We start from the raw sequence: 288,358 nt of genomic DNA on the forward strand, positions 1-288,358 counted from the left end.
TTAAGATCACAAGTGTAACACAGTCTCCAAAAACACAGATTTTTTACGGGCTAAAAGCTGGAAAGACATAAATGCTGTTGAATTTGTCCTGGCTGAGTGGAAATTTTGATGATCGTGGTAGTATGATTTATGGGTATAACATTTTCCAGTCATTACATGGTTGCATTTCAGCGTTGTGACACGATTTGCATATGTGAATATCCCTGCAAATTAACTTCTGATGAGAGCTACATCTGCCTGGATTAAGAAGCTCCTATCTGAAAACCAATCCAGCTGCTACCCTGAAGGACCTATTTGAAAAAAAAAGGCAATCTGCAATGTCATCATATATAGTTTTTCCTTATGTATGTTCTGATTTAGATTTAAATGTAAATATTGCATGACAGTATGGGCTATTTTGTTAGGGTTTATTCTGCAAACTAAGAGGCACCTACTGATGTCAGTATTAGGGTTATCTCTGCTTTGTAGCACCCTTACTTTCCTCCATTTCAATAACCTATATACAGATAGCTAAGAATCAAGAGTTAGAATAGTATTCATCACTGTTGTTCAAAGCCATTCTTAGCTACACAAATAAATGACATCAATTTAAAAGAAAATAATGGAAAGGAAAGAAACAAACCCCTAAAACTCTCCAGAAATAACAGGAAAAAAGAACAGCAAATATCTTTAGCCAAACATCATCGTCTGCTGCTGGCTCAGAACTTCCCAGGGCCAGGCTTTTCTGCTGGAGGACATGTATTCACAGAAAAATGGTACAGACCCTGACACAGAAAACTTGTAGGCGAGCTCTGAATGACCAGCACCTGGAAAATGAAGAGACTGTGAGCCTTATGGTTTTCAGAGTAGATCTGAGACACTTCAAAGATGGAAGAGAGGGAGAGGAGCTGGCATTTTAGGGTAGGAGGAAGCAAGTCTAAAGAGGCAAGGAAGAAATGGGACTCAGCAGCAGAGCAAAAGGAGGTGAATTTGTATGTATACTGATGGCACTCAGAAATAAACACAGAGAGAATCAAGGACCAGAACCTGCATAATGGTAGACAGATACTGAGAGAGTGAAAAGAAAATTAAGAGAAGAACCAGAGAAAGGAAGCAACAGTGACCTGAGAGAAAAAATATTTAACATGGGATTTGTGTGCTTTTTTTTCAAGCAAAAGAAATGAGATCTTTTTATTTTATTGGAAGTGTTTTGATTTTTACCAATACTCAATTTTTAAGACCTATGGCAGCAATTGCACTGAATGTATGAGCTTAGCCTTTCTTCTGTCCCAGAAATTCACATTGCTGCTGCTTGAACACATTGTTTTTGCTAAAAGCAATTCCAATAAAATTTTAAAATTGGGACAATATAGATAAATTCGTAATGAATTTCACTTTTCACATGTGTTGAAAGCTTGACATACAGAAGCCAACAGCCAAACTCCAAGGAGTAACTGGAAACTTTTTCAGCAGCTGATATGTATAGTCTTAACTGAGCCTCAGCTATGTAGAAACCAAAGCCACACAGTAATATCCACATCACAGTTTTAAGTGCTTTTGACCTCAGTGATGTAAACTAAAATGTCGATAGAAATACAGTTCAAAAATGGTTAAAAACAGTAAAAGTGTTCTCCTGCCAATTCAATAAGAGGCAGTAAAAATTACCATGCAAAGCAACACAGTCTAAAAGTTAGAATAAATTCACACATACAAGAAAAAAAAGTTAACAAAATATCTGTAGGCAAAGGCATAAATAAGCCATGCCCCTGGAGCTAAACATGTGCAAATATATGATCCCACCCATTCTTAGACTGAGCAGTGACTTACTTTAAGATAAGTCTCCATGTGCCTGTAGCTCTGAACAAGGGGAGGATGGCAGAGTTAATGTCACAATTTATTTATATATACCAAGCAGGACACCTCAGCACGGCAATAGCACTGTACTCTGCTGCTTCCAGAGTGGAGGGTCAGCATGGAGGCAGAACAAGTGCTCTGCCTGCAGCCCCCTGCATAAATCTAAGTCTATTGCTTGAAGCCTCAGAATCTGCAGCTGGTCACTGCCCAATATAACAAGTTAGTGACTTGATGGGTTACATCCAAAGATGTTCAGCACTGCTCAGTGGAAACACATGTGAAAAGTTTAACAAGTGAAAGATGTATATTTAATCTTATCAGCATTCATTAACAGCAGCAAGATTCATTGCAGTGCTAGTAATTCTTAAATCAAGACCTCTGTCAGCAGATATGAATGCAGACTTAGGGAAGGCAGGAAGGATTTTCTCTCTAAAGCACAGCTGATTTCACAATTTAAGGATGGGTAGAGAGCAGCTTGGGGAAGACCTTGCAATCTTTATCCAGTGCAGGCTTTGCTTCTTCACAGAGCAGCTGCTTTCAGCTCCTGTGAGTTAGAAACTCAGAGTCAGCAGCATTAAGTGAACACAATGCCTAACTGTAAGTTCCTCCTTATCTTAAAGTGTTGGTTTTATTGTATTTTGAGATCATTAGAGGTAAAATTCCTGATATTGTATGTGCATGTGTGTGTGTGTGTTCCCAAGGAAGTTTCATTTACTGACTGTGTGCAATAAGAAATATAAGAAATTTCTTCCAGTAAAAATAGAGTTCACAGTGGACATATTCACATATCCATCCCAATGTAATTCCCAAATGGCTTTGTGAAGGTCTGAAGAAGCAAAGGAGTAAATAAACTCATTCTCTGTCAGATTTGCAGTTGTTCCTTCAAGAAGGACTGCCTTGATTGCTGTCTATCTCTGTCATTCCCAAATGGGTTTACAAACAAGTCGTTAAATGATGTCAAGATTGAAGGGAGCTAGAGCAGTGACATATATTGTCTCTCAAATTATTGAGAGATATCTTGATTTTATTTTTTCTGGCACCAGTAGTTATTCTATTCAGCATGGAGAAACACAACACAATGTGCCCTTGCAAGGGAAAGGTGAAAAGAAATCGTATTATCCTAGGGCATCAGGTGCTTATTACAGCCAGCAATTAGCAAATCTCAGGTGTTAGGATGCTTATTCAAGCCTTCTGATACTACAATATTACCTGAGAAATACAGTGAAAATCAACTGTGAGACTGCCAAGATTTTTTTTCTCAACTGAATTAAAAAAAAAAAAGCAACTCTTCCCCTATACTTTGTCACATCCAAGTTTGGAAAGAACAAAGTACTGACTCAAGCATACATATTTACTTTTATAGAAGTTAATTCAGTGAATCTAATGGCACATATTCTTAAGGTGTTTCTTGAAATTCTTATCTAACAAGTTGGCAAGAAATTTTTCACCATTTTAAGTACACTTTGAGCCTCAGAAGACACTTGCCATGTTTGTAAATATGGACTAATGTTCTGTATATAGTATATTCTAGATTGGCTTTGAAAACAATAAATCCCTTGAACACAGTTCAGTTACAGTTTTACCACTCAAATGTCTGTGGAACAGTTAATTTTAGGTAGTTACTTCAGAGAGGATACAAATATTGAAATGCAAATATATCTTTTGTGGTTTTCAGTTGATAAAATCTAACCCAAGAGCACAAAGGACCCAGCTGAAGCTAGTGAAAATATTCCCTTTGTCTTCTGTGGACATTGTGTCAAGCTCTAGGTGCTTTTACTGTTGGATGACTACCTACTGATCAATGCTTCTGGTCAAAAATTCTGTATTTTAGTCTCATTCCTCAGAATTAGGACACACAGTCCTTCACCAATTCAGTACCATGGTCCAGAGTGCTCTTGGAAAAAAGAATAAATTATGATCCCACCTTTAGGGGTGCCTAGTTAGTAGGACAAGACAGAAAAGTCTGCATTGGCAACACTTCAGCTGTACTTGCATGGTGGATAAAGAGAGTCCTTTCATTTCTGGGTGGGTTCATGAGAGGCCAGAAAAAACAATGAAATCATTGGCATTATAATATAAATCCTTCAGCAAGTGTTCTAGATATGCCCTAGATAGATGTGTATGTGGGTTTACTTTAAAACTAGGTACACCGATCTTTTCATGATTCTGTTTAAGGTCAGAATAAATTTATTTTTCATTGTTCTTAAGCAATTGAAGAACTATTTCATTTATCTCTTCACTGTACTGACTTCCTTTGAGACCATGACTGAATGCTCAGTAAGCTCAAGAACTTTAGACAACACAGACAAAATCCCATTTTTCATCTAGTAATTCACACAGCCAGAGAACTGTTATCTCTCTTTCCTTTTTTTTTTTTTCTTTTCCATAGGAGCTATTAGCACAAGCAGCTTTTCTCAGAATATTACACTAGTAGCCTTATCTTGTTTGTCTTAATGGCCTAAGAAGTTTAGCTCTGCCTCAGTTGCTTGAGTAATTACTGATTATTTTCCTGAGTGAGGTGAAGGGGATCACATCCTACAATATGGCCATACCCCTTTTCTTTGGTCCCTGTGTAGCATTTGTGCCAGCTCCCTGGGGTAGGTGGGCAAAGTTCCAGCTGATTTCACAAGGAACAGGGTTTCATCCAAGGGACTACAGTGAAACTCGCATCCAGCTGTCAGGCACTGTGGGCATTCATTACTCTGTAGTTTGAAAAAACTCTTTCTATCCTTTGCACTCCTTAAAGTTCAACCTAGTCAAAGGCAATGTTGACCTTACGGCCCTATATTCTCTTACTCATCTCTTTAGGTCTCACCTCTCTTGGCCTTATTCCTCTTCTACTTATATCCTTGGTGCTGTAGTCTGGATTGCATAGCATCTTTTCTGTCAGGACCAGTGTCTGGGCAGGAAGCTGATGTTGTACTGGTGAAGGAAGGATTTGAATCATCTTTCTGTAAAGCACTAGGCTATTAGGAGGCTTTTTAGGTGGAAAATGGAATTCTGCTCAATGGCATTCTGGGGTAGCAGATAAAACATAATTTTTTTCCTGGGATACCTACATTATGGAAGAAAAAAGGATAATATTTTGACAGAAATTGGTTTTCAATTGTGTCATAAACAGCCTCATCAGTTTTTCTTTGATAATTAGCTTTAACTGTTTAAAAATTATTGGCTGTATTGAAAAAAAGAGACTTTTGAAAGAGAACCAACATGAATACTTATTGTTAGTGAATTAATTTGGAAAAGCCTTGATTAAGCAATATACACCTAAATTCACATTACAAAGCTGATTTTTTTCCCCGAAGCATACCTGTGAATTCCATTAATATGAAGAAAGTTCTGTCTGAATATCAATTAGATCTTTGAGAAAGTATACTCATACGCTGTGTTAGAGAAAGTCTGAGTCACATATGCAGAGGACCCAAAAAGCGTGGAGTTAATGGCTTCAGCTTGTCTTTGTTTGTCTAGGTGTGACCTATGTAAAGGCTCAGGAGTGTCTGAGATCCCCGCTTAGGTCTGGATGTTCCTCTGGTCTTGGCAGGTCACTGCATGCTTGACTGCTGAAGCACAGAAGGAGCAACAACTGAAAATCTCCTGCTGAAAGCAGCTGCACCAATAGCTTGATTTTTCTCAGGTCTTGCCCATTTTATGGTTACTTGTACCCCAGATGCTACAGAATTACTGTACTCCCTTTGTGTGACCAGTATATGTTCCTTCAAAGCCTCAGGGAGTCAGTGAGCATGGCAGCATGGGAGAATCAGGTTTGGTTGGCTCCAAAACCAGGAAGGCACATGCCTAGCTGCATGCTGAGCTTCTCCTGGACAGAAGAGGCATTACAGCATTGGAGCTTCCATCACTGCCATTAACAACTCAACCTCTGCCATCACCCCCCATGACAGCAGATGGGCAGTCTGTGGTGCAACACCGTTCCCCAGGTTCCCCGGACGCATCCCATATGGCACGACCCTTGATGATTGTCCCCTGCTCTCCTAGCACCCTGGCATCAATTTGGCTGTGTCTCTGAATGCCCTTTGTGAGGCTTTCTCACAACTGACACATGCACGAGAAGTGCAATGAAATGAGGCTGCTCATGGGTTAATTGCTCAGCTGCACAGCGAGGGCTGGTGTTATTGTCTCTGGGTTTTTTACCTAGGTTAAATAACACACAAACATTGCTTCCAAAGCAATCCTTGGCTGCCTAATGAATGAGGATATTCAAAAGACATACATAGGTTCATTTTTATTATAAAAAATAATATAACATTGTGGAAAGGATCTGATACAAAAGTGTGTAGGACAGATTTGCAATTAATTCTCCTTTTTCTTCCCTGGAATTCAAACATACCTCTTAAAACAAATGGGCTGAGGCTTGGAACAGTAATAAGTCTTTGATTTTAATATAATTTTGAAAGAATCACACATCTCTAAAAGATTAGGGAAATATAACTTTTATTGTAATGCGAGTAGTATTTTACTGGACCCTGGCAGGGTATTAGAGAAATTATCATTTCTCATTAGTCTAACTGCCAACTAGCTACTCTTACTTTCCTTTTCTTCACAATGGAGGGTGTCTCAGACAAAACGCTACTTAATCAAATTAATTAAGAGGGAGTAGATTTCTGAAGAATGAGTTCCAGAAGGAACCAGGCCAGAAACTTAGCGTGCTCAACACTTCAATTGCTTTCTCAAGTTCCAGCTTCAGTGGTATTTAATTGTTTTCTTGAGTCAGGTCCTAATAGTGTGGCTTTGGGATTAAAGCAGGGAAAAATTTTACTGGACAAAAAGGTACCATCAAATGGATTTATGACAATATGGACCTGTTGCTGAACTTTTTGTCAAAATAATTTCCTTCAAGAAATTCAGCTCTGTCAGTGTATTCATTTTGTAATTAAATGTTTTGACAATTCAGGTTGAAACAAGCATTTGTTTCAAAATTCCTTTTTGCTACACAGTTGTGAAGTCCTAAATCAAAACCACATCTGACTTGATCTTTTTCTGATCAGTTGTTCAAAATAACTGAGTTTTCTGCCAAACTGAAATAATTATTTTTCAGTGGTCAGAACTGCTGATGAATGCAAAAATGAAGAAACTAGAGTAAAAGTGGTTTGTGTACAGAACTCAAAATTTGTGAGCTACAAAAAGAAAGTCCTTCAAGAATATTCTTATTTAGTTTATTCGGTTGCCATATGCAGTTATGCTAACTGCTGTGAATGCAGAGTAGCTATACAGTTTATTTTAGCATGTATATCAAAAACAATACTTTTTCTTCAACTAAGACATATTCTTCTGCATCCTGTTCTAGAAAGAAATATCTAGTTGTTCGTCACCTGTGAGTAATCCTTCATTATTGTATATTGCTCACTGTAAAACCTCATACAGGACCACCTGTTGCATCAGGCTCTGTACCGATCAGGATTGTGAAATATCACAGCCTGGTCCAGATCTGCTGGCTGCTGGATCTCAGTTTGTTGAGATGGGATCTCACTGTAGAACCCAGCATGACACAAAAGACTGGAGTAGAAAACAGGTCCAAGCCATTCAGGAACTCTCTTCAGAAACAGTTCCTTCTTTCCCTCCTTTTCATCAACAAAAACCTCTCTTAGCAGTAAACTCCTGGTAGTCATATACCCCAAAGCTTTCAGCCCAAAGTTGTAGAAGGCACAACAGCATTTAGGCCTCAGGACAGAGAGTAACTGAACACAAGTTGAACTGCAGTGTGGAGTAGATGCACTCTTGCAGGGCACCTCAAACGTGAGACTCTCAGCATCAATCTCCAAAGGTTGGTAATAATCCTGGTTTGATGGCAGCACACTATGGGAGAGCACAGTATTTATACATATTCATTTTTTTCATGGCTAGGCTTCACGAATGAAGATTTGGGAAGGGCTCTACCCACACTTGCTACAAGTGCGTTGGTGGCTAAAAAGGCCAATACGAGATAGACAAGTCCAGTTGCAAAAGGCACAGCAGAAAGACTCCTTGGATGGTATCGGCAAGACACAATTCTTTCTGCGTTGTCTTTTCTCCTCAAGAGTGATCCTGCATGCGTTGTCAAAAGAAGCAGCATCATTATAGATAGTGTGTCTCCAGACCTCCTGATTGGAGGCCAGAGTAGACCAACGATGAAGATCAATATGGCCAAGGCTGAGATGTTGTTTCAGGGAGTCCTTGTATCTCCTTTTCAGGGCTCCTCTCTTGCCGTAGCCAGTGGCAAGTTCACCATAAAGCAAGATCTTAGGGAGGCGGTGGTCCTTCATCCTTGAGACGTGTCCTGCCCAGCACAGCTGTGTTCTCAGCAACATGGCCTCAATACTTGTGACTGCTGCTTGTTCTAGAACAGATGTGTTGGTCACATAATCTGACCGGTGGATATTTAGGATTGTATGGAGACAGCATTGATGGAAGCGTTCTAGGAGTCACAGGTGGTGGCAGTAAATGACCCATGATTCGGAACCATATAAAAGAGTAGAGAGCACAATGGCTCTATAAACACTGATCTTGGTACTTTTCTTCAGGTGTTTATTTTGCCAGGCTCTTTTATGGAGTTTTCTGAAAGCTCTATATGCCTTTGCTAACCTGTTGTCTATCTCTCTGTCAATCTTACCATCTGATGAGATGATGCTACCTAGGTAGTTAAACTACTGGACTGATTTGAGCTCTGATTCACCAATGGTGATATGGGGATGATGGAAGACTTCCTGAGGTGCAGGTTGATAGAAAACTTCTGTCTTCTTTAAGCTGACTTCCAGCCCAAAAAGCTCAGCAGCCTCTGCAAAGCAGGATGTTAAATGCTGCAGAGCTGCTTCTGTGTGGGCGATGAGAGTGGTATATTTTTATATATATGTGTATATATATATATATGTACATATATAAACAGCACTGCACAGGTCTCAGATTGTCTATGTCAGATATGACAGATCTGCATACTAGAATCCTGCCCATCTCCCTGTTTGTTTGAACAACCATCTCTATTTGTCCCCTAGATATGATTTTAGTGAACAGCATGATAGTAAAGCACAGAGACAAAGGTATAGCACACATTCGCCTGTCCTCTCAAGGGTAGAAGAACTGTGTAGACCTCTGGTAAACATCATGAGGCTTAATGCAGTTCCCCTGAGACTGATCTGTCCCCCCATGTTCTTCATTGAGACTCAAGTCCTCACTTCTAACTTCCAAATCCTTTAAGGAGATCTGGTTTCATTTGTACTTACTCAGAGTGATCTGATGCTGGCAGCAAAGACAACTTTGTCACATGAAGAAGGCATTTTGAAATGGTTTCTACCCTTTTTTGACAAAGAGGTCAGCTGGGGAAAACCAAAGTTCTTTGCCACATCTGCTCTCTGGTGGGACATTGATGTGGAATGAGGCATGAAGGGGAGGAGGTATAACCACAGCTAACCAGTCTTTTTCTCAAGCAGAGTTTCTGAAGAGGAAGACACCAAAACTAGTGAGAATAGATCTTTATTTTCTACACTCTTTCACAGATCTGTGATTCAGAGGGTGTAATGTGAAAATGTATGATTCTCTTTTGAAAGGACAGCTATGGTGCATGTGATATGATGAACAACCACTGGAATCTTGCAACGACCTCTGAAAGCTCATCTCTCTATTTCCATTTAACAATCCCCTCCTTCTTCTCCCCCCTGTAGCATCATCATATAGCAAAGCCTCTAAGGGGAGGTACCAAATAGGTTGAAAATAAATATTTTCATAGAGAAAAAAAGAAGACATGTTTTTAAAGTGTACAAGAGATTGCTGTATTCTTTTTTTCCTTACGTAAAAAGAAATCTATAAGGAACATTAAGTGGAATTAGCTGAGATAAAGAGAAAAAACAACTGGACAGAAGTGTTTCTGAAACTAGCTATACAGAAATGAAGAAAATCATGTAACCAAGAACGATATATAAGAGATTTTTGTTCTAATTGTTAAAAAATGTTCTCTCCCATTCTTGGAACTTCTAGTCTAAGTTTGAGCCTGAAGCAAATTTTTACAGTAAAGTTATAAACCCATGAAAACAGAGGTTTATAATGGAAACACTGGCATAATTCTAACTAATGTGTTGTGCCATGGGTTGTCTGTAATAAAAAAAGTCTCTGAGCTTGTATGCCAGCCAGAATAGTTAGCAACACCCAAAAAAAGAGGATAGAAGTAGATGAAACATCATTGGCACCAGCTCTCTGAGATAAAACAAGCACACAAAGTCCTACACTGTAAAGGATTGCAAACAAATAATTTGTCACAGTTTTGAACAGATACAGAATAGGAACCATGCTTTGAGAAAATGATGGGTTATTAAGGTATGGAATTTAATACCATTGTCAATCTATAAAACTTTTACAACCTAGTCTTATTTGCACAGAGATTACATCCCCAAAGCTCAGTGCCAAAGACACATGTTAATAAGCTCACAACTTTTAATTAAGCAATATGTATAAGTAGATTCCCATTAAGCTGTGATTTGTGGGCTAGTTCATTACAGTGGGTTCCAGCCACCAGACACATATTCAATACAAATCAAGCAGCCTGCATATTATCCAGCTTAATGTGAGCCTACTTGGGATATTTTATCACCAGTTCAGATTGGCGGTTCAGAGAACTATATTTTTTTTCTAAGACTGGGGCAGCGACCAGAACCTTATAATGACCCCATGTTGTTTTCTTAATGAAAATATCCATCTGAATTGTTTAGTTGCAACTGATAATTATTCATATAGTTAATCATAGCTCTGTTATATACAACATATATATGACATTCAGCCAGAACACATTTGCTCTCATTTAAATTAAATGTGTAAAATAAGGCATAAAAGAAGGAAATATGGATATTAAAAAATGGAACAATAAAAATAATTCACACATTTTACTCCAAAGAGATTGATGACAACATTTTCCAGATCTTGGAATAACTCTCTTTTGGGTTCCTGAATTATTCTAAAAGTTCTGCCCCCCATTTGTGACACAGTGTGTCAAGTGGAATTTTTTCAATCAGTTTTACTCGTGACAGTGTGGTATACCATTTCTTGCTTAGACAGATTTCCCATTGATTACATCAGTATTGAGGATTGTACAGCAACATGATGCAACAGTCTTAAGATAGATATTCCACAATATTTAACACTCTTTTTTTGCAGGAGTTAGAAGTTCATGTATCATTGGATCATAATCTGGGAGAAATTACTACAGTCAGATTTCTGAGAACAATATTTCATCATAGCATTTTCTTCTGGTACTCCTTCCATAACAATATGTTCATAAATTAACTTTGCTACACATTTACAGTTATCAAGAGTGACAATTGTTTTTAACAGCCTTTTCAGTAAGGATTCTACTGTATTTAACTACAGGGAAATATGCATTTTATTTACCGACTGACCTTTTCTCTGTAACCTCTATTTAGCCTCCATAAAACTAAACAAAACACTTAGAGTTGACTTTTTTTTTATTTATATTTTCTATTTTGCTACTGAAATATTCTCTAAACAATCAGTCTTAGATAAGGTAATGATACTATCAAGAGCCTCCCAGTACTTATTTGGAAAGCAGAATTTGCCACTGAGCCCCAGGTCCATCTTATTCAGTATCTTGCTAACAGCAGTGGCTTAGACATGAGGTTTTATGAAAACAGGGCAGAAACAAGATCCAGTAGAGGAAACTCTAGGCTAAAAATAAAGGAGTGAGCTCCTGAGAAGGAGATGTGAACTACAAATCAAGAAGACAAGGAGAGGAGGAAGATCATAATTAGCTATAGCTCTAAATGTAAGAAGAATTTTTCAATCAATATGGTAAGATGCTTGTAGCCAATTAAAAGACTGTAAAGTAGGGACAATGCCATATGTAGATTAGGCTAGTCTCATAAAAAAAGCCTTAAAGCTGTGTTGCATAGTTCATGAATTGATTTTGCTTGAAGGCCAAAGAAAAAGGAGCTGCAATAAGTCCTACAGTAACAAAAGTGGTACCTTGGAAAACTCCATTCAGTGGGAAATGATACAGTCAGAGGAGTTTTATACATCCATTTTTACCAAAGTTTCACCTCACCTAACCAACTTTCAGGATCGTGCTGGTGCAAAATTGTAATGAAGATTTTTTTTTATGATTATGCTATTTCTGAATTAACTAGAGCAGTGCAGACCTGGGAAAACCTGTACCTCTGCTTTTAGCTTTAATTCACTGCTGAATGCTAGCGCTTTGCCTTTGACAGCTCCATGGGATAAGCAGCATTTGGAGGAGTGAGGAAACTACTACATATGCCAGAAGCTAAAGTGTTAAAAATAGTCTCCTACAGCCTGCAGAGGAAGCGCGGAGTCAAGGAAAACACCCAGACGTATAGCTGTTGAGACAGGAGCAACATTACAGCCATTAAAATCAAATGTCAGAGAAGGAACAATGCCTATTAGCTTTTAGAAACCAAAAATGAACAGTTCAGCTTTATCATACAAATGGGTTGCACTATCCAATTACTAACTTCTGATGAGCACCACGTCAATTTTGAAATTGTACTGCTGAGTCCGTGAAGAAAAAATAAATCTGAGTTATCCACATAACAAGGATAAAAGGAAGCCAAACTACTACAATCCTGACCTAATTACCCAGACAAATCACTCCCCTTTCTGGAACCTTGTAGAGCCAGTAAAAACACTGTAGCCTTTGCTGACAAAGCTCTGACCTTGTATGAGGCCCCTTTCCTCTCCTGTTCAGGTCCCATCTGATCAGAAGCCTGGAGAAGTCCTCTGATTGGGTCCTTCACTTGAAGGACTATCTTTCTCAGCACCTTTTTGTTTCATCTTCCTCAGGAATATAACAGCTGGGACTGTGTTTGGCCCAGCTGAGTCGTCTTCAGAGGTCTGCAGCCTGCACAGTGCATGGGACTCCTCGTCCATGACACATAATTAGACATAGCACACAGAGCAGTTGACAAGTGTACTAGAGAAAGCCAAGGATATAACCAATATCCTATTTACTTCTTCAGAGTAATGTCCGTTGTGTTTAGGGAAGATACAAAGTCTTCCACTACTTCTTCAGTGTTCCTAAGTCTGAATCTGGTTGACAACTCCCATTTTAATGCTATTCTTTACCCCAAGGTACATGAGTGGTAGATAAAGTACGGATTGAGTTTCTCCCTCAGAACAGACAAAGGGAATTATGAAAGCAGCAGCAGCAGAGTATATAATTAAAATAATAATAATAAATCTCATAAATTACATTTTTTTTTGAAAACATGCTTATGTGGTTAAAAGTGAACCATATTTTTCGTGTTAGTAGGAATATTTATGTATTTTAAAACACACAGCTATTTAATTACTTGGCTGACAACCTTACTCTGTGGGGAGTATAAGCCACCAGAGAGCTGAGCAGGTTCCCCTAGAGGGCAGCCATCAAGTTTGATCCATTAGATGGGCATTTTATGTCTTTCCTGATCCCAAACACGGTGCCATGGGTAACTTCAGAGGTAAATATCTTAGATGAACTTTCAGGCCAAATCTTCCCAATGTCCCCACTTAGTGTGCTTTCTGCTTCACACTATAATTTTAGGGCACATCCAGTGGTTTCCTTAGTTGAAACTAGACTGGAAGATTATTTCAATCTATTCCACAAGGTTTATTCCAGGAATAAACCTATCTTAGTGCCTAATGGGTCTTAAATCCACAGGACCAGATTACAAGTGTGAAGTAAACCCCTACAACCTGTGGGGCATGGACGCCAAACCTTCAGCAACAGATAAAGGCCTACAGATCTGTTTGTACTGTCCTGTCCTATTGCTAATGTAGTCTAGTCTCTCTGTGTTGCTTCTTTGCACATTCTCAGGGAACTGCACTTCTTGCATTTTTTTTAATCTTAATCTCAAAGACCTGTTTTATCAGTCACAACATTCATAGTCAAATTAAGAAACACACGACTTCCAAACAAACCATTAAACCGGACAGACACACACACACACACACAGAGTAGAAATCCACTTCAGCTGCAGTTGTGCTGGATGAAGGAATAACAACCTCGCTCCCACCTGTCCTCACCACCCTTCTCTCAGAGGTGACTGCACTCGGAGTCAGTAGAGTTGCTCATGCAAATACTCTTGCACCTGTTTCGGATAAACATGGCCCTGTAAGGTTTGAACAGCTGGAACAGAAGTTATTTGCTACTCATCCTGAACTGGGTGAGGGAGAGCTCCCAAGGGAACTTCTCCTGCATGAAAAAGCAGCTGTAGTGGATCTCTTCAGGTGGCACAGCTGTGCTCAAAGGAGAGTGTGCGTCGGCAACAATAGCAAGGGTAGAAAAGGAAAGCTAAAAATTAGCACCCTTAATGAAACAGCTCATAGTCTGTACTCCCTATTTTCTTTTTGGTCCAAGTTGTGCCTGTATCGGCTCTTTTGACGTTCCTTCTATAATCCCTCAGGCTGTCAGAGGGGCAGAGAGAAGCCCTCAGCTCATACATACACCCTCAGACACAAGTTAAATGTTGAGTTCCTGATAAGCTAGGTACATGTGCATAAGGCCACTGATTCATAAGGAAAAGACAGCATTTAAGAGTTGTTAGTAGACCAATGTAAAGTGGTAAACTTGCCGATGATTAAAAATGAGGGGGAATGTGACAGGGGGGAGCCAGGAATAGGAGGCTATAACCAATTCCTGTCCACCAATTGTTAAACAGAAAAAGTCATGTGATGAGACCATCAACAAATTTAGACTTTTCCATCTTTAATTTGAAAGATATTATGAAAAAGTAATGCATGTTCTCTGATAGTTCAGAGCCTCTCTAATACATTTATATCTAATACACATATCTGTGGAAAAAGACAAAAGCCTTCAAATAGTGATTTTGAATTCCAAGACAGGAAATAAGGACTTAAACAGCATCAACAGAAGATAAGACTCTGGAAAGGTTTGAAATACAGAGGCTTTCCACTGAAATCTGTCCTGCTATCATTCTATACACATGAGCATGCACATACACATTCCTGCACTGGTTCAGGATGCAATGATAGTTGTCTGTTGCTCCAAATTCACTGCACATGGTGAAGTTCTAAAATTTATCCAAGACAATGTTGTTCAGAGTCCTTTGTTTTTATTATTTTTATTATTTTATTATGTAAGGACTCAGTGCCTTTGGAATAGGAAGCTATTATAAATATATGCTGTAGTGCAGATGAAGAACTTTCCCAATTTCATTAGCGAGTAGCAAGATCTGTGCATATACCTCCCATACAGAATGTTTTAGAAATATGCCCTATTATGTCTAGTTAAGTCAACCTTGTGTCATTATTTCATATTAGTGTATATGACAGAATTGACATACACAGAAATGATGCATCAGAACCATTACGTGTCATCCAGGAAAAAGAAAAAAGGAATTCTATGTTTTGAAAACTAGGTTAAGTATCACATCCTCAAGTATTTTGAGAAAAAAAGGTTATATTGGTACCAAAAAAATATTTGTTGTTTTAAGGTTTAAGAAAGTACTTTGAATAAAGATATAGTAAAACAAGAAGAAAAAAAAAAAAAGCCAACTTCAGAGTACATATTTAAGTAGAAGAAGACAGGGAAATGAGAATGAAAATCTGCTACACAAAGAGAAGGAAGCATTGCTTAAATGTCTCGGTTCTGAATATATATTGTTAAAAAGGCAATCTTTTTTCACAAGGAAACTTTGTGAAATAAGTCAAGATTTTGCAAAATATTTCTTTCAGGTCCAACATCATTATCCTAGACTATTAGTAGAAAGACTTCTGCTGGGTTAGGACTACACTGATTTCACTAAAGTGTTAAGCACAAGTGGAAACAGTAGTTGTTTCGGACAATAATTTTCACAGAATCCAAGAAATGTAGGGCCAGAATAAAACTGAAAACACCTCCAGCCAACATTTGTACTAAAAATAGATCAACTATATCTAGCTTATCCCTTAGGTATGGTAGGTTACAAAAAGGAGAAAAAAAAATTTGCAAGATATTTAGGCTGATTGCCCCTTATTCTTCCTCCCCTCACAACAGAAAAATATTGATTGTCATTTTTACAAAGAAGACATGGTATTTTATTCTGTGTATGAGCTCCTGCAATTATGTGCCTACAGGAGATTCTCGGTTTTCATCTTTTCAGTTTGTCCCTCACTTCTTACACGTTTCTCTTTATGTGGTGAGTTGACCTTGCTTGGACATCGGTTGCCCACCAAGCCTGTCTATCACTCCCCTCCTCAGCAGGATGGCAGAGGAGAAAATAAGGTGGAAAGAAATCCCTCATGAGTGAAGATAAAGACAGTTTAGTGGAAGCAAAGGAAAACAAAAGATTTTATTCTCTACTTCCCATCAGCAGGTGATGTCTGGCCACTTCTCGGGAAGCAGAGTTTCAGTAGATGTAGTGGTTGCTCCAGAAGACAAATGTCATAAATAATGAATGCCATCCTCTTCTCATCCTTTCTCTTAGCTTTTATTGCTGAGTAGACATCATACAGTCTGGAATATCCCTTTGATCTGTTTGGCTCAGCGGTCTTGGCTGTGTCCCCTCCCAACTTCTTGCCTGTCCCCAGCCTACTAGTGAACAGGAGAATGTTGGAGAGACTGTCTTGATGGTGTGTGAGCATGGCTCAGCAATATCCATAATAACCATGGTGTGAAATAACAATAGCCATGGTGTGTTATCAACACCCTTCTAGCTACCAATACAAAGGACAGCACTGTGAGGGCCGCTATGGGAAAATTAACTCTATCTCAGACAAACACAGTAGACTTTACAAAGAAAATAGCTTTCAAATCTAGTCATAAAAGAAAACTCAAAATAGGATTCCACATAGAATGGCACTGGGGTGAAATGAAGGACTCAAGATAACTTCATGCATAGGCTCCCCAATCTTGTAAGTTTTATACCTGAACTTTAATTTTCCCTTCTTCTAATATTTGATCATGCTGGTGAAGATGCAGCTGTGGCTCAGACTTTGGACCATCTTCCACATGTGTCATTCCCAGGACTTTTGTTGTGTAGCTCCTAATAGATGACTCTTGTTTAGGAGGAGTCAGTGGCTTAGGAATGGTCTGAAATTCAGGAAGGTTTACAACTACTCACATCTTCCATGTGTTCAGACAGCAGATTTGACTGTCTCCCAATGACCTCCTGTGGAGGAAATAATGTTGCTATGGGATATAAAGGTAGGCTGCAATGTCAAACCCTCTTGTGCTGTAAATTCTCACATCTCCGTTGTCTTTAACTGAGCAGTCAAAAAGTACCTGTGCCAAGGATTAGGCTCCCTATCTTTAGATTACTGGATAATAATATCCTATCAAGGAGATATAGGAGGGAATCAGAAAAGCTCATCAAAATGTTCAGTGACATGTCAGCGGATTTATGAGAAAAAAAGATGTCATTATAAAGAAGAAAAAAAAAGAAAGGTCATATTCATTAGGAAGAAAGGAAGACCTAAAAAAAGTACAGGAAATTACAGATTTGCCAGCACCTTGGAGTTTTGTTGTTAAGAGAGAGGGAGGTTTTCTTAGCACATTTAATTAAAATGAGGTACTGTGTCTCTTTATTTTTACATTTTCAATCTTTGTATGACCATAACAATATGTCTTCTACTGCTTCCTTAAGCATTAACAGCTGATTTATTTAATAAAGGAGGAGGACTGAGCATCACTGGAAATACTGTTTCCAATGGAATGCTCTCATGCTGTGATTGGTGAAGTGCTAAGTAATTTGCTTTTAATGCTAGCACATACCACTTAGCACTATATTTAACTGAATGATGAAAATCACTCATTTTTCATCCCCTTGCTTAACTGGTGCTTAGTGTAATCTATCTACTGTACTGTGAGCCTAGCACCAGATATATTCTATTAGACCTTGCTCTCCAATCTGCAACAAGCATTTTAATTTTTAATTCATAGTTATGTCTTTATCCTTTAATAGAACAGAACTACAGATGGGGAGTATGTTTTAGATAATAAGAGCACAGTAGGTACCCAGGGAAACTACACCACTAAAAGGATTCTTTATTTACACTTTTCAGTAATGACTACATATATATAGCTACACAGGAGAAAACTGTTGTAAAGGAACACTGCATAGACAGGCAATTACTATCCAACTATAACTGAACATTATGGATGGTGTTGCTGATAAGAGCACTTCAACAAACAATTTCAAAGCCAATGTCACCCACTGTATACTGGCCAACAACCATGGGAACTCGTGGGATGCAAGTAATCAAAATTAATAGGAAGGATGTTACATTTTCTGGGAAAAAAAAGTAAGGTAGATGTACTTAATATTTAAGCATACTTTAAATTCATCTTTCACAAATACATAATTACAGAATTTTACATCCCAGATCAGATGAAAGTCAGTGTAGGTATTCCAATATCACTGAGGGAATAAAAGTGGTCAATCAAGTCCCTCATGTGGATCTCAGGACCAGATCCACATTTGCTAAAAAGTCAGCACAATCCTATTAGAACTGAAGGTGTGATGGTTCCACACATAAAGTCAGTCCTGCCATCAGACTAACTACCAACACTGTATTACCAACACTGAAGACAAAATCTCACAGAACCAGATTGGGACATCATAACTCAGTAGTGGGAAACCTGGGGTATTAATATTGCCCAAAGGGATTTTTACCATTATAGTCAAATAATAGACAAAACTGAGGCCAAGAAGATGCACATAGTATGATGCTGCCCACAGCACGCTGTCTTCTTGGTACAGTCGCCCAGAAACTGGAATAGGTTACAGATCACCATCTTGACTCACAGCACAGGACAGTCATGAACACAGGCAATCCCAGCAGCCTCCACCATATTGTGTGTGTCATTAATTATTGTGGGGTAATTGGTATTACCCCAAAATCTGGCGTGAAAAGAGCAACGCTGCTCAGGTAGAAAAAATCCACAGAAAAATTCTGAGACTGAATGATTTCTTTTCAGTTAGTTTCTTTTTCAAAGTTATGTACAGCGGTTTAAAGGGTCAACAGGCAAAGCAAACATTAAAAAGGCAATTTTATTCCTGTTATGACAGAGAGAAGTCATCCAAGTAATATCTGATGCAATAGAAGCCACACAAATAGCATCAGTTCTTGTAAATATTCAGAAGATTTAAACACCATTTCTGTCTGGCTGTAACTCATGAAATAACTACACACATATGCACATGCAAACAAATAAATCGGGAGAAAAAAAAAAAAAAAACAGAAAAAAGAATGGAAACCAGATTGTTATCTTGCAAACCCAAAGAAAAACTGTTCTCAGGAGTGACATTTAAACATTCAGGTTACTACCTAACGTAATTCCCTGATTGTTCAGGTTACTACCTAATGTAATTTCCTGATTATTCAGGTGGATGAGAATCACAGATTTAAGTAACAAAATTAATCAACAATGCTCAATATATTGGGTAAGATCGTGCAAAGGTAAGTGGATCTGAAAAATTTTTCCCATACCAGAGTGAACAAAGGGACACCAGAAAATCATACATGCTAGAAAAATGTCACTGATTACTAAGTTAATAGATTACAGCATTCTACAGAAATGATTCAAAATAGCAGTAAGGTGAGACTCTTCCCTTTTCCAACTGCATTTTCAGGACAAAAAGGATCCTACCACAGGGAAGACCAAGAGTCAGGGCACTGGCAGTCAGCCCTATATTTCTACACATGCCTCTGATTTAGGTGGCCTTGCACAAACGATTTCACCTTTCTTGCCTGTGTTCCCCTTCCCATCTTCTCCTTCTGTTGTCTCTCATAGTTCTTGCCTTTGTGGCATGGACTTAATTTCTGATGCATTTGTATGGAGCTAAATAGAATAGGCACTAACTGGTTCAAACCAATGAGCAAAACTTTAATACTACTAAGAAAGCATGAGGATAACCTCCAGGTTGCTTTAAGCTTCTGTAGCTCCCGGGGAAGCAGGTATGGCCATCATGAAGACCTCAGAAAAATGGTCTCTGGGATCTTGTAAATTTTGCAGCCTGTTGGGACTTGGTTACAGAACTGGAACATGAAGCCATCATTGCTCCTCTTCTGGGCATTTTTGCAGTCTTGTAATTACAATCATGTTGTGCTTTGAATAATTACTGAAATTGTTGTCAATGTTTTAGTCATGAAACTTGAAAGACAAATAAGCAACATTTTCCCCACCACAGCTAGCAGGAACAAGCAAACCTGAGAAATTTAGGAGTGCCCCACAGTTTGGGAGGAAAAAAATCATATGAAATAATAATGTTTGCATGATCTGTGATCTGATCCCATGAGCTCACCACACTGCAAAGCTTGTTGAAGCCACAGAAGAGCTACAAATGGATCATTTGTGGGACAACACTTTACACACAGAGACGTGGTTGTCAGAAACATAAATCCTATCAGATAGTAACCATACCATGTATGTGGATCAGGATGGAAACAACTTCATGGAATATGCATGACTGCAGGAACTAGCTCTTGTCAGAGACAACTGGATTTCCTGAAGATTAGAAAAAAGGATGCAGAGATAGACATTATGTAAATATACCAATGACAGAGTATGACCTCCCTCCCCCAACAAGAGAGATATTGGAGCAAGAACCCATAAAATAAATTGATCAGTTTTCCCTAAAAAGAATTTGTCTTGTGTGCTCAAGTGAACTTTCCAAGGTTTCTCTGTTAGCAGACAACATTACTGTGGATTTAAAAGTAACACAAGGTGCTTTTAACTGAACTTCACTCCTTAGAGGGCATTGGAAAACTAACAGGACACAGTCAATGAAACTATCCAAGGATGAAGACACACCGGAAAACACAGCTGTGAAATTTCAGCTCTAACTGATTGCACCTTAGTCTTCCCAAGAGAAACCGTATTTTCAAATGATTTGTTTTCTTCTATCTCTCCCATCATTTTATGCTTAGGTATCAGTAGTGTTCTTCAGCTAGGTACAGAAACTGATCATAATACCTTCCCACCTTGCTGTACTCTTTTTCTTCTCCCTCAGCTTGATGCGTGTAGAGGTACACAGCACATTATCCATTTTACTTATGGGCTCCTGGGCTGTGTTCATTTCATTACACAAAAGACTTTCTTTACTAATATCACCAAACGCCTGAAAAACAGAACAGACAAAACCAACATATTATTATGTCAGTATTCAGTGGAATATCAGAGGGAACATAGATGACTTTGATTACCCTTCCCCACCCCTGTCTTCTTGCTTTCGAAATATCACAGTTTAGAAGCTTCTGTGTGTGTGAAATTTTATTCTGTCATACTAATAACCCAGCTTAGCAGCAGCTTACAGTTTAGCTTTCATGGTTCAGTTCCACTCCTAGGCTTATAACAATTTTTCTAACAGTTCTGCCAAAATATTATAAAGTTAAACTTACTGTAAATGTATTCACTAATACAGATAGAGCAGTGAGATTAACAATTTAAACACATGTGAAATGTGAATTTGCCTAATTTTTCTCACTCTAAATGCTTAAATAAAACAGTGGAATGGGGATTTTTACGCCCATTGCTTTAATAGTTTCTTCCTATGATGTTCTTGACACATGGAGAAGATTTGAGTGAACAAAGAATAGGCCCTCAAAGAAGAAAATCATGGCCATGAGGACATGATGTTATAGGACTGGAAACTGGTTATAAAGCCATGACTCCACTTCAGATTCAGCTCAGTTCATTAGTAGTTACCCCATCACGTCAGATCCTCAGCTTGTGTAATGTGGGTGGCATTTTGCACAAGAGTGCCCTGGCTCTGATTGTTTTCATGTTTTAGAATGCCCATATAAGAAAAATTTTGCTCAGATGAGTGCGAGGAGAAATCAAATTTCAGATACTGAAAAGTAACTGAGCCTCAGCTCTCTCTAGCTGCCGTTACTCAAATATTAGCACAAAAAACAGGTTACTCCAATAATGTTTTAAAGAATTTTGCTATTCTCAAACTGGTTTAGCACAGCTGTAATAAATTAAACAAACACAGGTATATGTACCAGAATAACCTCTAATTTCTATTGTATTTTTTTGCGTATTCCTAAAATCTATCTGTTGACATAGCTTACAATCATTATTGTACTTCTAGGTTTGATACACTGTGAAGCAAGGAAGTGGTGTTACCTCTGGAATAGAGGGATACAGACAATGCAGGGGATATTCCCCACCTCACATGAAAACGTGACTAAATGCTGGAGTGGTCTTCTACATCCTACATCCTAGGTAAGTTTCTTTGTACCATGCTATTGTACCATGCTATTCTTTCTTCTCAGCTAGATACCAATTACACAGAACAGCTACTACTTTATTTTTTGTTTTAGTCTTTCAAAGTAAGAGATAGTCCAGTTTTAGGTTGTCCAAAGTTGTTTCTCTCATGGCATAAAGATACAACAGAGTCATGGCAGAGCTTCATAGCAATGCTTTTGTATTACATGAAGTTCAAGAAGATAGAAGACAAAACGGGGGCCAGTAGCATCAGTGAGCTAACAGAAAGAGAAATATTTTTCCAGTTGCAATAATCTGAGAAGAAAAATGTGGAAGTATCATCAGGGTATACTTAATTAGGAGATCTAATCCTAATTCCCCAGAAGTTGGAACACTAAATTAATTTAATTTCATAGAATTGTTTAGCTTGGAAAAGATCTTTAAGATCATTGAGTACAGCCGTAGACCTAACTCCATCAAGTCCACTACTAAACCATGTCCCTGAATGCCACATCTACATGTCTTTTAAATGCCTTCAGGAATGGTGACTCAACCACTTCCCTGGGCAGCCTGTTCCAGTGCCTGATAACCCTTTCAGGTTGTCAAGAAATTTGTCCTAATATCTAAACTAAACCACCCTTGGTGCAACTTGAGGCCATTTCCTCATCCTGTCGCTTGTTGCCTGGGAGAAGAGACTGACCCTCATCCATCTACAATCCCCTTTCAGGTAGCTGTAGAGAGTGATAAGGTCTCCCCTGAGTGTCCTTTTCTCCAGGCTAAACAATCCCAGCTCCTTCAGCTGCGCCTCATAAGACTTGTTTCTATGCAAAAAAGAGGACTGGGATATTTAGAGTTCACTGGAAAAGCTTTTCCTTTGGTGTTGGTTAAGACATACCAAGAGCTCTTTAAAATCTGATCATTTACATAACCAGCATGCCTGACTGAAGCAATAGGAATCCTTTGCTACAATTAAGGTGCTACCATTTGCTTGTGTACTTTAAACTGAAGCTTGTACAGATATGTCAGATTTTGAGACTTGATCAGAAGTTGTACAGAGTTATGTTCTTAAATTAAAGTCCAGGTTGTTGTTTCTGAGAGTGACTTAGTAGCAGTAACCTTATGGTTAATCAACCATGTAGTAAAGTTCACTGTGCACTTACTGTAGTGTAATTATAAAGTGAGCAAAAATATAATTGATGCATTTTGTCAATCTGTGTAGCTGCAAGGTACTTTTTAAAAGGTTATTTTTTTATTCGGATAAAATAAATTAATGCTGTTTTGGCAATTATCCTTTGACTTCAGAGATTTTACTGCTGATTCAGGTAAAACTATGTGATAGATGAATAAAGATTATAACAATTTAAAACTACAAAAAACTTTCCACAACAAACAGTGGCTCTGCCCTTGCAGCATAAAATCATTCTGAAAATCACTGAAAATACAGTAAATCTTAGTGTTTAAAGTAGTTTGAAACTGAAAGGGATTTTTTTAATACAAAATAGCACTTTTAAAGTGCCTCAATTACTAGCACTGTTGTTTGTTATACAGCACAACTACAGTGCTATGACAGGATTTTTTCTGTGAGCATTGGCTCAGACAGTGGATGAGCTTGAACTTGCTTCCATCCCATCTGTGAACAGCTGAAGGAGACAGCTCTAACTCTTCAGCCCCCATGGAAAAAGAAATTAAAATATCCATGAAAATAATATATTTGTTGGTTAGGTATGTCATCTTTGCTCCTTATCCCATGTTCTCTGCAAGTAATAAAGAATCAGTATGATTTAAAATTGTGTATTCATATACAGAACAAAGCTATAAGGCTGTAGTTCTGGTATTTCAGTAATTTTTTGGCTACCTGAAAGCCTGTGAATGTAGCCAAAAGCCAGTGGTGGACCTGTCTCATTCCTTTTATAGTCCTTCTATCACAGCACAGTCCCCACAGCAGATAAGTGGGACATGGCAACTTGAAGGAAATAAATCTTTTTGCACATGACCCTGTGAGTTTCTGGGGTGTAGAATATATAGAACCTGGGATTTGTAGAAAACGAGGGAGATGAGAAATGGCCACATGCTGCAAGGCTGCCTCCTACATTTCCACCCTGTTGCATGTAGTAACATAATCTTGACTGCAGTTGATAATAGATTCATAGACACTGTTCCCATTTAAAACTATACCACTATGTACTGGGAAAAAAGTAAGGACCTAATCTTATACTTCACAGGGAAAACAACCTGAAACAGAAGGTATGAAGACATAACTACTTCCTGGTTGAGGCACATTGTGCAGATCCACTTCATCTGCAGCAGATGGATTGGCTTAGCCCCTACAAGTGCACAGAGCAACAGACTGGGTCCATTTCAGGACAGGGTTCACATGTCACGTGTGAGATGAGCTGAATCAATTTAAGAAAAAAGCATACAAGCACAAGATTTCTCCATGAAAACTGTTTTTCTTGTTCTCATCTTTTCAGCAGGATGGAAAGCACTGCCTGGACAACTAATTTCTTTCTTAAACTGATTATCTTTAATTGAATTATAGCATTAAAGGAGAAATATATACTGGTAAAAATATCTTAAAACAGTCTGATTTACTTTTTATTTGCAATGGAACTAGCTATACTGCCATGATCCTCAACAAAAGGGCTGTAAGTTTTCAGCCTGTACTTCTTCAAATGCCTATGTCCATGGGAGTATCTCTCAGCTTTTACCATGTATAATTCCCAACTGAACCTCAGTGCATGTCAAGAGGGATCATTCTCCCATTGAATGAAGTTGCAAGGTATTATTCATTTTCTATGGGACAAGATTAAATCTCGGAATTAGGCAGACAGCATGTGGTGAAGCCTACTCAGCCCAGGAGTATGTACACACCTGCATGCATTACTGTGGGTGGAATCACTTTTGTGAGGGATAAATCATTTGCTGTTAATTCCTACTTTTACAGGGATCTCCAGGAAACAAACTCATAAACTGGCTATGTTTGTGGATAGCCTGACATGATGCTGCTGAAGCCAGCTAAAGTGGGTCAGTTTACACCAAATAATTGCCTTTGCCCGGCCTCTCCTCAACCAAGGAGTCCTCACCCACTCACCATGGCTGACCCAGCTTATGGAAAGGCCAGAGCTGTGCTGTTCCCTCTGTGGTGTCTGGTGAGATGATGAAGCTGTGTGATGGTGAAGTCATTAGGTAGTGTACCAACCTCAGTTACTGGGCTGAAGTGATCCTCCCTCTTTCTCTTCTCCATAAACCTTTAGTGACTACTAAGTCATGAAGAGTTACAAAGAGTGGGACTCTTTATGAAAACAGCATGCGGGGCTTTTGCAGTAAACTTGGCCAATTTATTCCCTTAATGAAATTAGAGCCAGAAAAAGCTGCACTCACATGCATAAACTGCATTGAAGTCAACTTCATGGCTTAGGCACATACGGGAAAAAAATAGGGACCAATATTCATATCAACACTGTGTACAAAAAAACAAATTTGTGGAATTAAGAATAAAACATGAGGCAATTTGTTGACTTGCCCAGGGAATATATGGGAGTGACAAATGTGTAGATTATTCTAAGGTTGTTTTTTTACTGTCATTATCAGATCCAAGAACTGTATATAAAAGCATGCAGTTCTTCACATGCTAAAAGTATAGTTTGCTCAAACAATTCTAAAATATTCAGTATTCTTAAGATTAAATATCTGAATATTGCTTCTGAAGGAACAGCTGTCAGCTTAAATCTAAAGTCTAGTTTGTTTACTGGCTGTATTTTATATCTGTTAGAAAATGACACCAAATGGCAATAAAATTGTTGTAAGTATTCTACTGGGGAATATAAATGCCCTTTGGTTACAGTGTACATATCTTTATACATAATTCCAGTATATTTTCCCTAGAATTATGTTAAATATGTAAAAAGCCTTTTCTCATAAAGGTAAAAATGCTAGATGTTTCCAAGCTGTAATTTAGCATTAGTGTCAAGATTGCTTCTGAAAATAAGCTACGGTTACTGTTTCATTCTTTTTAAGTGTCACTCAGCATATCATATCTGATCTTGTATTCAAAATAAACTTATATGATTTTATTCACTTTTCCAGAAGTGCAAGAGGGGTTAGACATAATTTATAGCATATGGATTGATGTAAATAGCTTAAACTAAGTAATTGGCTAGTCACCTACGCTGTCTTATCCTATTACTACGAGGTGCTTTTCAAGTAATTAGGGAAAACAGATCTCTTTTATGCAGTAAGTTTAAATTGGATGAATCCTTGACATTTGTGAAGGCTTATTTGATAGATAAAATCATACTATACAAAAACTTTCTCTACAATGCTGAGGTTTACTAGGCCTATAATAAGAAACTGATTTTTTATTGAGTTAAAGAGACTTATCTTTGTCCTTTTAATAAGAAATCAACTCCAGTCAGCAAAAGTTGAGATAAAAATCACCAAGTTGGTGTTATCACCATGTAGACAGCAAATACATACCACTATCGTTAACTTTTCTGTGTATGGATTTAAAATACATTTAAAATGCTAAAATTCAATAATTTCCTGTATATTAAAATAACATCAGATTAATGAATATAGAAAAGCATGAAAAAATGATTTATTTTGAGAAGGTCATTCCTTGGTTAGCCAAGACTTAAATTGAATTACTATAAAGGAGAAATATATCATAGGTAAAAAGGAAAATGGTTTTTACTGCATGTGAATTCTTTAAGTTTTACAATGCTTATGATAAAAGGACTGCACCTACAAGTTTAACCTCCATAATTTTTATGCTGCACATTTTAAAAAAAAATCTTTTTATTTAACATTTTTAGGACAATTTATACATGCCACCTGGTACTTAATGCTCCTTTTAAAACAGTTAGTTTTGCCTCATATTTATGAAACCTATAAAACTACTTTTCATACCAAGCATGAAATTTCTAGTTATACCAGGAAAGCTGGAGCTCTAATGACTATATCACACTTAAAGTTTTAAACATTTTAAAGAGGTTATTGCATATAGAGACATTTTTTCCAGCTAGTACTTCTACACACAGCACTAAAAAACTGGCCTTACTTATTGGAAAAAAAAAAAAAAAAGGAAATTATTAGTAAATTTAGTGGTTTGGTTCCTTGGATAAAATTAAGTTCACATTGAATTGCTTTGCTGAATTAGGGCTATAAGAAAATCTTGCTTTGATTGAAATATAGAATAGTAGGATGAGGTTGTAAATATAAAGTGAATTCCTTATGAGCATCCAAGGACTTTACAGCAAGATTATGCAAAATTTCTCTTATGCCTGCCAAACAACGTCTGCAGATACAGAAACATATCTGAGGTTGAAGTCACCAAGAGCTGAACACACAAATTTGAGAAAGAATTTGGCCTGGTGATTTCAATACTGTTCTCATGCTAGTGAGTTTGGCAAGCAATACACTGCCTCAGATCTCGTGAGCCTACACACGCACCTCAGTCAGCTGAATGCTAAGAAGCTACTGCTTATGCTGGTGGTGCCCTCTGAACAATGTCTACATTTGCAGAGGCTTTTTCAAAATTATCATAATATCTGTGCTGTTTTCTGCCAAATTGCTCATGTCTTCCTATTATACGTATTTCTGAAGAACATCTACCAACATCAGCAACCGTCATGCTGTAACGGCACAAAGCATTACACACCTGATGAGGAGATCTTAGTCACAAGATGCTTGAATTATGAGATTTCACTGCAATAATTAGGAATAAGTGTTATGGCTCTTTCAGGTATGATTCCTGAAAGTCACACAAACTAAAAGTCAGTCTTTTCATTTTGTTATCTTCAGAGTTTTCCTTCAGAGTTTCTTAATAAAAGTGAACAAACAAATAAAAGGTTACACTGAAATAATTAAATTTTCACCCTTGGTATGTTACTGTAACAAAAAGCATGATTGTTTTGCAGGAAGAAGGTACATGTAACCCCCAGTTCCTAGATGCTGTTGAATTACTCCTTGTGTTCTACAGGCACTAGTCCAGCTAGAAGAGAGGGAGAATAAGTGAAAGTCGGTTGTTTTCTTGCTCTGTGGACTCTGCAGACAAGGTAGATGTATATACAATGGTAGGACATGTCACTATTTCTGTAGACCTCTCCTGTTCTTACAGACCATGTTCCTATGGTCCCAAGACAGCACTTTGTACAAATATCTTGTCTCTGGTGAGGAGAAAGAGGCTTGCTGATCTTGAAGAAAGAGGAAAGGCAACTGTCTGTGACAGAGATAGAGAATCAGTGACAATTTCTGCCCTCACAAATGTGGAAGAAGAGCCCTTCCTCCTTCACCACTGCTGGAATGGTGAGGAGAGGATCAAAAAAACCCTCATTTCTTCTGGCGAGGTGTTGCAATCATTCTGGCAGAAAACAGACAAGATTATGAAATTATATTATGTAGGCAAACTTCTAGAAAAGAGAAGTCTTATTTACACCAAAGAGTGATCCAAATAATTACATGGAAGCTGACAATGATTAAATTTAGAATAAGAGGAAAGTTCTGACCAAATAGACTGTAAGTATCCAGAAAAATCTTTCCATTGAATCACTGGGAACAAAATACCTAAACTAGACTAGAGTTAGGTAAACTAAACTACTTGAATCTTTAGAACTAGCTCTAAATATTCAAACTCAATATTTATACACAACAAGTTGTGAACAGAGGCAGGAGACTGAAAAAAATATCCCAAGAAGCCCAGGTAGCCTTTCATCTCCTACACCTTAAAAGCTATACATAAGGGTGCAATGCAACCCTTCAGCTCTAAAAAATTTTCTAACCCCACTCAAATACCACTGCTTGTCTGGCTTCAGCAGAGGCCAAAAAACTTGTTCCTGAGTGGTGACAACAGCAGCAAGTGGTAAAGCTCAGGTATATTTTACCCCATGGCAGCAAACTTCTCACTAGTCAGTGGATAGTTTTAAAGTTTGTTAAATAGTCTTAATTTGGAACTGAAGTAGAAAGCTCTGACCTATAAAAGACACAAATGTATAATTACATCTGTTATTAGCTAAATGTAAGATCTGTATATAGGTTTTACTGCAATTATTACTTAAGCACATTTCTTACATGTAATTGTATTTAGTTCTACAAGTAAAAATGCTGTAAAGTGTGCACTGATCCTCTAAATTAGACATGCAGCTTTCAGGACGATGACATAAGACTCAGTCATGTGGATTTTAGGGATAGATTATGTTGTGATCTGGTGCAGGAAACTGTAAAGAAGTGGCTTGAGCATCCTTATTGTGCAGTGCTCACTTTGTCGATGCTGGAAGCTTGTCGAAAACTCACCTGGGAAAACAAAACTACATTTTATGGGAGTACATTTCTCCTCTCTCAGAAATACAGAAGGGATTAATGAACTGAACCAGTGCACTGGGATAAGATTGCCTTGGGTGTTCAAAGAGCCTCCTTCCACAGCCTTGTGAAGTCGAATGAAACCTCTCAGCTAAAAAGCTGGAAGAACTTAATTGGGAAAAAACATTCCACAAAGAGCTACATTTGTAACAGGCACAAAGTAGGAATTGGGCTGCATTGTTGACTTCAACCAGGGAAAAGTGTTTAAGCAAAAGTCTGGGCAATTATTTATATGCGGAGCTTCTGCAACAGACTTAGGCATGGACTTGGATTTGCTGGTTTCTTTGTTCCAATAATTAAGTTCTACTTCAGGTAGGCCACGTGCCTTCTCTTGTTTTCTTTGGCCAGTTCGAAGACTCTGGTGTCTTCACTCTGGTGAATCACAAGTTCCCTGGGCAGAAAATTATGTTTGGATTCCTTGAGGACAGTTTCCTTTAAATTAAATTTTCTTTAAAAAGCCAAGTAGGGCAAAGACATTAAGAATAAAATCTTTAATAAAGAAAAGAGCCTTGAAAAATTGAACCAAAGGAGCAGAAGCAATGTTTGTCTTATGCTGGAAAAAGGTACTTGAACCTCAACCTTAGAAGTGAGCCATTGAAAACATCGTACTTTATAATTTCTGCCAGTGTTGGTAAAGAGATCTCCATTATGATGCTCCCAGTTCTTATCTGGGTAGGTAAAGTGATATTCTTTGACTTTACTTTCTCTTAAATGCCAATCTTTTTTTAATAGTCTCTCAACAGAAGACCAAAGGCAAAAAGGAAATGCAAATCTTCAAAGCACTTAGAATAAAAATGAAAAAACAAGGAACAAAATGCAGCCTATGAAACAAGTAATGGGTGATACTTCTCTTTAGTACCATCCTATATTGTCTTTTAGTGCACAAGCTGCTAAAAATCTGACAATATCCAGGATTGAATCTAAAACATGCAAGATGCCAGTAAGTAATCTATCTGTGCCTTAGCTCTGTGTATCTGAGGACGAACTAAGTGAATGACCATACTAGCTGTATAATAAATGTGCATAATACTTACTTTGTATATTTATATATATAACAATTCCTGTACAGAATGACTTTATGTTGTTCTAAGCGAAACATATTTATAAATAATCTCTATGTGTGTAGTTTCAATGTATATCTTACATAATTGCCTTTAAATGGCTCTATAAACAATCCTAAATTGCTGCTTTGCACCACAAAAGCATTAACTCATTGACTTTACTGTTTCAGAGCAAGGTCTTCCTATGGAAGATTTCAGTGTGTATTTTGGGCAGGGTCAGGCAGGCCTGTTCTCCTGTTTTGATGCTGACCTAATTCTGAAGTGCTCCTCTTTGCCTTCCAAAATCTCAGTGAGGAGCCTGCTTGGACCTACCTCAATGATAGCCCCATCAGGTAGCCGGAGGAAGTGCCTGTAGAGCTCCCGGAGGCCGCTGAGGTGAACGGTATACACAGAGACGTGAACAGTGGTGCTACCATTCAAGCTGGCTGCAGAGTCAGGGATTTCATCCTGGTGCTGGAGGTCACAGCTGGAGACACCAGGCTGGCTGGCGTGGTCCTTCCAGATGTAATCAGACACTGCCACCTAGTGAGACAGAGGGTGTCCCCCGCCCCCAGACACACACACACACACATACACACACACACACACACACACACACAGAGAGAGTCCCCCACCCCCCACCAAAGGAACATATTTAATTAACTTCTGGCAAGAGCTTAACCGATTTAAAATGATTTTACAATAAATCTGCAAAGCCTGTACCATATGCAGTGCTTGCACACAGTTCTCTACTACATATTTTTTTATGACATAGATCTAAATAGAGGAGATAGACAAATCCCTAGTGTATATTCTATAAAGTTAATTCTGCACAGATGAAGCTGTAATTGACTCCCGTATTAACCAAAAGTAGTGAGATCAAGCAGGGTAGGTTAAACAATAAAATGGCAATGCTGATTAAAAAAAAAGAAAGCTTCCCAAGAATTTCATGAACGAGTATTTGTATTTCTCTCTCTTTGAGAAGCCTTTGTACCTGTACCCACAAGCACTTTTTAGTCTCTGATCTCTGTATAGTATTAAAATAACCTTGTGCTGCTAACAGAATTGTAGATGAGGCAGAGTAAATAAGGTGTATTTTAATGCGTTGTGTAAAGCTAGTTTATTGACACAGTTACCTAGTTTCCTAGTTTGCTCTAAATATATTTGCTTTGGTAGGTTTTGTACCTCCCTGCATTAGTCAGAATTTCCATTTAGCCTTTTTTGTGTTAATTCTTTACACGAGCTGAACAGAATTCAATACTACAGACGGAACACAGCACACAGCTTAAGCACCCTTTATCCTTAAATGAAACTGAGGATGAGAAGCATTATTTTTATACTCCCCCTGAAGTGCAAGCTTTTTAACCCTCCACTTTTGCAAGACCTTTTTGTCACTCATTTTCTCCCATGAGATGCTGATCCTGTTAATAGAAGGAAGGGATTGGTGATATTAGTACTTGCTTACAATCCACTGGCATGCTCTTCCCAAGCACTAGTTAATGTAGAGGAAGTAACTCTTTTGCTGGCTTAGTATATGCCTTTTCTTTCAAGAAAAGGTATTACACTGCCTGAAATCATTGGAATTCCACTCTGAAGTTGGCTAAAGAAAAGCTCTAATTTAAGATAGGTATATCAAAACCTTCTTTTGCATAGTTTTGCTTTTACTTTTGGCTGAAATGAAGAGCTCAGATTCTTATAAGGGATCTCAAAAATCACCAGACACAAATTTTTCCCTCACTTGGGAAAAGTTAGATTTAGCTCAGTTTGCTTGTGTTCCAGTTCATGTTTCCTTAGCTGTTCTTACGCATTACGAGGAATCCTGTAACTAGCACAGTGTGTCAATGCCACAATCCTGACGTGCATGCTGCTATTCTGAGCAACTGCCTTAGGAGAGGATTTGTTTTAGGTGAATTAAGAAACCAAGATCACGTACAGGAAATTATCTCCAATTCTTTTCCAGGAATGACAGAACAATAGGATACTTCATTTTAGCACCAGCTTCTATTTGCACCAGTCCTAATCAAATTTTTAGGTTTTAAAATGAGGAAAAGCCATCTGAAATTTAAGGTAAAATAAGCACAGTCTGAATTTCCCACACCAATATCTCTGAGGATAAAAGGCTTCCATTCAGGACAACTTGTTAGGAACACACAGCAGCTGTATGGACAGGACAAGCCTTGCATTTTCTTCTGTCTAGCAGACAAGCATGTTTCACATGCCTGCCATACTCAGTGCTCCATAAGTACTAAGGTGGCCAATGCTCTCATGAAAGTAGGAAAGCAGATTCCATTGGGACAGCGTTGGCTACAGCATGGACAAGCAGCTGCAGGAACTGTCATACCAGAGCTTGTGAAATGGGAACAAAGACCCTGCCATGGTTACCCCCCTTTCTCATCCCCATGTATCACAACCAAGAGCTCTGACCTGTCCAAGTCAAGAACACCAAGCCTTGTGTCTCTTCCCTGATCTACGACTTCAGGAAGGAGAAGTGGCTGGGACACTCAGCTCAGAAACTCAGTCTTCAGCAAACACAGCAAACAGAATGATCTCTGTCGTGATCCTCCTTTTATGCCAGGTGCATTTTCACTTGTACTGCTAGCTTCCTTTCTGCAAAGTATTTTCTTACCTTCTGTCCCACACCTTCCCCTGCTTCTTCTCTGACCTTTATCTTATCCCACTTTCATTGAATCTGCTTGATCTTCTCTTGTGTTTGTCCCTACCAACCAGTAAGGGGCTTTTTTACCATGTTTTTTGCAAGTTGTGGATCCTTCCCTGTGAACACTGCATCTTAGCATCTTTTTGCTCATTTGAGCTGTGGGCTCTGGGGGCAAAGATATGCATGCTATGTTTGTCCAGCACAGAGGAGAGCATGGACCTTAGACCACCTTCCCGCAAATAAATTACTACCTATATTTTCAATCAGTGTCAGAGTTGAGTGTAATTTACGGCATAAAATTACTGTGCAGGGAGCTAAAGCCACGTCTCTCAAATCTTTGTGCTTGAGCAAACCTTCACCTTGCCAGGGCAAAGACCTCCTTTGGAAGTTCCTGGCTCCAGGTGCCATTCCTAGGGCACTATATCCATATGGGACCAGGTATGGCATGAGAAGTCTCTGCCTTGCTACCTCCCCGAGAGCAGACAATTCTGCAGGGTAGTGGGAGTACACAGACCCCCCTGATCTGTTGTCACTTTTCAAGATCTAGTGAACTCCCTCTGAGGACTTTTATGTGACGAGCCAAGAGAACATGATGATATTGTTCAGCATGTCCTCCCCTTCCCAAAAGCACAGATTGATCATCAGACAACTGAGAGGGAAAAAACACCACCAAAACTGATCATGCGGTGCCGAGTTGCATAGCTTTGGTCCAGGGTAGGCACAACTAGAAAGGAAGGAAACAGGATGCTTAGCTGGAACATCACCCATTGACCCTTCCTCAAAATCACCTAGTAGTGTGTTTGCCTGAAGGCAGCCTCTGAAATATGTGGTTGGATATAACAGTTGAAAACCAACCTCAGGAAAGGAAAAAGCAGCACTGGGTGTGGCTGTGGATTTAGAGACCCCAGCTCAGAAGGACCCTTCAATTCCCTCCTTGCTAAAACCATCTGAAAGTATTTGGCAGACAGATGTCCACTGCCTTGAAACTTTCAAAACAAATTTCTGTGAAGTGATAGGTCACTAGAGAGCTGCTGTGGCCTACATAACCTGAAGTAAGCTCTAGAAGTAAACTCTACTGTCATCTGAAATTTCTATCATTAAGTTAATCAAAAATGTCCATTCATTTCTACAGGAATACAATATGAGTTAATAAATCCACAGAGACAGGCTAGTCAAGAGACTGTGCATATAGGACATGTCAGAGAAACTGAAGTTAGCAATGATCTAGATTCACAAGGGCTGACAAGAAACCACAAAATGCCACAGCAGTGTACAGTAATCCTTAAATGAAATTCATCTTTCAGCAGAAAAACACATTAAGGATGGTAATTCAATGATAAAAGAGGCAGGCCAGAACAGGTTCAAATGCTGAATATTTCACAACATAACTTAATTAAAGCGGGAGTGTGAGGCTGTTAATCACTTTATAATAGTTCAGCTTGAAATGAGGTCTGATGTGAATGCCCTTATAGTTTATTTGTTTATATTATTATAATCACAAAATGTTACATTGACCTAATGCAAATGTCCAGTTTTCACTGGCCTTTATTATGTTGGCTTTTTTTCCTCCTTTTGATCGTCCTATCTTTGTGCAAGTGTGTGAAGGGAAGAACTGCGAGGAAGGGTCATAAATTTAGGTCAGATCAGATGATTCAGTAAGTCTCATGTGGTTTTAAGTCTTATTAATAATTTTAATACATTCTTCCTTGACAACAATTATTTCAATCACTGCTCCTTTAACGTATACTGTGATGTAAAAATACACAGGTTTTTAAAAGAATGGAACACGCTTCTCATACAAAGAAGGTAAATTATGTCAACCCTTTGAAAATTACAGTACATAACCTAGAACAAAAGACAAAAATACATGTGTAAGTAAAAATACAAATGTACTTTGTTGTATAACTATATCATGCCATACCAAGTGTATAGAAATATGGTATTGAAGTAGAACACGATAACATTTTAAACCCAAATATATTAATAAATGCATATTTATAAATATATTACACACTTGAGGCACAGCCAATTAATATCAATATTTCCAACATCAGGTTACAGAAAATGCCATGCTAGTGCATAAAACGTACTATGACGTTTTCTATTGTTTGACAGTTTTTGTGCAAGAAGAAAGGAAAAAATATTTCCTCAGATTTTCTGAGCTAGAGTGGGAATAAGAAGTCTGACTTTTAGTGTCTTATAAAGAGGCATCCACATAAAAAAGTTCTTTTTAAAAAGTTGAGAAATATATGTCTGTCCAAACACTTGATTATGATTAGTACTGATTCTTTACTGCTTGCAGCGTTATTATTAGCAATGTCATGTGAATCAATTCTAGCTTCATGCATTTCAAAATGTGTAAAAAAATTGTTTGAAAAGATCATTCAAAGAAAATTCATAAAATGAGCAATATGGACCAAACTGACCGGTTGAGAATGGGTGGAACTGAAAGCTGGTCATGACAAATAATAAGCAAAAGTTACAGACTGTTACCTTTAGGCAAAAGGGCAGAAGTGTTGAAATTATAGGGGGAAAAAGAAGACATCAAATATCGAGGGTGCTGTATTTACTTCAGATAACTTTCATAAACATGGTAAGTGCATTTTCTGTGGTAAGAGTTGTAAATATGGGAATTAATGTCCCGGAGGCAATCTTTGTTAAACCAGTGTAGCTCTACAATTAAAAAAACCCCAAAAGCTGGCTAGTGCTAACCTCCAGGCGAAGCACTGCATCCCTTAAGCATTTCAAACCCCATCTCTGACGTGCTGTTGCTAAAAACCTTACCAGCAACTCTGGGAAAAAAAGAATTTACATGGAAATGTCTAAAAACACGCTTCCCGCCTGTGTCAAAGGCACCTTGGTGGCATCTAGGTCTGGGTGAGGCTTTCACTGAACTTCGTGCAGAATTAGCTGTGACAGTGGGGAAGGTTTCCAAGCCACTGTAGGAAAGATGGGGTACTTTATAAGATGTGAAAACAAACTCGGCTTGAATAAATCATGAAATCAGAGAAACGGCAAGCAAAGGCATGAAGAAGCAAAGCTATTAGGACTACCAAAAGTCATACCATCACGAGAAAGTCATGACTAGTTACACCAATGCTCCCCATATTTAATCCTTACGTATATGAAGTATTTACACATACTCATACATATACAGTGTACTTTGGTGGAGTGATAGTATGTGCTTTCATGCCTGGGGCAATAACGAAGCATGTAAATATCTCAGTTTAGTGAAGGCCTTTGGTGAGCTGTTGGCAAAGGACCCATTACAGGCATGCATGATGTAACAGCCATACTCTGACCTCCAGAGCCAGATCGGCAGCAAATGCCTTTGAACCAGTGTGATATCCCCACCTATGACTGCCCTTAGTAATTCTGCAGATAGATAACTTGTTTCTAAATTGTCCTATTTATGAACATAATGGAACAGCATAATGGACCAGTAGTAGCTGGGAATTGTTTATTTCAGTCAAATTATGAATGCCTGAAGCATTGTTGTTACAGTCTTACCTGATTTAGTTAAATAAACTGACATGAACAGACTAAATGATGAAAATAACCATATACAGGGGATAACTTTGTAAATGACTAAAGAGAAATCTCAGAAAAGATTTATGGAAAGCTGCTTAGCATCAGAACACTAGGAAACAGCAGAGGATCTTCTTGTTTCTGATTTGTGATAGCATCATATTTATGAATATGTCCAATGAACAGCAATGCAGATCTTTTCTAGAGGAGGATTTTCATCTCCTGCTTTTAGATGTTACAAAGTGTAGCCACATATTTCTTAGTCACAGTGTACTCATTTCTAGTGTAGTCTGCTGCTTACCATCCCATCTTTTTAGATCTAAAGCTTCTGTGGTTATAAGTCTCCACATTTAAGTTGTTCTTAAAAAATATACAAATGTAGAAATAGACTCTTCCAAACAATAATAAATTTGGGGAAAAAAATGTCATCTGAAGAATTAAGTCAAGGAAAACTGACTCAATGCAGCAAAAACCTTAGTGAGTGAAAATTAAAGACCGCAGCTTTCTCGCATTTCCTTGTGCATAGCAGTGCCTTTGTCCATTGATTTGCCCTAAGGAAAGGAGATAAAATACATTCCCTTCCTATTCCAAAGAATCCTGCTGTATTCCAAGCCCAGAATGGGTTTGGTTCAGATGGGCAGAAGAAATCTCTCTCCATGCCTCATTTCCCAAATGTTATAAGGGATGCTGGAATCAGTTACTTAAGAAAGCATCTTCAGTAACTTCAGATAGACAGGATTTTATATACAAAAGTGTTTAGGAAAAGGTTTTTTTCCTGTGGAAGTCAGGATTTTAATGCATACAAGGGCATATCTGTGTAAATAAGAGCGTCTGCTATTCATTATCTGCTCATCAACATTTGTTATTCATTACTCATCTGTTTACAAATGTAATGCAGTCAGAAAGCAGAAATAATACTATATGACTTTGGTGACCAAACATACACCAAAAACAACAAATAGTAAATAGAGCCATGGAGCAGTTCAACTTATGGGATAAAATTTGCCCACAGACCACATTCTGCAAAAGTTTGTGAAAATAACCCTGACAGATCTGTAAACAACAATATATTTCATAAATAATATGTAAATGGAAAACAAAGGAGCTAAGTTTGTCAATTAGTTTATTTGCAATGAACATTTTATTTTATTTTTACTGTTTGGACTGATTAAATACAGAGAAAAGACTGTTAGAAGAGATAAGTCTGTGTTCACAGATTTTCATTCGACATGTCCAAGACCCTGTGCATTCAAGATGTATGTCTGGGTATGAAATATGCATTTATTCACCTGTGACTTGCATCAGATAGACAGATCTGTTCCTGGCAGCTAAATAACATTTTTAAACCTGGATTACTATACAGACAGCAAATCAGCTGAGAACTTAAATACATTGGACTAGTGGCTTCTACTTGCATTGTCTTCAGCTTCAGAAAATTTCCTCCTGTGAAGGCAGCAGAATAGTGCCAGTAGGGTAGAGCACAGTGTGAACAGTGGAGGGTATCTTTTGTCGAGTCTATGATCAAGTCTGAATTTTAATTTCTTTTTTTTTTTTTTACTTCAAACAATTGCATAATTACTCTAGGTTTTAATAAGAATCAAAGTTTTCCTATTTTGCCTGTTTAGACCCAGCTTTCTTTTCAAGCAGATGGAAGGCGGCTAGGAAAAAGAAGGTGAAAGTGAAAAGCAAACTTCAACACTTTGGTAAAACATAAGTGAACATCTGTGAAGCATTGTTGCCCCCTTTTAGAAATACTGTAATTTTTCTCTGATCTTTCAATAGTCCTAATGAGTATACTGAATACTCCAGGACAGATATTAATTATTAGCAAACATTTACCACAGAAGCATGTAGAATCTCTCACTCACACCACAGCCCCACTGTTCCAACATCTGTAGAGACAGGTAGAAATGGACTGCCTGGAGAACAAAGAGTTAGCAGTCTATGTTGAGATCAGAGTAAGAGCTGTATTAGCACATACATGTGGCTGTTTGCTTTAGCTGTTTCTAAATTCTTATCTAATTTCCTAAATAATCACCAGAAATCAGATGCTTTCTTGCAGACATCACAGCAGAGGTAGGCCACGGAGGAAGAACTGAAGGAAGAAAGTTTCACAGAGATCTTCCTGGCAGGGTAGAGGGTAGTGGAAGGGCCTGACATATTTGTGTAAGCTTTCAAGTTCCATGGCATTAAAACAAATGCTGGTTTCATTATGGAAAAGAAGGGAAGAAAATGAAGATGGCAGAGGTTTGGGTCTTCTATTGTGATCAAGACTGGCATTCTCCATTCTCATCTCATCCCCTCTGCCATCTTCACCCCAAGGATGTTTTTTCTGCCTCCCAATTGCAAGCTCATCAGAACCTATTCCAAAAGTGCCTCAATTGCTAAGGCATTCCCTTGTTGTCAGTTTACTCCTTTTTCCTCCTGCACCAGAGTTTTATTTTTGGCTCTTGCAAATCTTTTAACTATGCCTAACACTGATGTTTCTCTAGAAATCTAGAAGTGGAAATCCACTGTTGCAAGCAGATAAAAAGTCAAAGGTTAAGGGCAGTTTGCATAAGCCTTCAACAGGGTATGCAAACCAGTTGGGTCTGCAAAACTTGTGAAAGTAACTTGCAAGATCAGGCTGTCTCCTGGGGCTCTCTGAGTGTACCAAGAGCCTCTCAGCAATGCCTTCTTCCCTGCTTCAGTTAAAAAACCAGATAGCAGGAATTCTTCTCACAATAATATTTTCCACTTGCAGCATACTATTGCAAAAACAGCCTCCATTGTGGTATTTCAGCAGTTCTGTCTTCAGTTCAAGCAGAAACCATTAAATGCACAAAAAAAAAATATTTACAAACAAAGTAAAAATGACTGCTAGGAAACCTAGTAAATTGTTTATGGGACAGCTTCAAGTTTTGGGCAAAGTTGTGGCGTGATTTTATGCATGCTAGAAAGATTCTGTTTGCATTTGATTTCACCTTAACTAGTTTGCTTTTCCTGAATGAAAAGTTACTGTCTGAGATATCCAGAAACAATTGTATTGTATTACTGAATTTGATGTGCTTGGTTTGTTAAAAAATGGTTTAGTGTACTGTGACCAATTGTCTATTATAATGAAACTTATTATTAATGGAGTATATTTTTATATCCTAATTTTTTCAGTCTCAGAAGATAGCAGAGTTCAGCATCCGATAAACATGTAATTGCATTTTTCTTTTCACACAGGACAGATTTCAACTTCTGAACCAGCAGTCAACAAAGATTCCCCCAGCTGCTGGAAAAAAAAAAAAGTAAGTATTTGTGAAGAAAGGCATAATAAGATCAGAGGGAAGCCTGTCATAAAAATGCACATTGCATAATACATGATGGATCAGTTCTATTATTTAACTTTTGCATAGATATAACAATACAGAGATATGCTAACCACCATAGTCAGCATTAATTTACAGTGGGAAAAATAATTAGAATCTCACTTTTTCTGAAGAATGGAGTGAAAATGTAAACAATGCTTCCCTCCAGGCAAGTGCTTTATCAAGTTGACAGGTGCATTTGAATTTCCATGGGTGGGGGACATAATAGGTTATTTATGTGTCATTTTAATAGAAAGGCCCAACCATCAAGATGGACAGGAGACTTTATCAGTACTGCTGTTTGCAACTAATCCACCAATTTAATACCCCATGAAAATACCTGCAACAAAACCTGGACATTTTTCTTTTCCACTCCATTATAGGCAAATCAATATGGGTGCTATTCATCTCAAATCTTTGGCTCAGCAGGTACCCACTACACAGAGCTCTTCACAACACCGGTGCATTGGCACAGCCATATAAACATAGAGACTTTGACTTGTGGTTCAGTCAATGACTCCACAATAGGATCGCAAAAGTGTGCTTGGATCATTGGTTCACCCCCAAATAGAGGTTAGCAAGAAGAAAATCTCGTTGCTTTTTCCTTTTTCTTTATTTTGAGAGGAAGAAGATGACAACCCACAAAGCTGTGGCATGGGCCCTTGCAGGAGGGTATCTCTACTAGTCTCTACCAGACTTCTCTGATGTCTTCTTTACTTTCCTCTTGGAGCAGGAGGCTCCCTATAGTAATGGTAGCTGTTGTATGGGCCAAAGAAGCAAACCACCTGCACTGCATACTGAAGGCAGTGTTTCCCTGTCATGTCTGTGGGCTGAGACCTGTACTGAATGAGCAGCTGTAAGAACGCACACACAGAACAGAAAGACAGCTCTCCCACACAATTTGGGTACAAACAAAACCCAGTCCTGTCAGACACTTCATTATCCCATGAATGTAGTGACAGATTTGTCTTGGAAACCTTGACTTTTGACCGAGGTTACCAATTTCACTGGTCTCTTGAGAACTGACTTTTTTCTGTGTGGTGGTAGTATTCACATCTACAAAAACATGCATATAACTTATTGTTCACATAAAAAAACTCCCAAACCTTGCTTAATCACTACACCAATAATTAAATATTGGTGTAAAATTAAATACTAGTACAGATAGCAGCATGTTTTATTTTTAACACTGAAAAATCCAGCACAAATTTTAAGACTTTTTGATTCCTATAACTGCATTTAAAATAGCCACTCCCTAATTTTCACAGACAAGGGGTATATCCCTTGTTGGAGAATAGCCACAAGCCAGAAAAACATCATCTATCTCCTAGATGTAACATGTTTCTTTACACAGATTTGCCACAAAAAAAAAGATGTTAAAATGTGTTCTCCAATCACATCTCCATGTGCTTTAGCTCTGCTAAATGTTGCCCTTTTTTGTCCTGTATAGGGCTGTGACATTGATTGACATATAGCCCTGATGTGATCCAGAGTAAATCTGGTAGCCACGCTCCAATTTCTTCTTCCCTCCTTGATACTGTCATCTGTACCAGCACACACGTTCCCCCTGTACTTGTCTACAAGCTATTGTTGCCACACTTGTAACACAGAGCATATGCTGACAGCCCCCCAGTCCTTCACTGTGTGTCTGCACAGTCAAAATCTAGCCCGATCCACACCAGAAAAAAAAAAAAAGTATTTTCCGTTGGGGAATATTAAAAAATAAATAAAAAAAAAAAAATAAAAAAAAAATTTCAAGAGCTTAAGGTTTCCATTATTGCAAGTCCATCCTCATCTGTGTGTTAGAGTTTAGTTTCCAGATTCATGACCCACCAGGGTCTACACGGACTGGAAAGACAGTCCCTGATGAGTTTGAAAAGCCTTAGAATAGATCTAAGAAGGACAGAGGTAATGAGATCATCCACCATTCCCATGTCCACTAAGAAGCATGCTCTAATTCTGTAGAAATAATTCTTTTCTAACTAACTCAGGTACGGCTCCAGAGACATTACAAGTATGTAACTGGAAGTATCTTCATACCCCCTGGGTAATTCCTAAGACTAGCTACTCCTGAAACTTTTTCCAAAAGCAAGCAATTCATAACGACATAAATTTGATTAAAAACAGACCTGGGACATTTCGTATGCTCAGTCTTTCAGTCTGCAAAGCTCATGAATCCCTGTGGTTAATTAGGAAATATTACTCATAGTAAGATCCAGTTATAGTCAAATGTATGTTGCCTGAACACAGCATCTTAATAAGTTTCAGGAACAGTCACTGCCGCGTTTTCCTCCCTCTACTTCTAACTTGGTGACCATTTTTCTGGTAGGAGGATGTGGCACCACTTCTCCCACTTGCAGAGAAGGACTACATACTGTCTTTCCTCCCAGGGCGTGCAGTTGGACGTCTGACCCAACATGGAAGAGAAAGTCCAACTCCAGGCAAGAGAGGGTTTGCTGCCATATCTGCTCTGCCAGCCTGAGAACAAGCAACACGAGATCTGCAATGTGATGTATGGCATAGACACTTCCTGTAGCACCAGCCTGTGGGAACAACTTTGAGCAGCCCAGAGCCGTCATTGAAAAGAGGGAAGCTGAGAGAATGTTGGTGCTGCCCGGGAAATTTATCAGTCACTGCCCTCTCTCCTCGGAGTCATTCAGGAGCTTACCTGAGTGAGGCTGTAGGCCACATGAAATCCCCTGTGAGCTTGGCAGCACTCCCACACGGGACAACAGAACAGAGCCCTCAGGAAGGTAAAGACTAAGAGAGCACAACTCGAGCCCTCAGTCCATGGCAGCAGGAGGTAGCATCTCTTCCTTATGTGAAAGCACCTTGTATTTCACTCATGTATTACCATAAGAGTAAATGACAAGCTATGAATGGTAAAGTGTGGAAAAGAAATCCGAAGGAATTAATTTTACTTAGTCTCAATTGATATATTAAAAGGCAGCTCTGTCTTGGTAGAAAACTACAATAGTAAAAAGATAAAACTGCTGGATACCGGGTTGGCAAAACAAACAGAACTAGAAGTCTAAATTTTGACAAAGTGGATATTGAAAACAAAGATGACTGTTTACTCCCTAATGATTTTGCTTCAATTTGGATAGCTTAATATATGACAGGTTTCTTATTCATTCACAGAACTAATGAGAGATGTTCCTGTTTCATACTAGATTTTTGTTACATAGTGAAGATATAAAAAAAGATGAACATTGAAAATTACTTTGCTCTGAGTGAATGCAAGTGATTCAGCTTATGCTACATGGGAGAATACAAAAATTAGCACCTGTAACTGAAACACTTACTTTCAAAAGGGCAAATTTTGAGAAAATTATTAGAAAAAATAACAGCAAAGCTTTAAAAATATAGATCTATTTTCTTTTCACCCTTTTTTCTAACTAAATTTTGTGCCTCTTACAGGTGGATTTTTATCACATTATATAAATCGTTAATTTCAGTAGAAAACATAAACTGTATCATAGTTTAGATAATACACTGAAGTAATTTCATATCTCAATAAAAACTTATTTTTTCTGCTTTTCATGTGTGCTTGTTTCACTGCATCTTTGCCTCTTTTATTCTAGTGTATCTACTTTGATCAAGTGAAATTGGAGTAAGTGACAGCAGGACAGGAATGTATCATGTCCATACATTTTATGTTATTTAACTGTAACCAGAACATTTCCCCATTGTCATAGAAAAACATATCAATCAACAGAATGCTAAGCATAGGAAAACGTCAATCAAATTAGTGTATTATTCAAAAAGAAAAGGGGCAAGTGTAACCAAGAGTAGTGTAATGCCTTCTGAATTCAACAGAGTTAATAAACACTTATCTGATTCTTCTCAAGGATCGAAATCACCAAGAAAAGAGCTAGTTTCTGTATATTGAATTGCCTAAGATTGATACAACTGACTGGTCCAGTTTTTTGGTACCTCTACAAGTCTTAGTTTCCAGTCATTACTCTCTGTACTATTTCTCAGCTCTTTGCTGGTTCCTGTTCTCATTATGTGTCTTATGGGGATGGGTGAACCCCATTCAAAGAAAATCAGAAAACACTCAGCACACCTCCTACTTCAAGCACATTTTGATTGCTTGGTTTTAGAGAAATCCTGCCTAAAGACTGTAGGCTTCTCGAGGTCTTAGCATTCAGCAAATGGGGTTGCTCCATTTTTTTCTTAAGTTAAAATATATTTTGAGAAAAAATACTGAGAAAAATATTTTGGGATCTTTTCTGGGTGTTATTCTGGGGAGGATTACTTATGAATTACTTTTCTTTAATATTAAGGAATTATTTCTCATCATTGTAAAAGAATCAGCAATCTTGCTCGGCTGTCCTCTTATTTAAGCAGTTCCCAGCCAACTGGATCTTGCATTTCTAGTTAACATTACAAATTAAAGATCAGGCTACGTTAGAACGCAATCAACAATCAAAAGCACTACTCTGTCTGCCCAGACACTTTGCTTTCTTGAAGCAGGACCAGCTCCAGGCATAACCAAAGCAGCCAGATGCCTGGGATATGAGTTTTGTCTCTTCACCTACTTACCTGCAGCAGTGCCCCAACAAGCCAGGCTGGTGGCTGCTACTGCATCCAGGGAAGGTCCCTGCACTGGGACTGCTCCTCTAGAGACAGCAAGAGCTGAGGTAGCTTGGGAGTATCCAACATAATTGTGATGCAGCAGCAGAAACCACCCTGTCCCTGTGGTAGCAGCATCCCATTTTACCTGTGCTGCAAAGAAATCTTGAATTTGACATGCTGTGGACACGGACTGATGACAACAAGGTTTGTTCTTCTGGATGTAGTTTAAAGCAGCCAAGTGCTGAAGTATTCTGTCTGGCAAAGAATGCTAATTTGACTCCCAGAATTAGATCATGTTTTTGGTCCCTTGGAACCTGAGCTATCTTAAACCCTAAAGTGCAATGTTTAATAATCAATTTCACAATCTCATTTCTATTTTCTAGGAAAACACTAGTATTTGTGAAAAAATGGCCTTCCAACTTCTAGTGCAAATGGACTTATATATACAATAATTCATCAAAATAGAATGGCTGGAAGAACAATTTTATTCTTCTGTGCCTTGAGATGTTGCAGTTCTGTTTTCTAGACTTTTCCTTTCCTCGCAGCTTGTTTGTGCCTCATATATATTCTGCATCTGATACACGTTTCTTTATTGATCCATTTATCTATCTATCTATCTATCTATCTATCTATCTATCTATCTATCTATCTATCTATCTATCTATCTATCCATCCATCCAAAACTCTCAGAGATAATTGCATCTATTTGCATTCAAAGCTTTCATCTGCGCATCAGTATCTTCTGCTTCTAGTACTCAGGAGACAGAAGAAAAATCATAGATTCACAGAATGGTTTGGGTTGGAAGTGGCATTAAAGATTACCTAGTTCCAATCACCCTGTTGTGGACAGGGCACCTTTCACTTGACCAGGTTGCTCAGAGCTCCATCTGAATTGGTTTTGAACACTTACAGAGATGAGGCATCCACAACTTCTCTAGCCGACCTGTTCCAGTGCCTCACCACCCTCACAGTAAACAATTTCTTCCTAAAATGTTCTCAAAAGTTCCTGGACAGATAACATCCAAGGGAGAAGCAACCCAATTAGGTTCTGGTGCACCATAGTACCTCACATCCTCACATTCCTATTGGTTATTTGTGAATTCCAAGACTGACTGCTTATAGAGTTGGTCACTATGTGGGAATTAAAAAGGAACTGAACTGTGTTGCAGTGCAACGCAGTCAGTCTCAAGCAGACTTGCAGTAGGTTTAAAGCTCAAAGATGTTGTACAAGGGACTACAATCAAACTAAGAGCTATATTCTACAGCAGGAAGGTATCAGCTGAACTACAAAACCACAACTGTACACCATAAGAAAGATGCCTAAACTCAAAGATCATTATTATCTTAAATGTTTTAAGTCTATTATTGCCAACACCTGCTGGAAAAAAAGACCATGCTCCTTTTACGGCTAATTTCTAAGTTGTATTAAGTTCCATGTCTACACTGGTTATATATGAAAATAAAAGAAAAGGTACATATCATAAACTTACTACAGATTTTATGGAGAATTTAGACAGCATTAGATGCTCAACTACCTAACAATTACTTGATCCTTGTATCTTGTTCAGATAAAGGATTTAGAAGTGGCAAAAAATAAGGAAAAAACAACTGAAGTGGTATGAACAAACTATGTTGATTTAGAAATCAAGCCAAATATAAAACATTACAATAGCATTTCAAAAAGTTTGCAATTTATGTTTGCAATTTAAAATACCCATAGGGCAAACCTGACTTACACGACCAACACTTAATGTATAGTACGTGATAAGATGACACATGCAGTTTTGAAACTTGGCAGTAATTCAGAAAAAGAAGACTTTACTGGCCATTAACAAATTCTGAGCAATGTATGCATCTATTATATAGGTCTGTAGTTGAGTTCCTGAGTGATTATAGTTATAACAGTGTCTTCTCATGTAATCTTAGGACACCAAAAGCTGCACTGCAAAATGAAACTAAGGATTAATAAATGAGCTCTCTCTTTGCTCGTACTAACAGTACACCAAATTCACATCTTGAGCTTGGTTTCAGCTAGTAAATGCAAATGAAGAGAAGCTGCCACAGATCTACAGGGGTGCAAATGATACAAGAACTGCCCTTGCACTTTTGTAAAGGCCCTTGAGGGATGGAGCCAGGGGTGGAAGCGGTGAGGATAAGCAGCATGAGCATTATACTGAAATATTTTAGCTTGCTTTAACATACCTGAGTAGTCTGATACAGAGAACTCAAACTAAAATAGTAGGCAACAATGAGCAATCACGGTTTCAGTTTTATGCTGGAGAAGTTTAAAGATTCAGGGCTGTTGGGTTTTCCGTTTTTGTTTGGGGAGGGTTTTTTTTAGAAATGCGTGCGTATTTTTCAGTGGAGCTGGTACTGACTTGCAGCTGTTTGATATTAGATGCAAGACCTACCAGCCTTCAAACCTCACATTGGAAACAGACCTTTGGCCAAGTTGTGTCTTCATTTAGACCTTGGCAATCCTGCTTACATCAGTGGGGGTAATTTGACCTCTCATTTGAATAATGCAGTGCAGTGATATGGTTCTGGTTTGTATTTTCTGTGATTGTTTCAGTCTAAATGCAACAACTCCCTGGATTGTGTGCAAAATGAAAATGCCTTCCAGAGGTAAGAGCAGTGCAGATACGGGAATCATGTCTGGTCTGACAAGCCATGTGGCAAGGACAGGTTACAGCACTGTGCCAGTCTGACAACAAACATATCTACTAGGGCCTCTTCTGATAATTTTACTCTGAAGGGATCAGACAAGGTGCTGTGGGTGATGGCAAGACAGCAAGAACTCTTGGAGCAGAGGGATCAGCTTCCTGGCACAAGCAAATTATGTGCATGTACATGAGCTTTAAAAAGAAGAAATGTCTCTTCTCTCTCCTCCCCAGACACAGTGTAGGGAGTTGACCCTGACCAGATACCAGGTAGCCACTAAAGCCGGTCTCTCACTCTCCCTTTGCAACTGGACAGAGGAGAGAGAAAAAAAAACAGCTAAGGATTCATGAGTAGAGGTAAGAGCTGGGAGAGGTCAGTTACTGATCACCTTCACAGGTAAAACAGACTCAAAGTGGGTATAGTACTTATATTTATTACTAACAGGATAAGAGCCAAAGAGTGAGAAATAAAACAATCATAAAAACACCTTCCCCCCCCCTCCTTCCTTCCATGTTCTCCCTCCTCCCCCCCAGCGGTGCAGGGGGATGGGGAATGAAGGTTACAGTCAGTTGTTTCTGCTGCTGCTCAGGGAGAGGAGTCCTTCCTTCCCCTTCTCCTGTGAGGTCCCTCCCACAGGAGACAGTCCTTGCTGGACCTCTCCAATGTGAGTCCATCCCTCGGGCAGCAGTTCTTCCCAAACTGCTGTCCCGTGGGTCACTCCTGCATGGGGTGCAGTCCTTCATGAATGAAATGTACCAGTGTGGGTCCCCCACAGGGGCCACAAGTCCTACCCAGGAAAAAACTGCTCCAGCATGGGCTTCCCTCTCCACAGGCTGCAGGTCTCCAGCAGGACCCTGCTCCATCCTGGGCCTCCCACGGGGTCACAGCCTCCTTCATGCATCCACCTGCTCCATGGGCTGCAGGTGGGTGTCTGTACCCTGATGGTGCTCCATGGGCTGCAGGGGCACAGCTGCTCCACCATGGTCTGCACCACAGACCGCAAGGGCCTCAGCTCCAGCGCCTGGAGCACCTCCTGCCCCTCCTTCTGACTGACCTTGGTGTCTACATTGTTATTCCCATGTTCTCACTCCACTCTTCCCTGGCTGGAATTTCTTCTGCTCAACAATCTTCTTTTCTTAAACATGTTATCACGGAGGCGTTACTATTACTCCTAATTGTCTTGGCCTTGGCTGGCAGCAGGAAGTCCATCCTGGAGCTGGCTGGCATTGGCCCCATGGGACAGGGGAAGCTTCTAGCAGCTTCTAACAGAAGCCGCCCCTGTAGCCCACCCTGCTACCAAAACCCAGCCAGAGAAACCCACTACACATGGTGAAGTTTTAGAGGAAGCAAAATTAAGTCCAGACTAGAGAAGAAAATTTTAGTTGAAAGAATTGCATTAGAACAGAATTAACATGATGGTAAACGTGCTTTAGTAATCCATTGAAGACATATCCTCATTGACTGTATCATTATTTCTCTGATTTTAGGGAAGTTATGAAAGTGGTTGTTTGTGCTCTGTCTGATACAGCTTTTACTCCCTCAAGAAAAAAAAAAATGCAGTATTAGAGTCCTTCAGGAAATAAACAAAAGTCTATGACCTATGATATCTTTCAACCTCACATGCTTAATATAGATATGAAAAATAAAATGTCATGGGGTTGAAAACATGAAAAAATACTGTGAGCTCTCTGTTTATTTTTGTTGGTTTGTTTGTTCCATAAAGCGTCTCCTTGCTCAATTGTAGTGATAATGATTCTCAAAAAAGCCTGGGCTGAGAGTCTAAATCCTAAGCTTTTAAGTCAGAATCTTTGCCTGGCTACACATCAGCCATAAAAAGAAACAACAAACTCTAGTCATGATGGTGCCACATCACCAAGAAAACAGAATGAATGCATTTGAACTGCAGCATCTTTGCTGGAAACTCAAGAATTTCCATTAGCTTTTGTTTAAACTGTAGAACCTTTCTTGTGCAGGCAGAAAAGAAGCTTGTTCCATGAAACTAAAAAAAGCAAAGCAAAACAAACTTTTAAAGCCAAAACATTTAGCTTAATCCATCTCTAAATCCTATTACACATTTAACAAATACAATAATAACCCTTACTGGCCAGAGATGGCAGAACAAGAAGAGTTCCTCCATGGTTAGCTTAAAGTGCACTGCCAGGTTCACATAATCACAGAATATGCTGAGTTGGAAGGGACCAATAAGGATCATCAAGTCTTAAGTGAATGGCCCATAGAGGGATCAAACTCACAACCTTGGTGTTATTAGCACCATGCTCTAACCAACTGAGGTAATCTCAGGGTAGTGAGCTAATCTCAGGGTTCAAAAATCATAAATCGTTTCCTCTTTGTGTACTACTCAGGCCTTTTCACACAGCTCTGGCAAATCATTATATCCATGCTACAGCTTTGTCAAGGTGCCAGAACAGCATAAATGAGAGTCAGACCCCAGACAATTAAAACAGCCACAATTACTTGCACCATCAACCAGTGCAAAAGCAAAGGGATTTTTTTTTTCCTGGTAAATTTGACTTACTTATTTTCATGGTGTTTTGCATTCAGCTTGGACAATAAGTAAAAATTTAACAGGTATTTATAGTAAATAATAATGACAGAAGTTTTGCCTCACCCTTGATTGCTTACCCTCTCCAGTACCCCAGCGTTTGGAGCGCAAACACTGCAGGAGAATGTTATATTTACACAAAGATGCCAGTATTGTGATTTGGCTTTGAGGCTTTTTGTTTGTTATTTGCCATTGTTGTTTTTTCTCCTCCCTCTCTCTTCCCCCAAAAGCCCATTCCATTTGCCTTAAGTTTTAGTCACAAAATGCTCATTTGGAAGCTACCCAAAGGGTTGGTTTCAAGTATTTAACATCACATACAAATAAATTAAGAGCAATGAGACACTGGAATCAATGTAGAAACTGCTCCTGTAATGTTTGAAGGCTGTTAGAGCTTCTCAGGCTGGATGTACATGAGTGATAAGAATCCTGGCCCACACGCATGTTTTTCGGAGTGTAAATATGGCAAGAGGAAATTGAGGGTAAAGAGTCCAAAACAATCATAATCCACTGTCATATTGTTCTCTCTCAAGCACGTGTTTATACTTTTACTTGCAAAAACTGAATAAGAAAATATTGTGGATACGTTGCTATTGCTGGGCCACCTTTTCTTTTAGTCACTCTCTACAACATCCAGCTGCATGGCTGAAGCTTCTTTGCAAGAGTCTCCACGGTCCAGGGCTCCATGGCCATGAAGCATGCCATACAGGGAGCCATGGCACCTTGGTCCTTGACCCAGCACAGCTAAGGACCTCTGCAATGAAAAGTGGCCATTTCAACCTGCTAGGAAGCTTTCCAATAGGGTTCTGCTGTCCCCATGCAAGTTAAAGCACCCTCTCAGCTACTGGCTGAGACCAGGTCATCTGGTCAGTTTAAAGACATCACGAAAACTCACAGTGCTTTTCTGATGAGCAATATGCCTGTGCCTCAGAGGGTGCTCATCATCCTTCACCTACTTGATTGCAGATCTATTTTCTTTGAAGAATGCTTCTCAAATCTTAAAATCACCCTCCTCTGTACACCCATGTTGAGCTGGCATCACCACAGGGATAAGGACTCACTTGTTCAGGCACAGGACAAAAAGACTATTCTGGTTCCTAACTACTTGTAACATAGATGGGGAGCAAGAGACAGTAGAAGTGGTTGGGCAAGCACATGGAAGCCAAGGTACCAAGAAAGGAGACCCAAACCCAGAGGATGAACAGGTTCTGCAGAAATCTGCATCAAGTTTGGAGTGGAAGAAAACAAGAATGGAAGGGGATATAGCAGAAAGAGCAGAGCTTTTGAGAAGACACTTTTAAAGTCAGGCACCCTAGATCTTTTCCCATTCCAAAGATCTTTTTCTCTGTCACTGGAACAAGCAATTGGGTGTTGTGGACACCACCTCAGACTCAGGTATTCTGAAATGGGGGATGTTGACAATACCAAACAACAGAAGATCACCCCATAGAGGAAGACATTGAGGCTGAACCAGGTTGTATGTGAATACATTGCTCCAATCTTGGCACTGCTCTTTGAAGGGAAGAGTCATCCACAGAGGTCTACCGCATGCTCTGGGCTGCAGCTGATGGAGGTTCTGGCTCTCTCATCCTGTGGAAAGACCTGATGAACTTTTCAGGGCTTATATCTATGTCACGCCTACCTACAGAGCCAAAGGCACCCAGTGCACATCTGTAGCCCTCAAGGTCTGAATATATGCAATGGCCACTGACCAAACTTAAGCATGAGGTGAGATAACTTTTGCTGACAAAAGATTTCCCATCTGTCTCAAATCCTAACAATTATTTGAACCCCACAAAAACCACATGAAAAGACACTAGTTCTCAAACAGCAAATTAATTAACATCTTCCAAGTTGTTATTAAAGCTGCAGTACACACTGCCTCAAACAATGCCATTTATTAAGCAATAATGAAAGGAACTAGCCTATAAAACCTTCCCTACCAGCAGGAGGGCTTAGGCTCCCAGTTTCACTAGCCTTCAGTTTATTTGAAGACCATCAGACTTCAGCAAAGAGGAAATAATCACTAAAAAGAGCAGAGTAATCCTAAAAATCTTAAGAAGACACTATCATGTATATATTTTGCTCCACATGTATTGACTTTGAAAGAGACAGAAACCAGCTTTCTAACTTTCCTATGTTATTTCCCATTTGTTAAATGGTAACATAAAGACCAAGTGTGTTCAGTAAGGCTAAAATAAGCATGTTTTTTGTGAACTAGTGAAGTAAGGATCCAGTTGGCAGGCTTGCTCTCTCAGGCAAGACCTGTTAATGCAAAAGGGGGTTATCTGAGAAAAGTCTAAATTACAAATTCTAAATGGGTAATCTCAGCTGCAAAAGAAAACAAGGATGGAGAGGTTTTTATGCCGTGACTGAGCTTAAGCTTCAAGCCTGCAGGCTAGCGCTACTCAGAGTGTTTCTGATGGGATAATTTTCTATGCAAAAAGACTGATTCATTGAAGAATTACTCATGTCATGGCCAACGTGCCAATTTCAATGGTCATTCAGCTGACAGGCGCAACAACCCCTTCTGAAATGTTTTAAATGACCAGGTGCAGTTTCCCTATTTTTAAACAACCCTTCATGGTTATTCTTGCCAGACAAATGCCCTGCAAAACCAGATGGGTTACTCCCACAGCTGCAGCCTAGGAAGGGCTTGGGAAGAGCCCAACTCCCTAAGGTGTTGCCTAGCTTTGCCCTTTACCTTTTCCTTTCTCATTTTGAGTATATAGGAATTCGGTCCTAGTGCCTGATGGTAGCACTAAAATTTTACATCAACATGATGATGCTAATGTCACTGGGTAAATTATGCATCTTAGGGCCATAATCAGGAAGCCTGTGTAAATAAGTCCTTGCACTCAGTCAGAGGAGGAGATAAAAACCTCAGAAGAACCACTGAGGTGGTCCCAAAGCTTTAGGTTAGGTACAGTGAGAGGCGCTCAAAGACTACAAGAGAGGAGGCCCTAGGGTTCGTGTGGAAATTAGATCAGTGCCCGTTAGGATCGAGGTGTTGTGAGGCTCAAAGTTTGGCTTCGTCTTCATCAGAGCATGACAAAGGTAGAAGCTGCCAACCTTTTCTCTTGATCATTTCTCAACACCCTCTCAAAAACTGTAGGATTTTATTCCAAAAATATTGATTTTTAAAAGTACATTCTGTTTTGGACAAAACTAAGTAAGTTTCAAAACAATAAATGCAAAAAACCTGCTGTACTTACATGTCACCTGAATGGCGTGATTATTCCTCTCTGGCCACCCGACCTGTCAGATTTTCCATTAATATTAATACACAAATCCTTGCAAATGCAACTCCCATTTAACTGTTTAGGCTAATATTTCTCAGGATGAAAAGAACGGCTTTCAAAATACAGGAAAAATCCAGAGCACGCGACCACATTTCACAGGTCAGTGGCTGGGATAGCAGGAGCTCCTGAAGGAGAGCTGAAGGAACATACTTGCTCAGGGGCATTTTAGCACTCTTGTGATATGATACCCATATTCATCAGCATGCAACAATCCCCTCTCCAGATGAAAAACACTACAGATCATGTTCCTAATAAAACAGTCAATTTGCCTCCTTCTCTTTTTTGTTGTTGGAAGGAATTCCTTACAACCTTGCATCCCTGGGGCATGTCTTCCTCTCCCCCTTTGTCGATCAGGAGAAAACAAGGCTCTGTGCAACAACAAAGTCTTGCTGGCCAGCCTCAGAGACACTTGTGCCAGGTTTCAGACAGACCCAGGAAATTACTGTTGGTTTAGATGCCCAGACTATCACTAAGATAGGAGAAAATGATGTAGGTAAGAAGCATGGTTAGAGCACATTTCTGCCCTGACAAGCACATCGGGGTGAAAATCGTGACCCTTTCAGAAAACTCCACTATATAAGCTCTGGACAGTGCTGTCAGGCCTCAGCAGAGGAAGTTTAATTTAGTCCCTATTTCTAAACATCTTCAAAGGGTAGCTATTTCAAATTCTGTGCCAGGGATGGGCTTTCTAGCCTGCTGAGACCACAGGTTTTAGCATATCTACACCAGAAAGGACAAGTATCCTCACTGAGTCCCGTGACCTATATTCAGTCTGCTTGCACTTGTTTTTAGTTTAGTCAAAGCTTACCTGTAGGCTCAGGCACAGTCTGCTTTGCCTTCTGAGCGCAGGTTAAGATAGAAAAGAGGATGGACCTGTTTGGGCTTGAGAGCAATTGTGTATCTTTGCTAAACTCACTGCATAGGCAAACACAGATGGGCAAAACCTCAGCCTTCCACTGTCTCCTAGAGCTGTTCTTATTCACAGATAGACCTTGTTCAGTACTTTTTATATCCCATCAGCCCCAACGGTGGGCAAAGGGATTTTGCTCTGCTCTGTGCAGATATCTTCAATAGTCTATGCTGTCAGCACGTGGATTTTTGTATGCCAATATCATTAGTTCCCAGAATATTTAAAGGTCATTATTAGAAAGCAAGCTAGCTATTCAAGGCTTCAGTTTTGTAACATTGCTTAAGTGTTCTCTAGCATCTAAAGTAATTCACTCTGTCAGCGGTCTTCTGTGTGACAATCAGGCACAATCCTTTAATTTCCTTTAAAGGAAGAAATAAAGAACCTGATATATACATAATTAACACATGAATTTCATGTATTTGCATATACAAGACCACAACTACATAGTAATTGAGATGTTAAGTATTGGTTAAGTATTTCCCCTTTACCTAATTAGATCAATGGGCATCAACAGTACCCTGGCCGAGCTCAGAGTATGTCTGCAAGAACTGTAAGATGAAATAAACCTAGTAATTAGAGAATACTGAGATTTTTAAAATCATATCCTTAGAAAAAAAGAAATTTGTTCAGTACCAAGGAGGATAAATCACAAGTTATTAAATAAATACTAGTTTTTAAACAGTTACACCCACCCGTAATGGACAACACCACAATAATTTTTCCATAATGTGAGTTTTTTCTTAAGCCCCATCTGTTAGCAATTACATTATGTCTTTAAATCATCGGGGTTGATATTTCATATAACATTTTTACTCACTATTGTAACTTTGAATGTTCTCGTTGTTCAGATATATTGCTAATTGTTTTCAGAATCTGGCTAAGTTAATGGTCTTAGAGATGTTGTATGTGCCAAATGAGTTACCTGTATTATACACTCCAAGAGAACAAGCGAGTGCAGGGAGTCAAAGGTGTTAATGTAACCTTGTTTACAGCACTACCCAACAACCATATGAGAGACCTATTGGCTAAATCTGCTTTGTGCAAAAAATGAAGAGTCAGCTGATTTTTGTCACAAAGAGTAGGAATCACCGTTTTTAAATAAGTGACTGTCCTGGGGGTTTTCAGAACTGCTCACATCATACTTCAACCTACCAAGGGGAGGAGGGAGCCATTGTATGAATTACCTCTGCAATATTTCATGAGCTAGTAAATTTTCTATGGAAATTATCCAGCTTGATGAAAATGTCTGTATTTCAAACCTCACAAGAGTCTGATTTAGAAGAGAAATAGTGCTCGTTTACTGCAGCTTCATTGAAGACAAAGATGGAGAGAACCTGAAGTGTTGAAATGTTAACGTTCCAAGAAAACTAATTATCATATTTTCACTTGCAAACTTCAAGCCTGCTGCTAATTAATCTCTGTGGAAAGGCTGTGTATGAATCAAATTATAATGTAAGTCAGATTATACAGGATGAGATGTATAACATACCCTGCCACTGAGGAGAAAAGAAATGGATTGCTTGCACAGAAATGACAAAAAACCCAAAGAGCTTGCTCTTCATTAGTGCACCAATCTGTACCAGCCAGTTGATGACAGATTCGCCCCAACGGAGTGTTGCAAACCACCTTGGATTTTCAAAAGTTTGCCTGTGGTCACAAATTATCTAGATGCAAGGAGAAAAAACTATTTGACTGAGCAAACCTTGATGTGGCACTCGCAGAGTTCTGTTGTGAAAACATCTTGAGGGCAATCAAGTGCCATTAGCACATGTCAATGGAGCTTCCCATGAATTACTACAAAAATTACAGTTAAGTGTGCTCCTCCTCCATCACTGTCCAACCTTTCTGACAAAACGGTTTCAATGTCTGTTGAAGTATTACAGAAATTATCACCTTTCTGACAGTATAGTAATCAGAAGTATGTCAGCAGACTATTAATTTTGTTCATCTGCAATAACACCTTTATATATTTCATTTATTGATTATAGGATTAAAATTATTTGTTACCACTCACTCTGGAAATACTATATCGTGCATATAATAGGGAGAGCAAAAGAGACTTGAATAAATCAGTTCTCATTGACAAGAGAAACCAAATATATATTGAAAAGAGAAACAAGATACGTGTTTTCTAAACACAAGCTCATGTTTACAAACTCTCTAAGTAAATTCCATGGAGTTTGACTAAGTCATTTTGTTTTCAATTTATAGTCTTATCATGAACTATCACATGCCAACCAAAAAAAGAAGTGTTGTAAGTAGGTCATAATACTTGGATCTGAATAGTTTGCCTTTCTTTTTATCTCTTTTTTTATTTGCTTAACTTATTATCATGCAACTTTCAGATTTGTAGAAGCTTGCACAGCTGTGGGGTTTTTTAATCCTTTTTTTCTTCTATTTTTTTTATTGGGTTTTTTTTTAGCTCTTTAAGATGGGATACAACATGGAATCAAGCAATTCCTGTGCAGTGTTATGCTACCAACTCAATTTCCAATGCTGTTTTCATTAGTCTACTTGTTGATTATATCCGTTCTACCATTGCTATAATTTATTACAAAGCCTCTTTTTGTGTGCACATCTGTTTTAGCAGTTGCACTCGTTAGATCTATTCACACAGGCAAAAGAAGTTTTCCTTTACCTAGGCTGCATTACCTTGTTTTCCACAGCTTGCACATACACAGTTTCTGATGAATTACTAATCAACAGTTGTGAAGTTTAACTGCATGCCTGGATATGGTCAGCATAGCTGGCTATTCCAGATGCTTCCAGCCATCCACATTTCCCCCCTTTCTTCTTTTCACCCACCAGTCTCTGTGGACTAAATACTCTGAAAGAACAGCAAGCAAAGTGTTTCAGGACCATCTGACCAATTTGATTCTACACAGTTCAAGGCCTTGTCGTTTCATACAGAAATCATTTTGTTTTAAATCTAAAAGGCGACAGAGTGCTATGCTCTTTTCTGACCTTATATTTTGCTCTCTTTTCTGTAACATCCCCTTAAGGGGCTGAGCCTTCCCTCTGCTCATCTCATGACTTTCAATCTCTATTTAATCTTAAAAAAACCCAACAGACTCTGCGTTTAATAATTTATTCCAGATGAGAATCTGACCTTATATACACAGATCACGTAGAAGTTCAGTGAGACACGGCCCTATTTCCTCCCTTCTCCTTTGCTTACACAGATAGGTGGAAATTCTGGCCTTAATAAAGTCAGTGCAAGTTTTGCTGTTGACTGTGAGGGGTCAAGGTTTCCATCCTACAATTTCTGTAGCAGACGGGTGATTACTTGTCACCTCAATATGCTGAGCTGAATTGTCCTGGCCCAATGGGGTGATTTACTTGTGGTGTTTACTTGGTTAAAACACTTGTGCATTACCTCAGATGAACAAAGTGATTTATTCATGCTGGTGCTTAAGGAATTAAATTCTATATTACTGTGAATTTTTCTGGATATGCTTACAGTCAGCTTTGATGCTGCTTTCTAGTCTCCTATGCAACTCTTACAGCAAACTTTGTTTTGATTCTTCATAGAGTGTAAACTACTGGAGACACTCTACAGAGAGCTCCAGTGAGCAAGTTCAAAAATTTTTACAATATGGGTTAAGGTTAGGAAAAAGAAATCTAATTGTGAACTTACAAAATGCTAGGCTTCCAAAAGATCACTGAAACTTGTTTAGGGAAAAGAAACCACAGATCAAAGTTATAAGACCTTTTCTACAGCAACTTGAGTGGTCTCAGCAATTTCTTGTTTCTTAAAGATATAAAAGAGTGTACATGAGGTAGAGCTTACATTTATAAGGTATAACTCACAGTTCGAAAGAGTTTGCAAACAGAAGAGTGAATGAATAAAAAGGAAATTGTTCTTTTGGTTTCTCAACATGTTTTCATGTCTACATTTGCAGATCAGTGGTATCTAAATCAGCAATTTGAGAAGAAGAGAATTCTTTTATAGAACCATTATTGTATAGTTATCTTTTCCTATCAGGTTCTCTTATGTGGCATTTCTTTCATCTTCTTTCTATTTTCCTTGGCACGGTTGTGTCTTCTGCACAAATTCCTGAACCACTTTCCCTTCTTTTCTCTTATTACCACCTTGTTCTCTGATGACTTTTCCTTCAGGACCACACAATCTGTGACATGCTATTATCTCTTCCAGCTCATTTCCTCATTTATTTTACGTCAATATACTCCTGCAACTTTTCACCTATCTTTTGGAAATCAGGCTTCCTGAAAGGCAACACCAAAATTTGTGTTTGTGTTCATTGGAAAAATTCACCCTACTCTTCAAAGAGATCAAATTTAAGATGATCAGATCTATGAGATCCACAGAGACAAGCTAAAATTCTTGTTCAAAATTTGGCCTGGTCTCACCATCCATTTTTTTAAAGAAAAAGAGGAAAGAAATCACAGAATAGTGCTAAAGCTTCAAACAGAAAATACACCAATTATGCTGTCAGTATATTCTTTAGCCTTTTTGGATCTACACTACAGTCTACTTATACAAGGGAATACAAAGAGCTTGAATCTGGGATTTTGAATTAGGGCACGGTAGGGGATCCTCTTTTTCTATTTCCAGTATCCAACAGCAAGAAAGCAATGTACCTATTTCCATTTCTCACTATACACTATGTGCTGCACAGTCCTCAGTCCAGTGCCAGACCTCAAACAACTTCGATTTTTGCCCTTCGTTTTTCTCTATCCATCATCCACCTGCCTGTGAAAGCAGATTCCAAACTCCAGTATGGTAGCAAGACTAGAATCTTAAGAATAGACAAATTACAGCAATCTCAGGTGTAGTACTGCCTGCCTTCATCAGCCCCCACGCATGGTCCAGCAGCTTTGCTGTAGAGACCAACTGGAGGATCATGAAGCTTCCTCTAAGACAAGATCAGAAATTAACCTCCTGGTGCTAAATGGCTTAAATGACTTGCTCTCTGACAGCTCTTGCAACACTGGCATGTCTGACATTGGTTTCCTGTATTGCCAGTGCTGATTCCACTAGCAAGGGCACGATTTTGCCCTCAACTATTCACAAGTAATTAATGCATTATTGAACAGGAATAAATAGATAGCAATTAAATAACAAGTATTAATGACTTATTTATTAACATATTAATAGTTGGCCTGAGAGTAATAAATGCAAATTAGTGTAAAGTGGTACCAAAAATTGTGTCGATAATAGGCCCTGAAGTAATCTTGTGTGTTCAAGATAATTACAAATATATTTTCCTTTCAAAAGTCTACTGCCGGGTAATTTTTTATGGTTTGCTATAATATCATTTTAAAATTAGAAAATTAGCCCTAGTCTCATTAAAATAATTTTGCAGTGCATCAGGCTTTATTTCAAGTGCAAGTTTCACATTATCTTCCTGGCTACAGACCTTGCATTTTTTTTCAGAAACCCTCCTTATGTGCCACCATTTTGGGCCCATGCTTGGTGTACTAACTGTGTTGGTTTAGCTTACTACTTGCACAACTTTTACTCATCGATAGCATTATTATGTAAAAAGTACCTCTGCAAGTAGGGGTGGTACCTGGAGGGCTAAATCCAGTAAAAATCTCTAAAGGCTAGATTTTTTCCTTTTTATTCCTGCTAATAGCAATTCACCACACAAAGAGTTCAGAGGTTTTAAACATGAGCAAGGTGATGCACCGATCTCTGCACACTTAAAAACCAATCCAGCCAGAATAGATCCCCCTCAGAAGACCATTCCTGCTCAGTTGTTTTACTAGAAATATTTTTTTTTAAAACACTCTTATTTGTTTAGACAAAAAGAAAATCCCACTTCATGCCTTGTCTCTGAACTGTTACTTAACTTTGGAAAACCGATTACTTAGTGAGGACAGCAAGACATTGTCATTTTATCACTCCTACAAAAAAGAAAAAGGCTTGCTAAAATGCAGATTCCTAACCACGTCACTGATCTGCTATCAATGGCAAGTTAATGTATTCCTGTCTGCCACTGGTCCTGATTTTATCAGTTCTACAATTTGGCACACATTTAACATGTGACCATCTCTAATAAAAGATCAGTAAATATTCAGCTCTGCCTCCATAGGCTGAGGAATGGAGGTCCAGGCTCCCTCCTAGCAGAGGTGCACAGAACACTGTTTCTACAAATGTTTGTTTCCATAAACATTTCTGTCTGCCTTTGTAGGTGGCATTTTTACTTCTTTGCAGCTTTCCTCATTAAAGGCATTGTAAATGACTTCTTCGAAAAAAATCACGTCCATTTCTGTACGGTACAGGGCTTTGGTGGCCCTCTCCCCACAGTGCCTTCCAAACCACTACGTAAATGTGATTGTGGCCATGTAATCTGTGTACCTGGAAATATAATTCGTTTTGTTGCTAATGAAGGTCCTACGGCACAAATTTATTAACAGTATACTTTTCCATGGGATAATAATTGGGTCGATAATATTAAACTCATAGGCTCATTATTTAATTGCAAGGGCAGATTATGAATACAGCTTCTAAAATGTATTTTAATGAAAAACACTACATCCTGACCTAATCATATCAACCTTATGCTATCTAATTAAGGATGCAAAAAATCATTAGAGTTGCAAAATATTAGTTCCAGCTCCATCAGGCTGTTAGCTGCCCCTTCATGAATATATATTTTTTTTTACTCTATGATAAATAGTTAATGAGGTAAAAATGACAAAATTTGCATGTAGGCAAATTAGTTTAATAGACTGATGTCTTCCTGGTCTACAGAAAGTGACCTTTTTCCTATCAAAAGAATGACTAAAAACACCTTGAAATGATGGCATGGATGTCATTCCACAAATGACAAATCACTTCTCTGAACAATATAAAAATTATAAAATGCAATAACCTTAAATTCTCATCATATTGTAAATGTGTCCTCTGCTGCTGCATTTATCAATTTAATAAAAGGAAATTAAGCATATTATAAAATACCCATTTATGGGGCAATTTTTAATCCAGGGAATAAAAATGGGAAGCATGTGGTTAATAGCAAGAAAATATTGCAGAAACGTAGACCTATTTTTTTCCAGAAGGTTTGACTGACTATTTACTTGAATGACCTCCATTTAAAATATATTCTTTATATGGAGTGATGTAAGATATGGCAGTCTCATGCTTCCCTTTATAAAAATTTTTCACAGTTAATTTCGTATCTTATTTAAAAATTAGCACATTAATAATGCACGCAATAAGGGCTAGTGATGTGTCTTCCATACTGATTACCTTGTACAATTAGACATACAAAAAGAGAGGGACAAGACAAATACCTTATGCAAATCTATGGCTGAAAAAAAAGGGTCTTTCAGTATCTGCAATGCCTAGGAGCATAAAAGACCTGTACATATACTTCCCAGTCTTGCAGAGAGATGTTCCATATGGAGAACACGTTTCTACAATGGAGAAAGTCTTTATTACAAAACTAGATTTACTAAAGAGCTATCAAACTTCGTTTGATGATTCTCTTTTCCATCAAAATAATATAAACAACAACAACCAAAAAAAACAGCAGAAGGGGAAGATTTCAGGTTTCTGAAGAACATTGATTCTTTTTTCACAGTATTTGTGTTTCGTACAGATAACTCTGGAGTTTTGGACCACAGTCTCCTCTCGCAAATTTCCCCTATTTGTGAGGCAGATCCTGTGCCACTGAAGTAGATGGTAGAGATCCTGCTGATATAAGTGATGCAAATTTCTGCACTCTTTCCACATTGTTCATACTTTCTTTTATTATATAGACTGCACCAATATGTCCCATAGAGAACAGGAATGTTTAACGTTGCCCCAGCCTGGCATTTGATTAGGATTGATATAAAAGAAAGGACAAGAAATCCATGCAGATGTAGACAGAATAGAATGAGAAACTTAGGGATTCAGTAAAGACAAAATTGTGCTTGACTTTGCTTTGTTGAATGAAATGTGCACTGCTGCCTACACAGCACTGGGATTCTTCCCTCAGCTCTGACTGCACCCTCCGTGCTGCTGGATTCAGCTGAGACTTGGTCCATTTTAAAGGATCTCAGACTAAGGTCAGGTAGACACATTTCAGTGTGGCATTTCATGCATGCCAGGCTGCATACTGGGAGCAAAACTAGGCACTTACATGCATCTATAGCTGTGGGTCATGTTTTTCAGTGTTCTGGCCCTTGAAATACGTGTTACTGTAGCAGTGGACAGTCCGTATTTCCTTCATTCAGAGACAAACTATTTGTATACAGAACAGAAATTTTTCTTTCCATTCTTTTATGTACGTCTTTATCCTCAACCTCTCCTTCCCACCTGCCCTTCATTTTTTCTTTTTCCTTTTTTTTTTCTCTTATTCAGCCCTTTCAGCACTGCCGCAAGAAATGATGCACTGGTAATAACATTAGAAATTTATTCAGTACTCAAAACAGAAATACAGTTGTTTGCAGTTGCCTTATCTGCCCCTTTTTCCATATGGCATCAGTAGTTCAAATGCTTCTTGAACTCTGTCAGGCATGGTGCTGTTACCACTTCTCTGGGAAGCCTGTTCCAGTGCCCAACCACCCTCTGGGTGATGAACCTTTTTCTAATATCTTACCTAAACCTCCTCCTGACATGTAAAATGAGGTCCAATATATATATTCTTTGTTTAACCTTGTAACAAAGGTAATCGAAACCAATCATCAGTGGTCATGCTTTGACTTACTGTAGAAAGATTTCAATTGCAAAAAAATAAAAAGTGTTATTTTACTTACTGGGATAAATAAAATAAGTTCTATCTGCATAAAAAGTGGGAATGGCGGAGGCAGGTGGCTGTGGAAACACATTCATTCCTTCCAACTTTTTCCCTCCCCTCTGTTGAAATACCATGTTCTGCTCTGCATTTTTCCACAAAAATTAAGTTTACTGACTATCTGCTTTTTCATTCAGTTTTTCCTTTCAGGGTACAAACTGTCATCATGAAAAAAAAAGTGGAAAATAATTACAGCTGTGGCAGATGTTTATAATAGTGACAACTGAGGCTATATATTTATAAAATGCTGATCTTTCAGAGCTAGCTATAGAGACTTGAAAAACCTGCAGACCCTTATCTGAAGTCCTTGTCCCAGTGGGTTAGAAAAGAAAAACAAAACAACTCATACGTACTTAAGAGGACTAATTTCCTTCCTATATGGAATCTGTTCATTTTTACATTGAAGCAGGAGAGTTACCAAACAAAGCATTATATTCAGAGGTATTCATAAATGTATAAATCAAATTGATGAGCACTTTAACAATTGACCAAAAGCTGGTTTATAAAATAGTCTCATGGGAATTAATAACACTGACGCAAAGCTAGAAAGCAAGGAAGAAGAAGACCCTCACAGAAGGAAGACAGTGTGCCTCACAGACTGCTGACCACGTTATTTCTTCTATTTTCAATCCTCTGAAAGCAATTATGCTCAGAAGCCTCATCTGTGGATGGCACCACCACCACTGGACACTTTGTAAACACAAATTAATCTCCTATACATCACAGCCTTAGGTCTGTATTTGAGACTAGACACTAGTGGCCTAATGGAAAAGAAAAAGTTATTTTTGATAACCAAAGTAGTGCACCTTCCCCTGCACATTTCCAGCTTACCCTACTCCTCTGGGCAATCCTGAAAGGAAAGGGCCAGAAAGCAGAGCATAGCTATCATTTCTGACTGACCAAACTCACACCCCCTTCTCAGGGCAGCCCCACCTATGCCCTTTTAAAGAGTGAATTCTACTTGTTCATGGAATTCCTCAGTTTGCTGAGCTGGCAGAGAAATTATCTGGGATGATACTGACATTTAAACAAGTAGTAGGTCTCTATGACCCCGTCAAGAACTAGTAGATGGCACAGATCATTTTTAACACCAGTGATGCCTCTAAGCCTTTGGTTACTAAGCAGATTGTAACCCCTTATGATGTTCAGGCAATGCACATGCAACATCACAAAATTCTCCTGAACATGCTTCTTAACTTCTCCCTTCGATGAAGCATCCTAAGAATCATTTCTAATATCTGTGTACTCTTCGGTAACACCCAGAAATACAAAGCATTAATTTGGATCACAGATTCCTTTTGCAGACTCTGTTCACCACTCACCATCCGTCTTTCACCGTTGATTCCTCTCCACTGCTCAGCCCTCTTCATAATGTAGCTCAGCTCCTGACTGGAAATCTCTAAGTCCAGTGGAATAAAGAATGTGCCTTCCTCACCATGAATACGTCGAAATACATCCAACAGCCAACCTTCACTATGTAGCCTAAGGATAGAAAAGACACAGTGGGTTCATTTTTGAAAGGACTCTTCACACACACAAAAAAGAAGGTATCCTTGAAGGTATCCTTCTAAATCTTGATTTCACCTTCATGACTATGCTCATGACTCACGAGTAAGAAGCTTCTTTCCAACAAGTTCTCCGACATACAGCCCTCCCCAGCCCTCTGTAGGATTTACGGTACCCAAATCAAATCACATCAACGTAGCAGCAATTTATTTTAATTATTTAAAAATATTGACTTCCTAAAAAGATCCTGATCTAACTTTCCTTCAGAATGTCTAATGTCTGCCCTTAGCATTGGGCTGGGTAACTATTCCAGTACCATAGTTAGGCATAAATGGAAGTCCTGGTGTGCCAGGGTTCAATAATGGGCAAACCATGTCATATGGAAAGGAACAACTCACCATTATTTTCAAACCCAAGCCTGGAGTCTACACAATCTAAACTTTGCTTGAAGTTAGAAAAGTTCATTTCATTTGCTGGGTTTGTTTTTCTTTGACATTTCTGTGCTGTGGTAAGGAATTGACTAAGCACTACACAGTAAAACTTTCTACCACAAGAAAGGCTTGCTGTGTGGTATTTCCTAATGTAGGTGAAACCAAGAAATATTGTGAGGCTTTTGGAAAAGTCTGGTGTCACATTTTTAGCCTAAGATAAACTTAAAAACTTCAAAAAATTGCTGTTGGATTCAAATCAAACCTCTTCAATTCATTGTTTTTTCATTCTACTTTTATTCCAAAACAGGGGTTCGGAAAATAAAGATCAGGAAATATGGAATCTCAGTTTTGGATATTAGATGGAATCTTTCCTTTCGTACCCTCTTCCAAACTAATATTTTACTACAATTCAGTCGTTGCTTGGTGCTAATTTCAACCTCTTTGTCCTCAGAGACTGGCTGGGTAATCATGTGAAGTGCATGGGTTGCTGTTTGGCTCTACAACCAACAAAATGCCTGGACTTCAGTGGGGCTGTACAGGTCCTTCATTTCTTGGCAAGTTGGAGACATAGCACAGGCATAATTCCTTTGACCTTCTGTACTCTCATCCTTCTCGCGTATAGCAGCACTTGTGCCACTTCTTGTGACTGGTCCTTATCCTTGGGTCTTGTATTGGCCTGTATGTGCTGAACAATGTGTCCAGATAGGAGAGGCAGAGGGTTGTTCAAATAAATCAGAATGAACTTCACATTTACACCAGTTCTACATCATGCTTTACAGTGCTCACAGTAAGTGTAGAGAAACACACTCAGTAAGCTGCTCAGTATACTTTTGCCCACAACTGAGATTTGGTGTGGAACAGAAATAAGGAGATGCACCAAGAGACATTTTTTCATCTTGATCTCATGAGGAGCTTTAGCACTCTCTTCAAAGGGGAATGTGTACCTTACGGTCGAACTCTATATCCAAGAGTTTCTGTGAGAGAGTAGCTATTCTGATACCAAAATCTGGCAGCCTGGCTCAACATCAGATTAGGAATTTATATCTCATGCTTTGATGGAAAGGTGTTCTCTGTACTTTTTTCCCCACCTTTCTTTTATTTGAAACATTCTTTTTTGCAGCCCTAAATTTGCTTCCAAGATGTCATTTTGGGATTCTCTTATAAAGGGAAGAGCAGCTGGAAGAAAACCTAATCAAGAGGTAGATAGTCTTGGGAATATAAAAAACTGGCTACAAGAAATAACAGAAAATGCTTTAAAGTGTGAAATGCAAATCAGTGCTAAGGCAAAGCAGGATACTAGAGTAACTTAAACCACGCTAAAGTAGAAATTATGTTTTATAAATAACTAATATCCTTCACAGAGTACTTTAGCATATTCCACAGTGTCTTCAAAGAAAAGTTTTTCTCTTAATCTCTGGATCTACATCAGATGATCTTTTCGTACAATAGATACATTTTTGCAAGAATTGACTAGTGATTTAGAATTATCTGGTACTTAGTTAAAAAACTAGCAGTCAAGCTGGTGGGCTTTCTGACCTTCTGCTCATGTTGAAGCAATATTATTCCATGGTGTTCGTATTTGAAATTCCAGGTCAGCAAGTTAAATGACTTGTCGCTTATCTTGCTAAACAAGAGAAAGACCTTGCCATTTATTTAAGCTCACTTAATGTAACATTCTTATTTCAAATTCAGTAAAATTTAATGCAGTTAAATTACTGTCTATTTGCTGCCATAAACATTTTCTATATGAAGATTTTAAGCACATGGTTATAAACAATATAATTAACTTTGAATTAATTAAGAATCATGAAGGCTGTCTTCTAAATTATTTCCTTTTGTTCAAAGGACTCAGCCTGCTCCTGTTACCTGCTTTAATTTCTTTTCTTCAACATGAAAATAATAAAACACCTATTGTACCTTAACATGGGTTGTTATAAATATAAAATAGTTATTTCTATTGCTAATACAATAAAAAACCAAAACAAATTACCTTTTATAGACATATGAGAATCAGTATAATACTCTACAAGTTCATTTATTTATCTCTCAGAAAGAACAGAAAACCTTGAAATGATTTGCTATCCAGAGTCAGTCAAAAAAACGGGCTTCTCAAAGAATTACACAAGCCAAAAATTGAAGGGTAATTTTAGTGGTTTAAAATAATTTATTACATCTTCACTTGAGCCTTTCTCATCCTTTTTTGGAAAACCACTGTTAAAAAATACAAAAACAATTTTGCTGTTAACACTGAAAAATGTAGATTTTTGAAGCTTTTCCCTGAATAATGTTTCAGTACCAGGAAATTCAGACACTTTCAGCAGACACTTTTAGTTGAGAGGGGTCTGCATTTTCTCACAGTGCAGAAAACATTTCACCAACAAATTCCTGTCTGTTTCTAATGTCTAGAGAAATTAAATTGAAGGAATTGCAACCAATGCCACTTCATTTTTCCAAAAAGTAATTAGAATATCTCTCCATGCTAGATGTACTACAGACTCCCAAGACACCCAAGGGGAGCCAGACTTTTTGAGGTATTTTGGTTTATAAAGATGCAAATAGATGTCTACTGCTGCTTATCCCCTGCCCATGATTTCATTAGCTTCCTGCTTGTTCATCAGTGCTGCCATGAGGCTTTTTAGCTGTGGTAGAAACAGACACATCCCCTGCTTTCTTTGGTGGTCTTGTGGGTTCAGTGTTCTTATCCCTTTTTTACACACAGTCAAACACTTCAGTTTAATGGCAAACTGCTGAGTAATTCTAAAAAATGGCACCAACTCCTCCATTCAACAGCCAAAGTTGGATCCAATCTCTGTGGATTGGGGTCTTAAGGCAGAAGATATCCCTCAATATTTATATTGGTTTACTTTACAAGCAAAAAATAAGGTGGATGTCTGTTTAAAAACATGTTTTCTGAGCTGAGCAACATTACATTTGAATATATTTTAGATATAACATCTGAGAAACACTCACACAAAGGGATGCTACTGCCTTAGTTATAGCACTACTTTCTCTTGAAAACAAGTGCTATTATATCAATATTCAGGAAACAGTATTATGAATTATAGAGATATTTTCCTTAAAAACTTTTTAAAAAGTTTTACTGCTATCATTGTTGGACTGACAGCGTGCTGCTCAAGACTCCTGGCTATGTCCAAGGTTCCCACTGTGTTGGGCTGTAGACACACAAGGAAGAGAAAGTTGATCCAATTGCAGAAGATCATAGTATAATTTTACTCTGTACAGACTCCAGTATTCAAAATGTCTCCTTTTGTTATCAAGCAAAGAACTTCAAAGACTTTATGCACTGTAACACATTTTGTTATTTTCCCTTTGCTTTTGTATTTTCCAATGAATCATTTTTGAAATGTGTTGTGCTAAGACAACTATTTTTTCCCTTAGTAACATTATTCCCCCACCCCTTTATTGGAAAACATTATGGGAAAATTGATCCAGAAGGAAAGGTACTTTTGATGATCTTGCACCTGTTCCCCAGACAATGAAGATGTTGGTAATATTCTCATAAAAACCTGTCTTACAAATGTTTTAATTTAAATTAATTTTCCTGAGTAATAAGCGACAGCAGCTAAAACTTATGAAGCTATTCAAAACTATTAAGTCAATGATTAAGAAGGCATTAACATCCCAAAAACTAATTAACTAGACTACCAGTACATTGGAGTTGTGTACGGCTTCCAGGAATGCAGAAGCTTTGAAATACTTTGCAGAAATTTAGATGGCCATTTATCTTTTCCTGACTGCTGCAGAATCTGCAGAATCTGTGAGAGGGTGACTGAGGGATGATTCTGTCATATGGAGGGCGTATGCTGGGCTTTTCTATTCTTACATCCGCCTGCAGCTTGCCTTTTCATATGGCTTTTTATTGGTGCTTGCCAACATTCATCACTGGATGAATAGAGGGCCAGTACAAAATTCATACTAGGTTATAGATGAGCCACTCAAAAAAAAAAACCCCAACATTTTTTCATTTAATATATTAGACATCCTATCTAATTAATTTTCAGCATCCCACACCTTTCCCTATTGACTGCACAGTTAATTTGTGTCTACTAGGAAGGTGGCAAGAAAGGTAGTTGGTCAAATTTCATGATGAACTGAATATTGAAAATGGGCTGAATTCATGGAAAAATTATTTGGATTAAGTCATGTCATGATGACTCAGTCACACCAAGTGAAAAATACTGTATCATCAAAAGGCTGTAAGGCTCTGAGAGCCACTACAAACTCAGAGGTTTTTGCACTTCATATCATACATAGCTTTCTGAAATTTTTCCTATTTCTCACAAAACCCCTGCTTATAAGACACAACATCTTCTAAAATACCTATATAAAAGGTACACACACTTTGCAGCTTAAGCCCTTGACACAGAAACCATTGCCTGAAGCCAGACAAGTAGAGGCTCCTAGACTCTATGAAAAACCATGATACCAGCTGTGCTCCTGGTGAGGAAGTAAATGGCTCCATCTCTGACTTGCAGTGCCCAGCAAATCCCAGTGCATTAAAAGTTAAGCAGAAGCTAACCCCTCCTTGATTATCTGCAATTCTGGGCTCTGGATGTGTGACACTGATAAGTCTTTTCCGATGTCACCTTATTTTATCCAACAGGAGAAGGGGCATGAGCCTAAGCTCCTAAGGGAATAATAAGATAAAGAGGCATACCTTAAAAAATACAGGTACAATACTGTCGACGAGATCATGAACAGGACTGTATAAAGCATCACAGTGATTAAAGCACCAGGAACCCCTGACTCCTCAGCTCTTAGAAAGACCCAGGAGAGTTTTGCAGCATCAGCAATTGGTTTGTCTACACTGTTCCCAAATCGCTGTCATGGAGAAAAAAATCAATGTAAGAAAATATCGAACCTGATTAGACCATAGAGGCAAAAGAACCTGAATTTATTTACAAGAAGAATTTAAGTGTAATTTGCAAGGAACACAGTCTGAAACTTAGGATTCTGCTATACAGAATTTGAAATTAACCATAAGATGTGAAATAAACTATTTTCTGGTGGATTTTAGTACAATTAAAATCTACCCTATAGAGGTGACTTATTGAACAAAACCCGTGTAACAGTGAAAATACTCAAAGTGAACTCTACTAATGTATGTCAGGAAAAGTGGAAAGGGAAGAAGGTTGAAATTTGCCTTATTTCTATGACCAAGTAGGCATAATATTGAATGATTTGTATTCTTCTCCAGAAATCTATTATTTTCCTTTTTTTCTCCCCCCCCCCATCTAGTTCTTAAGAACTAGCTTCTGTATTGACATATTGTTGCCCTCTGCTGGATCAATTTAGAAGAATTTAAATACATATCATGGATCTTCTACTACTCAGAGTTAAAATAAATTTCTCTCTTCACTTTTTCTTTTTTAAAGTGACACAGTGACAGCTATACCCATATTAGATCATGTTGACACATTTTGCAAGGATGTGAAACTGAACCACCAAAACATCCAGTGTTCATCATTCAGAGAGAGAGTCTGTGACCTTTAGGCTTCAAGAAACCTGTACCTTTCTGAGCAACTTGGCCAAATTAATCCTTAGGAAATGTCAAAACTTTCTTCTCATTTTTGGCTACCTCCTATGCATGCAGTGACATGCACGGTGAAGGAACAACAACTACAAGTCCAATGACGAGCTATAAAAGGACTGAGATTCTTGAGGACATTTCTGTTCTCTCTTCATCTTTTGCAACACTACTAGGTTTCTGTAATGGAAATTAAAGGTCCCAGGACACCAGTCATGACATATAAAGACTAGTCACTAATTCAGAACTGTCCATATTGGTAACAAAAATATTAAAATACTCTGGTTCTGTTCTATCTCTCAGTTATATCTTCAATTCTGGGAGAAAAAAAAAAAAAAAAAAAAAAAAAAAAAAAACAAACAAAGCCCAAACCCAAAAATCACAAGAAACTGTCTACCAAGAAAAATCCTCTGCACAGCAGTCACATCCTGACATTCCTTCAGAGAGGCAAAAGTCTGAATGGCAAATAAGAATAAATTTCTTTCTTATCTAAGCAGTTCTATCTGGCAAGGCAAAGATGGCATGGGAAAACTGCGCTTTTCTATCCTTTTTTTCTAACAAAGATATTCTGTCAATCTGTATACCTTCTGTGATCCTCAAAGACATGATCCAAGAAAGGTGTCTTTAATTCAAATTACTTAAATAATATCTGTCAACGTCTCTCTCAAGTACTTATCATATCACTGAGGGATGGTCACGTGAGCTTTTTGCAATGTCTACTGGTTTTTACGATGACACGTGTCCATGTGGCCAAAGAGGTGTTACTGTCTGCTTTTTAGAAGCTATAGACAAATGAAGTGAGTGGGGTCCCAGGAAAGCTCTGGCAGAACTGGAACTTGAACTGCATAAGAGTTTCTTATCCCTGGAACATCCTTTTACAAGCTGACAATAAATCAAACCTGAAATCACACATTTGACACAGTATTTTGGACTATTACTTGACACCCATCCCCCCCACCAATGCAACTGCCCTCTAGCCTTTCCTTGGCAATAAAAAAACATTACTTAGTAAACACAAAAACTTTTGTCTCCAGGGCTATCTGTCATCTTTCATAAGTATTAAGGTCATTTAGGATACTAAAATACATTCTATCACTAAAATAACTCATATTACCATAACATAATATTTTAAAAAGGTTTGATCTAAAATAGATTGGCAAGTAAATCTGAAATAGCTGCTGAAAGAATGCCAGGAGAAAAAAAATTACAAATGCAATAATGAAAACACATGTAAGAGATATAGTTTCATTTTGGAAAGGATACACACAGTATATTGTGTAATATTTGGACAAATGAGTTCCTACCAAAGATAATCTTGGTGGTAAGACTGCCAAGTTTTCAGTGTGAAGTACAGAGAGGTGTGTATTTTTTTAACATTGTAATGAAAAAACAAGTTACTTTACTTGTATCTCATGTTTCCTTCTGACCAAGTGCTATTTGAAATTGGTAATGATCCTGTTTGTGTAGAACTAAGCACAATTCCACCGAAGTCAATGGCAACAATTTTCTCAATGCAAGTGTGGGAAAGATAAGGCAGACCTCAGCCTTTCTTCCAGTTTTTATGAATACATCAGCATTAGAATGGAGAAAAAAGCCTTTTAAGCATTTCAATATTTCTAGCCCGGTTATTGCAGGAATACCTCTTTTTCTCTTAGGAAAAACGTATCTCAATCAGAATAATTACAATTAAAATTCAATTCTGTGCATGTTTTATATCACAAAATTTAAAAATAAATAAATAAATACAGGCTGTCCAAATGAAAACTAGAGTGTGTTGCCACATGTTCAAACTATTGCAATTACCTCTCAAGTGAGCTCCAATTAAATTTATTGAAGAGCTGAATTTTAGTTTTCCAAACCATTGCAATGTAAAGAGTAAAAAGCACCTGCAGAGCACAGGTTAGCAGATGAGGAACCAAGAGATTTGAGAAAACCTGATCACCAGCAAGGCCTGTGGATTACTGCTTAATCTAGAGTGAGCAACAGAAACATAGATGACTTTGAAAGACCAACAAGGGCAGAAGACGAGCAATACCACACCCCCAGAAAAGCTCTCAGAATCCCACACCCATCAAAAGGACCCTGTATCACATACACAGTGAGACCCAAATTTGAACTGCATCTTCTGGGAGTCTAGGCATTTACCTTGGACGTGATAAAAGTTGGCAGTCACCAAAGTACTGTTGGGCTACACAGCACATACATAGAGTTGAGAGCTTTGCTCTACTGATTTTATGTATGACGAAGCTCTCTTCTTAAAGATGTTTATCTTTCAATCTCACAAGTCTTTTTAGGAGTGCCAGCAAATTATATTAACTATATTGCATGTCAGAGAAGTGCACGATAACCTCCATTTTTTTCATTTTGTCTGTTTCAGTGCTTAGAAAAATCTGAAGTGTTAATAATCAGGATTGCTCATTAACCCATCTCCATTAACATCTAAAATTGCAGCAATCCTTTTCAAAGCAGATGCAATCACTTCAGCAGTGGATTTACTTTCTTATCTCCGTATATGGCTTATACAGTGCTCTTAGTTTTACGTAGAAACACAGTGACTCCATTAGATGGGAATTTTGTTAATAAAAAGGTAATGTATAACATTATTATTTAATTTCTTTTTAACTTTCATGTTCCATTGCCAGGGGTGGAATTTCGTATCTTTCAGTGATTCATTGAATAAAACAAACTTCTACATCAAATTCTCATGTTCAAGTTATTTTAAGTGACTCACCCCCAGGAATGAATCCACTACTAACACTGCCAAGGGGTCTAGCACTGTCCATAGTCCCATAGCTATGATAAACTTTGACAAGAAGGAAGGGAATGAGTCAAACAGCTGCTGACAGCCCCATCTGATCAGGACCATAAGAAGCAGCCCTGCATTCAAGGTTAGGGGTCCCACCACAACCATGACCAACTCTTCACTGGTGTGCAGCAATGAGTTCTGGTAACACAGTTCAACAGTGTGAGGAAAAAGCTGGAATCTGTAAAAAAGCAAAAGGAGAGTGTTTGTCTGTGCTGCTAAGCAGACCATTAAAAAAAAAGTAGAATCATGCATGTTGCTTTGTAAAGTTGCATCCCTATCTGCGTCACAACCCTCTGACCAAAAACTGTATGAAGCTACTCAAAAAAAAAAAGGAAACTTTCTCCTCCTGCCTCTGTATCTTTTGACCCCCTCTGACTCTCAGTTCACTAGGTGCACCTCCAGGCCCTTGGGACTGTGCAGGAAAGGCTATACAAAGATGCTACCTCCCAGAAGCACCATCATGAGCACAGGCCCCAGAAGCTTACCTGTGTCTGCATACTGCAGCACCTTTGGGCATTGCACGAAGCAGAAAATCTGATATGGAAGACATAGTTTTTAGCATGCCTAAAGTGATTGGAAATGTTCCTCTTGCCACCATGAGATCACGAGATTTGCAAAGCTCATACAATGAGAAATTTGCTGGCACTGTAAGAGACATGAACTGCATGGCCATGTGAGCTACATACAGAAGCTGTAATTTAAGGCAAAAATTTCAATCCAGTTGAAGTGGCTTAAGTTCTGTTCCTAGCTAAAGTGGTTTGATTCTCACTTTGGTTCTGACTTGTGAGTGTTACCACTATATTTGTTAGGAGCAGAGAGTGCTCAGCTCAGTCTTATGTTGTTCAGGCACACAGCTACAGACTGGGATGCTGATCCAGGGCATTTTGGCTTGAGAACATTATCCATTATCTAGCTGACTGCCTGGGACAGCTGTGACTAGTGGCTTTGAACATGACCACCACTCTCTCATGCATTGATTCCTTCTGTTGAGTTTCCTTTGTTTTCACAGATTCTCGATGCTTGGCCTCCCAGAAGTTTTAACACCAGCTGGCTGAGCACACATGGGATGTGCAAGGACAGAAGTGAGAGATGCTTGGCTTTGCATTAAGATCTAGAAGACCACCTTAACAATACCCAGCACTGTCCAGAGTCCACTCAGTACAAATTTTATCCAATAATCAATCCCACTATCACAGTAGATATAGGTCGGAAAGTTGTACACTACTGGCTCCTACTGACTGATTCAGGTTTGTGCGATGCCTTAAAGTGAACAAATAAAAAAAAAGTTTCTATTGGAGAAATTGTCCCTTTCCTAAGCACGATTAAAGTTTCTTATTCTGTAAACCCATTCTCTACCCCACAGCAATATGTAGAGAATCAGGTATATATCACTAGTGGACTTGTTTTCCACCTTTTTTTCATGTAAGTAGTGACAAGCAATGATTTTCCTGCAACTCTCTAGGGAGCTCTAATTCCTGAGCTAAAGTCTATGTATCATAGAGTTAAAATATGTCAACCCATTGTAGTACTCACAGTAAAACTGATATAACAAAGTTAAATTCTTAGAAGTATTTTACTCATAGATCACTTCAGTAATATGAAATATGGTTTGAATGCTTCTTCAGCTTTGTGCACTTCTTAGGCATTTTGAAATACTTTATCCAAAATGATAAATGATTCTTCTGGAAGATACATCACCTGCTAGGTATCTCAGAAAGAAGAGAGGTAGGCATTGACACAAGACACACAGATGGACACATTGTGTTCTGGGTTTAAAGTTTACATTACTAACACCTCTACCTGATATGTAAATGTGACCTCCTAGGGTCACATTTGCATATCAGATCATCTAGAATCTGGATGCAGTCCTTGATCTTAGTCTCTGCAGAGGCTCCTATCCGGGCTTTCATGTAGAGCCCTTAGCACAAGTCTTAGTCATTGATTCTCTTCATAGCTCAGAGGAACTGCTTTGAATCAAGTTATTTGGAGTAATATTCTGACTGAGAAAAGAGGTTAGCAGGACTTACTTTGTAACAGGTATGGAGATGGTCTGAAGGAAGAGCCATTGGCTCAAATAATGCAGGTAAAGTCTCACGAACCAAAGCAAAACTACTAGCAGCGTGAGCAGCCAGAAGTCCCTGGAGCGCCAGTGTGTGGCTCCCAGCTCTGAAAAGACTGTGTATGCCACAAAATGAAAATGCTCCACAACCTGCTGGTGCAGTTTCACTTCAGCAGCAGAATGGCAGCTAGAAATATATGGAAACAACGCAAAGAGTCATTCGTAAAGACATTAAAGGAATACCAGTTGCTAAAACACTGTAGAGTCCTGTTATACAGGTAATTTGGTACAGATTCTAATCATAACTTTTGATTGAACAGTGCATCTGACAGTAAAACAAATAAAAAAGAATGTTTTTCCATGGCAAGCCTAGGTGAGAGGTGGCTTCCTCACAGAAATCATGCTGTCACTTTCATAAAGACGACAAATCACACTTAAAATTAAGTTTTTAAAAGACTCTTGCTTTCATTTTGATTTTAATTTTCTCACAAATTGCTCTCTGAGGAACACTTTTTCCCTTATTTCTCTTCAGAGAGAATGGTAAAAGAACTTGTCATATTTGTACTGAAAAGTATTAATGTTATTGAAAACCCGTGAACAGCTTTTTGGCATTTGGTTAAGAACATTTGGTCAAATATCTCAGTACACAATGTGGGCTAAAACTCCTCTTTAGTTTCAAATGAAAGAGAAAATAAAAAGGAACTTGCACTGTAAAAGGATTCTTCTACTGAGTGTGGTGTGATTTGCCCTTTAAACTAATTACCATAGTGCTTCAAATAGGGTGGAGGGAGGAAAAGAGATGCAGAGATGCAGCCTTGGCATTCTATTTCCAAGAAACTGGAGTCTCTCAGCTGATTCAAAGCTGAAAAGACAGTAGCTCCTTTGACCTTTGAAAACTTCTAACTGCTATGCTTATTTCCACCAATTTAAACGACTAAGTAGCTGAGATGCACAACTCTAGGACTGAATATGATGTCATCATGCTCAGACTGTTATTTGTGTTGATTAAGGCTTCTGAAAGTTCAGAAATATAAAGATCTTTTTGTGGAAGAAAACATACTGGCTTTTTAAAGTGTAGCATATGACTGGAGAAGAAGCAACAGACATACTTGCCCTGTATTTTATACACTTTTAAAGCACTTTCATGTCTACACATATTTCTTAAATAGCTTTATACATTTCTTTCTTCAGCAGTCACAAAGAGAACTGTGAATAACAACAGAGAAACTTAAAAGGTTTCTGCATTTGTTCTAGGTTTGAATGAGAAGAAGAAATAAAAACACCACACTTGCCAGCCATAGGTCTGGATTTTGAGACCAGCCTTGGCATCATATTACTCCTGATCCTCAGTGTTGAGCAGGATGCATGCATTGGAGAGAGCATGCTGTCAACCAGTTCTTTTTCTCATGAGAAGGCTCAGGCTTTAGTTACCTGCTTGGTTGAAGAAGAGGATGAGAAGTTGTCAGAAACACACCACAAAAAAACCCCCAGGTTTTGGGTGACTAAAAGGCTTCAAGTACAAATCACTAAAACTTCTTGCAGAAATGTCTATTGGGCTGAGACAGCTAATCCTTGCAGTGACTGTAGTTTGATCTGTCAGGGGTTTTGAAGGTTTTTTGAGACATTTCAGTCCATTTTTCTCATATCCCAATCAGTCATAAAGTCCTGCTCTAGAGACTCAGGACTACATAATGAATCACCTTCCTCATACTGTAATTATTTTCCCACAGCAACCTACAGGAACATCACAACACATTTCATTAACATTATGAATTCATAGTCTAGGCTTGTGTGAGAAAGAGACAAAGAAAAATGTAAAATAAGAAATATAATTGACTATGGTATTATACTACAATAACCATGGAATTCTGAATGTTCTGAACTCTGCAGCCAGATTGCCTTACACTTCCCTTTCATATAAAGATATTTTTGTCATCTTTAATAGCTTCCATCAAAATTTACTGTTGAGGCATTCACTCCTTGAGAATAGTTAAGAAGGCAGGATTAGCCACACTGGTATTTTAGTTAGACCAAATAGTTTGTTGTTTGTGCAAAAAAAAAGAAAGAATAATACTATCTTAGCTCATAATACTCTACTCATCCTTCATCAAACAAGCAGAATTGCATAGATGTCCCACCCAGCCTCGCCCATTTCTGAAATCCACATCCTACGGGGATCATTGCCAATCTTCACCTCTGTGCTGAGAACACAAGTAATCATGTATTTTTCATAAAAATCTGGATTTAGATCAACACCTCATTTCATGCTGGAATCATTTACTACTAGATGATCTAGGCTCAATTTACTAAATGAAGCTGCCTCCGCATAAGCATCACCAGAGTGAAATGTTCAGTGTGACACCTATAAAAGGTTTCAAGAAATAAATCCTTCCTTCTAACCCAGCACAGAGATGGAGGAGCATACATAGCTCAAAGCACTGAGATGGAGGAGCATACATAGCTCAAAGCACTGAAAATACCGAGTCCTCTTTCATTCACAGCAGTCCTGGAGCACCAGAAGTACTGAAAAACCTTAGTAACCAAAATATGGGGTTTGGAAGGTGAGTTTACTTCTTCCTCACTGAGGCAGGACCTGTTGATGCAATCAGCACTTTCACAAGAGCACACTTATTCCAGCTCTGTCTCTCATTGTGTGGAAGCTGCTTGTGCAAGCACTGTGACCGCACCATACAAAGTGTCGTCATAGAACTTCCCTAAGGTTTAGGCAGCAATGAAAATATTCAACCTGTGCTTTCATCATTGCATCATTGCTTCCCAGATTACTTCCACTTTCAGGAGGTTAAAAGAGAGCTAATGTTTCCCCCTGTGAGCTATGTCGTCCATGCTGAGATGCTGGCTCTCTCAGCCATGAGAATACACTGAATAAACTTCTAAATAAAAGTAGAGAAATTCAAAACATATTCACTTATCAAACCCAAAAGCCTTCCATGCAATGACCCTGCTTAAACCAGTGGAGCAACATCTGTGACGCCTTAGCTGCATCTTTCCTCTGAAAAAACAATAGCAGCCCAGAAACTCAACAGAAAGCCAAGCTTGATGGAAGTAAAAGATATCAAGAAAAATATGTCCATTGGTAGAATCAAACATTAGTTTTTATTTTTAGAACAGTTTCCTGCTTAGAAATTATTTTAGAATAGTTTCCTGCTTTCAAATGGAAATCAAAATCCTCTTTACTGTTTAATTTGTCAGAAGTCCAGATCCTGAGTGTCACTTCTGTGATTGTGTAACACTTTGACATGAGCACCACCAGCCAGTGGTAAAAATTGGTGGAAAATGTAGCATATGGTACATGGGAAGGACTCAGGGAAGGTCCCAACCTATATGTGGAATATCTTCATTTACTTTAACACAAATTCTGTTGACTCCAACTCACTTGTAAGCTTCAGCAAACTATTTCTGAGTACTCATTAATCATGTTATAGGGCTGTTTACTGGTTGCCACTTCAAAACACTGGGCTTAAATGATCTCTCTCACTGACTGTTTTGAAAAATGAAGAAAGAAAGAGGTAGAAACATGAAATGAAATGCACCAAACAAGTGGAAACAGCCCCTTTAAATACTTTTAGCTGGTGTTAGTAGTGAAAGCTTGAGAGTGGAGTGATGGTGCTGGCAGATGCAGTTTTCAGAAGAGATATAAAGGTGCTGTAGGACAGAGAGCTTCAATATTACCTTTCTAAAACCAAACAACCCCTTCATCCATAAAAAAACCCAACCCAAACCAAACCAAAAAAAAACCAAAACACACCACCAAAACCAAAAAACCCAACAAATCTCAACCCTTGGGTGAAAACTGTATAAAATTCCAAATGAGAATTCACTTGAGTATTGGATTTATCCATGACTCCTTGGATTACTGGTAAGTAATTTGCCGAATGTTTCTGTTCTAGGGCATTAGTTTTGCATTTTTCTTTGAGAAATGCTGCAATAACAAATAGCAGAGACCAAATTACCATAAAAGCATGTCAATTATTTGAATGGAAATTGTTCAGAAGGAAAGAAACGATGCACAGATTCTCCTAAGCTGCAGTTGATGATGATGATGACAGAAAAGTAATGGCTGATAGAAGGTAATACTGTTGGGTGACACTTTGCTGCTGACAAACCATGGTGAACATTTTATAATGCACTGCAAAACTGGCATTTAGAACTGGGGCGGGGGGGGGGGGGTGTAGATCATCAGCCTAAGCAACCCTGCTTCCTCTCAAAGTACATTGGTGTCTACCAGCTGAGGTATTCAGGATCTAGTCCTGAATGTATCTATTATTTACATTTCATAAAATATGGCAAAATAAATGTTTCTTTGTCACCCATAGAGACAGAGAAGAATTAAAGAGCAAATCCAGACACAAATTACTACTTTATGCAAATTAATTTCAGGGAATCGTATGCAGTCTTTACAGCCCAAGAGTCTGTGCAACGTATTTACTCAGTTCACAAATAAAAAAAACCCCTCCCCACCATAGCCCTAAATGGTGGGTATTTAAACTTAGTGGTAAGTTCTTTATGGCTTATCAACAGAAATAAAGATGCAGGAAATATTGCCCAGTGTTACTACAATGAAATGCTATCACTTTCAGTGGAAAATCACACCTCTATCTGAAAGCACATCTAAAATTAATATATGTAGCCCTTCAAATGGAAACCAGTTAGAAGCACCACTGATGAAGCATAAGGCAGAAGAGAATATGGTTCATTCCATTGTGCACAACATAAACATATACATAAAACACAAAATTTTATTATCATTAGAGGGGATTTTATTATTATTCCTTCTGCATAATATTTTTCCTTTTCAAAGCTTGTATTGTGTTACCAGGAAATTGCCATTATTCCAGGCTGTATGGTGATGATACAAATGACTTGCCCAATAAGCCAACGGCAGAGCTGTGAACCGAACTCTGCTGAGTTACAGTCCATTATTCTATCCACTGGATTCCTAATAAAATATTACATTTTTGTTTATTTGTATGCAAAGTGAATATAAGCAGGGAGAACATTTGCCAACAATATAGACACTGTTTTTTCTCATCTCTTTCCAGGACACACCTATGCTTCATATTCTTCAGTTTGCAAGCACCAAGAAAGCTGGTATAACAAAGAGTTACAAAGGTTATCTAGAGGATTTCTTCTGCAAGAGAGGTGACAAAAGACCTGAGGGGACATTAAGTGGTTCCTTAACATAGAAATGCTCATAGGAGGATTTGTTCTACAGCTTACTGAAAAATCCAAAATTGTGGTATAGAAGAAATGCTGAAAATCATGACAGGTTTATTTTTCAGGTGCACCTGTAGTGGAAAAAAGAAACCGCCAGAAGCATGCAAAATCCAAAAACACTGAATGAGGGATTTAGGAATTAAACATTCTTGCAAACCAAGAAAAATAGTAATCCAGTAACTGCAATAGTTTTGGTTTGCTGCAAAGAACATGACACAGGTATGTGAATTCACCCAGAGTGATTGTGGTCGAGTTCCTTCCAAGTTCCAGGCTGTGCTAGCTCATGGGAGATGGTCAGCAGGCAGTAAAGTCTGAATTAGCAACAGCCTAGGTGTGTTTGCATCACATGCATAGCCAGGAGCCAGATACAAACATATCAGCTGAATTTTTCCCACAGCCCACTCAGGGGGTTATATGCTGGCACAGCTGTTGCCTTGGAGGGACCACCGCATTCTTCCATACTGGGGGATGGACATTGTTGGTCAGTGGGCCAAGCCATGTTCATTAAAGAGGAAGGGAACAAAGTGCTGACAGTTTCATACTCCTCTGGATACAACTGTATTAGCCCGAAAATGGTGGACACAACTTTCACTATAAAGGAGTTTACGAGAACAGAAAATTGGTAAACAGCAGCAGATTAATGTCCTCAGTAATCCCTTTACCCAACAGTTTTAGGTTGGTGGAGAAGTCCATCTCCTGACTTTAGCTAACTAAGAATTTCCTGAGGGAATTAACTGAGACATTCACGAAAAGAGATTTCTTACCAAGCTGAGGAAGGAAGCACTGGAGGAAGAAAGAATCACAAAATTTAAGCAGAGTGGCAGTAGTGCTGGAGGACAGTGTGGTTCCTTGCAGAGAGCTGGCAAAGCTTTGCACATTTCAGCTTTGAGCAGCATCTGACAATGACATAGCAAAAATGACAAAAACCAAATTATTATTGTCAGCCCTGCAGTTTAGGTAGGCAACTAAAACTTTGCCTATTTCATGCTTTACTGCATTTTCAAGAGCTTATTGGCTTGGCAAAATAGTCTGGAAATCTTACAGGAACAGACTTTGTTAAAACATTCCAGTCTGGCTGCTTCCAGCTCTGGATGGGTACAAACATGAAGCAAGGAAACTCGAGCGCAGCTTTCAGAACTTTTAAGAAGCTCTGTTTTATATTTCATTCTAGAAAGAAACAAAAGGCAGCAGACAGCCTCTGTTATTCATCCTCATGACATGACTAGGCCAGTCAAGGAGTAAAAGGAAGCATGTAACTCCTCCCCTACTTCTTGCCCTCTGACTGCTTTAAGTAAATAAGATGACAATAAATGAATGAGAAAAAGACACAGCCCACACAGGGAGGATGCAAGATGTCAGCAGAGGTATAGATCTCAAAAAACACAGCACTATCTGTGAAGCTGTTCACCCAGAAAATAATGTCGAATGCTCAACCTTGTGCATGAGCAATAAAACAGTGTTTAGGACCTGGAGAAGAAGTTTATAGGGTCACCAGAGTAATAAATACACATTCAAGATCATTTCAGTTAAAAAAGAAATGGAAAACTATAGGAGGAGAAATGTTAGACTTAAAACATCTATAGACGTTCAGGAGAATCAAGATAAAAAGCCTTTCATTTATGCTAATAGGAACAGTGTACCCTGCCCAGGAGAAAAGAAATACACATATATATGTAGGTAGTACTCCTGCTTAAGCTAAGTCCCCTGTACCTGATGCGTGGAATGGTTTCTACCTTGACACAGAAAACATCCCCAAGGACATTTGTTCTGTCTGGAGGAAAAATGCAATCTTCCTCCTGACCAAATACATATCTACTTCTGAGAGCCACTAAACACTCAAACACCATCTGTGAGCTGTGCATTCATCTGTAACACACCAATTTAGCTGGCAGGCCATAGGGAAACAAGACTCTGAAGTTGCCAAGTTAAAATGGCAATCCAGTACCAGTTGAAACTCCACCAAGCAAACAGGTGAGGCTACCAGTGAACATTGTAGCAGAGAGTGATGAAGCTTCAAAATAAGAAAAGGTATTGTGGAGTGGATTGAAAAAAAAAAAAAAAAGAGGAAAAAATGCCACAGCTTTGATTTTTTCTGTCCTGTACTTAATGAGCAGCAGCATCACGCTAGGAGCATGGGTCTGTACAGCTGGAGTCAAACAGCTGCCTTCCTTCAGTGAGAACCAACAGACTTGTAGCTGCTGTGGGCAGAGCAGACAGAAGACACGCAGCACATCATGGTCCTCCATTTCATAAAAACCTTATTCTGTCTGGCTGTACAAAGATGAAACTTCATCTTACGCAGACAGGCCACAAGTCAAAGTCCCTTGACTTCTATCTGGTTTTCACAGTAACAGGCTGAAACAGAAACTGAATTCCTGCCTGCTTGCATTGCTTTCCTTGGCACAATTAAATAGTGTGTGTGTGAAAGTGCTGAAGTTGGGATGTCAATTGTTAAACCAAATGCACCATTCACTTCATGTGTAGATTTGTAATAATCATGCACCATAGGAATAGGGGCGTATAAAGATGAAAGAAAAATAGTGAATCTACTGATGTAAGCTTGTACATTAAAATTCTTATAAAACATCATTAGTGTTATTCCAGTCAGATCTCTAGAAGCTTCTGTACTGACCTGACAAAAATTACCTTTCCTTGTTCGTAACAAATTTTACAAGGAAGAACTAATCTGGAAAAAATTGCTAGAGTCTGGAGGAACAATGGGACATGTATTTAGCAAAATTTTGACATTGGAAATTATTTTTTTTTACTTTATTTCAATTACAATTTTTTATTTTTATTATTTTGTGCAGCACCGTGTCGATGAACAGAAGTGTTTGACTCAGGAATAGCAATCCATGACGAGAATGAAATATAATGTGACCCAGGCAACACCAATTAGAATACAGTTAAAAATAAATCCTTGTGGATTTAAACATGAGCAGACAAGGCAATAAACTACACCAATAATGTAATACATTAAAAAAAGAAATCTCACAAACAGGAAATTGTCTGCAATGTTTAGGGTATTTACAAGGTATACATTGTTCAAATATAGCTATAGCAAACTGTTTTGGAAAAACTCTTCATCAAAGTTTTGATAAAAGAAAACAATATCAAGTTTGGGTGCATGGCTGATGCTATAACACTGCTTACTACAAAAACCAAAACATTTTTGCTTTAATACCACCTGTTTTCTTAAAGAAGCAAATCTATATTAGGCCAGCTTAATTAAATCTTTAAGAGCCTTAGAAAAGAAGGGAGTTATGAGCAGATGCAGAATACTCTAAGATACTATTATATTTAAAACACCATTAAACAGTTATCAAGATGAGAAAACTGAGATACTGTACAGATATCTTAAATTCAATTACTTTATGAAAAACACAGCTATAGGAAATGTTAAATTGAAATCTTTTTAAAAGATCTTTATAAACACTACTGAAATTATGGTGGAAATTATCCATACAATTTAGTCAAACAAAATGCATCATGTAATAACAGTATTAACTTTTTCTTTTCAGTTTAATACTGTGTTATTATATTTGCTGCCTATTTTAGAAAGTAATTTGTGTTGATGGCTCTGGAGAAAAACCAAGCATTAAAGAACTAATTTAATTCCTTCTGAGCTATGTTCAATTCAAAAATATTTCTTTCAGAATGTCCCAGTACTGCAGAATCTGACTAGAAATTCACCTTGAACTATGTGCACTTTGACTAACTCTCTGCCCAAGGCAAAATGATCCTGCATTCAGCAGGGTTTTATCCTGGTCTTCTAAAGGACTTACACAGAATGTACCTGATATAACTGGACCAGAATGTCAACCATGATAGAAATTATGATCAAGACATAGAGGATACATAATGAGAACCTTATCTATTTTACAGTGGGCTGCTATTGGTAGGGGAGTACCTTTAGGGGGTTGTTTACAGAAATCAGGTCTCCCTTCTTTAAAATAAAATATAGAAAGAAAAAGAAAGAAAGAAAGAAAGAAAGAGAAAACTGTATAATTCCTTGTGCAGTGCTCTTCTTCCTGCTTGTTATACTGTATGACATAATGGATACTAGCTGTGTTTAAGGTGTTAAAGTACTGCTATAATAGGCTGCCTGGCAGCCTTTGGAAAGAAATTTCACAAATTTTCTTTCAACATGAAGACATGGCTTTATTCCTCTGGTTCCACAATATAAAACAGAAATTTAAAAATTGCCACAGCTTGTTTCTCAAAAATCAATGCATGATTGCTAGCTGCACTGGGAGTTTGAGGGATATCCCCTTATCAGAGGCAATCTCTAGATAACATACTTTCCTCTATTGCCCATAGCTGCATGTAAGACACGGCAAGACAAATGTCAGCTTCCTTTTCTATTGGTGTCATCTATTGATCCAGTGAAATGCTCTTCATCTGAAACTTCCTTCCCAAAGGGGACATTTGCTATGAGAAGCAAACCTTTCTTCCTGGTGCTAAGAAACCCTAAAACTTTCTGCTAATTACTGCACAGTACTATAGCAACATATAGTTCTAAAAGTGTAAAAAAAACCCAGAAAAAGTGCAAATGAGGCAGATGCCATCCTTTTCCTGGTAGAAATGTTGGTTTACAATACCGAAAATGTAATATAATAATAATAAACTCATTATGAGTTTTCTGTGTGCTCTAGAAAAAAAATGTACTCTGGGTCTATGCTTTCTTTGGGAACATTTCCTCTCAGATGCATTCAGAAGTGCTACCTGTGACTCCAGTATGAGACAAAGGACAAAACAGTGTCACCATGAGAAACAACAGTATCAGTGAATAACAAGAAGCAGAGGGGTAGGTAAAGGATGCTGGAGTACAAAAAGGACACTATGTATACAAAAAATAGTCCTGGCAAAAACACATTTATTTGTGTGTCTATAGAGATAGGAGAGAGAGATAGCATAGTGTGCTGGCCTAAGACACCATCAGAAAAAGCTTTAGCCATCAAGAAAGCAGAAAGTGAAGATGTAGAAAAGACACATCCTTTTAAGAATAAAAACTGACTTGTAAAAATGCATAGCTAATCAACACCCATATGAATCTTTACAGTTTCAGAGAGGTTTTGGTATGGCTCCTAGGTAATTGCAATTTCATCAGACTGAAAAAGAACAACTGAAAGAAGCATTTATAAAGAAAATAATCAAATATTTCACTAGCACTGAAGTATGTTGGACTTGATATTCCTAACCAAAAGAAAGTTTTGCTCAAGAGTAAAGAAGGGGCACACGCTTTAAATATGTCAATAAGCTTGTTCCTTCAGTTCAAATATAAAGTATCACACTACTCATCCCCTCCATGCACAATTTTTAAAAAGCAATCATCTAAAGGAAACTCAGTTATGATGCTTCACTCATACAATAAGGATTTTCAGGAACAGGGGAACTGACTTTCTGGAAGGTTGCAACTGAACATTTCTCTCTGTGGGGGCAATAACTGAGACACTTTCCCTCTGGTCTACTCTTGGTCAACAGGTTCAGAAGTCACCAGAGGAAGAGTGACAGGCAGCCTTACTGCATATACCGTGCCTTCCTAAGATACCTTGCTAAGAAAAAAAACCCCAATGTTCAGGAGCCATTAGACCAAAGCTTCTGAAATAGAATAAAGCATTTGGGCAGAACAAAAGCCTTGTTATTTTGCTGTCTCTGACAAACAATAGTTGGCAGGTATCGAACTTACCATGCAAATTAACTTCTCTGTTTGTTTGGGATTTTTTTTTCCTGTGTATATTTGTCTGAAAGTGTATTTGTAAATAATACAGTTTATTGAAACAGTTGAAAGAATTTATTTTTCTTAAAATCATGGAAAATATGATTTTTAACTCTTTTTACAAAGACATGATTCTACTTTTTCTTGGAACCTTTAGATTTTTCATCAAAGAACTCCAAATACCTGAAAGACATACTTCAGTTTTTCAAAGAGCCAGGTTCATCCAGACAATAATGTAAGAAACACTTAAATAACCTTCAAGAGTCACCACAGAGGTGATTCTGAATTTCAGCTTTAGAGTTCTCCTATTCTGCTGAAAGGCTGGATTACTGAGGGAGAGAAGGGGGGCAATCAGTTTGCCAATCAGCTTTAACACTTATTAATTTTCTAACTTTCTACCTATAATAAAGACAATCACAGTCACAATCCTAGAGGACAAAATCCCATTATCTTAGACCCATAAGGTTTCCCACTGCGGGTCTGAATTCATTCAGGCAAGATTTCACTGGCTTGTAGTAAACTGTGCTCCTTTGACTCAATGCAATTCATAACTTATTCAAACAGAAGCACCTACAAAATAGTGATATCTTCCTCAGCTGGACAAACCTACCCTTGTCAAAACTCAGTGTGACAGACTAACAGTCCTACGGGTCTGATGCTTCTTCCCTCTCCTACAGCAGGATCCTTATTGCTCCTTCCTTCCTGTCTAGAGATTTTTGTTTAATTGCAAAGCCTAATAACTACATGCATTGACACAGTATTAATTTTGTTCAGCTGAATAGGCTGAATAGGCTGCTCACCTTTCTATGAGTTCCCATAAATTTGGTAGCAGCGTATGGATGCAAAAGCCTCAAGAAGTCAGGGAGGGCAGTTAGGGTGAGGTTTCCCAAGATACCAAAGCAATTCAGCTGCTGAAATGTAACTAGGAAGAACACTGTGGTTACAGGACCCAGACTACTCTGAAAACCTCCTCTTTGGTTCAGACAATAATGCTCTCTCAGGTTCTCAGCATTTTATAGCCTCTTTTTCTTGCTTAGTATGTAGCCTTAATAATCTTTATTTCCTTAAGGATCAATCTAAAACTTACTTGATCCACAATGCATCAGAACTTACACTTATGGTAAAACTTTAGTTTTCACATCTAGTATCTTGTGGGTGATATTTTAGTTGCAGAGCCTTAAAATTATTTTAACATAATACATTTTTTTTTTTATTTTTCTTCAGTTTAAACCTGAAGGCAAATTGATTCACAGGTCATATTTTATATTATTCTTTCAGCTTAAAGACTTCAAATCATTACAGAAAAAAAAACAAAGGAGATAGAAGATTTTGGTGGTTTAGTTGTTGTGTTGGGTGGGGAATTTTTTTTGCTTATTAAAGTTTTTGCTTGCTGGGCTCAAGGTTTAAAGGTAAAATTTACAAAGACAATGCTTTTTGACAGTGAATCTTCTGCTACATTTTCAGAAGCACTCAGCAAATTCCAGCAGCGGGTTTCTAGACACAAAAGACAAATACAACCACTCCGTGATTTAGATTGGCTTTCTGTTTGTGGGTCATGAGACTCACTGCTGAGCATGTCAGAAGTTGGCTGTTGCATTTAATGCAGGTTGTCAGCAACTTCATAGTTCCCATAGCAAAAGAAAGAGTGTGCTCTGGCTTTGGTTTTGGGGTATTGGATGGGGGGTTTCCACCCTTCCTTCTTTTGGGGCTTTGATTGGAATCTCGGATTGCAGTTAGTGAATAAATTCAGTTACTGCAAAAGAATCAAATTAAAAGTATGGAACAAGCTGGTGCTTTGAAAAATGTTGAATTGCATAGGTTTCTTTTTTTCAGAGACATCATTTAACATTCAAAATAAATATTAAATTTCCCTTCAGTTTGAAAGTTTAGAGTCACTTATGAAACTAGTAACAAGAATCATACTATATTATGCCCTGTCTCATGTATGCCTCAAGAGGGCTGTGACTTGTCGTAGCATGAAGGAACCTGGAAAAATGATTACTTGCTGCTTTAAACAGAAGATGCATAGCTCAGATGCTCATTAATGAAGCAAAGGAAAATTAATTGACATGTCTAATAGTTCTTCTAATATAGCCTCTAAGCCTTGATGTGTCAATTGTCAAATTACCCCTGGCGTTCTTTCTTTGTCTCAGTGATCTTGTGTTGCATTGCTAGGAGAGAAAATTAACATCACTTTCCTTGGCCTCTCTCAGTGTACTTTCTGGGCAAGGGTGCTAGACCTACAGAAAAATGAGATGCATGCAGCCCAACTGCCTTAACCTCTCTCCAGATCAGGCTTAACCTCTCAGACTGCAGAACTCCAGCTTTGTGACTGATCTGTGTCAATGATGCATCTTTCCTGGGGCATACAGTGGAAAAACAAACAAGCTTTAAAAAGCCTAAATGTATTAGCCTTTCTACACATCCTTGCCACTCTTGTGCATTCCTTTGACTTAAGTTAGAGTTGCTTTCAGAAAGCCAGGATCCTCTCTGCCTTTTCTCCCCCAGCAGTGGTCTATCCTCTGAAAGAGCCAGCCTCTTTCATCCTATAACAGGCTTCCTTGCTTGCTCCAACATAGGCAGTGAAAGAGCATTCTTCTTAGAGCTTCCATTCTTTTCACGTTATTATCACCCAATCCAGGCTGCAAGAAAAGCTGTTTCCAATCATTTGCCTGTTAGTCATCTCTCTGTCTGACAGCAAATTCTTTGATCAGGACTGTTATAATGTGTATATTAGGGTCATCTAAGTTTATGTAATGGAACTTTTTAATCATCTCTGCTGTTTCATCAATTGGTATTTCTATCCTACATGAAGTTAGGAAGAAAAGGAAACACAGAAAAGGCATATAAGTGATATATTACATCTGCTGTCTGTAGTGTGGCACGAAAGTCCATTGGGTTCCCAACATTAAACAGCATTTGAGAACCTCACGTTGGCAGTTTCTTTAAGTCCTAATTCCAGAAACTGAAGAAATCCTGATTTTAATGTGATTTGTTTGGGGCTGGTTTTTTGTACGTAGATTAAGTGATATGATTTGGAAATTAGCCCCCTAGCACATCATAGTAATAAATCACCTAAGAGCCATACTGAAAAATACAGCTCTTTGTTAAGAATGAAAATCACTGCATAACAGTATATCAGATCTCTATGATTTTGAAAAAAAAATAAAATTCAAAATCATTAAGATATTTTTCATTCTATATTAAATTATCTCAACCATTCTTCTTAGGGGAAATCTTCATATCTTTAGCCTTTCTCATAAGAAACAGATTTGCATGTTCTGCGGAGCATGAACACGCTCAATCCAATAGTCAGGAAAGTACTACATGAGTACTGCCCCATAGAGCTGCATGTGTGCAGTAAGTCTGAGGCATCTGGAGAGTACCAGATTTCTTTCACATTTGAAGGCTATTAGTCCACACACAATAAGTTTAACATGTCTCAAGCACAGAGGAGTCCCTTCTCATGTGCTGTAGAGCAAGACAGTACAGTTGAATGCATGCATCTGGAATTGCCACATGGGCTGTCAGAGATCCAGATATCTTAAACAAATGTTGAAATTCTTCAGCTTGCACCCAGGCCCAAAAGGAAGAATTTGAGAAAAGCCAGGTTCTATGAAGCTGGGTGAGAAATGAACATAAAATTCAGTAACATTTCTCTGAATGTCTTTCTATTATGTGATAATTTTTGAATAATCCAACTATCAGCACTAAAAAGCTAGGAAATACCATAGCTATCATTTTTCCAAACTCTATTGATTTTTGACAGAAATTGAAACAAGAAAACAGGGAAAATATAGGAGAATGGGCAGAAATGGCAGAGAGGGAATTTGCGAGCAAGAATAAAGGTGTATAAAAACTATCCACACGATGCCGAAAAAGTGCGAAGGTCTGTATCTGTAACATTTTTCAATAATACACATCACAGTAAGAATACAATAAGTATGCTGAGGCATAGACAGCAAGAATATTTTCCGAGATAAAACAAGCCAGGAGCAGGTTGGGGAACTGTCCCTATAGTTCTTCTTTCACGCTGAATCGAACTCTTTTTGCTGATGCAGGCAAAGAAAACCTTCCTTACTTCATGCTACCTGAGACCTCACTTTAACTAATACATGAGGGTCTCCTAGAAGGTTTTAATTGCAGAATAGAGATGTATGAAAAGTAGCTTTCTCTTCATGTTAAGATTTTTAAAAGACAACTCTGATCCCAAGCTGGGATGAAAAAGTTGAAAACAAAAAAGTTCATGTACTGATACTTTGGTTAATAAAATGATTTGTTTTGATAATTTAAAGTGCTTTGAAATGATTTTGACCTTTTCAATAGAAAATGAACCCATCTGTACACATTAAAATGTGTGAAAAAAGTGATTTCAAAACAAATTTTCTTCTCAAAATATCAAGATGGAATATTTCAAGAGTCTCCAGATTTTGTTCCAATTATTCTTTCCTGAACTAGAAGAGCTAACGCCAGCTCTTTCCCACAATTTCATTTTTTGAAAGTCGCAGTTTTCCAGGGCAAAGTGCTCAAAAAAAAGCCAACTTCAATCAGAGCAGAAATACCACACATCCTGGATTCTGATGAGGTCATATGCTTCTTCATTTCAACGGGTAGCTTGAGACAGACTGCAAAATACTGGTGTGTCACCCATTTTGGCACTGTTCTGGCAAGTGTTGTGGCAGACCATACCAGGGCACTGAGATTGTTCTCACAGTGAGGAGTGCAAATTGAAATAACATATTCTATTGTGTGATCCAAATGATCTGGGGATTGAACCTACATTGAGAGATTGTGCTCCAGTTTGGCCAGAGGGCTGCCAGAGGCTGTGTGGGAGGACAGGGACATGCTTGGCAAGTCCCTGGGAAAGACAGAGAAGGGGTGAGCTCCACACTGAGTAGATCACACCCTGGTATGCCACCAAAAGACAAAACCAAGTTTTCACCACACAAATCAACCAGCTAAAAGGTGATTGTGAATCCGTTTAATGAGTTAACATTGAAGTACTGAAAACCCTGGTTAGCTGCCTTCAATGGGCTTTGGAAATAATTTTCCCACACATCTTCTTGTCCTCCTTATTAGCAAATAAGCTGGGACTCAATTGTAGGCAAGGGCTGGGTACAGACTTGAACAATAAACTGGTTAGATTCATTAGGAGCGGAGTTGGATGACACAATGTTGGAAACATATGCAGCCAGCCTATGAGACTAGCTTGGTTATAAAAACATCCACCACTACTTTATTTAACTTAGAATGCCAAAGGTAGGGAATGCTTGCTGTGAGCTACAGCTACTTGGGCTCTCTCACTGTAAATAAGAACAAATCAGCACACAATAAGACTTACATTGCTTTTCACACTTCCTTTCTGTAAACAGCACATACTTTCTCCTATAAATAGTGCAACTAAACTTCAGTTTTTCAGATGACATAACTGCCCTGCTAAAGCCAACAGACTTGAAAGCTAATTCACACCATCAAAGTATCTGTTTTCATTTTGCTTATTTTCTTAATATGCACTTGATGTTTTTTATTCTACCTCTATTTCTGAAGATTTTAAAATTAATAGTATGCTTTATTTCTAGTGCTGTGTAAGTACTAAAGCAATATATTGCTTTTATCAGAATTATCAATTTTGATAAGTCAATTGTAGGGCAACCAACAAAAGGGATCTTCCCAGTACAAACATTTATTTTCCACTTTTCTTGTGTGCATTCTTATATCTGAATAAAATTCAAGTCTACCAGTTGAAAACACACTCTCTGTAGAGACACACAGGGTAAAGGCATGCTCTGAGTCCAAGACTCTTACACTATCCAGACCAGCAGACTCAGACACAGCAGGAAAGAAGGCAACACTCAGTAAACCTGGTTCATGCGGAGGCTGCAACTTTATTAAATGTAAACCACATTATGGGCTTATTTAAATTAATGGTCACAGTGGGTGCTCAACACCTCTGAAAGACTCTGCACTAGGACTAGCCATAAAATTTTCCATTGAGACTGCTGCATGAAGGGGAGCTGAGACAAGTAGTGCTTGCCAGAAAACTGCCTTTCCATGGGAAATTTTTCTTGATAAAATGTTAAGATTTTGGTGCTGAAAAAGTAGAGCTGTGTTTTTTTTCAGCAGTCCCTCTCGTCAGAATCAGTAACCAGCTGTTCATTTGTACAAGCCCATATGCCGCGTGAGGCGGTCTTGCCAGACCACCTCATCTGTATATACCAGAGGGAAATGTACCAACGGGCAATGGAAAGGCTGAGATACCGCACTGGGCATGGGACATGCACATAGCCTGCCTTTAGATGTCTTGGCTTTAGAGGAGTGTGGGGAAAGGAGACCTGAGAGCCATCCCCTACACCCTCAGTCCGTGTATTCAGATTTCCACCAAAGAAACCCAGGAGAACAGGGAGGGTAGGAGATCACTTCGTGTCCCACCTTGCTCAAGAGGACCAGAAGACAGGGACCACAGAGGATGCCACAGGGCCTGCCTAAGTCACAGTGGGCATGCAACCAAGTGACAGCTTTTTTGAACTGAGCCGTTTAATTCTTCTGGGCTGGATGTTTCAGCTTTGTTAAAAAGCTATTGTTTTCTGGAAAGGGGAAAAAAAAAATCTTTTCTCTAAATTTCATTAGCAAATTAGGACTGTTAACTTAAGAATGGCTAAGGGAAAGTAGCAAGTGGTTGAACAGCAACTCACCATGGTTATGAAAATCTCTACAAAATACTCAACTGAAAATCGAGGGAGACTTTTGTGCTTACAAGACAAGAGCACTCTATTGTAATTGGTTCTTACAAGAAATACAAATATCTTAACTGAGTCAATGACAATTTTTTGCATTATTGTAATACTTAAAGTGTCAGTGTTTGATGATTGCTTTCAGCTCATAATAATAAATTCCAGACTTTTAAACATCCAAATCAATAAAGCTGCATGGAGAGAATGTTTGTAATTGAAATAAAAATTATCCCAAATATAGATCAGGAGGAAAATTTATAAAAATAACAGAAATACTGCTGAATCATTTTAATAACAAATAAATAATAAGTATGGGAAGATCACACAACTGAGGCAATTAGAAATCAAACATGTTAATTAGTAATTAAAGAAATTAAAATAAAGAATCACATAAATTGGCAGATTGTACCAAAAGCAAATATATTTATACACAAATACTTGTAAATATATCAATCTACATTTATAGTTTCATATTTTGTATAACCTTCAATCTTCTGGGTGTAAAAGAAAACACATATTGAGGATGATCTGAAATCACCTAAAAACATAGTCTTGTGAGTTGAACTATTTTGTATTTCTATTTCCAGTCATTTATACTGACAAGATAATGATTCATAGAATCACTGATAAAGAGCAACTGTGTCCTTTTTTTTTTTTCTTCCTAACACTCCTGGAAAGCTTTATAGTAAACAATTTAGAAGATAATGAAAGGTAAAACTTCCATCTGAAAAGGTTTGATTCAACAAAATTATTGGGACAATCACTTAGGTTAAGTGTTTAGCCCAGAGGGCAGTATAAAATTTCATCAAAATTCAAACCATGCATAAATGATCTCAAACTGCAGTGTCTATTTATACCACACAACATGTTAGTCATATTTTTCACTGAAGATTGAAAGCAATGATGAAGCAACAGATAAGGATGAAAGACTGAATATGTGCTATGCCACCCATATATAATTCAGTTAGTGGCAAGCATGGATTAGAAAATATCCTGCAACAGCATGTGTTTTCCAACTGCCTGAGAAAAACTGTGACCCATTAATGAGGGAAATGGGACAGCAATGAAACCAGAAATATTGCACATACACAAATGAGCCAGGTAAAGGAGAGACAGTTATTAAATCAGTGCATCAGGGATTCAAAGACAATGAGAAATGAAAATATCTTTTAGGTTTGGTGTTCCTTAAAAAAAAATCACTGGATTTTTTCAATCCAGAGAACAAAGCAGTGTCAGTGAAAATTGTGTCATTTTTCTAAAGCCTAAATCTTCAAATTTTGGTGAATATTATATAAAGAAAACTTCAGCGCAGACTCTCCATTTAGAGCATGGAATATATAGTCTACATACTTCTTTAAGAAGAAATAACCACAGCGGGAAAAAAGTTTACACTCCTTCTTTTTCTAGTTTAAATTTTTGACTTCGTTATTTTGGACAGAAGCTTTGAGGTATGAATTAAGAAAAAGATCTACGATTTTTCATTTTAATCCCAAACAAAGGCAGAACCTTTAGTTGACAACAGCCACTGAAACAGAATAATAACTATAGCACATAGTGTTATTTATCAGCTGTTTATGAATCATCCCATTGAGTGTATCAGCTATACTCATACACATGCTACAGTTTTTGCCTAAACCATTAGGATTGGCTTTGTGCAATGATGCTGAACTTCAGCTGAAGTTCTGTGGTTGCTGGATGGTGAATGCAAATTACTAGTTGGCATTCCTTGTTTTGTTATTCTATAAGCATCTGAGGTGCTGGATGAACTAGTAACATTGCCAATTCATGTTTCAAATAGATTGTAATGTAGCACTGAAACTGCATAGTGGAGGATTAGACAGAAACGTAAGCTGGAAGCCATGTATGGGGCTATGTGTTTGTTCAACATCATGTTAGCCTCAGTAGACTCCAAGCAGAGCTAGATGTTAATGATTTGTAGCTCCCTTTTTAGGGAGGAAGGGATTAGAGGAAAAACTTCACAGATATCCTGAGGAGTTATCTCTGAATAAAAGGCAGAGGTTAAAGCTACAAGTGGAAGTAGTGGCAAGGCAAGACATCACCAGAAGAGACGCTGCTGAAAAGCAGAGGGGGACTAAGTGGCAGAGGAACTTAAAAACGACTGGGAAAGATTATAGTATGACAGATGCCTCCAATGATAGCTAATTTAAATGCCATTAGGTGCATTATATTTCACATGCAGACAGTCTACAGTGTGATGGAAAGCGTTACAGTAGGTTAGCATGAAAGTTTATGCTTCAGTCAGAGTAAATTGTTATCACTTCACTGGAAATGGCACTTTAGTGCTTACCTCAGCTGAGGATCTGCCCCTTCGTGTTACTGCAGCATTTGCTGTCTTTAGCAAAATACTCAGAGCAGATGCCAAAACTGGTGGAACTTAAGTAAGTTTCTGCTGACTCATTGCCCCAAAAGAGAAATTATAATAAAGTTAATGAAAGTTCAAGCATTAAATAGTATTTGTACTTTATTTTGCTATTCTACACTTCCTAATTTTTTCAAAAAGAGTAGTATTAAATGGAACATTTTTCCCAATTAGCATTTTTATATCTCTTATACTTAGTGTATTGTCATTCTTCTGATGAAGTCTAGGAAAATGGAAAATGAAGCCCGGAGTTATGTATTTTGAACTGATTTCCCTGTAATGTTAGTAAACATTTTGATGCATGATGTCACTAGTAGCACTATTCTTTCTTGTCTTCCTCCACTTAATGAAAATCTGTGAAATAAATGCTACAAGGCAGTACTGCTGGCATGACAAATTCCAAGCCAATAAGTCTTGCAGATGCCAAGATGTAAGCTCTGAAACTTGGCATTTGGCATTCAGAACTAGATAACCTTACTATAGTAACTACATTCACTGTATCTACAAGAGGGATGAATAAATCAACAATAATTGAACTACTAAAAGTGTCTAATTTCCAGCGTAGTGCTTCAAGCAACAACTGAAATTAAAAAACTGTTAAAACACAGCTACATACCCATACAATCTTGTCATGAATGCACTGAAGCAAAGGTTAAAAAAAAAGAATGAATATGCATTCTTTGCTAAAAGTAGCGTTGCTTGATCTACAGTAGTGATGAACTGTATAAATGTCAGGTCCCTTCTAAGTCCCACAGAGCTTGGCGTTCCCAGTAGCAAGAATATTTTATCGTTCCTGTAGCATTACTCAAAGTAGAGAAAAGGCTACTCCTGCTGCATGTGGAATGCAGTCCCTATTCTTGAAGCCTGGCAGTGTTTCCAAAGTTAGCAATGATCATAAACCCTTGAAATATGGTTGGTACCTTCAGGGCCTGATCCAAAGCCCAGTGAAGGCAAATGGGAAGATTCCACATGGCTGCAGTTTTGTATGGGCCCGGCTTAAAATATTACTTCTGTTGCCACTTGATTTCATAGTTAAGAATTTCTTACATTGTCCAAGTCAGATTTCACTGAATTTCCCATCCACCCATCTTTTCTCCCACTGTTAATTTTTATTAGAAAATACAGGTCTGGAAATCTTTAGGAAAATAACTAGCACAGTAGGTTCAATGGACTGAGTGCTTTAGAGAAACAGGATGGTCTAATAAACAGAGCTTTTAATGTACCACATTTCCACACTAATACACAGGAGAGAATCTACCGTTGGGACACCAGCCTGCTACGCGCCGCTTTGAAAACTGTCTCCTAGAATTAATTCAGGCTGATTAGAATAGCATGGATGCATTCACCTGGGGAACTAACTAAAAATAATAGCCAATTTACAAATGAGCTAGAGTAGGCTTTTTATCTCCCATGACTCCACAGATCGGTGGCAGTACACTACAATCACATCTCTGTGGCTGCAACACAGCTGGCATTAAGCTTTTGGGTATAAGCAATCAAAAGGAATTGCTGTAAGGCACTGAGATGCTGGGTGGAGTCGTTCTTTGGGCCACTGTTTGAACAGTACCGCTATGGTCTTAATATCTGCTTGTTTATTAGGGACTGATTAAAAATACCAAGGAAACATATTTCCATTTAGAGCCTCTAGAAGACCACTTGGTTTCCAGGACCAGTTATTGACCTTCTTTTGGGACCTCAAATTTAAAATTCAGTATTCAGTGTTGATCTTCAAAAAAAAAAAAAAAAATAGGCATCATGGATAAACCTTGACTTTATCATATCTTTCCCGAAAACTGAGGCATAAGAGAGACACTACCACAGTGGAGGTGCTGGTTCTTACAACTATCTCCAGGAAAACTGGAAAGTGGTTTTGTGTGCTTATGTATATAACACACGTAGAGACACAGAAATATTTCTCCAAATGCAGCATGCGGCATAGTGAAATGCGTGATGAACCAGACTAAATATGTATCTTTCACCCTCTGACATTTTGCAGGTCAAACTCTATATCTGACGTACGTATTTTAAGATGGAGCGAGAAAGGCATATTCTCAGAGACAAAAGAATATTTTCTTTCCTCAAAACTCCTGCCACATCTAAGGCTAAATTGAATACTTGTGGCAGGAACATACATCCAAGTGTCTTTTAGAGGATGAGGATCATGATACAATGTTTTGAAATGGAAATTATTTCAACTTTGAAATATTATAACTTACTAAGCAACCAAAGATGCTCAAAGGCCCCTGTACTGCATTTAACTGAAATGTAAGGCAAATACAAACAGTTACCCTGCATAAAATGATACACATGATGGTTAAGGGTGGCATTGTTTCCTCTACATAAAGCAAGCTTCAAAGGGAAAAGTAATTTTTGGATTAATGGGCAAACAATGCAGAACAAATTACATCAGTAGTTAGTTAAAAGCTCTGTAAAATACTTTGCCCTCTATTTGTGAGTAATGGGACTGATGAAGCAATGGGAATTTTTTTTTCCTTCCCTAGCTCTCTTCCCCTGCAATTGTTTAGACTGGAGAATTAACAGGCAGAGAGAGCATCTCTGCACTTTGTGAGAAAGACACAGCATTCAGTATAGCTGCAAGAAAGAATAGCTGAACCAGGAGTTGCACCACTGTTAATGCCATAAAACAAAAAGCCTAGCATATTTTCAGTCATTATCCCTCAGCAGAGACCTGAACCAAAATCTAGGATAGATCTAGGTATCAGCTTGAAAATCTTATGAAGACAAAGTACCCCAGAGAGCTACCCTGTCTGTTTTAAAAATAAGCTCAAGACAGTGATTCACACCTTCATAACAATCAAGTATGACAACTGTAAATTCCTCATCTGCTGGACTTGCTCTTAAATCAAAGGGCAGACAGACTACATTTTATTCAGAATTTTGTAATCAGACTCTCAAACTTGGCAGACTAGTTTGAGTTTTCAGATCCAAGGCCAGGCAAACGGCAGGTCCTCTCTGCTCTTTCCTATTCACCTTTCTCATCTCTACCCTACACGAATTCAGTTTTGCCCAAGAGAGATACTGTGCTCTATATAAAGAAGGACAAGATAGAAAAGATGAAATATTGGTTCCATTAAGTGATTGAGGAGGAGCATTTTGAGAGTCATCCACACTTTTATCATCACCTCTGAGACAAGAAACAAGAATCATAGTTAACAAGGCCCACATTTGCCTAAACTATCCCGCTCTTTTCAGCTTAGCTATCACAACTTGTTCTCCCCTTTGCAAAGCATCTCAGTTTGTACTGGAAACCTGTAAGAGCAGAGACCCTGCTAACTTCTCTGGATGTTTTGTCACACATCACTGTATATTTATTAATAATTATGCCTCTGTAGAGGTATTTTATTCTGATAGAATCAGAACTATCCCACCAGGATCTTCAGCTACTTATTCATTTTGCTACAGGCTACAACAGAAAGAGTTAGAGAATTTACTGAAATAACAAAGTCATTTTACATACATATGGTCTATGCTTCTGTGCCACAGCAGTGACAGATAAAAAGCAGCAATCTATCATATTTTTCTCTCCACACTGTACTCAATAAGATCCAAAGTGTGGTACCCATTTTGCTACTAATGCACATGTATAACTCCCACTTATTTACTGTAGTGCCCTGAAGATGTGACAGTCAGCTATGTAATGCACTTATTATTTTTATTCATTCTATTCATTAGAGATGATCGCGTATGGCACACTTATAGCTTTGCTTTTCTCCACTAGTCATCAGTAATGTCATCTTTTCTAGCTCATGAAAATGAAACGTTTATTAAATGACAAACAACCATGTTTCTATACTCAACACTTCTCAGTCAGCTTCGCAAGTCTTCTACTCTCCTATGAGTCTGAACAAACCAAAGAAAAATTAAGCTAGGTCAAAAAGTGCTTTTGTAGGGCGCGGGAACCCAAAATGAACAGCGTGAAATGCCTGTGACACAGAAATGCTAGCAGTGCTGTCTTGAAGACATTTTGACTGCGCTTGTGGCAAAGGCTCCAACAACTTTGTGAGCCCACACTGCTCAGTAACTGAAGAGTCAACACTCCCAGTATTTAAGAGAAACTAGCGATTTCTGTCAAAGACCTTCATGGTATCATAGTCTGTCAACGTACCGATCTTTCCCCTGACTATTGCCAAATTTGAACCATATTCTTTCACTTTTATCAAATAGGAATTCTCTAAGATGGAGGAGGAGAGCAGAAGAAGCATTTTGAAAAGGAATTATAAACATAAAATCCTGGAGAGGGCTAGCTCAAACTGTGAATTGCTCCTAGCATTGGGGAGCATTTTCCCTGCTCATTCAGCTCCTTTACTTATAATCAGATGGCAACCACACAATTCCCTTGACAATATCTCTAGGAAAACTTCAGGTTTGTAGGGAAGCTGCTCAATGACTAAGCTCACTAATCCTTTCTGCTCAAGAACATTAAAGCCAGCAGAAAAGAAGAAAAAGAAAAATCCCAACCAAACAAACATCTCCCTAGTAACTGTGACTGACCATTCGCTGATGGCTCTCAACTCACTCTCTCAGCTCAGTGATTTGTATCACCAATTTCTCTTCTCCATTGCTTGGGGCCAGCTCTCAGCTGGTGGAGTTCTGCAGGTCTGAAACCTGCAGGAGGAAGGGCATTGGCTGCCAACTCTTTCCATCATGCTGAACATATAAATAAAATTATCATCAAGCGTAATTGCACTGAAGTCCACAGGCAATAGTACATATTCCCCATCACCACAATAATATCAAATCCCAGCAAAATTAAGAGTGTGTATACATACTGGAAGGCTTTGCAAAAGACTCCTGAAGAAAACAGTTCTCAGAAAAGTTTCATCTTGCATGTATTTTCAGTTCTTAAAAGTTTCCTATTTTTTTTCCCAGCAGTTTAGATAAATTTTGAAATAATCCTTTTTGTTGATTTCAAATTTGTTTCCAAACACTTTATTTCTAATTCAACTTTCAGTAGCAAAATTTTACTACAATGCACCAGAACAGGGAAATAATTCTTCCATTACACGAGACAGCAAAGAAATACAATCTCTAAATCTATGCAGTTCATTGAAATTTTTTCATTTATGAATTATACTATACAACAAAAGAAGAAACAGACAGTTTCAGAAAAATCAGAGGAAGTAGGAATGATACCATAGCCACATTTAATGATTTGTCTATAGAATAATTTTCCAAAAAGTAAACTTTTACTACAACGGAAAAATCTTCCATGAAACTAAGACTAAAGCAAAAACTGCACAGAAATATGTGCTGATCTGCTGTAAAAATTCAGTCTTCAAAGATGTGAGGACATGTACAATATAAACACCATCTGACACCTGAATAAGTTTAAAAAAAATAATTACTTGTGTCCTGCTGAGACTTGCCTGCAAAAAACCAAAAAAGTACCCACAAAGATTCCAGAATCAGGATTAATCCTGGTAGTACTCTGTGCTCATACAACCAAAGCTTAGGGTTGTATGTAGGGATGTATGCTTTAGGGATGCATGTTTTAGGGATGCTGTGTTAATGATTTAAAAGTATTCAAAGAAAACAGTGGGACTCCTGATTTCTCCTAAGAGTTAAAGCTTGGCCTACCTCTAATTTTGCTTCAAAATGGAACTAGAAACAACGAAATGGTTTAGGTGGACTATCAGAAGTTACTGAGAATTTTTTAAATTATTAGCACTTTTTAAAGCAAGTAATAAAGGGTTATTCTCCTTTTCACAAAGAAATTGAATGTCTGCTCTTAACGGCAGTATTTTATATATAGTGAATGAAACAGTTCCTGCTAGGACAGATGTAAAAAACTGGTAAAATTTGACCTTTGATTTTGGGTAAATGTTACGTATTTGAATAAAAGGTTGCGTTTATAGGCAGCCACAGATTTTTTTTTTTTATTATTTTAATGAAATCTTTAGAAGAGCTCAAGGGATAATCCAGGGAAATTTTTCAAATAGGCAACACTAATTTTGAACAAATTTTAAACACTCAGACAAGATTTTTCCTCTAACGTAGGATCCATCACCCTCCTAACTCGGTGTAAATTCAATCTGTTCTATTTGTATGACATAAACAACAAGCCATTTCACAGGAATGAGGCAAACCATATGTGAAGGTGTTTTAGAAAGCACAACAGGGAATACACCAAGCAAAGAAGCATCTGCATTTATTTCAATGTCAAATCACATGTGTATTATAAAGGGAAATTTTATTGTCTCTATATAGAAAACAATTTTACTATATTGTGCACTTTACATTTAACGCTTCCTGCCCCTCAGTGTCCTCCTCAATTCGGAGAAAAAAAAAATCAGCAGGTAAACATCATAGAGGCTATAGGTGTAGAGGCAGGGTTGTAAAGAGGTCTTCAGCCTTGTCCACACTACCCAGGTTGCCATATGCCGACAAGAGCCTATTTTGTCTTCACCCTCTGCTTGCTACCTCTGCAACTGAGCTACTATAGGCAACACACAGCAATGCTGCGTGGGGCACTGGGTATTCCCTCAAAAAAGGCAGTGCCCTACCATAAACTAGTTTTATAGAAGCTGGCCAGAGTCAGCTTAACACATTTGGAGTTCAGGAGAAAATATTTCAAAGCAGCATTTAGCCTAGGTATGAGCTACAGGCACGTTGTTAAAAAGCTAATTGCACAGAGACAAAGGATGATCGTGACTTTTATAATAGTGTGAAATATTAACCCTTAAGAGCTGTGTTTGATGATAAGTATTTGACGATTGAACCTGCTAGTTTATTATTTATATATAAACTCAAGCCTGAAGATTCCTGAAGTCACAGAAAGCGTTTATGTGTTTATGTTTTTTTGTATTAAGATAGAGAAAGGTTTTTGAGATCTGGGATTTTTTTCCCCTCTCCTCTAAAACTATGCATAAAAAGCACTGTTAAAGTGCTGAAGTGTCAAAATTATTTCTCAGATCTGTATTTTTATACATCTTCAGGAAATTGGGCTTTATAGTGACAAATAGCCTTGAAGAACATTTTTTCCTCAAATTTTGCTTGTTGCAGGGAACAGAAGAACAGAACTAGAGAGCTTCTGACAGTAGGTTTTGAGCTGCAAGGGCCAAAATTCCTTCAAATATTCCTCCTTCTCTCTCAAGGTTACAGATCTCACCTGTCTTATTTAGACAATAGCCACTAAAAACATTCATATTCTGCTGCAGATTACACAAGCTCTTAGTTCCAGGAACACAAAAATCAGAGAAGAGAGGTTCAGCGATGCTGGGTTGCGAGGCAAGGTCCTGAAGCCAGCTCTCCAGGAAGGTCTGCAAAGCACTCGGTGAGCATTTAGCATCTACCAGGCTGTGACTGCCCCTGACCACCTAAACAGCATGGATCTCCCTGAGTCTTTTGGACTCAACCGCCTCATCTCCAGCTCACCAGACCTAAGCAAAAGCCTGATGCTTTTAACAAGGCTGTATGGGGGCACAGTGGGAAAGTCACTCTTGTAGGCTGCGAGACGCAACCTGAAGGCTGTGGGCTTCCGCAGCCAAAAAGCTCTTTTTATCACATATGTGTATAATGCCCACTGTAAGGAGGTTTGACTATGGCCTACGGATGTGAGACACCACTGTAAAATTAATATGAATGAAAAAGGACAAGCATGTTATAGCAACAGAAACAAAAAAGCACCACAATTATCAGAAAAATATTTGTGATCACAAAAGAATATCTTGCTCGTACTCGCCAGTCTCCCCTTTGGCAAGCCCCACAAGAAAAGAGAATATGAGAGAAAGGAAAGAGAGAAAAAAATTACAGGGAGAGGCAGGGAGAGAATGGGGGGAAAGAGAGAGACTGAGATAGAGTGGATACTTTTAACTTGTCACAGTACAACACTAGCTTTTAATTAATACAGAGTATGTACAACTTTAAAGACTGTTGGTTGTGCAGTATTTTATGATAAATACATTTTATGGGATTTTGTTTTTAAAGAGGATTTTGTAAAATAACCTAGCCCAATAAATGATTTACCAGCTGCAATAAAAGATCAAGGAAATTGCTCAGATTGCATCTTGAAGCATCTAAAACTCTGAAGTTTATGGAGATCTAAGCTGCCCCCAGATCTACAGTGCTATTAAAAATTTTTGTAGTAGCTAATTATCTTCCATTGCATTTTTTAAAAGGTAGCAATCATAGAAGAAAGGAAGGTCTGGAAACAGACAAAGAGGAGCTGATGCCCTTTGATGGAGAAAGTAGGAGAGAAGGAAAGGAGGAGACAGACAGCAGTGAGTAACAATTGAAACATCATGCTGGTACGGTAAAAAATAGAACTAACAACTCAAAAGGTATCAGATTCTCCTTAAATCACTCAGGGAAACTGAATTAACTCTAAGTTTGAAAAATATATTTTAGGGACACATACTATATGTAACATCTATATTATTTGACCAAGAGAGGAGTAATTTTTTTGCTATTTTTTTTTTCTTTCTGATAAAGATGATGACCACAAGTGAAGCAGAAAGTGAAGAAATTCCCTCTAAGTTCTGCTTTGTTCTAAACTTATGGGACTTTAACATAATACATAAGTAAATAAAGCAAGAACCTGTTCTTATTTCAAACAGGATGTATTTTGTAACAGGAATATACGGTTCGTGCCCTCTAACTTACTGTGCTCAGACATACCTATGCCTCCCCAGGAACCCGAGCAAAGTCAGTGTCCCTGCAGGCACAGGGGTCCAAGGAGAGATGGGCTTCCTAACAAAGGACAAAGAAAAGAAATAGAAAAGAAAATGGAAGAAAGGACAGCCATTTTTTCTTAGTCCCCACATCAGACGGTGAGGTCACACCAACTTAGACAAACACCTGTTCCCTCTGCTCCTCTGGATACCTTGTGCAGTCACAAAGGACACAGACTTCAAAGCCTGGGGCCAGGGTGCTGCAGGGTCAGCTACTAGAAACCAGCACGTGCTCCAGGAGTGCTCCAGTGCTGAAGGAAGTAGAGACTTGGGGCCCTTTCTCAACACTTTCAAGCTGAACAACTTTGAAAAGAATAAAGTATCAATGCTGCTAACTTCAAATGTACACAGAATCACAGTATGGTTGGGGTTAGGAGGGATTTTAAAGGTCATCTACTTCCAAACCCTCGGTCATGAGCAAGGACACCTTCCACCAGACCAGGTTGTCCACGGCCCCATCCAACCTGGCCTTGAACACTTCCAGGAATAGGGCATATACAATTAAATGTTACAATTAAATGCTAGAAAGAGAGAAAGTGAAGTTCCCTGGTACTGAAAGCGAGCACCTTGAGATAGATAATTGATGATAATTCGGTTAATTTAATTTGAAAATTAAGGTAGGTAAAATGAAGCACTGGGAGCTGGCAAGGATATTTGGATGAGCAATGCTACCCTAAAATCTATTCTTCTATTATGGCAAGGATGGGGGAGTCCTCAGTTGTCAAAAATAACCATAATCAATTCAGCAGAATTATGACAGCCTAATTGTATGAGTGTATGTTATTTTTCCAGCTGATTGCTGTCACCTCCAATACTCAGGGCTAACCACCTCTAGGGTTGAGTTCAGATTTCTATAGTGAAAATGCACTTTGTGTCTGTGAGGTCTTTACCAAACTTTCTGCCAACTTTTAAGGCACCAAATGAGTGTGGCAAATGAGAGCAGGGAACAACAGGACAAGTGATATTGAAGGCTGCTTGGTTTGCCCATGAGATAAACCTGCCTCATGTTTTGATAGGGAAGTAATTTAAAACTAAATTTTCACAGATGTCCACTCTATCGTGATGTTAGTTTACTGACTGCTGTATTTGAAATCCTAGGGGCTGATTTGCAGAAGACCATAGGTGCCAGAGATGTTTTGAGGGCTGGGTTTTGAATATTCAAAGCACAATATGGAGCTATGTGAAAGTCTATGAGATCATTTCATTTAGCGAAATGATCTTCATTGTTTTCTACTAATTACAAATAACTGTCTAGCTTTTGCAATTATCTAGAATATGAAATTCCATGAAATATAAGTAACTGAAAAAACTTTGTTTTGATGAAGTCTTTTTAGTTTCACTTTATCTTTTCATTTTAAGACACTTCCCATATTTTATAAAAGAGAAAACTAATAGTCAAAGTAACATCCAAGAAAGATTGCATATTACTCTTAAAATGTTGAAAAGATTATGCTAGAAATCCTTTTGTATTTATTCCCCTCACACAGCTTCTCAAAGCAATGCAGCAGTGTCAAAATTGCATCCTCAGACAAAAAGTGCTTCCAATTTTTTTTATCAAGGTCAATCATAAGTTAAGGAGTTAAAAAAAATCCATGTGTTTTGGGTTTTTTTGCAGTCTAATAACATTCATTTAAATGTAGGTACCTTTTGAATACAGGAATAGCAAGACATACTTTTGGGTTGTAAAACTATTTGATACTGAGATCACTTACCACACAGAAAAAGTATACTTCTCTAACTCTTCCAAGTAAAAATTGCTCTCTACAGATGTTTTCTCTTCTTCTTGGCTTCCATTGTTCTCAGGACCTGATCTTTCTTCACGATGTTGGTCAGGTGGGTTATTCCAGTTGATCTTTAAATGAAAAGAAAAAACAAGTTAGAATAGTAAGGCAATTAGCACAGCCGTTCCTCCCAGGACAGGTCTTCCAACCCTGTCACCAGCTTTGTTGACATCCTCAGGACACCTTCAAGGACCTTCACAACCTTCTTAACTGGTAGGACCCAGAGCTGCACACAGAGTATTGTTCCCTGAATGGATTTATGTTCCTATAAGGCTGTGGTTTGACAAACCCTCTCAAGGAGGTATAAGCTCGTGCTGACACCAGCAGTCATCCAGTCTCCCTCTACCTGCTTGCTTTTTCCTGTGTTACATACCACACACTGTCAGCACAAAAATTTAGATATCCCCATAGTAAGCCACACAGCGGAAACTAATCTGGGAATGAAATTAATGCTGTTTGCCTTAATTCTTTTTCTTTTATTTAACTCAGTTAGTTCTCAGCTGGAGCCGTTCTGATCCAGACCACCTTGCGCTGGTGCCTGCACAAAGCAGGAGAGGGACAGTACTATATCTTTCAGTGCTCATACCAGTTTATTCTCATTTAAACTACTCGTTGAGCTAGAAAGGAGAGAATCCTGATCTCTGCTCAGCTCTGGAACAACATTTTTGCATGCACAGGGTCTGATTGCTGGCATTGCTTCTCTGAAGTGACCATCAGATGCCCTGGATGCTTGGTGTTATCACCCCTGGACAGAGAGACAAACATCCTTTCCACCAAGAGACACAAAGAGGTCCTAACTTATGAGACAGACATCTGCAGGAGATTTCAATGATATTATCTACTAATACCTTCCCAGGCACAATACCAAACTCTGTAAAGGGTTTGTTAACATTTAGTGAACAAGCCCAGAGAAAACAAAGGGGTGGAAATTAAAATATGTTATGTTCAAACTAGTAACAGAACTCCCTTTTTGGTCTTCCTGTTAGACAGGGAGATGGAAAGTATACTATTTAGAGGTAACCTCAAAGACAAATTTCGATTCTACATCCCTTGATGCCAACTTTACAGAGCAAGTGGTTGAAATTCTCTAGTCAATACTAGAAGATAACCTAGATGATTTAAGTTCCTATTTGACCTTCATATTTATGAAGTTTACTCTGTAGTAACATGAAGTTTACTCTGTAGATCCCAAAAAAACTCAGAGTTCCCAGGGAGCAAAGCACTGACATAAGATGTAGTCACACACTTTACACTTTGCTAATCATGAAAACAACAAAGTTATTTTTCTTTTTAAACTCTGTAAACCATTTTGCTCTCAAAGGTAAATTTGTATTCTGAAGCTTGGATTACATTGATCTCATCCACATTTTGAATTTCACAGACATAAGAGACAGAAGTTCATATTCATACCTACAAAATGCATATACCTACATACTCATATCAGTAAATATGATATAATCAACTTGTTCTCAGTGGTCATTGGAAAAGTTGCCACAAGCAATGGAATATATTGTCAGTAAGAGGTTCTATGTAAACATGAATAGTTAAGGCAGAGTAGAAGTGCTTAAACCTGTTTTCAAATACTAAGACCAGGCAGACACAGATTTTACCCAGACACAAAACTTCCCAACTTAATTTCCTAGAAGTCAAGGTTTCAGAGCAGGTAGTGTGTGCAGGCTACCTTGCTTGCTGACATTGCCTCCATGAAACTATCCCTGTGCAAAGTAGATATAAAGACATTATCTGAGACATAAATCCCAAAGGCGTTAAAGAGTATTAAGAGCTAATTTCTCTGACTGTGTTTGATCTTGACTAACGTACAAAAACAGAAATTCAGTCATCTGCATGAGGATGGGATTATAATCAGAGAATATATTTTATTTCTCTCAGAAGTCACTGACTGTGAGCATCCTCTCCTTTATTGCTACCATTCAATATCTTGAATCCATTCAGTAGTGTGTACACTCGTTACAACAAAAACTAAGTGCTAATGCCCGTGAGAGACTATTTGCAACTTCTTAGCATAGATGAATTTGGGGGTAAAAAGTTTAGGTCAGACTTAAAGATCTTTTTGTTTGTTTTTGTTATTAAAAAAATAAATTTTAAAAATATTTTTACAAGAAGAAAAGGGACTGCTAAGGAGAATAAAACACTACAGAAATTTCTGTCTTCTTCCTTAAGTCTGCTCTTTATATCAGTTTGTCATTGTTTCCTAAATATGACTGTTACATAAAAATATTTTACAGGATGGTATCCAGAGATACAAGTAGGTCCAAATGATATAAATCAGGTCAAATGCCTAGATCTTGAACATGCTAAACAGGTTCTCTCCAAACATTAGGGTTCATTCATGCCATTAAAAAGGAGGGGCTCTTACAACCTTTGAAAGGATATTTCACATACTCACATTTCTTTTGTGCAGAAGCATTCTCATGAGAGGCTCAGTTCAGAAATCTATACAAACATATCAATAACTGTAAGCTAGTCAGTCATTTCACTGAGTCCAGAGGGACTAGACAGTGCTGAATTCCTCATGGGTTTACACACCTCACTGAAACCAGGTCACTTTAATTTGGCTTCGAGAGACACCCACAACTGAAGTTCCTATGAGAACAAGGCACTTTGTTCAAAGATATCATGTTTTTTATGCAATTGTAGGAAACGAATTTCACTCTGCCACTCCCATGGGTTGGGTTACTTTGCCCACTACATCGATTCCAAAAGTCCTCAAATCATCCTTCCTATAGATGTAAGGCCACACACACACGTGCATGCACACATCGGTCTGCAGTTATGTTTATATATAACTCTGTTTTCTCCAAGTTATCCTTAACTTCCCGAAAAAATAAATCACTTAATAATTTATCCATTTAAAATGGAGGGAACTTCCAGTTGGCCAATCTATTTTTACTCAGAGAAGTAGATCATCACACTATGAAAGCTGCAATAATAATTCCCAGCCACTGAGTGTTTGTGCCACAGCACATGTACAGGTATAAACACGTAGTACACAAGTTTGTGAGTACTCCGAGTACTGTGATGATTTTCTTCCATGCACAATTAAAAGCATTAAAAATGTTTCAGAGTATATCTAGAGCAGGGTAAGACAAATTACCAGAATGATTAATTTGAATATTCAGGTTTGCAGTTATAGTTCTCTGCAACCATGCTGATTTAAGGACGGAAGTGGAGCAACACTTACAGAGAAAAATTGCAACCTTCATTGGAAAACACCTAATTTAATAATATAATGCAGGTAGAAGCAATTCTCAGGAATACAGAGTTTTCTTTGTGTCTTAGTCATCAGGATTTACAGTAAATCTGAAAGTTTCAGTAGCATTTCACCCAGAAAGTGTTGTCATGATGCAGATACGATTTTATGGAAGCTTGTACTGATGACACAATATTTGTTCATAAATTAATTATGTCCTTGACCAAGATACTACAAATATTATACTAAAAGTATCTAATGGTAGGGATCTTCTGCACAAGTACATGAGAGCTTGAAGGTTATAGATGCATCTCTTGTTTAAACATTACTGAAATAATACCATCCTGCAGCACAGACTTGATTAAGCTGCTGGTATTTCATTACCGTTAGGATGGTCTTTCCCTACTACTCCTTTGAAGTTTCTTTCCTGGAGAGATTAGCTCCCTATAGATACATGCAGGAGACAGCAATACACCTGGCCATGTGAAGCCTTTTTGTGGCCATAAAAAAATTCACAGGGGTAGATTAAAGAAACACAACAACAACAACAACAAGCAAGCCCACAAATCATTCTCAAATGGCACAGGTAGAAGATCCAATGGCTTCTCTGCACACATTAAGGGAGACAATGATGTCCATATCAAGATCTGTACCTTGTGATGTCCTCCTTGGAATTCCTTTGGCCAAAACAAGTCACAGTGCTCATCTGCACTGCCATGACAATCTTGGTAATCCTCTGCAAGAAAAGACAAAAAAACAAACCACAAAACATAAATTATTTTTTGCATTGGTGCATAAGATAAAGCTCTGGAAAGGAAGGAGCTGGGTTTTGGTCCTCCTCCCAACAGGATTCTGTCTGACTTCATGCAGATCATTTTTCTTTCTCCATCCTAGTTATAAATAGGTGGTTATTTCTCTACTACCTTCCAGAAATGTTAGTATGATAAATGCAGAGAAAACTTCGGATACTGTGTTCCTGGAAATAAAAATTATATAGATACAAAACAGGGGAAAAAGTAGAAATAAAGAAATAATAGACACGAAGAATGACATGGAAGGGTATTTTAAACACCCCAGAAAGAGTTCTTCAGAAGAGAGAAAGAAGTTAATTTTCTTGTATGGACATGGTTGTGGATCAAGAACAAGACAGAGGCATAAAAAGCATTCGAATAAACATTGCTTAGAAAACACAAGTCGTGTGTTCATTAAGCTCCTGAAAAGCAGTGACCTGTGGAATGAACAAAAATGTAATTCCACATTTCAGGAAGTAGTGGTGTGGCAGAAGTAAAGGTCTGTATTAGACACTTTTTAATGTATTGCATATGGAGGCTAATCCAAAAATATTCTTAGTTATTATTTCCTTTTTTTTTAAGTTATTTCCAATCCCACTCAGTAAAAGACAATCAAGTATATCTAAAATCACAGGCAGGATCAGCTCTTAGGTGTTACAGTTGTTGATATAGGCATGTACAATATACACATATACAATGTCACAGTTGGATATCTTTCTTAGTTTCTACATATATATATACACACGTGTAGGTGTATGTTATATATGTCGAACATTTGTAGTAAACGAGGCATTTGCAGATATTTGCACCATCTGGGGTGAAAGAGGAGGTCTACTGAAATCATTGAAACAGCATAAAATACAACTGCTGGAAATGTCACATGTACGCACACATGCCATATAATCAGTTCAAATTGTCTCTACATATTCCATATATGTGATACATGTATGAACCCCTAAACACATATTAAAATATAAATATACCTTTGTAAAGATGGTTACTGTGGTTTTCTTTGTTCAATATTTTTTTTTCCTTTGGCACACAGAACTGGGTTTCCAAACAGCCCTGATGAAATAATGAATACTTTAACAATGTTTTTGGAGTCAAATGAATAAAGCAGTAATTATCTTGGCCAAAAAAATGGGACACTAAAAAGAATAAAGAAAACAATAATATTCTACATTTAAGAAATGGGTGGGAGAAGAAACGCAAGTCTGTTATTTAATCATGACATGCTCTTTTTATATTTTATTTGTAAGGCTCTCAATGCTCTTTTCTTTCTATACCAGTGAGCTCATTATTTTAATTCCTCATAGATTTTTCTGAACAATTTTTGCTAAGTAAAAACACAATGTAATTCTTCAATGCCTGTAACAGTAAGAAGCTGCTCAAATTAAAGATCAATAAAAAGTACAGAAAAAATCTGTATGGAAATAAATAAATAAAAGAGAAGATGGGAAATGCTTGCAATTAGGATGAAAAATCTAAAAAGAAATTAAATTTAGTTGTAATACATTTCCCATTCTTTTCTTCATGAAAATTACTACTGAAGTGGGTTTTTTTCTGTAATTTAAATATTAAGCTGCCAGATGTGTGTCTCATGCTTGAAGAGTTGAAGCTTTGCATTATTTAGCATATTAAGATTCACAGAATTTAAAAAAGGGCTCCTTTATTGCCTGGAGGTTCTAATTAAGTAAACCTTAGCCTGGTACATTTAAAACTTGCAATACAAGAGATTTTGCTTCTTTTTTTTTTTTCTCTGTAGCCAAGTCTCATCAATATAATAAATATGGAAAATGCTTAAGATGATATAATTTTTCTTTGGCTTGAGGAATTAAACCTATCTATTATTTTAAGAAGTTTTTAATAGAGGCCAGCAATCAGAAGGACATTTAAAGACTCCAGTCTACTTTTTAATCATAGGATTGCTCTTAGTTGGGAGGGGGAAATGTGTCATAAAACTGAGCCATGTAGAAATTGTTTCTTCCACATACACAAAAGAAAGCAGTTCTGAGAGAGAAACAAGAATCACACAGTTCTTTATTATTAAATTGCATTTTACTTTTTTATAACTTTTTACAATTGACCACAGAAAACTAATAAAGCATTAACTAGCTGGTTAATCAGCAATTTGTTCATTGAAAAAGTTGAGACTACTGCATCAGAAACTGTAATAGCATAGAAATTCCTGACATACAATACTCATAAATCATACCTTAAATACAGTTATTTTTGCCATTTTAGAAAATGTCAAAGGTGTCAACTTTGTCCAGATATAACACTTAGCAGTGACTATTTTAGTAAATTGACTCAAAATACATTTTGTTCCCTAACGGGGGAACATAATACCATTCATGATAAAAATGAACAATTTGAAGAGGAGAAAATAACACCAAAAAAGAATGATCAAAGACAGGTATCATAGCAATGATAAAGGTACAGTGGCAGGTGTAGACCTCTGTTAATAGGTTTCTTTGGAAGTCAAGAAACATACGCACAAGAGCAGGAAAATATGATTGCACCAGGGCCTGAAAACAACAATAAAATTCTTAATCCAAAGCTCTATATCTGTATCAGGTAAGTCCAGCAGAATAGTTTAAATGTCTTTCATTTTTATAAGAGAAATAGGAAAAAATGGGTGGCATTTTTTGTCACCACTGTGGAATGGGCATGGATTTGTAAAAGCATGGTGAGATGAAATTTATTTCCAGACCTTGACAATAATGAGAGAAGTCATTTCTGGGTGATATTAAGTCCCAATCAAATAGTTTAGATGTCACACAGATCATACCTAATATGGGATACAAAGAAAGGGTTAACTGCATTAAGTCCCTGAGTTCAGTGGGACCTGGTTTTTAAAACATAATAAGATGGTGTTGGAATACAAAAATGTTGGTGCTACTCTGTTACCTTTCTCAGCATCAGCCTTCTCTGGGCAATAGCTGGCCATAGTAGCATGGCCTTTAAAATTAGAGGGTATCTTACTGCTTCTTAACCCTTGTAGAATAAAACAAAACCTTTTTTTATCCTCTGCATTCAGTCTGGAAGTTATCATCTTTGGCTATGACTTCTGTAAAAAGTACTGTGGTGCAACAAGTAGAGGCGCAACCTGTAGAATGAAATCAACAGTTCAGAGGACACCCCTTAACAGTGGGGACCCTGCTGTGTGTCGCAGACTTCATGTCAGGCTAGTTTTAGTTTGGTCCTGGGAACTGATGGCTCTGATACACACACCCAAAGCACATATGGTTGATCAGCTTCACCCTAAAGGTGGCCAGTGCTTGTCCTCTGAGATCTCTCTGCAGTGAACAAGAGACTGACAACTGGGGCAGGGCATTCACTTCAAAAGTGCCCTAAATACCTAAACGTTAATGTAAACACATCCTTTCTGAATGAGTATTAAAGAGGGGTAGGAAACAGATTGTCTATGATGTAAAACTTTCAGAGGCTGTATATAGGGCTGATACTGTGAAATTTTTATATATTGGGAGGTGGGGGGAGAGAAGGGGAGGGGAGAGTCTAAAAGATTTTTTTTTTGTTTTAAATATGGACAAAAAGAAATAACACAGCTAGGAAATTACAGTAATTTGATGGAAACTACTTCTGACTTATATGGAGGCAAAGCAGAGAAGGGAAGTCACTCCTGATGCATGCAACCTCTCTTTAAATCAGTGGGAAAGGGTTTTAGAGTAGTGTGATCCAGGAGCGGGGCAGCAGACAAAGAAATCACCAGCTTGGTTAAGTTACTGCAGGGACAGCCTGTGAGAAATAAAATAGCATGGTAAGAGTTGGAAAATAGAAGAGTTTGGATTGTGTGGATGACACAACTGTTAAGTGAGAGGGAACTGGATTCGATCCCACTTGAAAGAATCAATCCAATCCTTTATGCAGTCCTGCTCAGAGAAAGAAAAGACAAGCAGAGAAAGAGAAGGTTCAACCGTCTGAGGGTCTGCCTCTGAGGCTCTATCTGTAATAAAAATGAGGGGTAAGCAATCTTCATTTTAAAACATCACTTTGTTCCCTTTAAAGTGGCACCATGAAGTATTACCAGTGAGAACAACTTCAAGTTTTTTGGTTTAGGTAACTATTTTTGCATCTGCATAGGTAGAAGCATGCAGCATCTCAGAAGGAAAGAACCTCATTGCAGTATAATGAGAAGTATTACAATGAAGATTCATTGGTTTGCATGAAATTGTTTCAGAAGTGGCTATAAGCATAAATATAACACTCTCAACAAAACTATTGGTCACTTATATAAGTACATTTTAACGCTTTACAGTAATGTAAAGCCTTCTCTCCAAATGTAATGATAAAATTAGAATGGAGCTGTGTCTGTGTTTGGTATTTTGATCTGGAGGTGACATCTTAATAAGTTTTGAATAAAGTTCTGAGTAGTATCTGCTAGAGTACTAAGCCTCTTGGTTAGCCTGATGCCATCTTTTCTTAGATGTTATTCTGAAGCTTTGTCCAGACAGAAATGCCTTTTGATGTCACAAAAGGACACAATTAACTTCCCAACGTTTTTCCACAGATGCAGAAAGGGTGTTGAATTAGAGATCTTGAATATGAACAATATTTAACATCTGTTTTCAATAGAAAGTTTATTGTAGAAGACAGACATTGAGCAAAAGAATCCTTCTGAGCTAGAAGATCTGAAAATCAGGAGCTAAAACTTTGTCCTGGGTATGCCCTAGAAAGGTGATAAATCAGAGGGTTGAAGGAATCACAGAAGTGTTGTCAAGCCCCCAAAATGAGAAGAATACTAGCTGACTAACAATATTTATGAGAAATATTTCATGTGTTTCCAGAGGGTTTACTTGTGGTACATGCACAAATGAAGGCTTTGAAAAAAGAAATTAGACTTCATATGAGAGAAAGGCCAGGGAGCAGCTGCTGGGATGAGCATTGGTGGGGACAAAAATGCAGGCACTGTTGAAGCACCAAATTAAATATCAGGTACAGTATAAATCCTAGTTTACATGTCATTTGGCAGAAATTATCTGGGGATTTCGAATGAAAGGGTTTTTTCCTTCCTAGTTCTGAGTGAAGATAATAAGTTTAGTGGTTACATTACTGACAGTGTTCCATCACAGAAAATCTGTGCTTTAGTGATATGCCTTTTGAAACAAGTTTTTCATTAAATTAACAGGCAACAGATTTATCAAGTACCAGAATTTGGGTTTTTTTAAATCCTCCATCAATTATAGTATTATCTCTTAGGATATACTGAGTCAGATCCTCTGACGATACAAAATAGTGCCTTTTGAACCCAACCTTCCGTTGACAAAAGTTGTGATAATTCAGTACCTTTCTGTGATGGTTTCACTCTAGGCCTTCCTGGAGACCAGCTTGTAACCATGAAGGAACTAGGAAAGTGATCACAGAAATATTCCATGCTATTCCTTTACGTAACTTGAGGTATAAATAAAGCCAGCAGGAGGGATCTCGCTCTCTTCTCTTCTGGCGAGGTTCGAGAACGGTGGGTCCCTGTCTCGGTCTGGCTTATCTGGAGCTAAGGCCTACAGTGACTGCTGTTATCTGCCACACGTGAGGGGAGAGCGCTGGGCCGTGTCTAGCCATCCTGCTCGTTCAAAGGGAAGTGGTGAGATTTTGCTTATTTACCTTCAGTTGGCTGGTTGACTTGTTTGGTCTTTGTCCCTTTTTGTCCTTTTCCCTTCTCCCTCCCCCCCTTCCCTTTTTGGGGAGCTGTTTGGGATTTCTGGAGTTGTGGTGTATAGTATTCTCATTGTATATATCTGTCTCATATGTAAAATATATATATATATATTTGCTATAGCTTTGGCTGCTTAAGTCGTTTCCTCTTCCCTCTCTGGGAAGCAGGTCCTTGTTGTCGAGTTTCGGGGACTTGGCAGGAAGCCAGCTCGAAATTTGTACACTTTCAAAATCAGTCCACTTCTGCAACTGCCTTGTTTCAGGATATTTGTAAGAGACTCTCTTAAATTCAAAATATGGGTTCTAAAATGCTGTGTTTGGCATTGGATCTCTGCCAAACTCCACAGAAGTAATTTGAATAAAAATTCAATATGGTAGTTTTAGATCTAGATAAACATTGGTGATGGGGGTAGGGGGAAGAGGGGACAAGGAATAGCTGTCCGCCTGCACAGCTAATAATTGGGTTCTGAGACACACTCTAAAGGTGGAAACATCCAAATGTTGCAAGGAAAACAAGTCTGAAAAAAAATTAAAAGCACCCAAAGGCAAATGTCAAACACCATTAAACATTATTTTAAAACTCTTTTGTTCTTGCAGGTTACTTATGTTTTAAATATTGTGAGTATTCTAAGCTGCTTTGCACAACTAAAGTTGGGCAAATGAACTAAATAAATTTCAAAGCAGATTCTACTAATGTAGAATTGGAAAAAAAAATCTAAGTTAGGGCTGTGATTATATTCTTAGAAGGACCAACATCTAGAAATACGTGTTAAGTGTTGGTCTTACTAGGACATGAATGAGAACCCTTGAAACACTGGAAGTTTTTATTACTTTTTTCTGTAATGTGCTTAACCTTTTGTCACCAATATTATTTAACAAATACTGACACCAGCTCTGTATTCTACTTCTTACACATCTGTGATAGTCGACATCAATATTCAGCACCTATGAATCCTAACTTAGCAATGCCATACTAGCTCCTAACTCTATTTGTCCCCACTTAACATGAGATATTCAGCAAATGTACCTATAATAGCAGATGCATAGTCCTAGCCTTCTTGGGCAGTCAATAGAGAAGGAGAACTCCAAAGAAATAATTTTTTAGTGATGTTTCATGGGCTACTCTAAAAGGAAAGTGGCACATCAATTGGCTTCAAAATGACATGCATCCAAAATTCTACAACATCATCTCTGGGATCCCACAGACTTGAAGACAACTACAAGCTGCTGTTTACACAGATAAGAGGTAGCTATCTCTTACCCAATATTTCTCAGCTCAGTATCTAACAATTATAGCTTCCTGCTATAGAAGGAGAGTCGCTCTCTCTCTTCAAAAGACAGGAATAATTTATTTTCACTTGCGCTTTCATCTCTACACACTGGCCAAGAGAGTGAGAATCGCCCTTTCCTAAAATGAAAGCTGACCCTTGCATTGTTCATGATGGTTGAGAGAGTGATGAGCAGTGATGAGTGCGGATCTCAGGTCAGCTCCTGACGCCCTCACCACTCTCTCAGCTACTCGATCTGCCTATTCATCCTAAGCATCTGTGCTGTGACCAGGAGGGCTGGCTGGCACCTGGGGGACATGCATGGGTGTGAGAACAAAAGGGAGCATGGACATCGGCACTTTCTGTGCCTGCGCTGCCATTTTTCTATTGTAGGACTGAGAGCACAATACACTACCCGGGTCATAAAGTGGGAGTGGTTGTCTATATTCTTAGTACCTTGGTACCAACATCCCTGCCCCGTATTAAGTCTGCCTCTGGCCATCACGGTGGTATCTGAGTTTAGGACAGGACCTAGGGGTTATATTACTCAATTCTCAGACAAATACTTTTTACCTGGGATTTAAAAACAAACAAACAAACAAACCAAATAAATCCACCAAAAAAAACCCAATGAAAACAAATAAACAAATGAACAAAACCAAGAAAAAACTCTGCAGTAGCAACTTGCAAGGATTTGCTTTCAAAAGAAACCCCACATTTGAGAAGCAAATGTTACCTGATACAAATACAGACAGGCACTTTTATGCAATTTAGCTTTGCACAATTAACAAAGGATATTGCTATTAAAGTGCTGCAGGAAGAAAAAGTACTTCCCAAGCATCTAACAGCAACATGTTGTGATCCATGGATATAAATGACCAAATAAAATGGAAGGATGTAAAAATGTCACGGAAACACCAGTCGTAATCTAATGTTGTCAGTGCACTGCACACACACCTTGTAATTACTAACACATTTGGCCTACCAACACTTTTTAGACAGGGGAGCCCACCATTTCTGTACCTTTTTGCCTAAGCTGCTTTTGATCCCTCACAATTGATTTAAACTCTTCCATCTCTTCCTTTGCCCAGTGAATTAATGATGACATGATATCACAGGGCTAGGGGGAAGGCAAATGGGGGTATTTACACACATGCCAAGCAGATCTATTTGCAAACTTTCAGTAAATTAATGCAATAAAAGTCCTAACCTGCTGGAAGCATTTTAAGCTCTTCTCTTTTCCTCCCAGCTTCTTCTGACACACACACTTCTCCTCCTTTTGCTGCATTAAACTGTTTTTCCACTTCCTTTACAACAGTGGGAATACTTCCCTTATGGGTGTCAGGATCTTTCGGGGAGGTCAGAGGTTGCCCTGCAGAGGAAATGACAAGCTGTGAAATGTAAAAGAACAATTCCTTCCACATGTTTCCTTGCTCCAGGAGCAGTAAGGGGTTGTCAGCTAGCATCAGGACGGGATGGACCAGGCCTTTGTCTTAGCAGTCCTGTCAAAACTAATTTACAATTAAAGACCTGTGTAACTGTTTAAAGCTTTACAACTCTGGCGAGTTTCAAGGACTGCTGAAGCCAAGTGGTACAAACCAACTTTATTATTAACAAGCATGCAGACAAACAGAATGAAGACAGACAGAAAAATGCTGTAAACTGTAAGTAAGCAGAAAAACTGTACACCTGAAGATTGTCTTTCTATATGATATTTATTTCTGTTATAAGCTCATAGTTAGGGAACTAAAAATATTTCTGTGGTTCTAACTTTTCCTCTGGTTGTTGCATAGGCTGCAGGAGCCACATGCATTGCTGTTAGAGAGCAAACCTTTTAAGGGGAGGGAAAAATAAAGTGCGGGGGGAAAATGGGCTAATTGTCTATTGGGGAAAAAAAAAAAAAAAGAGAAAAAATAATCTTTAAAACCATTCTCAAACAGCTGAGTTTCTGACTTCCCAAAGTATAGTAGAACGGGGCGGGGGAAGGGGGGGTGGACACAAGCAGACTTTCCGGAAAGAAAATTTTAGACGTAGAAAATCTGCATGTGGGTGTTTAGTCCAAAGACAGCTGAGGTAGAGAGAGTCTTTCTACATGACAAATCTTCTGCCTTGTAAACAGTCTTTTTAGGTCTTGATTGCACATCAGTATATGCTGGTACAGTGCTGACCATAACTTCAGGATTTCAAATTGGCCAATATTAAAGTGATGTGAGTAAGTCAACTGGAATGAAAAATGTTTTTCTTTGGCTCTGAACACTACAGAGGATAAACCTGTTTCCCACCTGCGTGTTTTATGTGATCACAATTTCAGATGGGCACAAGTAGGTGTTTGCATGTCAAGTCAGAACAACAGCACAGACAGAAGAGCAAGCATTTGGAAGAATGTTCCCAACAAGTGCAGAGTAACACTTCCCAAATCAGCCCAAGTCTGACCCAAAAGTGTTTGAGCTGGAGAACTAATACATAAGTGCTGTCTAGCTACTTTTCTGAAGATGAAAGAGCTGCCACTTCCAAAAAAGTCTGAGTTTAGCTGACATTTTGCACATGTGAATCCCCTTTTCTATGGACACTAAACTCAAAAGGGATCTTGCTGTAGATTTCACTGTGAGAAAGAGTGTTTTCTTGATGAATTTGTATATTTAGTGTTTTATATGAAGATTCACACTTTTGAAGTTTTGATGAATTTAGATGCCCATGTTACTTAGATCTAGGTCTCTGAAGGCAACATTTCTGTTAGTTGCATCAAATTTTCCTACCTAAGCTGCTTCTATTAGAGTTGTTACCACCTTCCCCACAACAGCTAATGAATTCCACACAGACATCCTCATTTATTCATTGACAGAGACTGTTGATCCCTTAATGGGCAACAGATGAACAGCAGAAGATTTTCTTAAGAAAAGCAAAGGATGGTGGTAGTGTAAGCAGAAGCTGTCTTCTACCATGAGCCTCTTATGGAATACCACTTCAAAAGAATGGAAAGAAGATATGATTTGGACTTAGAGACACACTAGATCTGATAATGTACATCTGTGATCTACGAAGGAGGTAGAATGGGAGTTATTATGTTGCATTCCCATGCACTGTACTCTGGAGGAGAGAGCCTGTGCAGCAAGGAAGAGCCATACAAAGCCCAACAGAGAGCTGTGGTTTAGAAGAATAACATAGCCTGGAGTTAGTTAATGGAAATAATATGAAGGTTCTCTCTTAAACTTCTAAAACCAAGACAAACTTGAAGTGAAGGTTAAAACACCATCTCCTAACCTGCTCTATTTTGCAGCACCACATATGGTATTGATATATAAGATCGCTCACTATTTAGACTACTGCAGTAGAGTGTTACAGAGCACTCGTCTTCATTTAGACTGTTCTTGCTTTCTCTGGTTTGTGTCTCAACCTTAATGTCACTTTAACAGAGCTTTCCCCCCCTCTGCTTTTGGTGGTTTAACAGATATAATACTGTATTTATAGGGCATATCAATGTGAGACAGCTTGCCACAGATCATAAACACATTTTTCTGTGGGAAATGTTGAAGTTGTGATTTTCAACATGTGATCTCCAGTTCTCTAAGGTTTGTTCCTTTAATTGTAAATAGCCAGAAAGTCATCAAGCTAGCGTTTAATAAACTTTTAATTTGAAATGGATTACCACATGTTGTGTTTGTTTACCCATTATTAAATCTCTTAGCAACATATCACCAGCAGAAACAGCATACTGTAGCACTGCATAGATACATTAAAAAACAAACCCATGGGGGATATTGGCAGCTAATAATATCTTTAAAGAAGGCTCCATGAAAAATAAATACATATAAACAATATCAAAAATTACTCCTAGAAATTTTTTTAGTGCAAATCTGTTTGGCAGGGAAATTGAAGATCTTCCATGATCACCGTATCAGCAAATTTCAAAGGTCTGCATGCAAAATAAGACACACATTAATGCTCTTTCTCAGTTCTTCAAAATATATATTTCTTGACTTTTCAAACTGTGTATCATGAGTTTTTCCATGTATTTCCAGGAAGCGTGACCTATTTATGTGCTTCATCTATGTGCATTTCCAAATGTGTATGAAGACAGATGGTAGGACCAAACAAGTTTGATTCATTTAGAGTTTGTGCATAATTCTTCACTGTTGAGAAGAGTTGCCTGTAACTCCACCTTTTGAATGTACTATTCATGATTTGCTGCACCTTAAAGCACCTTGGCAGATATGTAGAAGATAAATGACAACAAAAAGGACCTTACAGCACAGTGTATGTTTACACCTCCATGCTTCTGGTATCAAGGTGGTTATATAAAAGTCTTTTGATCACAGTGCAATTGCTGCTTAGCCTAAAAGCATCTCAGGGCAAACCTCATTTTCTTTATCTCCTAAATCATTACTCAATGCCTGAAAAATACTTCTACTGTCTTCTTTTCATGTTATACTTCCAACCTGAGCCATTCATCTACCATGCTGAATGATTATTGTTTATCTGTTCTCTTTCTTTCCTTCCAATACACTCTTTTTTTTTTTCCTCCCATGCCATCTACAGTGTATCACTGCTACTGTTCTCAAATGCTTGAGGAACCTCTGTCCTGGAGAACTAAGTCTCTGCATCTCTGCTTCAGATCTTTACATCATATTCACAGATACACTACAGTCTGTAGGTTGGCTGCATCCTTGTTCATTAAACAAGAGAAAATATAGAAATAACTATTTAGCAAAAATGAATTCTTTTTGCCCATGGCAGTCACATCCCACAGGCTGAAAAAGAAAAGAGCAACAGTAGTCTCCTACCATTCTTCTCATTACTTGATTTCTAACAGTAGAGGAACAATTTGTGAGTCCATTGCAATATAGTCAATTACATCTTCAGCATAGCTACATCAGAAGGTTCACAGAGGCCAGGAAGGATGCTCAGTCTAAAACTTACATTCAGCTTTTTAAGAAAGCTTCTGGGGAGGTCTGCTGTGCACAAGCAAATGATAATTGTCTTTCCTATGGATTACTACTTGACTGAATCTAATGGAATTTTATAGGAGTAGCATAAGGCATGTCTCTGATGCCAGAACTATCTCCCTGCCAAATTTGAAGTCCTTGTTGTAGCCCAGGGAGGTGCTAGAGTTCTTCAAACGATAGACAAAAAAAAAGTACCTTTTTTTTTCTCTTTCTATAAGCTTGATGCCATAAGCAGCTGAAATGTTACTGCTGTGACATTCCAAGCATTATTCAGCCTTAAGCATAGGCCAGTACGGAAAGCTTAATCCTTAGCAATGAGGTTTATTTAAATTGCTTACACCTGAAACAAAGTTAAACCACCTTAATAAAAAGAATCACAGTATTCCTGCTACAAGGCATGAAGAAAAAAATCTAGCTTAACAAGATCAATAAGGACTAGCCAAAATTAAAATTAAACTATGGGTTGCTCCAGTGAAAACCCGAATAAAAACATCAAAGTTTGAATCCATCACCTTGTGGTCCAGACTGTACAACCTTCTCTGAGACATCATTCTTTTCAGCAACACTTGAATACATGTGAAGTTCAGGGGGGAGATGAAGATGCATATCACACTTACTTTGCTTATCTGAATCCTGTGGTAGTTTAGTTATCTATTAAGTGGGGGGAAAAAAATAAATAAAAAGAAAGCAGTTCAGAATTCCACTAAACCAGAACATACTTGTTTGTACACAATTTGTGAACCCTAGAACAAATTCTTGTTTCTCTCTGCTCCGTTTATTACCATTTTCTCCCGTATAAGTTTACCATGTATGTCTTCCCCATGCTTACTGACCAAAGCAGACATCCCAGTAAATGGGGGTGATGAGGGGGGTGTGAGTCACAGTCCAATTTCAGAATCATATGGGAAAATACAGATACCCTGGATTATTAAATCATCCCACCTTATACATTGATTTGAAAGACTAATTTTGCAGCTTTGGAATCTTCACCTCCTCCTTACCCAATAGCTCTGTTATTTCTGACATTCTCTTTCCTAGTATGTATTAGGTATATTTGTTGTATAAATTCTTATCGCTTTATGTGTTTCTGAAGGTACTTTTACTTTCTTTTACTCTTGGTAGACCCAAAAATAAGATTGTCTGAAAATCATCACTACAAGAAAATTAAAAACTGAAATTTCTATTAAGTGAGCCCACATTATAATTGAGATGCTTTCAAAATTCATCTATTTTGGTATTTTATCCTGAGTAAAATTTGACTATAAAAGAGGTATAAGTTTAAGATCTTGTTAAGATTCTGAATGAAGAAACATATTTCAGCTACAAAAACTCCTTAACTTGCCCATCCAGAAAAAAAGTTTCCACCGGAGAGAAGTTCTTAATTTAGGTCCATTTTCACTAAAGACACACAAATAACATCATGTCTGAATTATGCCCAAAAACTGTTCAAAAGTAAGGTTCCTAACACAACAGAACCATACTCACTAGCTGGAGGTCCCACACATACAAGTAAAACAATATCATAAAAAATATTATTTTATCTTGTAGTCATGTGAAAGCATCTCTGTGATTCAGTACAACTGTGGAGGAAATTAACATGTACTAGTGGCAGGGCCAAACTTGGAATTTGAACTTTTGATCCAATTACCCAGCACTCCAAGAAATATTTTTATATTTTAAATAATCCTAAAATCCAGCTGCAAAGCTGAAAAATATCTACTGATTTCATGTAAAAGTTGGAGATGCAATGAGATTTAGATAATCATTGGGTAGGCTGAGAAGCTGCTTTTTGGAAAGACAAATCTTTTAAGGCTGACAGAAGGAAATAGAATCTGTTGTAACAATGACTAAAAAAGTAGGCTTATTTTTTTTTTAATACAAACCTGAAAATAGAGATTGCATAACCAATGATCCAAATCTTGAGAAATAAAGTTTTCAATTTTTTTGAATCTGTCAACTTTAGGGTCGTAATGGCCTCTCAGGAAGGGACATTTAAATTTTCCCTCCAAAGCATTAAAATTGTTATCACATAAGGGAAAAGCTCCCCATCCTACTTCTTGATCGATCCAACCATAGGTGCCACGAAGAAGGAAAAGTTCAAAGAGGAGTACCATTCCAGGCTTCATAGCTTTTCTATGTGGCAGAACCTAGCAAAGAAGGAGAAAAAGATTTATTAGTTACAAAAACATCACAAGGGAACTGACCTTCTTTTATCATATAAAGCTCTACAAACTTCATACCTTTGAACCAATTTTGCATGCAAAAACATTTAACAACTCTTCTCTTTGCAGCAAAGCATGTATTTGAACAATTTTTCACTCCGAGAAAAAATGCTGTGCTTTTTTTGAATGTTAATTTTGTGATTTCTTTGTTTTCCCCTTGGCTTTCTGAAAGCGTTCCTTTACTGTCTTTATTTACCAGTGGTGTAAAAATATTGCCACTAGAAAACTTTAAGACAGAGTGACAAACCGTCTTGGAAATCTGAGGTGTCCCTGTGAGGGCTTGCTGAGACACTACTGGATTTGTCTTGCAGCAACTTTGGAGACCTTATCCAAATACCCAATGAGAATACTTGCAGTCTTGCACCTCACTGAGTCACAAAATCTTCTCCACCCAGTTCTGGGAATAATGCTGGTAAACAATAGCCTTCCTCCTCTAAATTAAAGCTCTTTTTGCAAAGTATGTGAACCTCAGTGTAGGGTCAAAAAGCATTTTGAGGTAAAAAGCTCTCAGCATACCAAAGGCTGGCAAACACTGTTTGTACTTTTCATCGGATAGGTAGAGATATTCTTCTGAGTGGTTTGGAGCTGTGGAAGAGCTCGGGGCTCTAGGGCAATTGTGTTCCCATGGTAAAGACTTGAAAACTAGTGGTGAAGAAACACTCTGAAGTAATATGAAGTTATGTAAATCTGTCTGTAAAGTTTTGGCAGGTAGAGAAGGGAGGAGGGTAAGCACAAAGAAAAAGTAATCTGATTCTATGTCACAGTTTTAACTGTTTTCTTTAATCAAGGTGAGGGTTGACCCGGGTCCTGTTGAACTATTCTAATACATTCAAAAAAACAAATAAAAGAAAAAAAGGCATACAAAAGCTAGATCACGGAAGATGACTACCATCATACCCAGGCTAACAGCTATGAAGGGTAGTCACCTGGAGACAAGGGGAGCAAATACATCAGCTGTGCCTCTCAGACAGCGAAACATCTGCTTTGCCACTATTCCTACACATTCTCCTGAGAGAACTGGGACTGCCTAATCTCTTAAATCCAATCTCTTAAATCTCTTAAATCCAATTTAAATTTAAGATTTAAATCTTAAATCTTCTTTAATAAAGACAGTGTTCTGTTATTTCAATGTTTTTCACATTTTATTGTTCCCATTTCAGTCCTCACAGTTCATAGCAGCAAATATCTTGGTACACTCGCCTGCTCAACATTACCTTACCTTCCAGGCAAGGTAGAGAAAGAGGAGCCTTTTCTCCTGCTCTCCTCCCTGTGAACTGCAGAAGCCCACAATATTCAAGGGCATCTTTTGACTTTGAGTGTCCAATAGGACCCTCTGTACTTTTTGAAACTCAAGAATAAGACCTCCGAGTAGAAGACATCAATGCAAACCAATCAGCAACTATGAAAAGCCTAAAATGCCTAAGTCTTCCTAAATTAGCAGGAATTTCCTCAATCAAGATGACATTCTGCAGTCAACAACCGGCCACAAATCTGTACTGCTTCAAATATTTCTGTATGTAAGTACACACCCCAACACAGCTCTTTCTCAATGTGTATATTTAAATACAGGCATGACTTCTTTTATACACATTATTGAACATCAAGATAATTAGCATAATCCAGGTGCAGCCAAATTTTTCTCTCTTTTTCTGAAAAAGCTAAGAGATTTCCCCATACCAACAACTGCCATGTTAGGAGATGATAAGTGTTCATGGTTGTGCTGCATTCTGTAACTTTTTTGAAGAAGTGAATATAAATTATTATTTCTAATAATATGCCTTCCTGTTTCAAGTTATATATTGTGATTAGATAATAGCAAGACAGAGGAAGTCATTTAAGGAAATCTTTTAAAACTATAAATATTTTCATTATTATGTAGGTGTACTTTATATTAATTATGTAAATATATTCTAGGACTTAGTGTAGGCTTAAAACGAAACAGAAGCATCTGTTGAAAAATGCCATAACCCTGTGGCAGCTGCTATTAAACCATTAACAGTATCAGGTTTCATTTAAACCAGATTTACCATTTTCTGTAACAGCCCGTGGGAAAGCTAAAAACATTAGGCACAAATTACTGACAAAAGAGATCCTTAATCAAGCCATACATTTCATTTGGCTAGCTGGGTGCTAGATAGCAACCTCTGTGCTACAAATTAAAGGTGATGGTTACAATGATGTGATCAAAGACAGTTACCTGCATTATCAAACAATCCCAAAGCATTAGCAGATGAAATTACTACTGCATCACAACACACGTTTTGGTTTCCCCCTTGATTCCGAGACTTACTCTTCTCTTAAGAATAACTCAACAGTACATGCTCTTCTGCTAGCCTACCTGTAAACAGACAGTGGTCAAGCAGATGTGTAAGGGTAATCATTGTGACTATTAAAAATTTATTCCTTTGTTTCTGGCTCACAGTTATTCTTCATTTGCTGTAAGCTCTTATCCCAGATCTACATTGCAACTCACTCTTTGGGACTGGAGGCACCCATTTGCTTACAGTTATAGGAGCCGGATGTTTAAACCATGCCATGACAGAAACATATTGACAAAACATAAACAAGCATTTTATACCACACCTGTCTGCTACAAGGTGTGAGGTTGTAAGGACTATCGTTCTGGGAGTCCTTATGCATGAACAGCGGGTGCCTGACCCAAGTAGGACAGTGTCACACATCTTAGCTTATGTGGTCAAATAAAACATACCTATCAAGTAAGAAATTTCTTTCTGTTGGATCCATACAAAAATCCTGGCCAAGCCTCTGTCTGTTACTCTATGCTGGCATGCCAAGCATTCATGGAGCTGCCTGTGGGCTTTCATTTCCATCCTGTAAAGCACTGGGAGGGTGATTTATATGGGAGGAACTTCTGGCTAGGAAGGGATAGCCAGGCTGAAACAGGAGAGTTTCAAAAAGGAGGCAGGTCCTCTCAATATCCACGCTAAATCTTTTCTCATTGCCACAATGAGCACTCATCTCCATCACAGCTCACTGTCCCACAGCTGCAGGGTCAGATAGCCCTGGGAGGGAGCTCAGTCTTGTGCCACCTGCCTTTCATTAGCCTCCTCCTAGGCAGTGAGCCTGGGAGCTGGGATTTGGGGCATGGCCAGCATGGCCTGTAGGCATAGATGCACAAAGGCATTTAGGCACACAGTTCCAATTGAAACTCACAGTCCTTGAATGCCTGTGTGCCTCTGTGGGTTTGGGCTATTATGCTCTGGTACAGGGAAGGGAACACCTTAGGTGGATAGAGGAGGAGGAGGATGGTGATCAGTAATTGCTCTTCCTCGAGAGACTCAGAGCAGTGCCTGGGATAGGCAAGGCACAGGCAGCTCAAACTGACCAGTTTGTTTTGATGGATTGTTTTGTTTCTGAAGAAAAAAATAAAATTGGTAGTTATATTTTTCCTGCTGGTGGCAACCTCATTTGAGGCACTATCTGATAAGTTAGTCCACAAGCCTGCACCAAAACTGCTGACCTTCAAAGAGAGCATACTAAATAAGGACAGATTCCTGAGTTTTAAAGGGTCTACTCTCCAACACCTTAGCTCAATGTTTCTCCTTGCTCACGTAAAATTTCCATTGAGGTCTGTGAGGTATATAGACTTTTACAGTGCTATGAAAGAATCAAGCACCTACTTTTTACTGGTGTAATTTCTTCTGCAAAGAGAGATGCAGCAGAGAATAAATAATACTTGTGTGTGCCTGCACAGGCACAAGTAATTCTTCTTAGTCTGCAGTTACCAGTGGTTCATTTAATTGAATTAAATCATAGTGAACCAAAATTATCTCTTGCCACTATTTCTGAATTCAACTGTTTTATATCAGTTTTATTGTAATATATCTTACTTCCCCATATGCTGCCATAGTTTCAACAAAGAAATCATAGAGAGAATGAATTTTATTTGAATGTTTCAATAAATAGATCCGGTGTGAGGCTTTGGGTTTTTTGACTTGCTCTTGGGCTTTAACCTTGTCAGAGAATAAATAAACTTTTGCTTCTCTTCTCTGCGTCTTCAAATATTTTCAATTTAGAAAAAAATGAACAAATGTTACATTACTTAATTCACATTACACAGAAATTTGACCACTGCAACTCAAACAGATTAAATTTAATTAAAATATGCAAAGAGAATTCAATAGTGTCTTGTTATATAGAATAAATCTTGGAAAATATAATATAAATTAATGGTTCATTATTTCTGATTATGAGAACCACAGCACATGAATTTCAGTAGTGTAAAACACAGGTAGAAAATCTTTTAAATAGGAAGAAGAACCCATCATTGACAAACAAAAAATTAATTCACTATGTAAAATGAATAGTGTTGGAGATGAGGCTGTTATTGTCAAAATAAGGTGAAGGTTTCACAACCAGATTTCAGGCTCTCCCTGTTTATGTTCAAGGCCAGTAAAAAGGCAGAGGGAAGGGCATTCTTGGGAAGTGTTGTGTAACTTTGAAATTTATAAAAGGCCAGAGGGGAGGAAATAGAAACATAGACTGAAGTAAAAGTAAAATATCATGTTATTAGGGTTTTCCAAAAGTCCCTATCTATCATCAGAATGTCCTGGAATAGCTGAAAACTTATTTCCTCAGCTTTCCATCACTGCCTGTCTTTGAACAGGTAACTGAATACAAAATAACACACAAATCAGAGAAGGACCATACAGTGCAATATCATTTATTTCCCCACTTTTTTTTCCCTTTCCCTATCTTTGGAAAGAGACAACAGACCTTTCAAGTCTGACATAAGTCAAATGACTCCTCTCCCTGCAGCTTGCAGATCTCCTTAAGCCTTTATGCAGGACCACCGTCTTTCCAGCCTCCCTGATAGCGACAGAGTATGGACCAGAAGCTGTTGGGCCGCAGCACACAAGTTTAGGCTCACGGATGATCCATCTGGAGCACAGAACAACAGTATTTGTAAGCAGGGAATTTATTCACTACTTTCAGTCCTACAGCAGTGTCAGAGAGCAGGATTCCTCCTGACATACTGTGCCAAATCACTCCAGTGTCTTCCCAGATTTGCAACAAGTGCCCCAATGGAAACACCTGCCCTCTCCTATGCTACCAGTGCAGTGATGATTCAACACTGACTCCCTTTCCTCCAGGAGAGATAATTCAGGCCATAGTTGACTCCAGCAACATCGCATGCAGCACAACTACCTTACACCAGAGGACCAGAATCTGGCTTTTTATCTCTTCAAATACAGGGGAATAATGTTTGCATTCTGTGAGCTTTAGCCTCTGCATCTGTTGCTAATTGTCCTAGCACATCTGCTGCTAATTCTTTTCTGTTCTTGGACCAGCAGGGAGTAGTAATGTATGGTACAGCCAGCTCCAGCCTCCCCAAGTGCTTCTGGTGATATACCACTGGCCTGAGTGGATTCTGACCTCATCCTGCAAGGGAGAAACCATCTTTGTAAGAGGAAAGCAGGAAAAAAGTTCCCTCTCCTGCCACTTCCATCTCACTTATTTATTCCTGAGACTGATTTCAGCACGATCAGAGCACGAATTTCCTGGGATAACGTGGGCCACAGACACAAAACAGCAGAGTTTATTTATGTTGTGTCAAGAGGACATGTGCTTTGCCCAGAAACCACTCAGAGCCAAGGAGTCTCACGAAAATGTGGCTTGTTCGGCATGCAGGGCTGAATCATGCAGCAGTGTCACTTTGCCTGGCCCAGGCTCCAGAGCCGGAACAGGCAGATTCCCTCTCCTTTTTGCTCCACCAGCTGCTCCATCTCATGTCGCTTTCTTGATGCTGTTCTGGATTCCCCATCACAACCTCTTCATCCACTGAGTTTTGGTCCAGCCGGGAATGCAGCAACATTTACTTCACCAGGGAAGGAGTGCCAATGCAGAGTTCATGCTCCTTCAGCATTTCCTAGATGGTCCAAACCTGATCAGGCTCTGCTCTCTTTCCAGGGGCTCAGCTACCACTCACCAGCAAAGAAATAGGAAGACCAGCTCCTGAGAACAAATCCTTTTTTCTTTGTGTGGTCTGCTCAAAAATTGCATATTTAAACAGGATCACTTTTTATTCTTTGGTGGCATAATGTACTCTTCCCATTTCTGCAGTACAGCCTTGCAGCTACCCTGATGATCCTAAGTTCACAGATAATAATTTAAAATATGAAATGCTTTAAAACCAGATATATTAAGGCAAAAAAATTACAGCATCTTCTGAGGGTGTTTTGCTGACTCCTATGACTTGCAGATATGGACTAAAGCAGAGTGTAGGTCCCTTTCCACAGCTCGAGACTGTCATCTCTGGTGAGTCATGGAGCTGTTCCTTTTTTTCAAACTGAATTTTTTGTTTGAGCAAGCATTTATTTTGTACTTAGTGTTCTCTGTTTTCTGGAGTTCACTTGGAGTTAAAAATACAGGCAGAGGCTGCATTCTGCCTTCCTGCCGATTTGCCCCAGATAATATATGACTTTTGTACAGCTATTGTGTCCTACAGCTCACGTCAAGCTCTCTTACAGATATAATTTTCAATTAGTTAGGGAATAAGCCATGGAGTGGTCCAAAATAAAAGTCTGGCCCCAGACACTCCTGATTTTTAACATATGTCTGCTAGATTTTCCAAAGCAGACAACATACCTTACTCTAGTCAGATATGATGCATTATAATGTGGGTCACATTTCTGAGGTCTTTGGGCAATATGTATTGGTATAAGCTGACAGAGCATTCACAGTACATTCCGGCAGGAGATTCCAAGAAGTCCTTCACTGGAGGACAATGATTAGACAACACGTGAAAAGTAACTCCAATTTGCCAGAAACAAAACCTAGGATAAGTAGTGACCTTTTGAATATGTAAGTCAATTGCACAATGCTAAATAAGGTAGATACAATAGATTCTAATATGTAATAACTTTGTAATGTAAGCACACCAGACTTAATGAATCTCTCAAAATCTTCACACGTTGGTGGAAATGGAGCCATCCACATTTGGGAAGTCCATCTATGGGTAGCAAAGATCTCCAGAGATACTACCTTGCTGCAGCTCTTGGATGGAACAGGATGTGAGCACAGCATGACACTGGGCCAAAGCAGGTCCCTGTGATGCTTTCTGCTGGGTGCACAGCAAGACGACAGACTCATGGCCACCTGGGGAGCAGAGCACTGTGGAAGGACTAGCAGCCAGTCCGAGCAGCATGGGGTCCATGGCCCCACAGTATAAGCAGTGACCAGTCCCAGGGCTGCTGGTGTCCTGCCACAGAGATCTATCCCTCAGGATGGCACAGTGCCACAGGGTTGTGACACAGATGGAACAGAATTGCTCTGAGAACATGTATTTTGAGGAGCTGTTGCAAAGAGACATTTAGCAAATGGCGATTGAAGACCAGACCTCAAACAAACTCAGATAAATAAAATAGAAGTAGTTATAAGTACATGTTCCTGTAAAATAAAAACATCAAGCCTGCAGTCTTCAAATAAATACAAGCACCTGTACAGGCTTAGTTCTTGAATTTACCAGAAAGTTCATGTAGTGCCTCATCATCCCAACTACAAATACTTGCATTCAGGGAAAACGTAAGTGGCTCTCATTTTGAAAGTCATCTGGCACTGCCAAGCATTATCAAACTCTTATACTATGTCCTAAAAATGTGTCCGAGAGCTAGATGTTCTTCATTTATGCCAGCATTTCACTAAAGAATAAAATAAAAGGTGGAGGGGGGGCACACAAGGAGGGGAAAGTTTGCGGTCTACTTTTGCTAATGATACCTAGTTTTGTAATTATTAAAAGCATCACAGACCTTAGACAGCTGCTGACATACAGAAAATAATGTCCTTGAAACTGTTTGTTTCATCATATTTTAAGAATTAATACCTTAGGTCATGTTAATCAGTTTCTGATATATGTAGTTTTCAAAATGCACTTCAGGGAAGAAAATGCTGGAAATGACTAATAAAGACATGAACTTTATTCATTGTATGTCTAACTCCAAATGTGAACATTACCAAAGTACTTTGCCATCTGAAGTATTTAGGAAGCCTTAAATAAAAAATAAATCCACTTCATTCAGTGAAATAGAACATCCTCTTTTTCCAAGCAAAAGAGTTCAAATTTATTAATTTTGTAGCCATATTTTAAAATGAGTGTCAGCCCCTGCTAGATGACTACATGATAAGTGTCCTGAAACTTCAGGAAAAGGCACTAAATTTTTCACAGCATTTGTGTTTCATTTTCAGTGTAATAAAAATATGGTGCCCTTTTAATAATGAATAATAGATTTCCTGGTATGATTTACATGAGTGGATTAAATGTCATGTTTGAAAAGTTGCTGTTTTATTCATATTGAATTTCCCTCAAGTAAAACAAAATGGTACCCAGCTACTGTTATAATATTGCTAGTACCTCGCCACACTGATACATAAATATTAACCAGTTGATATACTCTTTAAAAATCTTCAGTTCTGTGAACTGTTCTGTCAGCAATGATGTCTTTTCATGCGTATGAACAGATTTAGTACTATCCCAAGTTCCAGGTACACTGGGGAAAATGTTGTAGCACCAGTGCTCACATACTTCTGGAGCTCAGCAGTGCTGGACTGACTTCCGAGGTGTCTGGACAGCATAATGAATACTTTTTAAATGTCACTTGCAGGTAACCTCATCGACTTGTGGTGCTCTTCGCAACAGTTGAAAATTTCCTATCTGAACTTCCCATTCTGAACACTTTCTAACAGGCAATATTTTGTCTTGAAAAGTGCTTCAGAAATGTTTATAATTTGTTGTAAAGAAAGAGGAAATAAGAACATCTTCCTTAAAGGTTCCTCCTCTGTAGGCAAAGTCAGCAATGTACCACAAAATATTTTGGTCCTGATAATTGAAATTATAGCTGAAAACATTTTTTTTTTAAAGAAGAGAAGCTTTTTTGCCACATTCTAACTTTTGTTCCACTGAAGCCAATTAATATTTTGACTCTGAAAAGTGAGGTTTTGTTCTTATTGTTGTAACTGTTTCATAGAACAATTTTAATGTCTACTGAACTAACCTAAAAAAAGATGGCAAAATAAAACACCTTTTTCTGTGTAAAATTATACTTTTGCATACTGGAATTCATTTGTGCTCTTCAAGTCATCATTAAGCTGAAAAATGTAATCTGGACTTGCTAACACTTGAACATAATCCTATGGAGTAAAACAGTGCTTTAAATACACTGTGAAAAAAAAATGTTTACTGACTACTTAGGTCTTATCTATAATAGGATCTTACCCACCATGAAACAGCAATAAGGAAGTTATACTAGTAAAATATAGTAAAATATATATACTTGTTCTAGGTAAAGATGATGCAGTCACACAGACTTTACCTATCAAAGCCTAAAGTCCACTTGCATAAACTAAATATATGAAAATATCCTATAAATGATGAGTCTAAAACAAGTCCCATTCAGATTATGCCATTTGTTGCTATTTCTAAAATGGTAAACAGTCATTTGAAACAGCAATTGCATTTTATCACAATCCAAAGCATTCATACAGGTTTCATTCAGCATAATTTAAATTTAAAAAATTAATTGTTTGACTGTCTGGCCTTACTGAAAGACAAATAAAATTCAACTGCAGCTATTAGGAGCCACTGTCTAGTAAGTAGTCAGAGGTTATTGGGGAAGTAGGTTGACAAACTAAAAGGGAGGACAATGAAGGAGCGAAACGAAGGGAAACTGGCAAGCTGGAGCAAAGAACATTGATTAATGAACAGAAAACATTTTTGAAAGGTCGGGTGTGCAAGTCAGACTAGCCCTGAGGCAGATCTAACTTACATGACCAGCACTTTCTGTACGCAGCAGGTAACCCACGCTGACACCAACTTTGCCGACATGACAGGGTTATTATTTTTGGAAGGATGTAGTGTTCTGGAACAATTTCTCTAATATATTACTTAAAATTAAGCTTTCCTTCAATATCAAGCATGCATGTCTTCATTTTCACCATGTTTACACTGAACTCCTATCATTATTCTGGCCAATGAAAACAGAAGCGTATTCTGCATTTGTGAACCCTTCTATTTCCCACCCCATAATATATCCCAGGGCAGTAGTGTTGTATATTAGATTGTGTTCAAAGCCAGATGCTCATGTGAAGCTCACCATTGAGACGTCACTACTTACCCCAAGTTTTCTGGTAGATGTTAACCATCTGAAGCCTAAAATTTGCCTCATCTCAGCACAGACCCCAAGGGTTTCTTCTGAAACGTATCTTAAGGTTGTGCACCAATACCAAGGTGGAAGGACAGAAAGGTAGAGTCATCCAGGGTACAATACATCCTATGTCTTCAAAATGAGCTGGTGGAGAAGGTTTTCTAAAGTTATGACATTAAGCTTTTGCTGTCCATTATGGAGTACTGAAGACAGGGAATTATCAGAAGGTCATTTAATCCAACTTCTCCTGGTCCTGTATTTTAAGTGAACTTGCCCGAGACCCGCACGCTGGTTCACTAGACTAAAAATGAAGTTTGGTGAAGATGCTAATCAAATGTCCCCTGTGAGACCCAAGAGAACTTTAAAGCAAACTTGCAAATGCAAAAAGCAGCAAAGACCTAGGAGAAACATGATGCTGAAAGTAAGCAGATCATGCTGGAGTCATTCAGTCATACTGTCCAGTCTTCTCCTTTCAAGACAATACTTAATCTCCAAGGAAAGTAACCAGATGCACACATCCTGCCTAGGAAGGAATCCCAGCTCAGTGATTTCTCTGACAGATGCATGTATTTGTTTTAACATCATGTGAAAGTCACATTTACAGTTCCCCTCCCCATATATGTGATTCCTTTCACACCAATAGCTGTATTACAGACACTGTTCATTATCTATTACAGGTGATAAACAATTAAAAAGCAGAAAATGTGACTTAGTAACACTTTATAAGTCACAAACCCAACATCTGAAATTACCTATCCACAAGTATCTGAAAGCATCAGTGGCATACATAAAGGTTTGCTATCCCAAAGCTCTTTGGGATAAGGACTGCCTGTCTGTTTTGTATCCATGCAACACTTTGGACAACAGAAGGTTTGGAGGAGGAAAACAACCATTCAGGTCATACCACAAAATAAATGATTGAAAGTAGAAAAAAACTAGTCATTCTACCAATGCCTCATAACACACACAAAAAAACCCCACCGCAGTGAGAGAGATGAAGATTGTTTTTCAAACCGTAAAGAAGCTTTCACGTGCCAGAGGGTTTATCTGAGACCAATGTTTCAACCAGCACTAGGCATTAGCTACAACAGTGAGCAACTGACACACAACAATCCTGCCATGCACAGCATGCTTAGGCAGGAAAATATGTGTGCCTCAGTCACAAAAGACAGAATAGAGCCTCAAGTGTTTGGGCTCCTTCCAAAATAATCCAAATGCTGCTTTTTTGGCAAATGGGGGTCAATGGAGCTAAAAACTCACAAAAGGATTTGGGCATTCATGTGTTTATATACACCCACTCGTTCATTTATTATTCTAAAGCTACTTTACAGAAATCAAATTACATAGCTGACAAGCTGCATAGATAAGAGAGAATAAAAGTAAAACTTAAAATTAGCTGACAACACTATATGATGTAGCGTATATTTGGCACTTTTAGAGTGAGTGATGAGGGTTAACCTAGGGGAAAAAAATTGCACCTTTCTAAATTGCACCTTAAAATATTAAATAAATTATTAACATGATGGAATGCATTAAATATATAAGCCTAAAGGAGAAAGAGCGGATGTGTTTTAACTTTCAAAGCAAAGACAGCATATTTATGAAGTGTTGCTTACTGTCTGGATACTTTGTCCAAAGTAGATTTCAGTGTTGTAGAAGTTTCCACCATGAGTAACAGGCTGCGTTGTCCTGGCCTGAGGCTGCTCCTTCAGTTCAGGTCTCTCCAGCAAGCCACCACCTAAGCGGCTCAGAACACGAACTTTGAGAGTGTAGTGGCCTTTAGGGACCTTATCTTTGACTCCCCTCAGGCATTTGAAGTGAATTTCTATCGACTGAGGCTTCTTGGAGTAGTCAACCTAGGGAGAAGGCTCAGAGTTATCAACATGGGCTGAGCTGACTTTAATCATACAATTAGCAAGAACAAATTTCTTCCAGAAAACAAACACTGAAAAACAGACAACACATTTCTTGTTCAACCTGCAATTACTTATTGCTATCCAAGTATCTGCAATTAGGGAGGTCAAAAGTCATAGAGATGACAGATAAAAAAAGCAGTACAAATACTACTCATAAAATGTTGAGCATCCTTGGAGGGAAGGTAGAGCTGGTGAAGTATGACACCAGAAGATATTAGACAGTAATAATAAGGCAGAATTAACTGGAAGACAATACCTTCAAAAATATAGCATGCTTTGCGAGACAGGCACAATATTTGATGTGACGAGCAGGCCACAGGCTCAGAGTGAAAGACAGGGCAGGCCATGTTTTTACACTAATTATTAGCCTTGCCAAAGCTATTAGTGCTGTGTAAGATGCAGACTATCCTTTTACCTTCTGATTATCATATAATCAGATTCTCTTAAAAATAGTAATCAAAGTGCAACACATGTAGAGTTTAATAACAACTCCCTAAAGGCACCTTTACTCCAAGTCCAGACAGAAGGAAACGTCTGCTGGTTGCTGTTGACAAGATGTTGTCTGAGTTACAGAATGTTTAGCATGAAATAAATGCTGTGTACCAGAAATGCTTTTCTGGTGCTTTCCTTGTGTACTCAGCTTCTCAGTGTGGGGGTTGGCTGTGGGGAACAGACACGACTGTACAATCCTTACACAGCCTTGCCTGAGTAATGATGTAAGGTTTGTCCCACTACACCAGAAGATACTTCAGTGCTGCCCAAATGCAGGGGTCAGGCACACAACAGGGAGTCCCAGTTAGGCTCCAGTGTTGACTTGAATGGATAAAATTGTTTCTACAGTAACTAATTATTTAGTGCTTAAAATCAGCAATGCTATTCCTCTTTTCCCCAAGAAATCAATTTCTTCTATTATTTGGAGAAAAGACTAGTGATAGATGTCCTTTTTTTTCAATTGGTTATAAGAACCCACACTTCAGAATCACATGGCTACCTTGACTACTAGGTTTAGTGGTCTCACAGTTTAAGCCTACAGTAGCTAATAATCTCTTCTTTAATCCTGTCTTGGATTTATTTTGGAAGAGATAGCATATTTCCATATAGATAGAAAGCTTCTGGAATTAAATTAAGCAGTTAAATAAACAGCTGAATTTGTTAAACTTCTTTTGTTTCTCAACACAAACCATACTTAACAATTAATCTGAATGACAATAATTTTCAGCTTAATTAGAAAATCTTAATTAACAATGAAGATTTAACCTTAATATTTTTGGTTTCTGAATCATATATAAAAAAAATTAACATTATGTGAATAAATAAGACAATCTTTTTAAACCTCAAGGCAGGATTACTGATGCAGGCAGCCTTCGTTATTAAACACATTCTAAATTAAACGCCTCTATGAATTTTATACTGAAATATATTGTGATAGTTTTGCATGCCAAATGTGACATTTTGTATTTTAGATTCATCTTCTGTAGTAATTTTGGAAATGTCATACAAACAAAGATTTTGTCATTTACCAATGGAATTACTATGCATGGCCGGTTAGCCATCTCTTTTCTGGCTCTTCTGGTTGTTTCAAGTCAGCAAGCCATAAAAAATCTTTATCTCTCTGAAACACAGCAATTTGGAAGATAATCGAATAGTGACTGGGGGGCAGAAACGCCAGTCTGAGGAATTATACCACAATCTCTCTTGCATTTACAACCTTCCTCAAAGCGAGTGTCAGTCGAATAGGAAAAGGAGATAGAAGATTCATCATATTTCAAGCCTGTCTCATTTGCATGGTGGCATAGCTGTCTCATCTCCTGCTGAAAGACTTTGCTTGGCCAGCACTGACAAACTGTTTTGAAGAACTCTTGCCATGCCCAAATGATTCATCATTAATAGCTTTAGACATTCTCTTTAAGCATATGGTTACTTTTGCTGGAAAGCATATTTTGAAACCTGCTAAATGCTATTCTCTTAAACTATGAAAAGAGAAATAAAAAAAAAAAAAAAGAAAGGAAAGAAAAAGAGCAGTACAATTGATCCAGTCATTTAGCAGTTCACATTAGGGAAAAGAGCACTCATGGAGAACCTCACCTTCTCGCAAGGCCCTGCTGCTGCTCCATTTAATCCAGTATTCACACATGCGAGGTTACCAAAGCTGGCTATCATTTCTTCTTCCCTTCCATTCTCTTCTGTTTTCAGTGGCTGACTTCCCAATCTGCAGAAGTCGGAATGAGAAGAAGAACAGAAAAGAAATTAACTACAATGCATACACAGAAAGCACTTGCTGTTGGAAATACATGTTTGATGTTTTCCTTGAACATATCCTAAGACTTGCAGTGTACTCAGAAAAAACAACAGTTTGCTAAAGCAGAGAAATGGCTAGGCTTCAAAAAGCAGCATAAAAAAATAACAAGACCAATATTTGTCAGTCTGTGCCACAGGTTGACATAAGGAACCTGAAGTTTCAATGCCTGTCTATAATCAGCTCGGGATCTAGGTTGAGAATATTAAAGTAGGAAGCCATTGCCTCTGCTGACACTTTGAGGACTGATTGACAGCTTCAATAAACTTGGACAGGTTTTTGGAAACCATTGAGTCCTTGGGGACTTACTTGCTTTAAACCACAGGAAAAAAAATAATTATATATATAAAATCTTACTTTTTTTGTTTGTTTTTCCCATCCAAAAAAATCTTATAAATTTATATCTAAATCCTATGTCATTTAGAAATCTTCAAAAATATCTTATTTCATAGATAGAAAAATTAAATATGTAAATTATATGTCATATATATACACTTACATGCACATACACAAATTTTCAGCTGTATGTGAACCACTAAACCTTCCTTGTCATTCATATGTTAACTTCTTGTGTACTTAAAGTGATTTGGAGGGTAATTATATCAACTCAAAGTTGTTGGGTTTTTTTGGTTTTTTTTTCAAGAGAGGTCAGTGTAGCAACACAGAATGCCAGCAAATACAGCAAGAATAGCCCTACACTTCCAATGCTGCCCTGCTTAGTGCACAGGATACACAAAAGGCACAGTACCCTATGGAGAAAATCTTGTTCCCAGAACACAGCAGGAGCAAATGTAAAACTAAGACATTTACAAAAAGCACTATAAAACCGTATGGTTTGGCAATCCCATCCGTCAACAGACACAGAACCATGAGTAATTCCTCTGTCCCTACATGGCATCAGTATCTTAATATTATTGACCCTAAGTAAAAACATCTGTAGATGTTCTGCTGGCTTCAAAACACATCAGCTCTTGCTTCTACAACATGCTTTAAGAGGCCAGGGAGGGTCAGCTGGTCACGCCAGTGCTGGCGATGCTCCAGCCACACTTGCAGGGGGAGGCAGGGCAGGCACAGAGAAGGACATGGTGGCTCTCAGAAGATGGAGGCTGAGCAGGCTTTCCTGGCTGAGGGTCAGCCACGTGTCATGCTGGAGGTCAAGGGAGCTGCCTGCAGCATACTGAGAGGGGTCATATGGAGCCAAGGAGAAATCACTACATCAGGTAAGGTTGCAATGCAGGATTAGCTTGGGTATATACAAAAATAGGCTCTCTTAGGTTGCCAAGCAATGTACTGAGTTAAGTTTTTAGCCACGAAAGAAAATGCTATAACTTGGTGTTCATTAAAAAAAAAAAAAAAAGAATAATGGAAGAATCAAGACTCAAAACCAACATTTCCCTGGACTGCACTTCTGAAGCATTCCTGCAGCATTCCTTCAGTATTTTCTGACTTGGTTTTGAAAAATTCGACACCAGTGTCTTCATTCCCATTTTCTTTCTTTGTATGCTAGGTGATGATCTGAGAAGCCTCCACATTTGTAAAAATTAACATTGTTCTTCATCAAGAAAATTATAGAGACTGTGCAATCATGATAAACATCCCAGAGTCATACACATGTGCTAGGTAGGTAACACGTTCTCCTCTTCTGAAACAGAGGCTCCTATCTCCAAGATCCTGGCACATTGCTACAAATCAGTTTCTGTTCTACTCAGACCATGCCTATTTCTTTTGCCTTTTTTTTGTTTTTTTGAAAATGTACACATTTACATCAGTAAAATTACCACTGGTTCATAGCAAAACTGCTTTCCAGATTTCTCTACCAGTAGAATTTTATCACATAAATGCCCAAATACCAACTGAATCGGTCAGAAGGCCATTGTAGATGCCAGTGACAATTAAGTATATGGAAATTTTGCCCGAGCCAGGACCGATGTGAAATAAGGACAAGATTCCAGTGCTAAGGACTGAATACAAGAAGCACAGGGTCAACCACCTTTGAACTTTTGTTCTTGAGCTTCCATAAGTCAATTTGGCTCTAGCTGTCCTAAATGGAAGTAACAGAAGGTGAATGAATGGCACTAGCTAATTCATAGACCTGAAACATCTGAGATGTTAAAGCATTCTTCTTGAGGAGAGAAGTTGTTTGGAACTTTGTACTTACTTAGTTTCGCATGATGGAAATAATTTCACTTAATTTGGTTAGAGTTGCATTGACACAGGGGTTCATTAGGACACCCATTTGCTTGCAATTCAATTTAAAATTAAATACACTTTGTTGTTGATTTTATTACTTTTAAACTACTGTATCTATTGCCTTTATTAGCTGCTAATATACAATTATGAAGGTAAACAGTTTTCATTACTGAACATCAAACATTTAAATAACTGCATTTGATCTCTTTTAAAGTTGCACCATTTTTCTCCTTTCCTTCCTTTTGCTGGGTATTAGATTGAAGAAAATAATTTATTCAGTGAAGTTAGACCCCTTTTGTGCTCACCAGCCTGCTCATCAGCTGTCACAGCAGAACATAGCTTCCTTTGCTCTATTCATGAGGGTTATTTATTTCCTCCATTCATTTCTTTACAGGTAATTTGATGCATGTGTTTATCTGAAGGTCATATATAGCTTGATCACAAAAACTTTTTCCAATTCCTGTTTCCTTCACTCTCTGAAGGGTAATTCAGTGGCAAAGATCAAAAATGCTGGGAAAAGACATTTGGTCACCTTTTGAAGTGCACTGTATGTAGCACTTAAAAATTACAGCCCAAGCTGAGTATCCAAAAATGGAGGTAACCCAAAACAGAGACCTCTTTCAAATGCACAGGCTTAATTTTTCTAGGCCTGAGGTCTTTCATTTGGGAGAAGTTCTAGTCATTAATATCTGTGAAGCACTGAAAGATCTTTAGAAGGAAAGCACATTAGATGGAAGTACAAAGTGGCTCTTATCTGACGTACCTTTGAAGCAGTTCCTGAATCCTGGCTCTCCACTTTTGTTTCTTGCTGTGAGAAACTTCCTTGTGGTGCTTTGAGTCCCACATGTCAAGAAGAAAAATTAAAAAAAAAAAAAAACAACAACAAAAACCACAGAGTTTGTTTCCAAATGTACAGAAAAAACATGGAAATAAAAGCCATAAATGTGAAATTTTCCAAAGCTTTGCCTCAGGTCTTCTGGTTGAAGGTTTTCAGAAGCAATGAGGAATTCTAACCACTGTAACTTTATTTCATTATTTTTTTCATAACTTTTTTTCCATATTTACTGCATTATTTTCAAGAGATACTGAGCTCTCACCTTATTTTAAAACTTTTCTCATACAATGTATATTTGTACATGGTAGTGTTCTACAGTCCTTATTTTTACAACACCTAACCACATAGTCATACATAAGCATACATAACGTTTATGCATGTGCGTGTCTGTACAGACGCACCAAAATACGACACACAAAGCAGGTTTAGGCATAGACCATAGAACCCTCAACTTGTCTTGTTTTAAATTCACTCAAAATCTTGATGCCTTGTCTCACCAGGTTTGTTTTGAAATGCTTGGTAAGAGGGACTTACATTTTTGGAGGTTGCAATCTGTAGGAGGCTAACTCATGTATGCAGTCCACTGCCTCAACAGTTCTGAGCTCTCTAGCATGAAGCTGAAGGGCCTGAAGTTATTTTACCCTTGCACATCAAGCTCAAAAAGTCATTCTATCAAGAAGCTAGCATCCACACTTATTAAACTATGTTCTCTGTGAAAAAACTCAAAACAATAACCATACTGAGGGCTGCCCACTCATGAAAACAAAATTCTTCTCCTTGATCTGAACAGTACAGAGATCTTGCTGAATATTCAAGAACATTTCTCATGTCTGGATCTTCTGTTGGTGTCCCTGAGATTGACATAAAACATAGATACAAACTACCAATACATAAGAAGGCTTCCTATTGTATACCCTATACAGTCATTTAAACAGTGTAAAATTATGCTCCACTTCTACTCTCACTGTGCCTCAAAGGTAAAAAATCATTTTGGTAGGGAGACAGTGTAATAGTCAATGGAGAAGAATTCCCCGTCAGAGACTCCATTTATGACAGTTAAAGTCTCTCCTTTCTTCCAAATCTCTAAATTTTTTGACAAATTTGTGTCAGTTTTAAGGAAACTTCAGAATCTCTGCTGAAGACTAAGGCAAAGCATCCCACTTATTTCCAAAATTAAAATTGTCAGTGTAAAGACAGACAAAAACAACAAAAGCTTGTCCATGTAGCTTTTAATGTAACCCTTTTAATTTAATCCTGTAAAATTAAAGCAGAAACATCATGGTTGCCTTAGACAACAGTGGGATTTGTTGGTAGTCCCAGCAGAGATCCTCCGAGATGGATGCAATAAATCCTCCAGGTCAGGCATCACACATACATGATTAAAAATGTGATGCAACCAAACTAGCTCAAAGCAAGACCTTCCACCTCTCCACATGGCAGTTGTGTCATGGACAATGTTTCCTTAACCACTGCTCCTCTGCTAGTGGGAACCAAGCCCTCCTGCTCCTGGACAACAGTTGGCTGAAATCCACTAGAAGTCTCTGGAGCAAGGAGCAGGACTCATTCTTCTCCCATCCCTGCAAATGCTGACACTGATTTTCTTTCCCCAGCCTGGTAAATGACTTCCTATGCCACTTTCTCAGGAAGGACTGGGAATTGGCTCTGCTCTGGAGCTCCACTCCAGCAGAGCTGGTAGCTGCGTGGTTAGAGCCATCAGACCCACCTTGTGACACTTCCCACAGTCCAGTGGAGGCTGCAGTCACCAGGAAACATGTCAAGAGCAAGGACAGATTATTCCTATGCTCTCTCAGGTGTAGGGAACTCATCCTGGTGGCAGCAAAGACCAACCAGCAAAGGCCACCACTTTCATCACCCCTGCGAGATGTAGGCACCAGGCTGCCATGGCTGGGACATTTGGTCTGACACCCAGCAACTGAGCTCAAAATCTCTGAGAAGGTTTAATGACAAAAACTATTGATGGAAAGATTCCATGCATTTCCAGAGTTTGCTGGTAGATGGAAAGGGGTTTCAAGTTTTGGGCTGAGGCAGTTAAAGCTAAATTTCAGAAAGTGGGAGGAGGCCTTGGTTCACATTTTTTCTCCCGGATGCAACTCTTGGTGATGATTGTGAAAGCAATTTTTGAGGTGGCCACTTAATTAAGAAATAAGATTAAATAGAAAATTCACTTCATGTAAAATATCAAGTAGCCATAATATTGCAATAACATTCAAACATTACCAGTCCAGGCTTACACTGAGACAGTAGTAGAGAAGTTTTTTTTAAAGAAAAATTGATTTTATTACCAGACTCCCACAGCTGTCCAATCCCCTTGTTTATCTTCCTAATCTTAATTAAATAATGAATATTCAAAAGAAAATATGAATCTGTATTAACTGAACTGTTTTCTGTCTCTGCCTCTGAAGTGGCAATGAGAGTATGATTTAAAACTATTTCTTCTGGATCTTAGTAAAATATTTGTCACAGTGTGTCATGATAATTTTTAAAAAGCTCTATCATCTACCTAATAAATTTTTTAAGTTTATTCAAATCTTATTGAACAGGAAAAGTGCAATGAGTCATGGTTAATATTTCTTTACCTATACCAAGAAAAAAAAATTTATCAAAAATTCAGTGCTTAGGGTCCTATTCAGAAAACCTCTATGAGTCTGTAATACATCTTCTACATGATTAAAAAAACAGGAAACTTGCTTTTAAATGAATTATTCACCACCTTGAATAAATTTCCATCTTTCCTATTTGCAAAACCCCAAAGTCAGTTATGTAAATTTTAACCTACACTAATTACCTCAGGGGTGTGCAAGCTAAAGGAACGTAGATGCAGTAGAAAAAAAAAAAATCCCAGACATTTCCATCACCAGGAAGCAATTTAATAGAGGAAAAAATGTGTAAGCTTTCTAAAACAGAGCAGCCCATATAATTTTATTTTTTTTAAAATGCGTAATAGTCATTGCTGCAACATCCCTTGAATCAGAGATTTACTGGAATAAACCAAGTGCTTTTTCTCAATGGCATATACCATCGCACACATGGCAGAGTGCTTGTTTCTCATCATGACACTGGCATTGTCTAGACTGTAACAACAACCCATTGTTGACAATGGGCGTTCCCAACAAGAAGGCATGAAATGTGGTTTAGCTTCAAGTCTGTATAGACATTGAGGGCCCCTTCAGAAAATAACTGGCTAAAATCTGCGAACCACTGGATATCCTTCAGAGCTCATCTGGGACGTACTGGAAAAAGCAAGGCGTGGTTTGAAGGCAGAAGTGCTTAATCACAGCACCAATTCCTGTTCTCCATCCTGATACCAGCCCCTGCTTTAGCTGTGAGCCAGCTCCTTCACACATCTTTCTCAGTTTCTTCATCTGCTCTCTTGAGGTCTAATTACACAAATGGCCTATCTACTGATTTCAAAGAGCATGATCAAGACCACTGCTTGAAAAAGGTCTTTCAGTCTGGGCTCAGTCTAGGCACACAGTGGTGTGTATTGTTTCTACAGAGGCAAGAACCTGACTCAATACCATTAATCAGTGCTGACTTGCCGTTTTCAGTGTGAAACTACTTCACAAATGGCAGAACTAGGTTGTAGAGTACTTTTCAATTTGGAAAAAAAAATTAAACAAAACCCCACCCAAACACATCCTTTTCTCTTAAAAGAAAGACCACAAAATTCACCAAAGCTTTGAAGCAAAATCTAATTGGTTTTCTATTGTTTAGCAAAAATGGACCATTTAGGGAAAATATTTACACACACACATGCACACACGCACCCCTTTCTTGTCAGTCCTAGCACTGTTATTACAACCTTCTGGTGAGGTACTCGCCCCACTGCAATTTGAAACAGCCAGTGGAGCACTGGCCCTGATGAAATCCCACTCCCTGCAAGGAGTGCTGTGGGGATCCACCTTCCCGCAAGTCCTCCTCACCAGGTCAGGGCATAGCAGAGGCAGCACAGAAACACCACCAGTGGGATCTCCAGCAGCCTTCCACTGTCCAGAGGGATCTCACATGCGGAGGATCCTGGTGCTTCCCCTTCATTCCACTCCTTGAGATACCACACTGGTACATCATAGTGCAGGTAGTGCTGTCTTTTTAGCCGTAAAAAGATGCCCAGATAAAAGCTTTTACCTAGAATTTTCATCTCTGCATCCTAGAATATTTTTCAGTGATGGAAATGCTGTCCACTCCATTTTTACAGATGGGATAAGCAAGAGCTTACTAAGCAAAGCATCAGCAGAACTAGAAACAAACCCCATGTCTCTAGTCCCACTGGTGCCACCTAGTTCTCCTCCTTCACAGTCTGGCTGCTGCATGGAGATTCACTCCTAGTGACTTCAATATCTAATGCACTGTATACCACAAAATAAATAAAAATGAAGAACCATTTCAGATGAGGAAAAAAAATATTGCAAGAAAAGTTAACGTTCTTTTCAGGTAAAATGAAATTTTGAGAGACTTATCCTCTTCGTGTTAACTATAGGGAGATCACCAGGAAAGGGGGCAGTGAGTGGTAAATGGAATGAGTGCCCTTCATTGAAAATAATGAGTCAATAGCTGCATAGGCTTGCTCTGAAAATTGCACTACCCATTTCCTGTTGGAATTTGTGTGACCTTGTCATGGAGATAGCCACAAACCCAAAGGTAAACTTGTGCTAAAGCCTGGACATATGGTAGTATTATTGATGTGCACTCTGCCAAAAAATGTGCCATAAACTTTCAAACATGTTCTTTAAAAAGAAAGAAAAATCAACACAGCAACCCCCCCCATGACTTTTGTTCCAAATAGAAAATTAATTTACTGTTCATAAGAACAAAATTAAAAACTTAGACAATCGAGCATTTTATAACAGAACTCAAACCCACTTTTAAATTTGATACTGCAGAACACAAAATGAGATTTACTTTAGTCATGCTACAGCCTTATTATACTGAGTAATACAGACAGATTTAGTGACAACATTATAGGTTGATCATTTTGATAAATTCGTAAAGCACTGCACTATCTCTAACAATGCAGTGAAGACTGAGATAGCAATCAGTACAGGAGGGCAATATTCTGCTACCAAGGTGGATGCTTTTGTAAGACATATATATCAAAGACACTAATTTTGAACAGATATGGAAGCTAGATCCAGCTAAAGTAGGTGTGATAAACAAGGACCTGAATTTCCCCAAAACTCAGAGGTGCTTTCATTCCGAATTTTGATCCAAGACGATAGTACTAACAAATTAAAAGAATTTTAATCACTTTGCTTAAGATGCATTGAGAAAACTCTGAAGGGATGTGTGCTGCAGAGCTCCCCAACTTCTGAAAAACAAAGATTTTGCATCCCCAGACTCAAAACAGAGAACCCATTCTTCTCATTTCTGTCATGCTGTTCACAGAGGCATCACCTGTAGTTTCTTCAGAACCACTAGGTTCTGATGCTTCTTATTCCACAGTTGAGAAGGTATAGCTTCAAGGTCATAAAGCTTTGATGTCCTCATCCAAATCTAAAGAGTGTTTTTAGTGTATGCAAAGCCATTTATCAGGATGTCTGACAACCATAGCCAAGAACTGAAAATATGCAACCCTGAAATGGCATTTGCCATTGAAAAAGAGACTTTAAGTAGAAATGTGTTAGCCTGCCAAAGTTCCACAAGTTCAGATGTCTCCAGATTAGCCTAGAAATCACCAGTTACTAAGAAGCTCCATGTAATCTTAGCCTAAATAGTAAGATATAATGGAATAGGCTAACAAGATATAACAGAAGATACTAACCACATTTTATTAGGGAACACATTCTGTCCAGTATAAACTCATGTAGCACAAGTAATGTCAGTGAAAACCAAAGTGAACTATGCCAATCTATAGATCTAAAATGAATAGTTTACATTAACAATGAAAAAGAAAAAGTGTTCATAAGCCATGTAATGAATTTAAGCATTTTACAATCTTTTTCTACTTTCTGCATACTGACAACAAATCAGGACACAAACAACTGAAGGGAAACTGAAAGGAAATACTGATTAGAAATACTGAGACTTTTTTTGTGGTTTTCTCCCATTCTTCCTTAATTTAAAAATGTTTGTCAATTTCAGCACAGAATGTTTTTATTATTTTCAAAGTCCCCCACGAAATTTTACTCCTTTAATCCTCTTACCCTTCCCCAGAGTAGGTGTCCAATTTTAGGTCTGTTTTGAAGACGGGGAAAACTTGAGTCATAACAACTAATTTTCTTGTTACAGCCCCCCCAAAAAACTCATGTCCAGGTCTGAGGTTACAGTCTATTTCATCTTCCTGAGTCCGTATTATTTTTCCTTATTGTCAATAAACCAGTGCCTCACAAATTTGTCTCTATTATAATTGTAATCAAAAAGCACAGACCATAACTTTATCCAATAACTTCCATTTGTACTGGCTCTCAAATCTTCTGTTTCAAGCATGCAGATGCATTTGAACACTTTATAATTAAAAGAGACATTCACTTACAATTAGTATATGAAAATTAATTACAGAGAGGAAAAAACCACTTTAAGTACAGTTTACTGTATGATTGTCTTAAATACAACAGTGGCAATGATAAGTTGCCATGCCTAATGATTTTTCTCTGTAGAGAACAGATTTCCTCCTGCTAACCCACATCCTATTCCATCTCTCTCCTGAAAGGTATAGGTGGAAATTGTTTCACATATTCAGCTGAAATCCTTTTCTGATTTGAATGCTGGTATGAGCAATTGTATAATAACATCATACTATGGGAACAAATTAGCTTTAGTATATGTTCTCATCATAACCACTTAGTCCTCAAAGCTGCATCTTGTCTAAGGATCTGGCACAGTAATGAGTAAAAACAACAGTGCTAACAGGTTGCTTGCAGGCTGAATAACAGTGACGATTTTCCACCTTTGTACTAAGTAAATAAGCATGCATGTAAAGCAACTGGCCTCTCTTTCCCAGTATTTCTACATCTCTCAACTTACAGATAACCTGGTTACGTTTCCCACAAACAAACTAATTGGACAACTCCAAAGCCCTTAAAAAGTCGTATTACACATGGAAAGCCCAATATACCTCAAGAGCAGGAAGTTAGACTAGACAGCCTCCAGAGGTCTGGTTCTTCCCCACCTGAATGAATCTGTTCTATGAAGTAAAGGTAAAAAGTGCCATAAAGCTTAGGTTCCATTCAACAAATTCAGCTCTACTATAAGACTGCAGAAGCAAAATGTTCCAGCATTTAGAGCAAATCCTTTATCTGCAGCTCAAAATCTGTGTAGTCTTTCAATGCTGCTAAAGAGCCTCCTTTCATAAAAGCTAACAAACATTAGACTTAGCTACAGCTGTGACTACAGTTTGGCTCCAAATGTATTAAAAATACAAATAAATCAACCCTGGGGACATAAAATAATTCTAGAGAACATATGAGCAACTAAAAATTTGTTTTCCTTGTATTTATTCTTTGCATGTTTGTGCCTCTATTCATCAGTAATAGTCACTCTTTCCTTACAATCCTCATCTGAGTTCTGCTTCTTTTAACAGGTGGTCAGTACTTGATGAAGTCACTTAAACTTCATCAGGACTTGGCAATCACTGATTCTCTTTGAAGAATCTTTCCAATTGCTTCTGTTTATTGAACCATAGAAATGGACTTCCTTACTAGAGTTTATATTAGGATAATGAGCCAGAGAGCTGACCAGTCAGATTACCTTAAGCAGCAGCAAATGCAGTATCATCATTTACAGTAGCTGTAGGATTCATTGTTCCAGCTCAATAGAATATCCAGAATTACTTCAGTTGCTTAATTGCCCCTCTGATCTTAAAGTGTGAAAGAACACAATAAAAACTAAGTTAAATCATTTTCAGTGAAAAACATAAGAAATATAGGAGATTTTCATTACTTCCCTTTAAATATTTACTTAACGGAAAATCCACATGACCCCTCAACAAAGCAATCAGAAAAAATTACGATTTAAAGGAGCAGCTATATCAATATTATGGGTATTGTGGCAGCAAAGTGACAGACTATTTACAGACATATAAAACAACTTTTCCAGAGTTCTGCTTATGGTGACAATAATTTCCATGCTCCCCATGGAAAAAAAATTCTTTTAAAAAAAAGTAAAATGTATATCTGAGTGTCCGGAAACAACGAGGCAGGAACCTTAGAAATTTTGAGGGTTCCCAGGATCCTACTGAGGAAACAGGAGCAAGCCCAATAGAATAAAGATATTTAGAAATCTCCAGTTGCCAGCCTACAGAGTTGAGAAGTCCCCTAGCTACATATATTGGCATCTTCATCGGGCTTTGGGTCTGCCAGATGGTTGCTGACACACATCGGAGGGCCATGGACACTCACTAAGCAGAACATCAGAAGTCCAGGGGACAGAAGCCCAATATCCCAACCTTCAGGAAGTTCACCTTGTGCTTTTCCCCCTAAAACATAGGTTTCAATAAAATGGTTTTTTTCACCAGTCCAAGAGCAGTCTGCCTGGTAGAACTATAACGAATTTGATGAGCTTAGGCTAATTACAGATTTCAAAAGAAAATTAGGTGCTAAAGAAGATACACATAATTCCTACCATATCACACAAATTAAATGGAAACCATTACACTAGCTGATTGTAGAGATGCTTTGACACTCAAATAATGAGTGTAGCATATAGTAGCTTATTTAAAATGAAGTCACCCACTTTTAAGACATGAAACATTGCCAGCTTCTGTACTAGACCTCTAATTCTCAGGGAAAAAAACAAGCAAGCAAACAAACAAAAAACCAACAAGAACAAAAAAAACTCTAACTCATTAACATATGACATTCATTTAAAATATTGGCAAATATCAAAAAGTAGTCAGGTTTTGGCTGAGGAAAAGTCACCTTCAAAAGTCACCTTCAACTCTGCATTACTATTAGGTGCATATATTCCTACAAGGATTATCCTCATGAAGAACAATCAGAATGGATTGTACAATGCTTATCAGACTAAAGCTTTGATGAGGGGAGGTCTGCAGGTGCCATCAGGATATAAACAATCTTTAAGATCCCTTCTAACCCAAACCATTCTCTGATATGATTGTATGACAGTATTATCCAATGGGGTATAACATGAAAGTAAATGTGCATTGGTGTTTTTTATCACTGAGGTCTGATCCCACTGATTAAATTTGTGATTGGAGAGCAAATTTATCATCTAATATAGTACCAAATTTTACCCATGTGCTATCCACCATTAACCAAGGGAAAACTGATCACTCCATCATCATATAAATTGATCTCTGTGACTTGGCAAGGAGTCAGAGCACTGATGATAATGACCCTGTAAGAGTATTAGGTCTAACACCCTGAGGCATTAACCTTTGTTTAACCAAAAGGTAAATCTTTTGATGAAAGACAACATTTTATTACTATCCACCTGCAACAAATAGCTCATTTCTTACTACTATAACTCAACTGCTGGTACTGAAGAGCAAAATCTGCACTTTACTTTCAGAGGCTCTTGAGTAATTCTCATTGAGGTCATGGATCAAAACTGATTATATAGTTGTGATGATCAAGTTCTGCAAGGTGCTATGCCTTGCACAGAGGGCTAAATGCAGCATCTGAAACCTGTAGAGAGTGATGGGGTCTGTGAATAAATTACCCTTAGTAAAGAATAGTGACCAAGTTGCAGGAAGATGGTGGCCAAACAGAAAAGATGTTCTTGGGCAGTATTGATTCTTTCAGTCACTCAACTATTAATTTTTTTCAGAGAAAACCTACATAAAACTGAGTAGTCACTTTTATTGTCTCAGTTCAGAAACAGCTGAAAATCCTAGAGCTGGTATTTCCATTGCATTTAAATTAATGTATAGCAAAATTATGTTACCAAAAGCCCATTAAGTGCAGTCTCACCCCAATCAAGTGTTTGCTTCATCCTCATCAGTCTCATGTTTTGAGAGCACCTCATCTTTAATCAAACATGTCAAGTCAGCATTATGTCTTTGCATATTTCTCTGCTCTGTGTGATCAAGTTCTGCCCATAAGCGTGTGTCCCCTCATTGTCTCATAACAGATGGCTTTCTGTGGCACTCTGCATACCCAGGCTTGGTTGTACCTGCTCAGTTTCTACCACTACACGGTCCCAAAGTTCTGATTTTCCTGCAACAGAGTTTATTTTTCATTATTGAAAGCAAATGTCATTACGACTTTTGAAATCCTTAGATCTACATGGCAGGCCACAAGAAGGAGCAGTGCTTTCCAAATTTAATCTTCTTAATGTGTTTGTTAACAGAACATGGACATCTGCTTAATGCTTTCTTTACAAGAATCTATCAGGTCTCCCCTTAAGTATTTCTTGTCAACCCCAACTATCAGCTTTTGCATTTACAAAACAGGACATAAAATTAAAACAATACAGCTTGAAGTTCCAGAGTTAAAATCTAGAGTAACCCCTTTTTTCAAAAAAAAATACTATTTTGAAAAATGCATCTGCTCTTTCAAAAACTTTGAATAGTGGTAATCTCATGCACCAAGCTGCTGTTGAAACAAAAGCTACCCATTTTTGTAATGCTACAAAACAGAGAAGAAAAACAATGAACTAAGGGATACACAGTTGATGCATAGCTACCCTCTTCATGCCAATGCTGCCAGCAAAGCTCTAGTGTAAATCAGATGCCTCATTGGAGAGAATTTTTGGCAGCCTAAAAACAAACAGCAGCAGTCTAATGTATTTCTGAACCTCACTTATAAAACCAGTCTCACGTACTATAAACTCTCACTTGTTATTTTTAACCCTTGGGCTCCCATGTTTTGTTTTCATTTTGTCAAAGCAAAGGAATATGAGAGAGATGTCTATTAGACTCCTCTCAGCCCAAGGGTTAATTACTCAGTTTTGTAGACATTTGAAAATATTATGCTACCTCTAATGGCAAAATTGATAGAAGCTTGTTTCAGGCTCACTTTATGTCATTATGGCAGATTAAATTAACTAATCATAAATTATGCTGGCTAAAGTACATCTGCTACTCACTAAACCTGCAGAGAGAAGGGAAGGGGTTTTTTTCTACTGAATAAGAAGTAAATGCCATGCAGAAAATTAAAGACTTTTACAAACCAATAAACATATGTTCAAGCAACAAAAGCTGGAAGCAACCCAAAGATGTCAGGAACAGATTCTGAAGACCAATGGCAGCAGCCTAACACTGAACCTGTGGCTGCTGTGGAAAGGCACCGACACTGCAATGCTGCAGGGGTATATCCACAGATCAAAGAGTAGAGATGTACATTAAAGAATAAAGATCAATTAAACAAGAATTAGCATGCTCACATTACTGTTAGATGTCTTTGAATACCAATGACATGATGCGCATGTTTGCAGCCTCTACTTCCCATGTCACCTCTTCCATTTTCTGTTCAGAGGGGCTGAATGTATCATTTCTGTAAGCTTGCAAGGAAAAGACGGATGTAAAGATCACTGATCTAGAAGAGAATACAGATTTTTCAGTGGTCCTCTTCTTACTCTCTGCATTGTAGGATGCAGATGTAACAATTGATACAGTATCAATGTGACTAAATTCCTTAGCAGGGCATGAACAACTGAAGTTAGAGATGTGTGAGAAGCATGGAGAGAAAGAACAGGTATTCAAGACCTCTTCCTTGCAGTATAAAATGTTGAGTCCCTCTCTGAATGCTCATGGTAGACCAGCTCAATTAATCCTATTAAATTAGGATTTTCTTTGTTTTGTAATAATATAAGGAAGAAAAGCAGTATTATATTGTATTACATGCGAATTCATATATGCAGTTGTCAGCTAAAAAGCAGGATGTTGTTTTGTGATGACCAGATAAATTGTTCCTGTCTAGTAAACAAACTTCATTGAACACCTCCAAAAAGAGTCCAGGTAAGATGATCAACCTCACAGTGACCATGTCTAGAGGGAGTGTAAACAAAATACTGTGTTCCTTTAGGTGTCACAGAGGCTCATGAAACTCTGGGGGCATCTGAATAGCCCAAGCATAGTTACAGTGCGAACTCTCAACATATTATAACCTTCCGGAAAGGTGCAGCACTCTCTGTTCCCCTATTCCTGGATTTATACTCCATCAGTCCCTTGAGGCAGATGAGGCTCTTAGTACCATCTGAGTCCTTTTCCCTCATGTTTCCCTCCCATTTCATATTCTCTGAACAATATTACCCATACCACCTTCCATCCATGATACATGCAGCTATAAAAACTCTGAAGGAATGAAATATAGCTTCAGGATTTAGAGGAAAGCAGTAAGGAATAGGATTCTGTCTCTCACCAACATGCAAAGGAAATGATAAGGTTTAGTCCTGCAGTGAAAAAAAATCTAAAAACTTTTCTGAAAATAAAAAAAGCTTAGATCACCATTAGTCACTGGATAACCTATTTTAAGCCCATCAGAGCCAGCATGCTGTTCTCATGTTGCTAATTAAAAATGATAGATTCATCAATTAATCTCTCTTCCTGTCTTCTAGTCTTAGTATGAGATTTTTCAAAGGGACAAATGGTAGTTAGGTGCCCACAAGTATCATTTCAGCCCTGAAAACTTGTGCCTTTGTCAACATGTTCCCAACCCTGCCTCTTTACACTATGAAATGACAAAAAGAAAAGCTTAGAAAGCTTTGCCACCCTGAAAAACATTACAAATTTATAATTAGGGAATAGTCTTATCAACTGTACAATGAACATTGCTACATGAATCCTCCATGTGCTCCAATTTGAACTTGCTCACTGATAAATGAATAACCCTCTGTTAAATTTGGCAGAGAGAGATGTCCTAAGCTTAGTCTCTTGATTGAAACTCAATTGCAATATTACTACAGAGCAGTCAGAGATATTCCACTATTTAGGAAAGAAGCAACTAAGGCAATCTGTTTTAATTCACATTAAAATGGAGACGAAGATAAAGGTCCTGTTGCTAGCTTAGCAAAGTGCCAGTCACATAAAGCATGTGAAAGTGGTTATCTTTTCCTCTTTCAATATGTGTATCACCAGGCAGAGAAATAGAATTGGGGTGTACAAGGTTAACAAGCCAGCATCATGTTATGAAGCAAGCGATAAAATTGTCTTACAGTTCTTAACTCTGACCTGTTCCAGTGAAAAGCTGCCAAGCAGAATTATGTCATCTTGAACATCTCTCTCAAACTGTTCAATATACGAAGGAATCTCTTCATCTTCAAGCTCCCTGTGAAGGTCACATGCCTTACTGGAGCTGACAGGCATCACGGATTCTGGAAAATCTTCACTGACGACATGGGCTGCTTGAAACAAAAGTGGAAGATTATTTCTTAGCAAATGGGAGTTTATTCACTGGTTAGTACCTTCTCAGTTAATATGTTTGGCCCACCAACATTTTAAGACAACAATTCATGCCATAAAATGAACCGTAATAAATAGCATCAGTAAAACAACTGGTGAGTGCCAAGTGCCAGTACCAGAAAAACTGTCCTCGAGTGCAACATCTGCATTCAGGTACAAATTTAGCAGCTTGTTTCTTAAACACTTTTTAAAAGGCATGCTCTACATTTCTATGGGTACTTTGCTTCCCTGTAAATCTTAAAGGGACTGGGATCTGGAACAACCTTGGTTTTCAGGAGTAATAACTGCAATTGAGGTTTTTGGGAGTTTTAGGTGAAGCCATACCAAGCATTTCATCATCCTCTTAACTCCTCACAAATGATTGGATTCCTTCCCTAGGTGTGCACATGCAACTCCTGCCTAATTAATCGGATCCAGTTCTGCTCTCACCCACATCATTACCCTGATTTCACTGTGATGACAAATGCAGAACCAAAGGGTACATGCCACACATAAATAAAAATAAAACCCATTCATAAATTCACCCTTAAAGAGAAACTTTGTCCTTTTTTCAGTTTAATTGATCATGCTACATTAAAAAAAATAGATCTTCTCATTGATATCTGCTACAGTACTAATACTAGTTTGGGCCATAAATAATAACAAAAACTATTTTTGCTCATTTCTCCATGTTAGAATCACTAAAAAAATGACAGATACCAGATTGTCCATGTCTGACTTTCTTGCATCATATTTCTATGTGTAAGCTTTTATAGTTCTCTGTGCCTATCTCTTTGAGAAACTGCCATATCTAGTTATTTACTTCTCTTTGTCCATCCTATGACATGAAAGCAGTTAAAAGAGGATTTTTTTCCTCGCTCCCCTTTGAAGTCTTTCATTCTCTAATGAAGACCAGAAAAGGAAAGATAAAACTAAGGCTATTAACATTTTCAGATTTGCTCACTACTCGTTGTTTAATGATTTTAATTGTTGAACCTCCCGAGTACTTAAATCACCTCGGTGCCACCAACACACAGGAAGTAGGGTGGGTTTTTTATTTAATTACAACAGGATACAATTCAAAATCATGTTGGGGGAAGTGTACAGTAGATATAAACAACCTAAACCATTACCTTAGGGTACACATCTCTTCATGTAGAATTTTACAAGCCTAATGAAAAGTGATTTGACCTACACTATTAACAGCAAAAACAAAACAATATTTACTTTTAAATTTACTGTAACATTAAGGGTTTGGCTAGAGAGAGAAAACCCAGGAAGCACTGGAAAAAGAAACATTGCCAAAAGCAGAAGATGAAGCATGTCTTGTTCCCCTCAATGCTGTGTTGTGCACAACAGGCCATACTCTCAGCTGGTATAAATCAGCTGCTTTACTGCTTTCACAGGAGCGGTGCAAGTTTACGTCCTGGGAAGTCAGTAGAATCCTATCTCAGGATTCTCTGGGTGTAGAGAGATAGTCCTTATATATCAAAACAAAATAAAACCACTTGGTTCAGAAAGACAACCACGAAACAATTAATCAAAATATCATTTTTTTGGTTTTTTTGTGTTTCTTATTTTGTGAGGAGTCATATTAAACGAACTCAGTTTTGATAGGAGACACTGGGCTCATTAGCACAAGTTTTGTGGAAAAAGAGCAAAAGAAGAGAAAGAACATTTTAAAAGGCCTTTTCAAGGGAAGCAACTGCTAAAAATACAGAGATAAATTACATTTTAGATTTGAAAAATATTTGATACATATGTTCATTTAAGCATAGTTGGAAAAATTGTTCATTTGCCTGAGTCAGAAACAGTGAGAGAATAGGGTTAGTTCAGCCAGTTACTCCTTTCACAGTAGCTTTGCAAAGAAACCTCTTGAACTTGGTCATTATTAAGTTGGTCCTTGTTTGAACTGATCCACAGTTTGGAGGCTCAAGTGATGCCCCAGAGCAATACTTGACTAAAACAAAACAATCAAGCCCTCCTTGTACAAAAGTAGCCCCATCTACTACTTTATGTACACAGAATAAAATGGCTGGAAATTTATGAGGAAATTCATTAATAGATTGATAAACTAATTAAAAACTTATTGCTTCAAGTTGTTAGCATGGGCATCAAAACTTTTCATTGCCTCGGCTGTACTTAGCACCACAAGTCATACTTTCCTTGTAGTTTAAATCACTTCTCCTCCTCAGCACAGGCTGTATCTGCAGATGCTGTGCTGTAACTAAAACAATCTCTCCGGTATTAACTCGGCTGCTTTGTGACTTCATTTACTCCTGCCTTTGTCCATCAGATAGCAGCACTTTATATACTGAGATGATAATTTAAAGGGTAGGTCAGCAGCAGACTACACATCAGCATAGGTTTGAATGCATAAAACTGCTATGCACTCCACACGGAAAAAGAATTTTGGCTATCTGCTTCTAAAAAATTGTGTATAAATTGTATCTAAAGAAGTCCATTGCCAAAGGTTCATGCATTGGTTTCAGACAACTAAAATGCTGCAAAACCTGGCACTTCAATTTTGCGGTTCTTGCCAAAGAACAATATAATAGTAATTATTTTTTTATGGTATTCACCTAGCATCATTTAATATGTGCATGGATCACAATCTTACATTGTTTGAGAGATTTTATCACTAGGTAAAAAATATACAGTGTACATTTTTAAAATCAAACCACATATATTGTCTTTTGAATTGCTTATAGTATGAACGAACACATACCACAAGAATAACCAACAGGTTATTCAGCAACAAAATGCTTTAAATATAAAATTATATAAATTTTGAGCCATGTTCTTTCCTTTCCTTTGGGGATCATCTATTAATTAGGACTGTATGATTATGTGATTTTTCAGCTCAGTGGTCAAACAAAGAAACGAAGCAGTTCTGTAAGAGTGGAACCAAATGAATCCTAGTTTTATACTGATTTTCTGATGTCTAATAAGGGTCAACTCCCATATTAGCTTTTCCCTCAGTGGAGACATTAATAATGCTTGTCTTCTCTGCTCAACTGCCTGCTTCCACAAAACTGGTAGGGAAGTCATACCTGTGAGTCTTGCTCTCTGTTAAAAAAAAGGTTTGGAAATGAACAAGTTCAAAAATCGGGGAGGAAAACCAGGCAGAAATAAATACACCCTGATACATGCACACAGAGATGGAAACTGCAGAAATCTCACTTCCTCAGGAAAATCTTTCTCTTTTCTGGATTTTATTCACCCAAGCAAAGCAAATTAAAAATTCAGCTAGAACAGTGTGCAACTTCACACCCAGGACTAGCTCTGATAGCCATTATGGCACTCTTAAAAGCACTGAGGCACTGCTTGAGACACATAACACAGTGGTCCGCAGTGTCTCCCCAACTTGCTCCAACTCCCAGGGGACTCTGATGTGCATATGGAGTGTGAGACATGCATGCTAATGCATTTGCTTGCCCCTTCACTTTAGCCACTCAAAAAGCAATGGTCAAGTCTAAGTTAGTTGTCCAAGATCCTTCTAGAGCCAAAGGAAAGAGAAAAGCAGCTTCCAAGGTGTAATTCTTCTAAACAATGAAGGTGTGAGGTGAGCTGACTCACTGCCCAGAGGTATTTCTCCCTTTCTCTCTCACTACTTTGGGGGAGCCCCAGTGGGGCTAAACTTTCAGAAAGCTAATGTAGAGGGTACTAGACCCCACCCTGAGGCAGCCTATAAAATGACATCAGACATTGTCCTTCATCATACGGCATTATTTTGATGATAAAACTACTGATGAATATGAAATGCTATAAACACTTGTAAACAGGGACTAGATAAGTACCACAGATAGACACCCCATGTCAATCTTTCATAGAGAAATAATGTTGGCTTCACCGCCAAGCATGGTTTTATTTTCATCTATGTTGTTGCATGATAAAAGCAACAATCAACCTGCAGCATTGCTATTATCTTTTTCAGTAATGTGGATCTCTATATTAACATATAACAATAGGGAGCTTGCTGATAATTTGTTAAAGGTTTTTGCTTAAAGTATCTGTGTGAATTTAGTTGTGATGGTCGCACTTTTTTTCCTTGCATTTATGCTGAGGTAAAATGGGTTTCAAAGATGTTACTGATATGACCAGTGCCAGTTCAAGAGATTTTTCAACCCTAGGTGAATGAAAACATTTACATCTTCTAGAGCAAAGATGCCTATAAACTAAATAGTCATAAAACATGTTGCAGCTCCTGGAGCTCCAGTGCTGTGGGCAACCACTTACTTGGTCTCTTTGGCAGAGTAGGCCCTGTATTGTATTGTTGAAATACAACAGGAAACTTCATACAGATACAAAGAACAGAAAATACTTTTGCACAAAAGACCTCTGCTGAAAAAGGAGAGAGGGGATACATAAAAATACAAGGGCAGGTCAGAGCTGGGTCTTGTACAACTGTCACTTCTCCTGGGATGAACCAGAGGAGAGCAGTAGACATGGACCTCGCGTAAAGAGTGTAAAGGTAATAGTCTCATGAATCAACTGGGTTTTTATTAATGCCTGCAAAAATAAGTGAAGCCAAAGTAAGGCTGTTGGCTTGAGGTGAAGAAATCTCCTATACTTTATTGCTTTTACTGTAGATGGAACATCAATATGTATTTTCTAACAAAGTCACAGGAAATATTTTCTTACTCATATGATACTGTAAATCCTTATATAGATAACCTTCAACAGCGTGATGTCACCTGTGTATCTGGCAAATGGTCCACCCATTTACCAGCTTAAGAAAGGATTTGGATTTCTAGATTTGACTGCATAAGCAATGGTATTTCCAGTTTTCTTTCCTAAGTGTGTAATTCAACATGCAGTGAAGTAATCTAGAGAAAGCACGCCACTTAAGTTACACTTTAAACCACATAAACATGACTCAAAACAAAAACATTTGGAGAAAGAGACCTTACAGGCTTGCATTAAAATCAGCATCCCTTTGACTTCTGAGTTCAAGGGGATGGATTACCCACTCTCCTCCCCACATGCAGACTCAGAAGAGTTTTATTTTCCTTTATGCAATTGATTTTGTTATTTACCTTGGAAGTCCAGCATCTTGTTTTCTTCATCTAGAAGCTTCATCAGTTTAGAGTACAGGATTTGTTCATCAGATTTTTCAGGATCTTAAAAAAACAGCAGTGAAACAGATATTGTTTCTTCCTGTCGTATTTCAGGAAACATTATTTTAAACTAAAAGTAGAATATAAACATAGGAAGCCATTTGACACTTAAAGATAGTTTAGACAGTGCTCCTTTTGGAGCTCAGAATAAAATTACAGTAACCTCTTCTGTGAAAGACAATTTAAAATAAAAATATAATATCATATATTTTTAAATGGTGAGCCTGATTATACCTTGATCTGGACTGAAACTGGTTTATTAATTCTGCTAATAGAGTAGCTGAAATGATTGTTTATATTCAAATTGTCAGAGAAATTCTGTTTGACTCTCTATGAAAATCAAAATACCCAATTTCTATTCTAATGTGATTTTGGATCTTCATCAGAAATTTTACCTTGCTCTCCATAATACTAACATGTATAATATTAGTATCAGTAATTATAGCACACTATGAATTTTGATTCTGTGGCTGGTCAGTCATTCGAATTGTCAGTAATATGTGCAGATTTTAAAAAGCAGCAAAGGACATGCACACTTACCTTTTTCCATGAGACCTAAAAAAAAAAAACACCTTAAAGGTCTATATTCAAGGGTGAAATGAGCAAGTGGGACTGTCTTCTCTCCAGATCTCCCAGACTGTGACTTCTCTAAGCTGCCAGTGAAGACAGGCAGATAGAAGGCCAAAGAAATGCATACAAGACAGGTGGATTGAAGTACAGCTACAAGCAACCTTGAGTGGCTTTTTTTAAGTGCTCGAAAGAATCTCAAAGAATAAATTTTCTTTACCACAAAATTTCAGAGCCAAGTTTTCTGTTACACTGAGCATTCAAGGAAGGTGGTCGCTTCTGCAAACCTCTTTTGAAAGTACAGAATCTTTTACATTTAACACTGAAATGTCCCCCTGGTGAAGGGGTCAAGCAAATCCATAGTGAGAAGTTGTTTGTTCTCAGAGCATTATCAACTCAGAAAAATGTCCAGAACAAATATAATTTATCAAAGGTAGAAAAAATAATTGTCAACATCTTTATTTTCACAAAATAACCCATTAAAGAAGAATTAGTGGCTGAAGATTTGCTTTTCACCAGCTATTCTCTTTGGGCATTGGGCCTGACTTTCTTAAGCCCTAAGAAGAGTGTAACTTTAAAATTTGCCCTGATTTCTTCATCTTTTTCTGGTTTTGGCTTTTGCTTGTGGCAAGCTGCTAGCTGGAAAGAAGAGATAAATCAATAAGGTTTCCAGTTAGGGGATGATTATGCAGGACCATGCAGTTCTGACCATCCTTTATCTCCATCCACTATGCACAAATGTAGTTCAGCTTATTTAACACTTCTGCAAGGAAAAGAAAGCCAGTGAGCCTGGTTTTTGAGTATCACAAAATCAGACTCATTAAGGTGGGAAGGTACTTTGGAGTCCATCTAGCCCAGTTGCCCCTGCTCAAACAGAGCCACCTAGAGTCAAATTGTCCAGGACCCTGTCCAGGCAGCTTTTGAATATCTCCAAAGTAGAAGACTTGCTCTTGGCAGAAGTGTTGGTAAATATGCCATTATAACTGCTCTACAGAGGTCAACACAACCAAGTACTTGAAGCCAATACTGTTGCTAATAGACTTTTAATAAGCAAGTGTTACATATGAGTGACATTTTTGCCAGGACAAAAAAGGAGGAACACCAAAGGACAGCTGTTTACACATGGAACTCAGGTTTAGCATGATATGCAATTGCCTAAAACTGCCCCCCCACTCCAAAACCAAGAACCCAATGGACTTTCTAAGAGCCTTCTTCTGTCCCCAATTTTAAAATAAGTAAATAGATAGAACCCTTACCACAAAATACAAAATCTGCATTTAAGGTTAAGTGTATCACTCAGCCTCTTCAACACAGTCAAGAGAACATTTTCTCCCAGTGAGAACTGTCCTTCCCATATATCCCTTGTGTTACCACTAGGCACACATGTACAGATACAGAAATTTAATCTGCTTTTCATTTTCTGGTTATGAAGCAGATCTTGACTCACAAAGCCTACTTGCAGGATAAACCAATGCAGGACCAACAGGAAAAAAATCTTTCATTTAAAAACTCTGAGTTAGAAGTTGACTTCCAAGGTATTACACTGCTGTCCTACACAATGAATGTGGAAATTACTGGGATGAGATGTAAACCAATCTTGATAACCCCTGATTTTTTTTCACCAGAACACAGAAATTCAAGTTACTGATATGCATTACAGGCTGGGTTTTTTTTAAGTTACACAAGTTTTTGTCTCAAAAGTTTAAAACCTTCATATGCCCTCAAAGTTTCTCATGAATTTCAGAACTGAACTACTTTGAGACCCTTTGTAGTAAATAACTTTTTATAATCTGACTACATCTGCACAACTAGAGAGTCTCTGCAGTACAAATAAGTGCACACTTTAAAAAAACAAAGGGATAGACACGTAACACAGGAGAACTGGATCTTGCATGCTATCAGGTTGTTAGGGCTTAACAACAGGAGCTGGGCCAAAGCACTCAGTGCATAGCTAAGCACTTCATTACCATGATGATGTTCTTACTTAAGTCCATGCAAATTCAGGCAGGCCCGTTCCCACCCTTTTTTATCTAAAAGCCATGACAGCAGAGGAGAATTTCCTCTACTAGACAATACCTCCTGGTTAATCTCTCTCACACCTATGCATAACTTCTGTTCTTCCATCTCTGCAGAGTCACACCCTCCCACCTGTCCCTGCCGTCCCCAGACAGCAAAGCTAAACATCTCGGATAAACTAGGGGGAAAAAAAATAACAAAAAAGCCTCCTCATGCACTTTGGTGCAGTCTGGGGTTTCCTTCTATTAGGCAAACACACATTCAATTCAGTAATAAAATTGCTCTCCAAGGAGGACTTTGGGAGCAGGGTTGCGAAAAAGCTGCAGCTTAGCACTCAGTTCTGGACTAACTTCATTAATTAAAGAGAACATGATGTAGACAATACTCTTGGAACACGCTTCTTTTTGCTACAGTAGCAGAGCGAATACAGCGCAGCCTCATTTTTACCCGCCCATTAACTCACTGTCCTTGATCAAAGACTATGTATACTGCCTATCCTGTTCAGAGCAGTTAAGGCTTAGAATTTAATTTGTAAACCTCAATATTTAAATAGAACTGCATATGTGATCTCTGTCACCTCATTTTCATGAATGGAAAAGAATATTCTGACACCAAAATTACATACTTAATTCTGTCTCACCTTCTTCACTGACCTCCATCCCACACCGCCTTGGGTTTATTTCCTCATCCATCAGCGGGTCAAAGTAATTTCTGCTGTATTCATTTCCTGTGGAAAGCACATGAAGTAAGGGTCAGCGATTATTAGAAGCACATGAACTAAAATGTTAATTTTGAAATCGATACCAGCAAGCAAAGGGGCATTTTTTTGCTACTTTACAAGCTTAATTTTTTTAACAAGTCCTCTAAGCCTACTGGTACTGCAATTATCTTCTTGTGAAAGGTCAGAAAAGGTAATTCTGGAAACAAGTGCACTTTATGTTACTTTTGCTCAGGAACTAATGAGAAAAAATTCTCAAATTTAGATGATGGAAAGATAAGAAAAATTTTTTAAAAAATCCAGCACCCCCAACATAAGCCAAATTATTCTTGAAACACATTGTACAAGTGAATTATCCATACTGCAGAGGAATTTGTGTTTCACAGCTGACCCCTCCAGTTTCAACAGTTTTAAATTTCACCACTGAGGTTTCAACGTCTGGTGCATCTTTAATACTGTATTCAACAAGAGAAGTGTTTAATTACAGAGGAGATACTAGGATACTGCCTCATTAATCTGAACTGCAATTATGCTCAGTTGGACTAGGTAACTAATCCAAGATTTTGATGGGGCAAATCAAATCATGTTAGCACTTTCTATTTTAACAGCTAATTTTATCTGCTCTTTAGAAAATAAACAAGTTTACAAAAAAAGTAATTTGTTAGAATTATCAAGAAATAATGCAGCATCTAGCTGCCTAGAGGAACTCATGATAAAAGCCAGAATTTTCCTTATACAAGGAGGGAGGAAGGACTTTTTCCTCAAAGTATGTTCTTTCTTCAGCAAAAATGCTACACTATTAAAACCATCCACATGTTTACTGCATTTGCAAACACAGTAAATGATAATTAAACAGAAAAAAAATGTAAAATAATTATGTCCATAACAAATTTTTAAATGACTTGAATCGACATTGATCTATATCCTGACAAATACATAAAAGCTAAATGTATGAGGGGGTTAATTCATCCTAGATACCCTATGGTTGTCTACAGTGTATTTGTTTTAGGATCAAAAATAATCCAAGCAGCAGCTCCTTTTCAGAGACTAAATGAAACTTTGATATGAAACTAGGTTTAATTTATATTTCTGCACTGGCACATTTTGACTGTCAGTCTCTGTTCCTTCAATGTAGTAAGTACAAGAACTGAAAATTTGCTTTACCTTGAGGTCTCAATAAAGAAAAAATAAATGAGTTTCATTTTTGTTACTTTATCTGTCAACAACTACTAGGCTGGTATGAATCTTGGCAGTATGTAATCAAAGTCTTATGTACTGCAATAACAGAGCTATTCTACCTTATTCACTGTAATTGTTTTTCTCTAGCACAAAGCATCGTGATGTTATATGAACACCCCTTCATATGCTGGGCACATATTTCACCTATGTGCTAAAAAAGATAATGATGATGTATTTCTTTATTCAATTACTTCATAGATGTAAATTGCTGGAAAGTGTGTTGCACCCATAGAAACAATACTCAGCTCTTGCGTAGTTTTTTTGCACAATCTTACCATCACAACGGCTTTTATTGAATTTTAATATCCCATGTGAGTCTGGTGTGAAACTTTGAGGACTAGACTTTTGGACAACTCCTCTGGACAGAATAATTGGCATTTAGGAGGAAGTGTCATGTTATATTTGAGGCTGCAAGGCGTGGAAACCATTATTCAAAACAGAGATATGTTGACAAATACCATTAAATAGCTTGCTCTTTGGTCTTCTTCAAAGAAAAAACAACCTCAACAGTTTGAGGAGTATGAGATATTTTGTCCAGGGCTTTGGCTCTGTCAGAAGCACATGCAGTTGAATACAGATAGTTATGCAGAAGTAAAAAGAACCACCAGGCTTGATTTCTTCAGTGCAACGTACACACCTTAAAACCTACACAAGCAGAATGAGTGGAAAACACAAAAATCACATCTTCGTAGTGATTTTGTAGATAGCAAGCTATTTTAAACTGCAGGACTCCACAGAAGACTTTTAATGAGGCTTTCAGAAGAGCTGAAATCACTGCAAACCTTAGGTCACATCTGGGGGGGGGGGTGCCATTTGTGGTGGTTTTGGTCTTTTTCCCCCTCAGCTCAACTCACACCTTGAAAACTGGTGTGACCAGGAGGTCTGGGATCTGGGCAGGTCCTAAAATTTGTCAGGGGCAGTGGGAGTTGCTTTAGTTTTAAAATACAAAATTATCAATTTTAGTCAACATAACATAGTGCCCAAGGCATTTTGCTAATAACATTTTGTGAGCATGTGAACGGATTACTAATCATTTCACATTTGCTTTCGGAAATATTTGAAAGTGTACAACATGTAAATTAACAGTCCACTAAGGAATTCATATTGCTCTACTTTGTGGTATAGACACAGTAAATGTTAGTACAGAGCTTGCTTGTAGGTATTTTGAACAGCAGCATATAGCTTGGTGTTTTCAGAGAGCAAGTTACTTTGAATACCTGCTCCTAAAAAGACTTGGCCAAATTTAGAAACTTAGGTCTTTGTTTTGACCCAGAGGTTTCCTCAAACCCATTAATTCAATTTGAAGTCTCATTCATCCCTCAAAGTTGTGTTATTTCATGTGGAAAATGTGATGGATCATTCAGAAAATCAGAATTGACATACAAAACTACAGATTATCTATAAATTGAAATAAAAATGGAAAGAAGGGTGTTGGTACAACAGTGACCAGGTGGGAATTTATACAGTTTAATTAAAGCAAGAGGAGTTGCTAATAAAATTAGCATAATCCTTGGATGCAGCCCATGGGACTGTATACATATTACTAGGACTGGATGAAACTTAAAAGATGCCTGTTAAACTAAGATGTCTGTAGTCAATTATGCAGTCTATGTCCTGAGAATACCACACCAAAAAGGCATGACTAAGCTGCATTTTTACATCATCTTCTACTCCACAAAGAAATCAGGTTGTCTGTATCAATTACACATCAAAGATATAGCATGGCATTTGAATAAAAGGCAACTATTCTATTCATATTGTACTATTGATCTAGTTTTTTAGTTTAATGGAAGAATAGACAAAACTCTATTTCATCTGTTAAGTGTCTTTTGACCAGTGTAAAAATTAAGGAATTATTAATAGCCAGGTGACTGATTACTAAAAGCTTGAATAAGCAATAATATTGGTGCTTGTTTTCAGAGTGATGCTGGATCTTCAAGATAAAAGAAAAAAAATTTGGCATAAGCCATCTTTCTTTAGAAGGCAGTATGCAGATTATGGTCTGTGCAAACTTACCTTGCTATGTAACAAGTCCCTTTTCAGACAGCAGTGTGGTCAACACATCTACCAGTGACTTGATAGAACCTTACTGGGCATTACTAAGGTGTGACGAGTTGACCTTGGCTCGATGCTAGGTACCCACCCAGCCACTCTATCACTCCCCTTCCCAGCTGGACAGGGGAGAGAGTAAGATGGAAAACAACTCATGAGTTGGGATAAGGCAGTTTCTTAAAGCAGAAGCTAGACGAAAGCTTGCACGCACAAAAGCAAATCAAAAGATAACATGGTTTGTTCTCTACTTCCCATCAGCAGTGATGATTGGCCACTTCCAAGAAGCAGGACTTCAGCACGCGTAATGGTTCCTCAGCTGGCAGCCATTGGAGACAATGAATGCCTGCCTTCCTGCTCCTTGCCATAGCTTTTATATCTGAGCTGATGTCATACAGTATGGAATATCCCCTTGGTCAGTTTGGGTCAGGTGGCCTACTTGTGTCCCCTCCCAGGATTTTGCCCTTAACTGGGGGGGGAATGTTACAGTGTTGGTGCTGTGCTCAGCGGTAGCCAAAACACCGGTGTGTTATCGACACCCTTCTAGCTGCCAATGCAAAGCACAGCACTGTGAGGTCTACTATGAGGAAATGAACTCAAGCTCAGCCAGAGCCAATACATAAGGCAACTCATAAAAGCTTTTTGCATAAGATAGAATAAGACAGAGGCATTTTCGAAAGATGAAATCCCAGTCTGAGAGAGCATTCTGACCCAAAGTGCTCTTGGAAGAGCAGCTGGAAATGGAAAAGTGTAGTTCTCCTTTCCCAAAACTCTCTTAAAGCATTGATTTCAACAGGAAACCCTGTTAGGGAACTCACTCATTCAACAGAAATGAACTTAGTTCCCTAGGAATACTTCTCATTTTACTTAACAGATATGGCCCTTTGGGCAGATCAAACTTAAGGTTCTGTGTTACCATATTTCTGGGTTTCTTTATGACAGCCAAAGCAGCATCCTGGGGTCAGACTTGGATCCCACCTAAGAGAGGTGCACACTTCAATTTGGCCAGCAAGAACTAAGACTTGGGACCAAAAGAAAGGGAATACAAGGGTCCCATCTCCTGCATTTCCAACTACTTCACTTACCTTCCCTCATGGTGGGTCATGTGACTAGCACTCCCACTCACCTATTTTCATGATTCAGTACCTACATTGATAAAGTTTGATATCTGCAAGTTTCTTCTTTATAGATACAGGCCTTTGCTTCTATTCTGTACTTTGAAAAACATCTCTGAAGAACCTTAAAAAATTCATTCAAAAGAATTCTAGAATAAGAGAGGGAAAAGAAGCCTTTCACCTTAAAAAATCTCACAGAATGCACAAGTAAAGAGAAACAAAAATCATCAACCAAAACTGCATAAATAGTGAGAGTTCATGGACAGTGAAAAACTGCTTTGGTTTCCAGTGAGTTTATAGGTTCTTACTTCATTTGAACAATGATTTAAAAGTGTAAAATAATGTAGGAAAGTTTGAAACTTTCACAAAAAAAAATATGACTTTTTATTCCAAAATTTTTTGTTGCTAGATTTACTTAGATCTAAAGGTTATGAAGATGTTAAAAATGAAACTATAGTCTTGTAGTGAATTGATACATAACCTATAAAACAATGTTAGCTCTCCATTCTCATTTTGGCAAGGAAAAAAAAAGGATTATTGTGAGCCAACCAGAAGTTATACTTTTAGTTTGGGTTTTTAGTTGTCCTTACTGAACCATGATATTTGTCACCATGATATTTACCTCAGCTCATGTTCGTTACAAATACTTTTAATTAAATCTCTATATATAACCTAGATCAGACTAAATAACTTCTGAATGCCTTAATTAAGACTCTTTTGTTATTTTAGATTTATATTTAACATTATTGTTTATATTATAAGTATAGATAAAGATTTTCTATTGTAGATCTAAAATAACATTCTTGAGAAGGGCACCTTTATTCCAGATTACGAAATATATGGGAAAGTGGTAGCGAGTTTTACATAGAGCTTTCATGAATACCTATCAGTATTCAATGAAAAATTATGGCTAATGGCATCCTCAAACTGAAGACCAAGCAAGTGACTGGACAGTAGAATTTATCTTGAAAACACAGCTTGTTACACACTACCAATGCTAGGCTACTTTTCAATTTTTAAAAAGTTTTAAAGGTATCATATGTCATTTTCCTTATCCTCAGCAGAGACTGTAGGCAATGAATAAATCAGATAGCTGTGTCTTATGTTTATTTTGCAAACCTTGAATAAACTCACTTGTCAGCTTTGACAGGACGCTGGTAAAGGGGCTGTTCCTGAGCTAAGCAGCGCAGACCGTGCCGCGCCTGCCCCGACTCTTGAAAAACACCAAATTGCGCTCATGGCACCCACTATTTTTTCCCGCCACTCCACTCCTGGAAGACTTGCCACTTTTGCTGCTGTTTAAGCAAAGGTACAGCATGGAAATTCGTGGGGGGGGGTTCCTTTTTTTTTTTCCTTTTTTCTTTTTCCTGCAGGCAACAGAGGGCACTCTGCCAAGGGATGCCAGTGTGAAACCTGCTACTTTTCCTGGGGACACACTGTTGGTCGAAGGCGTGAGAAAAAGATTTACTGATGATGGAGTTTATTTAGGAACACTATTAGATAATGTGACACACGTCAATGGGGAAAATGGATACTGAGTGCTCCCAGGCTGACAGGCTTGGCTGGTCCTACTCTATGCCAGTGAGGGAACTTGCAAAATTTTGAAGATCTGTCAGCACTGTTACGAAGCAAATGATTTCCAAGTGTAATAAATTAGCCTTAAAAATATATATTCAGTCTGTTTCTGAAAAAGTATTTCCCAATTACAAAATGCATCCATTCTTCACAATTCTTCTCCCCCTACCTTTCACAAATTCAATTTTAGCACATTACTTAGATGAGTGGCACGGTATCCCTGTTGTTAAAATTGCATGCAATGGATCACGTTTTGCACACTACATTACACCTTGTGCCATTCTGCTGATTTCAATTGGATTACACATTGTGTAATTCAACGCAAAATTACTTCCAATGACAACCCTTTTATTCCTATGCATACATGGTGATCCATCATGCCTTGCATATGGGGTTTGGCATTTCCATTTCAAAGTCCCTGTTGGAATCAGAAAGCATGGAACCACATACATAGAACTTGAATTATTAGATATAAACTTTGCCATTCTTTAAGAAAAAAAGGGTACAGTTTCTATTCATATTTCTGGTCCCATCCTTTATGCAAATCATTTTGTCCAACACAAATCGTCAGTGTCACAAGCTCCCATTTCCTTCACATGCAGCACAAACATGAATTTCCAGCAGATGCCTATTTTCTCACTTGTTTTACTGTCTTGCCAGTGGGCACCTACCACTTCTTTGGAATGAAATTAGACCCTGTTAAAAAGTTTCAGCCTCCAGTTCTCTGTAAGGACTGAATTCAATGCACCTGCTGATATTTCTTTCAATTTTATATCCCACGTGGCTCCTTCACGAAGTTCTTTTTTTGTCTGCATATTTCCACATCAAGGTCCTTGCCCAGTTATATTTTTGAGCAAGAGAGGGCTTATATTGTCCTGCCATAGTTGAACAATCCCTGCCAATAAGCATTTCTTAGCAAAGGCTTCTCTCTACTTTAGCTTTTGAGAAGGAGCAGAGATGCTCTATTTTACAGTGGGATTTTCCCTGTAGGACATATGCAGTACTGTTAGGTACATCCAACCTAGCTCTGCAGCTTGGAGGTGATGCAGCAGAGCGCCACATAGACACTAATTTGTTCCCAGAAGCAGTACAGCCATGTTAATGGCATTCTGTACCTGGGCTAATTAGAAGAATTGTTCCTGGTCTTCAATTGAAAAAAGCTTCTTTCCCTTCTTTTTTTCTTTTTTTTTTTCCCCTCCTCAGATGTTGTTAATCTCTGTGGGCAAATTTATTGGAGCGTGATATGAGATGTTAACAGTGCCTGTTGCAGATAAAACAGTAGAATTAATTAGGGATTTTGATTTTAGGAGATAATCTAGTTTTGAAAAAAGATTTGTGTATAGGGTATGATAGTGGGAAAAATGAATGCTTCTTGTCATCTGGAGTCAATTTTAACTTGAATCATTCATATTTGGGGTCAGACTGCCTCTAGTCTTTTACAAGTGCACAGGAGATAGGAGAAAACAACTAGCCTTTCTTCCATCTTCCACACAAAAGCCACAAATCATCACAGTCTCCAAAGGTGTCTGTGCAACCACCAGTTTACAAGGCAGACTATGCAGTGGGACTATGCTCAAAAAGCCCTATCCCTGGACTCTGCAGCTTGCATGTGTGGTTGACACCCCAGAAAGATCACATTCTAATTTGATCTGACATATATATTCTCTGTAGGGTTGACTTGGAAATTTTATCTATCTTGTGGCAATGTGACAAGTGCCATTCCACAAGGCTTTATGCAGTATTAGCTGGACCAAATCTGTGTACCTCTGTGTCTGTGGTGAAGACTAAATAGTACAAACCGATGTAAGCCGCTTGCACGCTTTCTAATCACAGTAGCTGAGGACAAAATGTATCAAATGCTAAAATAGATTAACGTTTGCTTTACAGGCCTACAATAAAATGCTAAGTACAGTAGTCTTGTGTTCAGAGATTGCTTGTGACATATATCCTCCTCCTGAAGTTGAGCAATTGCTCTTGTCTTCTCTGTCAAAAAGAGAGCATAGTTCCTAGAGGTTTGGTACTTCTCTCATGACAGTTTGCTGGAAGCCCTTTGCTGGGCAGAGACCTTATCAAGCCAGCCTGAACATTAGGACACTCTACAAAGTATTTTGGGCTTAAACCCCTCTGGAGAAGAGAGAAAAACTTTCAGACACCTTCAGATCAGGTGTCTGAAAATTGAGAAGCTGGTGGACATAGGTTCTTGTCACTGCAGATTCGGATGATGTAATCCCAAATGTTTTTCCCAGGGAAATTTGTCTATTAGACCTCCCATTGAGATGGCCAACATGAAAATCTCTGCAAATTCAGTATTTGATGAGAAGAAGAAAGGCAGAAGAGTTGGTCAGATCTAGCCACAAGGAAACTCTCAGTATTTTAAGAAATAAAAAGAATTGCATAATTGTGGCAAAGATAAGGTTGTTGCCAGATGAACCTAATTTCACAAGCAATATGTGAAATAGATGAAGGTGATGGGAGCAATTAGCAAAGAGTCAGCATAGAATCTAGAAGAGAAAACAGGGTAAGAAACCACTGCAGCCAATTAGCTGGCTGAAAAATCAGAGAATTAATCTGAGTAAATAGTCAGCCGGTTCCCCTGGGCCACTACAACATTTAACAACAGTACCAGGTCTTCACCGGTCATGGAAAGCATTCAGCAGAGAGTTACTCAATTGCCTAGTCCTGAACAATGATCTACTGTTGATGAAATGATGATGAAAATGGAATTTTGTCCATTATGGAAAATAGGACAGTGAAAGACACAGAATGGCCTAATAAAGAGAGGAATGGACCAGCTATCAAAGCTTTTATTTTTGTTTCCTCTTCTGTCTGTAGGGTGACAGCAGAGGACTCATGCTCTGCCTCAGTTTCCCCACAAGATGCTCTCTTAATCACAAGAATAATCTCCACTAATCTGGTTTGAAAATGAAAAAGTCTCTGAATAAACATACCAAAAAGATATAATAAGGTTCTTGCAAACAAAATCAGTTCACAAACTCTTCTTTGTAGAAGATATTCTAAAAGTTATGGGACCAAAGAGAATGGAAAAGGACTATCATGCATGTGAATTAAGCTCTTTGAGGGCAGATGCAGGCAAATCACAGTAGCATGGACCTCTCCACTTGCTATTTAATCTCCGAGTAATGCACGTTCTGCAGAGCAACCCCCTGTGCAGACTTAGGCAAATTCCAGGAACAGGTTTTAAGACTGTCTTGAACATGCAGATGACTATTTACACTACTTCCCAATATCCTTAGCATGGAGGTGTGCAAGACTTCTCAAAAGTAGGTGGAGGTTTTTCTAGAGAACACTTCCCTCTAGCAATTGCTGACAGAGGAACAGTCTGTGACACTGTTGCAAGGTAGAGGAAACGACAGCAACCGTAGCTATTATTTGCTGCTATTAACAACGCAGGTGATGTGTGGAAAGATAATGGAAAGGCAATGCCGTCTCAGTGCCTTGCCTCCAAGTGCTTAGCCTGAAAATCCAGCCTGATGTTCATATAGTGTTCTCAACCTGTAATCTGCTAACTCCTGTGATTAAATAGTTGTGCTTAAGATTATAACTGGTTTTAAGTTGTACAGTTTAACACTAAGCATTAGAACTGACAAATGCCATTCCCCATCGAGCAAGGAACTGAACCTAAGCCTCAGGGCTGAGAGCTGGAAGAGCACCCAACAGCTGTGAAGGGGAGGTAAGCCCAAAAAGTAGAGTATTTTATTAATATCTGGGGAAGAAAAAAGGGAGAAAAGGGAAAGGGAGTACTATAGGGCCTAAAACACTTATTTTACACAGGTTATGCTGTTGTGCTTAGTGTGTGGGCAGATCCTCCTAACAAATAGCTTCCAGCATGGCATGAGTCTTGCCTCCTAGGGGGAAAACAGGGAGAATTCTGTGCTAAAATATTTCTTGTGAACGGCATAGTGGCTCCTAGGAGCTGAAGGGCAGGAGAGGATGCTGTGGGAGTTTCCCCTATGATAGAGGATGGCAGTAGTTTTCAATACCACATGTGGATTTGCTATGAGCTGAAGTGGCACCAGCTATGTAAAGCTTCTATGAACATGGAGCTAGCAAAGAAAGGAAGGCTCAGGAACTGACCCCTTGGACTCTGGAGGACCCAGACCTCAACAGACTGATGCATGAAGAAATACATTACCTGTAGACCTAGTCTTCACTGAGGACTGTGAAATGTGACCATTTATACATTACTACATTAATGTGATACTATATTTACCTATGCAGTTGGCTTTTCTCTTTCCCTCTTTAATGAAGAGTTGCTACACTTGGGAATGGGGAAAATTAGCTCATGAGGTATTGAAAAGTTTTTCCCAGGTTTCAGGTTTGAAGATGTTGTTTTATCAACAGCCCTTGATAAATTTGAACTAATCCTTGTAACTGCCAAATAAGTCCTGACACAAGTTAGACTAAGAATAATTTTATGCAAGATTGGACCAGATGATCTCTAGAGATCTTTTCCAATCTAGACTTTTTTATGATGGTATAAATGGATGATTATTTTTTTTAATAGCTGCTTAACTTAGAGGCAGAGCCATGTGAATAACTGATCTTTTGGTTAGCTGGATGAACAGAAGGTCGAGGAGGGAGACACAGTGTTGGGAAACAAAATTTTCCAACTCTCAGCAAGATTTCCTTTCTCATTACAGAAACATTTAGCAACATATCAAGGCATTGCATTCCAGGAGAAATGTCACAATTTCTAGTCCTTTCACAAAGATTATATTCAGTTAGGCTTTTTTGAACAAAATGCTACTTAGGATGAAAAATCAAAATGTTTAAAAACGCATTTCAGGCTTTTAAAAAAATGTGTTTTCTTGAGGGAACTATTCATGAATTTCTGAAGAGGCAACTGAAAGCATGGATAGTCTCCAGCGAGCCTGACTTCATTTTTTGCCAGATAGACTATTTCATTAAAAAACAATCAATCCCTTTGTCTGCTTAATCACTGTTCTGACAGGCTGCAAAGGAAAGACGAAGAATTCTTGCTCCGTGTAGCGTTGCACAGAGTCACATGAAGGCTAAATGGAAAGCCAAACCTAATTTTGCAAGAAGCCATTAGGAGCCGTGGGCTCTCCAGTCCCACAAGGATAAAATCTTAACACAACAAGGTCCAACATTTTAGAAGTGAATGCCTGAAGGTCTGCTCACCAGGCTGCACTTCCCCGTTTAAATACCTGAGCTGGCACACAAGAGTACTTAGCAAGCAGCATTGCAACTCGCAAGTTTGACAGAAAACACTGGGTGATCAGGGCTGCTCAAAGCCAGACTAGTTATTTTAGTACCTTGGAGGTCTCAGCCCTTGGATGCATATTTGCATATTCATGCATGCACACAGTCCACTAGAAGTTAATGAGACCACGCATTCCAGTAAGGTAAATTTTTAAATGGGTATTTAGGGAAGATTTTGAGTGTGACTTTAGGAATTTTTGGTTTTAAGCTAAATCTTTGCCCAAGATTTTCCTCACAGTTCTCAAGATGCCTTTAAATTCTTTTTCTCACCTTCTTCCTCACTGGATTACTAAGTAAAAATAACCATTTTTCTTAACATCCAGAAATAATAATAATTCAAAATGGGGTAATTAAATAATAAGTTAAAAGATATCTAACCTCTGCAAAAGGAAAACTAACATCAAGTGAATATTCCTAGAGTTTGGATAAACCAAAATAATAAACAGAAATTGCTTCCTGAAGCAGCAACTCTTTTGGATGCTGCATCAAAACTTAGCTGAAAAGCCAGGTTTGCTCCCCTGGATAAGCCGAATGAACAGGACCCTGTTCCAAGTATCTGAGCAAAACTGGCTGAAAAAAAAAAAATGAAAGATGAAGCAGAGGCAAGATGCCGATTGACTGAGGGTGTATGGGAGACCTAAGGACAACAATTAATCATGGATCTGTAAGCTGTTTAAAACTACTCAATGCTCGGGAGTCAGTGAGGGAGCAGCATCTGTGTGCTCAGACTGGCTGCAGTTCCTCAAAAACGCAACTCAATCCAAATTGGGGGGAAGCACTGCCATGAGCACTGGTTCTCTGCACTCCCTCCCACTGGCAGAGAGCCCTGTACAACCTTCACCCCACCACAGGGAGTCATTTGAGTGTGGAGACAAAGCCTGGGTCTCTAAATATTTAGACAATCCACGTTTTTGGCAGCATGTTGGATTTCCTACCCAGGGTTTGCACTGATGCCTGCTTGGACATGTCGGGATGGGAGCGCCCAGCACAGGCCACAGAGTGTGCAGGTTGGATGGGGAACACAACCACTGTCGCTGCGTTTGAGGCTAATCAGGTTTGATGTCTCACCTCTTGGTTCAGCATGGGCTTGCAGCCCGAGTTTTTGTTGGTGAGCTGCAAGGGTGCTATCTGGCTTGTCATGTCTAATAACTTTCTCTTCTGAAGGCTGATATGCTGAAAGATCTGTGCTGCTGATGTTAAAAGCTGGATTTTCAATGCCTTCTGTTGCTGCTCTCTCTTCTTTTACTACAGAAAACAAGGAGGTCAGAAGAGCACGTTATAGCAAAGTGTATTTCAATGACAAGCAGAAAATTCCTTTTAGTAATTCCTTAGCTGAAAGACTCAAGTGTATCGTCCTCAAATGTCGCCAAAACAGAATTAGGTTAAAATTAACTCAAAAAAAAAAAAAAGAATAAATGATTAAAATAATTACAAATTGCACCCTGACAAGCAAGAGCAAAATTTCGCCCACAGCCATTTGTCTGTAATTAGTTAATTAATCCTTACACAAATTATGAGCAATAACTCATCAAGCAAGGCTCACCCATCAGAAATTCAGCCGACTTGGATTTCTTCTGCTTAGTTTGCTTCAGAGCCTTCTGCTGGAACTTCTGGAGGGAAATTGTTAAATGAATAAATTAGCTAAAGAACGAAGATCATCCTTTATGATCCACAACTAACACAGTATTTTAAATATGGGATGGCATTGAAATGTCATTTAATTTAAATCTCTGCTAAAGGGGTCAAACACTAATTGAACAACAGAAGTGGAAGAATTAAATAAAATAGAAGAAAAGTTAAAACAAATGCCAAATGAAGGTCACATTAAAATACTTTGTTTTCTCCAATTTTAATTAATGCAAAGAAACCTCAACAAATGAAGAACATTATAAGACTTGTCTTTCAGTATACATTCAAAAGCAACTGCTTTATTTTACTTGCAGAATGGCAGCATTTCATGTAGAAAAGTTTGGTTATGTAGCATATTTATAGACAGACTTTCCTGACATCCCCTGTTCTCCTCTTTTCTAAGTCCACTTACGTAACCAGTTTATTTTTTTCATCACAGAGCAGCTAAAAATGAATGAGCTCTACCCTTTAGTACAACGCAATAGAATAAAAATAACAGCAAAACTATTTTAAATGAGGTGTCACAAAAAACTGATCATGGTCCAGGGGAGAGAGGAAGCAAGGCTCATTACAACAATGAAAAGTTCATTTAATATTAGAAAGATGCAATGACAGTGAAATTAAATAGCAGGAGATCTTGGGGGACCTGAACTGTGAAAAGTTTTACAGTAATTCCCATGGGGAAACAAGGCTCAAAAAATATATAGTCACATTACCCTAAGGAAGGCCCAGGTACTAAGCACTGGCTTTGTAGAATACCTTGAGCAGCACTGGGCAAGCATCACACATGGTCTCATACATGGCTACAGACCCCTATTGCAGATGCCGACAATCAAAACAGGCAACGATTATCAAACCAAAGCACATCTGGGAGTATTCATCAAAGCCAAAACCAAAGTAAGAAAACAGTTCAGACCCATTTATTTTAGAACATCACATGGCAGTTTCCAAAACCAGCATTATTTTTTCAAGCCAGTTGCTTAATTGTTCAGTGATAAAGACCACTCCTGGCAACATAGCTCCTGGAAACTGTCAATACAAAAGGATTAATTACAAGAATCATTGAAAAATTGCATTTTTACAGCATCCATCTTTCCCATTTGATTGTGGGTGTCAATTTCCAGTAGAAAAACAGTGCTTGAAGCAGACACAATCAATAAATCTGTCAAAAATAACTGGACCATACCACTGACAGATTAATATAGATATTAATATTTTCATTCTTATACATGTGTATATACAGACGCACATATATTTTATTTTGGAAATATATTCTTCTAAATTCTAAATTAAGACTTCCTCTAAATTAAGACTAATATCCTACTAAAAAGCAAATGTCTGAAAATGACCAGACACACTCTGAAAGCTACAATAAATAAATACAGTAAGAGAAATAATTCCTACAAACCACATGCAGAACAACTGAAGTTGATGATAATTTTGACGAGTTCAATAGATTCAGAAATTTATCCTACTGCTTCTGATTTTTTCACAACTGAAAAATCATTGAAAAATACATATTCATTCAGTTAGTATCTTTAAAATGATACCTGTTTTGCAGTATTAAAGCATTGGTGCATTCCTTCATGCCATAAAATTTTAATTGAGTCACTTTTAAAGATTCCAGAGTATTTGTAACACTGCAGTGTGATAATTATCCTTATTATGCTGTGAATAATCATCACAAAAAAACCTTAAAATTTAAGTTAACAGCTAAAGAAAACAATATCAAGACAAAAATTCTGGGACAAATTTTCAATGATATAAAACAGTACACATCTGTAACTTTGATGGAATTAAGATGATCTGTATTACATTCCATGTATTCTTTTTCCATGTCAGATTTCCCTAGCAAAACTAATTGCACACTATATTGACTATAGTCAATTTTCAACTGTTTAAGTCTGTAAAATGCACAAGCTCCTTTCACAGTAAAAAGAAGAAAAAAATATATATTCTTCCTCCCCACATACAATACTGATGAGTAGTGGGGTTTTTGTACGTGTGTATTTTGGGCATTTTATTGTTCAGGGTTTTGTTTTGGCATTTTTGTTTGTTTGTTTGGGAGGGGGAAGGTTGTTTGGGTATTGGATTTGGGGGGATTTTTTTTTACTATTCAATACAGTTAACACCAAATTTTGTTTTTTCAGTGACGCAACTGACTACTTTCACTTCAGTCAAATGCAAACTAATGTAAGTAGTTGGTGTAACAGGCTTATGATCCCTACTTACTACAAAGAGATTATAGCCTTGTCCCTTAATGCAATCAGGTTTTTAAAATGTATTTTTCATGAGTTTATGTTTTAGAATGAAAGCAATACCTGATTTTCAACTACAGAGAGGAATTCTTCCAGGATTGCTTCTCAACATAACTGAATAACAGAGTATTTGACTGGTGGCCTTTGTGTAATCAACACGTGTTCTTGTCACTTTGTGCTTCAGAGGAAATTAGAAGACATTTTCCTTTCATACCTATTTCCAGCCAATTTCCTCATCCTTCTCTCTTTTACACATGAGCAATTTTAAGCAGTGTAAATAACATTCTTTCCCCCCTTTTTATTTTAGGTTTCCTTCCCCAGCCCCCTACCATTATGATACTTTGTCTTCTCATCAGAGAACAGGCAGGAAATTATCCAGTGGCATTTTATATTCATTTTTTCATTAGTCACTACTAGTTAGTTTATGTATTTATGCAAATTTATGTCAAAAGGAAATGTTTTTTAGTCAGTTCACACATATCTGCAAAAACTTAGGTTTCCAATAACGAATTAAATAAACTCTTTCAATGACCACTTGCTCTTTGCAGGCAAAGTCCAGTTATGTGAGCATACCTAGACAAATGCACATGAACACACATCCATATAGAAAGTCTCCATTCTAATTATAGAATATTATCTGAAAATAAACATATAAAAAAGTATTCCTAGGAAAAAAAAAAAAAAAGGAGAAGTTTCACAACTTGAGGCCAGAGCCTCAAGAGATACGAAGGCTATGTTGGTTTACACCTGAGGTGGAGGGGGTACAACTTGCATCCACAAACCAAACACATCAGACCTGTCCATTCACAACTAGCACATAGAAAGGGGACGTCCTTTGCTTGCAAAGTCAAGTTTAAAAGGTGATGTTGCTGCTGATAGCAATTCATCCTATCTCAAATCTCTATCACAGTTGCTGAAAAATAAAAAGTCTTGCCTTTTAACTATTTTTTTTACTGTCTTTTTGAGTGTGCTGCATTACAGCAAAGACAAGGGGAGTTAGGAGTGTCTGAGCACAGTGCAAACTAGTAACCATGTCATTCAAAAAGTGACCTAAATCGTTAAATGCTTTTTTTTGCATACCATCATCATTAAAACACACCGCCTGCTTTCTGATGCCGACTGAAACAAAGGAAAATAGGGAGTACCAGAACCTGCAGCACTCACATCTGCAGGAGAGCAGCGAGCACCGCAACAACAGCAGCAGCAGCAATGGTGAGGGAAAAAACCCTCATTTATAACCAGTGACAACTAAAACCTATGAAGTTTTTAAAAGAATGTGATTGTTGTCAAAAGGAATTGGGTACAACAATGCTGCGTTCAGCTCTGGTTCCACTCAAAGCCGTGGCTGAGGGGCTCTGGGAAAGCTGCTGGAAGGCTGGTGGGCACAGACCAGCAAGAAAGTGAATTTTGCATACTGTACGGATCATCGCTCAGTTCAGGGCAGTCATATTGAATCTGTGATCAACCAATTGTGCTTCATGAAACCGTCAGCCCTCATTTATGTCTAGCTGTTTTCTTCTGTCCTGCTGTAAACAAGCTCTGCTCTGAGCTGTCTCCCTACCCTTATCTGCTTACGAAGATCACACAGACAGACCTCATCAGCAGCCTTAGAGTTAAAGTTAAAGTTACTGCTTCCAGACAGCAGTCCCCATGCAAGCTGGAAGTCAAAAAGAAGAGCAACTTTGGAATGACAGAGTTTTAGTTCCTTTTAGGAAATGCATACCTTAGATTCATACACATACTGGCATGTTATGTCTCTTTCATGAAATTAAATTAGGTGTTCCTAATATGAACAACTGTTTCTAACATCAGCAAACTAGCTCAGCAGATTCATCTATGCTTTTGTTTGTAGGTTGGTTGTCTTGCTGTTGGTTGTTGGGGGGTTTTTTGTGGGTTTTTTGTTTGTTTGGTTGGTTTGGGGTTTTTTTTGTTTTGTTTTCCTTTGAGGCCTTGTTTGAACACAACCAAAAGACAAGTATCTGGAAATATTGTCAATCTGGTAGGGCTCCAAGAACCTAATAATTCCTGAAATGCTCTAAGGAGTGTAATGATGTAAAACAGGAACAGGTATGTTGGCTTCTGTTCTCATTCACTTCAGTGAGAGCATTAGCCTTTCAACATAAAGCAGAACACAGTTTTCAAAGAATGATCCTCTTGAATAAAAAGGGATGGAGCCCTACTAAACACATATTCCTCTGTGAACACACTCACAAACACACACAAATGTGTTAGTTTGTATTTACAGCATTTAATTCTTGCAACCAGCTGCTAAGTCCCTGTTAAGTCTTTCCTTTATGCAGCTGGAGCTGAAAGCTCTTTCCTTCTCCTAGACTATTACTTTGTCTATTTAAGGGATGGCAGCCAAAGAGAAACAGCTTGTAATTTGCACCTGTCAGCTTTAAGCACTCCATGTTAGATTTTGCAGAGAGCAAACTCTTCATTGCTAAAGAGAATGACACTTCTTAGGGTCAAAAATGGTTTTCGAGCTGACTCTGCAGCAATTAATAAATAAACAAATAAACCTCCACTTTGTTTAAGCCTATTCTATCTAGACAATAAGGCAAAAGGAAAAACCCTGTTGTAAAAGAGCACCTCAGTGTGTAGGTAGAAGATGTAACCCCATGTGTCTAGTCTAATATAATACCAGGCACAGCTAAACATGATTGAACCTGTACGCTGGCCACACAGAAGCACATGGGAGAGCTTTGGCTTCTTCCCCTATAAAATTCAGAATTGTTTCATAAAACAATCAGGTGCAAAGAGTTCTTCTGAATTTCTACAAACTGGGGTGCCTTTTGAGGACTCACAGTAAGCTTTGCCACCTAGAGGGTCAGGCCTGTGAGAAAATTATTTTCATACAACTAAAAAGAAATATAAGCTCCACTCCTGATGCAGAGATGTGAAAGCATTGCTATGCAGAGTCCCATTAGCTGGAGTGTAAAGCAGTGAAGGTGTACGTCAAGGAAGTAAACTACGTATGATCTTTCAGTCATACACAAACTATCTTAGCATGTTTGCTTCTTACTAGAAAACAAGTGCTTTCAGTCAACTGCAGTATCATTTACAATTGCATTTAAAGAAACAACAATCTCACTGGTGTATTCATTTAGTTACTGAGAAGTAGGCTTTTCATTGCTTGCTCTTAAAATAGAAAAGCCCTCAAAAAACTCAAGCTGCAGAGCTGATGACAAGAACAAAAATGCCAGGGGTGAAAAAAAACCTAGAAGGGAAATAAAGTAAAACACACAATTTATTAAAGAAAACATTGGTGCTGCATTTTGATTTCATAAATTGTCCCCATTTGTACTTCCTGTTTAAACAATAACTAACATGATGATGGGTTAAATGAAGTTGAGATTGTCACAAACATGGCCTCACTAGTAATTAATGTAGTTTAATATGGTTGTTGGCACACATCTCACATGACAGATAATGTTCCAACATGTCACTGATAGGACCTTTCAGCACAGCTTTAGGAGATCTACCAGGCATTGCTGAGGTTGGTTGGGTCAAAGGGTTGAACCATGTGTAATTCAGAACAGAAGAGGTCCCACGGTCACTCCACAAAAACAATTACACTACTTATTTCACTCCATCCCTTGCCCGAAATTCACAAGCCTCACAGTTTCAGCGCAGTCAATCTCACTCTGCCCTGGGGCTATGAGCCACATGAAAATATGTGCTGCTGTGTTTATAAATCTAATCAAAAATAGAAACAGTAGACAAGCACAATGAGGTCCTACTATGGATCATGGGAATTCTCTAAATTCTGAAGGCACTTTTGTTTAACTTCTCTGGGCCTTCTCCTACCATTACATTGTCTGGTACTCTCGTTAATCATCCCCTTGACTTGTCAATGATATAAAGGAGCCTATACGTCTGCTGACTTCCCTCCCATCACACTACAAATAATATTATGAAATAGCAATGGTAGGAATAGTCCCTTTAACTTTTCCTTTTCAAAGCGTGGTTTTTCCTCACTTACCTCCTTCTCCATGCCAGTCTGCCCTTTCTCAGACCTGCAGCAAAAAATGCTTCCTCCTACAACAAAGGAAAGGCAGCATATCTGAATTTTCAGTCTCCATAGTTATTAATACCACTAGGTTTAACAGACAGACTAGCAGAGCACTAGCCTAGAAACCTGCCAGGATAGGAGGTGGAGGGGGGTCCTTCCTGATTCTGTCCCTACTCTGACCTTGCCAAAGAGCAAAGGGAGGATATAGAGCTGTTTCGTCACTTTATCTTTTTGAAAAAAAATTGCATCAGATCATGAAAAAAAAAAAGCTAACAAATATAAACAAAAAACCCACCTAATTTAAGCTCATATGAAGAACTCCAACAAAAACAAGGTTTTGAGTGGAAGTAGCCCAGAAGTAGATAATTCCTACCCCCAGACAGTAAGTACTAAAATGACTCAGAGTTTGCTGTGGCATACACCTTATCTGAAGACTACAGTACCAAAGCTGTCAGACTCAGGAAGGCTTCTGTGATCTGGTATTTCTCTGGGTCCCATTTGTGCCTCATTCCTTGTGCTGTGATTTCCATTAAAAGGAAGAAAATTGTCCTCTACTTTGAGGTTATAATTAAGCAAACACACAATAACTTTACAAGTTATATATCATATCAGCAAAAATGCCTCAATTTTATACCAGCTACTTTTTTCTCTATATGGGAATAAAATTTATTCATTCAAAATGGCTGGACAGGTTGCCCCTGCATTCACTGAAATCAATGGCAACTCAGTCTGACTCTGCACTCGCAACACCTGAATCACAACGAATAACAAGCTTCTTCCTTTGCCGGCTTTTCCTTTATGCATTTGCACAAACATACATTCAGATTATTTTGCTGAGCCTGAAAACAAAACAAGATATAAAACAATTAAAAATATCCCTTCAGAGTCACTCAGAAGCTCTAGCTGACCTTCTGGGTCAGAAGATGCCCTGTACAGAGTACATGTTTGGCCCCAGTTGAGGAAACCCTCTCTCCTGAGGGCACTCAGCAAAGAAGTGCCTAATTCTGAGTACACACTGAAATTTCATTGAAATCAATACAATGGACAGTGGACAGGGCCACAAATACTCCACGGAAAAAGGCTGCATTGTCGCTCTAGCTGCTCAGTAATGAATGAAGATCTGAGCTTTTGCTGATGCTGAGAGCCTGTTGACCTTTGCCATCACTCCTCGATTTTGGTGCCCTTCTTGGGGTGCCAAGGCCATTGAAGCAATGCTGGGGGCTGCAATTCCAGCAGCTCCCATTCTTCCTACGGCCAGCCCTGCCCAAACAGCCCCTGCACCATAGCCCATGTCTGTCACAAAAAACATGCTCTCTGCTCCATGGCATTATGTGATATTGAAAATAAAGCCCCAGCAAGACCATGCAGGTAGTCTCAGGTCATGTAACTAGTCGTTGTGTCTCTGAAAACAACCCCAGAGTCCCAATTCCAAAATCTGGGATGAGTTTCCAGGACAAGGTAGTATCTGCTTTACTTTTCCAGCTACTGGAACTGTACATCCACTGAATGCAACAGGTAACTAATTTCAAGCCCAATGGCATGGCATTGTTATGACTCAAACAAGAGCAGCAAAAAAGAACCACCTATATGAATCAAAGGCAATAAAAGTTTGAAGGGGCTCCTTCCCTTTTCGAAGGACAGTTGCAAGAAGCTGTCAGCAGAAGAGAACTGATCAAGAGATAAGCTGTAATTTCAATGTTTTCATCCATGGTCAACCTCTGCTCATTGGAGAGGAGACAAAGATGCAACAACAAGAACTTCCAAAGCCGTAATAGTCATAGGAATCTAAACATTAATGGAAAGACTTGGAGTTTCATCTTAAAGAATGTGGTTGACCAAACAAGGACAGCACAGACAAAGATCACAGAATCACAGAACCAGTTAGATTAGAAAAGACCTCTGAGATCATCGAGTAAGATAGATAAACAATGAGTTCAGAGGAGATATTAATAACATTAGTGCCTGAACAGTGATTTTCCTAGAGTTCGGGAACTTCCTATTATTTGGGTTTTCCGGGAATTTTTTTTTGTTAGTTTGCTTGGGTGGGAGACACTTTGGTCTGTTTTTTAAATGAGGGTGCTAGACATCGTTTTTTCTTTATTCTTTATAATACCAAACAGGCAACACATTCAACACTGCATTAACTGATGTTGACTGTGGCCTTACTTAACCTCACCAGCCTATTTTCTTTAGCTGGATAACAGCTGAATCATTAGCATTAAACTAGCTTGCAGTCCTGAAAGAGTACAGCAGAAAGTGAGTACATGCTTTTTCCATCAATCAAAACACAACATAAAAGATATTTGAGATCCCACCAGATATTTTATTTTATACCCAGTTGATGTGTTTTGCATGATTAAGGGATGAACTTCAGTTACTTTTAGGTACATTTGTAGTAAAATGGCAAAGTAAAACTATTACTTAGACATTCTTAAATTGGATACCTTCACCTTTTTTTAATTTTTTTTTTTGCCCAATTATGCTTTATTTTCTACTAGAGGAAAAACTAAGGATGCTAGATTAAGTTGACAAGATATATTAATAACTTTCTGTAGTGAAAGTAATCTATTTTTAATGCAAAAATGGAGGAATTGGAGAACTGAACAAAAATAACTCTTAGCGCCACAACTCCATTAACAAGCTCCCACCACCGGTCCCACATCCAGAAGAGATCAAAATAACACACCTTTCCACTGGAGCATGCTCAAGTGCATCTTTCTCACAGTAGTGGATATTTTATGCTGTATCAGCTACTAGAAATGACTTGGACTGCATGAATGGCCAGTATACAATAAAGGTCTTGCAAATGTAGCTGTAAAATATACTGTTTTCACCATGCTGGTATGCAGAGGGGAAAAACTGTCCTGTTTGTAACCATGTACCCAGCATCTCCTTAAAGTACACCCAAATGCACAGGCACATTATCGCTGGCCAAGGAAAGCAATGCCAGGCTCAGTTAAGGTGTTGGTGATTGCTGGCAGAGAAATACCAGGTTCATAGCAGGAGTAGCAAAGCAACAGTCTGTCATCATGGTGGCTGTCTTCGCTCCTTTCTCACCTTCACCTGGTACACAATTTATCACATGATAAGAAGCAGTGCTGTGGGATCTCTGTGCTATAATATCAGCAGAAACCACTGAGTAAATGATAACCCTAACAACCTATTTGTAATTCCCTTTGGACTCTCTCATAAATACCAGGTAGCCAGCAATGGTCTTTAAGAAGTATTTCTTCAGGGGAAAATTGCACCTCCAGTGCAGAGAATCCATCAGTCACTTAAATTCAGCAGGACTGACCTTTGAAGCCACAAGCACTGTGCTTATTCTTCTTTCATCATCAATTTTGGGAGCAGGTCCTTCAAAGTAACCTCAGATCCACTCTATACTTTCCCTTTTTTATTTTTTTTTAATTTAAAAAGTAAGAACCTTACTGCAAATATGTCTTTATAAAGATCATTAACACACTCAAAATTAAGATCACATTCAATTACTTGATAGGTTGTGATGTTTCTAGCTTTTTTCTGTGTGCCTGAAAAAATAATAGATACATGATTTTTCTATTGATAAACCTCAGTAGGCAGCTAAGCATCACTCGCCTGCTCACTCACTCTCTCTTCCAATGGAATAGGGGAGAGAATCAGGAGGGTAAAAGTGCAAAAACTCAGATACAGACAGTTTGGAATCGTAAAATGTTTTGGGTTGGAAGGATCTTTAAAGATCCTCTAGTTTCAATCCCCCTGCCATGGACAGGGACGCTTTTCCTAGACTAGGTTGCTCAGAGCCCCATCCAACCTGGCCTTGAACACTTGCAGGGATGGGGGATCCACAGCTTCTTTGTGCAACCTGTTTCAGCGTCTCATCACCCTCACAGTGAAGAATTTCTTTTTAATATCTAATCTAAACCTACTCTACTTCAGTTTGAAGCCATTCCCATTTGTCCTGTCACTACATGCTCTTGTAAATAGTCTCTCTCCATCTTTCTTCTAGAGTCCCTTCAGGTACTGGAAAGTTGCAGATAGAACACCTTGAAGCCTTCTCTTTTCCAGGCTGAACAAACTCAATTCTCTCAGCCTTTCCTCATAAGAGAGGTGCTCCATTGCTCTAATCATCTTGGTGACCCACCTCTGGACTTGATCCAACAGGCCAATGTCCTTCCTGTGCTTAGGTCTCCAGAGCTGGATGCAGCACTCCAGGTGGGGTCTTATGAGAGCAGTATAGAGGAGTAGAATCACTTCCAATGACCTGCTGGTCATGCCTCTTTTGATACAGCTCAAGATACAGTTGACATCCTGGGCTGCTAGAATTTATTTTTTTAAAGAAGGAGAAAAAAAAAAAGCGAGGGGGGGGGGGAAGGAGAGGGAGAGGAATGAAACCACAAGAAAAAAGTGATGCAAAAGAAAACAATTGCTCACCACCAACTGACTGATGTCCAGCCAGTCCCCAAGTGGCTTTCACCCACACCCCTCACTTCAGTTTTATTGCTGGACATGACACCATATGTTATGGAATATTCCTTTGGTCAGCTGGGGTCAGCTGTTCCAACTCTTTCCCCTCCTAACCTCTTGCATAGCCCCAGCCCACTCACTGATGGGGTGGTGTGAGAAGCAGAGAAGGTCTTGACACTCTGTAAGCACTGCTCAGCAATAGATAAAACATCCCAGTTATCAACACTCCTATCACAAACCCAAAAAATAGCCCCATAAAAGTTACTATAACAAAATTTAATCTCAGCCAAAACCAGTACATCATGTCATGCTGGTAATTCCTGTGGAAGTTGCAAATACCAAATTTTAGTTTCTGTGCCACCATTCCAATATTCCCATTTCCCACCAAATGGAAAGCACCACACACTTCAGTGTCTAGCTTCAGAGCTGCTTATGGATAATCATCTCCTGATGAACTCACAGGGCTCATGTTTGAGAGTATTGAAATTTTTAGTGATCATCATCTGACAGTACTGGGAGAGGAGCGAAACCAGCCCCAGCCTGGACAAAAGGCTTTCCAGAATGGGATGACAAACTCCCACTCTTTCTTGTCAGGTTTTTTTTGTTTTCTTTTCTTTTTTTTTTTTTTTTTTTTTGCACAGATGCCCACTGCAAAGCTTGGAAACAGCTCAGATCAAGATGGTAGCAGGCAGCAGGATTGGGGAACTGAGCACAGCAAGAAAATCAAGCTCCTCATGGTCATCATCATGCCTAAATCTCTTTTTCCTCCAGTTTTCCTCTTGCAAAACAGGCACAATAATGTTCCTCATTAACCCCGTGACTCTAGCAGCCATGGTGAATTTCTACAGACCCCTCTGGATGCAACATCATGATACCAGGAATCTCAGCACTGTCACTGTCCTTGCTTCTCCCTTCCCAACCACATTCCAGTTCTTAACCAGCAAATAAAAGAGGTTTTTTTCATTACAGAAAGTCTTGTGACTTGTAATTCTTAAATAACATGGCCTTCACATTACAGCAGAATGTTACATGGAGGTACTGAGCTGTACATGAAATCCTAATATATATATATATATATATATATATATATATATATATCCGCTTTAGAGACAAAACCAGTGAATGATTTTGCTTGTGCAAAAAACATTGTAGTATCTATGGAGACATCATCTGCAAAGGTAAATAAAAAAATCTAAGTAGAAAATATCATCAGTAAATATTTGTGACAGCAGCCCCAACTTCTTCTTAAAAGTGTTTTAGTTAATTTTGTGACTTCACTTTTTTACTAGCTATAGATTTTAGCACTTCCTCATGAACTTCTACCATTCGTTTTCTGGTTTCTACTACTACTACAAAGAAAAGTAAAACAATCAGAAATTAGGGAATCCCTTTGTGGAATCTGCCTACAATTACTGGAGCATAGTTTTCTGAGAAAGTTTCCCTGCAAATAGCTCAGGTGATCTGCACTAGGAAAAATTCAGTTTTGTTGTTTATTAGTCACACATCAAAATTTCAAATATATTTATAAAAGTGTAATGTTAAAGGATCTCCTCTCTGAATTAAGCAAGAATATAAGCAAGGATACACTGGAAAATACAAGAAAATGCATCTTGTAAAAGATATACTTGTTACGTACATACCACTTCAGATATCAATACCGTTACTGACCAGTAGAGTTTTCTTTCAGTCAAAGAGACAGAAATCATACCATATGAGCAGTCCCAGAAGGAATACCTCTAGTGGTTTCGCTTGCCTCTGGCATGAGTTTCTGGATTAGTGTCATATACGTGTCAGCACGAAACAACATAGGCTACTTGTTCATACATTACTCCTCCTCATATCACTCGGCGTGCCAGCTGACATTGACTATAGATGTACATCAATATATCCAACCCAGTGAGTGCAGTCCTCTGTCAGGTACAAGACATAACCACCAAGTACAAATGAAGGGAAACTGAGGTAATAGTGTTTATAACTGAGAAAGTGACACAAAATAGATACGGACTTAACAGCACTGTTTACATACCACATACTACTAATTAGAAATGGCAAGTTCTATAAAGACATATTTTTACTAATAAGCAAACAGAGTTGCAGCTTGGTTTTTAAGATCTAGTTAGCTGATAAGACTCAGACACACCCAGTCTGAAGTCTGTAGTGGTTTCCATTAGTTTTCAGTCAATAATAGCATGCTTGGCATGTTTTAGCAATTGGAATTCTGACTCCAAGATTTCAGTTCTTGGACCAAATCTCCGTTTGAAATAAATGCTAGCAATGTTTCATTTACAACATCTAAAAAACAGCTACCTCAGGACCTTGAGCAAGTAAAGAATAGTCAAACATGACTTCTTCCAAATTCCTGCATTTTGGGATAAACGGTATGTCCAAAAGTCCCACAGCTCGTTTCTAACCACTGGAGTAGCTGTAAAACTGAGACACTCTCTGCATGACTTTCTCTGATACAGTAGAAGAGTCAGCAGCAATCCCTTGACAGGTTCTCCTTGGTGACACAGCAGCTTAATAAGTTTCTGCCCTTTGCCCCCTTCTTCTCTCCAGCCATTCATTCCTGTCCCTGGGCTGCAGCTTCACTGCCATCTCATTGGGCTGATATTACTGTAGATCTAAGCCAGGTTAAAAATACCTGTCCCCAAAACACTTTCCTTTTTTATTATTTACCTTGAACCACTTCATTGGTCCTGCACGTAGCTGTGCCACCACAACCAGGGCACAACAAACTTCGTCAAGGAAAAAGATTATCCTTAAGTGAGCTTTCCCATTATAGAAAGTATATGCTGAAACTAGACCCCCATAATGACATTAAAGTTCACTGTCAGTCCCATTAACTAAGAAAAATATTTATGTTCCTCCATCAGCAGAACACAGCAAAAAACTGCACTGATTAACAATGTGAGACCTAGAACAGTGTGTACTAGCAATTCCCTATTGCAATAGGTATAGCTAATTAAAAAGAAAAAACAAACAAATGAACAAACAAAAAAAAACTTCACTGAGGTATCACGCAGCAAAGACTTGAGGATTTAGAACCAGAAAGGAGACATACTACCATGTGCAGCAGTCCAGCCTGTCTCCAGAGAGGATGTCCACACCTAATGTGTCTTCTCACCTGTTCGCTGCCTTGGAGAACAGTGAGGAAGTCCTGTTTGTTTCTCACCCACTGGGGTACAACTTGCTGCTTTACAGCAAGTTTGTTCAGTTTTGGGCTGGGACAGTCTGAAAGTTAAAAAGCAATGAATTTTCCTTTCCACACAGGGTAATCAAAAGTTTTTTGAGGTTTCAGTGATGTACTTACATTTTGATAGCTCATCTTGGAAGAACCAGTTTCACTTGAGAAGTAGGTACACTGAACCAGAAGAAACTGTTTTCTGACCATCACTTGCTTTGTTAGGAGAATGAGTGACATTTGGATTTCTTGTTTTTGCTACTTTGGGTCACACCCTATCGAAAAATAGCTTTTAATATTGCATTTTTCACTACTTCAGAAAAGGATTCAAAGCATGTAATTTACTCATTTAAGACACTACAGTCTACAGGTTCATTGATTGCCTAGTTAGGGTTTGGGTTGGACAATTATGAGAATTTAAAAACATATTACATATTAAGTGGAAGACATTAAATGAGAAGGAGATCTGTAATTTATATGTCTCAATTCTGAAAAATACACTTTATTTTCACATTAATTACTTTATTGAACGCAACAGAAGAATACATAAACTCACTTCCAGCTGAGAACATTTGTAGTAAGAGAATGTGTGAAAATTTCTACAGAACTAAAAGACATGATTACACTTCATTTTTTCTGATCCCTCATCCTTCCTTCCTCCCTCCCTCACTCCTTTCCTCAAATATCAAATTAAGGATGTAAGGAGCTCATTCTAATATCTCTTCAGTGATTTCAGGTTGGTATAATTTCCCTGACTTGAGAGAACTCTTTCTCATTTGCTGAAGATGAAAGCAGCTTCAGATATTTATTTGCTGTAGGTGAAAGCAGTTTCAGATACTTACTTGTTGATCAGTCACACTCTAAAAACTAAAAGCACTGAAATGTACAAAAGATGGCTCAAATACTAAGCTCTTTTCCACCAGAAATTTCAGCATGATTTTTTTCTACCCTAAATAGCAGAGGGCTCGCTCATGCAAATGTTAACAGCAGACTTAAGACAAAGTTAAATAGGGTGCTGCTATAACATGAGATCATATACGCTTTCTTGTCACCCTAATTCATTCCTGTTCATTTACTGACTGGGGATTAGCTATTTAACAGAATCAAAAAAATTATAATTGACAGATGAAAAATTCTTACCAGTGGCCATTTGCTACTGCTTTTGCTTCAAGTGAAACCCGTGCTGGCCTGGTTTAATACATACCACAATGGGGGTCACGGATTGCTTAGTGGAGCACTATTAACATCCAGCTATTAATAAGTAGCAACTTTTTAGATCAGACTGATTTTGTCAATGCAGATGGTTCCAGCACAGACTATATGATGCTGTGCAGAAGTCAAATGACGTATGGAGTCCACTGGAATCAATGAGAAGACTAATGTTAGGTCTGAAAAACTTTAGAGTATGCTGTCAATACTACACAAGTCCCATTCAAAAAGTAGGGACAACTAGAAACCTCAGGAAATCCATAGAAGCTGGTAGAAACTGCAGAAGTGACCTTTGTGAAGTACCAATGCTAACACAGAGGATAGGTTGGACAATGATTGACAAGCATTACTTACATAGCATGTTTATTTTAGGTGACACTTTCTTGTGGGTTTTTCTCATGATAGCTGAAAATATTAAAATAAACATCTCTGGTTTACTTCCATCCCTTCAAAGTCAATTCACCTCCTAAACTGTTAACACCAAAACTAAATGACAATTTGTATAAGGTTATGTTAAACTGTTGTAGGTTTAATCTCTCCCTCAAACTTCAGAAGATTGTTGAAAGGGTTAACACAGCCGTGATCTGCATGCGAGTGGATGGTTATGCACAGTGCCACCACACCTCATCAAATCAGAACTTGGAAGAAACCTTGAGCAGGTCTTCTATTTCATTCCATTTGACCAAAACCCATGGTTTTCCTCTGTAATTGAGACCTCACAGAAAGGTGGCAGTACTAAAATGCAAAATATAGTGCTTAAAATGCCCCTTTCAGGCCCTGGCTCACTGATGTGCTCTTCCTAGTCAAGACTTAGCATGTTGCAATTGGAAATTGTATTACAAGAGGCTCTTTGTCTCAGAATGGGCAGATTAATTCTTTTTCATTTTTGACTCATGAATCACAAAGGAATGACACTTGATTTTGAAGTTATTGATATGCTCATAGGTTAAGTTTGAGCCTTTGGATAGTTACTTTTAACACTTTACACTTCGGTGAAGGTAATCTTTAAGCTGAAAAAGCAAGGCGTCGCCACTGTTCTTTCTTAAGATTAATAAAGGATGCCTAAAAAATTTCCTTATCTTTTTTCCTTTTTTTCTTTTTTTTCCCCTTCCCTTCCCTCCTTCCCCCTTTTTCTAATGTCTGAATTAAGAATGTAAAATCTTGTCTTTCAAAAGGTTTTGTAGATGCTTCCAGAGCAATGGAGAGCTGGATTAGGAAATATCTTCATCTGTTGAACGAGTGAAGCTGATGGATCTTTCACATCCATTCTTCCAACTGGTTATTGGGTGTTTCAGTGTAATCGAGACCACAGAAAACAAAACAAAGATGATTAGAGGAGTTTATGCTGCAGTAAGCTGTGTGTGGGCAAGCCACTCCTCTGGCAAAATCCAGCAGGACTCTGTGAGATCCCAAAAGTCTTCTGCAATAGCATGACTGCAGAACTATGGGCTGAATTTAACATGGAGCCCATCCTCTAACTGCCTGGCCATACACAATTCCTTCAGCCACGTAACTGCATCAGATGAACAGCCTATGAATGTCAGTTTATGTGAATAATAAGGTGTCGTGCTTTAACCCCAGTCAGCAGGCCAAGCCCCAAGCAGCTTCTTACTCACTTCCCCACCAGTAGGATCAGGGAGAGAATTGGAAAGGTAAAAGCCAGAAAACTAATGGGTTGAGATAAAGACAGTTTAATAGGCAAAGCAAAAGCTGCACACACAAGCAAAGCAAAAAGGAGTTCGCTGCTTCCCATGGGCAAAAAGCTGTTCAGCCAACTCCAGGAGAGCAAGGCCCATCACACATAATGGTTACCTGGGAAGACAAATACCGTCACTCCAAACATCCCCTCCAGCCTCCTTCTTCCCCCCAACTTTACATACTGAGCATGATATCCTACGGTATGGAATATCCCTTTGGTCTGCTGGGGTCAGCTGTCCTGGCTGTGTCTCCTCCCAACTTCCCATGCATCCTCAGTCTCCTTGCCAACATGGCAGTACAAAAAGCAGAAAAGGCCTTGGCTCTATGCAAACACCTCTCAGCAATAACAAAATCATCTCTATATTATATATTATATTATTATGTTCAGCACAAATCCAAACCATAGCCCTATACTAGCCACTGTGAAGAAAATTGACTCTATCCCAGCCAAAACCAGCACATAAGGAAAATCTAGGCATTAAAGCTTGCCTTTAACTTTGAGAGCTTATTTATTTCCCTTGTACTGAATAATGACAACTTCTCTGAGACAGCAATAAATATCATACTAGTACTGGCCCTCAGTAGCACACTATAAACTTCCTAGAACTTTATCCTGCCCTAAATGCCAACAAACCAGACCTATCTATGATATTTGGCTAGAGATTCTGAAGTCCATATTTTTGCATGGAAGGAAAGTATGTCAAGTCTTTAAGGTCATGGTTTTATGATGCTAACAATGACGCTTCAGTGTATTGACTCCTTTTTTTCCATCAGACATTTACAATAACAGCGGTACAGAAAAACAACAGGACAGCTCAGAAACAAGAGTCTTCTTGGTCATCCCATCAGCAAAAACAGCAGGTATTTGTTTTGTCCTCTTACGAGAGTTATAACCACTTTGTAGTCTTTAAAAAAGCGTTCAAAGATGGGTTCACATTAACAAAAAGATGGACCCAGATTCACCACCCCATGTATCCCACAACAAAGCATATGCCAACATTCAGTGTGTTAAAAGCACTGTTTTGTTTTTCCTCCTCTCCCTTCCCCAGGGAGAAAAATCACAGGAAGGTGGTACATTTCAGGAACTGAGATATTCTGCTTGGACCAAATTCACTTCTTGCCTTTGATTCAGGTTCACTGTGTAATCTTGGACATGTCCCCAAGCTTAACTGATAAGATTGGTGGACAGCATGAGTATACAAACTGGGAAAGTCTGGGTCAAGCTATCCAGACTGGGGGACTTGTTTCAAACCCTTAGAGTCTGTCATGCCTGAATCAGAGACTAGATTTTGAAATAGCCACTGGGAATGCATCCTTGCACTAAAGCCATTCCCTGGAGGATAACCTGCTTTGACAGTGCAGGGAAAAGGTGCAGGAAAGAAAAGGAAGGTTCTGCCCCAGCATAATTGGCTCGGCACAGGATCTGAGTTGTCCCTCACAGCGCCATCCTTGCACCTGAGCCCAACTGCTGGAGTCATTGGTTTCCTGTGCTGAGGGAAAGGCATTTTTAGAAATTAAATTTGAGGTGAGAAGGGAAGTAACCTAAAGAGTTTCAACAATATAAAATCTTTTCTTTAGTTACAATGAAGAGAGAGCCTATCTGGCATTCTTCAAAAAAATCTCAACCTATAAGCTCCCATCTGGGTGCAAGCTGACCAGGAACACGCAGTCCCCGTTCTCCTGAAACATGCAAGGTAATTACATGAGTCTCAGTGTGAAGTCTATACTTCATACCCTATTCATCCACTAAGAAACAGCTTCCTTTGGCACACAGGCAACAGGGACAAGCTGGTTTCATACCAGAGTGTCAAAGAATTTGCTTCAGGTTGGACCATGAATGTTCAGTCTTGACGCTGACAAGATGCCTCGAGAGCAGCTTCCTTCACACCATCTGCAAATCATGCTACTGCATATACTGAATACACTGAATACTTTCCAGCACTGAGCCCAGGGGCACAGTTTGTATCTCAGCATGCCCAAGTGAGGAAAAGCTACTGCAGTGTCCTAGACCAACATCACTACAGGTACAGAAAGTTACTAAACACAAGCAGCTGCTTTATATAACACAAGGATATTTGAAAGGGGCAGTGAAGGAAATTGAGAAATCATGTGTGGGTGTGAAACATGTTGCACGATCATGGATATAAAAAGGGAGGCCATATGAAACCCAATCAGATAGGGCTTTGTATCAGCAGTAAATTTTCATGTTCTTACATGAAGAAGTTGTAGGTGACAGGAGGAAAACAAGTGGATGTTGAGAGGGATCTTGTGCCGGGTCTTCAACCTCCATAGGCTGTTACCCACATTTTTCAGTAGAGCTACATCATTCCATACTCATAGAGAATAAGTTTCTGATTTGTGGGGAAAACTTTTTGACTTTTTTTTTTTTAATGCATTTTCTCCCAGCAATTGTACAATTCAAGAGAGTGTACTTCAAACCCCAAACATCGCAGGTTGCTAGTAATGATTATCCCGTAACACCATGTTGAGTTAAACCTCTGTTTGCATTTCAAAAAATTATAGAATGTTTTGGGTTGGAAGGGACCTTAAAGATTATCTAGTTCCATCCCCACTGCCATGGGCAGGGACACCTTCTGTTAGATCAGGTTGCTCAAAGCCCTGTCCAACCTGGCCTTGAACACTCTCAGTGATGGAGCATCCACAACTGCTCTGGGAAACCTGTTCCAGTGCCTCACCTCAATGTCAGCAAAGAATTTATTTCTGATATCTAATCTAAATCCACCTTCTTTCAGTTTAAAGCCATTTTCTCTTCTTCTATCACCACAACCCTTTGTAAAAAGTGCCTTCCAGCTCTCCTGTGGGCCTCTTCGGGAACTGGAAGGCTGCTCTAAGGTCTCCCCAGAGCCCTCTCTTCTCCAGGCTGAACAACTCCAATGCTCTCAGCCTGTCTTCATAGGAGAGGTGCTCCAGCCCTCTGATCATCTTCATGGCCCTCATCTGGACTCACTCCAACAGATCCCTTCTTATATTGGGGGGCCCAGAATTGGACGCAGTAACCAGGTTGGTGTCATGAGAGCTGAGTAGAGGGGCAGAATCCCCTCCCTTGATCAGCTGGTCACACTTCTTCTGAAGTAGCCCAGGATGCTGTTGGTCTTCCAGGCTGTGAAAACACATTGTTCAGTCATGTTTGAGCTTCTTGCCAACAACACCTCTAAGTCCTTCTCCTTAGGGCTGCTCTCAATGCATTTTCCACCCAGCCCATATTTGTGCTTGGGAGTGTCCTGATGCAGCTGCAGGACCTGGTACTCAGCCTTGTCGAACTTCGTGAGGTTTGCACAGGGCCATCTCTCAAGATTTTCAAGTCAAGGTCGCTCTGGATGGCATCCCTTCCTTCATGTCAACCACACTACAGAGTTTGGTGCCATTGGCAAACTTGCTGAGAGTGCCCTCGATCCCATTATCCGTGGGGCCAATAAAAATATTTAACAGTGCTGGTCCCAACACCAACCCTTGAGGAACGCCACTTGTCACTTGCAGAATAAATACTTTGCTCCTACTTGTTCCTGGTCCTATGTAATGGTATTTCAACTAAGAGACTAACAACACAGAGTGTGTTTACAGAGTTATATTTAAATATTTTTATATATAAAAGTTAACTAAAGCCAAAGTGAAAATGAAGGATAAAGATCTTTCTCTTTCCTTTGTATTGCTGCCATTAATACTGTAAGTTGTTTCTCAAATACTAGCCAAAAAATTGACTCATTTGGGAACTAGTCAAACCTGTGCTCCTGGTTTTCCAGTAAAAATTGTCACACGTTAGAAGACTCAAATCTTCTCAGATCCTCCTTCTACCTCTTGTCCATCATTATCCCAGATTAATGCCTGTGCCTCCTTTGTTCTGCAATGGCCGTTGCTGGTAGTTTTGAAAAAAAAAGTATTTTGCTCTACCACATGTTGAGAAATGCATGCCAGCAACCATCCTTCTCATTTAAATTACCACAGAGCAGTCACATCACGCTGTTTTCTCTGGATCATTTGTGCAATGTCAGGTAAGGCAGGATGTGAATCAGCCATGACTCGGTTCAGAAGTAGGACTCCGAAATCTTCTGGTTTCAATTTACTTTGGGAATTTGTGGGACTGACAGATAAAGGAACGTGAACCAAGAGAAATTTAATACCTGCTCTAAATCTTGGTCTTATACAATGCCCCTACGTATCCCTTCCTCAGAAGGCATTGATCCCCTAGTCCTCTGGGGGTAAAGGAGAATAGGGAAACTGATTTTGCCTCCATTTCTATTCCCCTATTTTCATGTCTCCACAGAAGAAATCTCCCTTTCCTCCATCTCCAGGCTGTTTAGCATTAGAAAGCAATTGGTCTGTGAGCAACACCTAGAACAATTCTTCCCAGATGGGAGATCACATCTCCTCTTTCTCTTCTAGCAAGGGTAGCTTAGAAACCACCTTGTCATGAACCATGCCTCAGGTTTCACTTTGCTTTGAGACAAAAGCTCATTATATTTTGCCTAAGGAAACTCTGGATGTCCTGTGCTCTGAAAGATGGCTTGGGGGCCTTATACTTAAAAAAAAAAAAAAAAAAAAAAGAAAAAACCAGAACCCTGCTTAGAGTTCCTAATCTCAGAGATACACACAAGCATATACTAAAGTCTTGACCAAGGCCATGGACGGCTACATCTCTTATATATTTGTAAGTTTAATATAAAACCATAAGATATACCTGTCCACATATCTTTAGCTTAGAAAGTAATTTTTTCATATTAGTTGGATGATATCACAGCCTCTCTTACAGAGTGTGGTGAACATGAATGAATTTCATAGCACTAAGTTTCATAAAATTGTACTCATTCTAGCATGACTTGCATATGGATGACAGATACATCCACATTTTAATCCTCTGCTATTCCTGGAAACAAAGAGCATATTCCTTTATCAATTACACTAATCCGAACTAATCTTTTCATGGAATACTTGGCATTAAGAGAAAATATTTATATCTAAAATAAGCAAGATGATCCATTTCTATTCCCTATATTGTTTTAGCTTACTGGGTCCCTTGCACTAATTTTCCTTAGACTGACATGACTCACAAATGGCTTTTCAAATACAATTTTCCCATATGCACCTACGTGCACGAGTGGACCCCCCAGATGATGAAACAACTTCAAAGAGGGGACAGAATGATCGGAGAGGAGAGAAATATTTGAAGAGCTGGGAACAGATAACCTTTTAGGACTGTTCCCACAATTTTGGCAGGTAAATGTGTCTGATATGAGCACTTCAGTCATGCACAGATAGATGACACATTTGTGTGTGGGCAGAGGATGAAATTGGGTGTGGACTGCATGCCTCTGCAATGGATACAGTGATAGGTCTAACTCAGCACCAGAGACACTGAGTCATCTGTTCAGAGCTTAGAGTTCTTCATCATTTTCCCTTTATCACATGGAAAAATCCTGGCTGGATTGCCTGCAAATTTATCCTTGCTGGTTGGGGCCCAATCTGAGAGAAAGACCAACAGACACACTTGGAAAACACCCCAAAGTCCACTGATTCATGTAAAAAGAGATTGCATACCCTCACGATAACACCAAGCACTCAGAACAGTTATTTTGTCTCTTTCATCCTCTTATAGAATGAGCATAGCTGAAAATAAACAGTCTTGTAAGTATCTTAAGTATCTTTGAAGAATTGAACTCAGAGGCAATTGGAAAAACCCAAGTGTATAACCTGTCGTATGGAAGTGTGTAGAAAGGAAGTGATATCTAATTTGGGGCAATAATCACTATGATCACCTTAGATGCTGACAGTGAGTAAACATTTCTATATTCTGAAATCATGCCCAGCATCACTATCACATTATCTTTGGCTTACCTTTTCAACACAAATTGGTAAATTAACTATATGCCAACAAACCCAATGGCATGATGGCAGACAAGAACTCCCTTATCCTCAAAGCAAAAACACAACTGTAGCCAGTCATAACAGCCTGAGCCAAAGAAAACCTCAGGAAATCTTATGAAGAAGTGAAAATATTGCAGAATAATACCACAAACAGGATAGCTGCGGTTGCTTTACTTCTTGTACTATCTCGTAAGACTACGATATAAACCTGCTGCATATAAATATTTCTGCTGTAGGAAGCAAGAAAAAATATTTTGTTACTATATAATTTCCAGATGAAGGTCTTGACCACACATGCTGTCAAGTGAGAAGCATTATAGGAGGGGTATTATATATAGCAGAGGAATTATATTACCCACACCACTTACAAGAGCAGGGGAAAAAAGGTGGTGCTTACTAGAATAGGTATTGTTTTCAATTCTCCTACCAGCAGATAAAGCATATACGTGCTATGGCAAGAGCAGATTGTAGGGGATGAGCAAGCAGAGGAGTGTCTAATTAGCCCCTCTAGTCAAGGAGCAACTGATTGAATATGCCAAGCTCAGGGCTCTAGGCTGGATGTCATGCCTATCTTTATGTCCAGTCCTTCTCCTTCTGCTGTCACTCAGAAGTGGCTTCAACATCAGTAAAACCTTTTGGATCAGATCCCCTAGATAATGCTGGTATCCAACTCCTCTCTTAACATCTGGCTTTGTAATAATCTTAATTGGTAATCAGGTTCTTGGAAAATGGTTTGTCTGTTGAAGAAAGCAAAGTTTCTATTAGAGCTTAGAGAGAATAACAGATTGTCTACTTCCTGTCTAACACAGAATTTCTTTTTCTTTTCTCTGAAACAGCTGGAGACCACCACCATGGGAGACAGGGACCTGAACTGGATGAATTCTGAATCTAACATAATCACAATTTCTATTCTCCTAAAAGGCATGATCGAACGATTAATGATGAGAGTGCACCATAACTGAAGATATAAGCTGATCCCAGAAAGTGAGTCAAACCTGAAAGTTCACCAGCACAGATTTTCATATTGATACCAAAGATCAATTTGGTCAGAAGGCTCCTAAAACAGAAGTCAAGGTGAATTACTAAAATCTGGGTAGACAGGATTCTGCAGCAGTCATCAGATAAAATCGGTTAAAAATGTAGTTTGTTACAGAAATCAGCCAGCCAGCTACATGTCACAACAGTGGTACCCCCAAAAATGCAACCCCCAGTTGCATGTAAATAGACAGTTCAGTTCTTCACATACACCCTAGCTGCCTCTTATTAGCATGAAGCCTACGTGTATTATCATGGTTTGTAGAGGTCTGACAAGAGAAACCCAAGCAATGTTATCTCAAGGATTCCTTGTGCCCCCCAGGCGCTCTCTGTGCCCTCCACTGCCTTTGCACAGCAGCTGGACCATAAGCTGACTGCAAAGGGAGCTGCCTTTTGTTCTGTTTGCAGAAAACGTGTGAGTGACGACAACAATAGGAATAATAAATACAGATGGTATTACGCACACATGCAAACATCCCTGCAGAAAATTCAGCCATAGGGTGAATACCAAAATTTTACTTGTCACTTAGCTATTTATAAAATCAAAGAGACTTAAAAATAGCAAAAATTACTTATCCTTGCCAAAACCATCTCCCAGAGTGGACAGCCCCAGGGGCTGAGATCTGAGCTCTGATCCACACAGCAGTGGTACTCTCCCCAGTGGGGAATTCCCAAAACAGGAAAGATACCCCAGAGCTGACACAAAGCCAATAGATTTGGCTCCCACGCCAGACTTCCTTCAGCTGTCAAGTCAAGCGTATCATGGTTAAAAAATCTGCTGTGCTGTGGCTATTTGCTGCTGGAGCTGTGGTGGGCTGGGCAGAGACAAGAGGAGCTCAAGGGCTCTTTTGATCATCCCTGGCCCAAGATCAGAAACATGCACCCAGCCCCATCCTCTCCAATGGCATCCAGCACTGCACGGCAGTGCAGACAAGGTCTTTTATCAGTCCCTATAAGCTTTCTACCACCCTTTCTGCAGTAATGCTTATATGGCATTACTCAGCAGTTCATCTGTTGCTCTGCTGGATGAACCACTCTCCTTGTCACCACTCCCCTCAGAGTGGTGTTATCTGTGAAGTTATCTTTTGCTTCTAAGGTACGAGAAACATCCTTTTGGGGTCAGCACCCTGCTGGGGATTATAAGCATGCAAACTGAAGCTTAAAACTAGTCCATGCATTACTGAGTATGTTACCCCATCTGCAAGTGATGGGGTAAGCCCTCAGGAGGCGTGATTTTATCTGATATAAGAGTGGGCAGAGAGTGGTCTGCAAGCTGTCCTGGACCAATATAGACCCAGGCTTTAAAAGTCCCATGTGATTAAACAATGACTCATGGCTGATTTCTGCCTTGCCTTTCAACACTCACCACTGCTTTACATCCTTAGCATTGCTAGAGCACAACAGAAGATCACAAAAAGGTAATAGAAGATCACAAAAAGGTAACAGAAGTGAACAACATTAGTTTATAACACATCATAGCTCACTCAGCCTCTGTACAATACAGAAAATCTTGAGGTAGTAAGTATTTTATGGCTTCTTAAAATAAAATATAAACAGAACTCAAGTATTTTTTTACGCCACCTGTAAAAGAAAAATTAATTGGAGGAGCATAAGCAGAACATTAGCAGGCTATTTTAAAAACCTTCATTGGGTTCTTTTGCACCCAAGTCTATTCAAAAGAGTGTATGTGTATAAATATGCAGTAGAGCATTCCTCTACTGTGGCATCCTTTTAATATGGCATCATTTTAAAATCCTTCATGAGTTGAGAGACAGACCCAGCCTTACCTTCTTAATTCCCAGCTTCTCTTCACCTTTTGAAACTGAATCCTCCTTGCTGTCTCTATGGTGACAGTGACGTCCACATCCCCCTGATGAGATGGCTGCTGGCATGCACATCAGGTGCCAGAGCAAATCAGTCAGCACTGGAAACCTCTCCAGCTCCTCCATGGGACATAATGCTCTTCTCCAGAACTCAGTCTGACAAACAATCTGGTAAAGAAAACAGTGCTAAGCCACCATGTCATGCCTAAAAGAGTGGGAAAATGGGTCTAAACATGGGCTCTAAAACCTTTTTTTATTTTTCTCTTCAATCATAATTACTGCTACTTGGGAAATAAATGTGATAGCACTGCTATTAAAGAGTGTATCTGGATAACCTACACAGAATGAACTAATTAAAGGTAATTTCTCCCAGAGGGTTTGAGAGTGAGAAGATATTTGTGTCATGAAGTAGAAGTAGCTGATAAGCAGTATGATGAAAATCTCCTGCAATGTCCATCCACCTGGCACATGGAACCAGCAGTGACAGAAGAATGCTTCTTGGCTCATGGTTAGAGGAGAGAGGAGCAAGAGAAGAGATTTTTATCAAGTGCTAAGTGAAGAGCAGCAGGTGGGACCTGCAAAGGTGTGCCTTTCAGGCAGCCACAGAAGGTGGCTCCAATGACTTTCTCTTCTTAGGAAAGAAACAGTGAGTCACTGGGGTTACAAAACACCAACTATTATACACAGTCCTTGTTATATTTTATGATTTATATACCTAGCTGTTGAAACACACCCCCACTGTAACATGCTTTCTTGTAGCAACTTATAGGCACAGTGAAGGATGTTCAATTCCCACTAGTTCTTTCCCTCTGGGTACCCAAACTGGGGAAGATGTGTGCCAGGGAAGCAGCTTTGACTTTCTGCCACAGTCCACTGCCAGCACCAGCTAATACTGCACACACTGTAGATGCTCTAGATTGCCTTTATATTCCATTGACCTTTGTAAATTTGTAGCTGAAGGTGTCTGTCACAGCTCTGTGTCACTGCAAACCTCACTCCCCAATCCAAGGGAGAAGTTAAAGGTGTTCGTGGCAGCAGGTCTTGCCTGAAGGATTTAACTGTGCAAGATATTCTGTTGCAATCAGTTCGTTTACAATTCTTCTCTGCTGCAATCCACTCACAATTAACTTTGATAAAGTCATCCACTCAAACTTTAAGAGTCCTATTCAATCCAGAAAAATATTTGGAAAATGAAATAAAGACAACGATTAGTCCTGTATTTCCTTTAAGTTTCCATGTCCTTCTTCAGTGGTCAGAAAAAAAAAGATACAGTCCATCATCTTAAAGATGAAGATTTTAATGGCCCAGCACACATTAGGTAAAATCCAGAAAAACAACAATAGGGAAAAAAGCAATAATAGTGATAATATATTACTAAAACTTGCATTGCTGTAATGCACATTAAAAATCTAGTCCCAGGTCGAGTTACTGATGTACCATACCTACTCTGTTCAGATTTTTTTTCTCTGTGTTTTCTTGGTCTTTTTTTATCTATCACCTCTTTTCTAATACTTGGACTGTAAATGCTTAGGATTAGGAAATGCTTGTTGCTCTGTGAACTGCCCTTCTCATTCTGGGTTGCTGGACCCTGCCTGAGACTTTAGATGTTACAATAATATAAAAGCAAAGCAGTTTGAGACGAAATGCAAGAAAGTCCAAAATGACACAGTATTACGGGACTTAGTCACATATATAACCCCTGAGAAGTGAGAATTGCACTCCAATGCCTCAGTCTGCATAGTTGGTAAGCACTGAGATCATCTTTTCATCCAAAGTTATAGAGTTTCCTCTGTATTTTCCTCCTCGATGGAGCACCAGTTATAGTGCGCTGCAGAAGCCGATAGATTTACCTTTAAACAATCACAACAGAAGCACAGAAAGAGTCGTCTCTCCTAGTTCACACAGGATTAATTTCGATTTCACACAGATAACAAGATATGAAAAGCATCTCAGTCAAACCACAGGATGCCTAAGTCATTGGACTAAGAAGGGTTGTATATCCTCATGTCAACAGAGTTGCAAAAGTGTTTGTAAGTCCCTTTCCATCAGGGACCTACAGTGAGCCCCAGCAATGCAAGAGAGTGAAGCAGAGGTGATTTTGGCAAGACCATCAGCCAAGAGGTACTGGGAAGACCCAGAAAATCAAGGTATAATTTAAAACATTCCTTCTCCAGTCTCCAGAGATGTCTAACAGCAGAAGGTGACCACAGGATGCAGCAGCATCAACGTGACAGCACGCAGAGCAACTCCTCAGTAAGAGCGGATTGCACTGAAGGTCAGAGTATCACAGAGCACTACAGATGAGAGATCACTCTCCAAGGTCTAATCTGTAGTTCACACTAAACTTTTGCAGGAAAAGTAGCACCAGAAGCAGACCAGGCCTTAAAGTAGCAAACATGAAAGGTAAACAGAAGTTTTAAACAGAGCACAACAATTGATACCTGTGCATGTAAACCATAAACAGAAAAGGAAATTTCAAGGGGTTTTATATTTAGGCTTATTGAAGCAACAAAGTGATCTTTCAAAGGGGCTTTTTTCTTCCCACTCCACACTGTGTAGAATTCCATCAACTCCCTAAAGACAGCATATACTCCCTATGAACAGCATATACTCCCTTCTTAATCTGCATCCATTTATTATATTTCACAGGTATTTAACATTATGCTATCTAGACTTCATATATCCAAGGAATATAGATCTCATAACACCAATAATGCACATGGTTAGGCATGACATATTTCATACTGCAACCATTTACACCTTCAAAAGTAATATTTTTATTCTGTGGTCACATCTGTGACTGTGTGACTTCCAGGATTTTCTTGTCTAGGAAAAATAAAGCCACCAACCTCCCTTTCCCTCCACCCTCTCTTCCAAAAAAAAGAAAAACAAAAAAGAGGGGTGTAGATGAAGGAGGTAGGAATCCCTGTTGCTCTTGGCGCTACTTGGAGCCAAACCAGAATGAGTTTTTTACAGCACAAATTCTCCAGACTTTTGTTGTTTTCATACTTTTAAGCTTCTAATGCTTAATGCATTTCTAATTGGAAATGCACAATAATAATTAAAATAGTTTTTTTAATAAAAAAAGGCTATAATTATGTCTTTTGCTTTGTTTGACAAAACTATGATTTCTACCAAAGCACATGACCAGCCCTCGGGTGGTCTATTCACAGCAAACAATGTATTGTCCTGGGCACACAAGACAGAAAGATGTTGTTTAATTGAGCTTCAGACTTCATTTACTTAACTTTTATGGAAATTACCCATAATAACTTCTAGAGGGCACACCATTATTTCTTCTTTCCTCAACTCAATGTGATTAAAAGTTGACATTATCAGCTTCTTCTTTCTTATGCACTCAGTTACATTCATCACTGAAACACTACAGTCCTCTTTTTAAAAGGGTTAAAAAACCAGAGGGAAGAAGTTGATTCCTCATTACATCAGACATACAGAAATACACAAAATCCATTGCCAAGTTCCCCAAGAGATTTCTTTCCTGAAGTCCACTTTTAATTCTTAAGTCAGTAAAAGTTTGCTTGCTCTGTTCCTTGAACCCTGAACCCAGATGTATAATCAAAAGATGGCCAACTCCTTTCCTATAACAGGTAAAAAATTCCATCTCTATAATCAGAGAGCAGTACTTCATCATTTCTTGATAGCTTTGATATCAGGCATAATATTATGAAGCTAACGAATTATTTTCACCATACTCAGGGTCAGAAATCTTTTTAAGTGCCCATCAAAAGCTGCTTAGACCACTCTGGCACAAAGTCACTTCAAAGCAGTTAACTCTGAAAACATCATTTCCATAAGAGGAGTTTCTGAATACTTGTGTTGTTGAGCTTATCTGTTTGAAAAAGTCCTGGCGGTTTTTACGCTGGGTTGCACAACTGCATAGAAAACTGGTCAAGATACACAAACAGGAGTCTCTCAGCTTTTTAGTGAATAGTCCATTTTCATGGAACTTAAGAGCCAAGTGAGATGGGGTGAGTGGTGATGAGACGAGCTGGCATGCCAAGGAGAACAGCTCACCAAGAAGGCCAGCAAAATCTGTTTGCTCTATTTCTCTGGAGACTCTACCAGTTCCTGGAATCACTCTAAAACTGTTCTCACATCCTCCACCTGCCCACCATCTTTATGCTTGCAAACTTATTCTGCAACCGTTGTGTCCTGTACCTGGGCAGGACAATTGCACATCATGTCTCCCTTGAGCAGAAGACAAGTTGGGTGCATCCATCTCATCCAACAGCCATGCCCCCCTCAGTTTGAGTCTGCAGAGCCAGGACACCCAAGACAGCCTGTGTTCATCCCACCTGCAGTAACACAAGTCCACTTTGATGTGCTCTCTCCAGCAATGCCTGTGTCTTTCTGTCAGTAAAGTACATTTGCTCACTTTAGCCAGGAGTTGGCATGAAAACCGGCATGTAACCAAGATGGATATTCAGAGACTTAGCAGCTCAAGCCTATGCTCCAATTCTGAGTCAATATGATGACATGGATCGTCCACAGCTTCCAGTGTCATGATCACTGTCGTTGTTCACCAGTGGTTTGATATCTGTCAAGTGTGTCTGTATTTCACAGAACAAACTCAGAACAAGCGCATGTAACCACAAAATTATGCCTGCCCATAAGGATTCAGATGTAACACATTTTCCCATTCCACTATTATTGAAGAAACATTTCATTTTCAGTTGTGTTTTCAGAAGGCTAACAAGGGACTCATGAATACATCAAAGCAAAGTCATATTATTCATTTACAACAAATGTTTCTGATTACATTTCCTCTGACCATTCAGAAAACACTTTAGTAAAAAGCTAGAAAAAAAAAATGAGTGTTTTTCATTACTACCTCTCATAACCCTAGGTCCTGATCTATTTGCACAACACAATTTGCAGAACATCCACAGAAAGTGAAATGAAGCCCAGGTACCAGCTCTGCAAACCTGAGGTCTACCAGAAAACCATCTTCCAGCTGAGATGGAGCCATCTCCAGCAAATGCAATCAGCTATGAAAACAGTGGGAAGTACACTCTTGTACATGTATTGAAAATATGTTCCCTTAAGGGTCTCACACAAACTACACCTTTGGTTGATTTCTGAATGGAGTCTCCAGGTGGTTAAAGCACTGATATTGCATTATTTATGGTGATTGAAATGCATCTAAGTAGTGCTTAGCAATAGAATTTGCACAAAGACACTTGATGGAAAAAATACAGGGTGGGGGGAGAAGGTTGTTTACAAAACAAGTTACAGTAATAAAGCTGCTAGGCTGAGTCAAGAGACCTCTTAGTAAATCATTTATTCCTCAGTTTGACAATATTTACAAAGGTTTTTACATGAATTATTTACTCAAGCTTTTATAACTTGTAACGTACTGTACACAAAACAGCAAAAACACATTAGAGCTACAAACCTGGGAACACACAGTTATGCAATGACAGATGGTGGAAAGGGCTCTGACAAAGAGAAGTTTACAACTAACACAAGCAACAGCCTTTTCTATCTGTCATCAATAAAGGGCTGAGTACTAGCAGGAAAATGTGATTAAAGGAAACGACATTTTTTTCAAAAGCTACATTCTTTGTGATTGCTGGATTTGGTTATTTTAAAATGAGCCTTTTGTTTTGAGTGACTAATTCTAAGAATTACCATTTGAGTGAGTTACCACCAACCAATGAAAAGCTGTATAGCACAAAAGCCAGAGTTTACTTGAAGGAAATCCTGAATTTCTGCTGCTTACCCTGTTAGCTTTAGGTCAATTCAAGTGATATTGCGTATGTATCTAACAAGTCTGCCCAGAGACACCATATGTATTAGAGCCTATGCCAAGAACTTTTGTGCACAACACTCTGAAAGAGACATTCATTTACCAAAACATTTATAAGTAAGCTAAAAGAAGGAGGGTAGAAGAGTGTGTAAAGTTTCCAGACCCCATATGGCAGCTGGAGAGCAGAGACACAATACCTGAGGTGCAGCAAAGACCCCTCAGCACAGGTTCTTGGAGCTCTATATATAGAACTGTCTCCTCCATCCCCATCTGTTACTGCCAAACATCAGTGAACAAAAAAATGGCTGCCAACCTCAGTCACTTTTCATTCTATGAAAAGGTATATTTAGATTAGATATTAGGAAGAGACTTTTTACTGTGAGGGTGGTGAGGCACTGGAACAGGTTTCCCAGAGCGGCTGTGGATGCCCCATCCCTGGAAGTGCTCAAGTCTCCGTTGGATGGGGCTTTGAGCAACCTGGTCTAGTGGAAGGTGTCCCTGCCCATGGCAGGGGGGTTGAAACTAGGTGATCTTTGAGGTCCCTTTGAAAACCAAGCATTCTATGATTCTATGATTATTCAGCCTGGTCTCCTGACAAAAAATTAACAGTAAGGGACTCCTCCTCACACTAAGCGAGGCACAGCATTCACTGGCACCATCACAGTACATTCATTCTTTCTTCCTCAACTTTCAACCTCATGCAACACACTACCACCTCCATACTACTCCCTGATGGAAGGCAAAGGCTGTCTCCATACTTGATTTTATAGCATAGGGAGTTGTAGAGCTATAACAAAAAACTGTCCCGAGGGAAAACTTTGAAGCCTGTAGGGACAGAGCATCATCCCACATCCTCTTCCCAACTACCATTCAGGTGGAATCTGACATACAAGGAAGCTTTTCCTTCTTGTTGACTTGAGAACTAACAGATGTTTAAGATGAGATGCAGGCCATGAAGAAGAGCTCTGTACAGCTGGGATTAGCAAGACCACAGGATGAAGTGTAAAAGCCGGGACTCTAACAGACCCAAAGGAAGTCTTTACCCATGAAGACAATACAGACGGAGCTACAGCTATTAAGACTTAGGAACCAGGGAGTTGACTGTGTCTAGAATTCTGGAAATGCCTGAAAGAGGCACTCAAAAGGAGAAAGTAGAAGTGTCACTCAGTACCCTGATGTCCTGATATCCTGATGTCCCCCACAGAAAGAAAGAAAAGGACAAAAAAATCATCTTTTATCTCACTTTGAGTCTTTTCCCAAAGAAAAAGTGGCTTAGGACTTTTTTTTCTTCTTTTATCCAAATTACCACTGCCAAACTTATGGGCTGATCTAATGAGCTAAGATTTCAAAGTATATAACAGAATATACCAGGACATTCCAATATCAAGCAAAACCAAGATACAGGTGGAAGAGTAAAGTGATAGAAAACACCAAACTACAGTTACAACTGTAGTAGAAATGCAAATGACTCTTTGTCTAGATGAATTACAAAACCAGCCTGCATATAGCACAGCCTGTGCCATAGACTGTATAGCAGAGGTTGTGATTAGGCATTCTGATAACCTATTGCCAATTACTACAGAGACAACAGCCACTGCCTCGTTCTGCCCTGTCAAATCAACCTTCGATGCACAGCTAGAATAGCAAGCATGAGCACAGATATAAGTACAATAAAACTAGAAAGATTATGTAAGAAGGAAGAAAGAAGATCAAAGATATTGAGTAGTTTCTGTCTAAGAAACAATTACATAGTCTAAAATTCTTTGCCTGCAATGCAGATCTGAGGGGGCATCTGACAGTTTTATAAAACAGGAAGAGGTTTGGAGAAAACAGCATTGTTCACTGTTTCTTGTAATGAAAGAAGTACTGGTCACCCAATTAAATTAACAGGTAGTTGGTCTGAAATAAAGAGGAGTACTTCCTGCACGTTGTGTAGTTAAGTATTCCAGTCATAAGATATTGTGGATGATACAAGTTTACATAAGCTTAAAAACAGGCAGAATCCTTCCTGGAAGAGAAGCCCAGTAAAGCCTTTGAACACACACATATCACCCCTTGCTCAGGGAGTCCCTTAATTTGGAAAAACACATCAAGGAAAAAGTTTGGAGATGCTAGTCACTATTAGTAATTTTGCACAATAAGAAACCAAGGAGTAGTGCTGATTGTGGGACTAATTTTATTTTCTTGAATGTTCACTTCAGTCTTTAGTACTTTTCAAAGTGAAGATGAAATGAGTAGGAGAAGCTGCATGATCCTTACAAGTCCAGATCAAAGAAGGTGAGAGAGCACACTTCTCCAAGTTGGCCACGTAAATCAGGAAAATTAACATGACTTCTAAAACCATGGCTGGGTTTGGAGAAAGACTATAAAGATATTCAAATGCATTGTAACTAGAGCAGGTAAGAAAAAGGCAAGTTGCACAAGATAACAGCCGCTAGATTCCCATTTTTGTAACAAGACAGGCTTGACTGAGAGACTGTCAGGTAAATGACAGAACTCTCCAGTCAGTAGTTAAAGTTCCCAACCTCCACTTCACTTTCCTTCAGGTCTTAGCATGCTGTAGGTCTAATAGAAGTGGATTATTTATTTTTAATTTTTTTCCCTCCCTTTTTTGACATTCCAATTAGGTTTTCCTCCTGCTAGTTTCTGAGGATGATTCCCTGGAGGCAAACGTTCATCCTTGCCCTTATTAACTTCTTTTGAAATATTGCCACTATTGTCAGAAGCAATGCTATTGACTGAACTGCTCCAGAGTCCATTCATGATATCTGGTGGACACGGGCCCCTCAGAGAAGTTACTATTCCTGAGTACTGCTCATCTACATGATGGAGAGAGGTATTACTATGATTTGTGTCTAGTCAAAGCATGCAAAGCATTCCCATCACAAGACACCAAAAGGACCTGAAACTTTATATTGCTTTCAGTGGAAGCTGCAGATGGTCACCACTGGCTTCTCCTAAGTGAGATAAGTCAGTCAGGTAGATTCACACATCACATGCCAATGACTTACACAACACCAGAGTTCTCTAAATGCTCCTTCAGGCTGGAGGTGTCAAGATAAATTTCAGATCACAGCTTTTTAGTATGAGTGCTTCAAAAAATTGAGGATATCTGTGAAAGTAGGGTATTTTCAGGGTAAGTTTTAGAACAGTGGGTGCATGAGAAACATGATACAAGTTTAACTAATATCACATCAACTGGTGTCAGAAATCTCCTAATCTGCATTTGCACAAAATGAAATTCTTACCCAGTGAGTGCCACAGGCTGTAAACACAGTCAGAGACCCAATAAGATATTCTTGTTTTTCACTATAACTAAACATCTCTTCACGTATTTATTTCAGATAAAGCCCTTAATAGTACCATCTAACACTCCCACAAGGTTGGTTACAAGGACATCCCTCATGACTTACTATTATAAATGCAGGGTCCAAAGTCCCTATTTTGGCAGGAGTACCCAAGTACTTCTATGTTCAAATAATTACTTATTACAACATAGGATCAAATCAAATAATAACAGTTTGCAGTAGCAGGCTATTCTTAATTGATCTAAAGTGGGAGTTGGTAAACTGCATTTCTGATTGTTGACATTTTAGAGATTATGTATTTAAGGAAATCAGAATTAAGTGTTGTACCCCACAAAAAGCCCTTCTTTATCCCAAGATGGACTGCAAGCATGTGTTAATCTCAGTGCAGTCAGAAGAAAAGGAATTTGCCAAGAGATTTTAATCCTGTAAATAATGGTTTCATTAAGAACCATACATGACTCCACAGGGAACTCTAAATTTTAAGATTGGTAATAAAATCATTAGTTGTTCCAAGCTATTCAGCATATCATGGAGCCCTAAAAAGTTAATTGCAGTTAGTTAAGAGACAGCTACAGATGGACCAAACATTAGCTGGTTCATTTAAAACTGGGTTGAAAACAGCACTTCACACTGTGGGAGAACAATCCTCAACAACAGCGCAGTACAGAAATGAGCCTTTTTGATCCCTAACTTCTAGTCACAGACATAAAACTTTTCATGGGATCTAAGAGGTAAGTCATTGCATAACAATTACTCATAAAGCCTTACAAGAGCACTGTAATTATTAAGAGTAAAGCAAATGGTTTGGCCTCCAGATTTCAAACCCTCCAAATTTCCTAGAAAACAGTCCAGATAACTTGAAAGTTTAAAGCAATCACTCTTTTCTCCTAGTGAGTCTGAGACAAGATTTAATCCATATATGCATGCGTTGTATATATTTATATGTGTGTGTATGTTTGCACACATATAAATGCGTCAATCAAAATTGTCTAGATCCCAGAACTTCCAGACACCTTAACTACTATCCAAAGCACTATCATAGCACATCTTCAGATGCACACACAGGTTTCTAAATCACTCACTAAATTTAGCCCTTAACAGCAAAACCATCCTGGTTGTGGCGTCTGGCTCCAGAGGTACACATAGGTCTGCACACACCGCAGCATTGCCATCAAGACACAAGTAGCTGTTCAGTACCTCTTTCCAGGCTGACTCTACCCACTGCTCCAGGAGGACTAGGTGCTGCACCAACAGGCTGGGGTCACAGCAGCAGTTCCCTGACAAGCTTCACATGTTGTGGGGTGGGTGGGCAGCAAGCCAGCACAGCTGCTGCCCTGTGTCTTGCTGCCCCTGGGCACCTCAGGTCCTCTTGACACCTGTCACCCACTGTTACCAGTTACCCCACTGCCAGCAGGGACAGACACCCACCAGCACAGGATCTGGCCAGTCGCCCTAGGTTGTCACAGCCCCATGGGGCTTGGTGGATGAGAGCAAGGAGTGCTAGTGAGATCCTGCAAACACCAGAGTAACTAGAACTAACTGGGATGCAGATGTTTTCTTGTAGCAGTGCAGGTTCACACCAAATAAGCCAGAGATCTTGTGGTTGGTAGATGAGGGAGGGTAAGAAGGTCATCTGGTAGGCTTTCCTCACCTGGTTGGAGGAATTCTGCAATTAAAGAAGAAAAAGAATAAAAACAAACAAGCACACAAACAAACAAAAAACATCACACTGTTCCTATTGAGAAGCTCATGGACATTCCTGTCCATAAAACCAAGAGAAGGGATTTTTCGTGTTTTTATGTAGAACAAAACTATGTTCAAACCCTGATAGCTGTAGTGGCTGTTCTGCCCCTCTAACAAACACTTCATTCAAGTGTAACACATCCAGCACAAGCTGCTACTGCAGTAGTCCTGCTACGATATTCTTTCAAATACCGTAAGAAACCAGTGAGGCAGCGTTAGTCCCAGAGCAAAAACACACTATCAATATTTTATGCTCCTGAACTTTTCTGTAGTTTTTAATACTTTTGACAGTTTAATAAGACAAGTAAATAGCACATTTTATCTGCAGACGTTTTTCACACTTTTATGAAGAGCTTCTTTTATAGGAGCACATTGAGTGTCTCAAGGCACAGGGGGCAAAACAGGGCTCCTTTACTTTCACATCTGTTTTCTTCAAGTCTTCTGAATTTTCCTCAAAAAAACTCATAATTTTTTAATTTGGTCTTCACAAAGCAAAATATTGATACAACTTCTACTTAAATCAGTGAAAGAACAAATTACAGTGACAAAAAAAATGGTATTTTGGACACTAATACTTCATCTATTTAACAAAAAATGCTCATTAAAACTCCAGTCCCAAAATTATACAGAAGGTTTATGTCAACTCTGCTAAACCACATTATCTAAGAACCCTGATCCAAAAAAACAGATAACATTTTCATTTCTACTTTTGCATACATCCATGTATCAATGTATCCATTCTAACAATTAGGCTATAAAAAAATCTTCCCTGCTATTCTGCTAACAAGCTTCAGAAGTGTAGTGACAGTGCTGCTAAATTAAGTATACTTTGGGCTAATTTTATGTTTTTATCACAATACTGGAGAAGTATTAGGAAGCTATTATTTTGTCAGCTTTCTCATTTAGCAAAGCAGCTTCAATTTATTAACAGTGTGGAGTGTGAATGAATCAATATGTTTCATTGGGCAATGTGTCATTTGTTAATCGGATATTGATGAGATTATTGACGCGCAGCTAATTAATCTCAAACCCTGTGCTAGCCTTCATATGTTTCCTTAATTATGTTCTTCATCTTAGTCTTCCAACTTTGGCATGCAGACGCCAGCTTGTAGACAGTGAGTGAAGTAAGCTGTCAGAGTGTTTTTTCACACATTTACAATCCCTTGGCAGCAAAATTATTTTCCTACTTGTAAATAGGTATCAAACAAATATTTAATAATATCTACCAGAAGACTGATATTGATTTGGCAGGGAGTCACTCCAAATAAGCTTAGCAAGAGATCTTGCATCAGAAGAACGGTACTTAAATAGATATATCTAACAAGCATTAAATAATTATGAAACTATAAACCTGTAATCATTGGGAAGTACTAAAATTGCTTCTCTGCAGTCATTATCATTGGACTCCTGGCTAAAGAGACATTCTGTAACACAGTTTATTTTTTTTCCTTCCTGCTGCAAGATGACAAATATTTTTTGCGCTATTATTTTCTTTTGCCAAATGGTCAAGTTTAGCAAAAGGAAAACTGCCTTTTTCATGAGGTATAAAAGACAGGAATAATTTCACAGGGTGTGACAGGGGTCACACCCCCTAATTTCATGGGGTGCCAACAGAGGTCTGACTAAGGAGGGGGCAGGGTGGGTTAGTTAATTTTTGAGCATCCTCTTCTGGCTGCGGGCACAGCCCTGCAGTGGGACATGAAGACTTGCCAAGAGCTGTTTTGCCCGTTTCAGCTGGAGTCAGCTGAGGACACCAGCATCCCAGGCGCCACGGACAAAGAGAGCTGCAACAACACAGCTCAGTGGGGCAGCACCCAGCTGGAAACCCTTTGTGCTACCTACTCTGGCACAATAGCTTTAATGGAGACACAATTTGCATCAAGCTTATTATTTTCATATTTTTAACCCCACAAAAACACAAACGGTGGGTCTAGGAAGTAAAGTAAATCCCAGTAAGGCCTCTGCTAAGTAAAATACAATGAATCTATTCGACCCAGGAAAGGGTCCTCTCCAAAGGGCAGAAAGGAAGATGCTGAATACATTTTGATTTATGAAAAATACCATTTAATGGGTCTACTTCACCTCTACTATAGTTCCAGAACAATATTTTTTTTTAAACTAAGGAATCTGGAGCACTCTAGAGTAAAACTATCAGTTGGCAGCTGCAAATAAATGAGAGGGCAAAGGCAGGTTTATTCCCCTCCTCTATTTCATGCCTAGCTTGATTTTTGAGAAGAAAGAAGAGATTTCACAGGTGGAGACAAGGTGGACTGGTGCTCCTAGTGTTATTAAAAATCTTCAGGGTGACTGCCTGGTATGTTCTTCTCACACAGGACTAACCTTATCACCAAGTAACACCCTTAGGTCCATTTGACAATGACTGGGGAGGGTGGTAATTTTTGCCCCTGCCTGTAACCACCAGGATAACCTACCTTTGAATATCCACTGCTACTGCAGGGACCTAGGACACTGATGAGAAGACCTATATTACAGTGCATCTTCTTGGTCTTTATAGCTTCCAAGTCAGGTATGGCACAGCATCTCAGTACTCCAGAACTACAGGCACTTGGAAACAGCATTTTTGTCTGCATTAGCTTTGTGCTGTCTGTGATTACTAAGGTCTCATTTGATAATTTGGAATGCTGTTTCCAATTCCCCTCCGGGTAATCCTAAGCTTTAGGCCTCCTACTGGTTACTTCCATGAGAGCCACGAGGAGGTTAAGAGAGCAGGGCATCTGGTACCCTGGGCCATGATTTTGGGCAGAAAGGGAAGGTCAAGCTAACTAACAGACAACGAAGAAAAGGTGAGTTGTTTTCAAAGTCAGTTCAGAATTGGGCTTTCCAAGTAGAAAAGATAATTTGAAATAAACTGTGAGGTGAAAAGGGTCTTTAAAGAACCACAGAGATATTTCAGTAGGTCTTCAAAAGTTCAGACAACAGAATTATAAGAGGTCCTTAGCTTTAAAAACAAAATCATTCCAGTAAAATGTGATGCCACTGGGGGAATCCATGTTACCTGTGCATGCCTCATGTGTGAGAACATGACTCCTGTGTTTCAGCTAGCAATGTTTCATCTTATTTTAGAAAAGCAGCCTTTAGCAATGCTGTCACAGAGCTCCCAGTTTCTATATATTGAAAGAAAGTCAAGAATATACACATAGTGACTATACAGCTCACTGTGTCTTGCAAGCTTAATCAAATACACTTGAATATATCTCTTATCTTACAGTACAAGGGTTCCTCCCCCCCAAAAAAAGGAAATCCATGTCAATTTTATTCCATATTTATAGAGATCCTCCTAAAGGATCTCAATAATGGGCTTCTAAATCTTAGATAACCAGCACTGAGTTTGTCAGTAACCTTCAGCATTACACCAGTATTCACAGTTGTTCAGTTCATTTTTTTCAAAATTATGACCAACAGGTTTGTATTGTGATTCATTTCAGAAAAAGCAAGAATGATAAAAACTTCATTTGATTTGACTCTACAGCAGTAATCATCCTAATTGGCCTTTGCTTCTGTTTGTCATCTATAATTGTTCTCTGCATAAATTATCTCGTTTGACTACAGCATTTATGATCAGTGAGTTCCTTAATATACCATTATCAAAACCTTTAAAGTAATACATTTACTGAGTAAGTTGAAAATGCAACCTGAATGTAAGACATAAGTATATTTTCTTAAAAGCTTCTAGAACTAATGAAAGGAATAAAAATACCTATGCTCTTCCTGAGCATCATATAATGGCCAATTAAGATCTGTACAACACTTTACTCACAAGAGAATTCACAGTATCCCCAAAAAACACAATTACCTATTAAATGTCAAATTAGCTAGCCCATGCCAAACCTAATCAGACCCTGCCCCTTTACCTTTAGAAGAAAAAAAATTCAAAATCACAGTGTGAAAGTAAAACAAAAATTTCACGATTTTTTTAAAAATACAGGTTCTCCTATCGATATTCACTTCTCAGCCAAACCAAAACAATGGCATTACTTGCATCACTGTATGGGAAAACACTTTTCTCTAAATAGAGGTAAGTGTACTGATCATGGTGTTGGTGTTTCCTGTGGACATAGCAGCCCTGGGAGAGACATCCCACCCAATGGCCCTTCCCAGCTAACTGAGCTGTGTCAAAAACATGACTCTTCCAGTGCAGTGTCTACTCTGTTCCATCACAAGTCAGACACGGGGCTTTATTCCTTTTATAAGCCTTAGGGTATTTCTGACATCTTTTAATGTTGTTACACTTCAAAAAAAATTATTGCAATTTTACACAAATATCTCACACTGTTTCTACTTCCGGGGTCTAGATTCAGTTTTTTCCCAAATGCTAGTTCTTGCTTGAATCTGACTTTCTATTTGTAGAATGCTTTAAGGCAGTTGAAAGCAATTACTTACTTTATTCCTAAAATCGTGTCTAAGCACTTATTCCCTTTCTAATTCCCCATTAATGCAAATTTATTTCAGATTTACATTAGGGACAAAACAGAGGGTCTGCAGTTGGATGGTGTGATTTAACACTGAAATAGGAAGCTTTCTTATAGTAGGAATACACATTGCCTTCTAAACAAATATCATTTTACATCTGATCAGAGGATTTAAAAATCAGAGTCACAACTCAAGGCCAGGCTGTGTTTTCATTTTTACACCCCGGTCAGTGTGTTGCTTATTTTGCAACAGAGCTGCTCCAAAAGCAGGGTGACAGTCATGATACACCGGCATGGTTTTTCTACAAACAAAGCTCTCTAATACCCATTCTCTGAATTTCCCTACATGCTGCACATTCTACCCAGTAAACCCTACATTTTCAAAGTCTATTCTACATTTTCTTAATTCTAATTAAACAAATCTTAATCTTGACTTTAATGGCTGCAATTATGATACTTCATTATGTTAAATGTTAGTTGCAACATAAGAATAAATTGTATAAACAGTTTAGCTGCAATTGCATGGAGTCTAACTGTACATTACTCATTAACAAGATGTGGGTAGCAGCAATTATAACATTTCCTCCTAATGTCCCTATTTATTGAGTCTCAGCAGCAAGCCCCCTTTTCACAACACACACTGATTGACGATAGCAGCTTTTGTACTTGTGAAGAACAGGCACAGTAACCTGCTGTGTGCCAGTAACTCAGATCGATGGAAGTACACATCAGCTCTTAGCCTCACAGATCGGAGTTCCTGAAGGTCAAAATAGCCATCAGCATCACTGTAGGGTACAGAAATCATTTCACAAATTGTGAACAAAAACAACACAACTTGCTTTGCAGTTTGATTATTGTTTATAGATACAGCAAGCCAAAAATTAAAGCATAGCCTTGAGGCAGCGTAATTATTTACAGCTGAAGACTCATATCATTATTAGCATGCTCCTAATTGCTTGAAGTTATATCAATGTTAGCTGATTTAACACATTTTTGATAAGAGGCATGAAAATTGTTTTCTCTGCATATGGAATGTTGGATCGCTTCTTTATTTTTTAAAGTCTTCCCTCCTCTCCTATTTTTTCAAACTGTCCCTTGTTTGCCATTGAAAAAAAGCCCAATACCCATAAATTCTCCTTTATTCTATACGTCTGTAACTATCACTGCAGTGCTTTGTCATATTTCTATGGAACCATATATTTGAATTTAGCTGGACTAAAATCGTGCCAGGTTCTGGCTTTCACTAACAATGGACTTGATAATTTTATGTCAATATCAACTAACCAGAGAATAAATCACACTTTGCTTTGGGTGGCACATCCTAATCTTTTACTTTTCCCTACAGTACTTGAGCTGAAAGCCAGATGAAGAAAAGCAGTACTACCTTCCTCATGAGAGGCAGCGGGGAAAATCTCATGGTCTGAAGCAACCCCTGCATCACATACCACCTCACATACACTTATTTTGAAGAGTGAAAAGAGTTATCTACTGCAACATCACTGTATTCAGTTCCCCTGAATTAGGTTTGCCATTAATAAACCAGAGCAACAAATAATTTGAGAACTTTTCGTTTTAATCAACCTGTAATTTGTCACCTCAACCTGTTCCTCTCATTCAAACCAGGAGAGCAGTTGAGCACTGTCAGGGGCAAAGCCTTGAGCCACTGCTGGCCAGACACCTGTAAAGGCGAGTCAGTACTGGTGAGGGGAGGAAGCCAGGACACTCTGGGAGGTGGGTTGGGGATGCCACCAACAAAAATGATAGCTTATGGGGAAAGCTCCCCTTTCCGGCACTGAGCAAAGGGTGTATAGGCAACTCTTAAATTTAACATTCCTGAAGTTGGGCGCACTTGGCTTTGTGACCTAAAACACATTGCTTCAACAGTGTACATAATGTAGCACAGACTTCTCAAGGCAAAACAAATACAAATGTGATCTTGTTTCCCTTCTGTAACATCCTTCACGCACTTGTGTAAAGCACTTCAGTTTTAATCTCCACATCAGGTGTTTCTACTCCTTAAGTTAAACTGACTGCAGCAGAAAGAGCCTGTTATTTTGTGATGGGAGCCTGGGAAAAGCAGTGGGTACTGCCCATGGACCTACAATGGTCTTAATCTTGCTCTGAACAGCAGTGTGGAGACCTTACCTGAAAAAGCACCTTCCCCAGCAGGGTAAGCTCAGTCCAAAATGGAGAAGCAGTGGCAAACATCAAGGAGGCTGATAAGTTGTGCTTTCCTCAGCAAAGCGAAGGCTGTCAGGGACAGGGCTGGCACCAGGGGTGGGCACAGACATAGGAAATAGGGTCACTTTATTTCTATCTGTGTTATATACAGACCTCAGCTCCTGTGATGCAAGCAGCAGGGATGCTGAGGATCCCAAGTATTTCTCCACTTCTCACCTAAGCACAGGCTTAATTTTATGTGCAGAATTCAAAGTAGTTAATCACATCCTTCCATAAATTTTGGCTCTGCTACGTAAAGATTCATTTAATTGAGCTAATTGTTTTATGGCAGTGTAACAAAGAGCAGGTCAAATAATTACAGACAGGGCTATTTTAAAATAATGGTCCAACTGCTGAAATTTGCAGCATCTGGCTACTGAGAGGGGTGATGTTAGCTAAATTAAATATTCAGCTTCCAGTGAGGAAAATCTTCTATTTTTGTCTGTGAATAGGGAAATAAAAGACTGCAATAGCATGTGAAATTGTCATAACAGCTTTTCAAAGTTATCACACAATAAATTACCAGCAATCAATATCCTGAGAAAAACTTAAAAGAAATAGATTTTCTAGGAAGGAATAAAGAAGTGCACCCAGTTTTAACTGGGAGCTTTAGTTTGCCCAGCACTAAAGAAGTGGTAACAGCTGCATGGATTTAAGCTGAAACATGAAAAAAGCCCAAACCTACCGACTTCACAGGGGACTTTGGCTGGAAATAAAAGGATGCAGCTTTCAGGAATTAACTTTCTTACACACAGCATTCAGAGAAACAAAAGGCAAGAGAAGCTTATGTAGGGCAAGTAAGAGCATGTCTTGAGGCTGCAGAAGACCACCTCTTTGCTATTCCTCTGCCATATGATTAAAAATTGAATTGCTGCCTGTTGTTCCTCACTATATGCTTGGTACTCTTGGCATCTTATAAATGGATCTTCTGCAACTCAGCCCAATTGCCTGAGCTGACAAGTTATGGATCCTGCGATGACACATGGGTTTTCTGCTGTGTGACTCATGTGCCTAGTACTTCTTAACCGTTTTTGTTTTCTGAGTCTAGCTGGAGTCACATGGCACTAATAGTCAAAGAAAGCTAATACAGTAAGTGGAAACTGCTGTCAGTATGAACCAGATTAGTCAATCCCTATAGCACAAGTGAATTTCAGATAGCAGCTCAAGCATGACCACTATGATCACAGCCTAGTGTTTATGTATACACAGAAACAATGAAGTGGCCTGGCAATTACTGGAAATACATTCCTCAAGCTTTCAGGCTATGCCAAGCTTAAAATTGTGGTCAGCTCATGTGGGAGAAACTAGATCAACTCGAATTGCATTGCAGCAGTTGTAATTGAATTGTATATTTTGCCTCTCTATAAAACTTTCAGTGCTAAGTGCACAGCAGCTTAAATGATCGTGACATGTAGCACTTTCTGTGCCTTCAAATCTCGCAGGTACACAGCCGTGCCACCTCTTCTCATCTCCTGCGCGCTATGCCGGTGCAGTCAAACACCATGTGTCACCCTTCCTCTCCAAAAGCAGAAGAGAGCCAGAACCAAGTCCAAAGCAGTCAGTGGTGGAGTCCCTGGGATTTGCTGTGACTAGTGATGGAAAAAACACAGGTTTGGAGCAGAGTCTGACCCTGCCCCAGTCAACAGGAGCTCTGCTGTTCCCTGCAGCTGGGCTAGAGTCACAGCCTGCAAGTTTGCACAAACAACTCAGAGTTTGGTGATTATAACATCTACCTACCACAGTGAAGTTTGCAAAATAAGACACAAAATGCCAGCTTTTTTCCTTTTATTTTCCTGGTCTCCTAACTACTCTTTCACCATTTTCTTCTATTGTAAGTTCTTGATCTTTTCCAACCTAAATGATTCTATGATTCTGGCCTTTACCGCTTTCTTTCTCTTTATTTTAGTGTTTCAAATAATTCAGCTAAATTTAAAATTTATGTATTTTTAGATATGACATATACATATATTGTCATATCCTTTTCTCATGTACTACACTGACCCATGGTCGCTCTGGCTGCTGCCAAAGCTTGGCCACCCTCATCTTATCCTCACCACCTGGCTGGTGTCCCAAAACACTGAACCCTGCTCCCTGAGCCACTCACTTACCCCAGCCTTCCTCAGGATGCTCCACTGGACTCTGTCAGGCAATGAACTCATGTCCACCTTCATAATATTTTAAACTTTTTGATTCCTGCTGAAAATACTGAGTTTTCCTAATTTTACCCCTTATTTTGACATGTCAAAATATTTCTGCAGAAATAATTTGGTTAAGGTTCAGTTCAAAAGCAATTTTTCTATATAAAGCACTTTTGAAGAGAATTTTTAACTCAACACAAGTTTAGTTTGTTAAAACTTTTCTCTCTGCAGCTTCCTCACCTGCTATACCAGAGCAAGAAAAAAACAGAAGCAAACCCTTCCTCACCTCTCCCTGACAAACCCAAAAAAAAACGCATTCACCTGTGTTCAGAATTAGCAGATTATATGATTTTTTTAAGTAGAATTATATAAATGGACTTATGAAGGAACTCCTACCTCTTCCATTCCTGTTTTATAGTATCTGCTATGTTTGCTCAGTATAAAGAGGTCTCATTTCTCTTATTTAAAATTCAGTTATGCTTCCCAGTATTTAGGCAGCACCATCTGAAAGCGACAATTGGGCTAGAAAAAACAAAGGATAAGCTATAATTTAAACAACAACCTGCATTAATATAAATCTTCTGCTGTACAAAACTAGTATTCCACTTAATACTTGGCTAGGCTTCTTAAATACTGAAAATCATGTTGTAGAGAACATGGGGAATGATACAAAAATTTTACTTGCTCAAGGGAACAGGGCAATATTTATCCAGACATTTTAGGACATTCCAACATGCTTTAACTGGAGTAAAGCTTTCAGTTAAATAGTTCACTTCTCAGAAAATACAACAATATTTCTAATTACAAACCTATGCAGGGAAGAACATTTATCTTACATACCAAAGCTGAGGTGGCTTCTGCTGGGGAAAGGGAAATGATATTTCAGAAGTTGACTTTTCTTGTACTCTATCATTTGGCCCCCAGATCAAAACAAATAAAACATTTTCACTGAAGCTGCTTCCTCTGGCCACTTTTTCTCGTAGAAATTTGTTCTAAGGCGTTTCCTGTCAGTGCTTCCCATCGTTCTCCAAAGTTTGCATTTTTTTAATATATATAAATTTTACTGTCCATGGCAATAAATATCATTTCTGTCATCTGGAGCTATCAATATGTCACAGAGACTGCTTTTCCATTTCATGTGGTTGTGACGAGCTTTCAAATTTAGCTCCCAGCATTCATCCCTTCTTGGCTCAAGAGCTAAGTAAATCTGCAGTAGCCATTAACTATTACTTTAACCAAATCTGAGGCTTCAAGTACCCTATTGCAGTGTCTTAGCTCACTGTTGCACAAAGAGCTACAAATGCCAAAACAATGATAACATCAAATAAAAATCATATTTCCTGAAAGGTCCAGGTGTAATTGTCAAAATCCTTCCCATAACACTGGACATGAATCTCACAGGTATGAGAATGATGTTGAAGTTATAGAAAGAAACCCAGAGATGGAGCCACATATAGTACTATGATGCATTTCTGATGGGACCGAGATAAATTTCCCAGCCCACTGTCGTAGGGAGATGCCCAGCTGGAGCCAGGACGCACAGCAGAATGGGACTCTGGGCAGCCAGAAGACAGGCATACACCCAAGGTGGAAACTCACATGGATAGAGCAGAAACAGAGGCAGAGCATAGCATGCATCTTGAGCTGGACATCAAAGTGGAGGGGTACATACCTTCTACGAAACACCTCTCAATAGTAACAAAAACATTGCTATGCAAACATTATTATAGTTACTCATTTAAGAGAAATCTTGGATTTATGTGATTAAGCAAGTGAAAGTCAGAGGAAAAATACCCTACAGTTTAAACTCTCTCTTCTTGTGTGTACTAATAAGGCTTATATATATATATATGAATCTTTTATATATATATATAAGATATATATATAATTATATATATATCTATATAATATAGACTTCTCACATTATTCAATCAGTGGTCTGTAATTAAAGATCAAAAAGCATTCCCACAGCACAAGATACATGCAGGCACAGTATTCTGTGTGTTGCAATGCCCAAAAAGATCACGTCTTCTGTCATATTACAGCAAAAAAACAGTGCACATTTGCTAGACACGTACAATATTTCTAGCTAGAACACTAGGTCTTCTTTACCCTGTCTAAAGTAAAATTAGCTTTATACCTGTGACACTTCTTAACTCCAGCTTCACTCTGAGTTCTGGTAGAGAAGTGAGATAGTCAATGTATGTGCCCCTCTGGTGACACCTATGGCTTAAGACAGACTGTTTGAAACAGAACCAAAAATCTCCTTTCTTCTTCCGAACCAAATTTTTAACTTCCCTCACATTTTCATGCTGGCTTCACTTTGAAACAGTATACGGCAATGTTATTTTTATCACGGGACACAGCTTTCTAATTTCCAAAAAAATATTTGTAGAAGGACACCCAGGCAGAGTGAAGCCTTCCCACTTGTGTTGCCCAGTCTGCCGCAGCAGCTGCTCTGCTCAACAGCTGAAAACTGCATTTTCAATTGCCAGTCCTTGCAACTTTTCAGAGCTCTTGCGTCAGCTACTACAGCCTCTGGAAACTGGTGCCGGGGAAATTTGTGCAACATCTGAGAAATGGAAAACTCTAAGCAGTCATGTAGAACACACATCTGGGGCTACAGCTTGTCATCATGAACATGGATGTGTCTCAGTCTCTGTCTCCATCAGCTCAAGGACCATAGGTAGCCTCTCTCCCCCAGAGCTTATTCCAACCAGATGCTTGAATAGAAAATAGGTACAGACAAATGTCAGCGTCACTTAAGCAATGTTTAAACATGTGTTTATTCACACTGCAGACATCTCACCACTGCAATGCTGTGTCTGTCCCCAACACTTCAAAGAGGCTCTCAGAAGCCAGCGCTTTGTGTGGTGTGGTGGAGGCAGCATTGTTCTCATTACCACTCACAGAACTCGTATCCAAGCATTAAATTATATAGCTTTCATCTGTTTCTTAAGAGGACAAGGCTAATGCAATCATGCTGAGTGCATGCATGTGTGTGTCCATCCATATATCTCCCAGCAATTTTTGAGCATCTGCCTGACTTTGATCACAACTGGCAGAAGGTCAGAGACCTTGACAACACAAGTTCATGAAAGTTCTCAGGAAAATGAGCACCTGGTCTGAAATGAGGAAGACCTACTTATGGTGCCCAAGAAGAAAAGGCTTCCCAGTTCACCGTTGGACTCTAAAGGATCCAACACAAGTCCCAACACCAAGAGAAACCAGGCTCTGCCAGTGCTGCAGCTTGTTGAAGCATCATGGCACAGCAGCAAGAGACACCATGGGCTGTGGTGTCCCACGAGGTACCCTGCTCCCCCAGGTCCCACTATCCCACTACTCTGCCTTCAGCCAAGGGCTTAAAAAGCCCTTAGTCAATGCAGTTACCTCACACAGGTTTTATTATTCCAGAGAGAGAGAGAGAGAGAAAGAGAGAGAGAGAGAGAGAGAGTAACATCACAACATTTCCCAACCATATCACTTCTGCAAGGACTTCTCTACTTACATCAACATGCCAGCTGAACCATTGAGGATTCATGCCATAACTCTCATGAACAACAAGGAAACTCTGATCCTGAAGAAGTCAACAGCACTTCAGTTTCAGAAGAAAACAGAACTGTAAAAGGCATATGTATTGGAGAGGAAATATTACCAAAAAAATTGCTGGTAAAGAAAGTGTATACTTTCTTGCAGGCCAAAAGAAAGGACAAGGAATACCTTTCCTTGGAATCAACTATAAAGATAAATAAATAAATAACACTGCAGCTCCTCTGGATTCAAACTTCTAAATTCACACAGTAAATAGATTTAGGGTGGTTTTTTTCTCCTGTTCCCTGACTGGATGCACAGCGACCCAGGAGATCATCATACACACACACCGTGATCCCACAAATACTGCAGCCTCTTCAAGTCCTCTTCCTGGTCTTAGAGTTGCCTGCTGCTTCTATATGACTGAAGAGCATTACAACCAGAAGAAGACCAACAGTCTTCAAACTTGCGTTCCTTCAAATATTTTCTTATTATTCAGCTTCAGAGGACCTATGCATAAGAATTAACCTGATTGAATAAAATATCACTCTGAAATGCTATGCTTATAAACATAAATGTATGCACGTGTATGCACACACATGTGTGCACACACACCTGTCTGTGTGCCCCAGCAAAATACAAATGGACAGTTGTTACACCTTTGTATGTCATGCATTCTCAGAGTGGCCAGAAGAGCATCTTTTTGGTATACAAATACAGAGGTAACTTCAGATATTTTAAATAAAATACAGCAAATACTGCTTCTGGCAAGTGAACTATAAAAGCTAATATTTAAACAACAGTAGCAATAAAAAGTATTAGTTCTACGCAGTGGAAAATATTTATGCTAAGATAAAGATAAAGAAAGTTCTTTTTCCTTTTTTTGTTTCCCAGGAAAAGTTGTGGTTTCAGGTAACCAATCACATCAGTGGGGGCTACATTCTGTTTGGTGGTCTGCATGGCTGTTGCTTGGGCACATGCATCTAAGTCCTAGCACAAATCTGAAGATTTTTAATCCCCCAAGATCCCATAGCTCTTGCCCATTTTTTATTTTTTTTAATCATCTTGTTAATATTTCCATAAAAACAAGTCGAGTATCCCTGCACCGCATCCCTCCACCACTTCAGCTGCAAACTCTGTTCTCTTCAGACATTGAACTGAACACTTCCTTGACTGGTTTAAAAGCCAATTTGAAAAGAATTTTACCTACACTCTTTTTTTTTTTTAACTTCATATGTAAAATATTGTTTAATTTGTTCAACAATATATTGAAAGGCAAAAAAATACTTATGCTTGCTATCTATATAAGTTGCCACAAAACTGTTTCAAAGAAAATTTCACAGAAGGTTGTTTAAGTCCCACCAAAATCCACCCATATCTTTGGTTCTTGATAAGCCAGGCCACTCTAATGATTAGTTAGTTCCTAGCTAGTCTCCAAATACAGATGCAGCCAGAATACCTGCTAGTGTGCTGTTGGGGTGCTGCTATTTCCATGTGCAACTGGGGCATCTTTCCATGTAATTTTAGCATTTCAAGGCTTAAACCAAGGTATTTCAAGCCAAAGATGGCTATTTCATCAGTCCTAAAATGATCCATTCAAATTTTTAGTGCAAGTTAAGTCATCTCTCATATATCACACATACATCAAAGAACAGGTCTTTTGATACCACCTCTGTAGTATATCCCAGATATATCAGCAAGCTTAAACCCATTAGTATAAACTTATTGTTGAAAAACATTTTGAAATTCTTTGCAAAAGGCCAGACTTGAATTTTAATTTAAATTATTCAATATTACTGAAACATTTTAAATTCCTTGTGCTATACCCGGAAACCACATACATAGGACACAGATCTTGTAGTCGACCTGGTGCAATGCTTTCTTCAACAACACACCATGTGTAGAAATGGAGGGGCAAGTACCAATCTTTTCACTCTCTCGATCAGTGACAGAACTTGAGAAAATGGCATGAAGGTGAGTCAGGGTTAAGGTTGGATATCAGGAAAACTCTTTTCACCCATAGCGTGGTTGAACACTGGAACAGCGTCCCCAGGGAAGTGGTCACAGCATCAAGCCTGCATGAGTTCAAGATGCATTTGGACAACTCTTTCAGGCACATGGTGTAACTCTTGGGGTGTCCTGTGCTGGGGCAGGAACTGGACTCAATGATCCTGATCCTAAGGGGTCCCTTTCAACTCAGTATATTCTAAAATTCTATGATTCTATGCTACAATTGGAAAGAAAAGCTTGGAAAAGAGAAGACTCCAGAAAGACCTTATAGCCACCTTCCAGTTTCTAACAGGAGTCTACAAAAAAGATGGGTAGGGATTTTTTACAAAGCCATGTTGAGATACAACAGCGGGGGATGGCTTTAAATTGACAGAGGGAAGGTTTAGACTAGATATTAGGAAGAAACTCTTTACTGTCAGGGTGATGAGACACTGAAACAGACTGCCTAGAGAAGCTGTGGATGCCCCAGCTCTGGAAATGTTCAAGGCCAGGTTGGAGGGGCTTTGAGCAACCTGGTCTAGTGGAAGGTGCTTCTGCACATGGCAGTGGGAGTGGAACTAGATGATCTTTAAGGTCCCTTCCAGCCCAAACCATTCTATGATTATGGTCTTGGTTAGCTTAAATGAAAAAAAATCAAGAGATTAGTCATAAAAAAGGTTTACTTCTTTAGAGCTGGTCACATGAGAGAAAAAGTGGAGGGAAAAGATCCATCTGGCTTAAAATGAAGAAAAACAAAGGTGTGAAGCACCAGGTAGGTTTCAATGAGCATTTTAAGTCAGAAATCTATTCAATATATTATATGAGCAAAAGCAACACCTTTTTGGATTTTTTTTCTCTGCTTTTATTTGCAAGTTGTTAAACAAGTAGAAAACACCTATATGCGTGCATGTGGTTTCATTCATGAATGTGATGCACCATAAACTGAGGAAAACAAAATTTTCACTTACCTTCTGCTCTAGTGAAAGTGCAGTGTACAAGTTGTAGCCAATGTGCCCGACCTCCTAGGTAAAATTACATTAACTGAAATTCCTCTGTCACATTATTATCTCTCTCTAAATTCATTTGAAGCCCTGTAATTCAAAACAGTTTTTAAGTTCCAATGAAAAGCAAAAGGTTTTGGATTGTCTGGTAGAAGTGAAATATCAAACAACCCAAAAAAAAAGCAATTCTTGGAAGATGCAAGGATTATAATTGTTGGTATTTTGATTTCTTTTTTAGGGTGGTAAGTTTTGCCAGAATAAATGAGGCTGCCTGCCGCTAATATCACAGGGCTTCCAGTGATACCAGCTACAGAGCAAGCAAGGCAGATGAAAACAAATACAGCTTGTTTGGATAGATACTAGAATACTTTCACTTTGTGGAAAAGTCTCTTTTAAGAGATTTAAAGTTGCTAACTTTTAACTTAGCTGACTTTTCTGGGGAAGGATGTAGAAGGGAAGTCTAGCCAGGCTGCTGTATGCAGGTGAGTGGTGGGCATGCCTATCCTACCTACACCAGAACTGGACCTACGTGACTCAGGAAAGCAAAGTGCACTCACTTCACTCATAGCTGAGAATATAAGCCCTTCACATCACACACACACACACACACACCCCTAAAGCCTAATTTTCACCCAGAAGGGGTGAACAGCAAGGGTGAATTTGTCTTCTGGATTTTATTTTCTTGTCCTATTCCTGTGTCCAAGCACAGCCAAGCAGCTATGCCAACACATGACTTCTATTACGTTCAGGGGGTTGCTGCCACAGCTATGTTAACCCTGGAGCAAGATAAAACAGCATACTGCCCTTCTGGTGAGTATTTCCAGCTTAACATTAATGAAAACTCTGGACAAAAATAAGAGATACATCTTTGCAACTACTGGGACTACTGGATTTTCTCCTCCATGTTCGCTTGGTGGTTTTGAATTAAATCAAATCAGAGGGCTGGGAACGAGCGCTCTCCCAAAATAGCGCAGTTCAGTCTTGTTGCAGGGAAATCGTGGGTCTCCAATTTCTGTTGTGGACACGGCCTCTGACTTGGGGGTGCCAGGCTGAAGTCTCCCGGCACAATTTCGTCAAAACCTCTTCAAGTCAAGACAAAAGTAAAGCCATGAGTGCTCCTTATTGCATGCGTCTCTGCTGAATAGCTTGGTATTGCCCTATTCCCTATGACAATAGAGTTAAGGGAATGAAACATGTTGTTTGGAAACAGTAAAAAGCTGTCAGCAGTAACCACTGTCAATACTCATGCTGGGCTAAGCTTGGTACTCCTGCTTGTCATTTATTTATTTACTTATTAAAAAACATGTTTGATATAAAGCAGTTCTGTACATAAGCAACAATGCCAAACTAATAAACCAGTGATTAATTTTGTTCTTGTCCTAGGTTTGTTTTCTTCTTAATAATCTACATAAATACATTAGAGAAAACATTAATTTGCCTAGACTTTATTTGGTATGAAGCAAACCCAGAAGCATTTTGCAAAGGCAGCTAGTTGTTACAGAAGAACTGGGCGGGCAAGCAAAAAAGACTTGAAAACATATTTAGAGAGCTGCATGCAAGCTGTAGAAAGGAACAAGAGACATTACAATTAAAAAAAAAAAAAAAAGAAAGAAGGAAGTTGCTCAGCATTTTTAAAGATGCTGCCAATTTAAGAAGTGGTCTTACAAATTTCAGATGGTAAGAAATAGCCAGATGGGGAAAAGCAAAAAGAAAAGTCAGAAGGTCTTCACTGGGCACTTTGTGTAGATAGTGGTGGTTAAGATTTTAAATACATTAAATATATGTTTTCACTTTAACAGCCAGCTAAAGGCTTAACTTGTATAGACAAATCTGACACTTGTCACAGAGACATTGTTTTTATTTCTGTGCCTGGGCTGTAACAGAACAGGGCTAATAGCAAGTTTTCTTGGGGTTTTTTTTGGTGCCACCAACTGCCTTGTTCCAAAACAGTAAAGGGTATACTCCTCGCCAAAAGCATGGAAGAAAGCCATGGAGTGCAAGAGGGCTGTTGATGCTGTACTAGTAAGAACACTCTAGATCTCAGAATGTTCTGCATATTTCTCATGGTAACTGTTTTACAGACAAAGAAGAGGAGAACTCACTTTGCCAGATTGAATCCCCCTTCATAAAAATTCTTCAAACTGCAGCAAAGCTTGAGAAACAGAGAACAACATCACGTTCTATCTCCCTTTGGGGTGGTGGCAGCAGAGGACCCATGCCCCTCAGTTATTGCCAACTCCAGTGGCAGTTTGAGTCATGCAAAGAATACAGGAACAGAAAGATAAAATGATTGTGTTCCCTGTGCTTGGATGGTGGGAGATAAGCAGTCCCTGAGAAAAAGTTGAGAGCAATAGCATCATTTGCAAGAGGTGCAACCTCAATGCACCAGGAAGTCATTTAAAAAAAAAAAGCCTAGAAAACATTTATACCCTATTATACTTGTATGTATTCTATTGTACAATGGAAAAAATACTGTGCATTTCATTTTTTGCCACATAGTACTGGAAAGCTATTTTAAAAATGCTTTGAAGAACACTCCAAAACATTGCCGGTATTGTTTTCATAATTCCAACTTAGCAGGCTACAGAGAAGAAAATGTTAATGAATAAATTAAAGAAACTTCTAATAAAAATGCCTGAACAAGTAATCTTTCTGAAAATTATATAAACAATGTCAGCCAGTCAAGCCAGGTTTTTGTATGGCCACCTAGGCCACACTGTGGAAAAGCCTCCCCATTTAAGAAAATAGATCCATAACATCAAGGTGCATTAAAGCTTCCAAGCCTATTAGAAAAATACCATAGGCAGTGACAAGCAAACTTACTCTATTTTACTCTGTGCACATGGATTAATGTACAAGATGCTGGCAAACGAGAGTCAAATTCAAAGGCAAGACCTTTGCATTTCATTCTAGATAAGGCATAGGGCTATCTTATCCCTGCAAAAAGATGATTTAACAGCCCAGCACCATCTCCCACCCTAGGAGTCTCCCTGTACTGCTTGCACAGCTTCTGGTTCCAGCGAAGCATAACCAGTGTAGGTAGGAAGTTATTGCCAAGGTTATCTGTAGTAACTAAATCCAGCCTTTATGTGGTTTTAACAGACAATTTGAGATGAAGACAGACAATTTCTTCAAGGGAGAGTCAAATAACTGACTTCCAGGGTGATGTAATCCTGGAAGGTCATTGCAAAGTAAATGTTAACTGTCACAATCTTTATTGTCGGGGTTTCCTCCCCCACCCCCTCCTGCCTCCAGAACATGGGATACAGGAGTGAAAGTCTTCAAGCACACAGAGACCAAAGTGCAGCCTGATAGCACCAGGTATACTGATACTCAAAACAAACAAGAGAAGAGAGCTTCCCTTCCAAATAACATACTATTTCCAGCTCTCACTGACCACTGATACAGGAATGACTCCTCCCATCACAGTCCTGATTTGCTGTCCTGTAGACCATGAATTCTGTGCAAGGGAATTCCAGATAAAGATGAAATGGCATGCAGTGTACACAACCAGAGGCAGCCCTGGGGAACCACCAGCAGCCACGTTTGCCCTCTCCTCACTTGCCAGTGTGGGGCAGCAGTCAAAAAGAGAGTGATGGGAAACCACCCTGCAAGGGCACTAGTCCAAGTGCTTTGAGATGCCCTAACTCATCCACAGTTGAGCATGAAGAGCTGCAGTGTAGAAATGCAGATGAAGCTTGATTTTCAAGTCATAGTGGCAAACCAGGTATCAATGCCCACTCTTTATATGGGTTTGTGTTGAGAACATTTCTGACATAACATTGGTAGACAAACAAATCCAGTATACACATTAGCAATTAAAGGAGTCCTATGAATTACTGTTACTTGAATTTTCACTGGCTCCCCTGAAATCTTTAAGAATATATTAAAAAATTTTAAATCTTTCTTGGTTTGCTTTTTTTCCCATTTTAACTTACAATTTTACAGTCTGTACTAAATAATCAATATTAGTTAAAATCTTCAATTCCCTCTAGAGGACAATGCCTTCCAGGTTTTACAATAAAATACCATGATGCTCAACCAGTCTTGTATATCATAGATATATGTTGTAAAATAAACATCTGAGAGCAGCCATGACTGAATCTCAACTCTGTAGAGCCTAGAATTTTTGAAAACAGTTGATATTTATTCTTTCCTAAAGTTTGTGTCTTGTGAACAATACTTCTTTCACACATTCTTCCCAGGATTACTATTCATTTCTTGATAGCCCTCCATGGTGCCTTATCTGAGTTTGCATGACATGCAATCATTCAAAATTGCAAACTGAATTTAATTGCCATAGACAAGTGTTAATAGATTTTAATAATGCTTTATTAGACTTTATGCAAATTGGACTGCACTGAAAAATCTGAATAAAATCCCAGCTTTAGCAGCCATTTCCCACCCTATGTTGTCTTGAATCACAGAACAGGAAAAGGAAGCTTTAATTAGTAGTTTCTGATGAAATCTGATGATGAAAACCTTCTTGTGAATAGATATAGGTGACAAATATTATCTTTAAACTTACGAGTTTCATGATTCATTAATTAGCACTGAGGGTTTTCCCCAGGGGGTGATTTAATACTAATACCAGCCAACAGAGTTTTTTTTTTACATTAGGATTTTTATCTTGATAAATGTGTAGATGATGTCTCAGAACAGTATCATGCTGATTACACTTCAGAGTATTCAGCTGACACACATTTTGGTACATGAGCAGCTAGAATCAAACTGGTAGAGAGAAGGAGAAAAGCAATGCATTGAGATTTTTGAAGAACTAATACAAAAGTAGTTCAAAATAATCTATTCCAGTAAGTACATCAAAGTTAAAATTATAATATAAAATGTATTCAAGACTAACTGTTATTTTATTCTTAGTTTCCTTTTGTTGTTGCTTTTTCTTCAGTACAAAATCTTAAGACATCTGGAAGATTTCTGTCTGCAGGATAACTTCTTGATGTCCATGGGAGAGGCACACAAATCAAAAACCTCAAATACTCTACATATATTTTAATTTTTTTAAACTCATGAAAGAATATTTATTATATGATAGAATGGAGCACATTGATTAAACTATTTTTAGTTCTGCCATTATTAATACCAGTGAGCAAATAATTCAAAACAGTTATTCCTTTTCTGCTTACCCATATTCGTAGACATTGTAATTTGCACACCAGGAAGTGTATAAATATACCATACACACCATAGTTAGGGAATCTTTACACAGTAGAGTTTCTTTGGAAACATTGCTTCTTCATGTTACTGACAAAGCTGTCCTATTTATTTCCTCCTGAATCTATAAAGAAACACAAGAAAAGCCTAATGTCATAATGAGCCAAAGTGATATAATATTACTTCAGGTCTTAGAAACAGCCAACCCAAATATTTTCTGTTGACAAGCTCCACATAACAGCACAGGATCCAGGCAATGCATTACATATGCCAGATAACACTTCCAATCCTGGATTACAAAAATCTGCCAGAAGAGTATTAATAGTTGCTCCATTTAGAGATAAGGAGATCAAATTACCAAAATCTTACAGTGGTTTACTCAGAAGGAGTGAGAGCCTGGCTACGTTTAAGTTGGTGGCAAAACTTCAACAGAAGTAGGATTCCACTCACATATTTACTAAGCCAGCTCAAATCCTTCCTCTTCCAGTCCTTATTATTCACCATAAACCTATTACTAGGCATAAAACCTGCCTTTTCCTACAAATACAATACAAATCAATACAACTTTAAAATTCACATACAAGGTAAACAAAGATCATTTGTATCAGATATACAGTGCTGTGACATGCAGCAGCTGTAATTCAGAACGTAAGAGAGCATTTAAAATAAAAACAAACAGAAACCAATCCTACCACAAAGCAAAGCTGCAAAGCAAACCTGGAGTTTGATTTTTAAATTAAAACAGATTGAGCCCATTTGTGGGAGAACACTAATTTTAATCATTTTAAAGGAGTTACAAAAGAGCACAAAGGAGTATGACTCTTACCACTGAAACTATGCAGATACCTAGCATTTTTGTCTGCTTTTGAAAGTCTCCACCCACATACCTCACCTGTTATTTACAGGCTCTTTCTGAGCCAGCTGAGGTAGTCCTGCCACTGCAGCCAGGCCAGATGTAGGGTGTGAGCAAGGCCTTCACACAGCTCAGATTATTATTATAGCTTTTATTATTAGTGCAAACCGACGGCCTGTCACTGAAGTTAAGCCCCATAGAGCCAGGAACACCGTGGGTCTGAGACAGGGAGAGGCTGCTGTCTTGGAGCTTTTAAAGGTGTACTGATGACATGTGTGATTCAGTTGCTTTGAGGGTTCTTTAACTGCATAGAAGCCGACAACACATAAAGCTAAAAATAAAAAATATAGGTTTTTCAAATGGAAATGATGAGTAGCCCTTAATGATAATTAATTCCAGGCATTCTCAAAGACCCTTTTTCACCTACAAACGAAACTAATTACTAGAACTTCTAGCTTATAGTTTGCTGTGTTACAGACCAGCAGCAGCTGGGCTGTCTTTTTTATTTACTCTTGAAGAGTTTTTCAATAAATCTGTTTCAAATTTTGTTAACCCTACTCAACCTCCACACCCTCCCCTTTCTACTCCCCTCCACCCCCAATACTCATTCATGAGTTACAGCTGAGTAAAGTGATTTATAATAGTGCAATGAAGTGCAAAACATGCTCTGGCAAAGGAGCAAATTCCTCCACCTTTCCTCAGATACCATCAGGTGTAACTGCAAATTCTGCCATACCCTTAGTAGTAAAAGAGAAGATAAGCAAGACAGTGACTTTTCCTCCACAAACTTGTCTGCTGGAGTAGGATGCAATGGAATTACACCCTCCGCCCCAGCACTAGCCCCATCATGCCCAGCCATAGCGCATAAAGGGAGGAGGGTCAGCTAATCCATGGGCTTCTTTGAAATCTCTTGGATACAGTGAAAGCAAGAGGAAGAAAGTCTGTTACACTAAGTGGAGGTTACATTTTGCAACTAAGAAATGCCGGTTAAAAAGTGATCCTAGGGGTCCTCAAATCTGAGTCTGCTTGGTTTCCTCAAACTACCCAACGTAATGCATCTGTTTTACTGTCTAAAGCTTTTTTTTTTTTTTTCCCTCTCTGCAATATTATCATGTAGTAAGTATCTGGACTGAAATAAAGTCATCCCACAGGAGTACAGAAACAGCTCTACAGGGTGTTTGATTTTATTGCACGCCTGATACTTCATTTTATTTTATGTCTTGACTCCTGAAGCTAGGTCAAATTCCCAGCTTTCCTCAAATGGAAATAAGCTTTGAATTCAACTAGTTTTGAAGAACATTTTGTAAATGGGAACTACAAATACAAAAAGAAAAAATAGGACAACTAATTACTTTTAAACTCTGTCACAGCAGTACTGAAATATACAGCTGTTCCCACAGTGGACAGCACAGTTTGACTATTTTAGCCACAGAAAGTCTTGAAGAAACTATTAGATTGTACAGGAAATTGGTCAGCCATTCTAGGTGGGAATAAATAAGGTGGAGACTACGTTGGTATAGTTAGTGTTACGTTACACAAGAGTGGACTGTGTTAAGATGTATGGGTTTACTATTGGAAATATATTTTCTTTTTGTTTGCCTTTTTATAAATGACCACAAGTCTCTTTTTCTGTTAGGTATCTGTGGATGGTGAAGGGCAGCTTTGAAGGTAAGTTTTGAGAAGCAGTTTGAAGGCAAGCATCAACAGTGATTTGGAAATTCTCCTGAAGAAGGATCCAGACCATAGACAGATTGTGCCATACCTAAAGATGGCAACCCTTGCTTTTATCAACATCTAAAAAAAAATGCAGAGTTTGCCTACTATTGACAATAAGGGAAGAGGCAGAAACTGCTTCTATCAGCACATCTGAACAAAAATTGTCATGTTCATGCCAAATGAAGCTGAACACATTTAACTGGGTGGTCAGTCATTTGTGTATTTTATTTTATTTATCATTAACTCGTTAAATAAAAGGGAATCAAGAAAACCTTGCTTGGGTTCTTGATGAGACATTTCATCAACTCATATAAAAATAGAGGAAAGTTTTCCAGAAATGTTCATTAAAAACTTAGGGTGCTCAGGTGACTGGAAAATGGGGGAAATCTTCTAAGCGACAATCACACAAAAAATAGGACTGCTTTGATCTTGCAGGCTTTTTTAAAACCCTTTTTTGTTGATCTCTCCAGGTGGTATTTGCTGTTCAAGAAATCACTTTTCAGTAACTCCCTTATGGTAGCTTCAATCAAAACCAAGAGAACCAATACACAATCGGGACTACATGGTAAGGCTGCCCAAGCCATTATCATGAGTCTCTATTTCTATTTTTGCAGTAGCTGCTGTCATGACATACTTGCAGTAGACCTCAGCAATAATCTTTGAGTATGATTGAGCCCGTCTGATAAGTCCAGTATTACTGCACGCACCCATTCTTGCAGAACAAGCTTTAGCCCTTTGTATTTAAAGTTGTCTTATAGCTTGATCAGCTCAGTAAAATACATCAAGAGAAAAAAAATCATTGTAAAGCAGATCTGTCACCATGTTCCTGAAATGCCACCCATGTTCTCACTAATAGGATGGGATTTTTACAGCATGGTCTTCAGCCAAGATTGTGTTAGATCTGTTCATAAAGTCAAGCTCTGACCTAACAAATGGCTCTAAAGGATCTGGGCTCTGCTTGGAGACAAAGCACTTGGGGCTCCACGCACGCAGAAGGGCCTGTGTCCACATGCAGCAGTCTCCAAGTCAGACATCCTCATCTATTGAGAGTGTTACAAAGAGTTCACCTCTGCATCACCCAGACACACAGCAACACTGTTCAGCAGCACCTCAGTAAAACCAAGGTAGCACATTTATGCTACAGTTAAAAGGGTGGGTTCTGCTTTGGGAAGTAATTCCATTGGAGAAAAAAAAAAATACTGCAGCATAGTTCTGCTCTGTGGCTCAAGCATCACAACTTTTCCTTCACCTCCACGGAGCCAACATAAATAAGCAGTGCCAAGCTGGAGTGAGACCTACTTGTGCACTGCCAACACAAGTTCTTCCTGACTTGCAACCCCTTGCCCCCATGCAAGCACACTTATAGGATGGGGCAACAGCAGCACCACCTGGAAAAAAGAAGGCCTTATGAAAAGCCAGGCTATGAAAGATGGTCTGAAACTTGCCCGACACCTGAAAGTGTGGCTGCATTTTCATAGTAGGAAACAGGAGCTCAGCTTTTCTGCTCACTCATGAGAGGTGCAAAGCAGTTGTTCTATTAATGGAAATGGTGTTCTTCATGATTTTCAATGGTTTAGGTGACAGACACTCAGATCAAAGGTCTCCTCATTAAAAAACTGAGCACGAGCTTCAAATTAAGCACATTTGGAGTAACAAGAAGTGTTTATCATTCTTACCTTAAGGTGTATGAAAGTCTAGGTGAAAAAATACCTAGAAGATATCAGTCACTCAGCATGAATGGCCAGTCAGAAATAAGCTTTTCTCATTTCTCACTTTCACATCTGAGCAAAACGCTGGTATAAAAACACATGACAAATATGCATACCCTATTAGACAAACTCTAAAATGCTCTGTGCTCCACAAGTACTGAAGCTCTTGCCCCTTTTCCATCTGTGCAACATACACCCGTACAAACTAAAACACAGGATCCCTAGACATGAAGCAAAGATCCTCAGCTTTGTAAATGAGCAAGAAAAAGAAGTTTGCTGACACATTTGAAGTTGTATCCACCATTTCCCTACTTGTTTATGAAGTGATGTTTTACTCTACTTGAAGTGAGATGCAGAATTCCTTATGAAAAATAATCTAAGTACCAGACCCTGAAATGCATTTTGAGTGTTTTGTCCTGTTTTTATCTGTAAGCAAAGTAGAAACAGCAAGGAAACACTTATTTCCCTTCCAACCACCACATCTACCTTGTTGTCAAACAGCAGCCCCCAACTGACAACCTCAGGACCAAATATGTTTCCTGTACCAACACTTTGATCTCCAATTGCAACTAACCTAGAAGGGTAATAGTTACATTCGAGGTCACTAGGAGGTCTTGACCTCAGTTATTTCACCCTTCTCCAAAGAAACTTCTACTTTAATCATCAACTTCCGGGTAATCTATTAGTTACTGGCATAAATCATACATCAAAATGGGCTTAAGGTTGTCACAAGAGCTAGAAAATTATCTATTAAGCTCTTCCTCCTCTCTCCAAACAAACACTGGATTTTGACTTTTTAAAAATTAAAAAAAATAATCAAGGATGTGTCTTATACTCTCAGCTCCCAAGAGTATTTATTCTTCTTGAAAATAAGTAGGAGACAGGGGAGTGGGAAAGAGTAACCAAAGACAGCACTGTCCTGCAATGCTATTCAGTGTGATAAGTCAACATGTCAAAAAGCACATTTGCGCCCCCTCTCACCCATGTTTTCTCCTCACTGCCATCCCAAAGATACACAAAACTGAAGACTGAAATAGTTCAGGGAAAAAAAATGGTGAGACTTGGCACATGTAAATTTTGCTGCCTGACTTCACCATCACTGATTACAGCTGACGGAGAGTTAATAAAAGAGCAAAGCTGGCTGTCAGAGCAGATTAGTGTGTGCAAAGGACAAGACAAAAGAATAATGCCATCATTATTATTTATAGTCATTAACTGGGTTGAGTTCACTACTACAGTACCCTACCTGAGCAGTAAAAATTATCATCTAAACATGAAATACTACATTTAGAGTTAAAACACTGTAATTTTGCCTGCGTGTTGGCTTGATCTCTTTTATAAGATGTATTTGATCCTGGAATTAGCCAGAGTGGGTAACACAGATTTAGCTAATGGGAGTAAGAAACCCATCAGACTTTTGACCTTACAAAGAACGGTGCTTTTCCAGTGAGGGAGCAGATAAAAGCTCACCGCCTCCTTGTCAAGAACAATTGAAAGACAGGCTCTGTGGGAGAGACAGGGGAAACTGTGGAGGAGCACAACAGAGAGCACAATGGAGGTATAACAATCTAACACAAGAGAGGAAAGGGCAACCAAGAGGCAGTAAAAATGGGAGCATGTAAGGAGCCAGATTCTTGGTGAAAGAATCCAGTGCAGGGACCTGAGAAAAAATGAGATGATGGAGATAAGACAGGGGACTGCTTTGGGCAACAGATGAACTCAAAGACTGATACAGTGGAGCTGGTATTCTGGATGGAAGAGAGGACAAAGATGACTGAGGGACAGGAGGAAGATCAGAGGAGCAGAAGCCTAAAGTCTGGGGCAAAGCATGGTGCAACATCTGACAGAAAGCATTGTTGAGAGGTATCATAAGAAAAACCTATCCTTCAGGAGCCTGTGTCCAGAGGAAAGGGAGGCACTGTCAAATGCTACCAGTGTAGCAGGTGCTCTGTGTATCTATGGTCAGAGTCTCTGTGGGAACTCAGCTTACTTACAATACTCAGGAAAGTCTGACTTCCCTGACCTGGTACTCTGGTAGCACTCAAAATCCCTGAGATGGTTGAAAACTGCATCAGCACTTGCTGTCTGTCCTTATCTGTTACCTCTGCTTATCCCATTTGTTAGTTTTTATTTCTTTCAAATAAGGTCCCAGGGATTGTCTTCTACAAGACCTGAGCTGAAAATACTGACAAACTCTTTTTTTATCCTTGTCTTGCAGGGTGATTCATTCAGCCATGACTTATTGTCAGCAAGAATGTCCATCAGACACATGCAGACTATGGGCCATGCGATAGGACAACCTCTTGTGCACACCTCGAAACCCCTTCTCATCACAGTCCATATTGGTATTCACCATGTGACTGAAGCCACTGTTTCCTCATTTTATTCATGTAGTTCATGGGACAGGGATGGATCAGGGTACAACTCATACACTGGTGACCCTTAATTTTTAACCTATATGTAAGTATAGTTATTAAAACAAAAAAGCCCAGAATAATGATTTTGAGAAAGAAAAGTTTTTTAAGGGGTTTTGATGTGCAGTCTATCCTTATTATTATACATACCGCTATACCATAATTCAGAGGCTGCCTACTTTCTGTTATCCTTGAAGAAAAATGTGAGGTTTTTTCAGTTTTTAAACTAGAGAAAATGTGATTTTTCAACACTCATTGCAGTGTTGTAATTTGTTATACCTGAACTACAGGTTTAAGCAGAGAAACTGTAGTGGCTGATAAATGGAGCAGCACTTCGACAGGAGTTCTCAATACCAGAACCCCGTGTTGATCTGGTAATTTATTCATTTCCAAGAGAATAAACTGTTTGTTTAGACCTAGAAATATTATATGGCTCTGTGTGTGTGAAACTGTCTTTACCCCGCGCAGCTACTACTGCTATGGGAGAGCAATCAGATTCACATTACACTCTTCCCAATGCCAGAGAGGAAGATGACATCTCATCTTCATCAACAGGCTCTAGATTTTCAGATTGCACCCTTCTAAGTAGATTCTGAGTAGAAGAATGAAGAGATAACTTCATTATTCATGTAAGCAGAATTACTCACTGTACTTTTCTTATACCTTTGTCCTTTAGGATAAAGAAATTCTTTGCTTGGCAGAATTAGTTTGGATGATATTTCTGTACTGGTGTCTAATCAGCTTATAATCATAACATATTTTACTTTCTTATCTATTTTCTTTCTACATGCTTTTAAATAACAATGACACCATGAATTAACATCCCTTATATTACAGTCTCAAACATGATGCAGTTACAGAAGCTTAGCCAGTGACAGAGAAAGCTCAGCAGTGGCATTCATTACCACACCAGGAGCAGCAAAGGGAGACATCAAGACACTATAAAATACCAATATCTACAAAGACTCTTTCCCAAAACTGCCTCCTCACTGAATAGCTAAAAGGACAATACAGCTGTGGAACATCTTCACAAAGTATGGAGTAATTTCAGTCTTTGTGACAAAGGTACCTCAGAAGAATAGAATAGATGGTTATGAGGAGTGCAGAGATATTCTTATGAAAGATGCTCAAACTGAAACCTGGATTCTTATATTCTTTCCTAATTATTTTCATCCTTACCTCCTTGGTTTTAATTCAGAAAAACATCTAAAACTTGAAGAGCAATCCACTGAACTTAAAATTTAGGGTTTTAAATCTAAAAGGGCTACAAGAGCAAACCTTAGTATACTGCTGATATCAAGCACCAAACCTAACTTCAGTCCAGTCCTGCCTTCCCATACAGCATTGGTCATATTCCCTACACTGAGCCACAGACGTCACCATAAGGTTTCCTTAGGTCACCTAAGGATGAAGCCAGTAAAGGAAATACTCAGTTATGTCTTCAGATACACTGGGCCATCTGCCTAAACAACTTGCACCTTGTGCTGGAAAGTGGGGAAATATGTTTTACAGTTTCATGTATCTAAACAGCTTTGCAAATCTGACAACAGATGCAGGTGGCACCCAAACCCATGAACAGGAATTTCATTTTTTTTTTTTTTGATGTCTTAGAACTGTAATTTAGCAAGCTAAAAGACTCAATGTATTAAGAATTAGTTTTTCATAATTTTACTACAACTTTTGCTGGGCTTTTTAGTGAAATGTGCCAATTTCCAATACATATCTACTGCCATAGAAATAAAACAGAATGGCCAAGAGACAATTCTTTTTATAGATAAAATGTGTCTTTATAAAGTGTGACTGTACCTTTTAAAAAATGCTCAGCAAGACATTATTCAAAGGTAGTTAAAGGCCATTGAACACAATTTTGGCAGACCAGTGATGGCATTCTAAGATCTTTCTGAAAAGAACAGTATGCCTAGAGGACTTAAACACACATATGGCTAAGCACATATTATAAGACACCTTTGCAGAAACAGAATGCTATAAAGTGTGAATTCAGTGTTAGTATTATGTAGGCACAGTTCAATACACACAGGCACTAAACCTCTTTAGATCCTCTGGTAAAAGCAAATCCAGCATTCTTTCATCCTATGGCAATAACACATTGCTGTCTTTTCAAAGGAAAACTTTCATAACCCAAAAACTAGCAGACTGAATGGACATCAGCTGAGTCACCGTGGCATTCATCTCTTGGTCGCTTATATTCTTCAGCTATATTTTACAGAGCAGTTCAAACTTTAAAAAAAAAAAAAAAAAAAAAACGCAACAGAGGGAAATGTAATCAACTCATAATTTTACAAACACATCTCAAGGCTTTTCAGGAAAATTTGGCTTCTGTGCAAGTTCCCAGTACAATGACTAGATGGAGTTCTTCTTTTGAAGTTTTGTTTAAGAAAATTCTCCCAGGCTAAGACCCGGTAAGTTACAGTTTAGCCTGGAGCAAATTTTTACAACCAAGTTATAAACCCCTGAAATAGGAGTTCATAATGGAAACAGCTGCTCAACCCTAACTATAGCGGGTACAAGTATAATAAAATCTGCAGGAGTTCACATTAACAATGGCGTCCCCTTACACTCTTTCCTGTTACCCATCCATTAAACGAGCAACACTACTTAATAGAAGGAAGGGCAACAGGCTTTCTCTTTTCCCCTAGAACCCTGTTTCTTCCCCTCAATAACAAGCTAAGCAATTTATAGGTGACAAAGAGTGCACTCCCCAACATCCTGATCGCTTTCAGCAGGGTATGCTTAGGGTAGGCTCTCCAACACCAGCATTACACACAAGTGACACAACACTGAGGTTCATTCTGGGCAAGTATTTCTTGTTACAGGATGGACAAGTATTGCCTGTGACACATATTTGACAGCCTGATACTTTTGCTAGGCAGTTCCTACTAAATCTCACCACCAGCTTAGCTCTTCATAGAGTCATAGTTTGGGTTGGAAGACACCATAAAGATCATTTGGTTCCAATCTCCCTGCTATGGGCAGTGACACCTTCCACTAGATCAGTTTGATCTAAGCCCCTTCCAACCTGGCCTTGAACACTTCCAGGGATGGGGTATCCACAGCTCTCTGGGCAACCTGTTCCAGTGCCTCACTGCCCTCATAATGAAGAATTTCTTCCTAATATCTAATCTAAACCTACTCTCTGTCAATTTAAAGCCATTGCCTCTTGTCCTCTTTTTCCATTTTGCATGTTGCCTCAGTGAACTATAAAAGCCAAAAAAATGCTTTGCAGACTACATGTGTAGGTATGTAATGCAACCTCTGCACTATCATCAGATTGCTTCTTTTCCCTAAGATGGCCCTTAATTTTCAATATGTTGCTTTCTCTACCCTGTCTGATTTTCAGCAGGTTACAAAAAGAATTGTACTTGAGTTCCTCTACTCCTTAGGGACACTGGTTACCCAAGATGCAGGTTCTGAGTGTGAAGTACAGTAACAGTTGAGGGACAACTCCCGACCTGCCCCCATCTGGGATAACATGAGGCTATAAGGCTACACTACCAGGTATCAAAAATGGACCAGGAGTTCACAATGACAGCAGCATCCCTTTAGCATCCCTTTTTTTCTTTTCTAATAACTAATGGGATTTTTTTGCATAATAGTTACCAACAAGTAGTATATTAAGCATATTCTGGCTCTCAATGACACAATAGGACTGTCTCCCACCTATCCAAACAGTTTGTTCTATGGCCAGGGCACCTGCGCAGCCATGTATTGGAATCTGTAGAAACCCAAAGTTTTCTATAGAAGCTCACTTTTTTAATGCAGCTAGGCTCAGGAAAGAGCTATCAATAGTATTGATTTGCAACAGAAATGTTAGAAAGTGAGCAACTTGAAAGAAAGCAAAGGCACTGCCTCCACAAGAAAGTAGAAGGGAGAGATCAAAGCTTGGGATGCCAGGCATAACTTGGAAAAAACACATCATGTTTGCTTCCATTTCCTTTAGCTCTATGGGTTTATGTTGGGACTGTCATAGAAAAGGATGTCAATCTTTTCTCCATAGCCACAGTCCATCTGTAAATAGGCACCTCATACAGCCCAGTTACAGGTAAGAATGGCTATAGATTTTTTAAAATATTTCTTCTTGTCAAAAAAACCCTTGTCTTCTGACTCACAAGTCAGCAACCTTCCAGACTCACATTTGCTATCTGCAGAAGTCACAGACAGAACCTGTTTGAACAGTATTTTTTCCATAAATAAGAAAACTATAAATTCTCAGTCTTGGTTCTGGTAATAGTGTCATGTTTACATACGACATCAGCAGAGCTAACAGATTCTCTTCTTGAGCAAGAAATAAAGTATAGTTCTTAAATATTGGCTATGTAGTTAAGAAATAAGTTCAGCTTTGGAGCCCAGTGAAGGTAAGAAAGAAATATGGAAAGTGGGTTTGCTATCATGTACTCTCACAAAAAGCCTGAAGAAAACATACAAATATATTAAGGGTACATGTTAAGAGGATGGAGCCAGACTCTCTTCAATGGTGTGCAGTGACAGGACAAGGGGCAACAGGCACAAACTAAAACATGGGAAGTTTCATCTGAATATGAGGAAAAATTTCTCTGAGGGTAGCAGAGCACTGGAACAGGCTGCTCAGAGAGGTTGTGGAGCCTCCTTCTTTGGAAATACTCAGAACCCACCAGGATGTGATCCTGTGCAACCTGCTCTAGGTGAACCTCCTTTAGCACGAGGGCTGGACTAGGTGAACTCCAGAAGTCCCTTCCAGTCCTGGCCATTCTTTGATTCTGAACAAGAGCCTGTAACACTTATTTAAACACAAGTGGAGGAAGATCATGCTGGACAAAATTCTCAGATTTATAAAACTAAATGATTCACCTCCCTAAATGCAAGCAAGCTGCAGTGTTTATGATTATCTAAATTATGGTGGAGCCATAAGTCTCTGGCATAGACAAAAGTAGCTCTTGCACTGAAGAGTTAAGAAGGCCAGCCAGCAACACTCCTTCGCATTGCATAACATAAAAATCTTGTTTCTCATACTAGACTTTGTCAGTACTGTCACCATATTATACAATCTATTAATACAGCAGATGCCAGCAGATAATGCTTCAGTTGTATGCTGAATACTAACCTTGCTGTTTTTGGTAACTGGTGCTGGCTGTGAAGCTCACTACAACACACTTGCTTGTTTCCTCCTAATGACCTCAAGCACCTGTATCTGGGCACCATCTTCAAAATTAAGGCAAAACAAAGACCGTACTTTCAAAAAGGGAAACAAGGGATGCCCTCCCCAGCAGAAACACGGAGGTAGGAGCTCCTCTGACTTCTCCTAGGCAGCCAAGGTCAAGTCATGATCCTGATGCTGATGTTTTTCTCTGGTCTTGTGGATCTCTCTCAGCTCAGGGTGGGGCATTAGAATAGGGAGGACTTGCCTGCAATGCTGGGAGCATGTGTTGTCCCTAGCTTGTCATGAACATCGAGGTTATTTATCCTATTTCTTTGTTTTGATCAGCCTTGCTTTCCATTCCTTGTAAGTGGTGGTGCATACTAGTAGGAAAACAGAAGACTCGTCACAGCTTTTACGTCAGTCTGACCACAGGCAAAACATTTCTAAACTAGCATAGAAAACCGTGGCTTTTTATAGATAGTTGATGGGTCACTGCATAAATTACACTGAAATCTACCAGGGCAAATTACTGACTGTAATTATTAATGGTAAAGTATTCAACACCAAAAGACTTTATCACCTTGAATTAATACTACAAGTAAATATTTTTAAATGTAGCACATTTCATACATAGATATGACCATCTTCCCTAGATGGACATCTATGAAGGAGGTGCTTGGATCCTTCTACAGCTAAAATGAGGCCCTATTATAAAGCTTCATAAAAGTCCTACTTTTGAGCCTGCATCTACTCAGGAAGTCTCACAAAAACCTCTTTTTGATAGGGATTATGGTTTCTAGGTAAAAGCCCATGGGGCCCAGGAAGAAAAGCTGAAATTCTCTCAAGCTGGGTTTTTACAGGATGTACATGCAAGCTGGCCACATCAGCTCCCTGGCAACTTTGCCAATACAAGTAGATGTCCCTGACTTTAAAAGACAATTTTCTCAACAATAAGCTTTTTTATCTTTTAAGTAGCAATAAACATAAAGCATGAAAAGGCATGCTCGCCCTTCAGTCTAGACACATCATTCATAAGAAAAAAAGGCTCTTGCAATTTCCAAGCGACAAAAGAAACAAAAAGAGAATAATCTAAGGAAATGGATAAAATCTGACAGCTAGGTGGCAAGTTAGGTTCAAAATGCCCACAAATCCTGTGAGATAAGCAACTTATGCAATTACTCAAAATGAGCATAAGGCTGTATCTCCATCCCTCTTCCTAAGACCCCCAAACTCTGATGATCCCATCAGCCATCTTGCTCGTTAAGAACAGAAACACTCCTGTCAGGAGAAACACTGTGCAATTTGTCTGATCAGACCTCATGCAGCCACATGACTTAACTGTCAAAGACAGCACTTACAGTAAACCACTGGTAATTAACTCAGAGAGTAAAGGAGAAATTAAACTGCTGTAAAATCCAACAGTATGAATGCAGGAGAAAACCTCATCACAGATGCTCTATTGGCCAGTAAGGACTCTGCATTTGCCCAGATGTGTTATTCAATCAGACTACTGCTTTAAATAATATTTATATATTCTACATTATAATGCAACAAATTTCAAGAGGACCTCATTTAGAGTGATGCTGAGGGTTTGATCCCCAGCTACTCTCAATGGAAGCTGGGTGAACACAGTCTCTCTCATATTGTCCAGTGATAGGAACATGCTGAGGCATACAGCACAAGACAAGGAACTGGATTCTTTTCTAAAGAAGAAAAAGGAAAAGAAAAAAAGGGGATTTTTTTTTGGCAAACCTATAGCTAAGAGGGCTCCAGTTGGACTGTTTTTTTAAATGCTGCCATAGGTGTTTGGATGCATCATTCAGCGTACAATGGCACTCTAAACCCTATATAACCATATTCTTCATATTGCTGTTTAAAGCACAAGCAAACACAGGCATACAACTACACCTTCTCCAGACAGTACATTACTGCAGAATCTTTGTGTCTACTAGACTAAATGTAAAGACTCCTTCCAGGACTTAGAGGTTTACCCAAGTTTTAATACTTAATCTAAAACACTTGCAGCCTAGTATTCAAAAGAAGAGTAAAGTTCCTCTGAAAGTCTCATGAGACAGCAAAAGATTACAAACATAAACTCCAACCTTTTGTATAATAGAGGAATTTCCTCTACAGTCTCAGGTATAGAATTGATTTCCAGAGTTTGTTTGTTTAAGGAAAATTTTGAGGAAAAATTTCATTTCTTTGACAGTGTGGTAAACCACAACTACGCTTTTTGCAAATTATTTTGAAAACCTGCATTAGTAGCTCGCATATTACCAAATTCAGACAATTAGAAACAATATCTAGTAGTTTTGATAATCCCCCAACCAGTTTAAAATAAAATGGCTCAATCGGTATGATTTCCTCTTTGATTTTTTTTCTAAAACATAAGGTGTTCCATAGAAAACTGAGAAGGCATAAAGCACCCTAAGAAGACATCGGATGGCAACTCAAAATTACAATATCTACAGTTTGCCTAAACCTCTGAAATCATAACATTTTACTGTAGTGCACGAAATACAAACATACATGTTTAAAGACACCATCTTTCCCCAGCATTATCTGAAAAACCTGCTGTCCACAAGCTATCACTGATGGTGTCTTGGCAGCTTGTGTTTCACTAAGAAGGAACAACATTTAAGTTCTGCATATACCTTATTTTTAAGTGTTTGTTTACAGTCCAGTTATGTGAAAACTTACTCTTTGGTATTTTATTCTATACTGTTTCCTGAAAATTCTGTTTGTTTCTTAGGCAATATTTTACTCCCATAAGAAGTACAGCTAGCCAGTGGACTTCTACAGGTGAAGCAAGCAGGTGCAACCCTTAGTGGCAGTTTTGTTGGTATGTAAGAACTCTAAATACATGTAAGTTATATGTTATGGGTGCTCAACTTAAAGAATTACTAAACTCATAATGTCATTTCTTCTTAGCAGCTTACTCTGGAGAAAAACTCTCTGCATTTCTCCTTACCAAACACATCATTATCATAATGAATTCATGTCCTAAAGACATTGCATTAAAGGAGCAGCTTGTGCTGAATTCACAAATTTTACACAATACTAATCCACTTGTAAGACTCAACCTTATATTCAAAATATTCATTTTAAATGATGAGGAGAGGTGTTATTCCTGGCTCAAACCACTACTTCTCCCATTTCTATCCTCTCCTGAGGACATCTCCTGTGCTTTAGGGTCACTGCTCAGTTGCAGCTTACTGAAGGTTGTAAGACATCCCAGGTACATTTCCAGTGTCTGAAATTAACTGTTTAGGCCTTCCCAGGCACAGTTTGATAGAGGTAACAGCTAAAACAGCACACAAGCAATGCCTTATGATGCAAGTACCTCAAAGTCCTACAAGAGAAATACAAACTCACAGTGCCATATGATAAAGTGCATACATCACAGGTTGAACCTGTAGTATGACACCAAGGATTTGCACACCTAAATCACCTTACTTAGTAAACATCCTTCACAGTCTCAAACTATGTCTGACATATGGCTGTAATGTTCTTGAAAAAGGCTGCCAAAACTGAGGGTGTTCAGAAAGCAGGTCACCATCCTCTGCATCGTGCTGTCTCAGCAACATCGGTGTCACTCACAACCCAGGCCACAGGGATTTACACTGGCTGAGTAGAAAACTGCCCAGAACAACCTGCTCACCATGAGATTTACACGCCAATAAGCACAGAAATCCATAGAAAGAAATTCTGGACATTCCCCCGCACCTCTATGTAAGATGACATGCTCTTTCAAATCTTTTGCTGGGCGACTGCGCATCCTCAGATTTTCCTACTGGGTTCACTTCCATCCACCTCTCTGGTTCATCAGCCGCTGCAGGGCATCTACAAAGCGGTACATGCTGCACTGCCATCAGTGCACTGATGACACCCAGCTCTCTATCTCCTTCCCTCCTGACCCAGACACGGCTGCTGGCAACCTCAAACAATGTCTGGCAGAAATTGGTTTCTGGAATAAGGCCAGCTGGCTGCTGCTCAACCTGGACAAGGCAGAAATAATGTTAATCAGCAGGGGGAAATGCTTCGAGGACCTGGTGAAATTCATAACTGCTCCATCAGTCGAGGGCATTTATCTGGCCAGCATCCTAAGTGGTGTGCAAATGCAAGCACTAGCTCGGGAATTAAGTTCCTCACAAACTCACCAAGAAACTCATTTACTGTTTTTTAGATGCCTGTTTCATTTTGGAAGACTTCATCACCTTTCCTTTGAGTTTGACTGTGAAAACTGCACCAGGAGTCCAGATAGATGGCCAAGAGTGCCACTTCTGTCCCTCTTCTGGATGGCACACCAAAAAAATTGCAAGCCTGTTCCCTGGTGTCTGGAACATCCATCACTATATGGCATGTGATCATCTGGAAAAATGACAGACACTTCTAAAAGTGACATTCACTGATGCTTTAGATAAAACTTTACAGAAAGGTAATTTACATCCTACCTCTGAAAAGCAGCAACTTGGTTATCTTAAAAATCAAGTAATGTAACCAGATGTATTTTTCTGGGTCAAATCCAAGGATTTTAGATAAATGATGAGCTGCATGCACTGAGATAGATGATATTTTATCTACTGAAACATTTCATGCTTCTCAGTTCTATCCTTATAAGGGACAAATAAGTCTGCATTAAAATTCCCAGCATTTTGCAAGGGATAATAACTCAGTGACTTAATTTACTGATTCAGTAGCAAGACATGAAAATTTTGGAACCCTAGAAGCAAGAACACATGCAACACCTAGTTTGTTACCAGAAAATGAAGACCAGAATTAACAGTATTGTATTTTATCTTTGAATTGCACTTCTGAGGTAGGCTCTTGGGGTATCTTTCAAAGCTGTTTTGATCACCCAAGTGCTATTAGAAACTGTTATTTCTCTTTCATAGAATCACAGAATGGGTCAAGTTGGAACAGACCACAGTGGGTCATCTGGTCCAACCTCCCTGCTCAAGCAAGGTCATCCTAGAGCACATGGCACAGGATTGTGTCTCCAGTGAGGGAGACACCACAGTCTCTCTGGGTAATCTATTCCAGAGCATGGTCACCCACATAGTAAAGAAGTTCTTCCCTGTATTCATGTGGAACTTCCTGTGCATCAGTTTCTGCCCATTGCCTCTTGTCCTCTCACTTGGTATCACCAAGAAGAGCCTGGCTCCATTCTCTTGACACTGTCCCTTCAGATACTTATGGACATTGATGAGGTCCCCTCTCAATCATCTCTTCTCAAGGCTGAACAGGCCCAACTTCCTCAGCCTTTCCTTGTAAGAGAGATGCTCCAGTCCCCTAAACATCTTTGTGGCTCTCTGCTAGACCCACTCATATCTTTAAAGGTCAGCCTGCATGCTCTTTTGCCACCTAATACTGGACTTGAATTCCACAATGCCATGTGCTATTCCTGACCTGGCCACCGATTTTAAGAGTATGTTATGTCTTTCCACTGTGCCTCAATTTTTTACAAATAAATGGGAACCATGATAATTATTTCCTTTTGAAGAACTAACCCCTGGTAAGTGCTGAGAAAAAACAGGATACATAAGAACAGTTGTGGCAGACACCCCACACCTATCTAGCATCAGTAGGTCAGCCTTTACAGACATTTTGACACCTTGGACTCAGCTGATCTCAAAACAGCCAGGAACATCAGTGGCATAAAGTGGGCACACCACTATGTGGTTTATTCACAAACTGCTTTTGTTTGCAATGATACAAGCTAAATTTGGGGTTCACAGCAGAGGGTAATACAAGTGAAGTGTGCTGCATTCAAGCAGGAAGCAGGTTTTCTACAAATACTCACAAAAACTCAGCATCTTCAACTTTCAGAAAGGGGGTTTAGAAATGTCCAAGACACCCAACACTCAGGTTGCCATATTACTGTGGATCAGTCAAAACATTTTCTGAAAAGGAGCTTTTGCAAGATTTACCAGTGGTCTGAATTTAAATGAGATGTGTGGGCAGGAGGATGCATTTCTCAATTCTCCTTTGTCCACTGGCTCAGTTGCCCCTTTATCAGACACATCTTGTAACTCTCCTCATTAAAATAATGACACAGGTGAAGAAACAAGAGTGAGACCAGGGCTTGGCTTTACACTAGAGGTACCTGAATCAACCTCTCCTTTTAAGATAATTACACATTAAACCAGTCTTGCTTAATCCATTTCCAGACCAGAGTAAAGGCAGTAAAACTGTAAGAGGAGGATCTTTCCTAATGAGCAGTATTAATAGATGGTAAAGCTGCTTAGGACAATGCATTTTGTGAGCACGAGGGAAGGGGATGTAGTTTTATGAATATCTTTTTTTCCTTTCTATAGGTATCTTCTGTTAAACAATCAGACTGATCAGTTTTACTTGTGTTTGTTGTCATCTTCAAACAGGTATTTGACAGCACAGTAAGCCAATGTTAAATTTGGAGGCTGGTTTTTGGCCAAATTTGTTCTGGTCATATCCTTTTAACGCCAAGCAGAGGTGATGAAGTTCGTAAGAGCAGGCAGGTTATGCAAGGCTCAGCAAGTATCTTCAGTACAGTGCGTATGGGACAGCAGTTCTCCAGGGTAACAGACAATAGCTTCACTTAAAAAGAAAAAAAAGTTGGGGGAGAGAGAAAAAACATACAAGGGAAAAAAGCTGTGGAAACAAATTAATTTGGAATATGTAAAAAAGGATTAAGAAAGAAAGCACAAACTTTCCTTCTCTGCCAAAAGAAGTGATTTACTGTGTGTACATCTTTGCCTTGTTACAATTTATTATGCAGTTGGGTAGCTAAAAGAGAAAGAATTCAAATAAGGAGAGGCTACAAAAAGGCTGACTCCTACTGTGAGTACAGGGGTGAGGAGAACATGGAATAATACAAGAAAAAAGCAGCTCATTGCAACAAAGTGTCTTGTTAAGCCTTCAAAGTGTGTCACCAGTGCTCCTCCAAGCAGTGTAACTGATTGCACAGCACAGAGTAGGGGTTCAATGGTATATATTTCTGACTTCCTTTTTCTAAAAAGGAACACTATACAGTCAAAATACAACAACCTTCCACATGTACCTACATGCTGCGAACACCAAAAAGCAAATCAAGTTGCCGAGCATGGTACATGGCACTATAACAAGGGGTCATGGGACAAAAGCAAGAAAGAGAACATTTTAGGCTGAACATCAGGGGGAAAAAAAGACTTTTGTTGAACTGTGAAAACACTACATGCCCACGTTAAAAATTAACTAGACAAAGCACAAGAAATTACTTTGTATACTACAACTCTGCACTGGCAGAGAGATGGAGCAGAACTAATTGGCCTCTGTAAACCCTAACTTCTTATGATCCTTCATAGAAACAGTCTACAACAGTTACTAGATATAACAAAGGCTTGCACTTAGAAGAGAAAATGAAATTGGGAAAGCAGAACATCTCCTGCAAGCCTATTTCCACTCAGAGCAGCACAGTGTGGGAGGTGCAGTTGTTCAAGTGCATTATGTCCTGACTTAAGCCAAGAGAATCATTTACAGTGAATAAACAGGAGTGATACCTTTTTAACATTTTTATCATTGTGACTTTCTTAGCACACTACTGCTTGGAGAAAACAACAAAAAAAACCCCATCTGTACATTTTCTTTGAGAAGATAAAGAAGTCGTTTTGCCTGTTCACTAAATATTTTCTTATTTCCCCACCTGTACATTAACTCAGACCCAGTTTCACCAAATCCAAAAGAAGAGCTGATGTGTCAGGGATCATTGCATTCCAATACATTTCATAAAATACAACAGCTGGACAGGAGGGAAAGACTCAGGTTAATGATTCCATTCAGTAATAATTCACTCTTTCTGACAACCACCAGCAAACTGGTAAGCTGCTGCACCCTGGCCAGTAGGTCCAGGTAATGTAGCTCTAGGTTAGCATCCACACCTCTTATCCAGTTGTACTGATCTGGGAAGGCTTAAGAGGGACTTTGGAGAGAAAAAGACAAACAGGGAACAAATTCTTGCATTCCATTCATTGCAACTTGTCACAAATATGGCATGTAGATGTCATTGCTATGCAACTGAAGCCACATATTACATTAGGAAATAGGGCCTGAATATCTATAACAGAGGTCATAAATAAAACGAACTAGAACATATGAGATGAAATTCCTTTCCCTGGTCTTGGTACAGGCATGTGATTTCCATTAGTTAAAGGACCACTGTAAAATTTACTGCAGAGGGGCTGATTTTCTCTTGGTAGTCTTCTTCACTATAGATCTTCAGAATTTGTTTGCATTTTGGTTTATGTTTAAAATATATATATATAAAATACATGAGTGATTCCAACTCTGCAGAACTGGTTCTTTTAGCTCCTTATGTGCAGCTAGAAAGATGTACTCCATCTTATAAAAATATCAGCTTGAAATTCAATTTTTCAAAATTATACAGAACAACAAAACAGCCTGCCTAATTCTCACAAACATGTGCAACAAAGTTTTACTTTTAATCTGAGTAAATATTCTGGCTCATCTCCATTCTTGTCAGTAGTACATGCCATGTAATTACCCCACCAAATAAAGATTTTAGCTTGTGCACTTTGCAAGTATTTAAATAATACAAGAGATGAAAGAAATATGAATTATGCCTTAATAACTGTTGTTTGTAGATGATAAAAAAAGCATACTGTTGGCACCGTTCCCCTGAAATCTTAAACCCAATCCCAGGAAAGCACTAGAGAAAAAGTTGTGCTTCGAGTACCTCTGTGCCCACGTTAAATTTAAGAATTGGTTTAAGTATCTTCTCAAGACCAAGGCCCTGAGCAAGTGAAATATGATTTTTCTATTTCAAATATTAAAAAGATACAGGCTGCCCAAGTGCTTTACATTTCTTTTTCCTTCTTGACTTCTAATTCATTTCTGACATACTGTTTCCTTTCAGTCTCTTGTCTGTACCATAAATCTATCTGTAATAATTTGGTACAAGTCACACACTTTACATGAAAATGGATCTTGTACCCTTCCCAGTCACAGGCTTTGAGGGACTATGTCCATAATAAGTCATGTAACAAGTATAGTTTCAGCAACCAAAATCTCTCATTCAGGCATTACAACCCATTGTGTATTCCAACGTATCACATAGACAGCTGGAATTAATTCTGCTACTATTTACTCCAGAGTAAATCAGCAACCTCCTTGGAATGTAAGTAGCCTAACATCAGGAGTAAATGAGATCAAAATTAGGCCATATTACATGAACCTTGCTTGTAGAAACATGAATGGTATTTATGGTCTTAGGGTCCCCATTATTAATTAATTAACTGCAGTCACATACATGCATCTTACAAACTGGAAGAAAACATTTGAAATCCATTTTCAGAAAAAAATACCTTCCAGTTTGACTTTCCTTTTCTTTCAAAGCTTGTACAGAACTATCCAGCCACTATGCAAATCTGATCCAAAAATTTGGTGGGGAAAGCAGGAAGATGCTAACTAGGCACCAGATCAGGCAATAACCCAGCAGCTGACATACAGTTTCACAGCATTATCTCAGTTCTGCCTGATAGCACATTATGTCTCTCATCAGACACCTCGACACACAGGTGTAAACATATCCATTAAATTTTTCAGGAATGACAGCTTAAGAAGATGGGACGGACGTCTTCAGGTGCAGAAAATGTTTGTAGAGTGACACCCAGGAAGAAGTTCACCCTTATTTTCTGTAATAGAGATGAAAAGAAACAAAAACTGAAAGAGTGGTTTCTCCAGATCTTGATCTTAAGACCCTTGGCATACATATGGCATGTTCACTGCATGCTACTGTACAGGGCCCTTCATATTCTGTGTAGTGGGATAGCAAGCTTTGACTATTCAGAAAACACTGATGAGCAGATATTGACCTGTCAAAAGTCAGTTTTACTTAGTTAAGATCATAATCCTTTTATCACATCATTAGGAACTTCTGGGGAACACAAAAGCTGAGACTTAAGGCAGTGCCTTCCTTTTCTGAACTCATTATATTACTTATTATGGTTTTTTAATAATGCTGGGTTTTAAGGGTTGGTTTGTTTGTTTGTTGTTTGTTTACAGCATTTCTTGTCAAATTTGCACAATAGTAACAATATGAAGAAAAGCCAGAGAAGCAAACCCTAACTAATTGATAGCATGACCATGTTTCACATAAACATTCATTATACACAGTGTTACTGCTGAAGCTACTGCACTGGCCACAGAGCCTGCAGTTTAGTATCACTGACCTTAATAGCAAGCAGATAAAGAGCAAAACTGACATGTCAAGCATAAAGCTAGAGTAATTTGCACTCTTATGACCAGAACCTGAGCTAGCACACAGTGACCATAGCTTCCCCAACATCAACAGTATGAGGTAAATTTTTTTTCTACCTCAGTCAACAATTTTTAATCTGAGCACTGCCAGGAAATCAGAGAACATTCGGCATTTATTAAACTGCTGAATTAAAACTTCTGAGTTGTAGTTTCTGTCATCTTGATAGCCATGTTTAAATACACATTTCATATTACTAGAGCCCCATGAAATTAAATTATTTCAGATCACAGTTATTTGGAGAATCTTCTCCCCTCCCTGTTACTGACTTAGAAGGAAACTTCCCCATGGAGTATGCATGTAGGGTTCATATAAACCCATATATTCAATGCCTGTTTTACCCATACAGAATAATACATCCTTTTATGAGTGAAGACATGGTGAAAATCATTTCCTTTTCCTTATGAATTTTTTGGAAAGGACATTGGGGTACCTTGTACCCCATGATACCCTTGCCTTCCCTAGAGAAGAGAGGCTGTGCTACAGTAAGCAAGGTAAAGTCTGCTTGACACAGAAGCCAAATGAATCAGTGAAAGCACATCAACAAGATGGGTGTTTGCCCCATGTTAAAAGCACACTGCCTTGTCTTCACTCTGAGGTAGGCGCTGTGTCAGCAAACGCTGAATTAAGAACACACAACATGTAAGACTTCTTCATTTACCTAAACATTCCTCTCCATCATTGTGAGCTGCTTCATAGTTCCCTGTCTTTCCGCAAGTGTTCCAGTTCATCTTTCAGCATCTCTTCGTAGTTCCATGATAGACCTCTGGATTTCTGTCCCACAGCAGTTCTCCAGCATGCTGCCCTGCTTGTCTCCTCCTCTTTTATATTGCTACAGGTGATCTCATCCATTCAAAGGGATTCATTCAGCTATCACGCAGCCAGCAAGTCACCTCTCCAAGTCACCTGTCACTCCGCTTCCATTTATCAGCACTTGTTAAATACACTAATTATATATACATATGTAACAGATGCAAATGGAAAGTTTGCAACAAGACATAACATATGTAGGGCAGTGAAACCTCTCATTTCTTCTACATGGAATCACGTCAAAAGGCTGAAATTTCTTTGGATTAAATTTACAGAGACTATAAAATCCACAAGATTCAGAAAACTAGTAAGGACAGAGAGACAGGTCTCGGTAGGGAGACTAAACCTGCAAGCAGAAAATTTGCAAGATGAAATTCAACTTGAAAAAAAAAATACAATACAGCTATGTTTTTACTTAGTAAAAAGAAAAAACCTCCAGACCACACAAACCTAGAAAGCTGCAATGGGTAGGAGAGACTGAGGGTCAGTAGCAGATAGTAAATTAGACATGACTCCACAATGCAGTCTGACAGCAAAAAAGGTCACCACAATTTTAGGCTGCATATGCAGAGACAGCAAGTAACAGGGAAGTAATGGTTTTTATCTATATTGATCGGGTGCAGTCTACTATGGAAAAAACATGCTCAATTCTGTGTTTTGTGTAAACAAAAACTAATGGCAGTTTGGAGGGAGTTCATACAAAACAGCCACAGAATAGCTTGGAGGGCTAGCAGAACCAACCAAGGAAGATGAAAAGCTGACAAAAAGGAAAAAAAGAAAAAAAAAGAAAAATGAAAAAACCAAACCAGACATTCTCTTACAAAGAAGTTAGCACAACTCAAGAAGCTGACACAAAATAATTGATTGCTGAGGGTAGGCTAGGCAAACCTGCTCACTTTTGCACCCAAAGCAGTCAAGCCTTACTATGAGAATTACCAAGTCTAACTTGGAAGGGTGTTAACATTGACGGGGCAATTATTTCCAGAATTGCTCTCCTGTGTTAGTGTCCAGCTGCCCCCTGGGAATTGTTTCTGGCTCACACAATAGCTAAGAAAAGCACAACAATGTGAAAGTCAAAAAGCAAATGTACCAAAGAGTGAGAAAACTTATTTAGCATTGCAAAACAGAAATTTAGTAAAACTTGTGGAAGAGAAATTAAAGAGTAGGTGTGGGCTAAACTGTTGGGCAACATTTCTCAATGCTGAGATTAGACAGTCAGGATGACCTTGAATTGCCCTACCGCCAAACTTCAACCTGACACAGTGGGGTTTATAGGTTTGAAGCTGCATAACAAGGCACATTATTGAGGTGGACAACCAAGGCCAGTGTATTCTGAATGAGTGTCTCAAGATGACTGGTGCAAGCTCCTCCTCATAACATTCTTAGAGGTAAGATAGTCCTAACATTAAAACCCACAGGAAAGAGACGATTCCTGGTAGTATTAAAAGGCTTGACAACATTGTTTCTGCTGCCAGGTTTCTGAGAACATATTGATCACTTCTTGCTCTCTGCTGATCAGAAAGCAGTAAAAGTCTTTAGAGTACCTAGGTCAAGATAATAAGCTCCTGCAAGAACCAAAGCATATGAGCCTGGGCTCTGCTTTGCACTGTCCTTATGGCCCCCGGATGGGCTCAGGGTATGGGCTGAGCCTGCTCCTGTCTGCAAATCCAGCACCTCACAAAGCAATAAAGTCAGTAAGCATCCACACAACAAAGCATCTGTGTGAAGAGGGAAGGCAAGACAGGAAGAAAAAAAAAATTCAATGCCTCAAGAAAACACTGGCATCTCAGTATGCCATTCACAAGGAAACCCATCCTGATGTAGTGCAAGATAGCCAATGGAAGTAAAAGGACTGATCTTTCTCAATATCCTATGCAATTTACAATCCATTTAGGCAGTCAGTATATTTCAACACTCCTTTTTAATCCAAGCAGGAAGTGCTTAGTATTAAATTGGCACAAGTTTATAAGAGAAAAAAAAAGAAAAAAGCAAAAGTAGCACAATAATAAAAGAAATCCCAATCCATCTTTTCACTGAGGTGCACTGCCTTGCTAATTTTGCTGTAGAAAAACAAACCAGTTATGGACAGCTGGTTAAAAGAAGCTGTTAATTTAAAATAACCTGTTTGTTAATTGCTTTCAACCTTGATCAGTTGGTTTCTGCACTCTGAACCCTAAAAGTAGCTTGAAAAGAATCCATCGAGGGAGTGAGGAGTAATTAATGCGAGCAGGCAGGCATGGCTGGAAGACAAAGGTTACGGTGAAGGGAGGAAAGGTCTAAATGTGTGCGTGCACTCTTAGGAGTTGGCCCTGATGCTCTCTCCTCCCAACCCCCTCCTTTTCCCTTCTGCTGCAGAGCTGCAGCTACAGCTGGAGACCTCTGCCAAAGCAGGGGTGTCCCACTGCCCCTCAGGCACTCTGCCACCATCAGTAGAAAAAACTTTGCAGGCAGCAGCTGCAGCAATGGCAGAAGCAGCAAAGCAACTGCTGCGGTCATGCACATGCGGTCATGCTGAGTGCCCTCCTTCCCTCCTTACTCTGTCCCTCTCCTCACTGAGAGCCATAGTGGACACCTCACCAGGAGTCACAGCACCCGTTTCCCCTTCCAGAAAGTTTCCCTGGCCAAAAGATGCAGAAGGCTCCCACCAGCTTGTGGGTACTGGGGGAAATATCCCCACATGCCCCAGAACCCCCAAACACAACCCATGCAGACATACAGCCTCCACCAAGCCTGTACAGGCAGAAACGATGATTTTCTGTTTCCCCAGCTTGTTGATCTCCAGTCACCAGGGCAAGACTGCTCAATGACCACCTTCAGGGAGACAGGCTGCAAGAAGAGTGGAAAGAAAAGAACCCTGGAAATTAGTCACTCGATTTACAAGCTGCCTCAGCCTGGTTTGCCATGCGCTCAAAATAGAAAAACAACTGACCTGTGAGTTATTTAAACATGAGTGTAACATTTAGAGGCACAAGGCAGGCCACACACAGATTTTATCCAACTGATGTCTGCCTGACCCCTGTGAGTCCTCAGGTGACCCAGGCACACATGGCCATTGCAGCCAGCAGTTCTCCTCCAGTCTCCCCACTGCCTCCCTAGATGCCAAGCAAGAATTTGACTCTGGTTCCCACTGAGGGGAAAAAAAATCTCACACAGAAGAGCAAGCAAGGCTAACAGGAGCCAGGCTTATTTCTTTATAACAAACATGGCATCGTCCTCAATAGATTTTCGTTCTGGCAGCATAGTGCATTTTCCTGCAACAGTGAAGCAGTTGCACAATATTTAGACAGAGATGGGAGCCACATCTCTGAAGCAGATCTTCCAGCAAGCTCTATATGCCAGGATCCACTGTGCTTCCAACTTGCAAGGGACACTAAAGAAAGCTGTGTTAAGGAAGGAGTTTGGCAATACAATCTCTCCCTTCCTCAACTCCATCCCTTCAATGGTTACCATTATGTTCTGACTTTTAGTCCTCATTAAAATCACATAACCATTAAGGTTGGAAAAGACCTTCAAGACCACAGAGTCCACCCTGTGACCAAACACCACCATGTCAACTAAACCACAGCACTAAGTGCCATGTCCAGTCATTTCTTGAACACTTCCAGGGATGATGACTCCACCATCTCCCTGGGTAGCCCATTCCAATGCTTAACCACCCTTTCAGTGAAAAAACTCCTCCTGATCTCCAACCTGAACCTCCTCTGGTGCAAATTGAGACTATGTCCTCTTCTCCTGTTGCTAATTGCCTGGGAGAAGAGGCTACCTTACCACTACCTCCTACCAGGTAGCTGTAGAGAGTGATAAGGTCTCCCCTGAGCCTCCTTTTATCCAGGCTAAACAACTCCAGATACCTCAGCTGCTTCTCATAGGACTTACTCTCCAGACCATTCACCAGCCTGGACTTTGTGGTTTGTATTGTAACAATGGATGCCAAAAACTACACTTGGAAAGAAAGAAAAAAAAAAAAAAGAAAAGAAGAGAAAAGAAAAGAAAAGCCTTAACAAAAGCTGATCTTAAGCTTCTATCATTACCTAAGTATAAAATCATCCCAATATATAGAGATGGGATGCTTAATGTGCCTAAGGAAATCTATATGGCTCTACTGTTTGCAAAACAGGATTTAAGCATGACTTTGGGGCTTAAGGTTTCTGAATAACTCCATGTACCACACTGACCTTTACAGCATGCACATATCTTATTCTGTTGAACAGTCCCATAAGTTTAACAGCCACATAGGTTCTTACTTGTACCTGGGACCTCCAAGCCAGGCATCATCTCAACAGCAGATTGCATGATGCTGCCTAACCACTTCCTATTAAAACACTTCACTAAAGACTAATAGTATCAGAGCTATGGTTTAAAATATGGCAGTAATTCCCAACCACATTTCTAAACTTAATAATGTGAAGGCTGAAAAGGCAAGCATTATAGATGCAGAAGAGACCATGAGGATAGTTTGGTTGCAGCTCTGTCCTAGTAGGACTCTACTCTGAAATATGTCATCTTCGTGAGATTATAATTTGTCAGCAATAGCAATACAGCACAAAACACCAGCAGAGAGATACTGTTATGCATGTATATGCATATATATATATTCTTCAGTCAGCATCATATCCAGTTTCTCAGCAGCAGGAGTATAAATTTTTTTCTTTTTTTTCCTAAACACAGCATAGCTCCAGGTTATTGCTCCTTCAGGGACGAGCACATTCCTGTTCTCCCCACACTGCTAAATCCAGTAGTGCCCTAAGAGGCTTTGTCTTAATAATTTTCATCACCATTATTGATAGGTGTATTGATACAGGAGGTGGCTAGGTCAGGTTGTAATGACTCTCTGAATGCATGAGTTATTTATGAGCATCTGCTAATCCACATCACTTGGAAAAGCTCAGTTAGGTAACACACACCATCTTGTAACCTCCATTTTCTCTCATGAACAGTACAGGTTGCTCCCACTCAAAAGTAGTCCAATACATGCATTGTCTACAGTGAAATCCCAACTTTTACGTAACAACAGAGGTCAATCACAAGCCAGCACTTCACATTTGCCCCTTCACTGCTAATGCCCTGAAACACCCTTTGCAAGGTGTTCTCCAGACAGTTTTTGGTCACACAACCATATGGAAAAAACTTGGGCAAGGTGCAGGAAAGTTGTATTTTTCCAATGCTGAAAATGTTTTCTTAGCAAAAAATATTTCTGAAAAACTTATACATAACCCTAAAAGGAGCTTCCCATATCTTTGAATCAACATTGTGAGAGAGCAGCCACCTCTAGCTCTTTTTGTTAGCTTCCAGGCCTAAGGGAGCAAAGGTGAACTTCCATTTTAGAGGGGAGGTAAGCACTAGTCACGTGATTCCCGTGACAACTGCAAACTCTCAACACATCTTCCAATTTGCTTGCTGTTTTTTCTATCTCTTAAGCTAACACGAAGCTAACTCTAGCAGCAAAATTATCATGCAAAGGCATGTGGTCCATTAAAAATATGAGTCACAGAGTTGCAGGGTGATGTCACATCAGCTGCCCCCATTGATAACTATCAAAATTTAGCACAAGCTTCCAAATCACAAACGCCTTGGCTCTGATCCCATTTTAATGAATCTTCTTTTACGATTAAACCATCACTGTAATTGGCACTGGAAGAGTGCTGGCAGTCTGCTGTGGTCGCCTTCCCTGCAAAGCATGTTTGTGGTGCTCATCTCCGAATGATGCATAGTGTCTGCCTGTCTTCAAATGAAAAAAAATAAATAAAAAAAATTGTATGAACAGCGGCTGGCAGGCAGACTGGTCAGCAATGATTCATTCCCTGGCAGTCATGATGAGAGCACCACGAGCTAAATTCAGCCTTGGTGGAGGTGGGTATTTCTGTGTTTCCTTTCACAGCATTGCATCCATGTTACATCAAGTATGAAGTTTGGCCTTGTATATTTAATAAAGTATAGTAACCGCCTTTTACTTACTACCAGCTTTTTAAAGCACTACACTCTAGTTTGGGCAACAGCTTGTTAGTGTAGCTGGAATTGCACTGTACTCCATAGGAAGATGGTGAGGAGCAGTCAGAGAAGGGAAAGAGATATAGGGAGCAATGTATCTTGTATACTTAAATAGCTGGGTTATTCAAGGAAAAAAACCCCACATGCAGCAGCAAAAACACACCAATGCCTAGGAGCAGGGGAGAAGAATTTACACATTTTACATTTTCTAATTTCCCTCTGGATAAGAATCATATAGTTTATCTAGCCTTCCAGGCTGTGGAAAAGGGGGCAATATGAGTTTTTGAACATGCTGTCATGCATATGCCTGCATTACAAAACCTGTCTTTTTTCTTCCCTCAAGCAAAAACGGTAGATAAAATTAAAAAATTAACCTGGCATTGAGTATTGTGGCACACAGGGTACTAAACATTTGGGAATTTGATGAATTTCCCAAATAGATTAGAAGTTAGCATGAGGCAAATGAAAATAACCTTCCCCTTCCCCTCACCACTAGAGAGAGAACAGAAGGCAGAAGGGAGGGCAATCTTAAAGGTTTCTCCTCCCCTTTTGTTGTCCCACTCCCCTTTCCTGATATTGATATTGCTCGGCTTTTTGATCTCTGCACTTCTTTGTTTTGGCTTCACAGGTATCAAGGGAAAATGGCTAGCAGTGAGTTCTGTAGCTTTTCCTGCACTACAGCCCCTCTGGCTTAGCCAGCTGGATCACACTGAATTAGTCAAGTACTTCATTATCTCCCTTCTCTGCACATTTAGCTCCAGGTAATAAAATGCCCAAACAAGAGAGCCAATGCCTTCTGCTGCACTGTCTGTGAAGTTTTGTTGTTTTGGCCAATTCTGCATATCAGCATTGTGCTATGGGAGGGCATCACTTTTCATCCCTTGCCTGCAGTGCTTCCCAATCTCCATTTAGTCACAGCAGTTAGCTAACCATGTAGCTGTTGATAACATAGCACAGTTTTGGAGCCCCTCAGCCCTCAGGAGGTCTGGGATTTCTCTTCCCAGTGTGGGCCTACAGGAGGAGCAGCAGCTAGCTGGGAGAGCCAGACCAATTACATGGTGAGGATGGATGCAGTGCTATGGATGTGAGAATTGCTCTTATTAGCAGCCAGTGGGGTAGGAGTTTTGCAGTAGGGCATTTTCTGCAGTGGTGAACTGCTAGCCAGATATCTAGGTCAGGTAGAGAAAGCTGTAGACTGAAATCTAGGCAACTGTTTTGCACACCCTTCTGTCATGAGGCATTGTGCTGTGCAGAGGAAGAGTTTATTATTATTATTGGTGGGTTTATTTTTTTCCCTTGACTCATTGCAATATAAAGGCAACTTCTCTTTTTCGTTCAGATTCTTCAGAACAAATGCTTAAAATCCATTTTAATGTATTTTTTTTAAACACGTTTGTCTCCTCCCCCTGCTCCATGGGATATTTTTCCCCCCCTAAAATGACCTTTAGTTAAAGCCATAAACTAGCTCGAGGCAATCTCTGGCAGCTCTGTCATGTGATGGGCAAAATGGGCCATATTTAAATCACATGGAAGAGAACAGGAAGAAAGAATCTAGTTCACCTCTTCAGTATTTAGCCTCATTCACAATGGCCAGTGCTGAAAATCTTTAAAATGTTATTTATTTGGGGGAAGGCATGTGAAAAATACATGCTGGAAAAAAGTCTAAGTTGAAATCTAATTTGCAAGAAATCAGTTTTCCCTGTGTGAACAAAAACAAAGGAACTGAAAAATAAGGGAAGATATGCATTTCTTTTGGTAGTCACCTTTCCCTCAACCTTGTTCCATCAAGTTCTCCAAATTTCTTGCCTGGGACATTCAGCCCACAGGGAAGTGGGGAAGGAGGAAACATCTGAACCAAATTCCATGCTAAGGCACACAATATTAAAGAAATACAAATTCAGAACATGATAAAAACAGGGAAAAGAGGCTATATATGCATATTATAAATTTGATTCCCAGCCTGCTGAAGTAAACAGCTGAGTCCTATTGATTTCAGTGATCTGTGGATCACTGTTCTTAGCGACAAAGAGGAGGCTCTCACGACAAAGGTCCAGACTGTAGCATTTAGATAAAAATATTAACAGCAAAATACTGCTAAATTAATCCAGCTTCTTTTGATTATTGATGTCCTACTGTTTTCTGCCTGAAACAACATACACGATGCATCAGTCATTTATAAATTATTCATTCACAGTTATTTTGGCAGCAGCTTCTTTCCATTTATCAACTGATAAATGTACAGGAGATAAGAAGGGTAATTTTATAGCCCCTTGACATTTACCTTTGACATGATTTCCATATATAATAAGGTAAAATACAAATGGCATTTTGGGGATTCCAAAGTCCATATTATAAAGCTTTGCTGTAACTTCTGTATCCATGTCACTCGACATGAGTGAACCAGGCACATACAAACCTCACATACCCACAAGTCCCTCCGAGCTTCCTTCCCAAGTATGATTTCAGCAGCCCTGAAATGTGCTCATTGTGCCACCAAATTGCAGGGCCTTTTCAAGGCTGCAATGGGAAAGATTATGGTTGACTTCTGAGGCTTGGATAACATCCAAAGAGCCACAGCTCTGGGGACTGTTGAAACCACGAGACATAGGCAGGTTAAGAATTTACTGTTGCCTGGCCTTGTTTCTAGAGATCTCATCCATATTCCCACACACACAGTTCTTGGGTTTTTCAGATTTTTGCCCAATATGAGCAAAAGTCTAATCCCATACACTCAGTGATATCACATTTTATGGATCCTGGGGTTAAAGATGGGGAAAATCAGGTACCAGACATTCAAAGATCACATCTGTCTCTCTGTTCATACTCATCTGGACTTTTGTTGGGTCTGCAACCCCCTGGGCTATGGTACCACAGCACACTACATGCTGTTGCCACACACCACCAGAAGTGTGAGCCACTCCAAGCAAAAAAAAAAAAAACAAAAAAATGGAATCACTTCCATCCTAGCAAAGAATAACAGAGTCTTTGAACACATCTGTCCTATTTTTAACTCTAGCCTTTGAAAAAAATTAAAGACAGACTTATTTTATTTTTTTTAATTTAAGGGGAAAATAAAAAGAAAAAGCTACATACTATTTTAAAATAGCAGAGTAGGAATAAATTATAACAGTACCATTAATCCCAAGACCTTCAGAGACTACCAAAATCCTCCACACATGATAAAGTACCAAGAGACCACTGTGAAATTTGTATGCCACTTCTACAGGTCCTATAAGTATTGCACATTATGCATCTAGAAGTAATTACAGCACAGCCAATTAACTGTTGACTTGCTCTTGCCCTGTAATTCCAGACAGTATTCTTTGTGGAGTTGTACTTTCAGGAGTAATATTATACAAGAGACATTAGCCACTGGTTCATACCTGCACGTACTTCAATAAAACCCATTACTGTTCATTTGCAAGACACTAAGCACTGCACAATACCTAAAGGACACAAGATGGGGAAATTTCAACTGAGAGATTAAATTGGCTGGGACACGTTTCAGAAACAAAAAAGAAATTTTTGGCTTCCGGGGTTATAGCGCAGCTTAATCACCAACAACATCCATGTGTGGCATCAAGGGACACTTATTAAGTGGTCACATACACTCCAGCCAATTCCCCCACACCAAGTGGTTTTCTCCACACTGTCTTTGAAAAGTCAAGCTCAACAGTCTCAAGCTACTTGATGGATGCTAGCTGAGTTATGGTATAATTATTTTTTTATAAGTGCCAACAGATTAATGTATTCTACACTTAGGAAAACAGTTCAGCAACAACAGCCCACTCTCAGAGACACATATAGCTTTCACATTCATGTCTAGGATGGAGGAAACAGTGAAGCAAAGGTGGCGAGATGTGTTTTCTGTCATCAAGCCATTATATATATAATTCAAGTTTTATTACTACTATTTATTCTGAAGAAAAACTAACATAAAGCAAAACTCCAGAGGTTTGGGTGAAGTGTTAAGGGTTATTCAAACTCAAATTCTTACTTAAGGCTTTACATTTGGGGAGATTTCTTACCACAATTTTTGTGCTGGTGAAAGCTGCTGGACTGACAACTCTGGAGGCAAAAGCCTCCTCTCTCCCTGAGAAAAAGAGAAGTACAGACAGAGCTGTGCACCTTTTCTGCAGCAGGGCAGTGAGAAACTCAGGTCTATATACACATATTACTTTGCAGGACTGGAAGCAGTAACCTAGGGCTGGAAGGTACCACCTGGGTCATCAGACCCAGAGATGCAAAGGTTAGAAGGATCCCCCTATAAGAAGCACAATTTCCCAGGCACACCACATGCTACACGACAGCTGCAACACCTATCCTCCCTGCATCCCATAGTAAACCTCAGAGATCAACTACAAATGACCAGGTGCCTCAGAACAAAACTACCTTTTGCTGAAGTCCTTTTCAGGACTTTGCCCAGAGAGAGGTTATTTTCAGTCTTAGTACACCATGGTTCATGCTTCCATATTTGTTGGTTTCTTAAGTAAGACTAAAGTTTTATTCCAAATATATGGCAAGCCCCAGGGCTCAATTCAGATAAGCATGCTTCTGTTCCAGTGCCAACAAAAACATCCTTTTTTTTTTTTCTTGCAGCCATCATAAACCAGTCACCCTAGAAAAACCAGCTCTTTGTTCTTGGGGAAACAACTATTGTCAGAATATTTTACATGTAAATGAAACATGGGAGCTCATCTTCCTCTTTTATTTGTCATTGCAAGCTTTCCCCATTTACCATTCTGCTCCAATTTTCCCATTTAGCAGTGTATGGAAACTGCAATAGTGCATATTGTAATATGCAAATTGTATATAGCATTTTGGTGTCAGACACACTGAAATTAAATCAAATGGAAGAAAAAAAAAGAAAGAGTGTAATAAAGGTACCTTTATGGCCTCAAGCTGTAGATAAATTGTGGTCTGTGGTAGTTAAACAACAGCTGTTCAGATTTAAAACAAAATTATGATAAGGATCCCCAGAAGATAACACCTCTTGAGGTAACAGCATTTACCTAAATGCATCTGTTAGCAACAAACACTCTGACTTAAGACTGTTTATGTGATAGTTTATTCCCATTTGTTTTCCTTCTCTTCCCCCTACTCACATTGTTTAGCAAGAATGAACCCTTCCACAGCAATACCAGCCTTGGGGGTCTCCAAGCACCTCTCCACCTGCCTTGGAAGGACAGACAGCCTTTCCCAGCTGCCCACAGGTGGAAGCAGGCTGCAAGCCCTCCATGCTGGTAAGTGCAAGGATTATAGAACAGCAAGAAAGCAAATTGCTACAGTTAAAGAAAGAAAACAGCAGGACTAACACGTTTTAGTAGGGGTACATACACTGAGACTCAGCAATCTTTATACTCTTTGTGAACAGCAGTTCTTTAAGAGCTTTACACCCAATAAAATTTAAACTTTTATATATATTTTTTTTCTCCGTTTATTGCACCGGGGGTTTTATTGCAGACATGTAGCAAGCCACCCATATGGAATTTCAGGAAGTGGCAACCACGCTCAGCCTGAGCGCCTCAGATCTGCCCAAGCCGAGCCTCAGATCGGCAGCTTCAGGAAGGGATTTTTTGTGCTGGTTCATTTTGTTCCTTCTACCCCTTCGCACTTTCTCATGGTTATACTGGATCACCCATCACGTCAATTAAAAAAAAAAAAAAGGGAGAATCCCAACGAGAAAGAAACAGAAAAGGATTTTAGCTTCAGTCCCATGGTGGGAAAATATCTGTTGGGGAGGATGGGGAGATTACAGTACCCAACTTTCTCCCTTCTTGCCTTTAGACAAAGGATGCAGGCAGTAGCATGGGGCATGCTGGCAGTGACAGCCTCCATCCCAGCCACTGCCCACAGGAACACCTACATATCCCTCCGTCTTCTCAGCAAGCACGAGTTTAGCAACAGCGATTCATCATTGGGAGAAACATTAATATTTTACCTTAGTTACCAAGTGCACCCGTTCAAACTTTTATCTAAAACATTCTTTATCATCTTTTCATTAAGTTCTCAAGAGCTAATGGTTTCTGAGTTCCCGGGGTAAGGATGATGTTCTGAATAATGAAAGCTCATTATTTCTCCACAGAATGCTTGTTAATTCAAATGATGATATTAAAACTATAGTAGCCTTTAGCGCTGGGGTGATTTCTAGCATACTTTATCATGTATCAATATATACTCTGTTTGTCAAAACTGCCCAGGGCTGGGGCTGACATTCTCTCTGGAGGAGTCTAGTGCTTCAAGAGGCACTGAATACACCAAGGTGACAACTTGCAGAGTTTGCGCCTCTAGGAAATGGAAAGATGAAACTTGAAGTGCCATTGTCCCCCTTGATTTCCTTATTAGTATTCATAAAGAGACAGTATCCTCCTCTTTTTCTAGTCCTCACAGGCCTTTCTTTTGAATGAAATAAAAGGCACACACACATACAAAAAAACCCACACACGCACAAATTTTACATATAAAACATACCCCTTTGTTCTAATTTAAGTAATCCAAAATGTGTTTCTGGGGTTACAGGTAGGCATGCCTATTGCTTAGCCACAATAAATTCTTAAAAAAAAAAAAAAAAAAGAAAGAAAAAGAAAACAAGAAGTACACATTTAAAGATGAGGAAAAGACATTTTTTGCACAATACTGTTTTTTGCATCTCCCTTTTTTCCCCTCACCCCTCTCCACATAGCCAGGCTATATTACCCAGCAGCTTAGCTAGAAGCTCCCTGACATTACTGCCCTCTTTTCAGCTTTGATCACAAAAGTACCACAAATGTTGCCAAGGCTTTGCTCTCCCACAATCATGCCCCCTCCAAGAAAGAAAGAAAAAAAAAGAAAAAAAAAAGAAAAGAAAAAAAAAAAAAGAAAAATCTCCATCCATATGGAATCCCTTAGTGAATGCTAAAAATATAACTGCAAAGAAAAGGCCAACTAAAGTGGTCAAGATGCATGTTTCTTCAAATAACATTACATTTCCTGTGCAGTGACTCCTTCTCCCACCTCCTGCAGCCTGCATAAATATGCACGCCCTTATCTGACTGCAAATTATATCATCGCCTCCCATCAGGTGTTTTGCAATAGTGAGCTCTGGCATGGAAGGGGATAGAAGATGCTCAGAGACTCCAAACTGGTCTCTAATCTCTCATTGGTATCAGTTGTTTCCCTTAATTCTCAACAATGTAAAAATTGAGGGTTTGTAATTGAACAAGCCCCTCCTGCCTCCACCCAATCACTCGGCCCTTTCTCCTTCAGTCTCCCAGAAGGAAATGTAATTCTGAGCATCACAGCAGCCCTGCCGGCTGCGGGGAGCAGCCAGGTCAGCATTCACGTGTGCTACAACACACATCTCCGCACCGTCCTGGCGTAATTATCTCTCTCGTGAAAGATTTGCTGGACTTTTGCCCACAGGCAAAAATAATAAGAATATGGTAAACTTTTTCCAGTTTCCCCTACTAGCCTATCCTTAGAGTAGGAATTAAATATTAATGTGTTTTAAAACACCTAACTGGCTGATATTTTTCAGTTTTGCACAGATGTAAGACCGAATTGCAAGTTTATTTATGCTGCTTCTCATTCTCAAATAGAAAATACATGTGAAAAAAATTTTTAGCCCTGTTACACAGACTTACAGGAAGGAAAGGACAACTGCATGATTTAAACATCCCTATTCACCCAGGGGTATGCTGTCATCTCAGACACATCCCAGCAGTGTTGGTCTCTTCTGGAGAGCCCCGAGGCTGGCACAGTGCTCAGCCCATGGACACTGCTCCTGCCTTCCAGAGGTGGCTCTCCAGGAGCCCCACACCAAGCTAAGGGTCCGGCCATTAACAATGGGCTTTTGCCATGCTTAAGGCTCCATTTATGCCAGAGTTTAAACCACATTAATGAGAGAAGGGGCAAAAGAGGTTCTTGCTGTTAAGGTCCTAATTCAGGTCCCTCAGCCATGACAATGAGTTTTGCCTGCAATACCATAATAGTGTTCCCAGAGGAGTCATGCTGTTGAAGCGACTTTGGTGGGGGTGCAGGCAACAGCACAGATGCCACCAGGTAGGGACAGGACAACACAGACACAGAGTGCAGTCAAATTCCACACACCAGCAGTGCTGAACCCGCCACAGCCCGACAGAGCTACACTGCCCTAGGGGAATAAGGGAGACCTTGGAAGCCCCGACCTCTACTCACACAAACATTCATAAGGTAAAACATGCAGTGAGGCCTATTGTGGTGCTGATGTTGAGGTATTTTCAAACACAAGACTCAGACCACACTGTTATCTCGTCCCACAGCCCATGCATGCACTTGTGACTAAAACCAGGAGCACAGCCTGGGGGCTCCAGGGGTGCACTGCAAACTGTTGTGAAATATGCTTATCTGAAAAAAATTAATTGCGATAGAAAAATAATTGTGTTTCATGGGTTCTCATGGTTTTAAACATCCCACCAGTACAGGGAAAGATTTGTTTCCTCATTTTAAGGCAGAAACTACCAGATTTTGAGTGCAGTGTTTGTATGGGAAAAAAAAAAGCTTGGTTCTGTCATTGAATTTACTCTACTTTAATGACATCCTTACCATGCAAAGTCCAATTGACTGGTAGAAATATGTCTGATGAGAATGGAGGTAGCGAAAGGGAATAAACTCACATATGCCTCTCAAGCTGTTCCTATAGTACTTTCCAATTGGATCTACAGAGCTGCACAAAAGTTGTGAAACATGTAGGCTGAACTATTAATTACTTAGTTCTGTGATAAAGGACATGCATTTGTGTAACTGCATGTGCCTGAGCAGGGTGCTCCACACTTTTCACATATACATAAGCATTCACAGAACACCTTTCCTCTGCAGGGCTGGGAAATACCTTTATCTGTCTTCAACAGAGATTTACTCCATTTAACGAGAATTTTAGAATTAAGGATTTTGACATGCTCAAATTTTCTATCTAAAAGATGATGAATTTAAGTAGAACACAAAATTCCAGCTTTTGTCCTGAATCTGGACTGCTTCCAGCAGCTTCAATTGCACCTCCATTTCATTAAAAAAAAAAAAAAAGAAGTCATTGTAAAGTCTTAAAAAATGTAAATAATATAACAAAAAAAGGACAAGTGCTGCTGAGAGAGTGCAACAATGAAAACAGTCTGCTTACGAATCAAAGCTAAGCTGGTTCCTGCCACCCCCTTCAGTTTCGGGGTTGAGTCTATATCCATTAATTTCTCTTGGCAAACCTGGCATGCTAGCAATACCAGAAGGGAGTGAAAAGAGGACATGTATAGTAGCGCAAAGAAGAAACTGTTTCCTGTAAGTTGTGTGGCCAGCAAACTTACTAAACCAAACTTGTGACCTAGACTGGCTTTACTTGACTATACTGAAGTCCTGAGCTTTCAAAACCTTTCTTTCTTAAGGAAGACTGGCTAAGTGAAAACCATTTGCAAGCAAAGGTTTGGCAAGATCAAGGTCCTAAGTAGTTCAGTGCTCATTTCTAAGGGTGACTTAATTTGCAGGGCAGAATCCTGAAAACACTTGCGCAGGTTTCCTCTATGCACTGGCATGCACAGAACCGTCATAAAGGAAATGTCTCCAGAAACAGAGCCCAGAGAAGCCATCAGTGTTGCCCACACAGCATCACAGTGAGGAGGCGATTACACAACTTGACTAGTTTCTGGTGTAACCATTTTAAAAGCACTGCTTGCAGTGGCTCCTGAAGCACTTGCAATGACAATTACTTTCAGTAATGATGAGTAACTCATTCAAAGAAGAGCTTTAGGAAAAACAAGAGTGGAAAATGAAATTTCTTTTATTTATAATTTTTTTAGCACTGGTAAATTTGAACTATTCTTCATTACCAGAATTAGAACCACATTTTATACAATTTGAAAATCCCAAATTTGGAAAATCCTAAAACCTTGCATGTCAAGGGGAAAAAAAAAATCACACACACTAAATGCCACAGGACACAATAAAAATCCAGAAAGCTGGCAATAGCACCCTGAGAAATTTGCTGAAGAAGCAGGGGCATTAGGAGTCCCAAATTTGACAATGTAAATGGAAGAAAAATAGCAGTGAAATGAAAAGTCTTCCTGAAGGAAAACATGATTGACGAACATCTCCCTGAAACAATGCGTAGCAAGTGGCTGATAACCCTGCAACCCTGTACGATGATGGCTCTTTGAGAAAAATAGGTGTTTCTGCAGGTGGCCAAGAAGCACATACAGGCTGCAAGCTCCCCGTCTGCACCCTTCCCACAAATCAAGAACACCAACAGGCAGATACACCACAGCCCCTTTCATGATAGACCTTGGCTCCATGGCATGCTGGACCAGCGAAACTGGTTCTACACGCCCTGGGAAAAATGACAGCTTCCTTGCAAGCTGCACTGATCATAAAAGGTGGAAGAGGCTTCCATGCATGCCCAAACCTGCATCTTTCAAAACGCCTGCACACCCAGCACAGCAGGGCAGAAGCTTCGAGGAGCACTCCTGGCCGCTGTGTGGTTACTCTATGGCTCAGCTTGGCATGCAGCTCCTGCCACGTCATGGTCCTCTGCCCAACTCAGCGGCCTCCTTGTTGTGCAGCTGTCTGTGCTCCTTCTTCCTCCAGCCCTCCTTCTTTTGAAGCATTGGCTTCACTCTGAAAATGGGAGCAACGTGTCCAAAACATGGCAAGGGGCCAGCTTTGGGTTGCCTTGAGGTAAAAGGAGCAAACTGTTTTTTCCTGGAACATGCTCCAAATTTCACACCTTTTTTCTCCACAAATGTGGGAAACAAGCAGCAACCCTATGTAAAAAAAGGGTATTTTCACACATGCAGATAAAGCATGCTAATGCAGAGTACACTGCCCCACACGTTCTCCCCAAACCTGAGTCCTAGTCAACTTTGAGAGTCCAATTACAAAAAAAAAATAAATAAAATAAAAAACCACACAAGTCTTAAATTGCTGCAAACACCATTCCAGCACATTTAGCCCTATATAATGGCAGCTCAAGCTCTTGATAGTCCTTTTGAGCCTCCACAAATCACAGCAGCCAGAGTTACACACAAACACCAGACCAAGCATGCTGGTTGCAGTATCTTCATCAGCATCACTAAACACCAGGGCACACAGCAGTGAAGTCCCTATACAGCCCAGCAGCCAGGGCAGTCAACTCCATTCCCACCTCACATTAAGTTCAAAAAAAAAAAAGGAAAAAAAAATCATCAATGTTACTGTGCTTTCAAAGGATCCAAATATTTAAGTCCTACCCTCAGCTCTACCAGATTTCACCCCTGACCTCCTCTGTCCACACTATGGAATACCAGCTGGGTCTTTTGCAAGCACATGAAGCTAAAAGGTTGCTTTGGGCTGGGAAGCACAGAAGAAAGCGAAAATGCATTCATATACATGGTAAGGATGACTAGACAAAGATGCAACATTGCTTCACTGACAGGAAAAAAAAATAAAATAAAACAAAGCACCCATGCTGGCAAGCCACCCCAAGCTGAACAAACAAACTTCATGGCTCAGTTAACCTTTCCAGAAGTACTGGTCTCAAGTCGGAACTTTACTTGAAAGACTTTCTTAAAAAACTAAAGACAAACAAATGGTACAAGATAGAGAGAAGCAAACCTTGAAAGCCACAAGGTTTGGGGCCCTAGGCTATTCCTCAATATCCTTCAAAAGTTCCAGGCATTTTGCCAGCACAAGAATCTACCTTCTGGTGCATCTTCATTTAACTTTACTTACATTCAACTCTACACTTTTACAGTCCTCTGACTGCTGTCGAGGCTCATTTAAACAGCAGTGGAAAACCTCCTCCCTAACTTTTGATAGCCATGTTTCTGTGAGAATTTTTTTCTCTCCAATTAATTGTCAATGTCAATGGGAAAAATCAGATCATTTTTACACTTCATAGAAAATTTCTTTTTAAAAGTCTTCTAAATGCAAAATGAACAGGAGTGGAAACAGTACCCTCCTGCAAGGGTAGTGGGTGCTTTGAGATTTTTAAATGAAAATGGGAAGCTGTAACTGCAACTAGGGGGGAGGGGGAACCCAAACAACAACAACATGTACATGGATTTGCCTACCCCTCCCCTGCAACACACAGCACATGAGCCTGTGTAATCCATTGATGTGGAGCATCAGCAAGGCCAGGCTCCTGAAGGATTTACATAGGTGTGGCCACAGTATAAGGGATAAGGTTAATAAATACCAGTGGTAAAAGAGCAGGGAGTGAGAAGGCACCCAAAGAAGCAGTTCTCTCCACATCCTGCATCACACACAGGGAAAGGGCCAGCAGGTTGTCCTTCAAGATCTACTTTGAGGACAAATGGATCTTGCATTTTACCAAAGATGAAAAGAGGGAGCAAGCCGGTTTGGCTCCCTGTCTTGTCCATAGGCACATTACTGCCAGATGACTGCCTTCCTTCTCCTGAACCCTGCCTAGAGGCAGCCCCAAGGTCTCTGCTAAGCGCTGATGGTGTCCAACACCTGTCTGCATCCCAAGCCCTGAGAAAGTCAAAGACCAGGCATTTGGAAGGGATGTTTGCAATCACGTTGAAGAAGGAGCTATAGACACCCAGGGACATGCAACTCAGGCAGGGTAGTAAATTTGTGCCTCAGTTTTGAAGCAAGATAAAGAGGAAACAGTACGGAGCAATGGCAGGACTCTGGCAATAAAAGCCTATTTTGTGTAAAATTTCCACAGAGATTTCCAATAATTTCTTGGAGGGAGCAGGGGTTGTCTTTCAATAAGAAACAAATATGTTTACTTTGCACCAAACATCTCCATTTAAAAAATTTAGCACAAGATTTTTCACAGAGAGGTTGTTCTTTGGTTTTTTTTGTGGTTTGGGTTTATTATATAGCATTAAATACATTCTTTATATGTAAAGACTAAAAAATGTTTTTCCCTTCTAAACCCAATTAACACTTTTCAGTTTTATAATATATTTAAGTGATATCTCAGAAGGAAAAGCAAAGGAGCTGTGACTTTCAAAGGAATAAAAAGCAATTCAATACAAACATCCAGCAAAGTCTACCCTACTTCAGGAAAATTCTCATATGAGTTGAAATCAAGAGGATGCAACCGGGAAGCCAATTGTGATTAAATGGACCACTAAGGAAGTTCTTGGAAGATGGTAATGGAAGTAGTAGACTAAAGGTGAACAAGATGAGAAGACCAGAAGGAAGCTAGACCATTAGCAGAGCAAATGGGTAGTTCAGGAGTTAGAAATTCTCCAAGAGCAAACAAAAGCAAAAGCTATTGCAAAATGGAGATTGCAGCCCTAGGGGCAATCTTAAAGCTAATGGGATTGAGGTGATATCAATGATTAACACTGATGTATTTTCTGGAAACTGCAGAAGATATACAGGACTCTTACAGAAATTATTTGTGCTTATGGTTTATGATAAAGGATTGTGCCATCACGTTCTTTATACAGACATACATACAACCAGCACAAGAAGAGTTACTCATGTTTAGCAAGCCTGGAGTATATTCAAAACAATTAGAATTTCCAGACTGTTGGAGCACTCAGAAGCTAAAAATTAAAAGAGGAAGATCAGGATTTTCAAAGCTCCTTAGACATTAAGAAATGCTAAATGTCTCTTTCAAAGCACCTTAGCAGGCAAATTACGTAATCCTCACTGAAGTCAACAGAGCAAGGTGCCTGACCCCAAGGCAGTTTTGCAATGCTCTCAGGCATAGGCTGGAAAAATCTAAATCCCCCTGCAGATCTGGCCTTGGGTGCTGCAGATGGGAAACAGAGCACACTCTCTTATGCATTTACCTTCAGCTAAGAGCATTGCAGAAAAAAAGCCCAACAGATTTGATAAGTGGAGGCTATAGAAGTAGTACCAAGCAATTTGGTCAGTTTAAAAAAAAAAAATGAAAAATGCAACAAAAAACAACTCCAGGAGACCCCAAGGCAGATTTAGTTTTTTCTTCTCAGGCCCTCTACAAGGCTGAAGGGGACCACGGTTCCCTTTCTACCATGAGCAATCTCATCCAAGGGTACAGGGAGCCAGGCAGCAGCCCTGGCAGAAGCACTACCCTCACCCACTGCATGCATTTTATGACTGCTCACATAATTGCCCTGCAAGAGGTGCCAGATTGCAGATAATAGCTCCTCTAAATTCAGGTGGCTTACGTGCAGTCCGACAAGCCAAGTTTCTCTGGAGCTGTCAGGGCCTGATTTTTGGGAAGGTTGCGTAAGTACATGCTCAAGGAACACCTACGCAGTGAACAAGCTGGCCAACCCCCTTCTCCTCCCTCTGCCTGCTAAAACATATCAGGCCCACCTGCAGCTGGGAAGAGCACATTTCCAGTCTTTACACAAAGGTTGGCTTGCTTTCCACACTGCTTTAAGCCTCGCATGGAGTTAGGGAGGAGAAAATAAAGCAAGTAATTTTGTAAATGCTGCAGAGTGACCAAGCCATGTGCAGCACTGTCAGTCTTTCTATGTGCAAATGTTCTTCTTTTGAAGCATATTAATTCAGCTGTGATAGTATTTATACTTCATATGTACAGTATATAAATATACCCTTTAATAATGCTTTTAAATTTTATATATTTTCCTGTCTTCTCTGCATTAGTCTGCAGTACAATCTGTAACAGCTGTGAATATCTGCAGAATCCTGCTTTTTCACTCATTTTCCGTATCCAGCATAATCATTTGCCTGCTGCATGAATGTAGCAACGCGAAAGTTCCACCGCTAAGGTCTAATCACGGTGCCTTAAATAAGGTCTGAACAATTACAGTGTAATAAATAACCAAAACTAGATTAAACAGCTATATCCTCTGCATTTTCCTTCTACTATAATGCAGTTTGGATCACAGCCCGATTCGAGGTAGAGAAAAGTGGATCCAATACATCTGACTGGAAAGATAGCAAAGCATACGGTGTCTATCAAGTGATCAATTTACAACATTAATTTTTAATCATTAATTTCAACTACTTTGGAAGGAAGAAGCAAGTAACTGCCAAGTGTAGTTAATTTTTGTTTTTAATAACTACTTTTTTTTCCTTAAATTGCTTCTCCTGTATTAAGTAAACCACTTTGTAATCTCAATTAAAAAGTGTGTATTCTCACCTAAAATTTGGTTAGAAACTACACGAGCTGTAAAGCCCCCAAGTAAAGGATTTAAATTGAAGTGGAACCAATACCTAAACAATAAAATGACAGCAATACGGAAGTTGCAGAGGTAAAGTTGAAATTCTTAGTACATATCTAAACAACAGTTTTAGTTTCTAAGCCCCAGACATAATTCCTCACAGCAAGAGGGGAAAAAGGCAAGTTGAAAAACAGAGAAATGCAGCTTGTCAAATGCAAAATAAAAACTTCCCCTAGCTGCTGTTTCTGTATGCTGGGAGTATAAAAATAATATATGAAAAGGGAATGTGACAACCAAAGATGGCCTCAAAGATTGTTAGAGCTAAGGAAACATTTACTTCTGTGCTTTGTTCAGAAGTGCTGCTGAGTTTACAACGTGTGTCAATGCAACCCTAGCCAAAGTGTAACAGTGTTTTCTTAGAGAATCCAATTAATTTGTTTTTCAAGCCAGTCCATTACATGAAGCTGATTCAAACCTGCTTTGCTGCAGCCAGTCTTCCAAACTGCAACAACTATATTTTAAAAACTCCAGTCTAATTAAAAAAAAAAAATTAACACCAGGCCAAATTAGACTTCCATAACTCCACTGTAAACCCAGTGGAAACCCGGAAATTCCAGTGTAATAGTTTTACTCAGGATCTACATGCCATAAAGAGAGAAAAACTAGACTTATTAAATGGGATGGCACATCTCAGAGTACGCAGCATCATGCAACTAGGTACTCCATGCATGCATTTTATTTCCTTTCATAATAGAAAAGCAACAACATGGTACAAGGCAGAACTTTTCAAACTTGGCCACCATCAGTCTGGGAAACACAGCAATATGGATTTTCCTCCCAGTTGGTCAACATTTAGATAGCACTTTTGTTGTATTCACAATACCCAGATACTACTTCTAGAGGCATCCCATTCACTGAGGTCTTCCCTGGCATTTCAGACAAAGGTTCATTTTGATGACACTTTCAATAGAAATTAATTTTCCTGTTTGCTTGACAAATCACTACACACAATTTGGCTACAAAGAGGCTGAATGCATCTTATTGCTACTGTTGGAATCCAGAAGACAATACATGACCAAGGACTTCGTGACCAAGCAGTTAACCTATAAACAGTTTTGTGGGCTAATATTTAGTAAGTTAGCATTCTTTGCTACCTAAAGTTACTACTGAAAAAATGCATTCTCTTTAGAGATTGTATGAATATACATGAAAGATATTAAAAAAATATTGTTATCATATCAGAGAACCAAAAGTTGATTAGCATGAGTAATCCTTAGAGACAGAGTAATCTACCCTCAGAGTCTGACAATCCGAAAGATTTGAGGGCAACAGTTCTTCACAGATTAGCTAAAAAGCTTTCGATGCTTTTCAGATAGCTTGTAGGTAAATAAAACCTAAAGCACCCCTTCCTGACCTTACGTTTTAACTGGAAGTTGTGACACTTCTAAACATAGAGCTGGCATGTGAATTTTCATGCACTGCATTCAGTTTGGCCTATTCTTTACATTTATGCATTTTCACCCCATGCCTGACAGACACTGTTGGGACTGAGAGTGGGAAGGTAACAGCAGGGTCACCTGCTTCAGCCCATGCAGCAAGACTTACCCTGCTCTGCTGTTGAAACTCCCCATCTTGAGCCTACATATACCACAACCTGACCGCCATCCTTAGCCCTAAAGTACAGTAAAGGTCCAGGAAATTAGCTCTTGCCAGCTTTTTTTAAAGTTTGTTCTGAGGGTTTGGTCTTCCAAGGTCAAAAGGGGGCTTGAGGGGGCAACTCAGCCCCTGGTCTCAGCTACCTGTTCAGATACTGAAAGTTATTCAAATGCCTCAGGTTGCCAGAAACACACCCTAGTGTTCAAGGGAAGAAAGAAATCAATACTACTGCTTTGTTTTACTAGTCAGTTCATACCTGAGTCCTTCTTTCAAGATATTATCACACATGACAAAAGGGCATCAGAAAATTAAAATCTCACTAGAGGAGATAGGTGAATGAGCTGAACTCCAGTGGCCTGATATCTATGAGATCTTCAGCTCACTGATCTTACAAACTGCATTCACTTGCTTGTTCTCCGCCTCCCTAAGATCTTGCTTTATGGTGAACTTGCCACTGGCTGCTGCAACAGATGAGCCCCAAAGAAAAGATACAAGGACTCCCTGAAACAACACCTCAGCCTTGGCCACATTGATCACCATAACTGGTCTACTCTGGCCTCAAATCGGGAGGCCTGGAGACACACCATCTATAACGCTGCTGTCTCCTTTGAGAACACACGCAGGATCACCCTCGAGGAGAAAAGGCAACGCAGAAAGAACCGTGTATTGCAGAATACACCATCTAAGGAGTCTTTCTGCTGTGCCTTTTGCAATCGGATATGTCTGTCACGTATTGGCCTCATAAGCCACCAGCGTGCCTGTAGCAAATGTGGATAGAGCCTTCCCAAATCTTCGTTCGCGAAGCCTAGCCATGATGATTGTTGGTCAGCCTCCATTTCAATACTTTCAGGTGACTATGACTTAATTCATTAAATAATTATAGTTAAAACCAACCACTTTGGGACTCCAAATAGCATTATGTATCTCAAGGAATGTCAGTGCTTGTGAAATGACATGTAAACCCTACATCTCTAATCACTTGGTGAGGTGCAGCAGCAGTTTAATAAAGAATGTTTTAACCAACAGACATTACCATAAATATACAGGTAGAACCCAGCTGGCATCACAGAAGAGGCCCAAGCAGCACTACTACTACTCATTACTTCAGTTTTACACCTCTTCTTAAGAGATAAACTTGCTTCAGGAAAGTGAACTATGTTGTACAAAGTAAAGTTACTGCCCATTTTGAAATTAATTGTATATTGCTAAATGCCACTCAAGCTTTGCTGACCTTCTTTATCCACTCAAGCCACAACTTTCTGAGATCTATGAAGTTAACAGAATAATTTGATTGACTTCCTGGTTATTAATTCAGAAACCTGTGAGTTATTCAAATTTCTTGAATAGATGGAAGTATTTACTTTATTCTAAACTTCATTCCCATTGCTCTGAGGAGACAAGTTACCTCCATATAACACTTTAACTTCATTTTCTGTTGCCACTGAAAGATGATTCCAGAGTTACTGCACTATTTCGAATTCAAAGAAAACTCAGAAGACATTGCAGGGTTGGGGGGCTTTTGCTTTTTCAGTCTGAAGTTCAATAAACGCTGATCTTCACTTTAGTTCAATTACTATTAAGCATTTCAAAACTTCTCCTTTGTGATTTTATGTTCCTTCCTTGCAGAGCAATAAAAGTCCATTACAGAGTCTCCGCTTTTGAATGTTTTGTGAGTGCTCCTTATATGAAACTATATAAGACAACTGTACCTTGGCTTATAAAAAAAGTATGTTGACACCTCTATATTATTCATGTTTTGCTAAGACAAATAGCAAGCTTCAAGCCCGTCCTGCTGGAAGGGAGATCCATGTGCACAGCTGTCCCAGGCACTCAAGCACTTACAAAGTGTGCAAAAATGAATAAATCTAAATTGCATTTCATGGAACCCATTGGGGTTCGTCCATGCAGGGTTCAAAGGCAAGCGAGGAGGTGTTAGTTACTAGAAGAGGTAGTACTGTTAGGTACTGGAACAGATGATTGCAGGGCTCAGCCAAGACCAGGCCAAGACCCCTCCAACACAAGTACCTCTAGGCATGGAGGGCAACCTTTTTCAAATCTCCTAAACAACCCTAAAAAGCATTCTCATAAGGGATACAGACACAATACTATCAGTCATTAAGCATCCCCAAATGTCATGTATTTAAATAGCCCTTTGGTACTTCAGCTCTGTTGTGAATTACTTGGGGATGGCAACTCTTGCAGAGCTTTGTGCTCTTCAGCACAGTTTCAGATAGATTCAATCCCTTGGTCTCGGTCACTGAAGCATTTAGAGGAAATTCCAGTCCAGAACAGATCTTCAAAAACAGACAGGTCTCAGAACATTATGGTGAACAGGCTGCTACAAGGTACAATTATCTTTGTTTCTCTGGGCCTAAGAATCAAAATCAACTTCACTTAAACTGAGTGTAGTCTCACTGATATGTAATTGAGTAACTGATAACCATCAGGTCCTTTGCCTGGAGAAGTGAGCAGTTAGCTTGCACACATCAAGAGACTGATTTAAAAATCAATTAAAACTCTGACATGGGGCAATTTTCTCTCAAGGGGTTTCAAATCTACAAAGCTGGTGATAGGCAACCCACAGAGCAAAGAATATGCTGTAGGATGGTAGGGTCTGGGACAGGCCCCATCACATATCAAGTGATGCACAAAGCATTTTGGACAGCTTATGTATTAAATTCAATGTTGTTAGGCTTCAGTGGCTGAACTGGATACAAGCAAGGTATCCTTAATACAGGCCCCCTTAGTATGGATGACTTCACACAGGGATGCAATTTTCTAAAGCTTAGAAAATGTTATGTCCATTTTAATAAAAATGATTTTTTTTAATCAAAAAACACCATGCTAATAAAGAGTTAATAAATAGTTGACCATAAAAAGCTAGGTACTTGCAGGTACTTGTGGTTCCAAAAGCAGCATCATGGTACTTCTGCAATTTAATCTCCTTCACCAGTGACATCTGGCAAACAGAGCATAACTTATGTGAGACAAACTACACCAAAAAACAAAGGCAGGACGTGAATTATACCACAGAGACAAATAAAAGGAGGTGCTTGTACACTATGCAATGTAATAAAAGAAAAAGAGATAATCTGAAGAGTAACACTGAAAGGCAGAAGAATGAGCAAGGAAGAGAAACACCACAATCAGTAAAACAGAGAAACACCACACAGTAAAATCATCTGTAAAGTGCAGTCAGGAAGGGAGGAGACACTTAACATCTACAACATAGAAATTCTTGTGGCAGTCCTGGAAGGAAACTTTTGCAGCCTTAATGTCCCCGCATTGTACTACGTATTTAATCTGCTCAGACCTGAAGCTGACAGTGCGATAAATGGTACTAGCTCAAATACCAGACTCCAGAAGTATCTCATACCATCTCATACCATACAAAAGCTCCATAATCAAGCTTCCTCTAAAGAAAATACTGCTTTTCATGACTGAAGCCATCTTACCTATCAAGCTTATCTAGTAACTTTCAGGTAATATTATATTGAAAAGTATGTTTAATTCTAGTATCTAGTTGATATCAGAGTTTAGATCATGCTACTTAAAATGAAAAAAAAAAAAAATTATTAGGAAAAGTGCTTAAAAATAAATGCTTAGATTAACCTAACAACCTTAGAGGCATTCAGAAGTGGTCAAGATGGTCACATTCAATTTTTTTACACATACAAGTTTCTGTACAAAAGCATAATGTGGGGCATGCCTACATATGTATCCTTTTAGAGTGTGGTGAATTGCACAGAACAGCCAAAATTAGTGAGACCATGTTAGCTCTTTCTCACATCTTTTGTGTCCCAAATAACACCTTCCAAAATATTCCCTTTTAGCATCTTCACTAGGCAAAATGCAGGTTGCAGCATGCCTTGTCTGGAGAAACAGAGGCGCAGCTCAGCCTGACACTGTGTAGGGTAAAGGAACTGGCTGCAGCTCCTAGGGGAAGAGAAGCCCTGATCTCCTCTACATTTCCTGGCAAGAAAGGATAACTTCACTGTCCAGAGAGCAATTTCACCATGTCTTTGCATGTGTCTGTTATCACTAAATCCCTCTTGCCACAAGAGAGAGACTTTAGAAATGAGAAGGGTCACCAGCTTTTCTGTTCTGTTTCTGACATTACTTCTGGCTTTATGCGAGTGCTACTTCCAGCTAGATTGGATTATTTCCCTTCCCCCAGTGCTTCCTTGGCTTGGCCAGGACACTAAAAATCCATTACTAACACAGCTTTACTCATTAATCAATGTAACCTTTTTTTTGCTTTCCAAAGTTTCTCATGTCCTTATCTTTGCATAATTGAGCATTTACATTTCAGAAGAGCATCACCTGAGGGAGTGGGGGCAGACTTTGAAAGGTTTAGGGTTTTTTTTCCCCCTTAAGTTTCAAGTTTAAAAAAAAACAAGGGCAAAAAAACCCCACAAAACCAACTTTGAAAGGGGATGAAGTTAAATTACCAAAGCCTTAGGGCAGAGTAACTTAAAGACTGATAATGTGTAAGAGTTTCTCCCATTCACTACAGAAAATAACATTTCACGTGACAGGAAATCAACGAGCAATAGAGTTATAACATTTTGTTCTTATGTAGGAGTTTCTTATCAAAAGATACCAAACTGCCTCCCAAGCCTTTTTTTTTTTTTTTTTTTTAGATATCTTTCCAAGGCAGAGACAACTGTGGATTTTCTGAATGCTTGTATTGGAAAACTCCACCTCATGAGATCTGACCGTTTCCATGAGAAGTCACAGGTTTAAACAAATTCAAGGCACAGGCATGGTCTTAGCAGAGCCCTCTTTTCTTGGGCAGGATGCTCCATGGGCAGGTGTTCTGGGCTGCCAGAGCCTCAGGCAACCTTATCAGCAAGGTCTAACTTTAACCAGGGATTATTTCACAACCCAAAGGATCTAAAAGCCCCCAAAGCAGTGCAGTCATGCCCTGTGTGCCCCCAAAGTCAGGAACAACACTGAGCTTTTGGCAGTGCCCAAATCATGACCAGAACAAAGCAGCAGAAGCAGCCCAGTGAGCCTAATGCCTTGTCTGTATATTTTACACCATAATGTGTCAAAAGCACATTATTTCCGAAAAAAAAATCACGACTTAAGGCTGCACTTGTTTCTTCCCATAGGAAAATTGATCTTTATATATCATTAGTTTCTTCTACAATAGCGCTTTTATACTCCCTCTTTCCACAGACCAATAAGAAATTCTTTCACTATAGAGAGAAGAGGAACTAGAGTAAGACAGTCATGAAAGCAGGGAACAAATACCTACAACGGTTGTCTAACAATCCCGTGTTATGACTATCATGAAAAAAGGTAGGAAAATCAAAAATATTGCCTCCGGACAGCAGCCACATAAATCCACTCTCAATGATGTGGCTAATTTGTTATGGAATATTTGTTATTTTAGGCTTGATTTTCATGGAGAAAAGTAATGCATTTCCTGCTGTTGTGACTGGTGGTGGAAACATAATTCATTGTAAACATAAACAGAATCAAGGAAACAATTCACCTGTAAAAAGCTGACTGCTGTGACTAAGAAAATGTCTGACGTATTGAAGAGAATCAAAAGACAAGGAACCCTCTCTTTTTTTTTCTCTCCAGAAATTACAGAATACTGGAAAAGCATTATGACAACACTTTCTTTCATGTCACTTCTTTCATCATTTGAAGCAGCCCAGTATAGAGGTCGTGTTCATGAGACCTCATCCCCAGTGCTGCTGAGAAGACTTCTTCAGAACTAGAAGGAGAGATTTCTCTCAACTATAGCAAGTGCAGAAACATGCCCAGATTCAGGTTCTTAGGCAGCAAAACAAGCATTTTACATCTCAAACACAACATAAAATGGCTAAATCCTAGTTTAGCCTGACTTGAGCTACAACCCTTTGCCTTCCTAGCCCCACACAAGCATTACCTGTTCTCCTGCAAGGTAAGAATCCACAGAGGCAGAAGAGTCAAACCCACCTGATACATCTAAACCCACCTAATAATCTCAATTTTCCATGAAGAGTCATTCATTTCTGAAGACTGCATGCCTGTCCTAGAGATATATAAGCTCTCACTCATTCTCAGTCTGTCTTTCCCTGGTCTTTTTCCATTTGCCTGATATCAATGGATATCCAGACTCACATCTAGACACAAAACACTGCTATTTGGTAAAAGCTTTTGCCTGATATCTTAAGGCTGGTGAATGCTGGCGTCATGGTTAAGGACTTCTGTCCTTATAACAACGCCCAGACAACTCTCCAGACAGTACCCTATTACAAATTACTGAAACCCCAGAGCAATCCCAACACAAAACCTTCTTAATGCACAAATCAGTTTGCGTCCCACTCCTCCAAGTCAGAGGGCTGGGATGCTGCTTGTGTCAACCAGGGATAACTAAGCAACGATCCTGATCCCAGTCAGATATTCATGATCCAAATAATACAAAGAAGCAATAAGAAACTCCACAACACCAAACTGTCTCTGTATTGACCCAATCAGAAATGGTTCCAATTTAAATGCTGAAATTCTGGCATTGCCTATGACAGTGCCTTCTTAAAAGAAAGCATGAAGAGAGACCATTTTCTTTCTGATCCCCCCAAAATTATTCACTACTTCATTGCTGCATTTTGCAACTTCTATGGTGCTACTTACTGGGACTTTGTTTCTTGGTACACCATGTTTCAGGCAGTTTAGGAAATTAAAAAAAAAAAAAAAAAAAAAAAAGACAAAGTCCAAACTGGCTTGAATTTGTTTTGAAGAAAATTTAAAAAAAAAAAATCAGAACATCCCAAGCACCACTACTGCCACTATTTCCTCTAAAGCATGCAAGAACTGATTCAATTTGGTTTTCATTCTACATTTTGCAACACTTGGGCTATGCTTTTATTCAGAAATAAAATTTACTGAGCATTGGAAGATTAGGAAAAAGCAAGATGTGCTTAACACTTGATGCACTTTATTGAAAATGTAGAACAAGCAAGGCTTAACTTAGCTCTAAAACTAATAAATACTTTAGTTGTTTTGTGTTATGGGTAGCGTTCAGTGGCTTGCATGACTAATTAAACAATCTTTAGTTTGCTTTGAAGGCTAAGCCATCCTAAATGGCTTTAAATTACATTCTATCAAGCTAAGCTTAGAATTAAAATCCTCATTTGCAATAAGGAATTCCACTGTGTATAAATGCTAGTAGAGAGCTGTATTGGAAAGTTTAATAATTGGATAGTTTCTGGCCCTTGCAGCAAAAGGAGACAACCTAGCTTTCTCATAGCTAAAGTCTCCATCAGTGTTGGGAGAGGAAGCTCCATGGGGAAGGTACAGGAAGAAAAGTGTTTTGGGGGAAGTTTTGCATTGGACAGTAACTCAAGGAGATGATGAAGATGTAAATCACATTGGCGAACAAAGTCAGAGGGTCAAGGAGGAAAGCTGTGAAAAAGGACATGCTTATCACATAACAAGGACTACCACTACATTTTATCTATTCCATGTGGCCCAGAGAGCCAGCACTTCGGGGGCTCAACCCTAATCCCTGACTACCCAGCACTGGGTAGTCAGAAGTCACAGCACACCTTTCATTCACTTTTGTTTACAGTCATAAATAAATTGTTTGAGGTCACAGCTCCTCCTACGTATTCAATACTCAGATATTCATTGTCTCTAAACAAGTGCACTAACAGCAGTATTTTTTTCCATCTACCGACTTACAAGAGTCACCCTTAGGCATACAGGGAACCACTACCCATGCTGCAGGGCAAAGTCAGGCACAAATATATCACACAGAGCAAACGTGGCATTTTGCTGCCACTATCACTGACTATGCCTACAACCCCTCTTAGTGGAAGAAAGAGAAAATAGCCCCTCATGTCACTTGAACATTTTTCTCAAGTAACTTATTGAAATCTCTGAATTCTGGCATGGCTGTCTCCCATGCCACCTCTTCAGGATGAAACAGATAACTCACACTTGTTGCAACAAGCATGCTGAGGACTTTTTTCTGAGCAAGGCAGTTTTGGTCCCCAAGCCATCTGAAATGAGTGGAGGCATTCCAAAAATACAAATGTTTTCAGAAGAGAATGTTTTTTCCCTGTTCAAATAATTAACCCATCTTTTTCATTCATCCAGCAGGACTGGAGCCGGCCCCTGCCCTAGGAGAGGCGTAACTGAACACTCTTCCTTTTGGCTGCTGCCTGCAGTGCATGTGGTGCACTCATGCAGTTTGAGTCACTGCCCATTAAACAATAGTTCCTCCTTCTCTTTCATTAAAACCATCTTCAAAATCCTGCCTGGCATCTCCCTGCAGTTAAGTTAATTTTTCTGTGTCTTTATGCATGGAGGGGAGGAGGGGGATTCTTTTTTTCCATGATTACTTTACCCACTGATCTGGTGGTTGAGAAATACCATATGTTTTCACTGTTTGCCTTTACTTTTAGCTCTTCCACAAACGAAAATGTGAAGCCATCCATGCCTTCACTGGCACGGCTCTGCTTTGTTTTCTTTCCCTCCTTAACGGACTCATTCATGTGTAGGAGGCTTTTGATTCTGGGTTTAGATATTCATCCCTACTTTACATAACCATAAGCAATGGCAGGTACTTATGTAAACTACGACTGGGTCTTTGCCCCTGTGGACAACAAGCAGAGGTCCTAAGCCATCGACAACTGCCCCCTGCTTCCAGCTGCCTCTTTGCAAAATACACTGGCAGGGAGAGAGAGGGGCTGTGGGGGGGAAGAGAGACAGACAGAAAACAAGGAGTGAAGAAATTATATCGCACAGTTCCTACCTCCGTGGCAGAGTCTTTGTTATCTTGAAGAGGAAAGAGACAGGCTCCAGAAAATGAGGATCCCTGAAGAGGAGCCTGTAATACTGGGCCACAAAAACACCTTTAAAGGCTGTTTACTTCGCATTGTAAAATTCAATTCAGTGGGATGGAGATTACTAGAAACAAAAATATTCATCAAGGAATACATTAAGCAAGTGACTAAATGCATTTTTAGTTCTCAAAGATATTTATCTTTTCCACAGCTCCACTTTGGAAAAGGGAGGAAATTCCTTGTATTTCATCTTTCCCCCAGTTCTTCCCTTAAGGAGGAAACACGCAGCCTTCACACACTATCTGTGCAGGAACACCCATACAGTCACACAGCACAAGAAATTAAAGTCACTCACCACAGGGCTTCAAATTTCCAGCAAGCCCACCTCTGAAGAAAGACCCTGTGCTCCACCACAACATATTTCAATGCACAGCTGTGGAACAGGATTGGGACTTCAAGGGCTCTGAACAGTTTATGTTCTCCTGTTCTCTCCAGTAACCACCAGAGTCTCTCCAGTCAATGATATGGACCATGTTTCCTTCCAGAAATGATACAATCAGGATACAAGGTCCACCCTAAAGCCACCACAGAGGTCTGCTGTAGAGTTTAGCTCAAGTCCACTCCAAGACACCAAAGCAAAGGTGCTGCACTCATCCAGGTGTACCATAAAGGGAAAGGAAAATTGAAATAAAAACAAAGAGAGGGGAAAGAAAAGCCACTACCTCTCCATAGTTTCTGCCCTAATTGCAGCAGCTGACTGCAATGAATGGGAGGAAACTATGCCTGTCACTTGGGCAGCCTCCACACACTCACCTGGGGAGGATCTTGGCTCAAAGACACCGGCCCCCCATCCATTCCTTGCTGTCAAATTCATATGTAACCCACTTAATACCAGGGCACGGAGCTAAAGCTTTTGTAGCCCCTGAGCGGCACTGCACCTTGGCCTCTTTTATGTCCTGATGTATCTTCTTTAATATCTGTTGTTGACATCTTTGCACACCTGTAAAACCAACATGAGGTCGAAGAGAAATCAGCGTGTTTTCTTGCACTACACAGCAAAAAGAAAGAGAAAATAAATGTTGTTATTAGATATGGATTTACTTAAGGAAAATATTGTTAGAATCTGAACAAACCCCTACAGTTCTGTGCTGTGGATGGTGCAATAATGAAAAATATTATGGGATATAAAGGAAAGTTATGACACTATCATGTAACACAGACAAGTGAGAAGACGTATCAGTCATTATCTAGAATAGAGTAGACTCCTGTGGTTTCATTTTTCATTACTAATTTAATGTACTTACAATGCTACATGATAAAAAGTGAAAAAGAACAATAAGAAGCAAATATCATCAGAACAAAATGGGATCTGCAGAATTCAGAGATTTCAATAAGTTACTTGAGAAAAATATTCAAGATCCCTTGAGAACTGAACAACATCTATTGACATCCAACAAAAGATCTAATA

General features: G+C 38.9%; 1 protein-coding gene across 4 annotated transcripts; it reads right to left on the minus strand.

The window, feature by feature from the left end:
• Positions 1-18,728: 18,728 nt before the first annotated feature.
• LOC135418610 (uncharacterized) lies at positions 18,729-201,252 on the minus strand. Of its 4 annotated transcripts, none has more exons than XM_064664074.1 (22): positions 201,119-201,251; positions 181,856-181,911; positions 175,527-175,593; positions 175,052-175,228; positions 162,684-162,770; positions 159,380-159,463; positions 154,131-154,303; positions 140,972-141,039; positions 137,808-137,931; positions 135,423-135,662; positions 123,308-123,571; positions 121,937-122,075; positions 117,692-117,853; positions 109,403-109,485; positions 105,470-105,609; positions 74,971-75,189; positions 72,869-73,121; positions 69,268-69,431; positions 63,975-64,134; positions 30,703-30,912; positions 20,746-20,882; positions 18,729-20,269 (listed from the first exon to the last, which is right to left on the minus strand). In XM_064664074.1, exons 2-22 carry the CDS (start codon positions 181,865-181,867, stop codon positions 20,251-20,253), a joined length of 2,982 nt encoding a protein of 993 aa, XP_064520144.1. In that variant the 5' UTR covers positions 181,868-181,911; positions 201,119-201,251; the 3' UTR covers positions 18,729-20,250. The 4 variants fall into 4 exon arrangements, with proteins under 4 accessions (XP_064520144.1, XP_064520129.1, XP_064520138.1 ...); XM_064664059.1 differs by having other exon boundaries at positions 20,738-20,882; XM_064664068.1 differs by having other exon boundaries at positions 20,738-20,882; positions 154,131-154,300; positions 201,119-201,250.
• Between the last annotated feature and the right edge of the window lie 87,106 nt (positions 201,253-288,358).

Source organism: Pseudopipra pipra, chromosome 1, assembly GCF_036250125.1.
Source record: "Pseudopipra pipra isolate bDixPip1 chromosome 1, bDixPip1.hap1, whole genome shotgun sequence".
Taxonomy (NCBI): Eukaryota; Metazoa; Chordata; class Aves; order Passeriformes; family Pipridae; genus Pseudopipra; species Pseudopipra pipra.

What these genes read in the sequence shown, in the direction of transcription:
- LOC135418610 (XM_064664059.1), bottom strand. An exon ending in TGTACAGTCTGGACCACAAG is followed by an intron (nt 117,854 to 121,936) that starts GTGATGGATTCA and finishes TTTCCTCTGCAG; the next exon opens with GGCAACCTCTGACCTCCCCG. An exon ending in GCTTAAAATGCTTCCAGCAG is followed by an intron (nt 109,486 to 117,691) that starts GTTAGGACTTTT and finishes CTTTTCTTGCAG; the next exon opens with AGGATTACCAAGATTGTCAT.